Source organism: Tamandua tetradactyla, chromosome 1, assembly GCF_023851605.1.
Source record: "Tamandua tetradactyla isolate mTamTet1 chromosome 1, mTamTet1.pri, whole genome shotgun sequence".
In the NCBI taxonomy this organism is placed as follows: domain Eukaryota; kingdom Metazoa; phylum Chordata; class Mammalia; order Pilosa; family Myrmecophagidae; genus Tamandua; species Tamandua tetradactyla.
In genome coordinates this window covers 53,808,401-54,096,758 of record NC_135327.1, presented here as the reverse complement: position 1 = coordinate 54,096,758, position 288,358 = coordinate 53,808,401, and the positions used below count along the sequence as shown (strand labels likewise).

Sequence of the window (288,358 nt, the reverse complement as noted above, 5' to 3'; positions counted from 1 at the left end):
AGGGAATGTCAAACAAATTGTGGCATATTGTACACCAACAGACCCTTATCATGTGTGACAAAAGAAACAAAAAACTACTTCTGTGAGGGATTGGGCTCAAAGCCTAGGTGTGTTCAGAACAGAGCAAACATTTATTTTGTTGGGATCTCTGAATAACAAAATCTCCAAATATGCTTCACCTTCATTAGAACTAACAGCTTCAATATCTTGCACTTCATTAACTGTAATTCACTTTTGAGATAAAGCAGAAGAGCCTCACTGGAGTTCTAGCTCCTCTTCCACATACTTCCAAGCAAAAAGACAGGTAGATTTCAGGAACACGAGAAGAAACAGGAGAGAAAAGCAAAGGAGCTGCAGAACTGGAAAGGGCCTGAGGAGCAGGTCGTGAGTGACTATTGTTCTCGAACATTTCTCCTCCCAGCTCCCCTCCTTCAGGCCCTTTTCTTGTCTGCCTTTCTCACTAAGGGGAATTTTTAAGGAAGACAATGCTCCCCTAGTTTTGAAGATCCAAGAGGAAGCTAGCTGATACTTCCCCACTCTGCTATCTCAGTGCAGCTCAATTAGATTAAACCCTTGATGTTCCTCATTCTCCTTATGTTAAAAGGCTATCTCTCCAGCTAGAGAACAATGGGGAGTTTTTATGATATGCAAACTCATTTTATAGGGCCTATCTTACTTGCAAATAGCCAAACCTCTTGGTTGGTTGACCAATTGAATATCTGTTTCTACTCTAGAAACAGCTTTTGACCTTTTGAACTTTGGCCCCACCCAGAGGAAAAGAAAGCTGAGTCCAATGACTACACTCATAGTTCTCCCTCTTCTAGAAAAATACAGTGTACAGTTAGTGTTTCTCCTTGTACCTTGAAGACATTTAAAGAAATAACAGCAACAACTTGAAGGAAACTTTTTACATAAACTTAATTTTTTGAGAAAGAAAAGGTAACAGCATAAGTGTGGTAGTTAGGTTCAGGTGTCAACTTGGCCAAGTGAAAGTACCTAGTTCTATTGCTGTGGCTATGAGCCAATGGCATGCGAAGCTCATCTGTCGCTGATTACATCTGCAGTCGGGCATACCTGCTGCAATGAATGATGTTTGATTTAAATGGCTGGTGCTTAAATGAGAGAGTACAATGTAGCACAGCCCAAGCAGCTCAGCAGACCTCATCTCAGCACTCGCAGTTCAGCCCAGGCCTTTGGAGATGCAGAAAGAAATCACCCTGGGGAAAGTTGTTGGAGTCCAGAGGCCTGGAGAGAAGGCCAGCAGAGATCTCCCTGTGCCTTCCCACATAAGAAAGAACCTTACTTGAAAGTTAGCTGCCTTTCCTCTGAAGAACTAAATAATTACCCTTTTATTGAAAGCCAATCCGTCTCTATTGTGTTGCATTCTGGCAGCTAGCAAGCGAGAACAGTACTGAACAGTAAACTAACATGTATGTTAAAAATTTGAGCACAAATAAAAACCAATCTTGGGGTAGCTTAATATGTCCAAAGAAATATTTAAGCTCAAGATTTACTAATTGGAAACGTGAGTTCCAATTGAAACTACATTTTGAAGTAAGCCTAATGATACACTTATTCATTACAAATAGCCATTCATTAATTCATTAAACTATTATTCTTGAGACCATCGTAAGACAAGATCTATTGATAATAAACAAGGGAACATACTGATAAATAACTATTAAATATTGATGTGGTGTGAATTAATCAAGGGAATATGCTGGAAACTAACAGAGGAACCAGTGTAGAAAGGGCTGGTCAGGGAAAGTCCCTCTGAGGAAGTCATTTAAGCTGATACTTCGTGGAAGGTAAAAAGACATCTGTGTGCTGGCTAGGGATGTGTAGAGGACAGGCACAGAGGAGCATTTCAGGCTGTAGAAACATTGTGCTCAAAATGCTATGGAGTGAACAAGTTTGCTGTTGGCAAGAATGAGGGAGAAATCCCCTAAAGGAGAAACATCTTGATCAAGAAGCGTGGGATGAAATAAGGTTAGAAAGTAAACAGGGACCAGACCTGTTTACTCTGTTAGTCTAAGTTTGATAGAAAGTTATTTAAGAATTGAAACAAGGGAAGAAATAATATTTAAATAACCATGATAGTGACATGGAGAATAGATTAGAAAGGGAAAGAGAAAGATGGAGAATAATTAGGAGGCTGTGCCTGTGATAGAAGGAAGTCTAAAATGGCCCCCAAGACTCCTGCCCCTTCCTGTAAGCACCATGAATAATCCCTTCCCTTTGAGTGTGGGCAGATCTGTATATGTGATGGAGACCTACAATAGGTTGACCTTGAGTTCATCAAAAGATTATACTGGGTGGGCCTGACCTAATCAGGCGATACTTTAAAAGCAAGTGAAGAGTCAATGAGAACTCTCTGGCTGGACTGGAAGAACACAAGCATATGCTCCAAACTGCCTGTGGGGGTCCATGTGGCATGAAACTGGTTGGACTCTAAGGAGCTGAAAGTAGTCCTTGCTGTCAACTAACAAGAAAACAGGGACCTCAATCTTCTAGCCATAAAAAAGTGAACTTTGCCAACAGTCAAAAAGTTTGGAAGAGGACACTGAGCCTCAGATGAAAATCACAGTCCTAATTATAATTAACATCCTGATTTCAGCCTGGTGAGCTACTGAACAGAGGACCCAGTTGTCTGGACTCCTGACTCACAGAATCCATGAGATAAGAAATGTGTGTTATTTTAAGCCACTTCATTTATGGTAATTTGTTATGTAGCAATAGTAAACTAAAGCAGAAGGAATTTTTGGTGTTCCAGTCAAGAAAAGATGGTGACTTGTATTAGGTCCGTGGTGAGGGAAATGGAGACAAGTGGATGGATTTGAGATCGTTTTAGAATTCTATTTGGCATTACTGGCTGATGGGTTGGGCATGTCAGGGAAGGAAAAGGAAGGACTGTTGAGGCTTGGGAAGAATGGAGGAGTAATCAGTTTCGAGGTAAACGTGAAGAGTTCAGTTTGGATATACTGAATTTGAGATATTTGTGAAATATTCAAGTGACATTATTGTCAAATAGGAAGTTGGGGCTGTGAGATTTGAACTTAGAGGAAAAGTCTGGGCTGGAGATACACATTTCGGAAATACATATAGAAAGTACTTAAAGCCTTGGGAATGGAATAGATAGAAGGAATAGGTGCTTGGGACCAAGCTGCAAGGAATTTTTGTATTTGGAGATGGAGTAGAGGAGGCAGAACCCAAAAGGAGGCTGAAAGACGACAGAAAAGAAGTGACCCAAAAGAAAGGAGGAAAGCCTGGAGATCGTGGTATGAAAACCAAGAGAGGATGCTGTTTGTAAGGGAAGGCAGAGCCACAGTGTCAAATGTTGTTGGCATTTCCAGTAAGAAGATGAGAGAGAAGTGTCCATTGGATTGTGATCTTGGTTCAAGTAAACCATATCAGCTTCATAGGCATACAGGAGCCAGCCTGGCACAGGTGAAGAGTGAAAAAGCAGAGACAGTGACTGTGGATGATTCTTTGAAGAAGTTCATCTGTAAATGGGAGAAGAGCAGTGAGGCAGCATCTTGAAGGATTTGTGAGATCAGGAGAAGTTTTTGGTGTTTGCTTCATGGGAGCTGTTAACTCATAACTACATGCTAAAGAAGGAAGAGGGTGATGATGCAGGGAGAAAAGGGATTTCAAACAGAACCAATTCCCTGAGAAGTTTAGAGGAGGCAGATTCAGAAAATTGGGGTAAGGCTGGCTTTGGGATGAGAAATGGCACATCCTTGGTTGAAACTAGAAGGGAGAAGAAGAATATAGAAGTAGATAGGTTTCCATTTTAACTATTTATTTAATAGACATTCATTTGAATTGTCGGTTGGGCTATTTTTATCCTAAAGGTAATGCATTATTTCTCTTTGGCTACGTTCAAGATTTTTTTTTCTTTGTCTTTAGTCTTTGACTGTGATGTATCCTGGAATAGATTCCTTTGGCCCTATACTCTTCGGGCTTCACTTGAATCATCTTCTTGAATCTTTAGATTTACACTTTTTGCCAAATTTAGGAAATTTTTAGCCATTATTACTCTGAATACTTTTTCAACCCATCCTCTTTCTCCGTTCCTTCTGGGTCTCTGATGGCAAGATCTTTTGTTATAGATCCTCATGTCCCCGAGACTATTCATTCTTTTTTCAGCCTATTTTCTCGGTGCTGTTCAGGGGAGGGGTCATTTTTATCAATCTATCTTCACGTTCACTTATTCTTTCTTCTGCCTTCTCCATTTTGCTGTTACATCCATCCACTGAGATTTTTTTTTTATACCAGTTAATTTGTTTTTTAGCTCTAAATTTCCATTTGGTTCTTCTTTATGGTTTCTATCCCTTCACTGAGGCTTTCTATCTCTTTGCTGGGGCTTTCTATTGATTCATTTGTTTCAAGTGTGTTTTTAATTTTCCATTGCAGCAATTTTGTGATGGCTGCTTTAAAACCCTCCTCACTTGATTCTAACATTGGTCTCACCTGTTGTCTTTTCTCACTCAATTTGAGTTCTTCTTGGTGTTTGGTGTAACCGGTGATTTGTGATTGAATCCTGGGCAGGTGGGTATTATGCTCTATGACCCTGGAGCTTATTTAAACTTGTATTTCAGCAGGCTTCCTCTAACAGCGCTCAGGTGGGTGAAGTGGGGGAGTCCCTCTTACTGACGCGTGGGGGTGGAAGCCCAGGTCCTCCAGTTGTTCTCCATTAACTCCCAGGGGGTGAGGGGCTCCTTGTCATCACTCAGTGGGGGTGGAATTTCAAGCCCCCACACGACCTCCACTGACACTGTAGGTGGGTTGGCTTTGTTATTGCTGAAAGCTGGTGAAGGTCGCAACTCTCTAATAAGTGTCCTCTGACATAGCATGATGGGGAGGGGGAGGGGGAGGGGGAGGGGGAGGGGGAGGGGGAGGGGGAGGGGGAGGGGGAGGGGGAGGGGGAGGGGGGAGGGGGAGGGGGAGGGGGGCAGCATCTTTACAACCTGCTAAGGTGGGGAGTCGAGGCTCTCTACTTGACCTTTGCTGGCAGAGATGGGAGTTGAGGTTGCAGCTTGTTCTGCAGAGTTTGGCTGGAGCAGAGTGGTTATTATCTAAAAGTTTTCTTTCTTGCTAGGCTACCCCTTTTCTGGTTCTTTGGCCAGAGAGAGCAGGCATTTGGGGGAGCTTTTTTTTTTTTTTTTCGCCTGTGACCACTGGTATTTCTAGGGTTTCAAGTCCTGCAGTAACCAGTCTGGGATATTATGAGACAAAAATAAGTCCCAGGGAACTTACTGCCTGCCATTTTTTGGGTTCTGAGGTTCCTAGCTGGTGTTCCTTCTCTCCACCTTGCAGAATTTCCTTGTTTGTTTTATACCTAATGCCCAGGGTCTTTAGTTGAACTTACTGGGAAAAATAGAGAAAAATACATCCACTCCATCTTTCCCGAAATGGAAATCCCCGCAGGTAGGTTTTTATTCAATCCCTAAATGCCCTTACAAATTTGCAGATCAAAAGGTGATAAATTATTTCAGTTTTCCAGAGGGAAAAATGGAGACACTTAGAGGTAATTTACCTGATCAAAGTTGCCTAGAAATGCGACCTTGGCTTGAAGTGCAACCTTGGAATTTTAAACAGTTATTATTTTGTGTTTCCATATTTCTTCTAGGTTAGAAAGAAAAATAGCTACCAAATTGAAGACTTAAGGGACTACTTTTTGGTTTGGTGGTAGTAACTGTTTGAAATTACTAACCTGGGATTTTTTTTAGGGGATTTCACTGAACTTTGAAATATTAATTTCCACATGTTGATTATATGACTTTCATAGCTACTTGTTTATGTCTCATTTTGTAATTAAATGACTTCAATTACTTATGCTGTGTCCTGAAACTTGAGTGGTAGGGAGTACATTTTAGTAATCATTGTCACTCCCTTGATTAAAGACATGGAAATGGGAAGGATGGGGAAAACCGCCATCAATTTCCAGATTGTTCAACCATCATCTGAAACCTTTGGCCCTACAAATGCTCTAGGTTGCTTTGTATTTCAAAATAGAATTTAAGCAGCTGTCTTAAAATCCATTATCTGGAGTTCTTGAAAGGTCTTCAGTATCACAAAGGCGTGAGGAGCCCAGGGGATTTAAGTAAATTTCCTAATTCTAAAATATTTTCTAGTTAACAGCCCCTCTTTCTCTATTTTAGTTTTGCTCTTTAACAGCACCCTACAAAACTTCCTGAGTCTAAAATCAGGAGGGGTGGGTGGTGGGACAGACTTTTCAGGGACAGGTGAATTGACCCAGCCGCTGGCTTCTTTCTGCAGCCATTCTGGTCCATCCATATGAGCTCAGACCAGGCACGCGGTTGCTTGAAGAGGGGGAGAAAATGGGCAAAGCAGCACAAGTTTTCATGAAGAATATGGGGGCACGCTAGTGGGTGGCTGGCAGTGTAGAACAAGGTAAGGGTGTACTAGTTCCTAGGGACAATTTTCTTTGCTTCTAGAAACAGTCAAGAGTTGTAACAGTCCGGGATTTACCCAGGGATTTGGGATTCCACTTCAGCTACCAGCTGTTCAGAAAGCTTCTGGGCGGCCTCTTTCTTTGATGCTGCCCCCTCTTCTCTTTAAAAGCAGCAGTCTCTAGGCCCTTGTAGCCTGGATTTTTTTTTTTTTTCCAAGTTGCTAATATTGTGGTCCAGCCCCCTCGCTATAGAACTGGCTTAGATGATGGGTTCAAAGTTGGCTCAGCTGGTTCAAGAAGTTCTTTTGTTCCCTTCCTTGCCAGGGACAGTAATGAGCCTCGCACCCCCCACCTTTTCCTCTGTCTGGGGCATAAGCCATTTTTTGCTTGGGGAAGAAAAAAAATGAATGGCATTATGTATCTCCTCCTTTTTCTTTTTTTCTACCCTCACAACAAAAGTCAGCTGCGCATAAGCAACCTGGCATGAGAAAGACTTTCTGTCCTATGAATTTAGCAGCAGGCAGATTTAGGGAAGAGAGGGGCAACTGAGAAACCTCAGCTACTGGTTTGCAGTCATTTCCAAGACACTACTTGTCACCTCAGGAAATCAGGCCAGGAGGGGTGAATGTATTTCCCCCTGATAAGGAAAGGGGCATGAGGAAATGGGGATTCAGGATTAGCCCTTTGGCAGGAAGTACCTGGGCCTCTGACAAAGCATCTGAAGTCCTGCCACCCAGCAGATGAGTGAGATAGCTGGTCCACCCAGTTTACATTAGCATTGACTGCTGTGAGGCTGACTATTCTCTTTAATTCTAGAAAAGTGGCTTTACTAGGGTATCAGTGTTGGCAAGTGTCAATGGTCTCAAGTCTGAATGGGTTTTTGTTGTTGTTTTAACATCTTCCCCTGGAAGTTTTGCATTTGGAGATAATGATTTTTGTGGAGATCCACCACTCTAAGTGAAAGTACAGAATTCAGGAAGGCATATCTCCAGATTATCTTCTCTCTCTTCACTAAGTTACCACTGACTGCTGAAAGTGGTAAATGTATTTCAGGAAAATATTTTTGAAATAATTGAAAGTTCTTTCAAATCTAAATCCTATGCTTTTATGTTTTCTAATGAATCAGAGGACATTGTGTCAACCAATGGGTTTCTTATTTTAGCATCCATTTTGTATCTTTGGATATTCTTTACCTCATCTTAATTTTTCCATGTGCTGTTTAACCTTCTTCCTTTCGAGAAGCGATGTTATAAAGTTTGTAAAGAAAATTGCAGTTTAATTCTAGGTTCAAACTTTCAGCGATCTTTATATATAACACTTCTAATTGCAAAATCCTGTGTACCTGAAATATTGATCTCTTATCAGTGTTTTCAAGGACAGGAGACTTCTGTAACTCTCACATTTCAAAGTGCAAGAGCTATATACCTTATGCACTTTTAACTTTCAGAATATAATGTTTTAAATAATATTGGAAAGGCTGAAAGTTTGTCAAACGTGCCTGAAGAAGAATAAATGGATCAGAAAGCTGTTACCCCAATTTGCATCCATTTCCCAACTTTTGGAAGAAAGTCTTCAAAATTCACCAAATATTTATTGTCTCTCTATTATGTGCTGAGTTCTATTGTAGGCCCTAGGAATTCAGCAGTGGATAAAAACAAAATGACATTTTTTAGGCAGCTCATCTCCCTTCCATTTCTAGTCCCAATATGCACTGACCCTCAAACTCAAAGGATAGAGCAGCAGCATGACCTGGGATAGAAATGCAGAATCTCAGGCCCTGACCCAAATCTCCTGAAAAAGAATCTGAATTTTATTAGATTTCCACAGTGTCCTGAAATTCTGAGATGACCAGGAGTCAGTCATTTCCAGGTTGCAATCAACCAGTCTATGGCATTCCTCAGGCCATGGGCGTTAACTCAGAAATGAGTAATGGCCCTCTTTAAGTTTTAGAGATAGGAGGGAGTGTTATCAAAGGGATTCTGGTAAAGGAAGTACTTTTCCCTTAAAAATAGAAGCTATATTCCCCTTTCCATGGTTTTCTGCCCTGTCCTGGTATGATTCCCAAAACTGTTGCAATGTTGGGAGAAGGTGAGGATAGGCAGAGGCAAGACATAGGAAACATGGAGCAGAAGCCTGATCAAACCGTGCTTGATCCCTACCCTACCCCTGGACTTTGTCAGTTTCATGGGCTAATATATCCCTAATGTCCTAATGGATTCACTTGGCTAGGCTGTTTCCTAGAACCTTGGTTGAAAGGCCCATATGTAAAAAAAACACCATATACCAGAGTGGGTAAAGTTGGTCAGTTTGGGGCAATGTGCTAGCCTGCGGAGCACCCTTTGTGCTGCCTGCCACAGGGGATAAATGGGGTACAATTATGAAAAATTTCTGGGCTTGGGACCAATTTGGGAGGCAAGGTGGAAGAGTGAAAATGCCTATCTTGTTGACAGAGAAGAGAGAGTGGTGAGTCACAGGTATATGCAGATGCTTTAAGTGGTTATGAAAGACAGAGGGGAGAAGCCTTCGGACTCCTGAAAGGGCCTCAGGCAGAGTTAGTCTTTAGTGCTTCCTGCCTGCCCCTTGCTGTGCTTGCTGGCCATCACCTTGCTTCTTCTCCCACCCAGATAAATCAGTGGCCCTCTCTGTCCTTCTGCTCAGTGTCTCCTCCTTTCTCACCTGTCCTACTTTTTCTCACACCTCTTCCCCTCGCACTTCCCCAACTCCACATCTCGGGATTTTGAGACTATACTAGGCATTAATACTTGTTTTAAGAAGGGCTTTCTTTGTGAATGCAATTAAAAGCACTGGAATCTATATCTGAATACCATTAAAAGGGGACATTTCAGATTGTATATATGGGAATAGAATAAAAAATTTTTAAAAATCTGTGGGACCATACTACACAAACAGTAAGCCCTAAGTTAAACCATGGACTTTATCTACTAGTACAATTATTAAAATGGACTCTCATCCATTGTAACAAATGTTCCACACCAATGCAAGGTGTTAGTGGTAGAGTAGTATACAGGAATCCTCTGTTTTATACATGCTTGTTCTCTAAACCCATAACTTCGCTAATAAAGAAAAAAGGACATTCTTATATGACTTATCCTAGCATCATACGAGTAAGTGGGAAAGAGATGTAGGGTGGATTGCCATCCCATGCACATAGCTATCTCCACTGTCATCACTGAGGACCACCCCTGGAGATGTAAAATAGTTGTAACTACCATTCACAGAGCATTTATAATGTTTCAACCCTCCTAACTGCCAAAGGAATAAATTATTTTATATTCATTTTTCAAATACAGAACTTGAGGCTTGGAGTGATTAAGAATTCTTGCTCACAGTTACTAGTTGGGGTGGGGGGGACAGAGATTTGACACTTTGTCTTGAGATGGACAAGCACCATGTTATACTACTTACTCATCTGTGAGCTTAGGCCTCTTCGTCTAGTTATTTTCTATGTGTTCAAGCAGACCGTTGTTTGCAGGCTTTGACCACATGAACAAGGTACATGGACTTTGAGGTCTAGAAGCATCTTTCCGTTCTCTGAAATGGAAAGTCTGTATTCACCGGTGAATTTACCAAAATGGTGGCTCTAAGTGTTTTCATACAACAGACATTCTTATACCTTCAGTGTTACTGTGTCCTTTAAGCATCTCTCAGCTATCCTTGACTGTTTGAATCTGAAGTGCAAACATGAGACATAGAAAGACCCCTAGAGGTAATTTCATTCCAGCAGCTTGTTTGACAGCTGAGGAATCCAAGTGTCGTCTAGATGAAACAATGTGCTAGGATTCACAGCTTGTGGGCTACCAGATCAGAAGGAGAACCCAGTTGTCACAATTCCCAGGTGGTAGCATATTTTTTTTTTTACCATTTCTTGTTTGCACTATTCAATACAGTTCTTCCAATGGCAGCTAGTTGTTGATTTTTATTGTATTTCATAATGAAGTGGTATTTTCTAGATTGCTTCCCTTCTAAGGTCCCTTTGCTGGAGTTCCAAAGACAATTTTATCAGGGTAGTCGGGCTTCCAGAAAGTTAAAGTGAGGTGTATGGCAAATCCTCTTCATGAAAAGCAGTGCTAGAACTAGACAAAGTTGTGCAAAACAATCATTTCTGAACTCTTGAAATAAAGGTCTACAACAGATCTAGAAGCATTTATCTCTTCAAAAAATCTACTGAACCTGGGGAAAGAGCAGTGGGAGTCCATGGCATTTTAGCCCAGGATGCTCCATTCACATTTTAGTCAGCGCAGAAGTTCTACCAGGATGTGGCAAGTGGATGAAATCAGCAGCTTCATAGCTGCAGAAAAGCATCACGTCCCTGAGTGTTATTAAAAACATTAGCGATCACAGTGGCAACCAAGCAAGGACGACCAGCATTGCAATTAGCCTGAAGTTGTAATCCTGGTTACAGAAAGAAATTTAACAGAGAGCCAGGGAACAACCCAGCCATAGTGAGCCTTGAAAAGTAACTAGATAACTGTGGTGATCCTGAAGGCCTTGTGCCCGTGCAAGGCTACTTTATGCTCAGGAGAGACTGGAGAGGGCCCTAGACATTTGCTTGCCTGGCTGATTTCAAGGCTTTGCACATACAAAAAGTAAAAGCTAGGGCAGGCTTGTGAAGTTTAACTCTTGAAAATCAATTAATGCAATACACCCTGTAAGTAGAGCAAAGGACAAAAACCATGTGGTTATCTCAATAGACAAGGGAAAAGTCATTGAAAAAAATCCAACACTTACTTCTGATGCAAACTTTGAACAAGTTAGGAATTGAATAATGAAGGGCATCTCCCAAAGCCCCACAGCTTAGATATATGGATGGATGGATGGATGGATGGATGGATGGATGAATGGGTGGATGGATGGATAGACAGAAGGATATGGCAAACGGGGCAAAATGTTAAAAGTTAGTGGATCTGAGTATCTGAGTGGGTGGGTGGGGTATGTTTTAATTCTCTGTAGGGTTTTGTCTTATTTTTGCAACTGTCCTGTAAGTTTGAAATTATACAAAATAAAAATTTTTTAAAAAGCATCCCACGTTTAACAACATAATTAATGGTGATAGGTTAATGTTTTCCTCCTAAGATTGGGAAAAGCATAGCAGCCCACTCCCATCATCTGTGTATAATATTTTAATGGAAGTTCTAAAAGTGAAATAAGGCAAAATGAATGAATAAATGAACAAAATAAATGAAAGGCACCTAAATTGGAAAGGAAGAAGTAGAACCATATGACAGATGATGTGATCTTTTGTGTAGAAAATCCTAAGTAACACACACACAAACAAACAAACAAAACTACTAGGAGTAACTAATAAGAGATTTCAGCAAGGATGCGGAACACATGGTCAGTATACAAAAATAAATTGTATCTCTATATATCAGCAGCAAACAACAAACCCATGGCATTAAGAAATCAATCCTATTCAAAGCAGTTACAAAAATAATACGATTCTTAGGAAAAATTTAATAAAAGAAGTTAAAGACTTACCCACTGAAAATTTCAAAATATTGATGAGAGAATTTTAAGAGATCTAAGTAGAGAGACATTCCATGTTAATGGATTGAAAGGTTCAGTGTGGTTAAGATGACAATTCTCCCCAAATTGATCTTTTGATTCAATACAATCCCTACAAAAATCCCAGCAGGCTTTCTTTTAAAAACTGGTAAGTTTTAAAGAAACATGGAGATGCAAGGCACCTACATAGCCAGAACCAGTAAGGAAAAAAATAAAGTTGGAGGAGGTGGATTTTTCAAATTTCAAACCTACAGTAATGCTACAGGAATAAGGAGAGTATGGAACTGACTTAAGAGTAGACATAATGATCAAAGTCAAGAAATAAACCCTTGTATTTAAGGTAAATTCATTTTTGACAAAGCTGCTAAGGCAATTCAATGGGGTAAAGGATTGTCTTTTCAACAAATTTTGATGGGAGAATTGGTATTCATTTGCAAAAAGAATCATTTAGACCTTTACCTCACACCATACATAAATTTCCTCAAAATTTATCAAAGACCTAAATGTAAAAGTTACAACTATAAAACTTCTAGGAGAACACATAGGAGAAAATCTTTGTGATCTTGAAGAGAGTTCTTAGTTAAGATACCTGAATATGATTCTTAATTTCATAAATTTGGCTTAATTTAAATAAAAATTGTTTTGCACTTCAAAAGACACCATTAAGAAAATTAAAAAGTCATAAACTTGGAGAAAAGATTTGCAAATAATATATCCGATAAAGGGCTTATACATACCATGAAGATCAACAACTTAAGTAAAAATAGGAAAACTGTTTGAATAGATATTTATCAAGAAGATATACAAATGGCTAATAAGCCCAGGAAAAGATGCTCACCATTATTAATTGCTAAGGGAATTAAAATGAAAAGCACAACAAGCTACCATTGGAATGGTCATAGCAATTCTATCAAGTGTTGGTGAGAATGTAGAAAAACTGGAATCCTAATACTTTGTGGTGGAAATATAAACTGGTGCAGCTACTTTGTAAAACAACGTGGCAGTTTCCTAAAAAGTTAAGCATAATTTTACCATATGACCCAGTAATTTTACTCCTGACCATCTATCCAAGAGGGATGAAAAAACATATGCTGTCACAAAGAAACCACCCAACTGCCATCAACTATTGAATGCATAAACAAAATGTGGTGTTTCCAGACAATGGAATACTGTTCATCAATACCTATAAACTACTGATACATACTATAGCTATGGCACAGACACATTTTAAAAATATTTTGCTAAGTGAAAGAAGGCAGAAGCAAAAGATCGTATTTTATATGATTGTCTTTATATGAAATGCTCCGGAAAGGGAAATCTATTGAACATTGGTTGCCTCCAGTAGGGACTGACTGTAATTGGACATGAGGGATCTTTTGGGGTTACAGCAATGTCCTAAAACTGGAAGTGGTGATAGTTGTAGAACTCCATGAGTGTACTGAAGCTCATAGAATTGGACGCTGAAGATGGGCAAATTATATGTTGTGTAAGTTTTAGCTCAATAAAACTGTTATCATGATTAAAAACCATATTCTGGGTAAAACCAACCAACCAACAAGCAAACCAGTCAAGTACACAAGTAAAAAAATCATGCCATACAAATGAAACAAAGCAAAACATGTCAGCCTTGCCTTGAACCCTTGGTCAATGTTGAAATAGTGTCCCAGAAACAAGACTAGTTTTATGGGGAGAAAATCAACACCAGTTTCCTGTCCTTTGAAAATGTCCGGTACATATAGTGTGCATTCCTAAATAGGTAGTAAGCTCCTTTAGGTTCTTGTTTCTTTTATTTATTTGCTATTACCTTCCTCTGCTTCCACCCCCATTGGAATCCACAAGCAGCTCAGTTAACGTTGACTGAAACCCCTGAAAGGGCCATTTGTCCCCTCCCCATGGGCCGGGTGGGAGGTGGGGAATAAAATTTTGGTGGGATGCGGGCACAGAGCCATGTAGCTGTTCAGGACTGAGCTTCCCCCAGGGAGCAACAGAGATGATTCTGGTCTGTAACTCCAATTGTCACACGTTCTTACTCCAGAAGGGGCTTCCAGAGGTCACCTGGCTGAGCTCACCGCTTCCCAGCTGGTAACCACCTGTCTTAAGGCCTTTAGCTGTCTTTGGATTCAAAATCATAAAAATATGTGCTCTAGTTTCTATGGCTCAAGGCATGTCTTAGAGATGCAATGGCCTCGGGCCCCATCGTCTTTGGGTAAGGATTACTCAGTGTAAATATAAAGGATTCTTATCATTACCAAAACATTCTAAAAACAACGCTATTCCTGGCATTTGACCCAATTTCATATCTTTACACAAAATAACTGTGCACTGAAGTCTCACTATCTTATGTTTTCAAGGTTCCTGAAAGCAAGACCTTGGTAAATAAAGGGGGATATTACAAACGGCATTTCTCTCTAGCCTCACAATTAGGTTTCTGAAAGCAGCATGAACAAAACACCAAGGGAAAGAAGCCTATACCGTTGGCTTTGTCCCCACTTATCCTTTCCCTAGTTCCTTATAATCCTCAGGCTTAAAAACTCCAGGGAACAGCAGATCCATGTTTCTGTGAAAACCAACTCAAAGAGAATTGTGTGAAGTACGCCAGTTTGTGTTTAAATTCCTTGTCAACAGTTTTTTAACTCAACCCTGCCTATTTTTCATGACAGGAGAAGCAGGGGCATCAGGATGTCCCCAGGCAGGGAAGGGCTTGCTGGGTTCCATGGCTGGAAGTCCACTGGGCAGCAGTGTTCTCTCGGCTTCTTCAACAACAGCCCCCAAGACTCTGCCTGACTTTCAAAACCTTTTATTCGGGCCTCATCCTAGTTAACCAGAGACACGTTTTGTTTTCTTTTCCCAAATTCAGATTGGGTGTGTTTATTGAATTTCGAATATTTGTTAAAAAATAGCTATTTTTTTTAATTGGGTAACACATGCATGTACATATGTATATATAAATCACACACATGGGCATTTATGGTTGCAAAGTTCTAACGATAATAAAAAGTCTAGAAAAGGAGAAAGGAAAAAAGAAAACCATTCAAGTCCTTCTTCCCAAATTAAAATGGGTTCAACTCTTAGATGTGAGAGTGGTTCTCCCAGCATGGTCTGGGGGCACCTCATTAATATCTGCCAAGATGGAGAATTGGGACTCGATTTTGGAAAATCTCTGGGACTTGAAATCCATTTAGGAACACCTCTGCACTTTACTTTTGTAATTTAATAAAAATGTCGATTAGAAGACTTTCTTTTTCAGCTCACGGGCCCAGCTTGTAGCAGCTCAGTAGTCTCAAACTGGAGAGCATCTACTCCCGGAGTCTCTGATCCAGGGGCCCTGGGGTGGGGTCTGAGAATCTGCAGCTCTAACCAGCTCTCAGGTGGCGCTGATCCTGGCAAAGGGTGATTTGGGGGTGGGTGATAGAGCAGCCCTGGCAGACACAGGTATCTACCTCTCCAATGTAGTTGCACATCCTGTGAACATTTTACACTGTTCTGAACCGACCCCCCAGCACTGGACATTTTGAAGTTCTTTCCACGATTCCACTGTAAACCACACAACAACCTTATGAGGCAATCATAAGGACAGCAAGCATTTTTGAGTATTCGCTGGGGGCCAAGCACTTTGAATTATTGTCTAGTTTATCCTCACCACAAACCCTGTGCCTAAAGCGTTGCTGTCATTCCCATTTTACAGATGAGAAACCTGAGTCAAATAGAAGTTAAGGGATGTGTTTTTGGTCATAGAACTAATAAATGGTGGCAGCTGGGAATCTAAGGCAGCTTGATCTGATTTCAGAACTTCATTCTTTCCAGAATCCCTGCCCACAAGGAATTTCCAGTCCAGTGGGAGAATTGAGGATGAGACACAGAGGACTAGGTACAGTGGAAAATGGTGTCTTACAGAGGAGAGAAGCTGGTTTAATTAAAGGAAGGTCAGGGCCAGTTTCATGATGCAAAACTCATGTAGTCATGCCCCATACTTGGTTTAATGCTTTGCTGTCACCATCTTGAAATTCTTAATAACTTTTTAACAAAGGGCCCACACTTTCATTTTATATTGGAGCTTCCAAATTATATAGCCTGACCTGGTAGAATGAATTTACTCTTCAAACTTCAGACAGCCCAAAGCACCAGCAATGCCTTCATAGCTACTAACCCAGTATGTCTCCACCGTGGACTTTACCTGCACAGAAGCACTAATTCTTTAAGACTCAGCAGAGCTAGGAAGTTAAAGCTGAGGGGAAAATATGCCATCCCCAACTTTCCAAAAATGGCCAGAAGTTCTTTTTTCACAGAAGAGGGGTTGGGTAAGGACACATGATGTCATTTCCAACTCCCTACTTCCTGCCCCACATTGCTTTAGGTTAGAATGTAGTTACCTTAACTATACTTTAAAGCCTCTGAAATATATACTTCTTCTGTAAAGCAAAGTTGAGGTTCTGAAATTTGGCTGCATGAACCAATGTTCATGTTTTTTTTCCAGGAAGAATTATTTCCGCTTTTATACACTGAAGGTAGGCAAATTCCACTGTGAGTACAGAAAGCCCATCAACCTTACCCCAGGGGAGTGTTGCCTTGTGGATTACATATTTCACGCCATAACAATGTTATCCGATTTTATAATTAACATTAAACTTTTACAGGAAGAAATGCCTTGTTATACTAGTTGTTAACCTTTCAATGTATTTAAAGCTCATTTCACAAGGAGCCATGTGCTTCTTCACCACCATCCTAAGTGGCCTCTGTTGCTAAGTGTTATGTGATCCCGTAATGAAAGATACATACACAACGCATTTGCACAGCACGGGGGACAGAATTAAGGGAGCTCTGGGAGCCTTAACTCTTGAATTTCCTGGCTTCTGTGGGTTTCATTTGCAATTTCAGCATTCCAGTAATATTTCCCTTTCTCACACCCATTCTTTTTTACCCTTTCTTCCTCAACACTCCCACCTCCTTTCCTGTCCAGATAATAACTGTTTAAATATCCATACACACTTCCCTACTACACTCTGATTAGAGGTTTAGTTTATAATGCATTTGTGCTACCACTGATGGTGCTTGATTATCACCTCAGTGTTTACCAGCTATGCTTCAGTGATGCAAATCAATCTAGGACATGATGATAGGAAAACACTAGTGAACTTGAAATATTCGTACATTTTTGCTTATCCGGGGATAGGTTCTGGAGTTTATATTTAAAGCAAAAATAGAGACTGGCTCATTGAAAATACCTTATATTATTCCTCCAGAATTGGTGTGTGCTTGATAGAGCAACAATCTTTCCAAAAGCGAAAATGCAAGAACAACTAAGCTAGACCAAAAGAAGAAATCAAAGGGAAGTCTTTATTTAGACAACCAGGCAGCCAAACCATCTGTGTTGTAACACATTCTTAGTGGTGTCTAATGCATTTCTTCTGGTCTGTAAGGCTCACTCCTTTCTGTTCTAATATCATAAACACTAATTCAAGTGAACTGATTGCTTGGTTATGAAGATTAAGAAAAATGGTGTCATACCATCTTAGAGAGAGTGGGGTTTTAAAATCAGTACCTAAGTAAAATTTACATGTGGTGTAAATTAGATTTCATGTGGTGTAAAAGAATTAGATTTCTAATTCTTACGGTGTTAACTTCAATTTTTGTGACATTCATATTCAGAGAGGCAAGACATTCCGATGGCATTATCATCCAGCCTCAGAAACAGTGTGATTCAGTTAGGTCATGATGTAGTCTAAAGCAGAGCTTCTCAACTTCAGTGAGCATATGGATCCCCCAGGGGCTCTTCTTAAAGTGCAGAATTAGTAGATCTGAAGTGGCTCCCAGGACATGTTCCTGCTGCTATTCTACAGACTGTACATTGGGTAGCAAAAGTCTAATAAGTCCTGGGAACTGAGGGAAAAGTGACCATGTCATTTAATATCACCTCTGCCTTCTTATGCAAATATAGCTGAAAATGCCTCTATTCTAGCTTCTTCATGTGTTTCACTTTCCCAGCTGCTAAAACAAATACCCTTCAATGGGTTGGCTTCATGACAGAAAGTTATTGGCTCACCGTTTCAGAGGCTAGGGGGCTGCCTTCCTGCCAGAGTGGGTGGCATCTGGCTGGCTGATAATCTCTGGGGTTCCTTGGTTTTTCCATCATGTGGCAATGCACACGCCAGTGTTCTCTCCTTTCTCTTCCAGTTTCTACTGACCTCCAACTTCTGGCTGCTCCTCTGGCTTCTTCCCTGTGTCCAATTTCCTTTGCTTATAAGGACTTTAGTCATATTGGAATCAGGTCTACCCTCGTTCAGTTTGGACACCTTCACCAATGACATCTTCAAAGGTCCTATTACAACTGGGTTCATATCCACAGGACCAGGAGGTGGGACCTTTGGTGGGGGACATGGCTCAATTCCCAACATCATGTGAAAACAAAGTATGTGTGTGGGTAATAAATGTTACTAAGTTTCTTCTACAAATAGATGTTTTATCCCAATTGGAAGAGATATGCAAAATATTTGTAATAAGAAATATCTATGTTACTCATTATAATGTATATGTGAATATTTTGGTTTAATATTAAATGTTAGAACAATGCTAAAACTGTTCATGGCTGCTATTAAGGTATGAGGTTTGAGTTATAGACTTAAAAGAATAAGCATCCATAGGTGAAAACATCTCTCATGATACACAAACTCCTGGTTGGCCACCTTCTATGACTAATGGCTTTCTCTTTTACTTGGAAAAAAAAAGCATGCCAAACTGAAATTTTATAGTGTTATTTAATATAGCCTGTTCAGTATTTAATTAGCTTTTAAGTTAAAAACCAATTCTTTTTGTCTAATTTAAAGTCTGCAACTTAAAAGCTTTTACCCCTGCATCAGAGTTCCTCTGAGTTAGAGAATATGAATTCCACTTAAATATACTAATATTTTACAATAACAGCGTCATTTTATTGGGCTCCCTAAAAGCACATCTGTTAATTCATCTACAATTCAACAGATTTAAGGTACTTACATTCATTTTCTATTTCTTCTAAGTGGAATTTTCCATCCACTGCAATAAGTTGGAAAGAATAGTACAACTTGTAAGAACATTTAGCATTTAAATTAGCCAATATGATGAAAATAAACAACTCTTTCCTGTAGAGGCAAAATAGATTCAGAAGCCCTGGATATTTCTCTAGATGGAGTGTTTTTTGGATATGTGATTTCTCCAGTCCTCTTTTACCAAAAGGATAGGGGACAAGATCCTTGGTGAGGGTGGGGTAAGAGCTAAGGGTGTTGGGACTGGAGAGAGTTTAGGGTGAAGCCGCTGACCAAGGTGCTGAGAGGGAAAATTGCTAAAAGTGCACCATTCTGGTGAGCAATAGAGAGACAGAGCTTTGCACTGACCCTGCAGCTCTTCCCACTGGGGCAGCCAGAGCGGAATCCAGGAGGAGGTGTAACAAGGGCTATTGCCTTTGTAGGTGAAACAACAGTATTTTTAGAGGAGAATTGCAATTTATTATGATCCAATACAAGAGTTTCCTGTAAAGAATACTTGCTAATGTACTCTATTGGTCCAATTAATTTTTGGAAAATGTGGTATTTAAAAATACATTCTTGGGTGGGCCATGGTGGCTCAGCAGGCAGAGTTCTCACCTGCCGTGCCAGAGACCCGGGTTCCATTCCTAGTGCCTGCCTGTGGGGAAAAAAAAATTCTTGCTCATGCTTCTTCACAATAAAGTATCATGTTTCATGAGACTGGATAGATGCTCGATGATAGATGCTAGATTAAATACTTTCTTTGGCCCAATTGCTTTGCTGCATATAACAAAAGTTTCCATTCCTAACCATGATACTTCCAGAATGTATCACTTGGAATTGCACACATGGCTCCCTCCAAATTGAAAGATCGCTGTTGCAGCTCCAGTCATAGCATCCACTCTCTAGGAACAAAATAGGATGAAGGTGGAAGGGATTCCTACATATTCAGCAAGCCATTGTTGGGTAGCTCTTCCAGAAGATCCACACAATGGTTTCTTCCATTTTATTGCCTACTCTTATCTTCTACAGAAGCTGGGAAATGTAGATTGCAGCTGCCACAACAATATAGGGGTTCTGTTAGTATGAGATGAATAATACATATATTGGGTAGGCAATTGGTCAACTCTTGTTGCAAAGGTTGGCATTTTAGTGAAATGTGATGCTGCGGAATAATACTTAGAGTGGGGCATTCAAGACAACAGTCCATGCTGCTAGATGAACTTTAGCTCAGGTGACCAGAATAGCTGAACACATTCTTTACATAACTTAAAAAAAAGAAAAAGAGATACTTCTACAGGTGTGGCAGAGTGAAAGGTGAATGCTTTGGTGTCGCACTTGCAGCATGGTAGATGGACTTGTTTGCTCCTTCAGTGCCCCCTTGTGCCCAATGTACTGTACAGGATAATACATTCAAAGATTGTAGAAGGAAACATGTCGAAAATTTCCTTCTGTTGTCTGTTACAGTGTAGCCATGTGTGGTTTCAGCTATTAGGAAAGCAAAATAAGAAAATATATGCATTTTCCTGATATTGGGACAGAGAGCCACAATATCAAAGTTTATCATTATTATACTCAGTGGTTTTATTTTTAAAAAATTTGATTTTTAACTTACATTTATATTTGGTGTTTAAAAAAATTTTTATCTAGTCTGATTTCTTTGCATTTGTTGATTCCTCTTTAATTTACTAAGCTCGAGACTTGGGTTGTAGCTTACAAATGGGTTTGACAATTTGGAATTTGAGTGTTATGGGGGGGAAATACCCATGGAATTTATGTTGATATCAAATTATTCCTTATTAAAGAGAATATGGATTGTAGTGCTTCTGATGGACTTAACATGAATTTGATAATATATTATTGCATAAGAACATACCATGAAAAACTATAGGCATCATTTTATTACTTTTTTTTTTTACCATTATATAGATACTTTTATTCTGGGGACAAAATGAACACAGCTTAGACAGTTACACCTAGAGGGTAGAACTTGATGTGACTGTAGAGAAAAACAACTGCAAACCTCAAACCAGTCATAAAAAATCAGCATAAAACTGAATAATCTCTTTGACCTTTCCCTATATGCAAACTCAATTTAAGCCAGATGTAGGGATTTTTTTCCTCCTATAACTGTCTGCAAGACATTGGCATGTGTGTTGCAAATTTTACCAACAACACTGTCACCCAACAATCGCAAAAAGTGACGGGCAAAAATAAAACTCCCTGCCACCCAGGTTATGGGTAGGCACCCTTGGGTATTGTATCAGCCCTGCAAATCTGGATTCCCCAACTGCCCCAGCAAGATCTCAAGAGACAACATTTAGAGCTGAAACCTTCAGTAGAGACCCAGTAGAGCAATTTCCTCTTTACACAGAAACAAATCCTTCCTTAGTCTGATGGGCTAGAGGAGGAACTAGAAGCAAGGTCTGATCCAGTTTTCATGTGAACCCCAAACTGCTGCCACCCACCATTTAAGTGACTTACAGGGGTAGCTGCTCACCCACCCAGTGTGACTCATCTGGGTCTAGATTAGAGCTCAGAGCTCCTGACTCCTTGTCCAGCGCCTTATCCCATCTGCTATTTTCTCCTCTAACATGAAGACTTGACTCATCCCAAACCTCCTTTGGAAGAAAATAGGTTAGCTATATATGAATGCATTGTCCAACCCAGTCAATAGGAAAACTCTAAATTTTCTTCTGCTTGAAACAAACTTTTGTCCATTCGGAGTCCTGTAGACGAGTAACCCGCCACAGGGGAAGAGGAATGAGGAGCTTTGGAATTTATTTTCAATAAAAGATTCTGCAAATAGAAGAAAAGCCCTGGAACTCTGGTTTTATGGATGCTCGTTAACATGAGTACTTGTAGCAAGGCTATGAAGCTCTTAAAATCTGCCCTTTCAAGGACTTTGAAGAGTTATTTGGGGGAATTATAGGTACATAAGCTGAAAATGAACGCCTTCCCTTGGTAAATGTATTTTAGTAGCATTAGAGAAACCATAAAGAGAAAGGTAAGGGGAACAGGAATTTTCCAGGTGAGAAGAGGGGGCTAAAGGGCCTGGACCATGCTTCCCCTGAAGTTAGAATTAACAAAGAGAGAAGGGAGAGAAAGGCAGCACCTTCTCAAACCTTATAAATAAAACTCTGCCTGAAATTCTTATTTTGGGTAAGGATACAGTTTTTTTTTTTAAACGAGTGATTGTACATATTTTTTTCACTGAAAATATAAATCTTAGTGAAATATATTTGCTTGTTCCATGTCAACACAATTAGGTGGAAAGCAGGAAAATCCAACTAAGCCTTGCCTCACTTTACATCTAATCTGCTATCATTTAAATGGCTTACAGAAGAACTTCTTGGCATTCCTTCATGGAATCTATTCAATCTCTCTATTATGGGCCCTTCTCCATTTCATTCTGGTCCCAAAACAACAGTTCTATCCTGGTCCCAGATGGAGTATAAGGGTGAGCAGAGAATAGAACCTTTAATATCTACTTCCATCACTGCCCCTCCAAGTGTGGTCCGTAGGCAAATCCCATCAGTGTTTGAAGAGCAAAACTGATTCTCAACTGACCTGCTATATCAGAACAGAATTTATGAACATTAAAGTTTGAGCAGCCATGTTCTTGTAGAATTTCTTCTCATGGAAATGCGGATTATGAAACTGGTAAACTCGACCACACGTCACACAACCTCAGTGCCAACTCTGGGAAATAGCTGAGGTATGAGCGAGATTAACTCTGCCTTTATGAATTTTTCTGTCTCTGGTTGACTTTTCTCTTGTTCTATTTTCTGTTGACAACTATTCTCTCAAACCAGCTTGGCCTTTTGCTTGGTTAATTGGTTTATTCATCCTATACATCTACATTGAACATGCTTTATGTGCCAGTCATCCGTAATCAAAGGACATGTCACTCTTCCTGAGAAATTCCAGTTCTGTCTAGGGGAGCATAATCAGTGTTTCAAGGAGCCCCAGTTCAGATGTTCTTAACTTTAAGTGAGTGGTGGATCCTTCGAGAACACAATGGAAGAAAACAAAACTCCTCAAGAAAATGCCCACAAGTTCTGGAAATCCATGATACCAATGGAGCCTGTCCTTAGACTTCATCAGTAGGTTTTTCTAATCTGGATACATCTGTGACAGCATCTAGAGTTCTTGACTCTCAGCACTGTCCCAAACCCCCTGAAATCCAATGCAAAATTCTATGTTTATGTGCATTTTTCTGGGAAAAGAGATCGTATTTTAAGCAGCTTTATAAAGAAGTACATTTCCCAAAGGCAGATGTAGTGGGCAATCATAATTTTGAAGGTTTATATAGGTTTTACATCCTAGAAAAGCCTTCACAGATGTTGTACTCAGCAACCCAAAAGAGTGGATAAACCAGAGATGCAGGGAGCAAGGCCTAAAGACAATATAATATTTTCTGTTTGCACTCAAATCACCTTTACCTGCCTATTGAACCAATATGCCCTTGTGAGGCCACTTGCCCCCTCACCCCATGTCTACCATATTCGTATGTATTTCCAGATGGGTACCCAAGCAGACTCCCACATCTTAGCCTTCTCTGGGCAGCGCCAATCAGTTCTAACATCCTTGGAGGCCAACTGGGTTCTTAGCAAGAAGCTCCCTCCTTCCTGTAGGTTTTCTGTAGCAGGCAGGGTAGGTCTGTTCTAAGGACCTTCAGAACCACAAAGGAGAGAAAGACAAGGAGAAAGAAGGAAGGAGGGGCGGGAGCACAGAGGAAGGCAGGGAAGAGAGAAAGTTAGTATAGAAGGAAGGAGGGAAGAAGACACAATGCCATGACTTTTATGGATCTTACTGAGGCAATATAATGGGAAAAAATATATATTTTTTCATAATGCAGTTGAGATGGGGAAAGCTTCCCTTTGGATAGGGTGAATTAAAAGAATGATTTGAAGTTTAATATAATGAAGTACTAAATAATGAGTTCATCTTGCCTAAGGTTACCCAGTTAGTGGGGTATCAGATCTTTATTTAATCACATTGAGTTCTCAAACTGTATCTCTTACTCTTCCTCTACTCTTGAATAATCAAGGTTGTCTTCACAAATATGAGTAAATTTAATACTCTTATTTTGAACACTGTACTTTGACATATCTGCTTCCTTTGGGTCTTTAAGGATAAGATACATAAAGTAGGCAATGTGCCAAAATGTATTCATTTTTATTTAATGGTAAATTTTATTTATTCATTTTTTATTTTATTTTTTTGCATGGGCAGGCACCAGGAATTGAACCTGGGTGTCCAGCATGGCAGGCGAGAATTCTGCCACTGAGCCACCCTCACACCACCCTTTGATGATAAATTTCAAACTGTAATCTCAGTAGCCTATGTGGAATGAGACTTAAAAGTAGCATTCTATGTAAAAACTCAGAAATGGACAGCACAATACTACCTACCTAATTATGTTAAAACACTGAATAAAGCTGAATGTGCGAATGACAGAGGGAGGAGGGCTGGGGACACAAATGAAATCAGAAAGAAAGATAGATGGTAAAGACTGAGATGGTATAATCTAGGAATGCCTAGAGTGTATAATGAAAGTGACTAAATGTACAAATTAAAAAAATGTTTTTGTGTGAGGAAGAACAAAGGAATGTCATTACTGCAGGGTACTGAAAATAGATGGTAATTAATGTTTTAAAATTTTACCTTATGTGTGAGACTAAAGCAAAAAATATTTATTTGGTACAAAATTTATATTTTGACCAGTGTGTTTCCTAACATGACTTATGTAGACAGCTTAATTGAACACCATAAGTACATGGAACCTTGAGTAGGACATGAGATTTTGTTGGTTAGTCCAGAGTGATGCCCCAATAAATCCCAGACTGATTTGAACAGTGAATAAAAAAGTATTTGCAAAGTCCCCTTCAGAGAATGGTGAGAAAGGGGGAAAATTCAACTTCCCCAAGTTGAAGTCTTAATATTCTCACAAGGAGTGCAGACAACCAAAGCTATAGGCTGAGCCCCCAATCTTGGGGTTTGTTCATAAGAAACTTAACCCCACAAAGGATAGGCTAAGCCTACTTAAAATTAGGCCTAAGAGTCACCCCCAAGAGAGGCTCTTTTGTTGCTCAGATGTGGCCTCCCTCTCCAGCCAACACAACAAGCAAACTCACCACCCTCCCCCTGTTATGTGGGACATGACTCCCAGGGGTGTGGACTTTCCTGGCAAAGTAGGACAGAAATCTTGGAATGAGCTGAGACTCAGCATCGGGGGATTGAGCAAACCTTGACCAAAAAGGAAAAGAGTGAAATGAGACAAAATAAAGTGTCAATGGCTGAGAGATGCCAAACAGAGTCAAGAGGTTATCCTGGAGGTTATTCTTACGCATTAAATAGATATCACCTTGTTAGTCAAGATGTAGTGGAGAGGCTGGAGGGAACTGCCCGAAAATGTAGAGTTGTGTTCCAGTAGCCATGTTTCTTGAAGATGATTGTATAATGATATAGCTTTCACAATGTGACTGTCTGATTGTGAAAACCTTGTGTCTGATGCTCCTTTTATCTACCTTATCAACAGATGAGTAAAACACATGGAATAAAGATGAATAATAGGGGGAACAAATGTTAAAATAAATTTAGATTGAAGTGCTGGTGATCAGTGAGGGGAGGGGTGGGGGTATGGTAAGTATGAATTTTTTTGTTTTCTTTTTATTTCTTTTTCTGAATAGATGGAAATGTTCTAAGAAATGATCATGATGATGAATATGCAACTGTGTGATGATTTTGTGAATTACTGATTATATATGTAGAACAGAATGATCAGAAGTTAAGATGTTTGTGTTTGTTTGGTGTTTCTGGTATTTAAAAATTTTTTTTTAATTAATTAAAAAAAAAAGAAAGAAAACACCACTGCGGGAGCCGGTAGAGACATTGACATCTGCCTTGTCAGCTGACAGAGGTGTCCAGAAGCCAAAGACCCCAGCAGACACCAGCCACTTGCCTTCCCAGCTGACAGAGGTGTTCCGAATGGCATCAGCTTTACTTGAGGGAAGGTAATCTCTTGTTAGTGCCTTAATTTGGACATTTTCACAGCTTAGAACTGTAAACTTGCAACTTCATAAATTCCCGTTTTTAAAAGCCAGAAAAAGAGCAGCATCCTAGGTTAGTAAAAGTTGACATGTACTTTCATGACGTTTGATTTTCTTCTTAGAATATTTAAACTGTCTTTTGAGTAAAACTTTGTGTGGTTGGATCTATTGCAATTTCTCAGTATTTTTTAATGCTGGATTTCACTTATGAATTAAGGTGCCTAGATCAGTCTCATGATTTAATTTACATTTACCTAAAAGCAACAATTTACTCTAATTGAATCTTTTAATCCAGAAATACCAGGGCTCTTTACAGGCATTAATTAATGCTCCCAACTCCCCAGTGCGGTAGGTAAGTGTTAGCCTCGGTTTATAAATGGAGAGCTTAAAGAAGAGAGTGAAGTGACTTGTTCAGGGCCACCCAGGAAGCCAGGGGGTGGAAGGCTGAGAGAAATTCCCCATTCATGGCTGTGTGCTGTTGTTCATCCCTTTGGATCTCAGACTGGAGGTAGCCCTGTGTCCTGATACATGCGGTACATGACAGCAAGGAGAAAAGCCAGAGATCTCCAATTTCCACATCTTTGCTTCATAGATATGTAAACTGAGTCACAGAGCAATGACATGACTTGCCTAAGATAACCAAGTTAGTAGAGAAAGGGTTAACCAAACCCCCGACTCCCATCTCACTACCCAGGTTAAATTTGTCCATTCATTTATTCATTCATTCATTGAACAAATATTCATTGAGCATCTGTTGCATGGCAGGTTTGTGTAGCTGCTGGGAACACACTGAACGAAACAAGTCCCTGTTCTTGGGGAGTTTATATGACAGTGGGAGGAGGACAGTCAATAAGCAAGTAGACACATTTTATGCTGTCTCAGGTTGTAATAAGAGTCTTGGGAAAAAATGTCGGAAAAAGGGGCGAGAAAGTGCTCTGTGTGTGTGTGTACATGTGCATGTGCATGTGTTTGGGGGTATTGCTATTTTATGTATTTTATGTATTGTGGGCAATAAGGGTCCCATTGACAATATAGCATTTGAGTAGGGCTGTGATGTCACAGAACAGGCCGTGCAGGTATGAAGAACAGCTGTCCAGGCAGAGGGAACAGCATATGCCAAAGCTCCACGGTAGGAGGGTGCTTGGCTTGTTTGCGAATAATGAAAAGGTAGATTGACCCAAGAGAAGCAAGCAAGGGGAAGAGTCTTAGGGAATGAGATAAGAGCATGAAAAGAGACATTTCATAGGACTGTGCCAGTCATTGTAAGGAATTTGGCTTTTACCCTGACTGACAGATGAAATCAAAACAAGATTTGGGCAGAGGGGTGAAATGATCTGACTTAGGGTTTTAAAAGATCGCCCCAGTTGTTATGTGGAGAAGTCTGGGCTGTATGGGCAGGCATGCATATTGGGGCACCAGTTAAGTGGGCAAGGAACTATGCTGGAATTGAATAACGACCAAGGCAAATGGCAGGGAATAGGAAAAGCTATCTTAAACTGAACAGCTATGACATTAAATTCCAACTTCATGGCACAAATGCTTGTTTTTGCCATGCCAAGGGCTTAATACACTTCAGAATGTTTAAGAATATTCCTTCTGGATGAATCGTAGCACCTGAATCTAAATTTTCTCCATCGTGTGCTCTTAATGATGCAGCATAGGCTTGGGTGCCCAGGTCACTCAGGTGAGAAGCTTTCTAAGAGCCTAACTCTATAGATCAAATAAAGAAAGAGAAGGAGAGAGTTCGTGATGGGCTGAGTAACTCTGCTGGAGGCAGAGGGCAGTGTTGGAATTAAGCTTGCGAACACAGGGTCAGAGTACCTGGGGTAAAATCCAAGCTCTGTCTTAGAAGCTAGATACCCCTGGACAAATTCACCTCTCAGTTTCTTCATCCATGAGGTGGGGCAATGATACTGGCTCCTTCATTAATGTTGGGAGGAGTTCAGATGATTGAGGTAAAACATGTAATACTATTTCCCAGACAAACAGTTGGGCTCATTAAAGATTAATTTTTATTATTGTTAAGTTTGTGAAAGTAGGCTTTTCCATGGAAATGCTTATAAAGCAAGTCACTTTTATACATCAGTCTTCACTTGTTACTGCTTATGATCTTCAAGACAGTTTAGCAAGAAAATTATAGGCCTCAATAATTTGTTGGTTCTTTGTCATCAGGTATTTTTAAATGCATGCTACATTATAGACTCTAAGACTTTTAAAGAGTGACCTATCATCACTTAGCAGGGAGGTATTTTTGTGAATGAATATAATAATTAGGAATGGTTTCAGTTGCATGTAACAGAAAAGTATGACCAGCAGGGTCTTAAGTGATAAAGATAGAGAATTATTTTACATTTCAAGAAGTATGGAGGTTGGTAGACAAGGACTGATGTAGTGGTTCAAATGATGTGACAGATGTGACAGAACAGGCCGTGCAGGTATGAAGAACAGTTGTCCAGGCAGAGGGAACAGCATATGCCAAAGCTCCACGGTACGAAGGTGCTTGGCTTGTTTGCAAATAAAGTCCCAAGCATTTCATTTTATAGTTTTAGTATGTTGAGTTTTTGTCATCACTCCTTATCTCATAGTCACAAGATGGATACTGTGGTTCCAGGCATTACATCCTCATAGTACAGGCACATTCAGAAAGGTAGTGGCAGGGGCAGAAACCAGTGTCCTTATCAGGCCCACTCTTTATACCTTGGAATGGAAGTCCCCAGAAGACATACCTTTCACCTCTCATTTGTCGGTACAGGACCACAGGATGCTTTTAGACCCTTCAGCTTCATTGTTGAAGGGAAAAGGATGACCATGCCTGGTACGGAGCAATCGTGGTTCATTCCTTGTAAATGGTAGAAGCCTGCATTCCCTAAGATCAGGGTTTCTTTGCCAGCTCTCAAACACAAAATCCATATTCTTTTAGCAGGTAAAAGGCATGTTTAAGGGAGTGGGGTGGAAGATGAACAGCTGCGTAGGGGAATGTATGAATGAGACCACATTGGGTGGTCTGAGCTGCATTTTCTAGAAGTTGCTCTTAAGTTGTGATTTGAATCTCCAAAAGGAAAATGAACCCAACTTGGTTGGTTTGTTGGAAGAAGAGGAACTCATCCACTATGGCTGTGTGTGATGAGAGTCGAGGTTGACATGTTGGCATGACATGTAAAAATTTGGATTTTACTCTAGCACAGTGGGAAGCCATCAGGGCATTTTAGGTACAAGAATGACAAGATCTGATGAATGTCTTCAAAAAGACGCTTCTGGTTACTGATGCTTAGTGAATGGAGATGACGAGTGGAGAAGCCAGCAGATGAATAAGGAGGCTATTTCAGGCATCGAGGTAGTAGACGAATTCTTGTGCTAGGATGATGTGGAAGCCATCCTTCAGGTGCCCCCAGTGATCTCCACCTCCTGGTGTCTATACCCTTGTGTAGTCCCCTCTCACATTTGACCAGGGGTAGTCAGAGTGACCATTATAATATAGCCCAAGTAATGGTCTATCTTTTCCGAGGTTAGGTTATAAAAGACTGTCCTTCCGTCTTGGTATCTCCTCTTCGGTCCTTCATTCTGGAAGAAGCAAGCGACTGTGTCACGAGCAACCCAAAGAAGAGGCCCATGTGGCAAGGAACTGAAGTCTCCCACTACCAGCCAGCAAGAACTTCAGCCTGCCAACACCCACCTGAGTGACCTCGGAAGTGAGTCTTTCTCCACCTGAGACCTGAGGTGAAGACAGCTTCAGCCCTGGCTGCGAGCTTTCACTGCACCACTGTGGGAGAGCCTGACCTAGCACTGCCCAGCAAAGCCCCTCCCGGGTTCCTGACCCTAAGAAACTGTGAGATAATAAGCACCGATTGTTTTTAAGTGCTATGTTTGATGATTTATCACACAGCAATAGATGATTTACACAGCTGGGTAGCAATGGAAGTGGAAAGAAGTAGAAGAATTTTGGAGAATTGGATGCCTGTGGATTCAAGAAAAACTCCTTACAGAGTCCTCATACATGAGGAGGGAGGTAAAAAGAGTCTGATCAAGGTCGGCTCCCTGATTTCTCACTTAGGCAAATGGGTGGTTTTTAGTGTCAGTGACTGAGAAGAAGAAATCTAGATAGAAGAATAGGTTTGTAGGGAGTGTAGGAAAATGTAATCAAGACCTTCACTTTAGGTCACGTTACATTTGAGATGCTGATTATCTGTGAGGTGGGCAGTTTGCTGTGTGTCTAAATCGGAGCGGAGAAATAGATTTAAGAGCCTGTAGAATATATCCGGCATTTAAAGGCAGTGGGACTGGACGGGGTGAATTAGAGAGGGCATATGGAGAAGAGAAGGGGCCCCAAGCGTGGCCTTGGACCCACGCGGCAGTGCAGTCCTATCATCAGCGTTGATCAGGCGGTGAAACCTGACTGTCTGTGTTAAAATGCAGCTCACTTTTCAAATTAAAACTCACAATGGGAATACATATAAGTGTTCCGTTGCCCAAGCTGGGCCTATTCAGCCTTGGACATTACTGCTAAAGGAACCTTTTAAACCTATTTATGATGTGGTATTTGTGCACTGTGGGTGTGTGTTAAGATTGCTAAGGGGACCTTAACTCTTGCAATTCCTGACACTTGGTATATTTTAATTTGAAACCTTCCTGTTGTATGATTGTAAGTTTATGAGTTAAACATGTATAGCTATGCATGGTGGTTTCTTATAAGGTTGAATTTCCAAAGAAACAGGTACCATGGTATTGGCTACTTATGAATGGGGAGAAATCTAAGGAAATCTTTTTCCATTTCAGATTCCATAGCATATTACAGCTCGGCATGGGCCCTTCCAAATAATTTACTTTAAACCACTCACTTGAGTTTTCTGTGAGTATTGACGTGTATATTCTTGATGCTCTTTTATAAATGATGTGGGTGCCAGAAAACTTTTCATTCCCAGGCCCCTCGGAAACAGGCAGAAGAGGTTATCTTTTGCCTTGAGAGTTTGCTTAAGGAAAACTAAAAGCAATCTATTTGAGCTCAAGTTCCATTACATTGGACACTCAGAATCTGCAAGATATGAAGTTAACATAGCACATCTCTTGTGGTTGAGAGGATGCTTGTCCAATAAATTTCATAAACATAAAGATAATGAATCTCTTTCTGTAATTTTGTTGAGTGATGCCTTGATAATTCCCATTAGGATTTGAACAGTGAATAAAAAAGCATTTGCAAAGTTCCCTTGGGGGAATGATGAGAAAGGGGGAGAATTCAACTTCCTCAAGTGGAGAGTTCTTATTATTCTCACAAGCAGTGTGGACAACCAAAGCAATAGGCTGAGCCCCCAATCTTGAGGTTTGTTCATATGAAACTTAACCCCACAAAGGATAGGCTAAGCCTACTTAAAATTAGGCCTAAGAGTCACCCCCAAGAGAACCTCTTTTGTTGCTCAGATGTGGTCTCTCTCTCTCAGCTAATGTGACAAGCAAACTCCCCCTTTCTACATGGGATATGACTCCCAGGGGTGTGGACCTTCCTGGCAGCGTGGGACAGAAATCCTAGAATGAGCTGGGACTCAGCACCAAGGGATTGAGAAAACCTTCACGACCAAAAGGGAGAAGAGAGAAATGAGACAAAATAAAGTGTCAATGGCTGAGAGATTTCAAACAGAGTTGAGAGGTTATCCTGGAGGTTATTCTTAGGCATTAAAGAGATATCACCTTTTTAGTTAAGGCATAACAGAGAGGCTGGAGAGAACTGCCTGAAAATGCAGAGCTGTGTTCCAGTAGCCACGTTTCTTGAAGATGATTGTATAATGATATAGCTTTCACAGTGTGACTATGTGATTGTGAAAACCTTGTGTCTGATGCTTCTTTTATCTACCTTATGGACAGATGCGTAAAACATATGGACTTAAAGCCAATAAATACTAGGAGGAACAAATGTCAAAATAATTGAGTAGATCGAAATGCTAGTGATCAGTGAAAGGGAGGGGTAATGGTATAGTAGTATGAATTTTTTCTGTTTTCTTTTTATTTCTTTTTCTGAATTGATGCAAATGTTCTAAGAAATGATCATGATGCTGAATATACAATTATGTGATGAAAAAAAGAATGTTCATATTGTATGCTGATTGGTTTTATTAATAAATTTTTTTTTAATTAAAAAGAAAAGATAATGAATCTCTTATGTTGGGGAATAATAGGACTGAAACATCCCAGAACTTCTTGAAAGTTGAGTAAGAATAGGATCCTCTTTCTCTGCTTTCTGGGCTATTCTTTTCCTATCTCAGGGAAGACTGGATCACCAGGGAATGAAGACTTTTGATGCAACCTCAAACTTGCAATTTGGCCCTGCCTTGTGAATACAGTACCCCACCACCATGTCCTGCGTGTCAATCATGACATGTTACCAGCAGGTGGCAACAGCGAGTCCAATAGAAAGGAAAGCCCCAGCTTAGATTCTTGGCCAAGAACTGGGAAGGGTGGCACGTCAGTGTATGGAGGAGGGGAGAGACTGCTGTTTATTTTTTTTAAATAAATGTCCTTTAGCACTCTGTCCCAACTCTCCAAAAGCCCATTTTCTTCCTTCTACCAAGATTGAATTGAACTGGAGGCCAATACTCTATTAACCAGAGGGAGGTCCTTTTAACAGCCTGTAGGTCTTTTCCTCTCCATACAGGGGAAGGTGCTTTGCTCATTTGTTAAATGGTTCTCATTTTCTGACTTGCTTCTCCCTGTGGGCCTCTTAAAACAGCTCTGAAAGCAAGTGGCACCGAATAATTTATTGCTTAGAAGACTTTGCAAGAGGCAACTAATTTGACTCTAAGTGGGATGTCAGAAAGCTTGGGGGGCGGGGGCCGGGTTATCAGCCAATAGGCAAGAATGGCAGACCCGCTGGTTTCCAGGGTTCACTAACATTGCCTGCTAGCTGGTTGGTGAGGCGTCATCAAAGAGAGGACATTGTCCTCCTGCAATTGCCTTGGTGCCATTTCAGCTCTTCTTTCATGACGGATACAATATGGTAGGGGGGCTTAGGCTGGTCACAGGTGTGCTGAGGGTCCTGCGTTCTTCTTCAGCTCCAGGTGAACTGAGGAAAGCCTACCTGGGAGGCAGTATTCTTGAGGGGACATCATCGCTAACCAGGAATGTAAGCCCCTCAAAGGGCACCCTTTGCATGCCATGAATGGGACCAAGCCATAAATGAGGATGAGCCATCCCTATGCTTGGGTCTCCTCAGAGCTTGGAATTCCCTCACAGACTCAATAGTCAGTCAGGCTTCAGCCATCACTACATGTCAAAGAAGAGAAATACCAAAATGTAGGGATGTGTTCATAGGCACAGCTTTAGCTGTGGCAGCTCTAAAAATGTTCTCTTCATGGTCTTCTGAAAGCAGGTGGGTGAGCACAAATTCCTCCCTCCCCACTCAGAATCTGAACTGTTTGCTGCATCCTGAAATGCCACCAGGCCTGTTCCCATCTCACTTGCTCTCTGAGACCAACAGCTTGTCATGGTATAAAGAAGGTGGGAGACTATTTACCTTACCCCCTTCAGAAATGCCTCTCCCGTCCTCGTATCAGGAAGCCATTTTATGGCTTTGGTTTCTACTGTACCTGACCATTTATTTTTCAACAAATCACATCGTTTCTGGGTTTCCACTTACTCATCTGTCAAGCAAGGTAATGATCCTGCCTTGGTAGCAGTCTAGAATATATGATAGCAATAATAACCACTAATTGTGACTCACAAATTCATATGCTAATTGCCAGGCACATGGCTTGGCATATCACCCATCTCACAGAAAAGCAAAATCCTACAGCCCTCTACAAGGCGCAATGTGATCTTATCTCTCTGACCTTGTCTCCTCTCCCCTCACTCATTCACATCACCCTCCTGACCCTCTTGCTAAGTCTTGAGGTTACCAGGTCTTCACGTTCTGGGCATTCTCTCTGCCTGGAAGCTTTCTGCCTAGGTATGCACATGGCAAGCTTTCTCACAACTGTCTAACCTTTGTTCAAATGCAGCCGTCTCCATGAAGTCCACCTGACTACACTATTCAACATTGCACCCCTACCTACTTGATACTTTTACTGTACTCCAAAGCACTTTAATTACCTATTAATTGTGACTATTGTTATTATCTGTCTTCCCAGATGAAATTTAAATTCTATAAGGATAGGAATTCTGACTTTCTTCAATGGCATATCCCAAGTGCCTTTAACAGTCCCTAATATACAAGGACATTCAGTAAATATGTGGTGAATGAATGACAACACAACAGACCCACAGTCAGTTTCTCTCTCTCTCCTCTCTCTCTTTCTCTCATATCTCTCAAGCTTACCTTGGAGATATTGTAAGTTTGGTTCCAGAACACTGCAATAAAACAAGTATTGCAATAAAGCCAGTTTTACAAATTTTTGGTTTCCTAGGTCATATAAATATTATGTTTATACTATACAATAGCATTATGTCTAGAAAGACAGCATATGTACCTTAATTAAAACTTGGCGCAGAGATGCCAAGTGAACACATTCTGCTGGGAAAATGATGCCAACAGACTTGCTTAATGCAGCGTTGCCACAAATCTTCAATTTGTAAAAAATACAGTATCTGTAAAACATAATAAAGCAACTAGCAATAAAACAGGGTATGCCTGTACACTCATATTCACGCACACAAATATACTTAAAAAGGCACACACACAAGTGCTCAAATACTCTCAGACACATACTACCCATACTTGCCCATGTACACACACTGATAAATACTAACATAAAACATTTTGATTTGTTTTAGAGTTGATGAGGTTGGTTAATAACATATTTACCATTAGTACTTCGAAGGCAGCACAAGTAGTGCTGCTTGAATATGCATTCAAGTGAGTCTGCTAAATTTTTTTCCTGAATCTATTTTTATGAAAGAAATAGCTTCATATTACAGAAGTGGTGTACCTCATTATGCAAATATTTGTTAAAGAGTAAAATCTTTCTTAGTGAAATAACTGAGATGGTCAGTATGAATATGAAAAAAACAGAATCTAAAAATATTTTAAGGGAAATGCAGTTTTAATTGTTTAAATAATAATGGTAACGATAAGCAGAATACTAAGATGTTCCAAATAAACCCTTTGTTACACCCAGTTGAGTGAATAGATAAGAAGTATTTGTAATTAACACACTGCATGCAGTTGGGTAGTTGTGAATGTGTTTGAAAACAGTTTGTTCTCTTAAGTAAATGTAAACAACTGCAACCTCCACTCTTGTTTACATTATTAATTTGTTTAATCAATCTATTTTTTTTTAATAATGGGGAAGTCAACTGTGGAAATGTTGACAAATTTGTGTTTGAATTGTCACATAGATAAATCATTGAGAGTCTTATTTGATAAGATTCCTCTCTCCTACTAAAGTGTGACTTCCTAATATAAATACTAGGTAATTTATTTCAGTGGTTGCTTTTGACCTATTCATATTCTTGCTTCTTTACTTAGAACCCTTCCATATATGACATTTTACTTTCTTCTTTTATCCCATGGGCAGGCACCAGGAATCGAACCTGCATCTCCGGTATGGCAGATGAGAACTCTGCCTGCTGAGCCACTGTGGCCCACCCCTGATATGACATTTTGAGCCATAAAATGTGGGTTTTGTTTTTGTTTTGTTTGTAAAGGAATATTAGTGGTGGAGATGAGGGGTGACTTTTCAGCTCTATTTAATTTTCTCAGTTCATTTGTGCTATCATTGCCCCAAGGAAGCGGAGCTCCTTTCCCTGGGGACCTTGCATCTTCACTGGTTTTGGAGTGAGACCGTGTAGACTCTAGTTTGTTCTGCAGCAGGCTGTGAGGGGGCATCCTCAGGGGCCTTACTATGTTCCCCAATAAGGCCTTACATGGTTGAGTAGTTCTGGGTGCTAGAACTCTCTCCCTCTCTTTTCCACACTTTCAAAATCCTTTCTCAAGAAAGCTGAGTGACTTTGTCCCTTAGTTTTTTCTTCTGTAGACCAAATACACCCATTTCATTAATCTGTTTCCAAGAAAGTAAACACACACACATAGATATACCTGTAAAAGTTTATATGCATATATAAGTTCATATAATTTTTTTGGAGGTTTATTTCATTCTAAAAGGTGATCTTGTACATTTTGCCTTCAGGAAAAAAAAAATCTTCTCTAGTAGATAATGGGAAAATGAAAAAGAATTTGCCCTATAGAGACTTTAGACCAGGTAACTTATCAGGGTCACATAATACCTATAAAGTGAGGCATGCAACTATTTCATGACAAGTCTACCTGGGCACCCTGTAATTACTGCTTAACTCTCTCAGGTAGAAATGTAGATGTTCTTAATGACACCGTTGGTCCTCAAAATTCCCTGAGACTGATTATTATCATCACTTCTACTCTTCTGGGAAGAGACAACTGAAGTACACATTGACCAAGGACGTGTCCAAATGTTAGGCAAGTCTAGCCTAGGATCAAGTCCAAATCTCGGGACACATGTGAAACAACCAAAAAGGAAGCAAGGGCAGTGCACCAGAGGGCTGCATTATTTTATGTTTTGATGACTCCATATCCTGTCACACATAAAACTTTTTAAATTATCAAAAGCAAGAGGATGTGGAGAGAGTTTTCTAATGTTGGGAATGTCTCAGGATCACAGTCTGGTCTCCAAAGGCTGGGTTGCTTTGAAAAACAGCTGAACGCATAGCAATGATCATTTAGAGAATCATAGTTAGCAAAATTATATATATATTTTCCAGGCCCAGATAACAGAATCACCTGGAGGAAATTGGATATCGGAATGAATAGAGCAGGGTAAAAAGAATCATAAAGAAAAATCACCTTCTACTCAAAACTAAACATGGTGCTCTCTAACATGGAAAGGGATTGTTGCAATGAATCAAATAGTTCAGCCATCTTCGCTACAATCATCATTTTCCAGACCATATTTTCTGCTCCACCCCATGGTCATTTTTTGTCGACTAGCAAATGAGGTGACCCTAGCTGGGATTTTGGAAACATACAAGCCATTTTATAGAACCACTCTGCTATGTGTGTGTGGTGGTGGTGGGATTGTAAGCAAATGGTTATCATAGCTGCCAGTTGAATTCCTAGCACAGGTTTGTTTTTGGTGTTTTTTTTTTGCTGTTGTTGTTGGCAGTCACCGGGAATCAAACCCGGGTCTCCGGCATGGCAGGCGACAGGTATTTGAACATTTTGATTATCTGATGACTGCAGACCTGTGCTTCTTGCTCCCTACCAACATATCTTCCAAAATTTGGAGGAATCCTCGAATTTAGTCTCAAAGTGTTAAAACAAATGCTTTGTGAATATAAAAGGGAAAATCAAAGTGACAAGATATGGTTTCACAGTTATTCTATTAGGAATTATTTAGATTGGAATAAACAAGTACGGAGCTCTTGAATATAAAAGTTTTCAATAGCAAGGTCTGAATTGAACACCGAGTAGAAGTTGCCCCTGCATTGCGGTATTTAGTGTAGCATAGTGAACACTGAGCAGCCTATGGAATTATGCAAAAGAGAACTTTGCTTATTTACCAAGTTGAAGTGTAAGGACCATTATATGGACAGCCATGGTGAGGCTGAGTGACATCAGAGATGTCTGAAAGAGAAGTTTACTAGCACTCAGTCACCTGGGGAGACATGTGGGGAGCCGAGCTTTCAGGGACCTGGGACCCGCCATCACGCTGCTATCTGGGTGGAGCTACTGCAATTGGTCAAACAAGAGTGAGGAGACGGGAGTTTGTATATGACTTTTGCGACGTGTGAACCCAGCTGGGATGTGGGGAAGAGAGGGATAAGCTGTTTATCTTATATAAATGGGGTTCAGGGGTGGTCTCTGAGACCTCACAACAGGGTGGGAGATGCTGAGGCATCATGAGCGCCAAGGAAAAAAACAACAACCCTATTTTAGTTTAATTCACAATTCAAGTTTTACCATATTTACCCAATTGAAGCTTAACAGAATTGGTGCACATTTACGTTATAAAGGGCACCACATGAAAGCCTGTAACTTTTTTTTTTTTTTTTAACATTTTCAATTTCTTAATGGCCTTTGATGATTTGACCAAAGGTGCCTGGTAAAGGGAAGATGAAATGCACCTGGTGCCTTTGCGGGGCAGTCTCCTGGTACCAAAGCCTGTGCCCCGGAGGGTGGTTTGTTCCCGCCATTCTGAACTGCCGCAGGGATTCAGATGATGCATCATATGGAGTTCTCTGGATGTTCAAGGCCTTGGAAAATCAAGGGATTTTGGAAAATCATGGTAACCCTTTACCGCTTCTGAATATGACTCCCTTCAAGAATTTTTACCGCTGACCAATTTGCTAAAATTCTGGTCTTCTAATGTGAATTATCTCAAGGGGGGAAGACTAACTGCTGTTTTAGCAATTTATCGACAGCTAGAGATGCTCTGTTTTCTTGAAAAAGCTGGGTACGAGGAACTCTTGTCCTTCACCCCATTTACTTCCCAACCATCCAACCAGGGAGGTAAATTTTATCACTATCCAGTTATTTAACACTTGCTACACCGAGTGCGCATTATAACCGTGGCTTTGGAGATAGCCATGGTCGATAGAAGACATAATAGTTCCTGCTTTCAAGGAGTTTACAGTGTAGTTGAGCAAGAAACCCGGGTTTGTCCCTGGAGACGGCACAGCCTTACGCTGCTGAGTGGTCCCTGGATCAGCACTTCACAGTCACCCCGAGGTGACCTGGGGCGATGCACGGGCACTGGAGGCCAAGAACCTACCGAACCATAGCCAGAACCTGAAAGGTTTGAACTCAATTCACACTGAGAGAAACACCTGTAACAGAAACATTCAGGAACCCAGAAACACAGAGAGAGAGAGAGAGTTGGCGAAACCTCAAGGCAGCCAAAACTATAGATCTGAAGGGAGACGCAGAAACGTTGAAATTTTGAGGGACAAAGTTGACAGTCACGGCCTTGCAACTACCACCAACAACAACTAGCACAGCCCCAGCTCTGAGCACAGGAGGGTTTCCCACACATTCGGCACTCTGCTCGTGATGGACATTTTCTCATCCGGTCCTCACCACCACCCAGGAGGGAAGACCTATTATTATTTCCATTCGCTAAATCAGAAGATCAAGACTTAGAAAAGTGGAGTGTCTTGCTCAGTGATTTACAAGTAAGCGGGGGAATTGGGCTTTGAAGCCTGGTGTGTCTGGAAGTGGAAGCGTGTTTAGCCTCTCCTTGACTGGTTCTTGTGCCACTGCATTGTCCTGGCAGGTCCCAGTAGTCCATGATGGCTGAATGCTGACACTGGGTCTTGGTCCCTTATTGTCCCACCAAATTAAATATTTCTCCCTCCCGTGGGATGACCTGAGCGGGAAATCTGCAGTTTACAGCCTAAAAGAGCTCCACTCACATGTTGAGAAGATACGTTGGGTCATTTTGTATGGGCTCTTGTATGCCAGGCTAGGAAATTTGATTTATATTTAGGGCACAAATGAAGATTCTTAAGCAGAGAAATGGCATAGCACCGATGATTTTTTTTTTTTTTTAAGGAAAATCCATCTATCAAGAGGGTGCAAAACGAATTCCAGAGAAAAGAAAGCTGCCTTGTTCTTATATGTCCAAAATATATAATAACATCAGATTCATCTTTACTCTTTGCTTTTTTCTTTATATTTATTTTCTGGTGGTTGTTTATTCTTTTTTTTTAAAATACCAAAAAAGCACCAAATGCAAGCATTCATGATTTTTGATCATTTCATTCCACATATATAATCAATAATTCACATCATCACGTAGTTGCATATTCATCATCATGATCATTTCTTAGAACATTTGCATCTATTCAGAAAAAGAAATAAAAAGAAAACAGAAAAAAATCATATATACCATACCCCCACCCCTCCCCCTCACCGATCACCAGCATTTCAATCTAAATTTACTTTAACATTTGTTCCGCTTATTATTCATTTTTATTCCATATGTTTTAGTCGTCTGTTGATAAGGTAGATAAAAGGAGCATCAGACACAAGGTTTTCACAATCGGACAGTCACATTGTGAAAGCTATATCATTATACAATCATCATCAAGAAACATGGCTACCGGAACACAGCTCTACATTTCAGGCAGTTCCCTCCAGCCTCTCTGTTACATCTTGACTAATAAGGTGATATCTACGTAATGCGTAAGAATAACCTCCAGGATAACCTCTCGACTCTGTTTGGAATCTCTCAGCCATTGACACTTTATTTTGTCTCATTTCACTCTTCCCCCTTATGGTCGAGAGGTTTTTCCCAGTCCCTTGGTGCTGAGTCTCAGCTCATTCCAGGATTTCTGTCCCACATTGCTGGTTGTTTATTCTTATTTATTGCATGCACAGAGCTATAGCCTATACTCACAATTTAAAAATATGTGTGATTTCTTTTCGCTTTCAAATTCTACATGTCCTATAATACAAAGTATGTAATTTGTAAAAAATATAAAAACCATAAACAGCCTGGCTCCATTGTTCAAAAAACTAGCACTGTTAATGTTTTAATATGCCCTTTCTTGTCTTTTTTCTATTACCACTACATACATATTGCATAGTCTTTATCAATTTGTGTCTTAATTTTTTACTTTATATTATATTCTTTGCATGTTATAAATTCCTGAAAATTGTTGGTAATATTCTGTCAGAATAGCTGATCAACAGCACAAATTACCAAACCTGTCCCTGTTTCAATAATATTATTGAGGACAAACATACCACAGATGAGGAAAAGCAAACGAAACTTAAAAACTTACTATTGATCACTACTGTGGACTTATTGAGTGCTCATTAAACACTTCCTGACTGCTTGCTTCTCCAGTGCTTGTCAAGGTGATTTAAAACTATCATCCAGAGATTGGGGTACCTCTGTGAAAGGTACATTTAGGCCTGGGAAGCTTACTAAAAATAAAATCACTAACAAAAAGCACTTCAGCACTCTGGAGAAAGGCCACATGTCTTAGGTTTTTCTAAATTAATATTAGGCCTGAAGGAAGGCTGACAGTGATGAATTTAAGGACTATTTTTTACACTATGATATTAAATGAAATAGAAAATATCCCCAATATCCCTAATACACCCATATACCACAGTTTATGGCCTTACTGTGTATTTAGAGAGGGAAGATGCTATTTTCTAAAGAGCTTTCTGTCTTTTTTATTTCTCTGTGGTCACAGTATAAATTAGAAGATGAAAGTCATTTTCTTTTTCCTTTCAATTTAATTTTTGTTCAGGAGGGGATTCAGTTAGTACAATTTTCTAGCCTGTCAAAATTTTTGAAGTAGACTGAAAACCTTTGATTAAATCAATATCCTCACCTTACCAGGTATCATATAACTCTTTCTTATTTAATAAAAAAAAGAAAAGAGGGGGAAAAAAAAAAACTCCCTCTAACCAAATATCAACACCACATTCTCAGAGCAAATTGTCCTCTTAGCTATTTCTGAACAAGTCAAACTAAGCCATGGGTTAGTGGGATATTTCAGCTGCTGAGGTGGCATTCTTTTTGCACCTCAGGTTTTGAGGCTTTGGGATTTTTAAACTTTACTCTGAGCATTCTATTTCCCACATTGATATCCTAGAACTTCAAACTTATTTTCGAATTAGTGAGACAAAAATGTCATGGCTACAATTAAGAGGTGCATCGATTCCTTTTTAGATTTATTAAAAAGGCACCCATCAAGAGTTTCTGCTTTAAAATTTTAGGGTTCTTGTTTAAAAAATACACAGACCTCGATGACACGGGAACATTTCTCTCTTGTCCAAATCAATCTTTATTTTCCTAGACTGTCAACCTGTGGCTCAGTTTGTCTAGGACAGTTCCGATGCATACCTGTTGACTCCCTGTGATATCATTAACAACACTTTCCTTGTACTCTTGAGAGTTTCTGGTTGAAACAAGAGATTATATAATCACTCACTAAGGAGGGAACAGAGCTCCAAGCCTTGAGGGGGCCGCATACATTTTGCAATGAGATCAATCTAGATTATGGTCAAATAGGAATGAACGCAATTGACTTCCAATTAAAGTTACATTTATTGCAGTGAGTCCACTCATGATTTCAGATGAATGGAATAAATGCAAAAAGCCTCGATTTTTTTTTTAAGCCATACATGTGCCAATGGTTCTCAGATGTAGCTTGCACTGGGTTCACCTGAAAGGCTTGTTAAAACCCAGGGCGCTGGGTTTTGTAAAACTCTACACCCTGGATGTTTCAAGAATGTTATAAATTTTCTATTTACAGTTTTCTATTTTGCAGGTCGAGGGCAGGGCTGATCGTTTGTATTTCTAACAAGCTCCCCCGTGCTGCTGCTGCTGCCGCTGCTGGTACAGGAGACTCATTTTGAGAACCACTGATGACATCCTGGGAAAGCCACCCTTTCCTCCTGTGAAGGTAGAGGTGTCTGTGCCCATTCCCCAGCTGTAAACGTTTAGTTCTTCTTCTCAATGTGCAATTTATTTTATAGGCCCCAGAATGTCCTCACAGCGAAAACTAGAGGGGTGGAGTGGAAAATTAAATTTGAAATACAGATCTCCCAGAAGAAGGTAGGGTGAGGAGGGGTTGAGAGTGCAGACCAGAAGACATCCCTGGGAATGGTTCTCATGGGGGGCTCGGAGCCAATGTTTGAGGGCAACACTGGAAAGTGCCCAGTTGGACGGGAGAAACTGCTCCTGTATTTATGCTTGAGAACCTTGCAAGTCAAAGTGTGGTCCATGAGCCATGGGGATCATCTGAAAATTGCTGGAAGTGCAGAGTTAGGGGATGCCAGGGCTCGCGTCCGAGCTGCTTAAGCAGAATCTGGCTAATTTGCCGCAGTGAGTGATCGCAGGAAGAACTGAGCCACTGAAGTGATCGTGGGACTTAAGGGTCACTTCCATATGGAGCTGGCTCAGCTTCACAATTTTTTTTTTCTCACTGATGTATTAACTTAAAAGTCTCTGCTTTCAAACCACGATAGAAGTAAGATTGAAGTTTACAATAATATGGTCTGAATTGGTTCAGTGTTCTAAATGCTTAATAAAATTCTAAACCTGGATGGGGAAGACAAGATTCTTTCTCTCATTGCCTCTCTCTTTCATTTGGAGAAACGAATAAATAAATGGAATTAGATGGGAAACCAGCATGAAGGCAAGAAAACAGAGGGAGGCTGATTAGGTTAGAGTCACAAGGTAAGCATTTCAGGGAAGTATTTGTCACAATTTGTTGCTAAGCTGCTGTTAGGGGAATTCTGCCTTCGACTGTACTTGGTAATGATGAAGTTATGTCTTGATAAGCCGTGTTTAAACCCAATTCCCCTGACAATCTGAAGGCAGAATCAATGACCAATTTTCAGTCGTGTTATTTCAACTACTTTGAATTTTCCAAGAACAATTAGATCTAAATGATAAGGCAATGGCACTGGATTCTTATTCCCTGCTTCGCTTTAACAGCAACAACCAAAAAAATAATGGGAAGACTGTCCCATACTATATTAAAAACAGGATTTTGTGTGAGTCAAATAGAATCACCTTTGCAACCGAAGCAATGGTGAGTCACCGCGTGAAATTGCTTGTCAACTTTCAAAACGCCGTGGTTGCTAGGAATGACATCGCCTTTCCTGGAGTTAGCCTCGATGATAACCAGCTCTGCAGAGCACCATTTTCCCTCCTGCCTTTTAAGAGGCCAAGCTTTCCAAATGCACTTTTTCTTTGTGCACCTGCAGTTTTGAGTCAACAAAAATTGCCAAGCCAGGGTGATAAGCTTCGTATAAATAATTAATGACATGGAACTAATTATTCCGGCATTATGGCCACCTGCACCCTCAAAGCTCAAGAGCCACAGGTGCGAAAATTGCAGGGACAACTAATTGTGAGCTGCATTTCCTCACGTAAACCCTGCAGAGGAGGGTCCCAGCTGTTTCCTGCCCACGTTTTTCAAGGTTCAGCAGGCTAAGCGTGGGTGGGACGGCTGCGTTTGTAACTATCTCAGAAGACATGGTGACTCTCGGAAAACTGAGCCCTTAGAGGCCACCAGGATGTAATTGGGTTTAGGTTTAATTAAAGGAAAATACACTTTGAAGGAAGGATATAGCTGGAAATTGTGCCTTGGGTTATGTGAGCACCTGTAACAACCCGGGGTGAGAAATGCTATGCTTAGGAGCAATGGGACTTTCATTCATTATGCACATAGCTTCAGAGGACTTTAAGATTTCAGTCCCCAAATGTGAATTACATGATATATATAGTTCACATTTATATGTGTGTGAAATATTATACATGTGCTTTTTTGGTGGGGCTCTTTGTTGTAGTGCATTGGAGAAGTGAATGTGTGTAAATGGAGGTAGATGGGAAACCAGCATCCTGGTAAGAATACTTTGTTTGAAAGAAATCTATCCCAAAGAGCTTTATAACTTATACTGACTTAAACAGCAGTAGACGTTCACAGGCTGTGTTATAGAACACTCTTTATTAGTTTGTGTTGGCTTTGGGATGAAGAAGAAAAGACAAATCACAATGGAAGTTATTACCTCTAACAACTTTGAAATCTTTTGTTTGATTTTCCTTTATCCAAAACAGGATCAAAAGATCCAGTTCCTCTTTTAATTGCGTCTTACCAAATATTATATCTGTGTGATGGTTTGAAGTTGAGTTGAAGAAACCAACATTTGGCTTCTCAAAGGAACATTTATAAAGTGATAGAATTAAGGATCCTGAAGGTCCTTGGAAAAAATTCCAGCTAAATGTTCCCAACTATATATTTTCTTTTCTATACACAAGCTCAGACACACATAAAATATTATGCATTAGATAATTGAATAGATCATTAGATCAATGAATTAGATCATTGAATACTTATTGTTTTCATCTCTTAAAGAAAAAAACTTTTTTTCTTAACTCTCTCATCTATGTCACTTCTGCCCCATAGCCCTGCAATTGAGGTTAATAATTGCAATTTTCTTTATGTGCATTAGAATTTTTAAATTTATATTCAAATAAATGTAAATATATAGTGTTCTTTACTCATTTTTCTCACAAAAATGGGATTTTTTTCCTGCGTCTTGCTTTCTTTTAATAACTTCAAGTCAAATGGATGATTTGACCACATTCTTTTTAATAGCTGTGTACAGTTTCTTTGTATGACTATGCCACAGTTGATTCAACCCTTCGTCTTATGGATTAGAATTCACATCATGTGCTACAACAAACACCCTTGTGCCTGTAATATTTGTACATTCACAGGATTAACACCCAAAAGCAGGGTTGCAGGATCAAAGTTTACGTGCTCTGTTCATTTTAATCGGCAGTGTCACATTGATTTTCATGATAGCTGCACCAAGTGACATTTTCAACAGTGATATGAGAGTGCATTTTCCCCCAACCCTCATTAGGAACAGGTGTGATATTTCTAAATTTTTAATACTTGGTCATTTTTATTGGGAAGGACACACTGCCCACTAGTTACCTATATTGGCTCTGAGTTCAGATGGTTGAGTTAGAGTGTCTAATTGAGTGGCCTTGAGTAATCCTCTTCACTTCCCCATGCCTCAGTCTCTTCTTCTGTAATGAGTAGATAGTAACGATTCTACTACTTCACAGGGTTAGTTGGGGATTAGACAGGAAATGATACACGTATAAGAGTCTCAGCCCTGTTCCTGGCCCAGCCTAAGAATTCAGCTAGCAATAGCTCTTATTATTAGAATGTTATAGATGGACCATCAGGAACTTTGAGCAAGATTCAGAAATATTTCTCGTTGCAAATCCATATGATACAATTGTGGTGAACAATATTCCTAGATAAATTGTGGAGTTCTACCAAATGCGGTGGCAAAGAGATGAAATGCAGAGCAGGTGCAAGCCTTTCCATCGTGCTGAACCACAGAATTCAGCGTCCAGAACCAGGAGGTCTCATCCTTGTCTCTCTGTTGGCATGGCAAAAAAAGAGTAAAATAAAATTCAGGTTATTGAGGAAATTCGCTCTGCATAAACATAAACCTTTTTTGGGAGTTGGCAAATAAAATGCATTCAGTTGTTATTTCCTCCCTCCCCATATTTAATAATAAAATCCAAGAACTTACCAGTGAATTATCATGTGGCCTTTTCCTACTCAGATCTTATTTTCAGTCCTTTTTGGAGGCAATTTGTGTGCCCTGTGATTCTTTGGGCCTATGGCAGTTTCTCCCACCCTCACCCTATTCCATATTATTTATGTTCCTCATCTACAATCTTTGAGGCAGGGCCAAAAATTATGCTCTAGGAGCATCTTTTGGAGTGTGTGTTTTGGGTAGGGATGGGTGTCCATGCTTTCTTACCTGTGAAATTGAAGCATTTCCCTTGAGAAGACTCTCTGGGCAATGGTAGCCATGGAGCAGAGGCAAGTTTTGCTTCTAGCCACGGGTGAAATGCCCCCTCCTTCATATGGGAACTCTTGTGATAAACTAGGAAATTATGAAAGCACGGATCATATGGCTTCTTGCTTCATCCTGGGCAGTGTCTAGTTATGGGAGAAAAAGCTGGTTTGATTGGATAAGGCCTCAACGAAACCTGAGGATGTTTGCTTGTTTGGGGGCTTTTGTTCTATATGGAAGCAGGAAATGTGGCCATTAAACTCTGAAGGCCTGATATGACTCCTTTCTAAACTTACCATACATGGTGAGAAATACGATTGCCAACTGTTTCAATATTATTGAAATTTGCTCAGAACTCTGAGCAAGTAGGCCTGCCCCAGGTGAGTGTGAGATGAAGGAGGAATCTCTTCTTCTTGGAGGGCCAGTACCAATGTCTCGTGGAGGGTGAAATGGGTCTAGGACTTGAATGATGGGTGAGGATTCCAAAATTTTCAGTGAGAGGAAGCCTTTGGAAGATACAGTGACATGTAAGTTGACAATGTGAGGCATGTTCCAGAGAGAGTGAGTAGATTGGTTTGGATCCCTGATATATGGGATAATTTCAAATATTCCCTTTCGTTGTCTTTTCATGTAAATAATTTCATGAATCAATAAAAAGAAAAAGCCCTTGATACCCTTATGTCTATACACTGGACTCACAGACTAGTTTGCCCAAATCCAAGAAAAATAGTGGGCAAGAAACTTTGGAATTATGGTGAAAGCATAATGCTGGGGGTTCTGAAGAGCAGTTTAAAAAGGTGGGGAGGGAATTGACTTCTATTCTGGAGTCCACTGAGGGTTATTAAAAGTTTTGAGCAGGCATGGTGGGGGGATTGCCAAAGATGTGATGGTTGCCAAGAGAATTGGAGGGAGAACAAGCCTTACCCACTGTTTAGATGGAAGGGACAGAAAAAATGGGAGGAGTCAGAGAAGAATTTAAGATCTTAAACTGTTGGGAGTTGATTGGAAAGTAACATGATGAGCAAATGCTGGAACTGCAGAGTGAATGGATATGGTTTAAAATTCCATTATCCTCACTTACTAGCAGTGTAACTTCGGGAAAGTTTCCTCATCCTTAAAATAGGGACCCTAATAGCACCCACAGTATAGATTTTATGTACCTATAGATTATATGATCCATAAATTTGAGGTATTAATATTATCAGGGACTCTTTCAGGCAATAATGTGTAGACATTTTCATTGAATTGTCTGTGTCTGTGACATTTGTTGGAGTCAAAATATCAGTGGCGAAAATCAACATTAGCTCACAGTAGTGGATGAGATTTTGCCTTGTTTTCCCATTTGTAAATTCCCGTTAGAATTCTGTGGATGATTTATGGATGTTCCAGGAGTGAAAAATAGAGAAAACCAGAGTGGGGATGGTAGGTTTGGACACTGAACCAAAGCACAGAATTATTGCAAGGAAAATGATGTGTGATGGGAGAATGAGAAGGTGGTAGGAGGAAGCCTGGCCTATATATGTATTCATCACACTGCTTATTTTGGATAAGATGTGGAAAATTGCATGCGGAGTTCAAAAATGACAGTCCCACCTATGATTCACTAAGGAAGTCACTCTCAGCCTCGTCAACCTTGGCATTTTTCAGAGGTCATGTTTACACATAATTTATAAAGTTATAACATGCGGTTGAAAGTTTCTCTGGCACATTTAGAAATGTCAGGGAGGGCTGCTGTCAACATTTGGTTCTGTCTGCTTTGAATCTCTGCCCATGTTCTAACTCAATAAATATTTATTGTGCCTAGGCCAAAGAAGGGCTGGAATGTTATGTGTGGTGAACTTCAGTATTGGGACCTTCTGGAGAGCTTGGTTCCCAGTGGGACTCTCACCTGAATCTCACCTGGTCTGTTTTAAATTTTTAAATGATGAAGAAATGTCTCATATACTCTGTGGGAGTATCATTCATCTTGCCCCCCATATTTGTTCTCTGACATTTTCTGCCACATGAATTGGGGGGGGGGTGGAGAGATTTTCCAATTGCTTTGGAGGAAAATCAGCAGGTCATGATGTGTGATGGAATCCCACCTGGCTATCCATCCCTTGTGATGTGTTATCATGAAGGGGAGGTGAGTTTTCCAGAGGAGATTCTCATGTCTAGTAAGTCCCAGTTGCTAATATGCTTCTTCCATAAAAATCTGTCAAATATTTGCCTGTCACTGCTGGAGCTAACTTAATTAGAATAAATCTATTCCCTCCCTTGTGTAGAGAAATGAATTTGGAGGCTATCATGTTTCCATTTCTCTCCTTGCTTTTCTTCTTTTAATTGCTAAACCTACAGCAGTCCCTTCAACAATTTCTCATGTGACATGGTCAACCTTGTCTTATATTTCCTCTTCTTTATATTTGAAAATTGTTACATTGGTAACTGATGGAACAGTATTATATCCACAAAATAACTTACCTTGATAGGTATACTAGGCTTGCACATTGGTGAACAGGAACTTATTTTTAAATCTATTTCCCCCTGAAAGTTAATATGTTGACATGATGAACTGATCATTTCAATTATGTGACCAGCTTCCTAAGGAAAATTCCTTTGGCCTAATTTAAAGGGCCTATTCCTTGCTTTACCAGGAAGTTTCTGGTAAACAATGAGGGTTTCGATGGGCTTGACATTTTTTAAAAGAGTTTCTAGTCTTTGGGGAAAGTTGTTTGAATCAATAATTCCATTACAGCAATATCAAAGAGGACCCGTTCAGTCATTTCTTCATTCAAGGTTTACCGAGTGGCCAACACACGTTAGGTTAAAAGTTGCAGAAGATGAACGATGTTTCTGTAGGTAACCAAAAACCTTCCCAATCTCGGTCTGCTTTGCCCTTCCATTGATAAAGTGCATTATCCTGTTCAAAGTGCTTTCGTGTGTATTATTTCATTTGCATCACCTGGTCCTGGAATTTGGAGGGGCAGAGAAGCCAATGGTCTCACCCTCAGTTGAGAGCTGAGTGAACGGAAACCAAAGTGGTAGAATACTTTGACCTTCATCCCACCCCATTCTGTAGGTCCCTGCAAACAAACCGTAAAGACCAAAGCCAAACTGCAATTGAGCAACATATTCCATAGCTTTGAACAGAAGTAATGAGAAGGTTTAAAAATTACAAAGAAGGTAGTTTCCATAATTTTGAGTGGAATATGTTACACTCCATAGATCGCAGAGACTATTTTTGGTGTTTACGGGTTAGGGAAACTCTCAGGAAAATGTTTAGAGGTCATTATTAAACTTCCTGATTCCTCTAAGATAATAGCAGGTATTTATCGTGATTTAGCAACACATTTATCTGTAGGACATTTTCTAGCCACCTCAACTTTGGGAACAAAGACAAAAAGCCAGAGGGAATCATAAAAGATCTTTGAGGAGCCAACTAGACATTACAAGTTCTATAATTGAGTTTAACAAGAAGAATCTGCAAATCCAAGAAACAGCTACTTAAGGTGGCTTACATAAGTGAATATCCTTGTTCTTTGGAAAGAGATACGGAAGTATTAAGTGTTCAAAGAGTACCATATATATAACTACTCTCAAATGTTTAGAAAATAGATAAGAAAAGATGGCAAATGTGGCAAAATGTTAAAAGTTGGTGGATCTGGTATCTGGTTGAGGAGGTAATGTGGAATTCTATATACGGGGTTTGTATTTTTTTTTCTTTTGCAACTTTCCTATAAGTTTGAAATTTTTTTAGGAGAAGAAATAGCTAAAAGCAGTTACATATTGTTCTAAAATGGCAGGGAGAATTTAATTTTAGAGAAATGCCTAGAAGAATACTTTTTAATGATATTAGAAGATGGAACTCTTCAGTTATGTGATAAAAAAAATCATGAATGCGGGATGGTATCTGATACATGAGGCATAAAATTCATCTGCTTCATGGAGCACAAAAGAAGTTGGATTTAAAAGTGAAGATAATTTTGGAAAGAGGCAGATTGCAATGGATACCGGTGGTTCAGGAGGGTTTGTTTCTTTTTTTTTTAAAGTGATATATTTTAGTAAAAAGGTAATTGAAGTGTAAGCTTCGAGGCTGTTCTCTAATCCTGTGAAGCTGTGATTTAGGCTTGTGGTCATGCAATGCATGAGTCTTTTATCTCTACTTTGTTACTATATTTGGACTCCATCATTAAATACATTATTTAACAAAATAGGTCAGATTACTTTCAAACAAATGCCACTAAAATGCAAACAACAACAACAAAAAAGATTCCCAAACACCACTCATTTTGAGTGGTATTGCATTCGAGAAAGTTCCAGAACTATAGAATAACTTGGTTAAACTGGAGACTTGATTGTAGAAGAGAATTTGTACTGTGCCCAAGTAATCTGAAGCCTAATACTGCTATCCACCTGGGCTGAGTCTGACTTCCCAAGAGCTTCAGCACTGAGATAGGGGGTCTTGAGCTAATTAGTCACTTCTTGCCCAAGGCTAGAGATTAAATCATGTTTTCCAGGAAATGGTTTAATTCTATAGATCTATTTTCAAAGTCTTATACCTCTCAACAGTGGCACCAGTCTACAAACTTGCCTGATAATTTTCCACCAGTATTTTTCTGCCTGGGTGTAAAACAAGAGAGAGCATATGGTTGGATTCATCTAGAATTTATGGGTACAGGAAAAAGAACAAGGCAATAAGGCGTTTATAGGTAAGCTGGAATTTGAAATGGCAAACCACGATGGCCAGGATACCTAGGAAAGAGAAGTGACGCAGGTGGGGGCTCTTGAAATGGGAGAAAAGGAAAGCTGCCAGGATTGCAGGGCTTCCTGAGTGAGGGAGAATGTGCTCAGAGAGAAGGATGTCTGGAATTCACATTATATTAGTGAAACAGTCCTGAATTTCAGGATTCACAGAAGTAGATTAGCAAAAAGCAGTAGAAATGTTCATCGTTGGGTTCAGGCAGCCAGAGCAGAATTGGCGTCTGATAATGTCTGTGTCGTCCACTTGGTTGTTACCAGATGGTAAAAGCTATGGTGATTTAAGAAGAATGTGACTCAGATGCCAAAGTCTTCAGTGGACGGAGGAGGTATTCTATGAGAGAGGAGTATCAACCACCTAGAGGATCAGGGAGTGGTGGAGCTAAATTGCAAGGCTTTGAAGAGAGGGAATTTTGAAAGGGTGGAAGGTGGCAAGGAACAAGGAGACTGCTAGTGTTGAACTGACCCTGAACAGGGGTGAATGAGCATTCTTCCCTTGGGTCAGATGCAAAGGGGTGAGGAGTGAACCTGTGAAAAGGCAGCTTTTGCTTAGCTAGGGGACACAAATTTGACCTCTGTTTTCCTTTATCCCTGAGAGTCTCAGGATTGGTTTTCCAAGTTTAGACTCCTCATCTACTGCAGAGTGGCCAATGCTGCAACCTGCAAATAAAGAGATCTTGCCTGGTTTTAACACCTTGTTTGAAATTCAGCAGCCTGACTCTGCAAGCCTCATCCTCCACCCCCCGCAATGTCCCACAGCTGTGAATTCCCTGTTAATTATATGTTGGGTAATGAGGACTTGCTTTTATCTGTTCTAAATTTCAGTTTTAAGCTTTATTAATGGGCTTACATTTTGGTGCTTATGGGAAAAGAGCAGTGAAGAGGCCTATTAAATTTTTTCTTTATATATCATACCTCCAAAAGCAACAAGAAAAATTTTATTTTATTTTTTTTCCTCCATTAATATTCTTTTCATCTATTTTAACCTAGCTGTTCCCTCCACCATTTTCAAATCCCAGGTCTGCCACTTAATAGTTCTTGTGCTTCTCTGTGCCTCAGTTCCCTCATTTGTAACATGGTAATAATGTTAACTATTTCAGAGAGTTGTTATGATGAGGCGTAAGTGAGGTAAGATTTGTAAAGCACTTAGAACAGTTCCTGGCATATAGGAAGCCACACAAAAGTGTTAGTAAAACATGTTTTATTTTTTTTAAATACTTGGTAATAAAGTTTGCTGGGGAACTTGGCCACAGAAAGCAGCAGCATAAAGCTATTGACAAGTGTCCTCTTTTAAAAATGAATTTTGTTTTCCTGGAGCTCCCCAGCGTGGTTCCGCAGGCTTGTGTGGCTCCCATTGGATCTTTTGATTAGACACATCTCCAGTATCTTCTTCACAACTTCCTCTGCCACTGTCAACACGGTCTGCTTATCTCTGTGCTGTCTCACACTTGTCCTGGCTAAAGATTAGGAATTAAATCAAAGACTTGGTAGTGGATTAGGAAACCTTTTTCTGCTTTGCTGTCAGTATGCTAAAGCTTCTCCAGGCGGGTAGTTGGGCCATTAAAGGACCCAGCTGAACCTGATTTGTCAACCCACTTCCTAAGCAAACCTCTAACTCAATTAGCTCTTCTTTGACTGTCTAAATCTTTGGCTTGTAGCACCCTGTCAGTTTGGGTAGAAGCTTTTGGTATGAAAGATATCCTTTTCCTGGGAGCTCATCCCGGACAAACCAATGCATTCCACAGCTCTTGCCAAATACCTCCTACAGATGGGAGCAAGTCTCCATCCCAGCTCAGCTTTTAGGACTGCTGCCAGCACACAGAAAAGTCCCATCAGCCCATCTCTTGAGTTCCCTGGTCTTCCCATACTAAGCAATGCCTTTTGAGGAACACCTTTGTTTTCAATAACCATTTCATTGAGAGGCTTCCCTCATTCTTTGGCAATCCCTTTGGGGGGAGCGATATTTTTGAAAATGATATTTTTGTCCTTCTTAATGCCATTTTATAACTTAAGTGTTAAATATTGTTGAGCAAACGAGTCCAGCCTTCGGTTTTGTGCTAACGTTTTATGACTGGTGAATACAGTAACCTTCCACTTCGGCTTTGATCTTAATTATTTTAAATATCATAGAGTCTGATTCACAAGGCAGTAACGGCAGGTCATTATTCCTGGCATGATTAGTCTAGGTTTAGAAATTAGCTTTTCAGCCTCGGGCACTATGCTCTAATACTTTCTGAAACAGAACACCTGTGCAATGGCTGCACAAATCGTTTGGTTAAATCAGTCTCTAATTTAATGAGCTCTGACTTCACATTTTTGTTGCAATCTTTAAGAGTTAAATGTGTATGCATAGTTTCAAATTTGCCATGTTGTTTAATTATATGCATACTCAATGAATGTGAGTAACCTTTTGCTACTAATTTGTGTAAGAAACATCAGTATAGATAAGCATCTGTAAATTGAAAATTAATCTTGAAAAAGAACAAACAGAAACCTATTGTAAATCTATCTACTATTAACCTACCTGCGAAAAGGTAAAGAGCAGTGCCAGAATGGCCTATGGATTTATCCTCAGAAACTTTGGATCAAGCAGCAAGTGAATATTAGACTTTGAATATCTACTCTCAAAGGGCCAAAATTCTACAGAGGGTACCAGCCACTTGCTATTCAGTACGTTTCTCTTTCACTGTGTGGTCTCTGCAACATCAGCATCAACGGGCAACTGAGAAATGCAGAATCCCAGGCGTCAGCCCAGACTACTTAATCAGAATCTGAATTTTAACGAGGTCACCAGGTAGTTCGCAGGTACATTGAAGTTTGAATTCTGCCTTCATTTGAGGTATTTGGGGCAAAATTCCTGCAGAACAAATCACACAACGCTAGCTACCGTAATTTGGATTTCTAGCAATATCAGGAAATCCTGAGTCCAACCACGTCTCACCAAGACCACCCATCTTTTTCCAAGCACCCATCACTGCCTGCCTGGATTACTGTCCCAGCTTCCTATGTAGCTTTCCTGCATCCGCCTTATTCCTTGCCATCCTCTCCAACTCTACCACTTGACTCTGCTTATTCTCTATACAGCAGAATAATCCTTTTAAAATTTAAGTTAGAGCTGTCTCTGCTGTGCTTAAAATTTTTCTATGGTTCTCCGTGTCTCATCATAAAAGCCAGAAAGTGATCTGTTACACATAGATATTGTCTGCCCAAACATTTAGAGCCAATGAACACCCAGAGTTAGGTGGATATTGGGAGTCTGCTTCCATAGTCATATATATTTTTTTGGCTTTGATAAAGAGGATTTATTCAGTTAAAATTTACAGTTCTAAGGCCTTAAAAATGTCCAAACTAAGGTATTGAAAGATACTTTGACTCCAAAGAAAGACCAAATGGTGTCCAAGATTTCTCTGTCAGCTGGGAAGGCACATAGCTGGTATCTGGGGTCCGTGCTCCCAGTTTGTTGCTTTGTGCTTCTGATTCCAGTGGCTTCCTCTCTAAGCATCTGTGACTCTCACTTAGCTTCTCTGGGGCAAAACTTTGGGTTCTGGCTTCCTTAGCATCTCATGGAAAGGCACATGGCAACATCTGCTGGGCTCGTCTCCTGGCTTCTGGTTTCAAACGGTTCTCGCAGATCCTGTGGGTCTTTCTAGTGTTTTCCTCTGCATTTCCAAATGCCTGTATCTTAGCTCTCTCCAAACTGCTTCCCCTTTAAAGGACTCCAGTAAATTGATCAAGACCCACCTTGAATGGGCAGGGTCACATCTCCATCTAATAAAAAAGCCACACCCACAAATTGGGTGTGTTATATCTCCATAGAAACAACCTAATCAAGAGGTTCTACCCTACAATGTTAGATCAGGATTAAAAGACCATGGCTGCCCCACAAGATTGGATTAGGGTTAAAAGAACATGGCTTTTCTGGGGTACACAACAGTTTCAAACCAGCACAAATCAGTATGGGGTTTCTTTTAGAGGTGATGAAATGTTCTGAAATTAGTGGTAATGGTTGCACAACTTTGTGAATATGTTAAAAACCACTGAATTGTATACTTTAAATGGTGACCATTACAGTGTGCAGATTATATCTCAACTGAAAACAAAATTTAAGGGAAGTCCAGATTTCCCTTCAAGTTCAATTTGTAGACCATTTTTGGAATCAGAGACTTGGTACATCATTTATTTACAGACTGACTGACCAACTCAGCCTTTGACCATCCTGCTCTACCCTCTACAGGGTACTGATTTTTCTTTCTGATTTGATAAGAAAAAGTCTGGAAAATGGACAAAAGAAAGTAAAGAAGGAGCCTGAAGAAAGACCAAAGTGGGACTAGGAAATGCTTGAAATGGGGCATTGTGATCCCAGCTTACTGTCCTACAGGAGGCCTTCAAGGTCAAGGTGGTCACCTCCTCCAGGAAGTCTCTCTGGTTTTTCCTTCCCCTAAAGCACTTCATCTAACTCCATAATCATATTTTAAGAGTCACTTTTCATTTCCCTGAATCTTTGAAACCACAAGGTTGATGTCATAGAGCTTCCTTCACAGAACAAGGGAAGAGATTGCTACTGTTTACCCACTTCTCCTTGCTCAGAGTCCTAGGAAATCAGTGGCTGGGCAGGGGAAGGTGGCATGCTGGAAAGAGTGTGTTGGAGGTGCTGTGCCTGGAATTCGGCTACTGCTAGAAAAAATATCTAGGGAAACCCTATGTTTGGCTGATAAATTGCACTCTTTGCCCTTCCCTCTTGTTGCTTATGTCTTTCCTGCTTTTGTAATTTTTCTTTCTTCTCATTTTTTATCTACTTTCTTGTCCTTCATGTCTCCCTCTTCTCTTGAGAATGGAACCATACTACGATTTGCTGACTATTCAAACGTCTTTATATTTCTTTTTTCTTATGTTAAAGCTAATTTGAGTTGTTATTGGTTCATATATCTACATCCCCTAGCACTCAAAAATATATTATTCTTTTCTTTCTTTTAATAATTTAGTGATCAAAAAGGAAAATCCACACCTTTGACCTGAATGCTCAGCCGCATTTGAGCAGTGCCACTCAATGAATTCACCGATGGGCCAAAGGTTTGGTCTGGTTTTGAGCAATCAGCTCTCATTAAAATCATTTTGGTGGCCTGCCTGGTATATTTTCCATATATGGCAGTAACAATATCTCCCATCCCACATGTTCTTCTAGAGTCTTGACTCTGTTGTCCAGAGGTGAAGCCCGTGTTCTCACTCTTTGAAACTGGGTGGGCCGTTGGAACTGTCTTGACTAACAGAGTAAAACAAAAGTAAACACTGTGTGACTTCTGAGGCTAGGTCATAAAAACACCATACACTTCAACCTCGTTCTTCTGGGGAAGCCCAAGCAGCCCCTGGGGAGGCCATGTGAAGAAGAAACCTGGCTTCTAACCATCACCCCAGCTAAGCTCCCAGCCAATGGCCTTGAGTCAGCCATCTTGAAAATGGCTCTTGCAGACCCCAATTGGACTGAATGGAGCCAAAATAAGCAGTCCCCACCAAACCCTTCAAAATTTCATATTCATGAATAAAATACATAATTGTTGTTTTTAGCTATTAAATTTTAAGGTGATATGTCATGTTGGAATAGATAGATACAAGTTTAAATAGGTTAAAAATTCATTTTTGAATTTAATCATAGAGGCTGATAAATATTAATGATCATATAACGCAATCGCCTTATTTTGAAATCGTAAATATCCTCAAGGAATAGCCACTGTCTCACCTTTTATGAAGCATTCACTTTGTCCCAGAGGCCATGATTTGAATGCAATATATCTGGCATTCAGCTTAAGGCTCGTTTAATTTTCTAACCACTTATCACATTAGTAAATGATGCACTACTCTTTTAGGCATCTCCTAAAAGCAATGTTGAATGATCCCTGAGAGTCTTTATATCAGGAATGAAGATAGCAACCATAAATTCCATGCTCTATTATAGGTATAATCCAGGCAGCTTTAGATTTCTAAATAAAACAAAATTGAAAATTTTCAAAGACACTTTAAATAAAAGTGTAAAATTGGGGGGAGGGGTATCATCAGGGAGAGGAAGATTGAGGTTAACAAGACTGAACTGTTCTCCGAGACTGATTCCCCAAGAACTTGGCTAGAAAACTAAGTTGAGAGAGGGGTGATATGTTAAGAGGCACCTTGACTGACATTAGAAGCCCAACCTGCTGGGTGAGGGGGCCTGGTGTCAGGAGCTTCTGGGCAGAGGCAGTGTGCAATGCCAGGCAACTGGAAGCAAAGTCCATCCACATAGAGGTCAGTGTCTGAGCTCCATTTCCTCCTGAGCAAGGCCAGCACGGGTCAGGCAGCTTGTCTCAGTTGTAGTTCAGAACAGAGCTCTAGCCCAGAGGGGACTTGGGTCACCAGCCAGTGAGGAAGCCAGCTAGAACTTCCCCCATGGGGGCAAATTTCCAAGGCTCTAAAAAGCAAAATGGAAAAACATTTGTGTCTGTGACACTCTCAGTTCTTTCCCGAGATGTTTGCCCTGGCTATATTTTTTTAAATGTATGTATGTGTATATATATATATATATATATATATATATGTATACATATATACATATATATACATATATATGTATATATATATACACACGCACATATATATTTTTTCTACTGATTTCAACATAAACTCTCAATTGCTGACTTATTTGTCCCTTGCAGATTGAGCAGACCCGTCTTAATTTTAGATCCTCAGAAACTTTAGAGGGATCATCCCTTGGGGAAATGGGTCCTACAAGCAGTTTGTAGAGATGGTGGAGGGGAGTGGCAGGACAAAGGCAGGTGAGCTTCCCAGAGAATTACCTGGTGAGTCTTTGGCAGGAAGAGGCACAGGGCTGGGTCTGAGAATAGCATTAAGCAAATTTGGGGGGCAGTTTGGTACTTGTGTAGAAGAAAATTAAAAATGAAAAAATGTATGTTCATATATGTGCCTATTTTGTTCACGGTTGTAGCGGCAATATTAGAGCAATGGCTGACACAGCGAGCACTTGAAAGTTTTTATGGAAGAAACGAGCACATGCACACCCTACAGCTCTCCCAGAATATCTCTGAGATGAATGCAGGCCATTTTAGCCCTGAGTTTTCCGTCCCTGAAATCCTTGTCCAAAGTTTCTCTTGCCTTACTTTCAAGTTCTTAGTGATTATAGAAGCGCAGGGAACCCCTCCTTTAGAAGTCCTTGTTAGAGAAGAAGAAATTCTTTTGTCCATCCTCTAACTAGTTAATTGGTACTTCAAAATGCAGCAGGATGAAGATTATGAAATCTAAGGTATGAATTTAAACAAAAATTTCCCAAACGCATGCACCTCCCATAAAGCTCCTTCATTACCTGCTTATAATAATATAGGTTACAATCATATACTACTAGTTTTGGGTTCCTTAGCCCTTAGTTGGGGAGACTTGTGCCTCTTATTTTAAGTGTCTATGGGGGAGCCCTCCCCCATGCTCCCTTAAATAAAGAAAAACAGAAGTTAATTCACTGGAGAGATCTATGGACATGGCCAGATTACAGCTTCCAAGGGGGAAAGGAAACCTGACTCTCCCTTTAATAAGCAGATGGTTGACCTTGGTGACATCCACTTGCCACTTTTCCTCTCTCTTCTGAAGCCCTGGAAGAAGGGTTTCCCCCTAACAGAACTATTACAAAATTCCAAAATATACATTTCTCAGGACAAAGAACAAGATATAAAAATGAAACAGGGTTTGCCGTGCTTCGGGTTCATTCACTTGCTGCAGTATTTATAAGTCATCTATGTGAATGAAATGGTCCCAGCTTTATGGTTCCATGTTCATATGAATGGAAGTGTTCATTTACCAAGCCCATATTTCTTCCCAGGTCCAGGAAGGAAAGCATAGGAGTTGGGTTTTATGCCTCATTCTACCTCCCCTCTACCATCCTTGGATTTCAGCTGCAATGCATTCTATACTGTTCCCACAGGATCCCCCCAAAGATGAAACCCCAGTTGTCCACAGCATAAACGGATTATTCTAGTTTGCTAGCTGCCGGAATGCAACACACCAGAGACGAATTGGCTTTTAATAAAAGGGGATTTATTTTGTTAGTTCTTCAGAGGAAGGGCAGCTAACTTTCCACTGAGGTTCTTTCTTACATGGAAGGTACAGGATGGTCTCTGCTGGCCTTCTCTCCAGGTCTCTGGGTTTCAGCAACTTTCCCCGGGATGACTTGTTTCTACATCTCCAAAGGCCTGGGCTGAGCTGCGAGTTCTGAGATGAGGAATGCCGAGCTGCTTAGGCTGTGCTACTTTGTGCTCTCTCATTTAAGCACCAGCCAATTAAGTCAAATGTCATTCATTGCAGTAGCCACACCTCCTAGCCGACTGCAGATGTAATGAGCAACAGATGAGGTTCACGTACCATTGGCTCATGTCCACAGCAACAGAACTAGGTGCCTTCACCTGGCCAAGTTGACAACTGAATCTAACTACCACATGGATCAACTTATTTCTTGTGATGAGTTGAATGGTATATCTCAATTAAGGCACGTTCTTAGCTTTGGTCTGCATGGGGGTGTAGGTCCACTGTGAGTAAGATCTCTTCAAGACATTACTTCAGTTAAGTTGCGGCCCCATTGAATCAGATTGGGCTTTAATCCAGATGACTGGAGTCCTTTACTGGCAGAATGAAAGTTAGATGGAAAGAGAAGGGAGGAGAGGCTGCCATATGACAGAAAAATCAAGGACCAAGGGTCACTGGGAGCTAGTCCAAGAATTTTACAGTCATCAGAAAGAAAGCACTGCTTTCCTGACAACTCAGTTTTGGATTTCTAGCCTCAAAAAATGTGGGTCAATAAATTCCCATTGTTTAAGTAAAGCTATTATATGGTATTTCTTTTAGCAGCTGGAGACCTAAAACATCTTTTAGCTGGCTTTCCCTCTTCCCATATTTCATTCTTTGCTCCTGAGGTCAATCCTATTTACTGGGATCACCTCCCAAATAAATTACCTGCACCCATATTCTTATCTTAGATTTTGGTTATGGGAGAATCCAACTGACAGACTGTCATGCAATAACCAGTTGAGCCCCTGAGTTTTTCGAGGGCACAACCAATATTGCATCTTTTAAATGAGTCACAGAGACAATGGTATGGGGGTATACCAGCTCTCCCAAAGAAAAATCTGATTTATAGTATTTGCTGATTGCCATGATATAAATACTTTCACCATGGCTGATTTTAAACTACCAACATGATGTCGCTGAACTCAGATACGCCATCAGCTCTCTATATGCAACCTGCTCAACCACATCCCTGTCAGAGCCCAAATCAATACGATTCACATAACCAACCTTCAATATATTTCAATCAAAAGTGTGAGTACTACAGTACTCTGTTTTCTCTCGTAGTGAGATGCCCTAACACATTGTACTGCATATTGCTTTATCTATTTTGAACATTAAAATTCATGTTTTCCCCAGATACCTATATTCAGAATGTAAGTCACTTAAGTTTGGAACTGTTTTTGTGTTATCATGTTGCACGAAAAGCAATTACCACCTCCCCAGAGGGAAACAGGTGTCAGGCTCAGATTAGGATAATTTGAGGAGAGTTTAACGGTAGTGCTATTCAAAAAGGGGTTAGCAGAGTGCAGGAACAGCAGGATTTGTGCAGTGCCCCTGGGCTTCTGTTATTAATTCTAGGCCTGAAGAGATGAGTAGAGGGTCTGGTTAGCAGAACTGGACAGAGGACCAACTGAAACGGGATACCTGGAAGGAGGTGAAAATTTGCAAAAGAGGTGGTCAGCCATTAGTAAACTACCAAAGGTTGCAGGGAGTAATTATTCCGATAACACTCTCTTCCTTCCCTCACATCTGCTTGGGCAACCCGTTGGCAAAACCCTCTGCCCTCAGGAAGCTTTACGGTCTGGAGGTAGGAGGATCTATGCACTCATTCAAACCTCAAAACATTCCCTCTGCTGTCACAAGAATGTTTTTACAAAATGGACTAAGTGAGGTTAAAAAGAATTAGGTTGCAATAAAGTTAGGTTGTAATATGAGATAACAGCGTGTTTGAGTTTTTAGGAATAATCCGGGGACTTGGAATCCAATGTAATGCTGATATGTTTGCTGGGAAAACTTGCTTTTGATTTTTCTCTTGGCTTTGTTCTTTAACTAATGAAAGTACCACAATTGAAGTTGGAAGAGCTGGTTCATCTTGTGAAAAGTGGAAAGTTACAAGGCAAGTACGCCAGGGCACATTCTGGAAGGAAATCCAAGGGAAAGGTGTCTAGACAATATTAAGGAGTGGCTGAGTAACACCGTCAGCTGGTGACACAAATAACTATCTGTCGAGTTCGTGGCTTAGAATGGTTGCCATAGATACTCCTGAAACGGAACAATAGGGTTTCTAGCAATGTTTTCTTTCCAACAGATTGAAATGTTTGAAGGAAACCTCCTGGATTATATTTTTAATCTGTGCACACTGACCTGTCCATGTGGAAACCCCAGGTTTTAGGATAGGGGCCTGAGATTAGCATTCTCCCTGAACCTAGACATTGTCCCTCATTTTCTTTGTCACTCTTTGGTGGTACGCTTCAGGGAAACTAAAAAAATGCCATACTTGGATTTTGATCTTTGGCATTGAGAATTTGAGAATGGGGTGGGGTGGTGGAAGATTGGCTCTAAGCGAGAAACTTTGAAAGATACTCGAAGAAAAGAGCTACTATTGCTGGCAATACTTAAGTGGGAGTCGTTTGACTCTGGCAGCTGAAATTTCTGTTTCAACAAGTGTTGTGTACACGACTTACAGCATCCCACAGCTGGGATGCTCACATTGGGCTCTCACACGGAACTGCCCCTCCCTTCTTCCATAGACCGGGGAGCACAATTTTAGCATGACCCTTTTCTCTTGGATTTTGGTTCAAGCTCATCTTTACATCAAAGGAAGAAGGAGAAGTGTGTTGAACAAATGAGCAAGAGAATTTATCAGTGAGGGTGCTTTGGGTTACAATTTTTCTGAAGACCCGATCCAAACTGGTTTAAGCAATATTGATTTGCACCGGTTTTCACATCTGAAAATTCAGGAGCTTCAACTGGCTTGTTCAGCGCTTGGGATCCTCTTCTATAGAATCTGTTGGTTCAGACATCTTCTGCGTTGCTGTTTTAGTGTTCACAGTTCAAAAGAGCTACCGTAACACCTCATTCACACCTTGCATCACCCTGAGAATGAGTCCTTGTTCCAGAATCCAAGGGAATTCCCGGAAGTCACTCTGGGCAGACTGTAAAAATCGCACACCTATTCCTGGATCAATCCTGTGGTCACAGCAATAGCGTTGGTGTCTTTTCCCCACCCCCAGAGTCTGTATCGCTGAAACCACACTCACCGGGTGGATGGTGGGTACCCACCGCAAAGAGTTAAACTAATTTTATTCTCTGGTGGTTCAGGCAATACCTGAAATTTTTGAACCAGTGGCAATATCGCTGAAATAAGTCAGTGTTTTTACCAAATAAGAAGAAAAACAGTCTCATAACTTATAAACTATGCGCTTGTGGGTATGCTGGTTTATTTTTCTGTCTCACATTTTTCATCTGTAAAGTATGGATAATAATTGCAATTGCATAGGGTCATATTAGTAAATTAAAGAAGATCATGTCTCTAAAATCCCTACTGTAGAATCTGGCATAAAATGGGCACAAAATAAATGGTAAAATTAATAGTCAAGAAATAACGATAATTTATTGCTAATATTATTAATACATTATATGCGCTCCCAAGATGGTAGTTTCTATACTCTAGAGTTTTGACAATTATTAAAAAGTCCCTTTTGTAGGATTTGGATTGAGTGGGGGGAGAGTTATTATTCTATTATTATTTTGTATTTTATAAAATCTCAAGGTACAAATTGAAGGAAAGCACTCCCTTTAAATATGTGAATTCAGTAATGATCATTTATAAGCTCTGTCTTAGAACTATATGTCTCCATATCACAGTCCTTAAAAAATCCAAGGAATAAACTATGCTTTAGTGACAGTTACAATTATAAACTTACTAATAGTTATTAATAAAGGTTAACTCTTAATATATATTCATTCACTTACCGTGCTATATCATTTCCTCCTTTTGATATTCAATACCTCATGTGTACAATGATCTATCTTTTGAGAGAGCGACATACTGGTGTCTGTGACTGGACTCAGGGGATGAGGTCAACTGCTGGCGATGCTTTACTTGGTTGCACTTGCAATCATATTCTTAGTGGCTTCTGTTTAACAAACTTATTCTCAGATGTATCTCTGATAAACACAGGCATTCTAGGCATTGAGCCATATGGACGCTGTCATTCATGGAACATTTAGTGTACTCATGTTTTGTATTGTCTTGCCTCGCACCACTCAAACCTGTAGCATATTTCCCATGTTACACTCTTCAATATTCATGACTACTTGCTGATTATCCATCTCTGGTACTTTATTGTTTAATTTCTATGGCATCTTTTTTTCAGTTTCAACCATTTTCCTATTTCTTTCAAGGTCTTTGTCATGCTGAATCTCAGTCTTATGATCCATGTGTTTTTTCCTCTGATCTTCCCTGGATATTTCTTCCTTGACTTCTCTGGGTTCTTGACAAAATTTCAGCAATTTTAATGCATCGTAAAACATTTAAACCATTGATTAACTGTCAGAAACACAACAATTATTTGACCAAATAAATTATTATAACTCATAGAATTCTTTAAAATATTTATATGCTATATTAAATTTCAAATAGGAGATGTGAGTCTGCTATTAGATGATATTAGAAATTCTGTACTTTTAAAGATTAAGTAGAGGTTCATAAATGCCATTACTTTTCACCTTTAAGCATTGACGTTTATCAATTAGCCGGCTTGATTTTTCAGGCAGATTCTGTATGCCTGGACAGTCATTCACTGTGTCTTCATGTGAAAGTCACTCCTATTGACTCTTAAGGATGCACAAATATACACAGAAACGTTCCTTTACAGGTAACGGATGAGAAGAAAAACGATCAGCATCTGGAGATGCGTGACCAATTGCATTTGCTTTCCTTGGAATATGATCACCAATTAAATTAAATTTGGGAGCTTTTTGACACTCAGCAGCAACAAAGTAAGGAAAGTTCTTTGCAAAAATGCATTTTAGAGGTAGGTATGCCTGATAAAACATCAAAGTTTAATTAAAAGAAGGAAAAATCAACTTAGTACTGATAAAATGGTGGCTCCGGAAAGCATAAGGGATTTTTTTTTTTAAGGCAGATGCATGACCAACCACAAATCATTTACAACTAGAAAAAAGCTACCAAGAGAGGCATTCCTGGACCAGGGCCTCCAAACTCATGCAGCAGGAGCAGGTTATTCCTTAAAAAAACCTCCTGTGAAATTTCCCAGAAGAATCCCCAAGAGACTCCCTTTTGAATATGACATATCTGATAAAGGGGACTCTTTTACCCCCTAATTGTTTCAGTAAAAATAGAATAAGTAATACAGTAAGAAAAGAATGCACTAAATTAAAATAGTTAAATAGTTAAAATCAAACTAAAATTATCTTTATATGGCATATCCCAATCATAAAAAACATGATGTGTAATTTTATATACTTGAATCCATAATTGCCTCATTTACTCAATTTAAATGCATTTTAGAATGCCTTATACTTAGAGCACATAAGTACCATAATTTGGTTACAGTATTTGGCATTTGACATCAAGCCCATTACTACACTATTTTATTGTTTTATGGACAAATTAATAAATTGACCATGATTTACAGGTTTTCTGTACAGAATATTTTTATATGTATAATAGTCATACATAATTTTGAGATAGGTTAAATTTTGATTCACTTTTTGATAGGTGAAGAAACTGAAGATCCACAGTAAATGCAAATAGATTGAACTCTCCCATAAAATCATTAGCTTGAATATATAAACCAACATGTAACAATAATAAAAAATAACAAAGCTAGTAAAATATCTTATGGGAGACAAACTTAAAGCAAAATAATGAAAAAGGTTATAAAAGCAAGAGTGGAAAAAAACACACCCGAAAAATATTAAAATAAAAAAAAATGGAAATATCACTAGAAAAAAATAATTATGGCAAAAGAGCATTACTAGCTAAAAGAGGAATACTAGATAATGTAATTACTCCCAAAATATAATAATGAACTTAAATACACTTAACAATATAGCCTTAAATATATATAAAGCACAAATAAATGTAACTACCAGAAAATGGAAAAACCACCATTATATAAGGGATATTTCTGGAACAGATTTCTCTCAGAAATTGACAAATCAAGCAAAGAAAATATTATGGATAAAAATTTTGAGCTATTAATAAGTTTGATCTTCACCTTATCCCCAACATGATATGCCCTTCCTCTGTTATTATTTTTCTTTAAATCAACTTTATTGAAATATACTTTCCTCAGAGTAAAATGCACAGATCCTAACTGTGCAGTTTGATGAGCTTTGACAAACATATGCACACATGTGACAATAACTTCAATTAAGATTAGAACATTTCCTTTACTAGAAAGTTCTCTCATGAACCCTTCCATGGCATCCCAAACTCCACTCTCCAGAGCACCCTAAATAACTAAAGATTAGTTTCTCCTGTTCTCAAAACTCATGTGAAAGGATTTCTCAAATAAATCTCTATTTGTGTCTGACTACTTTCATTAATCATAGTATTTTTAAGATTCATTGATTTTTTTTTTACATTTATCAGTAGATTGTTCCTTTTTATGGTAAAGTAGACTTGTATGGATTTACCATAATTTTTTAATTACTCCTCCTGTTGATTGACATCTGCACTGTTTCCAGATTTTGACTATTATGAGCAAAACTTCTATGGACATGCAAATACAAATCTTTTTTGTGGACACATACCTTCATTTCTTCTGGATTAATATCTCGGAGAAGAGGTGCTGGCTAAATATAAGTTTAACATTTTAAGAAACTGCCAAACTGTTTTTCAAAGGTTGTATTGTTTTACTTTCTGACCAGCAATAAATGAGATTCCCAGTTGTTCTACATTCTCACTAACACTTGTTTTAATCATTAGAGTGAGTGTGAAGTTTTAATTTGCACTTCCTTGAAGGTGAATTATCTTGATGATCTTTTCATATGCCTACTCAAGTCTTATGTCAAAACATTGAAGTCTTTTGCCCATCTTCAAAAATTGAGTCGTCTTATTACTGAGATTTTTATATATTCTGAATATTTCTGACATTGCCCCTCAACAATGCCCATGCCCTAATCCCTAGATGCTGCGAATATATTACATTATATCACAAAAGGGATTTTGCAGGTGTTTAATTAATTGGTTAGGGACCTTAATATGGGAAAATTATCTTGGACTATTTGGGTGAGCCCAATATAATCATGAGCCCTTAAAAGCACAAACTTTCTCTGGTGGGAAACAGAAGAGATGAGGCAGAAAGAAAAGTCAGAGAGATTCAAAGCATGAGAAGGACTCAGCTCACCATTGCTGGTCTGAAGGTCAGATGGCAACGTGATGAAGGATGCAAGTGGTCTTAAGGACCTGAAAGGTGTTCCTGGCTGACAACCAGCCAGGAAATGGGGACCTCAGTCTTACAGCCTCAAGGAACCAAACTCTTCCAATAATCTGAATCAGCTTGGACGCAGATTCTCCCCTGGAGTTTTCAGATAAGAATATAGGATGGCAGACTCCTTGATTTTAGCCTTGTGAGACCCAGAGCAGCCAGTTCAGCCCATCTGGACTTCCAACCTGTAGATGTGTTAGATTATACATTTGCTTTGCTTTAATTCACTATGGTTATCATAGATAAACTGCAATATAAGCTGCAATAGAAAACTAATACGAAGTCCTTTGTCAGATAAATGCATTGTGAATATGTTCTTCCGATCTTTGGTTTGGCTTTCCATTTTCTTAATGATGTCTTTTCATGAGCAGCAGTTTTAAATTCTGATGAAGTCCAATTAATCTTTATCTTTCTTTTATGGTTAGTGTTCTCTGTTTTGTTTTTGTGGACTTATTTCTTATCATAGGTCTCCACTTCTAGGAGATTTGGGGTGTTTACAAAGTTGTTAAATTTTGGCTTCATGCAACTTGCCATATTACCTAAGAACAACAAAAGTGTGTAAGATCATTGGTAAATCAGGAGTCCTAAATACCACCCTACATTTGTGGGTCAGGGCCTTCCTATATGCAGAATCATTAACACTTATTTCATTAAATTTATTTGTAATCATTTTTCCCAAACTGTTTTCTTCCCATGCCTTTTTATAATAGCCTGAATCAATTCTAACAGAAAATAAACTATCTGAAATAGGTATCTACTACAGGTCCTATGTTTGAGCTCTACAATATGCAACTACCCTACTGGAAACATTAATGCAATTAAATAAACAAGGACCATATTCTTCAAAGATATCAATGTCCCCAAATACAAAGACTGATGAACTGTTAGTGACTGAAGGAGACGAAAGACACACACAGTCAGTTTGTATGTGCTCACGGAGAGCTATTTTATGCATCACTTTTCAACTGTACATTCGCTGAGTTCGTGTTGGCATGATGAGGTCTGCCATGGTGAGAGTGTTTACATCATAGAAACGACAAAAATTGGGGCATTTATCCACCAAGGAACAGATGATTAAAACGTTTATGGAACACCATTGGAAACATAACAACCAACAATAATATGTGATCCTGGACAGGACCCTGAGCTGGAGGTGAAAATATGCTAGTAAGGACATTACTGGGTCAATTGACAAAACTGGAATATACAGCTAGCCAAGGAGAAAGTATTATATCAATGTTACATTTACTGAAGTTGAAAATAATTGGCTATAGTTATATAGGGGAATATTTTTTATTCATAAGAAATGAATGCTGAAGTATTTAGGGGTAAAGTTCCACTATGTATGCAATTTACTCTCATGTGTTTTAGAAAAATATAATACTTAAGTATGTAAAGGAACAAATGATAAAGCAAATGAGGCAAACAAGTTGTTTATATATATAACACTATGTGAAGATTAAATGGATGTCTATTTATCATTCTTGAGATATTTCTATAACAAAATATTTATTTTTAAATAAAAGTTAAAATAACCTAAAAATATTTTTAGAAATTTCTACCACGAGTAATAAGTTTAAAAATCAGAAGGCCTGAATATGCATTTTATTTCATGACATCTCTTTTCTAACTCCGAAGACACTGCTCTCCAGGGCCACATACAGAAAGAAAGGGGATGTTACGACCTATGTAACTTTTTACTGATACCTCCCGTGGCAAACCCCATAATTTGCAGGTTTAGGAACTCCTGACATTCATAGCCTGCCTGTTACAGGTTTTGTATCTCTGTAGTGCCTGGATCAAAGCTGGCTCAGAATCTCCCTTGTGCTGAGGAAACACTGTGCTACCCGAAACTCAATCCACTGCACTTCATTCTCTTGAAATCTTTATAAAAGAACTTGTAAGAGAAATGCATGGATAATTACTGTTTATGCTCAAGGACCAAATTTACCCCTTGCATTAGGTTTGAAGGAGATGGTGAAGTAATGAGTTTCTTTTGTGGCCCTGCCATTCACCAAGAGACAGCTCTTTCAAGTTGAAAACTGACTGACTTCCTTCTCGCTCAACAGCATTTTAGTAAGGTTGCCAGGAGAATTTAATTTTTATTTTATTTTATTTCAGTAAAATGATTATGTAGAAAAGTTTTTAAAATTTTGAATTTTTAAAAATATTTTCATACAGAAAGGTGGAAGATGAAAAATAGCAGTTATATCCACCCTCACACACATTACCCAGTTACATGCTTTTTAAATCATTTATAAATAATTCTTCACTCTATAGAATAACTAACTTTTTCCTCTCTAATAATATATGTGGGGCATCTTTCTCCTTGGTGAATGAAATTACTCCTTTGGTAGTTTGACTTAGATTCAGGATATAGATAGAGATCAGTGGCCTATTACCCAGATGTACAGAAATGTCAGTCCCATACTGATGGCCATTCAGTGCGTTTGCAGTTTTTTGCTAAAATAAAAACTCTTACAAATATATCCCAGGATGCTTTTATCTGTGACTTGATCTGCATGGTAAATTTCTAGTAGAATTTCTAGGTTGAAGAGAATCTTAATTTTGAATCTGATTTTTATCAACCTGCCTCGCCCCAAAGTTGCACCATTAACAGAAACCCCCATGGTGTGAGACAAGGCCCAACACTTTTGCAACTCAGAACTTAGTAAACATTTTAATTTTTGCCAATCTGATAGATAATATTTCGGTTTGCTAAAGCTGCTGGAATGCAATATACCAGAAATTGGCTTTTACAATGGGGATTTATTTGCTTACAAATTTGCAGTTCTCTGCTGTGAAAATGTCCCAATTAAGGCATGTATTAGTTAGGGTTCTCTAGAGAAACAGAATCAACAGGGAACACTTGCAAATATAAAATTTATGAAAGTGTCTCACATGACCGTAGGAATGCAGAGTCCAAAATCCACAGGGCAGGCTGCGAAGCTGATGACTCCAATGGATGGCCTGGATGAACTCCACAGGAGAGGCTCACCAGCCAAAGCAGGAATGCAACCTGTCTCCTCTGAGTCCTCCTTAAAAGGCTTCCCATGATTGGATTTAGCATCACTAATTGCAGAAGACACTCCCCTTTGGCTGATTACAGATGGAATCAGCTGTGGATGTAGCTGACGTGATCATGACCTAATCCTATGAAATGTCCTCATTGCAACAGACAGGCCAGCGCTTGCCCAATCAGATGAACAGGTACCACAACTTGGCCAAGTTGACACCTGTCCCTAACCATGACAAGGCATCAAGAGGATGATACCTGGACCCTGAAGACAGGCTGCTGGCATCCAGGACTCCTCTGTTATGTGGGAAGGCACGTGGCTGGCATCTGCTGGTCCTTTGCTGCTGGGTTTCATTGCTTTCAGTTTCTGGTTCTAGTGGCTTCCTCTGTGGGTCCCCTCTTAGCTTCTCCAGGGCTTTTCTCTCTATTTTCTCTTGGCTTCATCTCTCCTTTATCTTCTTAGAAAGGACTCCAGTAAGAGGATTAAAACTCACCTTGAACCGGTGGGTTACATCTCAAATTGAAATAACCTAACCAAAGGTCCTATCCCTAAATGGTATGAATCCCCATACCCACAGGAATGAATTAAAAGAACATGGCCTTCAAACCCCAACCAAAACCATTCCTACCAATCCTAAAGAACACCTAGGGTATTATATGAGATTCTACAAAGGTTCCATGCACTAGGGCAACTTTCCAGAAACCTACAAACTCCAGATGGGTCCCTGGACCAGGTAAGCCCTGAAATGCAGAGGGACCAGCCTCTCCAGAACATTATCTAATTCCATCTCCCAACCCCATATTATCAACAGTTCCCTTCAATATGAAAAAGTTAGAATGGGCATAGCCCAAATACCCCTAAATGGGACAAAGATCGAAAGTGATGGTGGAGTTATACAGAGAAGATAGGGTTTATCATAGGAGTATGATTGTTGAAACATTATATTGATATTTCTTTTAGTCTCCAGCATCTTACAGCAGCTAGAAGTAAAAACTTAAAATTGTGGAACTGCAGCCCATACCAAACTCTGAAATCTGTTCTACAACTAGTTGTTGCAATGTGCTTTGAAATTTATTGCTTTTTTTGTATATGTTTTCTGTTTTCTAATACTTTGTATTCTCTTCGACCCTTTATCTTAAATTAGTCTAAAGTGAAGATTGTACTCATTACCTAAGCAATACGTGCCCACCAAACACTCTAATAGTTTACGTATATAACCTAATGGAATCTTCACACATACCTGCAATTTAGGGATATTGTTTCTTTTATACAACTGGTAAAAAAGGAGCTCAAAGACTTTAAGTAACTTACTCATGGTCACATATGTAGGATATGTAAGGCTGAAATTTAAGCCCAGGTTTGATGATTCAAAAACCTATGCTTTTTAATTGAGCTGTGATGATGAAATCAGAACAGTAGGTTCCTGCAGTAGGTGAGAGAAGCTCCTCAAAGTACAAAACATGAAAATATTTTGTGTTTTGATTGTGGTTACATGGGTATATTCACTTCCCAAAAGTTATTAAATCATCCAAGATTTGTGCATTTCTTTGCAAACAGTACTCTTAAAATCTATACATTTCATTGTATATAAAATATGTCCCCCCCAACTTTACATTCCTTATGATACTTTGTTTCCTTACTCCAAGAAGCCTTTTTTTTTTTTAACTTTTGATCATTCCGTTCTACATATATAATCAGTAATTCACAATATCATCACATAGTTGCATATTCATCATGATCATTTCTTGGAACATTTGCATCTATTCAGAAAAAGAAATAAAACAAAAAGAGAAAAAAATTCATACATACCATACCCCCCACCCTCCCCCTCACGGATCACCAACATTTCAATCTAAATTTATTTTAACATTTTCCCCCATTATTCATCTTTATTCCATATGTTTTACTCGTCTGTTGATAAGGTAGATAAAAGGAGCATCAGACACAAGGTTTTCACAATCAGACAGTCACATGGTGAAAGCTATATCATTATACAATCATCTTCAAGAAACATGGTTACTGGAACACAGCTCTACATTTTCAGGCACTTCCCTCCAGCCTCTCCATTACATCTTGACTAACAAGGTGATATCTACTTAATGCGAAAGAATAACCTCCAGGATAACCTCTCGACTCTGCTTGGAATCTCTCAGCCATTGACACTTTATTTTGTCTCATTTCACTCTTCCCCCTTTTGGTTGAGAAGTTTTTCTCAATCCCCTGATGCTGAGTCTCAGCTCATTCTAGGGGTTTTCTCAATCCCTTGATGCTGAGTCTCAGCTAATTGCAGGATTTCTGTCCCATGTTGCCTGGAAGGTCCACACCCCTGGGTATCATGTCCCACGTAGACAGGGGGAGGGTGGTGAGTGTGCTTGCTGTGTTGGCTGGAGAGAGAGGCCACATTTGAGCAACAGAAGAGGTTCTTTCACAAGAAAAAGAGGGTTTTTTTTATAAAAAATTTTAAAAGTTGATTATGATGATTTAAAAAAATGAATGGCAAAGAAAAGAGATAACATGACTTTTCTGGGATATATAATAGCTTCAAACTAGCACAGATAAATTTTGCTTCATTGTTTTGATTGATACCTTAAAATAAGTAGCTTTGAGCACCTTCTTGTTGGCTTATTTGCTTTTTGTATTCCTTTTTCTAAAAAATTGTCTTTTTCATATTTTTAAAGATTATATTTTAACTCATTCACAATGATTTGTAGGAGCACTGTTTAAGTACAAGAAATGAGCTCTTTGTATATGTTTTATAAGCATGGAATAAGAATGAGAAGTATTAGAAAAGTGTAAACATAACAAAAGTAATTGTGAGATCATGCCACAGCCTTTGTATTGGATTTTCTTTTTTTCTATCCTTTTTTTTTGCAGTTTGATTTCATTTGTGCAGAGTTTTTTGTTTTTTTGTTTTTTTCCTGTTATTAGATTTAACAAACTTCTTTATAGCTACTGGAATCATTGTACTACTTAGAGTGGCCTTTGCTACTTCAAAATTTCTAAGACTGTATCCATATTTTCTTCTAGCATTTCTGGGGTTTCAATGGCTACTTTCTAAGAAGCGCTTATGTTCCAGATTTTCCAAGAGAGTTCTGATTCTAAACATTCTGCCTTATTATCAACTATGCCACCAGAATTTGACTTAGAAAATAGTGTCAATATCTCTAATAACTCTAGTTATTACAATGTAGTTTATCATTGTCTATATTAGTTCAACATCTCTTGACTCTATGTATACTTGTTCTCTAGCTCCTTCTGTTTCTTGCACACGAAACACCTTTCCAATCACTAACAGGGCTTTCTGAAAGATGACGCTTTGAAGTAGGACTGTAATTAGAATACCACCTGTAAGTGATCGATTTGTAATTGGTGCAAAGCAAAGTTTTCTAAATGCCAGGTTTCCCCTCTACATTCCAAACTCGCAGAGATGAGACCTAGCTACAACAGTGACATGGAATTACAGGCTACGAAATGGGTTAGCGCCCTTTCCTAATTTAGATTCCCATCTGAAGGATAGTTCAGATACTTGTCCCACATAAGCCAAAGGGAAAAAGAAAGCCTGCAGGTAACAAGATCTTCCCTGGGGCAAGCAAAAATTAAGGCAACAAGGTAGGGTTTTCAGTTGTTTTTTCTGAGTTCTCCGTTTGTTTGCTAGGTTGTTTTTTCCCAGTTCATTGGCCTCAGGCAGCCTAGCTTGCATTTAAGGAAAGGTTCGTGGGCGTCGGTGGCCTTCTCTCCACAAGCCTCTGCACTGCCTCTATGACTTGCAAAAACAACCATGTGGGATGCTAATTCAGTCTTTGGTTTCTTTTTCTTTGTATCAAATCCTGCCAACTTGGCCTTAAATGTGTGCCAGATGCGTACTGGTTTTATGATGTGATACCGTTAGGAAGTCTGGGTTGAGCATGGCTGGATGTGAGCTGGCTTCTAGAAGCTTTTGGAGCAGTTCCTGTCACCGGTGGCTCCAGCACAAGCCCTGCAGCCAGGAGCTTCTCTGGGCGCCTTATCAGGAAGTGCCTAGCAGCGGAGAGTCCATGGGTCCCTGGTGAGAATTGCTGATTCTCCGGTTTGTTCTCTTCTCTCTGCTGGCCGGATCTCTGAGTCCTATGAGCACGTGCAGTGAGCTGGCCTGGGAGAGGAGGTGAAACCTCAGCAGAGTGCAGCACACACTGTGCAAGGCTTGCCACCAACATCTGGGGTAACCACAACCTGTGGACATGCGCCCCTAGATCACTGTCGCCTTCCCTGAGTATTTTAAAGGACATCATCGTCACTGAACCTCAACATATTTAATTTTTGACCTGGAATTTAAAAAGAGAGAGAGAAAAAAGCAGTAAGCAGGAAATTTGAGGAGAAAAAAAGAGATGGTTGGGCTAAACATTGCAATAAGAGCTGAACTAAAATGGGACTCTTTTAGATAGTATTTTTGGTGCCTCTTTGCACAGGTTTTCTAGTTTTATATACACATTTTACAGAAGAAATATTCCAAGCACTAGAAGTGCACATTATTATTATTTGTAATGCTTTTTCCCCCTTTTCCTTTCAGTGCCTGCAGTCAGGTGAAGCAATGGTTATAATTTGGTGCTTTGTTTCTGAATTTGACCAAATCCAACCTCTCTAATGCCTAGTTGTGATCAAAGACAGACTCTTAAGTGGCATTAAAACATCATGTACCTAAAAAATGATTCGATGCAGAGAGTATTGCAAAAGATAAAATACTTTTAAAAATAATAACTAAATAAATAACGAAATAGCACAATGTTATGAAACAATGAAATTCTGAATATTACTAAGTCTCAAAAGTCTAAGGGTAACTTCCTAGCAGGTTCTATTGATCACCAAGCAGATGTGAATATTTTATTTCTGAAACCTGTTCATTTAGTATTCAGAGTAAATCAGATTATACCAGAATGTGATGCTGATAATAGTAATTACAGATGGAAGAAAATCATAGAGGGAGGCAGCGATATATATTGGACATTACTTCCATAATAAAGGATTTACAAAAGGCAGAGCAATGAAAGGGGTTTTACACTGAATCAAAATGATGTATCATAGCCAATTTGTTTTCAGGATGTGGCAGGCAGCAAGTCGCTTTTCCAGTAATAGGGTCATAACCTCTTGCTAACAGCCTACCTTCTCCTACACCTTTGTGGATCTAAAAACATTTATGACTTTTTCTGTCCGGAATTGTATTTAATAAGGGAAATAAGAGAATGGACTTGCAAATTTGGAGTAGAGATATAGAAGACAATCCTTAACCCTTAATTTCCCTCTCTATAGGTAGTAACATATCTCCTAGGGCAGAGCCGTCCAAAAGAACTTTCTATGATGATGGGGATGTTATATAGCTGTGCTCTCTAGCGTGGTAGCCACATGTGGCTATTGAGTACTTGAAATGTGGCTACTGTGAGCAAGTCACAGCATTTCTAAGGTTCTTAAAATTTTCTTTAAATTTAAATAGCTACATGGCCAATGGCTGCTATATTGGACAGAGAAACCCTACACTAGAGCTTAAATAACTTTCTCGGTGAGGATTAACTTGGGGGAAACATCACAAACCAGCACTTCCTGAATAGCAGCTGGATGAAAAATTTGAGTAGATGTATAATTTTCCAGAATTTAACTTGAACAAGATTTCATAGGATCCTAAGTTCCCCCTAATGGCTTTGGGGAAAGTCATTGACTTTTTTTTTTTAAAGTAGAGGCTTAATACCATTTTCTAAGATGTTTGTAACCCCAAATACTCAATTCGATAAATAATCTATCATTTATATCTTTGGGATTGTCTGCCTGTCTGAAATAAATTATGTTCATCTGGCGTGATGTTAAGTAAGACTGGATGTAAATCTGAATGCCTGTTGCATGTATCTTAAGTTATATCATTAGAAATCTTATGTGGCTCAGGATTTATAGGGGAAGGCTCTTTCTATGTTGTGGTGCTTTGAAGTTGTCTTCTTTTAAATTATGAAGTGGGAAGAAAGAGGGGGTAGTGCATTGGAAATTACAGTCAGAAAAATATTCTCAAATTGGCTTTGCTTCACAGATACGGGAAGAACAAAGCTTTGTTCTGTGTGATCCAAGATGACTGGTCTCATCCCAAACAAAGTACCACCCAAAGAAAGCTTTCTGTTCCCAAATGAGTGATTGTGAGTAAGTGTATCAGCAGTGATGGTGCAGGATGGTCTGTACCATGATTTTCCTAAAGGGACATAATATGATAGAGGATGAAGCTGCAATAGAGAAGGCAGATCGTCAACATTTGAGGGCATGTGTACATGCAATAAACATAGTGTGATTTCCTGGGCACTGTCTCTGTTCATTAACCCACTCTGCTACATGGATACGCTCTTACATCTCTCTTGGGATCTCATCATCCAGATGCCATTTCCACTACATATATAAAGCACTGGACTTGGTATATGACCCCTAAACTATAGTAACTATTGTGGGACAATTCTCAGGGCCTGTATTTTATTATCTGAAAATGGCACTACCTTCTCTGCACTATCTTCCACGTTGAATCTTTGTGGAGGAGAAGAATGAGAGTATATGTGTTTATATATTTTTTAAAACCTTTAAAATTTAATTTGCTAAATGTAATGCTTCTTTAAATGTTCTATTAGGAATCATAACAGAGAAAGAATACTTGGAAATGTCTTTAATCACAGAATTTTAAATGTTAGATGCTGGGTTGAGATTCAAGTGCAGTTGGTTTCTTTGGGAGGTGCAGGAATTAGTGGTTGCAGAGTGAGGAAGCGAGACAGGGAGGGGAGGAAGTCAATAGAGGGCAAAGCTTATGAGCAGGTTGTAAGTGGGCAACTGGGGCTCATTCCTGCTGGGGATGTCTGGGAAACTGTAGAACATGTCTCAGAGTTGTCACATATGAAGGGTGAAGAACCGGAGTATGTTTTCCACCAACTCTTCTCTATTACTGCTTCAGTATTTCCTGAATAGCAGACTCTTTCCAAGTCTGTTAATTGCTGAGTGATACAATTAATAGGCTGTGTGATCTTCCTCAGCTTTGGAAAAGGCCTGCAAGCAAAGAGATGCAAACTTTGGCAGTTAGATATAAGAGGTGGCACAGGGAATTGATCAGACTAAGTGATATAGGTGGGGCTATAGCATCATTCATTACATAGAGGAACGGTGTCCATAAATCCCAAGAAGAGTCTTATTGGGTCTCCTCTAAACATCCCTGGGTGTACCATAACGAGTCCAACTATGCAGTTCACTCCTGGGTGTCCTTGAGCAAACCACTTGATATCCTGGGCCTTGGGCTTCTCCTCTGTAAGATTCAGGAATTGGCTGAAAAGCATTTCAGATGTTCTTTCCAACTCTACCATTGAGTGAACCGGAATGTAAACTATGGATTATAGTTAATAGTGTAATTATGATAATTTTGTTTTTTCTTTTGGAATAAAGATACCACACTAATGTAAAATGTTTTAAAACATTTACTTCAACTGCTGGAATTAGTAAAAGTATGGATGACTATTTCTGATCAGCACCAGTTATTGCATAGGCATTTATTTCATTAACTGTGACTGTGTTCTTTCTTTCAGCAAAATTTTATTAAACAACAATTCCACATAAAGTGTACTTCTAAGATCTGACGCCACAAGGTACATAGACAATAGTTTCTAAGGGAAACAGTTGGAAAAGATCAGCAACTGTAGGATAAGGTGAGAACTGATAAAGAGATAGGCCCATCATGTTTTGGGAAACTATTGGGATATCAGAAGGTATTAATAAAAGTTTAGGAACGTAAACCTTTCTAGATAAGTATGAGCTAATAGGAAAAGATTCTATCAATCTCTAGACAGTGATGATGCTTTAAAGGAAGAGACTACAAATCTTGTCAAACTATGACTTATCCATCCCCGACCTGTTCTTGTAAGTAAAGTTTTATTGCAACACAACCACACTCATTTGTTAACAGTTTTATTGCAGCACAACCACACTCATTTGTTAACAGATTGCTTGCCACTGCTTTTGGGCTACAATGCAGAAATGAGTTGTTAGTGACTGAGATGGACCACAAAGGATGAAAAGCTTAAAATCTTTTGCCCTTCATAGAAAAAGTTTGCCACCCCCTACTCTATAGATGCAACCCTACCAGCAGATCATAGTAAGAGACCTTGTTAGAGACCTACTTCCTGGGCATCAAGAACAGCGCAGGAAGGAGGAAGCCTCTGACCAGTTGGGTTTTTTGAAGAAGCTGGCCCCGTCTTGATTGCCTGAGCCTTTCTTGGCCTGACTGAGGACCTGCTCACTGCTGTAGTGTACACAGGATCCTAGAACCTCGCCGAAAGGGTTCTCTTTATGGGTTGAATACACCTGGGAGTTGTGCCTGTACTCACTGTTAAATTAAGGTAACTGCTTAGAGGACTCCAGTCCTGTTCCACTGGGAAGCTTAGTGGTGTTAAACCTTCGTCTTCCATTGGTACGTCTGTGCAGCTTTAGAAAGATTTGTCTCATTTGTCTGTGGGATGGGGGGGACTCACTGGTTTCAGTGTGACATAGTGGAGGGATAAAATAGGTTGTGAAAATGCCCTCTGTTTTAGATAACGGCATCTTCCAGACACCATTTTTATATTTTACAATGCAAAAGTTGGATATGGCCTTTCAGCACGTTTACTGATGCTTCCTCCAACCTTTTTTTTCTATTGACAAAAATAACAGAGATGCATTTGCTTGGCTTCAGAGAACACTAGTAGGCTCTCCAAATATATAGTTGTCCCCATTCCACATTTCATTTCTTACTGTTTGACTTTTCAGTTGGAATAACATTCTGCCACCATTTGTACTGCCTCTTTCTCTTTGCATCAGCACAATATGGAGGTTATACCTACTGATTTTCCAAAGAAATTAAGCATTGGCCAATCAGCTTCTAGAAACTGTCTTATAACTTTGATTTTTGATAATACTCAATAAAGCTGTAGCCTGGCTCAGCCTGTCAATCCTTATAGCTAACTTTCTTGTTTGGAAGGTACCCACTTCATAGAGGGAAAAATCCTATAAAGCTCTTAACTCCATGCAGACTGTTGGATTCAGGCTTCTCTGAGGTCAAATGCAGACTTGACTACCAGGAATGCCTAGAAATTTAAGACCTGGACATCTCTGTGAACCACAGATAGCATGGAATGATGGCGTAAAGGCTGTAGCTGAGGGCTGTGAGTCCCTAAGCAATCGCATCAGCTATTTTATTTTGTCCATTCTTAGCTTTTCTTTACTCTGTAATGATAGCAAACTAACTGTGTTTCCTCACATGCATTATGCTATTTCAGATCTCAATAGCCTTGATCAGAAACCCACTTGATCAGATGGATTTCAATCCAGCCAGCCAGCAACCCACTCTAAAAAGAGCCAACAAGGGCTGGCACTGTTCCAAGCTCCCTTGTATTGGCTCCTATCATGTGGAGAACTCTGAGAGACACATAGTATAAGTATCTGTAATTTTTAGATAAGGAAATTAGGCTTAAGGAAGTTAAGCAAATGCCCCAGAGTCATACAGCTAGTGGGTGAAGGACCTCAAGTTCAAATCAGGCGGTCTGATTTCAGGTCACACTAGATATAATTGGTCATTAATTCTAGGTCCAAAGAATATTTTTAAAAAGCATTATATATTGTCTCTGTTCTCATACAAGGCCCTTACAATGGGTAAGATAGATAAGTATGATAAAAAAATGTTAAGAGCAACAATAAAAATATATAGACTATGAGAGGAGAATCCAGAGGTGCGTGCTCCTCGGGGAGGTGAGAAGAGAGCCAAGTCACCCAGGCAAAGCCATCCTAGGCCAGCCTGCCCCAAGCGGACCCAACAGGCTGCCTGAAGATCAGTAAGGGAACCCAGCTGCAGCAGTGTGGGCAGCAGACGGCTCCTGCAGGTCACAAACTAATGAAAAATAACCAATAATTACTTTTTTAAGATAGTAAGTATTGGGGGTGATTTGTTACACGGCAATACACGATACAATTAGAAACCATGCCTTTTACATGTCTCTAATGTGGGAACATTGACACAGAGCTTCACATCTAGTGACTGTGCTATAAATATCCACTGCGCTGAAAAGCATAGATGGGGCAGAACAAACATTCAATTCTATCGCAAAGGATTTTTTTTTCTTCCCTCTCTTTCTACCAAAAATCATTACTATACCTCAACTTTCTCACTGCCTTTTACCTCTGAGATCTCAGGAGCACAGACTGCAGGGGTGGGCGGCTGTGGGAATCCTGGCATGCGTGGTGTGATTTGAAATCCACAGACAGGGGAGCACGGCTTCCTTCCTTGGCCTGCTGCCCCACACGCGGTAGGCAAATCAGCCAAGCCAAAGTGGCAGCCACGGTGTGGGAGCCCAAGCTCTGCTGCCATAAATCATGCAGGGCAGGAAGGAGCAGTTAGAGTCAGCGGTTTCAGCTACCTAGTAGTTCATTTTTGTTCTTGTTTTTCAGTTAGCAATCTGTAAAATTTATTACAAAATTAAGCTCCCTGCTCCAGAGTCAATAATATTCCTGGTGCCAGGTGGTGTAATAATTCACAAAAAGGGCAGAAGTTGGAGGGAATGAGACTGATTTAGGAAGTAGACTTCCCAGCCCTATGTGCTGCTGCCTGCTCCCTGCTGCTAAAGGTCAGGTAAGTAGAGGGCTAAGGTTACAGCCTCATAATATCCTTGGAGGGCTAGAATTTCTATTGGGTTTGAAATTGAAAACAAAAACTGTTTCTTTTGCTTGATGGATTCCTTTCATCCTTCCCATTTTGGTTCCTATTTTAACATAAAAATAGAAACATTCAATTTAATATTTTGTTTCTGGCATTACAAAAAAGTATGGTAGAAGACTTGGCCACACGCTTACTTCCTATAGTGCCTTCTAATACCCCTCTCTGAGCTTGAGGGACCCTTGGAGATTGTTCTAGTACAACTTCTTCATTTACAGATGCAAACTCCAAGCTTCAATGTAACTAATGGTTTTCCAGATGCTGCCCAGAAAACTGACTAGCTGAAACCAAAATCTAGAGCTAATTCTCAGGTCCCATACCAATTGCTTCACTCGACATTCTGCTACTGAAAGGACTTCAATTAATCACATCGGTCCTTCTTGATTGTATATAGTATTTACCAAAATTGTCTTTTCATCTCTTATTATACATTACTACTTAAAGAGACTTAAGTATGTGTCTGGTTATCCAAACAAACCATAAAGCCACATTTCCATTCCAGCTTCAGGGGACAAGGTGTTACCATCAGTTTGCTTTCATATAATTATCTTTACAAATTTACTCCCTGAAAGATGATGGTTGAGGTGCTTTATCTGGTTGCTCCTCAAGGTCGCTTTCTTGAAATGCCTACAAAATCATCTTTGCAACCTAGGGTGCTAGTTTGGTGTTGTTCAGGCCATTAGGTGGTGAGGAATTTCAATCTACAGGTTAAGTGGGGATGGATTTCTGGTTCAAAATCATCATTTGCTCTTTTAGAAATTTGGAAGGAAGGTCTTCCTTTCAAATCCTTGATTCTTTATTGGTTTTGGATCTTATCTATTGGCTCAAGGCTGGCTATAAGGCTCAAATGAGAGGGAATTGCTTTGATGTTTTTCAAAGTCAAGAAAGAATTTTGCATCTCTTTGAGTAGCTCTGGATTGCAGGTAAAGAATGTTCCTCTCTGGAGAGGTACCAATTAGAGCTAATTGTATAGGACCCTCCCTATTCACCCATCAGAGCTCTTAGGGCTTCAACTTGAATTTGTTATTGTCTTCATAAAAATGAGGATTTGCTTTTGTGGATTGGAGGAGCTGGTTGCATTTTGTATCTGATCACTAGGATGACCTAAAGGGAGATGTGCAAATCCATCCTTGTCACAAAATCCCTCCTCTTTTACCCTTATAAATCAAAGACTGTTCAGAGGGGCTGGTTCTCTGGCATCCAGGAGAGAAGGCCAGAGTCACCTCTTAGGAGGTTGTGCTTTTCTCAAGAGACTCAGGAGGGAGGTAAGAATGGAAGGGGTTTGTGTTTGTTTGTTGTTTTATATATATATATTTTTAAATTTAAAAATTAATAATAATAAAAAAAGAATGGAAGGGGTGTACAAACTAGAGTGTGGTGAAACTATTAACCTGACAAAAGGAGCTTGGCTTCAGGCTTCACCAAGACCTTGAAACTCAGCCCAAGCTGATTAAAACTTGAGAGTCAGTGAATCTTTTCAAGTACAGGAATTGTGTTAAGTTGCAGATGAAAATCAAGGAAAACTGGCATTTTGAAAGTCTCCAGCTTGGGGTGAATTTTACTTCTAAGCTGGTTAAAACATCTGTTCCACTCTGAGATTTGGGTCAAAACTCAAGTCAATGACTAGTCGGAAAAGCCAATTAAACAGGCATGATTAAGTCATCTAACATGAACATACACCCCTGTTATGTGTATTCCGATCTAAATAAAATTAACGCCCACTCTGGGCATCATCTTTATCATTCTAGCCACCTGTATGTTGTAAATACAACAGAGTTATATTTTTAAAATGGGCACGATGCTGACTACACATTTCAAGTATTCCAAAAGAGGGATTGTTTGTACTCAAAGCTTCCTTAAATTCACTTTCTCCTTGCATCTGTGTATAATGAGCACACTGCGATTGTCCTTTGGTGACAAAATTAATGTGACGCTATCAGTCTCCCTCCAACATGGTCCTTAAAATTTCACAGTGAATTGCCTTCCTTGCCTGTCACACACAAACACACTTCATCCATCCAGCTACAAAACATCTTGGACATTGTTTCACCGCATCAACCTTTCAGAACCCATGTTACACAATCAAGAGCAGAAAGAAAAAGATGAAGCATTTTCACAACTAGCTAATTTCCCCCCCAAACTGCACAATAGCAAGTTGTCTACAAATGATTGTACATGGAGCAGATGTAATGGTAGTATATAGTGCTGTGGTCAAATGCATGCACTTTAAAACTGAGCTGCCTGAGCTCAACTCCCCTCTCTGTCACTTATTAGTTATATGACCTCCATACAAGTTAGTTAAACTTTGTGAGCCTCAATGAGCTCATTTGTAACATAGGGAAAATATCCGACTATCTCAAGGGATGTGGATGAAACAAATCAATCTATACGAAGGACCTAAGTAGTGCCTGGGTGCTATTGCAATTCCATATGTGACATACCCAGATTTCTCTTATAATATCCCAAGGACAGATCACCTTCTGGCTGTGCAAGATTTATTGCCCTGGGGATTGGGAATAAATTTATTCCCAAATTTATTCCTAATTAGGGAATTTGAGTTTGGTATCTTCATGCCATCCTCTAGAAATCAAGGATATTTTGCTTATATGTTAGAACTCGTATTTGTGAGGCACACTCACAAAGTCACCCAATACCACTTGGGGGATTTTAAAATGGTTTTCTTGTTTTGCCCAGGTTTACATAAAAGTTTTATTCTTATGGTCATTATGAAAGGCTGTCCTACCTTGATAGAAGAGCTTTAGGTAGGGAATGAATGGAAATCAATTGGCTTTAGCTGCTGACTCGCCTCTCCTGCATCTGCTCACCTTTGGCATGCCCGCCTCCACTCCATAAAATAGCAAAATGCCATTTTTTTTTTTTTAGTGTCTTTCTTATCAGGAAAAGGTGTTAAAGACCTACTTGAAACCTCATGGCCATCAGTGTGACAAGGTTTTCTTGGTTCAGGGATTTGTTGCAGGTTGTGCCATAAATTGCCGAGTAATTTCCTTTCCCTGGTCGTCTTTGTGATCCTAAGGGGGAATGAGTATTTCCTGAGCTTGAAACTTAAATAAAAGAAAACAAACTTAAAGAAACTAGAAAAGAGAAAGGAAGAAGTGGAAAGGAAAACTAAGTCCCCAGATTTTAAGAAAATAGCCTCTATAGACACTGTTTTCCAGGCTTTCTCTAACATGACCTGTGAGATTAAGGTACCTTGTCAGCAGGCTCTAGACCCAGTAAATTCCTGATTTCTTTGTATGTAACTTTTAGCCTTTTATATGGTGCAAGGTGTATGGGTGCTTTCCTAGTCCTTTTTTATTTTGACCTAAAACATTGCTTTTCTTCTTATATGGAGCTTTACTCCATTTGTTGGCTCCATTTTGAAGTTTGTTTCCCCATAAACCCATGTATAAGTATTTTTATCCCTTTAAAAGGAGAAAATAACCCATCAACCAGATTATCTGATTTCAGAAAGGAAACCATGTAAATGACTTAGAAATCATTATTCGTTCATTTTCTATGCCTTATGTTATTCTTTTTACTCTCATGATTTTCATTTCTATATCTTTCCTTGATAATATCTCAAGGTTGTCTTCTATTTCAGATAATTGCTTTTGTGTAATATCCAACCTGCTCTTCATTCTTTCCAATGTTCTTTGACCTGATAGTTTTATTTTTCGTCCTTAATGAGTTGACAATTTCATTTCTTATTCTTAAGAATCCCCTACTGTTTTCAGACAGATATGCTTTTATAACTACTGGTTCTTGTTTTTGGATGTATTATTCTGAGAGATATAATTAGATTACAAAGTCAAGACTTTGAAGATTTCTCCCTTTCTGTATATTTTATAAAATGATCATTTTCTACTGTCTTGGGTTGATCTGTTTCCTTCCAGATATGCTTTATTTATTTTTAGACTTTTCTATGAATGTACCACAATTTATTCCTCCATTCTACTATTGGTGGAACTTTGAGTTGTTTCAAGTTTTAGACTATCACAAGTAATGCCACTATGAATATTCTTTTAACATTTATTCTGGTTCACATAAGTTAGCCTATCTTAATTATACCCAAGGGAGTAGAATTGCCTGGTCATAGTGTATGTGCCCCTTCAACTTTACTAGATAAAACCTTATGGTTTTCCAAAGTGGTTATGCCATTTTACAGTCACGCCAGCGGTACATGAGTAGCTATTGCTCTGTATCCTCAGTGGTCTGCGATTGCCAGACTCTAGCAGATGTGGTTGGTACCCATGTCCCCTGGCACACACCGTGCATGACCAACTCAAAGGCTTTCAACTGCAAACACCTCTTATTCTTTGCCTGAGGACTTTCTTTGGCTGCCAGAGTCTGCTCAGCTCACAAGTAGAACATGCCGCACCTTGTATCACATCCACTAGAAGCTGTCCTCAACAAATCACTGACCACAGTGTATCAAGACTCCAGCTCCCTCTTCCCACTGATGGGATAACTCAGGAGGCATATTATGCACCATCTCCCTGTATTCTCCAGGGCATAAAACTCTGTTTGCTCCCAATGAGGTGTCCAATCACAGCCCCCTATTGGTTTTCTTTCCTTCCTTCTCTCGTTTTTCCCACTTCCATATTAATGGTTCCTGAGAGCCTCTCCCAAAGACATTATTTGCATTTGAATCCTTGCCTCAGAGTTCTGTTTCCAGGGGGGCTCAAACTGAAGCAGACTTTTTTTTTTTTTTTTTTAATATGGAACACTTCACGAATTTGAACGTCATCCTTGCACAGGAGCCATGCTAATCTTCTCTGTGTCCCTCCAATTTTAGTATTTGTGCTGCCGAAGCGAGCACTGAGGCAGACTTTTTGACAAGCTAAGAGTCTTCAAAATGTCATCCTTGCCCTCCTCACCAGTCACTCTTCATGTCCTTGCCTCTTTACATTACATGCTTTATCCATAAGCGTCTACTTGCTACTTTTCATGTCTGGGCCTTGCCACACATTTTTTTCTGTGTTTGAAGTTGTCTCCTTCCCATTTAATTAATGAATTAAGTGTTGTTGCTGCTGCTGTTGATTATATTGTTTTTGGCTAAGCTCTGCTTGTTTTTCTTATCTGCTGAGGGCAATGGCTTGGTGTGTTTTGTTCACAGCTCGCTCCCTAATGTCTAACACAGTTCCTGGTATGTATTACTGGATAAATTCAATTCATACATTACTGGATGAATGACTGTCTCCATGACTGTCAGGTGGCTTAAAGGGCCAAGACAAAAAATAAAACAGAGAAAAGTGACAGGGAATCGTAAGGAGGTGGTAGTACAGGAATATCTTGAAGAATGTCTCTGAGGAGGGACTGTTGGTCTCATTGAAGAGAAGAAGTAAGCCATGCAGATATATGGGGGAGAACATTCCAGAAGAAGGAAAGAGCATATGCAAAGGCCCTGAGATGAGAACGTGCTTGAAACATTCAAGGGAAGCTAATAGGCCAACGTAGTTAGAGCAAAACAAGGAGAGGGTGGGAGGAGGTGAGGCAGGAGGAAGTTCTGGAAATAAAGTAATAAATGAATGAATAAAGAAATACATAGGTTAAGTGTCTGGATGGAGATGTGTGTGAGAAGCAGCAAGGTACAGTGAAAATGTCATAGCTTTGAGTTAGATACCACTTTGATTTTCTTGGGATTTAATTTCCTAATTTTTAAAATGGTGATATTAATGCTTAACCTGCAGAGGGTTGAAGATGAGAAGATATATGAACCTTTGAGCAAATGGCCAAGTTAGGATAGAATTCCAATGAAAATTTATTAGTAGTAGCAGTAGAAGTAGTAGTAATCATTCTAGTGGCAGAGGAGATATTAAAATACTCTCATAATTGTTATTGGGTAGGAATAGTTAATTTTGTCAAGGAGAGAGAGGTTCTAAGACAGGTACTGAGAACATCTGATATTTGAACTCAGTTATAAAGGATACAGAGAAATTATGAAAATATATTAGGCAATAAATAAGAAGATCATTCTAGAGATTGAACTGTGCCCATTCTTAAAAATTCGCAATTGTTTTCTATTTTCCTTATCAGATATTAGCTACAACACTAATTCTATGAGGAAGCCTGGAATGTGTCAAATGTATTTCCTTAAATTACTTCAATTTGGAAAATATTACTTTTGACAAAATACTATAATTGATGCATAGGGTTTATACACCAGAAATTCAAGAATAGAACTCCATAAATGAGGTACATCACTGTAGGCAATATGAAAAAAAAAATCAAGAAATGTGAAAAATGTTTGATCATGTTGGGCCTAAATATTTCAGATAAGTCTCTCAGAAAATTAAAAAGTCTCTTCCCTACTCATCTTTGGCTATTCTTTTCTCCTGTTGGCCTCCCATTATATCCACTCCAGATTGTTACACATATCTCATTCAAACCATTACCTTCACATTGTAAACATGTTGCTAAAGCTATTAATGTGAGATGGGAGTTACCTGCTGATTCTGGACCCTCACCTGCATTTTTTTTCTTATTATTTTGCCAGCTGGCAGGCATGTTGGCAGAGAATACCTCACCAAAATATAAGAAGTTTAAAAGTCTAAGAACCATTTGAAGCTAGCGAATTTTGTATAGGTAATGTTTCAGGAGTCCATAAATTAAAAAAAAAAACAACAACAAAACTCCCCAGAAGCCCTATGTCATTTGGAAGACATTGTTACTTGAGTATGATCAAAAATCCTGCATCCATCATTACCTAATTGCTTACAGGATACAAATGAACATATCAGGGAAAATTAGTACTTTGGTGATGAAGGAGCTGAGCTCAACGTTGGATATTGAGGCAACCCAGCTTCTAGCCACAGCAGGAAGTCACTACCACCCCAACGGACTAGAAGAACAAAGAGAGGTGGTGGAGCTAGCAGGGGCCAGGGATGAGGCTCAGTAGCAGCTGGGAACATGGTAGGCTTGTCTGGTAGGAGCTGGAGTCATAGAGGAGATAGAGCCACTGCTGGAGATGCCACCCCAGGCAGGAAAAGTGGGGCAGGCAGAGGGAGAAATACCTTCATTTCTACTTTGAGCTCACATGTCGTTCTTCCACCAGTGCCTCCCATTGGCTGGACTCAAAAGAAAGAGTGCTAATGTGGAGACCTGGGCAAAGATACCACAAAGATCAGCCCCACCACAATTCAAAGCTGAGCAAGGAAAAAGCAAGGGATGGATCTGAAGCAAGCAAGCCCTGAACCAGCATACCAGGGAATAATCTGAACCACCAGAGTTGAGTTCCAGAATCTTAGAGGGAGGTACCTACTTTCTAGAACTCTGTGTCAGTCACAAGTTCTAAGTCACTGTACCTTGTCCATATGATTTTCAAGAAAGAGATTCTAATTTGGTTCAAGTCTTCACCCTGATGGAATCAACCTTGGTCAAAGAGAAGGTCTGCTCATATAAACACAGTGATCTGGCAATTATACCTCTGGATTATGCCACACTTCCAAAAAATGAGTAGCTCAAGTAGTAGGCATACACTCCACATTCTCCCTATTAGATTTCACTTGGCTGGTACTTTGATTGTTTTTGAATGTGTATTCTTAAATGAGATTGGCCTATTCTGGGCTATGTTTGTCAGATTTGGATATCAACATAATGTTAGCAATGTGACATAATTGGCCAACTGTATATTTTTGGAATAAATGAGGTAGTGTAGAAATTAGGTATTCCTAGAAGTGTTTAAAGGGACTTAGTAAAATATTCCATCAGAACAAGGTTCTAGAATCAAGTCTTTGATAACTCCTCAATTTTATTTATAATTGGCCCTTTGCCAATTTGTGTTTTGCTTTACCTCCAAATCATTTCATCTCACAAACGTTTTCAAATTTTACAGATAGAAATGTGCATTCCCTTTTAAAGTTGAAAATATTCTGTTATATCTGTATTTTCATTTCTAACTTTGTTTTCTTTTTTATCCTTCATGCAATTTTTAGAGGTTTAACATTTATTAAGATTTCTTGGACCTAAAAATATTAATTCTACAATTTTTCTACTTTATAGATCACTACACTTTATGCACTGATTTTTTTTCTCCTGCCGAGGCATTTGTTTAACATTTCTGTTTCTTTTTTAATTCAAAAATTTTCCAAGACATATCTGTGTATCAGCTTATGTATATATAATATACACACATATATATATACATTCAGAATATATGCCGGGTCTCCGACATGGCAGGTGAGAACTCTGCCACTGTGCCACCATTGCCCATACTTAGCATGTATATTTTAATTAAACCAATGAACTTTTAAAATTCCCTTGCTTGTTTTTTCCTCCAAACCTGCAATTTGGGGGATTATTTATATTAAAATTTACTGACTGTCTTACAGAGAGTACACATAAGGCATTAGTTGAGTTTCATTTCTTCGTTTTTTCATTTCCTTTTCCTTTTCTTCTACATTGGGGTAAGCTGACAAATTCATCTTCCATATAGGGTGATGATTGTCCTCATTTTCCCCAGATTGAAGGATTTTCTGGGACATGGGTATTTCAGTGATAAAACCAGGGAAGTTCTGGACAAACTGGAATGATCTGGTTACTGTACCTCCTTATTACTGATTCAAATTTTACAGCGTTGTGTCTGTGCTTTACTCCTTCCAACATGGATCCTAATTATCTTATTTTTAGAAATACTCCCCCCCCCAATTTTTCCTTACCTCAATGTTCTCCATTTGTATCAGATGCTATAGTCATTGACTTCAGTTTACCAAGTTCTTTTCGCCATCTGTTCCGGTTTTAACTAACAGTTTTTCTCCCATCTAATAGACATGCCACCAGTCATGTTCAAATGGTATTTTAGTTTCCATAGTCAATTATTTTCAGAGGTATTATCTTTTGAGATTCCAGACTGATGATCCTTTTCTATCTGAAAATACAGAAAAGTTTTTCATAGAAAATATAGAAAAGTCTAAAGTTTGAACTATACAGAATTATCATTTTGAGATACAAATGTTCAAATACTCAAATTTCTGTAAGATTCAACACAAATGTTACCATGTAGTCATTTTCTAAGATCTAATTTTTCCCTCTCATTCATCCTTAATAGGTGCAATTGATGTTTGCTTTTACCAAAGACAAGGTATGTGAATTAACCTTGACTTCACCCCTTGACCATTTGGATAATCTCCATTCTCAGACCCAAAGGTGAAGAACATGTTTATATGCCCATGACCTAGATAACAGGCTGAGCTATTTCTGACCCCCTCTTCCTACAGTCTAGGCTCTGCTACACTCCTCTTTCACTTCCACAATTTAAAAAAAAAAAAAAAAGGTTGTAAGCCCAGCATGTAGTTCTTCCAATGACTTTTGTAAACGATACTTGCCACCGTCCCTTCTTAGTGCTCCCCTTCCACCTGCACCCCCTTATCCCAACTTCTGCCCTATTGTTCTCTCTAGTTTAATGTCCCTCTTAGTTTCCAAGTAGATGCAGAAATATAAAGGTTATATTAAATGTAGTCTATCCCCATCTATCACCACCACCAACTGAACAAAAATAACAATACAATGACATTCATTGAGCACTTGCCATGAAGCATCGTGACTGTTCTAGTTTGCTAGCTGCTGGAATGCAACACACCAGAGACAGACTGGCTGTTAAAAAAAGGGAATTAATTTCATTAGTTCTTCAGAGGAAATGCAGCTAACTTTCAACTGAGGTTCTTTCTTACATGGGAAGGTATAGGGTGATCTCTGCTGGCCTTCTCTCCAGGCCTCTGGGTTCCAACAACTTTCCCCAGGGTGATTTCTTTCTGCATCTCCAAAGGCCTGGGCTGAGCTGCGAGTGCTGAGATGAGGAATGCTGAGCTGCTTGGGCTGTGCTACGTTGCACTCTCTCATTTAAGCACCAGCCAATTAAGTCAAATGTCATTCATTGCAGCAGGCCCGCCTCCTAGCTGACTGCAGATGTAATGAGCAACAGATGAGGTTCACATACCATTGGCTCATGTCCACAGCAACAGAATTAGGTACCTTCACCTAGCCAAGTTGACACCTGAATCTAACTACCACCTGAATCTAACTACCACAGTGATATAACCTTTATATTTCTGCATCTACTTGGAAACTAAGAGGGATATTAAACTAGAGAGAACAATAGGGCAGAAGTTGGGATAAGGGGGTGCAGGTGGAAGGGGAGCACTAAGAAGGGACGGTGGCAAGTATCGTTTACAAAAGTCATTGGAAGAACTACATGCTGGGCTTACAACTTTTTTACAACTACCTTATATAGGCTATTGCACTCAGCAAGTAGCACAACTTTTTCTTAGTAAAGATCAATGTGTCTGTAAACTAACAGAAGATACATTCCTACCTTTCTTTTCAGGTAAGCAGTCAATTTCTGTTTTGTAGGCACTGTGTGTTCATTTCATCTAGCCAATTCCATCAGCACTTTAGATAGTGGTAATTCTTTCTTCATTCTAGCACCAGGTTGATGATCAGTATCACTATTAATGTTTTTGACATTTTAACCAAAATGTTTTCTAGTGTCTGTTTAAACATTCTAGTGAGACACTATTCTCTGTTTCAGTATTTATAATTGTATAACATTGCTTTGCTGCTAAATGGGAATTCTAGGGGCTTTTTAGCACAAAGAAAAATTTTATCTTCAATCGCAAGTAGTAGAAGATATAATTCTTAGGCAATAAAAGGTGTCTGTTGGATTCTAGGGGTCAAAGTTAGGTTGGAAGTCAGGTGAGGTTTAACCGTGGCTCCTTTCTTTGTGATTCTCTTGGCTTTTCATTCACCTGCGTTTGTGCTGCCGCATTTTCAGGGTTGCTTCCCTAATGCTGCCAATTGTGCACATTACACTCTGCAAACCATGAAAAAGGAGAGGGCTGTTTTATCTCAACCCTTGGAAAAAATGTCATTAGCCATCATCTACTACTCCAATACCTGGGTTACTCTTTGTTTTCAGGGTATGGGATCACCCAGGTTGACACCTGGGAGGATAACCACAGTCAGTCCTTCCCAAAGCTCAGGGCTTCCCAAGGCAGGGGAGGGAAATGAGCACCATGTTCACAAACACACCCATACCTGCATTCTCTCAAAATTGTGGCAACACACCTACTATGGCCAGTGCCATGCCTCCTCTTTCTGAAACAAATACCCTGCAGTGTTTGCACTTGAATTGCTGCTAGGGTGAGAATATATCATACTTTGATCTGGAAAATCCCTTCTCCTTGACTTTGACCATTCACTTCTTCCTTGTCTGCGAAGTCCCATTTCTTCCTCTCTGGGCTCAATAAAATAGATTATATTGCCCTTATTTTATGTATTTCTTATCTTGTTGCTTATTATGATATTGGTTATTTATTTCTTTGCACTCTTATGAGATTAACAGACCTATACTCTCTCACATTATTTTCAGCTTGAAAGCTTTAAATGACTGTTCTGTGTGAGTTAGTCTTATTTTACCTACTAAATTAATAGTGCCTGAATTATAGGAAGTGACTCTGATAGATCCTGGCTCCCAACCTCAAAAACTTTAGTTTGAGCACACATCATATGCTAAATAAACAATTAAATAAAAGAAAGAAAGATATTCCACTGGAAAGGAAAAATATTCTCCAACACAATCACCTATGAAAGGAGTCTCATATCTACTCTCTCATCTCCATCTAAGTTGTATGCTCAGCCTTATCTCTCTCCTCTAATAACACCCCCTCCTCACCTGTAAAGGATGGGATTACCTCACTGACCTTTGCTGAACTGGTTTTAAGTCTCTCTTTTATTGGCAAGTCAAATGCATGAAGTGTTTTTCACTGTAAGGTCAATATCTTTTGAGGTATAATGTACCTAGTATGATATTAAGCCCCATTTGGTTCATAAGAATTGTTTTATGATTATATGGCTTTTTATTATTTATATGGTGTGATTATATAGTATGGCTCTGAACAAAGTCACGTAAAGTGGAAGGACATAATATCAAAGAATGCACCTTTAAAAAAAAGCTGCTTTAATGCAAACCTTATGCAGCAGGACAGAAACACAGGGGGAACTAAAATAGAGGAATTAAAATGAACTTCAATATTTTAAAGAAAAAAAATTATTTCTCTTTTTGCATACCCTATGTATTTAGACAACCATACCCAGCATTGAACAAAAACAAATGAATAGCCGCATTTATATTCAGATGTGAACATTTTTTCATGTTCAGAAAAAATTAGGTGACTTTTAAACTTCATTCCTGAATCTAGTCTTCCCTTTCAAGCTGGAAAGATCTATGTGCTTTTATTAGAGTTTTAAATACTTGGGAATAATAAATAGCATTTTTTAGATTGATTTAATCTTTTCCTTTCACTCCCATAGCAACAAGACTGTTGATTTGCAATAGTCATCACTTTTCTCCTCTTGCCCAGCAGACCTCTCCTAAATTATTCTGGGTGGATTCTAGAAAGGCAGGCTGTAATATGGAGTGTGTTGACTGGCTCCTCTTCCAGTTCCCCTAGGGGCAAAATGCCATGAAACAAAGTGAAATGAAATTACATAAAGATTTAAATTGCAATTACATAAAACCTCATATGTTTGTCAGAATATTGAAATGGAGGAGATACTCCAATGGTTTAAGCAGTGCAAAGGAGATGCTAGCATTATGAATTTAAGAGAATTGTATTCTCTTAAAATCTGCAGTGCTAATGTGTTAACTAAAACCAGAGGAAATTATTGAAGTTGAAGTTGGAAAATTCTCAACTCTGGTACTACCTCTGAATGATGGATAGGGAATCATTGATGAATTTTTGCTATGGATTCTATCAATGTGTTTTTTTTTACAAATCAGCCAGTTTCTATGAAAACTGTATTAAGAGCTAAGTGAGATTGTGATTACCTTGTGGAAGAGATAATTCGCATACAAATGATAGCGACAAGCTCTCCAGTTGCAAGACAGCTGTCAATAGTGAACATGGAAAATTAATGCCTAGTATCTAGGAAGTAAGCGATAGAGAAAATGCTATTTCGTGCAGATCTTCTTTTCTGTGACTTAACAAAAAAAAGATTGAACTCAATTCCTTATTCCACCTGCAATGATATTACTTAGAAAAGTCTATGACATAGCCCATAAATGATGTGGAAGTTAATTTCATTTTATTCCTGGAAAACAAAATAAACGCCTCAACTTGGGCAGCTACCTTGCAAATGTTTCTTTGAAATTAAGTAGAGTGCATTGATCCATCACTGTTTTTTGTTTTTGTTTTTTTGAAACTTAAAGTCTATGATGTGGATCATTAGGGTTCGTATAGATTCAACTGCTCGAGTTGATTGATTATCTATCAGATGGCTGATTCTCAGGGGTGGTAGTGGGGACGTGATTGTGGGAAACACAGAATAAGTGCCTCTGTCTAAAGAATGACCCTTATCAATTGAAGAGGTGGTTTCCTCAATTTGATGAGTAGTGTTAGAAGAAAAATAAGCCTTTTTGAGGGAGGAAGGGAAGTACATTACCAGTCATACAGGATTAGCAATGAATAACCTTAATCCAGCATCTACTTTTACAAAACCTTGTACATGTACCATGTGCTTTGTATGAAGCCGTCCTCACAGCAGTGTGGCCGAGGAGTATTAGAAGCCCCATTTCGTGGAGGAGGATATTGGATCCATAGATGGTCCAAGGCTACAGAGTTGGTTGATGGCAGAGATGGAATTCAGACCCAACCTAACTCCAGGGTTATTTCCTTACATACTGGTGAGCCACAGAGTGTTCCAGTAAAAGCTGTTGTATTTCCAAAGAATGGAAGCCGTGATCATTTACACAAGGCAGAAATTCCAGCTGAGGTCCTTAGGAAATTCAGCTGGGGAGCTGGAGAGCCATTAGGAGCCATAATCTTTGTGCATGTCTGATACCTCTCTCCAGCTCTTCTTTCTTGCTCCCCTCAGGTTGTTATCTTGCTTTCAAATTTCTATGTGGCCCAACAGTAGCTAACAGCCTGTATGCTTCTTAATTAAAATTCTCAAAAGACATAACCCCAGCTGATTCTGCTCATAACTTATAAGATGCTAGATGGACAATGATTTGTGTGGCCTGGGTTAAGGTCTCCATTCGAGGGCAAAGGGCACATAAGGCTGACCCTTCCAAGGGCGTGACTAGAGCAGCTATGGACCAGGCTAAGAATGAAGGTACTGGAGGCATAGTGACATCCCCTTCACTTTGGCCATGGCCATTGGCCTATAGAAAGCATCCAAAGATTTCTGTCAACTCCTGAATATCTTGGTTCTCAGTAGTGAAGGGGCTGCTCTCATTAATTGGGTAAGGAACAGAGGCAATGAGGGAGCTACCTAAGCTACCAGCTCATGTCTCTGTACATGATGGGGACTAATTAAATGTTACATGTCCTATAACTATAGTAACTTTTATTTAGTTAGCCTTGGCAAGTGAGAGGTAATGCTCCCTTATTAGTTGTTTATATTTGGGTAGGGGAGCTGGACATTGAAGGTGAGTAGCAAGTGGGAAGAATAGCTCTTAAACCTCTCAATTGGAGAAGAAATTTCTTGCTGAGTTCATATCTGGGGATTCCAAATGATCCAAATATTGCCATGAGATTTCACCCTGACCTGCTCTATCCCCTGCCCCTTGTTAGGCCTCTGTTGACATTAACTCAAAGGGACTACCCACTAGGAGCTGAGCAGGTACCTCAAGGGGATTCACAGTTCCATTTTGGTCTTCGTCCTTCTTCAGGAAGCCCTTTGCCACTAAGCAGGAATCTTCTGCAATATGAGAGCCACCTTTGCATAAGAGGGGTGAGCCTAAATGCTAATGTTTCCTTTTGCTGGCATCATGATGAAATCGTTCCTATGTAGTTAAGCATCTCCCAAGTACAATATTGGGTTATTGTGTTCTGAAAATTAGCCTTTATGTCTTCTTTCAGCTATATGACTTTGGTGGCAGAAAAACACAGGTCACATAATAGATCTTCAAAGTTCTTTATATGTAGTTGGGGAAATGGTGGAGTAACTCCTTTTGTCACCTTTTGTTAGGTTTCTTAAGTTGGCTTCAGAATTTGTTGGCTTGGTCTCTGATGAATGAAGAGTTGGAAAAGTTTGACCTTTCCTGCATTTGACTTTCTCAGTGCTGTGGAGTTTAAAGCCAGACCCTGGTTCCTTGCTGCAGTCCCCATAGCCAGCCCACAGAATAGGGGAAACGCACGTTTTTTGTGAGGAAAAGCCAACTCTTCACATAATAAGGTCAGATCTAGGATCCTAGGAAGCAAATTTGGCTACACATGGTCCCTCTAATTTCAAAGCAAAGCAATGTAAGGAGACAGCTTGCTAGTTGTTTTATTTTCTCTAAAGTGGACGTATGTTATCAATGGCAGAAAGCCATGAACCACAAAGATAAAATAAATGCTAACCAGAGTGCTAAGTAAAGAAAACAAAGATGGCTCCACAATTAGTAGCATTATATATGTTAGCACTAAGTAACAACAGATGTGTTTGCAGGGAGCAAAGCATTCCTTGCAATCCATCAGAAACCAAAGTCCTCTGACTCTGCAAGCCATTATGGTTACCTTGGGCTTGGAGGATAATGGCAGATTCCACTGGATGGGCAAAAGGGGAGGCTGTTTTGGGTGTTCCAATCTACCTGTCATCCTTACCGCGCTGCGCACTTCTGCTGAGTTAACAGGGCGATGTGTGCTGTAAAATCCTGTTCTGTAAAGACAAGCACTAGCCATGAGTCATTAGCAAGCATGCGGAGCTAATTGGCAAAATACTCATAAAAGATTTTGAAGGTGGGTTAATTACAATTCATTACACCGTAAACTGTCCCCAGGCTATTGTTAAAAAATGCAGGAGTTTCAGGGCCCATTATTTTATGATTCATTTTGCCATGTTGTGAAAAACAGACTCTAAATCAAACTACATTCATTATAGGTCAGACCACAAAATCTTTATTGGTTTTTCCAACATTCCACCCTTGTTATATGAATTCATATGGACTGCACATTTCTGTCAATTGGCAAGAAAGCATGAAATAAAATTTATGATATTTTCTTACCTTATCCTCAGTGCAGCCTTAAAAATCACAAGATCTAATTGCTTCCCCTACCTCCCCAAGTTCATGAGAAAATCTAAGTATTTTGAAATCAACCCCAATGTTCTGATGATTAAAAGCAACTAAAGCATAATGAAGTCTGCCCTCTAAAGGAAGCATTTTAAAGAATAGCCTAAGAAGCATCATCCATTTGAAATGCATTAAGGTTTGTTCTGTTTTGGTCTTCTTTTACCTACCAACAAAAATGACTAGAAAGACCTTCAGATTTGGGGAATAATTTGAAGTCTATTGGCTTCCTAAGAATTAGTCTTTCTCCCTACCCCCATCTTGAAAATACTCTTTCTCTTTTTTCTAACAAGGGTTTTTTTTTTTAAAGCATTTATTTCTTTATAAACTATGATACAATTGTATGCCCCTGTTATAGCACAGACAGACCTGGTCAGAATCATATAAGAACTCATAGGTATTCATTCTGTAGCATTATGTGAAATTATTTGTTGATTAATGCTTTCAATTATGTCAATTTTTGCTATTTGACCCAAACAACCTTGGCACAGACAGCCTGGTATACTCATTACTGAGGATGAACAAGGAACAAAATGGTAGGTTCACCTTTAGCCTTCAAGAGTTCAATGGCTCACTTGAACCTTATCTGAACTATCGAAAGTTTTGACTCTGCAGAAACTGTGTTGGGGGAAGGGGAGGGAATATGTGGAGCAAGGAAGCCTGGGAGGTGGGGTAGAGGGGAGGTGTTGTTGGAAACTGTGCAAGAACAAGTTTCCTCGTGAGCAATCCAGCACTTCCTGATTCTGACTGGGCCAGAAATACCACAAGTCTTTCTTAAAACTTCCAGTTCTTTGGAAGGCCTTCTCTAAGCAGTTCGCCACTTCTGCATGCTTGGGTCTTGGCCAAAGCTGGAGACAGAAATATGTGCAAGAAGAAGTATTTTAATAGAAAGTTACCTGAATGTTTGGAAATTGTCAAAAGAAGTTTACTTCCAGTGGAATAAAAACCCGAATGGTGTTGGCCAACATCGAGGGTGTTAGCCACTTCCCACCTTCATAGGAAGATGTAGCTGGAAGGTGACTTTAAGAATCACTGATGTAACCTCCTTATTTTATAGTTGAAGTTGGGCTACTCAGAGAATGATCTAACCCAATAGGTATGGAGTGGACCAGTACTAAAGAGCAAGTGAAGGAGTAACAGGGAAAGAAGAAAGGAGCCGAGCAAATCCAAAAGCTTGAGTTCTGGTCCTTGCTCCGTCACTAATTAGTGGTAGGACCTTGGATGAATCACTTTAGTTCTTCTGACCCTCTGGGGATCTCTTCAACCACAAAATACTAAATTAAATTAATCATTTCTGGGGGATGAAATTGCCATGTAAGGGAAGATTTAGAAGGAAGACCCTGCTGGTGAGAAGGATGTTAAAAGAGGGAAAAGAAAGAGTGGCAAAGGGGAGGCTGGTGGATGGAGAGACAACTTTTTATTTATCTATTTATTTTATGAAACATATCCACATACAAACACAAACATTCTTATTATATGATCACTCCATTCCTGTTATATAATCAATAACTCACAATATCATCACATAGTTGTATATTCATCATCATGATCATTTCTTAGAACATTTGCATTGATTCAGAAAAAAAAATAAAAAGAAAACAGAAGAAAATTCATATATACCATACCCCTTACCCCTCTCTTTCATTGACCACTAGCATTTCAATCTACTGAACTTATTTTAACATTTGTTCCCCCTATTATTTATTTATTTTTAAACCGTATGTTTTACTTGTCTGTCGATAATGTAGATAAAAGGAGCATCAGACACAGGTTTCCACAATCACACAGTCACATTGCAAAAGCTATATCCTTATACAATCATCTTCAAGAAACATGACTACTGGAACACAGCTCTACATTTTCAGACACTTCCCTCCAGCCTGATGAGAAAAGTTTTAATAAAAACATAGGGAACCTGATGGGCAGTGTTTATTCTGTATTGAGTAATTGGCAGATAATTAATTTAAAAGCTTGGAGAGGAAATAAAGCTGTTTGATACAGTCTTTAATAAGGGCATGATAGCCTTAAGTTTTGTGAAATAAATAAAACAATCTGAAGACAGAAATGTGAAAAGAAGAAGTGCCCCCAAAAGGAAGAAACTAGAACAAATTAGTTTCCTAAGGACAAAGTGTAGAGAATCCCATTTGTTCTTCAACCATAGTGATCTCCAGTTTACCTTTCCTGAGCAAGCTATTGTTAAAATAAAGTTTTCTAAGGCCCAAAAGAAGCTTGCTAATTGATGAACTTGTAAGAAATCAAGAAAACAGACGCTTCTCTGTTTAGTTCATTTAATGTAACTCCTTTAAAAGATACAATTCTGGAATCTTGAGTGGGTGAAGTTCTGAAGGGGCCATCCTCTGTAAGATACAAGTTAATATCACAACATGGCCATTCAGATTGGCTGGTGAATTTAGGACTGGACGGCTCTGAGCTGGACATTCTGGATGAAGAAGGACCTGCAGGAACTGACACTGTGGTTGGGTTGCCAGCTCTTGACCATGGGCAGTCAGGGTTGGAGGGGAAAATAAAACTCAGATCCATGCTGCCCTCCCACCACCAACCATCCCTTAGTGACACTGACCTCAAGAGAAATCTGATTATAGTGGGGAAGTTGGGGAAAAGCTACAGTAATCACTAGCTCAAGAGTGGAAGCATTAGGGAAGCAGGAAGCATGTCCAGGAAAACAAACACAACTATTGAGCAGATGACATCATAGGGGGTCATGGATCCTGAGCAATAAAAACTTGGCGGTGAGGTAGTAGGTGATGTGGACACCGGAGTCTGGTGGACAAAACTTCCCAAGTTGCTTCTGTGACTGCATGATGGGAACAGGAGAGAGGGGATATCTGCCCACAGCCCTCTAATGTAAGCGGCTTCTCTTTGCCGGGCATGAAGTTTACCTGGTTTAGCATTAGGGGACAAGATCACCTTCTTTTCTCTCTCTCCCATTTTTTTTTTTAAATTTACCCTGTCCCAAGGGCCTGCCTAGTTCCAAATACATAACAAGCTCTTACTTGGAGGCATGAAGGCTTTAGCCAGTTCCTCGACTTGCTTCCTTACCCCACCTCCCCTCCCAGGGATGCCTCAGCCATGCAGAGCAGAGAGACCTGCTGATTTCAGAAGCAAATGCAGAAAGCAAATGCCCCAAAGGGAAAAAGATAATATCTTTATCTTCTTCTTAAATGAGGCTATTCAACACTGCATGCCTTTTCTTTTGATTTGGGAAAAAGGGAAAGTACGTGGTAGTGGTGGTGTGTGAGGTGTGTATGAGGGGAAAGATTTGAATGCATGTATTTATGTGTCATCTGGGACTTGAGAAACTTAAAGTCCCCATCTGAAGGGACCAGCATTCTTCTGTCCATTGTCCTAAGTTGAAGTGTTGGCAAATACTATACAGAGCCTTTCATTTGGAAGTACATAGGGTCCGGACTGATCACCCAAGGGAAGGCATTGAAAACCTGGCCCAAAGCGATCAGTGTGAACTCAGATTGGTGTCTCCTAAGACTGGATGGAGATGCTTACTGGCAACTCTGGCTTGTCCTGCCTCCAGAAACCCTGCCAGCTGGATCGACCCCTTGGCATTGCACGCTGACTCTGGCTTTGGAAATGAACCAATACCCAGATAGACTCTGTTGCTAACTCACCTGCACTTCCAGTAAGATTTTACTCTCACTGGGTTTCACTGTTCTTATTTGTAAAACAACAGGGTTAAGCATCACCTCTAACATGCTTTGATTTTCATTACTTGGCCACACTTGCTTTGTGGAGTCCTCTACCCTGGTCTGGAGCCTGTGAACAAGGAAACCTGCTTCAAGTTAGTTTATTCCCACAAGAAGCAAAAAGAAGACAGTGTTGCAAAGAGATGGGAGAATTGGTCTCAGAAGGGTCTTGATCCCAGCAGAGGGCCTTGGAATGACTGTGGCCGACACACCCAGTGAATTCTTTCACCATAACCACGATGAGCTGGCCTTTATTTGTTGCTGTTGTAATTGTGTTCAATTGTACACTTTTCTAACCATCTGCACTTTAGAAATGACTGCCCCCCCCCACCCCCTAAGATCAGATCACAGCTGAGCCAGTTATCAAAGAAAATTAAACAAAGAATGCTGAGCCTGGTCTCTATGATTAGGACACCTTGCTAAGCAAAGACTTTCCCAAATGGGTCAGCAATGGCCCAGAATATCCAAAAGAGGGTGGTGCATGACTTATGCTGGCTTGATGCCTCCTTTAATACTGGATTTACAGCTGGATTTAGGGATAAGCGTTGCATGTAAATCTAAAGCAGCAGAAAGGGGCTGGGGAGGGAATTGGTAATCAAGGGAATTCTCATCAAAGCTTTTCAGATGTACAGATCCATTCTGCCTTGGTGATGACTGTGGTTTGTGAGGATCAAGATCAAAGGGCTCACAGTGGGCAGAGCCAGGACAAATGTCAGGTTCGGCCTGGCGAAACCTAGCATTAGCCCCTCTCCTAGACTGCTGTCTAGACTGGAAGTGGGTACGCATGCCAGGGCCGGCTGAGTGCGTGTGGTCAGAGTGTCTCATGATGGGGTAAAGGAGGTGAACCAGCCAGTTCACAGCAAGGCCCAGCTTTCCCATCAGAAGGTAGCTTTTGTTGGAAAACGGGGGATGTGGCACCAGCATGGTGTCTCATGGCCCTGCCTGTCCATCAGATGACTGCCAGAGACACAGCTGTTTGTTAATCAGAACCAACTTCTCCAGTTCTGCATCTTCCCCTCCTTTCCCTGCTGGCGTAGAATGCTGCTCCAACACTCTTATAAAGAGTTGTTCATTTGCAGATCTAAGCTCCTTATGGACTTTTGAATTGACATTCACCAAGAAGAACAGCTAAACAGGACTTCTTTTTTCCCCCAATGGTCCATGTGGTTTCTCTGAGTATCAGCTAATGTTCCATGACAAGACAAGTTGCTGATGAAGGGATATTCTAGATCTCTAATGAATAATGCCTCCTTCTGCATTGTCTGCCACATGGTACATAAACACTAAGCACTGTTTAAATCTTCTTCTGCCTTTTGAGACTATGAGCAGAGAAAAACCACCAAAAATGTAAGTTTGATATCCATGGTACTTTTCAGGTCTTAGTGCATGTATTATCTCATGTGACATTTTCATTAACCTGGTAGGGTGAGCAGGCAAGAAGTCCTCAGGCACATTTAAGGGTAAAGCTAAGAGAACTAGAAGAGCAGTCAGTTATTGAGGTTTCAATCCTACTTCTGGCAAAAGCTTGAGTGTGATTCCAGGCAAATCTCAGTCTGCTTTTCTATTAGTACATTTAACTTTCACTGTGAGTGCTGTGGGGCGAGAGAGTAATGGCTTGCTTACTCCCAAAGTAATTAAGTCCATCATGGTATGGTCACCAGACAGAATACTTTTCAGCCTTGAAGAATAACGGTTATGAATACAATACAAAAATGTTAGAGATAATGCTACATAAATTGTCAAGATGTCAGATGCAAAATTGTTAAGATACTGAGTTTACAGCTTTGCAAAACTACATACAGGGGGGAAAGGTTAAAAAGGAAACAACGCAAATAATAGCCGAAGTTATAGTAGGATGATTTTCATATTTCTTTAATATGATTAGCTATATAATTTTCTTACAGATCTAAATGTAAATGACCCTGTGAATTGAAAATAAGAGATCTCCTCAATCCCTTGCCCCACAAATGGGTTTCAGACTTACTAGGTTCTTGAATAAATCGTCAACTCTTAACTTTAGTTTCCTTAACTACAAGAAGATTATAAAGATCTTAAGTCTTTATTTTGTGCCAAACAATCATCCCTGAGCACTTTTCACCTGTGCTAACACATTTAATCTTCATTATAACCCAAGTAGTAGGTCCTATTATTGCCCACACTTTACAGACCTGGAAACTGAGGCTCAAGGGGTTAAGTCAGGTCACCCAGCTGTGGGTGGAGGAACAGAAGGAAATCAGGCTAGACGGATTCCAACTGAGTTGGAATACTTTAAAGGATGGTTATAAGATTCAATGTCATTTCTTGGGAAAGCCCCTACCACAAAGAGGATACATCACAGGCACTAAATAGATCTAGTTCTTTCTATGATTCTTTAGTTTCCAAGCGTCCAATGTATATCTGCAAAGTTAAAAAACCAAACACTTGTATGCTGATAAAGTAATTGTTAAATTCATCATTTGGTTGCCAACTTCAGTGAGGTTAGTCAATGGGGAAGTGTTCACAATGAGAGACTTCCGTGAATCACATGGCTAAATTTGAAATGCATGCTTCTGTCTAAAGTGACTTCATTCTAAACATGTTTTGATATCATTTATTGTTTCTATTTTTTTTTCCACAAACATGTAGTGCCCAAAGAAATCTCAAAGCCACTATGCACAGAAAGTCTTTTTCAACCCTCCTTCCCGTGCCCCTCCCCCATAAGTCTCTCCTCTCAAGCCTGGGAGTGGGAGGGGAGAGGGAGGTAGCACCATACCCAGAAAATTGAATCCATATATTTCTGATTCCTTGCCTTGCAAAATATTACCTTGTTTGAGACACTTGATGCCCACAGATTCTTAACAGTCCTTTTACACAATTTTAGTGACCCTCTCCCCGCTTTAGACACTGGAAATTTCATATTGCCAATCTAACTCTGAATGCCAAAGGTAAAAGTTGAAATGAAATCTCCAGACCTAAAGGGTGAGGAACAAGATTTGGATACTTGTGTTTCCTTACATGGAAAGACCATGTAACAGGTGAGCGGTCATCACCCGTCACTGAACTGGGTGTCTTTACATTTAAATTTTGTACAAGGACCATTTCCAATTGACCCTATGAATTTGGGCAAGTTGTTGAATCTCCGTAGAGCTGCTATTCTTCTAGAAATGGAGTAGACCCTACTGACTGAATGCGAAGCTTCCTCCCATGGAAAATTCTAAGATTGGGTTATATTAGTCTCACTCAAGTGGAATGATTACTACTATTATCAGTTTAAAAATGATCGCTATATGGTGCATCTCTCATCTAAAAGGGGGCTGGAAACTCAACAACAAAGTAAAGGACGGGCTGGTTGTTCACTAGGACGTCTTCATGACGTAGTCACGATTCCACAACTCATGCACCTGATGCTTCTCTCCATTCTCTTTGATGAGTTTTAAACCAGAGAACAAGAGTTTAGATGCTCAACCTCATAGTCGGTGTGTGTTGAAACAACCTATGAATGGAGTTCAGGAGGGACAAAACCCTCATGCAGAGTCAGTAGTGGAAAAAGTTTGGGAAACTCTGTTTGGTACATGTTGTATAAAATACTTATTGCCCTTTTAGGTCGCCTTCTCTGTTTTAGGAGTCCTCGTCCTCCTCACTCAGGTGTCCCTCCCTGTCATTGGAGGCCCCCCCCCTGCAATGTTACCATATCCATTTTCTATTTAAATGATTAAAGCAAGGGTTGGCACCCTCTCTGGACCAGTTTCTAAGTGTTTGGTTATTTGTGGTAATTTCAGGGCTCCTCTGCCTTCTTCCCCTCTTGGGCCACTCAGGATGCAGAACCCTGCAGCCATCCGAGCCCCGGGGATGGAGGGGAAGAGAAAGACACACAGAGGATAATTGCTCCCAGATTTGTTTCCGTTGTTCTGTGGAGGATTTTCCCAAGTGTCAGACTTGAAAAAGGTGTTTAAACTTCACACCACTCTTTAAGGAAGGTAATCTTGGAAAGAGAAAGGGAATTTGTGGTTTTGGAGATGAAAAACAAAGGGTTAAAAAAAAAAAAGAATGAAAATCACCATCAGCTTGAGGCACAGTCTCAGAGGAACAGATGTCAGGGAAGATAAGGGGCCATTCCTCTCTCCTCTGCTCTCCTTCTTGCGTTTATTCTCTATGTTCATTAGATAAAAGAATATGATGATAAACAATGAGTGGGTGCAAAGATTTCTGAGTGAGGAAATGAATTAATCGTAGGTGAGTGTTTCCTAAATCTAGCTGATCTTCTTAATCATTTGAAAGCCTTTTATAATACAGATCCCTGGGCTATACCCTCCTGGAAATTCTAACTCATGAAGTTACAAATGGAACCCGGGGACTGTATTTTCCAACTGCTTCCCAGGTGATTCCAAACCATCCAGGCTTGGAAACCCCAGGCCTAGAGAGCAGCCAGAAACTAAGTTCTCTCCTTCCTCATTCCTCCTGGGAATGGCCCCATCCTGAATTTAGTTGCAGATTGGTATTTATCAGTTATCATTCCCTCCTTGATCAGACTTGCTTTGTGTTTATCATTCTTGTAAACCACAAGTAAAATTGAGTGATATTTTGCAAGTATTTATGTCTTAGAGGCTTGTGAGTTAAAATAATGAGAAGATTCCCCACCTGTTCTATGTTAACTCTTATGGACTAGCCTTTTCACAAACAAACTCAAAGTCCCCTCTGTTTTGTTTGCTTTTGGTTAGAAATGAAGATGCTTCTGAAACCTTCAGGATTTTAAAATGACTGAGCTAATGTCCCTCTCCCTACTTAATTTTGTATTCAACAAATATTTATTGAGCATCTCTAGTTTGGTGGAGACCCTGGGAATGCAGAGAGAAAATACACCTTCCCTTTCCCTAGGTAATTCACAGACCAGTAGAGAAGTTGGATAAGAATAGATTATTCTACAGTTCGGGTATGATAGAGGTATGGGTAAGTTCAGGATATTGGGACACATGTTGGTTCAGGGGAATGATAAGTCTTGATAAAGAAAGTGAAATCCAAGATGTAGAAGATGAAGGAGGACTAAGGCATTAGGTCTAGAGCATAGGAGAGATGCTCTTAGAGCCTTGGAGAAATACAAGCAAAGCTTTGTGTGCTTTAGAGAGGGTTGGTGGTGGGAGCTGAGACTGGAAATGTAGACAGAGACCATATTTTGAAGGACCTTGTATGTCTTCCTATAATTTTGGATTAAAGACTGAAGCAATTCCAATCCCATGAGAGATTTAGGCACAGGATCGTCAAAAACAAATATGTGTGTTTGAAGAAATGCGCTGTCATCATTGTAGGGTCCTGTTACAATGAAACTTGCCAGGCTGGAGGCTGCAAGGCTATAGAGAAAGTAATATGCATGTGAATGAAGACAGGCTCAGGGGATCTGAAGACAGGACAGAGGAAAAAATATGAAGTAGTAGAAATAATTGGAAAGTCTTAGTGATACACGGGGAATGTACCAGCTAGGGTATGTATCAGGGATAGCAGAGGCAAAGCAGTGGAACCTAAGGATGATTTTCCGTGCTTTAAACCTTGATGGCTAGAGAATGGTGGTGGGATTCACAGAAGCAAATGTTTGGTTTCCATTCATTTTTCTGTGGTATACAAAAAAAAAAAAGCAGTCAGCATCCTCATGTGAGGACCCAAAGCCAAGCACTTGAACAAGTGGTATGTTTTTTTTCTTTTTTTCTTTTTAATTCTTATCAGGACTGAAAAATCTTCTAAGCACACATGAAAGAAACAGCAGGCCAGGACTACTTTGAACTCATAGCTCACAATTCCTTTCATATAAGATGTGCTTGACAAACATTAATTAAGTCTCCCAGCACCTCTTTGAAGTAATGTAGGAAATATGTACTGATGGGTAAACTGAGGCCCCGGGAACTGGAAGGAGAGCCTGAGGACATATGGGGGCAGGTGTGGCATTTGAAAAGACCCTCACAGGAGGCCCTTGTTTCTCTGATGAGGCCAGATGTAGGCACTTCTTTCTAAGCAGAGGTCTTCCAGCAAATTCTATAAATCAGGCAGGGTGAGGCAGACTGGTTCTTTTCCCCAGTGGCCACACTCTCTGTCCTCTGCTCCACAGCCCTGAACTACTCAAATCCATACCCACCATATTGTTCCTGACATGTACAGCTGCGTTATATCCCTTCTAATGTCTGCTGTGTCCTTATTACTAGCTGCCTGTCATAAGAGTCAGAAGGCAAGGGTTCTTGATTTATTGGCCAAAAGAGGTCATATGAATTGGTCCTGTGTCCATTTTGTTTGTTTCAGATTGGTTTCTCTGGTTTGGTGTGTAGTTGTTTGTTAGAGAGAGCCCTCAGAACCAGCTCCTGTGGAAGGGAAGAAGGAGGGACACAGAGAGGAGACAGGCCATGGTGGGGGCCCATTGATAGCTTTGGCCAACATACATAGGTTCTAGAACTAAATGGCCCTTCAGAGTTGTCCCATATTAGGCCAAGTATGTCTAGATCTCTATACTTCCACATCAATTGTTCATTGGGAAGGGAAGGGCTGGGACCTTGCAGGAGAGACAATTCCTCGAGGGGATTGTACAGTCCACGTTAAGAGCTGCACTTTCAGTTTGCCAAACTGCGGGCGTCCGGAAAGGTGGGCCTTTATCAGTCTTATCTACTGCCCAACTCTTCATTCATTCTACTCATTCATTTAGTCATTCAGCACTATTTAGTTAGAGCTTACACTGCTAGAAACGATATTAGATGCTAGGGCTATAATGATAAAAGATAGACAAAGTTTCTGCTCTCAGGAAGTTCACAGTCTAGAGGGGGAGACACAAAATAAATAGATGAGCATATAAACAAGGTCAGTTCAGAAGGGCTAAATGCTTCAGGAAATAAAGTCAGATGGAGAGGAAATACAAAATAAATAAATAAAACCAAATGAACATATGCACATGTGCCGTTGAAGAGAAAAAGATTGAGAAGGGCTTTTGTGTGCATCCAGTCAGACAAAAGGCCTTTATGATAATCCAAGAAGGTGTGGAGATCAGCAGTAATTAATGAAGTTAGAAAATTAAGAAATAGGCTTGATGCGTACAGTAAATAATTGAAAACTGATTTTTATAGAGCAGTCAGCCTTCTTTTCAGCAAAGGAAGTGAAATAATTAGAAATAATTACTCAGAAAATAACATATATGTTCAAAATGTGGGAAAAAGAGGCAGATTTGGAGTTATTTGGATTGTAAACAATAAACATTGCCAAAAAAAAACCCCACCAGTGAACATCAAGGAAGTATGTTTGTCCTTTCTCACCAACTCTCTTTTTATTTCTGATTTATTCGCCTGAATCCATTGTCCTTTTTTCTTATTAGGAAGTTTTATTGCTTTTTTCAGAAGCATTTCTGAAAGAAATCTTTGATTACAAATCTATTCAGTTGCCTTACTGAATGTAATGGCCCCTTGAAAGCCCTGTCCCAGCTAAACTTTCTAAGGAATCCATTGAGATGAATGGCATTTAGACATTTTGTTCATTAGTTTGACTCACCATTGGTTTTCTACTTTATTTGCTACATTTTCCTTTTTCTCTATGATTTAGCTCTCCAAAACATTTGGGCAGTTTGCATGAAAGAGGTTATATCATAAATGCTTTTAAGGTCTACGTGATTTATAATACAGCAGTCATGATTCATGGCTCAAATGGCCATGTTGGTGGATTTTTTTTAATTAAATTCTTGATTTATGTGAAATAGATAAATACACGGATCATTCCGAACAAGGGTGTCTGTGTCTGGGGGTGGGGAGGGGAGGGACAGGAGGGATTTGGATGCATGAATAACTCCCTATTGGTCCTAATGGGATTTGCACAAGGAAAACTCCTGTATTCCAGGATACAATCTTCCTTCATTCTAACATGTGGTTGGGTATATGTTATTGATATCATAACTTTAATTTCCGAGCAATGTTAAATCAATACATGTTTTAGATGTCCCTCTTAAAGAATGATTTTTAAAGAATATGCCTTTTTGCCTTCTCTTTTTCCCCATGTTGCATTTGGCAAATTACCTCTACGTTCTATGATGTCTTATCTACTTCTTATTTTAAATTGCTTGGGGGTTGCCCACTGGTTGTTCTCTGAATTTAAACAATCCCCCGTATTTAATCGGTATTCACATATTTACCATCATACTAACAGAAGGTGGAACCAAGGACATTTCTTATCAATGGGAGTATTTCATACAAGACGGGACTTAAACGGAGTTTCCCGTAGTCGTAATAAAACATGTTCAAGCTCACTATCAGCTGAAGAAAGGAACTTTCACCCTGCCCAGAGAAGAAGTTGTATGAGAAAATGTACATGTGCATGTTTCAAATAACCAAACCAATAAGTCCTATTTCTCTCCTTATTATAATCAAGGGAACCACCATTCTAATAAAATTGTGTTCAACAGTTCCTCTATAAACTCCCTCCCTCATCCTAGCTCCACCTGGTATAATATAAAATGTAATATACTTTAGAGGCATTTTTAATAAAACTTTTTCAGATGACTGTATGTGGCAATACAATCCATTTATAGCTTCCTAATAGTTCACCTTTATAGAGGTTTTAGTTCTTTCCTATCTCGTAGGGTAAAGAAGTTACTGTTTTGTTGGTTTTTTTCCTACAACTACCATGCATTTCTGTTCATTTAATCTCTCCCTTTCTCAGTGTTCCAAATATAAGAAAGGTCTTAGAGCAGGGGGTAGAAATCAGCTTGTTCATAGCCATATGAAATCAAGGTTTTTTTTTTTTTTTTTTTATCATTCCAATCTACATGTACAATCAGTAATTCTTAATAACATCACATAGTTGCATATTCATCATTTCTTAGTACATTTGCATCGTGAAATCAAGGTTTTAAAAGGCTCTTGTCTTGCCCTGATTTTTTAAAATTTAGGACCTGTAGTAATCCTGTTGCTTATGAAGCCAGAGAAAGTGGAGAGAGAAGGGAGGAGCTACTTCATTACGTGATTTTATTATAACAACTGCAAGGTTATTGTGTGTTATCTGCAGGGTCCAAACAAAGTTACTCATTCAAAGTGGATTCTTATGCGGGTAAGATAATTCAGAGATGGTGAACATTTGGAGTGACTCTATGGCAAAAAGACTCGAGTGAGTCATGTGTGAGCCTGGGAAAAGCAGACACTCCAATTCAGAAGGGTCACTTCCAGTAAGTGGCTGAAACCCAATTGCAGACACCGAGGCCCACCCACTTCTATCCTTTAAGGGCATGACATAGTCCAAGACAAGGTCAATGCAATCCTCAAGGAGACTCCCTGCCTCTTAGACTTCCTACCAATTCTTCTGCTTTTGGGCTCATCTTCAGCCCAAAGTTAGTGGGGCTGGATTTGCATGGAGGTTCCACTGGATCTGGCTGACTTATGACCACTCTCCAATCTTGGTCTGAGCATTCTGCTTCTCGGCCATGCAGACCATGGTGGGGGATGGCCCGCAGAGTGGAACACTGAGAAGCAACTCACTGCATTTTGAAGAACTCCCCCAATGCCAAGGAATTGGAGATGGCTGCATAATCTGCGAGGCCCAGTGCAAAATGCAAGTGCAGGACCTCTTGTTAAAAGAAATTGTTAAGAATTTAAAGATGGTGTCAGCAGAGCATTAAACCAAGCACTAGGCCTTCCTGAGGAGAAAGGCTTAGACTGCACGGGTCATACACACATGAAGCTGCATGGGTCATACACACATGAAGCTGCACGGGTCATACACACATGGAGCTGCATGGGTCATACATACGTGAAGCTGCATAGGTCATACATACGTGAAGCTGCATGGGTCATACACGCATGAAGCTGCATAGGTCATACATACGTGAAGCTGCACGGGTCATACACACATGAAGCTGCACGGGTCATACACACATGAAGCTGCACGGGTCATACACACATGAAGCTGCATGGGTCATACATACGTGAAGCTGCATAGGTCATACATACGTGAAGCTGCATGGGTCATACACGCATGAAGCTGCATAGGTCATACATACGTGAAGCTGCACGGGTCATACACACATGAAGCTGCATAGGTCATACATACGTGAAGCTGCATGGGTCATACGCACATGAAGCTATCCCTACCTCTAGATACCTCTGGATGTGAGGCTGAAGGTGAAGCTAAAAAGAGGAGTTCTGACTAAAACCCTGTTTCAAGAAAATTAGACACAGGGTTCCCATTTCTACTCTACACAATTGGGTTGATGTCCTTTCCCTCACCAGCAGAAGGCCAAACTTTTATTTTGGGTGGGGAATAAAATGAGGGTGATGAGGGAAGTGCCTCTGAACTGGGGAGAGCAGGCCCAATAAGGGTATCATATTGAAAGTAAATTAATTAAATGAATATTTTCATACTGAATTTGGAGACCCTACAGTCACCACCTCCAGCTCTGAGCCACTTTCCCCTCCAGGTTCTTAGAATGCCAGCTGCTGGATTTTACCTTCTCCAGGGCATGATGCTGGAGTCACCTTCTCCAGAGCACTTGACCTTCCCAAGGGAAGGGTGAGAGGGACTAAAATTACTAAAACAGGCAAGACTAAAGCAATAGAAAAATGGGTAAAAATTGAAAAAGCATTTCATAGAAGAAGCATTTCCATCAACAACCACAGGAAAAGATAATCAACTTATAACAATTAAGAAAACAAAAATTTAAATCAAAATGAGGTAACATTTCAACACCCATCTGATTGGCAGAAAATAAAAGAATCTCACAATTCCAAGTGTCCTTGATAAGGATATGGACTTGGAAGTCTCACACAGTGACAGAAGGAGTGTGACTTTGTAAAACCACTGAAATCTGTTTGGCATGACAAAATATATACATGCACAAGGCATACACGATTTTTCATCTATTGAAACTATACTTTTGATTTTCTGCACTATTTCTTTTCTAATTTTTAGAGAAGGTTTGACAGGCTTCATAAAATGAAAAAATGGGGGAAATTCATTTTGTCTTCTTTTTAATAGTAGTTTGTAAAAGACTGGACTTTTTTCTTTTTTTCACTTACCTAAGTAGTGATCTAGGCCTTGATATTTTGTTCATTTGTTTGGAGGAAACAATAGATAATTTAAGCTATGATTACAGCAAAATACTTCTCAGAATTAAAAATCAATAGTCTGCTGATAGATGTAACAACATGGATGAATCTGAAAAACATTACACTGAGTGAAAAGTGTGACTCTTATATGCTGCCATTTATGTGAAGAGTTAGAATAAGCATCACCAATTTATGATGGAAAAAAATGAGACCAGTGGTTGTGTCTGGGACTAGGAGTTTTGATTAGGAAGAAGCATAACAGAACTTTATAACTGGAAAGAGTTTGGGGTTATAAAGATACCCTGCATTTAAAATGTGTGCACTTTGCTGTAGATAATTTTCACATTAATGAACAAACAGACATTAAAATCTAGTTAAAGATAGCTATGCTGAAATTTAGGTGTGGCATGTACTGATGCCTGAAACTTATTTTACAATGGATTAAAGAAAGAAGGTAGCTTGATGGTTGGATGGATATGTGATAAAATCAAATATAGCATGATGTTAATTATAGACTCTTGGTGATGAGTATATGGGTATTTGTGTAATTTTTTCAACTTTACTGTGTTTGAAAAATGTCATTATGAGATGTTGATTAAAAAAAGATACTTGTAACATCTCCCCTTTAAATTAGATGAGTGGCATGTGGACTTTTGTTTTATTGCTGCTTAAGACACATATACGTTTTACTCACTCTTTCATTTGTATGATATGTGTTGTAATAACGATCTTAAGGATTGACTTTTGTAATGAGAACTGAACTAGACATTAGGAGACAAGAACCTCAGTTATTCCACTAAGTAGCTGCTGTGCAGTTATGGCAAGTCATTTGTGTCCTTTCGGAGTGGTCTCTCCTCTGTGATGTATCCGGATTTCCCCAATGATCTCTATCTCTAAGGAGAATCGGATTTAATTTTCAAATGAGGCAGGGATATTCTCGCACTCTTTGTCTTATGGGGTTTCCATGTTTATAGAAATAGATAAGTAGCAAGGGTCCTCACAACTGGATTGGCCCTTAGCAAGTAAGTCTCATCACACTGTTTATTAAACCCCAATGACGTACTAATACTGGCAAAGGGAAGGAGAAATGAAACAAAACAGCCAGACAGCATTGTCCTTCTTCTAATCATCAAATGGAGTTGAGGAGACAACATCTACTTAATGAAGCAGTGGAGGGCCAGTGGAAGATTGTAACCAGATGCTGTGTATGTGACACCCATTGGGTGTGAGCCGTCACGGTATGGCCTCGGATATTCCACTGATTGTCTGAGTGTCTGGGTCGGTAAAAGTTTTTCCTCTAGGTCCCAGGTTCCTGGTTTCTAAAATAATATGTTAGTGTAGATTTCCAAGGTACCTGGACACTGAGTTTAGTATTCCTAAAACTTTTTCAAAAGCAGGACAGAACGTTCAGAAGCAGTCATTGTGGGCTTTAAGAGGACCCTTGGGAAAATGGCGGGCAAAATAGTTACAGAAGATGTTCTCAAAACAACTGATCATTAACATTTTTCTCTAATGATGGTTATGATTTTTCTCAAAAGGAGGTGATGTATTGAAGCAGAGCCTGGCAATTTGGAGCACTCTGAAATGAGGCAGATCTGAAGGGAACGCAGGCTCTCTCACTTATTTGCCATGAGACCCAGGGCAAGTAACTTGTTCCAAAACTCCCTGTAAAATATGGCCAGCACTCACATGGGAGGGCTGATAATGGGTTAAACAAGAATTCATGAATGACACTTCTCAGGATGACTGGCATGTAGTCGCACACAATAAACGTAATTGGACACAGACAATTAAGATGATGATGGTGGAGAGTGTGTGAAAGCTGTAGTGGGTAAAAAGGTGAGAGCTGAATGGAGACCAATCTGTGCTGGAAACCTCACCACCACTGCCCATGAGACATTGGGCACATAATTTCTGTGGCAGATTGACTCCTATACCTCACTCAACAAAGCCCGTGCTCTTAACCTTAATCCGTGATCCTGTGGGCGTGAACCCATTTGCAAATAGGACCTTTTGAAATGTTATCATTAGGTAAGGTGTAGCCAAATTGGATCAAGGTGGGTCTTAATCCCTCTTACTGAAAGCCTTATCAAGAGAAGGAATTTGGGTGATTTAGTCATTATAAACCAGAAACCGAAAGAAGCCAGAACTCAGAGAAAACCACAGGAGCAGAGAATGGAGCAGATCGCCGTATGATGGGGGCAGAGATACAAGCCAAGGAGCCCCAAGGATCCCAGCAAGGCAACACCAAAGGGCTCCCAGCCCTAACATAAGGCATGGCTTTGCCAGTGCCTTGACTTGGGACTTCTGGCCTTTAAAACTGCGGTGCAATAAGTTCTGATTGTTTAAGCCAACCCATTGCATGGTGTTTGTCACAGGAGTCCTGGAAAACCAGGACAGCCCCTCAGTGCCTGTGTGAGCCAGGTATAAGTGAATAACAAACCACCCAAAAACTCAGTGGCTTAAAAAAGCAGTCCTTTATTATTGCTCAGTTACACAGGAGTGAGTCAACCAACCCAGGCTGGCAGCTGTGGTTTTAAGCTGCAGCTTCAGCTAGCCTGGGTTGCCTGCTGGCAGTTGAGTTCAGATTTGCTTTCCAGGTCTCTTATCCCCACATGGATGAGCAGACTGGCTGGAGCAAAATGGTTTCATGGCACTGGTAGAAGCATCAGAGAAGAGCTTTCTGTGCAAACCCATTTCAAGTCTGCTCACATCATCGCTGTGGCTGTGAACACCTCATTGACCAAAGCAGGTGGCAACTGAGTCCAAAGTCAAGGGGCGGGAGGGCACACTCTGCCTCTAGTGGAAAGAATTCATTAAGTCCAGGGTGTAGATGCAGGGAGGGGAAAGAACTGGGGCCCATAATTCAGTTTCCTTATATTTAATATGTGGTTAATAAAATGACCTCTTTCATAGACCCGCTTTAAGGATTAAATGAAATAATCCATGTAAAGCATTTAGCATAGTACAGGCACATAATTAGCACTTAATAAATGTCAGCTAGGTTCACAATGATGACTCTGATTACTCTATTCAATGACCCAAATATAATGAAACATTTCAGAAGAGAAAAGCAGGTGTGGGCAGGGTAGTTGTAAAAGATTCAGCAGAGAAGCTTTGAACCCGGCCTTACAAGATGGGCAAAATTCGCAAGAAGGAAAGGAGGGAGGTGTTCCTAGATGGGTTGGGAAAAGAACAAAGCAAAGGGCATAAAAACAAACTGATGTGGACTTAACAGTGTTCATTGTATGTGGAGTTATAGGTGAATAAACTATCCTTCATTTCCATTGCTATTCTGTTAAAATCCTTGAGGCAGATTGTCATTCCCAGTCCTGCTGTTTGTTTGGAAACAGAACAGAACATGTGGATATAATAAATTAGTTGTAAACCCGTGTTCTCTGCTTGCAACTTCCTCGAGCATATCCCCTCCCAAGGCAGGTGCTGTTTCCCACGGCCTCCTTCCATCCTGAATAACTTGTCCGCAGGAATCCGGGATACCAGATATTGCAAAATACTCCTTGAGGGCTCAATTCCACATTTGCACATTTTAGAATGGCCAATGTTTATGCAGGAGGCTCCAGGGGAGGCCCCTGTCTCTGTGAGTTCTGTTCTCCCTGAGCATTGGGGATCTGAGGCAAAGGGCCCAGTAATTAATATGGTGGGCCCTTCTATCCACCTTCCCGTATATCCCGGCCCCACCATGACAGCTGACTGCTGCCTTGTACCATGGGGCACTGGGTAACTGTCAGGCTACAGCTTGCTGCTGGCACAGCCTGCGTTGTCCAGGCTTGTTAGCGTCCCTCAATAGCCACAGTCTGAAAGGCATAGAGAGGCTCTCCTCCCCTCCCAGATACCACATGCACAGTCTGAAGGTGTTCTTTTGAGCCTTTAGGAAAATCATCCATGAGCAGTAAACAAATGAAAGAGAATCAAGTCAAGCTTGGAATCTTCCAGCTGTGACATTGTCCTCATATCTCCCTTTTCATCTCAGCCCATCCTACCCTAAGAAGAAGCATTGGTTTGAAAACCTCTCCTTAACCAACTTTGGTGTTCATTAACAATCTTGCAAATTAATTTTGAGAAACTGCTAAGCAAAACCCTTCCATCTTCCTAGCCCGGTTTGCACTGGGGCTCCCCTATTCCCTGTCCCCATGAGATGTGAGCTCAGGGAGATGGAAGTGGAGGGCAGCAGCTACTGGGCAAGCACTCAGTGTAGTGGATGCTGTGGTCTGCCACCCAGACTTGGTCTTCAGGACCAAGGCACTCACTGCCCAGCAGCTGAGACTGCTGCTAACCTCTCTCAGCTTTGCATATCTCTGGCCATTGCCCGCAGCTGAAGGAGGGCCCACCTAAGCTTATGTTTTTGTCCTGGAGGAAGCCCATACATATCTATGCCTGGTAGATATTGGAGTATAAAAGGACAGCCCCCGCCCCCCACCTGCCTCAAAGTAGGGCATCTCGGAAGGACCTGAGACCTCTGTTAAAATTGCATCCTATAGTGTGAGAAATGGATTGTTGACTTTGGACATTATCCATGATGCCCAATGGATGGATGTGGACGAAGGGTACAATGACTGAGAAGCAGAAAGGTGAACTGTGATATATACATGTTATGGAATATGATGCGGCTACAGAAAGGAAGGAAGTCGTGAGGTAGACAAGGAGAATGAAACTTGAAGACATTATGTTATGCAAAATAAGTCAGAAACAAAAGGACAAATATAACATAGTCTCTTATAGGGATAGTTATTTAAAACTTGGGGCCTAGATTGTAAGCTCTTATAGTAATCACAGTTATTTCTGAGCTTTAAGTGTTATTTCTAAATTCTGAAATGCTGTACTATAGGTGTAGAACTTGGCATTTCCCTTGAACTTTAGTATGTATATGACACTTAAGACTCAGATTGGAGTTCTGCAGCTCTGAGAGTCAGCATTGCTACATACAACAACTGTTAAAGAACCCAAAAGAAGAGATCAAGTTTCTGTTAGAGATCACATCAATTAAGCTGGTCTGGTTGGGCTAGGGTAAATCAGAATACAGAGCAAAGGATGAAGTGACTGTATTTTAGAACTTTGTCTACTCTATGAGACCAAAGGAAGAGAGTTCTTTTTTGTCCAAAACCTAAATTTTCTGTAGCACACAATCTAACTCAGCCTGCCTGGATGGCTCATTTAAACAACCCAAACACATGGAGCCCTGAATATGAGTGAAGACTTGTAATTCAGTATAGCATAATGTAATATCCAAATTCATCCCAGAGAATGTTGGGCAGGAAATTTAAAAGTATTGGCAAAGTCCCTTGAGGGACTGGAGAAAAAATATGGAACTACTAAACTTTCCCACCCAGAAACCCCTGATACTCTTAAAAAATTAGGGACTCCCAAGTTAATAGACCAAGCTTCTGATCTTGAGGCTTCCACTTATGAAACTTATTTCTGTAGCAGGAAAGCTAAGCCTACCCTATAATTATGCCTAAGAGTTACTTTTAGAAAACCTCTTTTGTTGTTCAGATGTGGCCTCTCTCTCCTAAGCCCAACTCTACAAGTAAAATCATGGGACATGGCATCCAGTGGTGAAAGTCTGCCTGTCAACATGAGACATGACTCCCAGAGATGAGCCTGGCTCTGGCACTGTGGGACTGACAATGCCTTCCTGACCAAAAAGGGGGAAAGAAATGTAACAAATAAAGTATCAGTGGCTGAGAGAGTTCAATTAGAGTTGACGGTAAAGAACATGTAGGGCCCCATCTAAGATACTACAAAAGTTGCATGCATTTTTACTTTTCAGAAACCTACAAATTTCTGATGGTTCTCAGACCATATAAGACCTGAAACCCAGAGGGGGCCAGTCTGTCCAAGAACATCAACCAGTTCTATCTCCTTTTCCCATATTGTCAACACCCCTTTTTAACATGAAAAAAATAGGATGGGTATAACCCAAATATCTCTAAAAATTGGGAAAAGGAACAGATGAGAAGGAGGAGTTATAACAGAGAAGTTAGGATTTAACAAATGAATATGACTACTGAATCATTATACTGATATTTCTTTTTTAGTCTCCAGTGTTTTGTAGCAGCTAGAAGGAAAAACTTGAAATTGTGCAACTATAACCCACACCGAGTTTTGAAATCTGTTCTACAAGTACTTATTAAAATGTACTTTGAAATTTATTGCTTTTTCGTATATGTGTTGTATTTCACAATAAAAAAAAATAAAACTGCATCATAGTTTAACTCATCTCTCTGCCTAGATGTGCTTTTTTTACTCCCCAACATGTGTTAATCCTGAAAGTGGTTTTACGTGGATCTATCTTGGATTTCCTGGTAAATCTGACTGAAGACACTGCTAGGTGCTGACTGTGGCTCTAGGCACTTTTTGCCCCTTCGCTCATTTATTTCTCCTAACTACCATCTTTGGCAGTTGAGGAAACTGAGGCTGGGCAGGTAAAAATGTGTGCCTCTCACCAAATTTCATGATCTTTCTGCTGCCTTATAATTGAACAAGCATAACAAATGTGGGCCATTTGTTGAATGAATGAATGATGAGTTAGATGTCAAAGCAGATGGGAAGGAGGGTGGTCAAGAAGACTCACTGAAACTGTGTTCCTGTATAAGTATCAGGGTGAGTCTCAGGGACTCCGTGCCGGGGTTCAGCAGTGTCCAGAAGTGTCTGTGTACTGATTGATCTGCAGCTGTGGGATAAATTAGAACCTTCCAGAAATTTGGTTGATGCTTGCATCAACAAAGGTGAGGATAGGAGGAAGGGGGGATGGCATCCTCCAGAATGGAGTTATTTGAGGAGTTTGGGGAAGTCATTTTTAACAATGTAGACAGGTTTAAAAGAAACCGAGGTTGTATTCATCAGGGTTCACTAGACAAACAGAATGAACAGGAGAGATCTGTAAGTATGAGATTTATAAAGGCGTCTCACACAACCATGGGAATGGAAGAGTCCAAAATCCACAGGTCAGGCTGTGAAACTGGCAGCTCTGAAGAAGGGGCTGGACAAACTCTGCAGGAGAGGCTGGCTAGCTGAAGAAGCAGTGAAAGAGTCTTCTTCTTTAAAAGTTTCAACTGATTGGATTATATCTTTGGTGGGAGAAGCACCTTAGTTGATTGTAGATGTAATCAGTTACAGATACAATCAAGTGACTGATGACTTAATATACAAGCCTTCTGGTTTATCAACCAGCCACAAAATATCCTTGCAGCAATGGTCAGGCCAGTGCTTGCCTGACCTGACAACTGGGCATAATCACTTTGCCAGGTTGACACCAGAACCTAATCATCACAGAAGGTAAAGCTCCCTGGGTCTAGAAACAGCAAGGAGCCATTGTCCCCCACCTAAGACTGAAGAGGCAAGGGTCGGGAGTAGTTGCTGGACCTCAAGAAGAGTTGCTGAAGTGGTTGGAGGGGTCCTTGCAACAGGAGCTATACCCTTTCATGGAAAACTATGTTCAAGCCACAGCCTGACAGAAAGGGAAGTAGAGGAAAAAATGTTCCAGCTTCCCTCCCATCTTGCCTTCCAATTTCTCATTGGCTAAACATATCCAGTAGCCAGAGGATAAGAGAGATCCGTGATACTATCCCCTCAGTCCAGCCTCTTGGGGCACAGAACAGAGTGGGCTATGGAGAAGGGGTCTAGGAGAGCACATGGAAAATTGCAGCACAGCACTGACTCAAGGGGGCTGGTTTCTAGAGAACTGAGCAGGCACCGAGAAGCATTTGCTTGAGGGTCGGTCTCCAAATCACGATCCAAAGTATCTTGAAAGAGAATGAGAGTGTCCTGCCGCAGGCCCCTGAAGGCCAGCAAGTTAGGGGGACAAGGAGGCATCATCATGGGCAACACCCAGGGGAGGCAGGAGGGAAGAAAAAAGTCTCTGAAATCATATGAAAGAAATCTGGGAACTCCCAGAAAGGACTGAGGAAAGCTCATAATGTGCTGCTGGGACTTGGGTACCAACTGGTTAAATGAGATATTATAACTAATATGATGCCTTGTGCCCACAAGCTGGTGAAATCTGCAGAGGAACTTCAACATAAAATCATGGAATATTAGAGAAAGAGGAATCTGAAATCCAAGCCAGAAGCTCATTCATTCAGCAAAGAGAAAGGGAGGCAGTTCATTTGGAAAATGTGTTTGAGCATGTTCTGGAGGCTGGGCCCCAGCTGCTTGTGCTTCTTAATCTGGGGTCACCAAACCTCAAGATGTCTATGGATGTAATCCAAAGCCATGGACTTGGAAGGGAACATTGCATTTATTTTCACTAACCTCTATCTGAAATTTAGAATTTCCTTCCATTATAAATGTAAGCGATAAAACACATTAGTATCAGGACCACCTGTGGCATTGTCACCAGTAAAATCACGGATGTCTTCAGATTACGATGCAATTATTTTTAGTGTTATTATTTATGGTCATTGCTATGCAGTAATGGTAGTTTGGTTAGTACATTAATAAAGAAGAACGTATACTCCTACATCTCACTCTCTGGAAAATAGTCAGAGATAATTAATATATCTCAATATAACTTGCTTTCTTCATATTCACGTGAATTTTATTTCATGCATTTGAAAACGTTATTTGATGAAGGAGTACAAGGCTTGACCAGATTGCCAAAGGGGTTCATGGCATCAACAAGTTAAGAATCCCTGTGTAAGGCATTGGGGAAATTTTATCTAATTCAAGAGGCTTTCTTCAAAGTGAGGAGACAGAATAATGCACGTGGCAAATTGGAGGAACAAATCATGGCAGAATGAACCTGCCTGAGGGGTGGGGCAAGACTTTTTAAGGAGGTGATGCTCAAAATGACTTTTAGAAGACAAGTTGGTGTCCTCCAGGTCCAGGTGGGAAAGGCTGGAGAGGGAGGAGCAGAGTGGGCATGGGGGTGTTCTCTGCAGAGAGATTAATGTCCAGGAGGATTAGAGAGCAGGGCATGGGATAGAGAGAGGACAGGTGATGCAGGAGAGCTCAGCAGAATCCAGGCAAAAGCATTCAAAGTATTTCTATGAGTTCTTGGAGTGACATAAAAGAACTCTGGGTCAGATAGGACTTGATTGCATACTGCGTTTCAGATTCAGTGTTATCACCTTGGCTGCTGTGGAGGATGAAGTAGAAGTGTTAGGGGTAGGGGTAGGGGACAAGAAGGCACATTAAGGCCCTTTTGCCAGAGTCTGAGCTTGACATAACGAAAGCATGAAGTAAGGTGGTACAGCAGACCAGTGTGCTTAACCTGCCTGGAGGTTTCTGCAGAAAGTTCCAGAACATACCAAGCCTTCCTATAACTCTGGTAAAGGAGGATGCTCGGGCTGTGTGCAGACTTTGAAGGAGATAATGTCACAGGAGCCCAATCCCCAGCTAATGAGGGACAGGAGCGGATAGATAAACACCCCAGCTGCCTCTATACAGACAGGCTATTCCAAAGTGTGTTTAGCAGAGTCCGCAGGGCACTGAGACCCCGCTGCCCTCAGTGATCACCTCCTGTCTTCCCTTCTCCGTATCCCTTTCCCGTGTTCTCACTGTTCATCCTGGAATCACTGCCCAAATAAGACACTTGTACCCAAACTTGGTCTTAGCATCTGCTCTGAGGGGACCCCAGACTAAGACAGGGAGTCTCACTGAGTCTGGAGAGATGAGAATGTGGGGAAAAATAGTTGTGAAAGGGGTGAGATTACAGAGCCCAGTTACTCATTGGATGTGGAAGTGAGAGAACAGGAGGCATCAAGAATGATGTTATTCTTTTCTGCCCTTTGTGGTTGAATGCAAAGACTTGCAATACCCTGAGCTGGGGAGGAAGGAAGAAGAGCACATTGTGGCAGGTGGGCACAGTGGGTTCAGTAAGGGTTATGCTGACTTTGAAATCCTCATGGAACACTCGGTGGACAATTCTACAGGCAGATGGAGATATAGGATTAGAGTTTATGGTGTACGAGTTGGGCTGGTGGGTCTGATTTGGAGCCAGCAAGGGTTTGAATGGGATTTTCCAGCAGAGCTTAGGGAATCTGAACTCAGATCTTTTGAACACGACACCTGTAGAGACTGCCACCTGCCAGATTGGCTTACCCCTCTCCTAATTCTGGTTCTGCCACCTGCCCCCTAAGCACCTCTCACCCTGACTTAGTGGAAAGCAGTTTCAGCCTGAAATTGCTTGCAGTAATGTAAAGCCAAGTCTTCTTGCTGCTGTTTTTCTTTTCTTCCTCCCCAGCACAGGCACATTGACAAAAGTGAGTGTCTTCTGTTCCACGTTTCAATTTCTACAAAGTATTACCGTACCGTTGATCCTAGGCAAACCAAGGCGTAAAGTCGTGCTAATTACCTAATTAAAAATATTGACCACCTCAAATCTTTCTAGAAGTATGTAGATGTACAAGTGAAAGAGAAGAGAGAAGCAGCAGCAAAACAAGAGGGAGAGTTTAGGGAAGGGGATGAGGATAAACTAAGCATCTGTTCTGGGAGACCTTTACGCTAAAGAATCTGGAACATTCTTTTTCCCTTCATCTGCCTGTTTTGTTCATGCGGGTTTTATTTTATCTTATTCTTCTTTATTTCTCCAGTGCCCAGTACATACTAGACAAAGAATGATTTTTAAGTATACAAATGAACAGATTTATCTTTTAAAAATATTCTTGAAGCATTCCATTTCCACCTAACTCTGGCTCGCATTGAACTCTTCTACCCCTGAGGTCCTGTGTCATCGCTGGTTTGAGCTGCACAATTAAATATTTGATGAGATACCTTCCTGCTTTGTTGATCAATTTAGGCATGAAAACCTGATATCTTCTACTGTATAATACTGAGTCTATTAAACACTCCTGCCTTTGCTATTTTCTTCTGTAAAATGGGGATACATATAGTGTCTACTTCGTAAGATTATTGTGAGGATTAAATAAGTTAATGCATTCAAAGAGCCTGGCCCATGGTAAAGACTCATGTCAGTTAGTTACTGTGGTAGTGGTTGTTATTTCTCCCAGACAGCGATGAATGGGGCCATTGCACTTATTACTATTTGAACAAAAAGTAGGGGTTCCATTATTGAATGACTTAAAAAACATGTATACCCATGTTTGGGAAATGGTTTCATGGCATTGATACTTCATATTTGGTAGTCATGGAAGGTGAGCAGTGACATCAGATTTAACAACTTTACCCCAAGGCCCTCTATTTTCCACATTTGAAGTTATATTTCTCAAAGTATTTCATTTTTTCTACTTCATATGAGAGCACGCTGGTTATAGCTAGGTGGGTGGGAAAAAATGCCTGGAATTTAAATCAAAGAACTTCATCCAAACCAATCTTCTATGGTGTTTTTGAGTGAGGTAACGTCCTGCCACCTCTGTTATTAGTATTATTTCCCCAATTTCTTAGCAGAAGGGTTAAAATTAAAGTGTGTTCTTTGACAAGTAGTATTAGCAGAACTTCCAACCTATCCAGTACCATGAAGCTTAGTGCTTAAGTCAGTACAATGCACACAGTAGATGCCCAATAAATAAATGCTGATACCTTGTACTAAATAGGCAAGTAAAGGTACATCTTGTGTCTTATAGCTGGATCAGGAAATTGGTGGGAAAATAAGATTGGCAATTTGCATGGGATGTCAATCCTCAAAACAATGAGTTTCTCTGTGAACAAAACGATGAATTATTGTAGTCTCAGGGTTTTCAGAAAAAACTTTTGATTTAAATCTTTGCACTTCTCCTATTGCTGCTGCACAGTGTACAGATTTTCCAGCTGTACTGTAATATTTAAATGTGTTTCAAATTATTTATTTACTACTTTGAGTAGTTCTTCCCAAATACTTTGGTTTGGTATTTTATTTATTATTTATTATTGTAATTATTATTATTTTGTAGAACAATGCTCTTCCAACCTTTCTTAGCTGAAGCTCTCACCAATGCCACTATGTGACCATCATTACTGATTTCTAAAGAGTCATCAATGTTTTAGAATCATCTTCGGAGTCATTGTCATCTTGACTTATCTGGCATGGCACCAATTTCCTGATTATAATTCAAAAGTGGCACGTTTTCTATTTCTTTTGTCTCTGGTCTCAAATGTGGAATTGAAAATTTCCATGCAAGATGGAAAGGTGAATGCCTCTACAGCTGTAAGAGACTTTTTGTCTTTGGCAATTACTTGCTCAACTGACCTTGCAACTTGCTTCCTCTCTTTGATGGATACTTTCTTATAACATGCTTACAGCTGTTTAAAAATGTTCCAGTAACCCCCCACCCCCCCATCCCAAGGGTGAAGTAGATGCTTTATGGTAGATACTGTCATCATTTGCTTGGCCACAATGGCTAATGTGATAACTTTTTCTACAAGTAGGACATTTAGGCTGAGGATGAGAAGAATCACTGGGCACACAAATAAAAATTTGAGATAGTCCTCATTAGATTGTCCGGCTAGTGAGTTAAACTCTTTTTCAGCAGAAAGGGATTGCCATTTATATCCTGCAAAACTCCTGACTTTACAGGTTTACAGTAAGTATTTGTACAAATTAAAGGCATTTAAATGTAAAGTTCTTAAAGGGACTATAAACTTTTAAAGGATAAGAAAACTCATTTTAGGACTTTAAATATCTGTATTCTTTAGAATATTTTAAAATAAGTTAAATGAAAATTTGAAGAGTTAAGCTTGTAATAAGCACCAAAGGAAGTATTGAAGTATATTGATTTAATTGAATTCAATAATTAAAATTGTAAAACTTTCATGAAAAATATTTACATTTTGATAAATCATTTTTTTTAGATAATGGAAAGCTATGATTCTCTTTAAGTAGTTACTTTAACTAAACATTTAACTTTTGTTTCTAGAAGTACACCTTGAATTTTCATTTCCTAAGGCAAATTTTAATTTATTCTAATTCTATCAAGGATCATATTTAGACTATCATTAAGCAACAATTGAGAAATTTAATAAACTGATGCTTTAAAATTTAGGAACAACTATTTCCAGGTGATGATAATGACAATAATAAAGACAATAATCATACAGACCTTCTGTTAGCAGGAAAAAAAGGTAAAAATAAGATGAAACTATCTGTAAGAAAAAGGCCTAAGTTTTACCTGTGAATTCTTCTTCCTAGATGATAACACAAATGTGGTCTAAAGCCAAAGTCAAAGTAATAGAATGTTCCAGTGAAGATGCTGGAGAAGAGGGGTATTCGATGGTGTAGCCACTTCAAAGCCTTCTCTAGATGTGAGTTTTAGGCATTAAAGTTCTGCATCCCCAAAGAATAATCACTGCATTCACTAAATTGATGAAGAGGGCCATTCAAAGTCTGTTCAAATCTAACTATAACTATTGGACAGTTTTCAATGGCTGTAAAAACACAGGTTCTAATTTTTTGCTCAATTGAAATGTACCTTGATCAATGCCTCTCGGCATGCCTGGTCTCCATTCAGGCACACCTGTGTTCCACTGCACACCTGCCAGGAAGGCTTGGGGAGTGAGAACTCGGCTCAACGCCTCGGGGACAAAACTAGCCTAGTCCCTTAGGTATGTCACCTAAAACTGTGAGGTTTGGCTTCCTCCTCTGCAAACCAAGAAGATAAACACACCTACACTTCAGATTCCTGTGTGGATTAAATGAGCTAATGCATGAAAGTGCACCGTGGGTGCTCAATAAATACTCCACTTTGCCAGTCCTATTTTTCCCTCCATGGCCTTGGAGTGAGCCCCCTTGGTCAGACCCTGAAGCCCTTACGCAACATTTTATTAGAAAGGGGCTTTCACAGCCATAAGCTTGCATTTGCTATTGTGAGGTGGCTGGTGTTGTCCTGTATGCAGTGCTCCTGGATTTCCCAGGGGGGAAAAGCCACTAGGAGCAGATTTTGCTTCTGCCACTTTAACTTCAGCAGCACTGCCTAACAAATAGCTTTGAAAACAGGCCAGTAAAAGTTCTATTCAGCTTGGGGCTATTTCGCTTGATCTTCAAGGAACATTTTCTTCCAGGAGAGGCCATCTGTATCTTACCACTAGAGAGCCTCTCTCTGCTGAGTCCTGAAGCTTCCACCCAGCTGCTGAGGGTGAACACAAATTCCTAGCATTTGGCATCACAAAGCATCTCAAAGTCCCAGGCAAGGACTTTGCTATCATTTTGTCAACCCCTTGCCTGTCCACTGCACCCCCACCCCCTGGCTTTCCAAAAGTTCCCATTATATACTGGAGTTAGAAGCAGGAACCAAGTGCAATCTAAATAGGCAGTGCTCTTTTATTTTTTAAAAGAAACATTGTGCTTTGAAATAATTGTAGATTTACCTGCAGCTGTGAGAAATAATGCAGAGAAATTAGGGAGCCTTTATCCAGTTTCCCCTATGGACCTTGCAAAATTAAAGGACAATATCAACATATCAACATTGATGCAGCTGAAATACAGGAGGGCTACATCACAAGGATTCTGTTTTTTGGCCTTTAATAGCTACATTTATCTCCCCACTGCCTTCTCCCATTCTGATACTAGCAATCACTAATCCATTTTCCATTTCTCTGATGTTATTTCAAGGTTGTACTATAAATTAAATCATAGCATATGTAAACTTTGGGGATTGTCTTTTTTCTTTCAGTGTAATTCCTTGGAGATTCATCCAAGATGTTGCATGTATCAATCATTCATTCCTTTTTACTGCTGAGTAATATTTCATGGTATGGATATACCACTGTTTCTTTAACTATTCACTTATTGAAAGACATCTGGCTTGTTTCCATTTTGGGGTTATTATGAATAAAGCTGCAATGAATATTCGTGTACAGATTTTTGAGTGAACCTAAGTTCTCTTTCTCAGCAATAAATGCCCAAAAGTGCAATTGCTAGGCTGTATAGTAGTTTGCATTGCATATTTAATTTTATAAGAAATTGCCAAACTGTTTTCTAGAATGGCTGCACCATTTTACACACCCCACCAGCAATGTACAATCCGAACCCGTTAATCTGAATCCTCTCGAGCATTTGGTGCTGTCAGTATTTTTTATTTTAGCTCTTCTGATAGGTCTCATCATGGTTTTAATTTACTTTTCCCTAATGGCTACTGTGGTTGAACATCTTTTGAAAGAATTTTTTTTGGAGATGGTGCAAGTTAAGAGCTGGCAAGGACTGAAGGTGAGCCCATTCCGAAGATTGAGCCCAAAATGTATTTGATGAGAGTCAGATCCCAATTAATGAGGGAGGGAGAGCTGCACACTTAACTCAGGCCTCCTGAATCCCAGAGGAGTGATGTTTCTAACAGGCCCTCCCTCCACCACACATCAGGGATGGTTTGCTTGCTCTGAACTGGGGGGTAAGGTGGAGGAGTTTGGTAGCTGATTCGTAATCCAGGGATTGCATCTTTGCAGCACAAATCTGGCACCCATATTTTTGTACATGAAGTAACATATACATAAGGAGGCACATTCTCCCCAGAACTAACATTTTTCCTTTCTTTAAAGTAGGTATATTAGTTTTGTCTCACCCTTTCACAGCAGGGAATATATCAAGAAAATAGCCTTAAAAAAAATTTTTTTTGTTAATTTTTAAATTAAAAGAAATTACAAGAAAGAAACACAAAGATTCTTAACATATGATCATTCCAGTCTACATATATAATCAGTAATTCACAATATCATCACATAGTTGCATATTCATCATCATGATCATTTCTTAGAACATTTGCCTCAATTCAGAAAGAGAAATAAAAAGACAACAGAAAAAGAAATAAAACGAAAACAGAAAAAAAAGTCACACAATCACATAGTCACATTGTGAAAGCTATATCATTATACAATCATCTTCAAGAAACATGACTACTGGAACACAGCTCTACAAGGAAAATAGCCTTTTATCATATCAAATTAACTCCTAATTCAGGGGAACACCTCTTTAATCAAGTACAAAAAGAAGAAACTAACATCCTATGCTGGTTAGAATATGCTGGGAAGGACACAACATCCTCTTTATGTAGGTAAGCTTTCCCGTCACAAAATGAACAGAGTCCAATGATAAATAAGCCAGTTATACATAAATTAAAAGATCTTTTATAAAATAAGTCCGTACTCTTCAAAAAGTACCAAGGTGATGAAAGTCAAATACAGATGGAAAAAAAATCCAGATGAAAGAAAACTAACAAGACTTTCATCAGGATGAAGAATACTGAAGAACTGACAACCCAAGGTCTTGCGTGACTGAGGCCTCTAATTTGTGCTACATTATTGAAACAATTGATGAAATTTGAATATGGACTATAAATCAGATCCAGTGTTTAATCTTCCGGTTTTGATCATTACGTTATGTAAGAGAAGGTCCTTGGTCCTCGAAAATAAACAGTGAATTTGCAACTTAATTTCACATGGTTCAGAGAAAAAGTCTGTAGAAAGATTGATAAAGCAATTGAGGCAAAACAAAAAGAATTGGTGGATCTGGAGAAAGGAGATGTGGAATTTCTTTGTACAATTCTTGTAATATGTCTTGTTAGAAATTATATCAAAATAAAAACTTGAAAAAAATGTCTGTTCAATCCATGCTACAGTCACCATATATATATATATATATATCAACAGTAAAAAAGGGGGTACATCTAATTCAGAAGGTGTTTCCAGGTTGGAAAGTGACTTGGTCAGTGGAAGACACAGTTGCATGATAGAATAGATATTAACCAAAATGTAAGCTCAAGCAAGACAGGATATTTATACTTCAAGGACTCATGGGCCAACTAAATAAGCCTTTTAAGTAGAATGACTACCCTGGTGGTTCCTGCAGGTGGTACCCAGTGCTTGGGGCTGGGTGGCAAGCGTGTCCAGGTGTGTGGCTGGCAGCTGGGCTGCTGTGCGTAGCATGACTGCTGACACAATTTACTTACCATCTTGCTGTTTCTGTAGCTCTTGCATATGCTTTCTCATTTACCTTTCACAGGAGCTACCCAGATAGAATATACTGGGAGAAGCAGGGGCTCCAGAAAACTCAAGCTCTGGATTTAAGTCAGTGTCCTTTCCAGCTCAAGAGAATTCCAACCTTCCTGATCTGAGCTCTGCACACACCCACTGCTTTTGCACAGAGAGCAAAGATGAGTCTGTTGGGCCTTGAAGACAAAAGGCCAGCATGCCATCCCCACTGGAATAGCGCCCTCTTATAGACAAGGGTGCCATGGGCCATTGGAAACCAAGGAATTTCAAATCTAAATATTGGGACAAGTAAATAATGACCCGCTTTCGATCTTGTAAAAAATGATTTTTGAGGATTTCCTCTGTGTCAGGCACAGCCCAAGGCACAGCACTAAGCAATGGGGATGCAGTTTTAACCCACACAGATGTGGATCTTGTACTTCTGATGCTTCTAGCCTGAGGGGAAACTAGAGACTAAGGATCCCGGGAATACGCATTCTAACGGAGAAGCCCAGGCTTCCAGGAGGTGGACTTACAGGGACCCCGCCCTGATTTGGGGTCCCAGGGAGTCTTTCTGGAAAAAGCCAGATGTTAGCCCTGGATGGGGATGTGAGAAGAGAGAATACTTATCAGATACAGAGAAGAGAAAAGGAGATGTGTAGCTATGCAATGGGTATGACATTGATTTTGGGGGACCTTGAAAATTTCCCTGTCCCCCCAGCTACATACACACTTACTTATTGTTCATTCAAATTTCCCAGAAATCTCACTAGCAGGGATCTTCCATAATTCTTTCCAGAGTAAGTACTGAAGTCATGGATTCTGAGGTGTTTTTTTAATTAATTTCTTTATTAATTAAAAAATTTAACAACAAATGAACTAAAACATTAACATGTGATCATTCCGTTCTACATATATAATCGGTAATTCACAATATCACCACATAGTTTCATATTCATCATTTCTTAGAATATTTGCATCAATTCAGAAAAAGAAATAAAAAGACAACAGAAAAAGAAATAAAACAAAAACAGAAAAAAAAGATTACATATACCATACTCCTTACCCCTCGCTTTCATTGATCACTAGCATTTCAAAACTAAATTTATTTTAACATTTGTTCCCCCTATTGTTTATTTTTATTCCATATGTTCTACTCATCTGTTGACAAGGTAGATAAAAGGAGCATCAGACACAAGGTTTTCACAATCACACAGTCACACTGTGAAAGCTATATCGTTATACAATCATCTTCAAGAAACATGGCTACTGGAACATAGTGCTACATTTTCAGGCACTTCCTCCAGCCTCTCCATTACATCTTGACTAACAAGGTGATATCTACTTAATGCGTAAGAATAACCTCCAGGATAACCTCTCGACTCTGTTTGGAATCTCTCAGCCATGGACACTTTGTCTCATTTCACTCTTCCCCCTTTTGGTCGAGAAGATTTTCTCAATCCCTTGATACTGAGGCCCAGCTCATTCTAGGATTTCTGTCCCACATTGCCAAGAAGGTCCACACCCCTGGGAGTCATGTCCCATGCAGACAGAGGGAGGGCAGTGAGTTTGCTTGTTGTGTTGGCTGGAGAGAGAGGTCTTCTGCTGTGTTCTTAGCAGACCAATTAAATCAGAATCTCAGGGGATGGGACCAGGTGGTATTATCTTCCAAAGCTCCCCAGGGGATTGCAAAGTGCAGCGGAGTTGGAGAATGGATGACCCAGAGGCCCCTTCCATTCCTTCTTGTCCATCCACACTCATGACCACAGGGAAAGGGGAAAGCTCTGGCATGCTGAGGTGGAGGTGGGTGGGGAATCTGAGGCCTCCCACCTTGGAAATTGGTTAAATATATTGTGGCAGCAACAACCACCCAAATGAGGTAAGGGAAATGTCCCTCTTTGGGGTCTTTGAAAGATTTCCTTTTGAGTGTCTGCATCTGATTATTAAAATACTCACCAGCTCAGCGATCGAGAGGCAAATACGGCATTTCTCAGTAATATAGGAAGAGGAAGAAGGAATCGATGCCTGAGCCAGAGTGAATCACTTTCCATCATCTTCTTGGAGAAAGCAGCATGGCAAAGCTGTTTGTTATTCCACAAAAATTCATTGTGTTTGTTACTTCGTGGCCTGCAGCAAAATGAGCAGATGTAATAGCTGTTGAAAAAAAATTAAATGATACGATGACTGATTTATAGCTCCTTCATAGCATAAATTATAACAGGAGATGGAAGGAACGGCTTTTTTGGAAGACTGCATTTATGTAGAGGTGCAAAGCCCTCGCTGCTTTTCCAGCTGTTGCTAAACTTGCTAAAAACCAAGGTCTGTGAAATATGTAAACATCTTATTCCCCTCCCTAAACACCGAAATGAAAACTGTGGAATATTCAGATCCTAGAGGCCAGTAGTAGAGAACGTGGGCCTAAGGCCTTAAGTTCATGTCCCTGACAGGCTCCAAGCTTGTCAAAGCTGTTCTTTAGTCACCTTGCTAATAGCGGGGTGTGCTTCAGTAACTGAACGGGTCACGTAATTAAAAGCATACTCCTCTGGCTGGGAAGAAATCTGCCCGTACCCTCTAAATTAAAGAAAACCTACTAGTTATGCCAGGTTATATAATTTAATGAAGCAACTGGAGAAAGAGCACTTTAAAAAGTGTGATGGTGCATTTGCTTTTGGTGTAATATTAAGCACTCAGGCAGAACATTTCTCTTTCAACTCCTGGCCGAGACTCATCACTCCCGAGTAAATGAATTAAAAGCTGACCCATAAAATCTCCATGCAACATGGGACCTGAATCTCAGGGATGAGCTGGGACATGGCATCATGGAAATGAGAAGACTTTCTTGATCAAAAAGGGGAAGAGAAAAATGAGACAAAATAAAGTCTCGGTGGCTGAGAGATTTCAAACAGAGTCAAGAGGTTATCCTGTAGGTTATTCTTGTGCATTATATGGAAATCCCTTTTTATTTCATGGTGTATTGGAGTGTCTGGAGGGAAGTACCTGAAACTGTTGAGCTGTGTTCCAGTAGCTTTGATTCCTGAAGACAATTTTATAGTTATATAGCTTTTACAATATGACTGTATGATTGTGAAAATCTTGTGTCTGATGCTCTTTTCATTCAGGGTGTAGACAGATAAGTAAACAAAATGAATAAATAATAGGGGGAGATAAGGTAAAAATTGAAATATTGTGGGTCAATGAGAGGGAGGGCTAAGGGGTATGGAATGTATGAGTTTTTTTTTTTTTATACCTTTTTCTGGAGTGATGCAAATGCTCTAAAAATGATCATGGTGAAGAATACACAATTCCGTGATGATATTGTGAGCCACTGATTGTATATTAAGGTTGGACTGCGTGTGGGTGGATATTTCCCAATAAAAATATTAAAAAAAAAAAAAAGCTGATCCACAGCCTCATTTGGTTGACAGGACAGAGTTGAATGGGTCCCAACTGCATGGAGTCTGTTTGTACTTGCCTTGTAGTCTCAGGCAAACAGCCCTGATGTCCAACATGAGAGGCTAACATTTCTGCCTTCCTCATTGTTGTAAGCCACAATATTTTTTTTTCCTTTCCTCTTCCCTATTTGTTCTTTAAACACAAAATCTGGTGGTAGATTTATTTGACCTCACCAAGTCCAAAGTGGCATCTCCCTCTCCTTGTTCTTCCTCTTTGGCTGCTCCTTTATTTTCCTGCTTCTCTTTTTCTCTTTCATCTGGCTTCTCCACCCAAAAAGCCAAGGGAAGTGAGGTAACAATAACTTCGTTGCATTTCACCTGGCCCACCCAGAGAAAGTCTATTTCTAGGCAAATGCGGAAAACCCAAACCTTGTGGAACGAACCCAGCCCTTTAATCTAACATCCTCTGTGCGCTGCAAAGCCTAATGTTTAATTTGAAAAGAATCTGGAAATAGCATGAAAGGAAACATGGAATTTGCATAGCTCTATATGTGTTTAAGATAGACATAGTTGTTTTGGAAATACTGTGTTTGAGGACTTATCCTTTACTTGAAGTCACTGAATTTCATTGACTTCCGAGATAAGGAGTGTAATTTCCAGCTGAGGGGTGGTTGCTTCACCACATGTTATCCAGGTATCAAGAAATAGACACCAAACCCTATTATTCTGGAAAACTGAATGCTGATAGAGCTGTTTTACTTACCAAAGCTAAAGTAAAAATGAAGTTGTCATGGTTTGTTTCTAATAACAGCTGGATGGTCACACTCTTCAGAATCTTGCTAAGAATCTCTTTTCTGTTCTCCAGCTTTCATCTTTCTGCTTTCTCTCTCTCTCTCTTCATTGCCATTTCACCACGGCTTTTATCAATATTCACAATTGATGGAAAAGCGACACTTCAATCAAAGCTAAGGAAATAAAAAGAATTTTTTCCCATCAAAGTTCATTGTCTCCCCACCCTGAATCCCATCCCTGGATCTTTGGGTGGGCCCCAAGATAAGAATCTCCTTCCTAGAGACATCCTTACAGGTTATAGCATTTCCTTAAATTTCTTCACTTCCTGAAATCTGCACCCTTTCTGCCTTGCCCCTCTCCTGTAGAGGGTCCTGGAAGCAGTGGGGAAGCCTATTCTGCACACCTGGGTTTCCTGCACCTGTCCATGAGACTGTCTTAAAGGGCACCTTGAACAAGGCGAACCTTTAAGACACCCGAAATGTTAAAGATTTTCATTAGTCTTCTCTAGCTATTAAATTTAGAGTTCCAGAATGCAACTCTGCCTCCAAAGGGCTTCGCGGTAAAAATAAGTCCTTCTGCAGGCAGTTAGGTTAGTTTGCCCAAACCAACTCCTTGATTACAAAAACGTAAAGTTTCAGTACCATTTAAACTTTGAAAAGGAGAAGACACTGAAAAAAATTGTTTTCAAAAAGAGGAAAAAATACACGTCACATTACGGTTGTTGCAGATAGCTCAAAATCTCCTTTGTGCTCATTACTAGTTTGAAATTATGGTAAATATTAGGCTCACCACTAGATCTTGCTATTTAGAGCACCTAATAAAGGAGCACATATATTACTATGTCACAATCTAAAATATTATTGTAACCATTTCCATATGATTGGTTTCCTTAATGAACCTATACATTTTATTTGATGCATTTAGCATTTTTAACTTTTTTTTTTTTTTTAGGTGCATGGTCCTGGAATCAAACCCAGGTCTCCCGCATGGAAGGTGAGCATTCTACCACTGAACCACCTGTGCACCCGTGATTTGTTTAAAACCATTATTCTGAAAAACAGTCGTGGACGTCATGAGATTATCTAAGGAGCTCATGGCACAAAACATGGTTAAGAATCTTGGCTTTGAGGCTAGATAATTCTTCCACCTAGATACTTGGTGGTCCCTGGTTTGGGGCAAGGGAGATGGTGGAAGAAGAGGAGAGAGAAGATCATGGAATTTGCCTTGGTCCTTTCTTCAGAGCTAAAAATCTGAGTAGCCTCACCAGATGTAGAGGGGGAGAAACTCACACTAGACAAGTGCATCTGGGACCTCAAAAACAAATAAACAAGCAAAAGCCACTATATGTCCTACAGCAAAAGAGAAAATGGTTTCTTACAATTTCTTCCTTCTTTCCATACATATTTTTCCTGGTGCCTTTTTTTTTTTTTTTTTTTCATGGGTAGGCATTGAACTCAGTTCTCAGGCATGGCAGGCAAGAACTCTACCAGTGAACCACTGTAACCCGCCCTTTTTAGCAGTTTTAATAATGAAGTTTTTGGTACATTTTAGGAGATGCCAGTTGGGAGCTTATTCTTTTTGGTATCACTTTGCATAAGGGTTTGTAGGCAAAGCCATTGTACATCTGATTGAGCCCTTTTACAAACTTGCATACACTCAAGTCCTACTGCTTAATGCTACTAATGGTTGCAGCAGTAAGGAAAGGCCAGCTTGCCCCAGGAGCTGGTATTATATATGGGGGAAGTTAGTTTATTTGTAAGACCAAAGTAGGCATGGGCTGAGATGCAAATTGATACCATTGTATAGGTGAAATTCCCAGCTGTGAACCTCGCAGGCTTGGGGAGTAAATAAGTGAAGTAAAGTGAGTCCAATGAGAGAGAATGTTTCCCCAGAGTTTCTGTTAAAATATTCTCATCAGGGTTATATTACAAGGAGGAAGCTTTGACGAAAGCTGTTGTTGGCTTCTACAATGTCTTCTGATTCTGCAAGATGGTGGAAAGAGAAACGAAGGAGGGAGGAAAGTGGGCAGCAAATGTAGGCAGTGCCATTTATGGGGACAGGGGGACAGACACAGATTTGCAGTCAAACAGAGCTGGGTTCAATCTACAGCTGTGCAGCTTGCCTTGCTGTGTGGTCTTGGGCATGTTGCTTAACTTCTCTGAGCCTCCAGGCCTTTATCTGTACAATGGGCACACTAATAGTACTGGGTTATATAGTTGTTTTGGGAATTTGATGGCATATGATGTGTAAGATGTTAGGCATAGGGCATGGCATCTGGTAAAAAGAACCTAATAGACGGTAACTCCTGGGTGAGAGTGCTGAGATCAGGTGAGTTTGTGAGTAGGGAGGAGAGGCAAGTATTTGAGCAGCTGCTATCTTGATGCATCTGCTGGGTTTAATCTCTAGAATAAACCAGTCAATCCTGTGCTGCTGGAAGGAGGGTGTCCCCTATAGTAGACTGCCAGCAGCCTGACTTCTGTCCTTTACTTTAATAATCTTGGTTGCTTTATTGAATACCTGGCTGGTCTCTGTTTTTCTAATTAAGTAATAGTGGTTGAAATCTACCTTTCTCATAAGCAGGATTAACTGGTGTGTGTTTGCCGTCATGGTCTTTCTCAAAGCTAAGATAGTGACTTTACTCCTCCCTGCACTGAGGGTGTGTGCACATAAATGGTATTGAGGTAAACAGAGCCGTAGATGCATATCTGTACCTGGGTTTTTATTCCTATGCAGTGCCACCTAGTTAGTATTTTAAATGGGATCGTCATCTCACTGATAAATGAGATAATCCATGTGAAAGTCTGTGTAAGCAGCAAAGTAGTATTGAAAACCAAGGTTTCATTATTATTATTGTTGTTCTTCAAAAAAAATTACTCAGTTCTTGGCAGACTGTCCTCTTGAATCCTTTAGCCCACCATCAAAGAAGAGGTTAAATCCCCCAGGGAGTATGGAATCCCTAAACTTCAGCCCTGGCTGATTCCTAAGCAATTGGGGAGATTCCTAGTCCCATTTAGAATCTCATTTTCATCTTTCTACAGGAAGAATAATCCTAGGATTAACCCATCATCCAACCTTCTTGATAATCGTTCTTGGGGAGAGATGTTAAAAAGTGGATGGCAGAGAGAATGGCAGATGGACTCTGTGGGTAGTTCTGCCAAACACCCTTTGCTTCTTCTAACAATTGATGATGGACATCTCATTCATAAAATAATAACACCTCTCTTAAATTTATTCATTTATTAGTGAGGATGTTTTTTTCTTTAAATTCAGAAAGCATGATCTCCTAACTCCTACAGTGGTAACTTTTGGACAAGACTAAATTGAAAATGTTGCCTGCTTTCTCCCTAATTACCTGTGTGTTTATGTAAACAAATAAATGAATTTTACACATATTATTTTGCAGCCTAAATTAAGCTGTGTCTTATGTGTTAAAATAATTCAGTGATAAAGAAAAGATGGGTCATGTGCTTTGGACTGAGACATTAATATGATTTGATTGTGGAGATAAAATATTTATTGGGAGATTTGCCATGTATTTGCGTACAAAACTAATGGGGTTAAGTTAAGTTCTAGGAGTGACACAAAGGGGAGAAAGATACAGTTCTGCCACGGGCTGTAAAATGGTTAACCATTGTTTAAAAAGCTGTTGGTACCTCTTCAAACTGCCAAGAAGAAACCAGCTGGCTGTGAATATTTGACATTCGGTTGCGCCATGTCTGTGCCGATGCCCGCTGTGGCTGCAATGCATATATACTGTATTTGCAGGATGAGGCACTGGCCTTCAATACTAGCTTCATGATGATTATTGTTAAAGATCATGGGCTGGGTGCCTGGGTGGTTCAGTGGTAAAATGCTAGCCTGCCATTCCGGAGACCCAGGTTTGATTCCCAGCCCGTGCACCACAAAAAAAAGTAGTGGGCTGGTTTGCATTGATGATTCCTGATGTTGTGCCTGCTTTAGTAACTGTACAGAGTGATAACTTATTGGCAGGGTGTCACCCTTGAAGAATTACAAAGGCACAGCTATTCACCAACATCGGTGGCCAATATCCAGGCTTGCTTTGAAAACCATGCTTTGAGGGAGCTTGGCCAGAAACAGCTCAGGGCAGCTGAATTATAATTTGCTGCTTTTAAATCCAAGATTTGACTATGCATTTAGAATAGCTTTTGCAAAACTGGCAGAGGTTGGTTTCTAGCTTTTTTTAGTGTCTAGATTTGATCATTTCCCCCTGGTTAGTGTGGAGAGAACTAAAGCCTTCTGTTCTGACCAAACAACCACAACCCAAATAAGCCAAGAGAATATGAAAATACCAGGGCAAGTGAAATGAGGAGTGCCATTTAGAGCAGCCGAGCTGAGGCATAGAGCTTAACGCCATTGCTAGGGCATGCCGGGGAAATTTCTTAAGAAACCTGATGGCACTTCTTGTATGAAGTGGGAAAGTAGAGGCTGTTTAAATCATCAGAAAAAGGTGTCAATTCTGTAAAGGCCTGTCTGTTAAGCTCTTCTGTTATGTGCGCCTCTGTGTACCATTTTGGTAAAAGCATCTTCATTTTCCTTTGGGGACCCATTCCTTCCCCACTTTTGGTACCTGAGGTTTGGAGGGGACTCTCACTCCCCACCTCCACCGTGTCCAGTGATGGTCACATGACCCAGCCCTGACCAATTAGAGCGCACTAATCCCGGAACAGAGTAATTCGTTTAGAGTGTTCTGACCTACCATCCATTCTGGGCGAGTCAGCGCAGGGCTTTTGTCAGAGATGTTAGGAAAGAGGTGCTTTCTTCCCTCTAGGTTAGAAGTAGTTTAGAATACAAACCTAGCACTCCTGGAGACCATCTTTGTTACCACATAGAGAGAGCTTGTCTGAGGATGAAGCCAACTCAGAGGACTGCAGAGTTGAGAGTTGCTGAGGGATAAACTCCTGATAACACAAATTATTTTGAGTCATATTAAATGAGGATCTATGTCCAGCTTTGCCTAAAGCCAGAGATCCAATTAATTAACTTGTTTTTTTTTTGCATAGGACAGTTTGAATTAGGTTTCTGCCACTTGTAATGGAAAGGGTTCTGAATAGTTCACCATCTTTATAAGCCCGTGTATCAGGCATCTATTGCCACAATAATGCTGCCTAACAAAAATACTCAAAAACCCAGGGGCATCTAACTATAGTCAAATCTTTCTTATGCTTCTGTGAGTCAGCTGGGACTGGTTTATTCTAAGATGGGCTCTGCTGGGTTTCGCCCCATGCTTCAGGTTGGGTCAAATCTACTCCCTATGTCTCTTATCTTCTTTGGACCAGTGACTATCTGGGGTCTGTAGTTCTCCTCACACTGGCTGTGTGTCTGGGATGCCAGACAGCAAGTCCAATCCACAAGCACACTTCTTTGCTTGTGTCATGTTGACTTACAACCCATAGGTCAAAACAAGTCACTCGGTCAAGACCAATCTTAAGAGGCTGGAGAAAGCACATCTCCCATGGAGATGGGAAGAAGGAAATGGACGTTTGAATCTACCATAGCCTAAACTTAAAACCAGAGGAAATAAGGAGCACTTATTATAAAATCAAGTAATTCTAAATGTACAGGGCTATAAATATAGTGATAAATGCAAACTGCAAATTATTTTAGAAAAGTTAACAAAACAAAAATATCACTTGTTTTAGTACAGATATCTGTATTCCTGAAAGATACAAACTTCTGATTTGCTTCTATTAGAAGTGGTTTCAAAATTAGTTTCGCAAGAAGCTAGAGCATTGTCACGGTGCCCCCTTCGGAATGAGAAGTTATTTCAGTGATATATGACATACGCATCCATCACCTGATAGAGGCATTCAATAATAGCTTGTTTAATTGGATTTGGGGATTCATACGTCACACAGTATGCAAATCTTGTGGACTCCATATGACATAAAATTAGAGGAGAGTATCTGAATGCAGCTGCAGTAACAGTTCCTGTTCTTCTGAGTGTCAGCTGTGTTTCAGGTTCCTCACCAAAAGATGCTCAGGGGTGTCATGTGGCCAAAGTCCCCAATTCTGGTAAGGACCAGAGAAAGCGTTTTTGGTGTGGTCTGATACGTATGTCAAAATCTGAGCTGTTATTTACCATGTTGCAGGACTGTTGTGTTTAGTCCATGAGGAAGAGCTGGTGGCTTACCAATGGCTGTTGTGGAATCTCAGTTCTAGAAGAAAATCATTGGTCCTGTTCTGCTTTAAGGTAGGAGGTTGGAGTGGGGGAAGAGAGACCTTGGCTAGAGTAGACAACCAAGGGAGGAGGCTTGGCAGGATGGCAAAGAGCTTAGGCTCTGAGGGTAGTTTTCTGTCCTGTATGGCAGGGAAAACAATAGATTCCTTGTGAGGTGGTAACGCAGAGATCTTTATTTCACGTGTCGCTGAGCGAGCACAGTTGTCCCTGTAAATGCTCAATTAAAAACAAAAACAGTCCAGTTCTCTACCCTGGCAGTTCTGTACCTGATCTTTCTAATCTGGTAATCCCTTGAAATCATTTTTTGACCCTTAACTTTGGGGATTGTTTAAATTGGGAGACTTTTCTAACCACTTGAGAAAATAAGTGTTAAAGGCTGACTCTGTCCCTGCTTTTGTGTGAGCTCCAATAATTAGTGTCCTGACTGCCTGAGCGATCACAATTCAGCATGAAAAACTCCTGAGAAAGTGGAAACATTTTGAATATCAAATTCCACTTGAATTAATATATCTGGATGCAATGTTTCATAGATAAAATCTTTGGATGGAAAGCGGTACTTTTTTCCTTTTTTTTTTTTTTTTTTTGGATTCAGGGATGAGTGTAAAGTAGCTGGGGGCGCTAAAATGATCCACCCCCACTCCGGAAGTGAAAACAGTGAAGATTATTTTAGAATCTGTCATGTCTGGTTTCCAATGTAACAGTTCAGGAAAAGAGAATGTGGACCTTGTTCACTATCCCATCTAAAATACAGGTACCAGAAGAACATGATTCTGTTTATAAGGCACTTTTCAAACCAAGTAAGCACACCTTGAAAATAATTACCTGGGAGGGGTGATTCAGACACGGGGAGGGGGCACGATTCTTGATTCTCATTTGAGCACAGGGACAATTAGGTGTGCCGCCGGCGCCCGCTCCCCCGAGCTGTAAAGGGGAAGGAGAGCCAGTGTGTTTCTGTAAATCTCCCTGCCCTCTTCTGTTTTTAGGATGGGAAACTCGCTTCACGCCTGGGTGACGCCACTGAGCGATCGCACCAGGTTGAAAATGACAAAAGCCCTGACCACTGAGTCAGGTGAGCCCCCCAGGTCCCCGGCCCGGGCACAATCCTGAGCGAAGCGAGGGGTACCTTGAGTGGCCACAAGGGAGGGATCCGTCAGAACATGAAACGGGAGGGATGCCGAAGCGTAGGCCTTGCCAGGAGAATGTCCTGCCACTCCCCCACTTCCAGAGGTTTCATTCCGAGGCCCCACAATAAAATTGGTTTTTCTGAGAGAGAGATGATTTCGAACCTCAACTGTTTGCAGTTTCAGAGGCAGAGGGACAGGATCCAGTCAATGCAATTGCTTTTTTTTTTTTTAACTCATTAAAAAAAAAAAACATGAGTTGAAGATTTAAAAAAAAATTGAAAATGAGTCAAGCAACTCATTTAAGCCCTCTTTCCCTGAGCTTTTGTTTTTGTTTTTTACATCCAAAGAAATACAAGTGATAAACCGACTTGGTATTTTAAAACTTGTGAGACTGGGGCTCATGTATTCCTTGGAAACCTTGGTTCTCAGCCCCTCCCATCCCACGTGCCCCCCACGGCCCACAGCAGGGTTGGCCTACAAGTGGGGCCCGTGGGCGTCACCCTGCTCCTGCCACACCCACTCTATTAGAATTCGTTCTCTTTGTGGGTTTTGGGATATGGCTGCCCTTGGACAGTGACTTCTGCACTTTAGTGTTTGGAAAGCTTGGATGCTCTATGACCCAGAAGCATCCCTCCAGCTCTCCCAGCCTTGGTGCACCAGAACCAGGGTCACAGTTTATGCCTTCTCAGAAGAAACAAAGTCAGCAGCATTATAATATCCCATTAGGTCCTAAGGATAAAAAGAACAAAAAGATACCATCCCTGCCCTCAAGGATTTTATGGTCAAATGAAGAGAAAGGCAGGCAACCCTATCATTATGCTACAAGGCGATTGATTAAGCAGAGGGCTGTGCCAAGGAGAGGGAACCCAGTGGGTGGATTGCTCAAGCCTAGCTGGGGGAACGAGAGGAAGCTTCAAAGAGAAAGAGGCCTCTGAGCTCAGACGGGACAGACACAGAGGAGTTGTACAGACAGGTGTGCAGGATTTTAAAATAGAATTCAGACTGTGAGTTCTCTGCTTGAAAGACTCTGAGTGCTCCCCATTGTCCCCAGAATGAAATCCAAACTCCTTAGCGTGACTGTAAGGTCGCCATTATGTGGTCTTTGCCTTCCTTGGGTATCTGATCCTTTCACTCTCCTGCCATGCTTCTCTTCTCCACTACTCAGCACTGTATGGTTACTCTCACCTGGAGGCTTTCGTCTACCTGTTCCATCGGACCAAGCTGCTCTTCCCTCCGTCTTCAGTAATGACTCTTCCTCATCACTCTGGTGTTAGAAGAAACACCAAACCCATTTGCCCCCATTTCCAGTTTACCTCTTACTGCACGCAAGAGAGAGGTTACAACTTGCTGGCCACTTGACAACAGTGAACACCAGGTGGCTTACTTTGGCTAATGAAATGGAAGTGGAAGTTACATGTGCCACTTCTGGGCAAAGGTGTTTGATTGTCAGCGTGAGACTCTACAATGCTTTCTTCTTTGGCTATGGGGATGCTGGAGGCACCATACGAGGGATCACATAGAGGCCAGGGACTCTGCAGTCTCCCTGACCCATAGCAGACTACCTAAGTTTGAAACAAGTGTTCATTGATTTCAGCCATTGAAATTGTAGGGGTTGTTTGTTACCATAGTATACCATAGTAGTATAAAAGGACTGATACAGACCTTTTCTATTCAACTGTGTTAAAGTAGCAACCTGACCCATTCCCTCTTTGCTTCAATTTGCTTTCTATTTCCATTTATTTTTTCATTGTCCTTATCTGAATCTGTGCTCTTTGTATATTTAATCTGTGACCTAACTCCTTCCATTTATATAAACTCTCTGAGAGCAGGTACCTTATCTGTCTTGTACTATGTCCTTGTCATTAGACAAGCCTCTGGCACAAAATAGGCAATCAAGAAATGTTGGGCAAAAGGAAAACGAAAAGCATATCTTATGTGTGCCACGTGAGATGGTATGGCTAGTCTCTAGATGAAGGAATCATATTTAGGAATGCATGTATGAGAACGCATGGACCAATGGGCCTTCCAACTTAGGAAAACAAGAAGAAGGAACATAAGTGATTTATATAGGTTTTATGCATCCCAATTTTCTAAGTGTTGGAATCCAAAATGTAACAGGTATAAAAGAATACAGTGTTTATCCTAATATTTTATCATTTATTGGTAAATAAACTAGTTAGATGTAAATTTTATGCTGAATTTATGATGTAGATTCTAATATTATAATGAACATCAATGAGGTTTTGTCTGTTTTGAAAGTAAGCTTTATTAAAATGTACGGCTTTAGGCATTGGGAGCAGAAAAATTGCAGTAGTGCTTGAGTTTTATATGATTTTCCTTTTAAGATCAGAGTATTGAAACTCAAATTTTTGTTTGAGTCATTCATGTTGGCATTGATTACCTCCAAAACATTTCTTGAAAAATGAATCTCATATAAAATACTTAAATAGAAGAGCAGAGAAGTTCAGTCAGGTAAAGTACTGATTGACTATAAATAATTTCAAAAATAATTGAGTGATCTGTAGTTATAGCAGAATATTTATTTTGAAGAGGAGAGTTAAATTGCTTATATATTCCTTACTCTGCAAAGAAGTGAAAAGTTTTTGAAATGAATATTTTGTTCAAATTGTATTGTTGCAAATCTTTCTGAAACTACGTGGCCACTTTGAAACCTATGAAGTCATTAAAACTATTAGAGCTTCTAGTGCAGCCCAAATTGGTTTCCAAAAGTAAGCTCTAGCTTTCTTCTCAACAGTAAATTTTGGATGAAGGTTTTAAAGACGGTTTTACTTCCTTAGGAAGGTTTGCTAAAGTGGTTGGGTTTGGAGTTTACCTAACTTTTCAAGCTGAGTTCCTTTTAGAGTTAGATGATGACCCTCCCCCCCCACCCCGCCCATTTTGGGACTTCCAATCCTTTTCCATTGTATTAAGAAATGTTGAAATGATAAAACCCTTTGAAATGAATGGAATTAAATCATTTGCATTATTGCTCAGGTAAAGCTCAATATTATCACAATGACTCTCTTAACAGAAAAACTTAGCATGAAAACCTAGGGTCAAGAAGAATGTCTTTATGTTTTCAGTCCTTGCAAGGGCACCTAAATGAATTCCTTTGTCCCTACAACAAAAACTTTGGATATCTTTGGCATGTCTTTCACTTATGCTCATAATTCTTATTTGCCAATAAGTAGCTGCACAATATGAAAGTATTGTTAATTCTCCACTGATAGCTGAGCCTGCTTGTGTTTTGTACCCATAACAAAGGTGAACTGTGGAAACTCTCCACTTTAATTAGCCAGTCTCCTATACTAGAGGGAATTACAATCTTCCTTTCCATCAAACTCATAGAACACTACTGAACAAGGGAAATTGTCTCAGGCACTATGAGTTATACAGGAAATGGGGAAGCTCCAATGTGCGTATTGGGCAAGAAAAGACTCAGTGGTCAGACTTTTCCTTTCTTTTGGAGAATTCTTTACGTACAGGTGCTGTTTCCCTTTAAGATGATCTTTGCAGCAAATGGTAGGAAAGAGACATCCTGCCCAAGGGAAGTTAGACTATGAGAGCTTCATAGGAGAGTAGTACCCATGCAAATGGGTAATTATACAGGCTGTGCAGAGCGTAGGCAGATTATTTCATGAGAACCTTGCATTGTTTTGAAGGTAGGAATGGATGATTCCTTGTGGTAACATTACAACCAAGAGATAAAGTGAGAAAACACAGGCTGGTTATGGTAGCAGAGTGTGCTGCATCCTTAGACACACTTGAAGGGTTTCCCAGGCTTTATCACCTTCTTTGAAGGTGTCCCCTGAGACACTGCTAAAGAGATAGGCCTAGATGGGCATGTCCAAATCAGATGATCTTGCTCCAATGGCTAAAGTTTATTGAATTAAAAAGGAAACATGATACACACTGAGACAATCATATCCTCATTTTCAAACCTGAAGTAGGGTACATAATGAATGTGAGATGCTCTGTCATGTTCTACTCGCTCTAGGGCACTGTGGCCAGGCTTCCAAAAGCTTGAGAGCTTTCTCCAGAAGCCTGAGCTAGCTTTGCCCATGATCAGGGCAGCTTAAAGCATCAAAGAATCAGTGGCCCCAGGAGAGCTCGCTCAATCATTTACAGGAGTTTGTATATAAACACCCTTGCTTCAATGCACTTTGGCCAGCCTAATTCTGAAATGCGTATTTTACACTGAGTCCCAGAGTTTCCCAACAACATTAAGTTCCGGTTACCCACAGTGCTAACTGACTTGATGATACATATTTTATTTGCTATCTTCTCTTCCCTGCCTCACTTCTCCACATTTTCATCAGTATTTTCTTGAATCATCTCTCAAATAGAATGCATGCACACTGATCTCTGTCTTAGGACTTCTGAGGAAACCTAAACTAAGAAACAATAAGATCAGGCAAATGTGAGGTCAATACTAGGTCATAACAACCCAAAACCATAAATGTTCAAGTTGAAGTTCTAAAATAAATTACATCAGGGAGCCTCTAAGCTAGTTTGCAGGTGGAGAATGAAGATATGAGCAGCAGGTAGCAGAGATGAGAGATCATGCCAGATAGACAGAGAGAGAGAGAGAGGCACCCACCCAGCCAGCAAGACACTGCCTGATAACCTTCTAGCCTTCGTTTCTTTATGTTTCTTCTTTTTCTTGAAATAACTTGAGGTATATCTATTTGTTGCTATCAAATAACCCTGATTGAGACAGAGGTCAAGAATCAACTTGGGTCGGGCCATGGTGACTCAGCAGGCAGAATTCTCACCTGTCATGCCAGAGACCTGGGTTCAATTCCCAGTGCCTGCCCATGCAAAAAAACAAAAAAACAACAACAACAAAAAAAGAATTGACTTTGGGGAAAGAGTTGAGTCAAGAATAGGGGTTTGTAAGGAAGCCCTAAAATGTACCTAACTGAATGGGAGGCATGTTTTAGAAGAATGCAGAGAGGGAAGGCCCAATAGGAAAGGCCCAGGGGATAGAATGAATTGATGTAGGAGGGGAGAGAATTAAGCTGTGATAGGACAAAAGGATGATGTGTCTATAAATTGGGAAAATACTAATGGAAAGAAAAGCTAACATTGCCTTGGAAAGAGGCAGTCATTGGTGTTCTCAGAGTCTAAGTGAAACTTGGACTTAAAAATGTGAATGAAAACCCTCATGAGATGCACAATCATGTTGGGTATCTTCCAATCTGCATTTCAGTTTCTACATGGGCTGGGAGTGTGCAGGGTTCTGAGTTGTTTGTTTTGTTTCATTTCTTGAACAGCTGCTCACACTGTCAGCCTAATGAACATTAGGAAAACAGAGTGGAGCTAAAGGACAGGATGGGGGAGAAATGCAAGACATTGCTCACTGAGTGGGGGTTGGAGCAATTCTCAGTACTCAGTCCAAGTACTTTGACTTTTTCTCACTCAGTATAATTCCCTTGAGGTTCACCCAAGTTGTTGCATGTATCGGTAAGTCTTTCTTATTGCTGCATGGCGTTCCATGGTATGGATAAGCACAGTGTGTTTAACCATTAACCTTTGCAGAACATCTGGGTTGTTTCCTTGGGACTATTATGAATAAATCTGCTATGAACTTTCAAGTACAAATTTCTGTGTGAACATAGCTTTTCATTTCTCTGGGATAAATATCCAAAAGTGCAATTGCTGGGCAATATGGCAAGACCACTTTCAGTTGCATGAGAATCTGCCCAACTCTTTTTCAGAGTATCTTTGCTGTTTTAAATTTCTGTCAACAATGTATTCCCTGCCTTTTGTGTCATCACTGTTTTTTTTTGTTTGTTTCTTTTTTAAGTCATACTGATAGATGTGTAGTGTCACCTCATTGAGGTTTTATTCTGAATTTCCCTAATGGCTAATGATGTTAAACACCTTTTTCATGTGAAGATTTGACATTTGGCTATCCTCTTTGGTAAAATGTCTGTTCATGTCTTCAGCTCATTTTCTAACTGGATTGTTTGATGTTTAATAACTTAATTTTTAAAGTTCTTTTACAATATCACCATTCCTTATGTCCATTATTCCTCATTCTTCTAAGTTCAACCTCCCTGTGGAATGAGCAAGTACTTCTGTCCCGATTTTACAGATAAATATATTGAACTCCAAAAAACCTTCTTAGTGTACCTAAAAATCCTGCTGTAATGAGGGGCTTACAAGGGGTCTTTGGTTGCCTGATGATTTCATTCAAATTAAAGTATCTCGCTAAGGAGGGAATGTCTAGAATTAATTTGATACAGCGGACAGAAAAGTAAGTGATTAAGAATAATGGCAACGTTGAAGAAAACTATCAATACCTTGGAATCTCTTGTAAAAAGATTATATATGTGTCCAACAATAGATTTCAAAATATTTGCATTTAATGGGGAGGTACAATCCATTTTAATTTGTAGTGATTGCTTATATATTTGAACTTAGTTCTACCAACGTATTTTAGTTTTTCTCTTTGCCTTGAAGATTCATTGTTTTTCTTGATTTATATCAAGATAACTGAGTTTTCTTTATTTTCTTTTTCCCTTCCTCTTATTTTGGATGTTATATATATATATATATATTTTTCCTTTTGTGGTGGTTACACTTATATTTTAAACATGCTTTATTTTTGTGACAGAATCTAGCATGGACCGATATCTCAATTCCCCTTCAAAACAATGCAAGGAACTAAAAATACCTTAACTCTGATCGATTCACTCCCATCTTCCAGGTTATAGTTTTTTAGTTTCACCTTAATTAGTAAATATAAAATTATTGTTGTATGCTTATTAATTTGTATATTGTATCCTACTCCTTTTTTTCTGAGTTCATTTTCTTTGTGTAATTTTTTTTCTGAAAATCTGTAAGTAATAAACTCTCCTAATCTATATCTGAAAATGTCTTTATTTTATCCTTTTTCTCAGATTATAGCTTAGCTGGGTACATATTCTAGGTTGACAGCAATTTTGCCTGGCACTTTGAAAATGTTTTTTGTTACATTGCCTTCTAGCCTTGGTTTTTGCTGTCAGTTTTTTCCATTCCTTCGTAAGTAAGGGATCTCTATCTTTTTATCTCTTTCTCTCTTTTCTACAGTCATTGAAATATGTCTATAATTGGATTTGTTTAAATTTATTGCTCTTAATACTTAATGTATTTCTTCATGCCAATGATTCATGTCTTGTTCAGCTACGTTTAATGAGCTATCAGGATGGTTTAGTGTCCTTGTGTAGGTTTAAGTGGCTAGAATCTCTTTTAAGATGTCTTTAGGTAAGAAGGCACTTTGGTTTAAATATTCCAAAATTTTTGAGTGTGCTTGTTATATCATCCCTTCCTTACAACTTGCTGTTTCTACTAAATGTGCCCAAACAATCTTAAACACTCAAGTTATAACATCCTATTCTTCACTGCAATTTTTCAAACAAAAATAAAAGCCAAAAATCGAATTGCTTTTATAAACCATAGTTTGTTAAATATGTTGATTTTTGTAAAAAGAAATCTAATCTGAAAAGGTAGTAGAATCATAAAATGGTGATTTTCTAAGTGTCCTAAAAGTACTTTATGATTTGCAAAGGACATTATTAATGCTTACCATGTCACGGAATTCACTAAAATGTACATGGCTTTAAGAAACACTGTGGGTTTCTTATGCTTAAGGAAAAGTTTACATGAAATCTATGTAGCTTAAATCAAGAGAAGCATAAAATGATCATCCTTAGCACACTTGATTTCTAAAACCATAGGCACTCTTTTCAAATGTAATATAACTAATCCTAAAGAGAGATAAATACGAGTCATGGTTCAACTCTTACAAATTAAAGCATTTTTGGGGGGATTTCTGACCTCAGGGATTTAAAAATGCACAATGTAAAAATGTAAATTAATGTACTCAATAGAAATGTACAGATCCCTCACAGGTGAATGAGCAGCTGTTTTAAATGTCTTTTTTTTTTTCTATACCAAGTATATATATCTCATTAATGGAGCTACTGAAAATCCTACTATAATTTCAAAGCATGGCCTGTGAAGTAATAACTTATGATGTGAAAAATGCACAGTTCGGTACTCCAAGAGTATGCTAAGCCTCTCAAGTACAATGTTCAAACTCTCGGCAGGAGACACGGCATTAGAACAACTAGATACTAAAAGTATGGTAATTTGTGTGTGTGTGTGTGGGGTTGTATTCTGGGAATGCTATTCAATAGATTTCTTATTACCTTAAGTGAGGAATGTCTGTCAAATGTTATTATAGTAAACAAATAGAAGGAAGCTGATCACAACTTATCTAAACCCTGGGGACAAAAAATTCACAGAATAGTTTTGCAGCTCCAGGATCAGGAATATACAGGCATATATTTGCTTTTGCAGATGACCAAAAGCAAAAGCAATTCTATTTCTAAGCAGTTGTGTATAGTTAAGAAATACTATAGTCACCTCATACACTTTCAATCCTCAGAAGGATTAATTAAAAAGAAAATCATGTCTTTGAAAAGTTTAAAATATAGTGTTTAGCAATGGACTAGTTTAGCAATGGACTAGTATGTGTGCAACTTTAAAAACCAATATGAACCCAAAAGAAATTAACATGTCATAATACTGTCTTCAAAATATTCTAAATAATGTATAGTCCAAAATTTCTGATATGAAATTCTAATATAGTTTGACATGCAGTTGGTTAAAGATGGTTTCCATCATTATTTACAGTATGTATGTTAATATACATCAGTTAACCTCTGAAAACTCAGCTTGGCATTAATTTGGGGGCTTTATAATACTATGCTGAGGTCTTCAGGAGCCACTCAATGCAAATACAGTTCTGGAAATTCCATCTCATGGACTGGGACTGACAGGCATTGGGCATACTCAGAAGTAATAGTCAGTTTTCCTGGCAGTCTTGGAGGAGGGCTTATGTTGAGTTCTAATATCTGAGCAAGACTATCATGAAGCAGATTTACTTTGCATTCGCACTGTGTTGCTATTTCTCCAAAAGGCGTTTTCTGGAATTTCTTCATCACGAGGCACCTCTCTTCTTTTTCCTTTTCTTCTATTCCTCTGGTATCAATTGCTTTCCTCAATGCTTCAAAGGTTACTTCTTCAGGATTACTAACCACATCGTCAGAAGGAGTTTGCTGAGTAAAGCATCCACCTTAATGGATACAAGTCCACATTGCTTTGACTTCTAGAAAGTCGATTTCCATCTGTTACTTATGGCATATAGAGTACTGATAATACCTCAACATTATATCTTCTTCCACCAAAATACTGTTGCTCAGAAAGTATGTTCACTTATCTTGGGAAGATTTTGGAATCATTCATTTATCTCTGAAAATAGGCTCTGGTTAAAAATAAGGGCTTCTGTATGTCAAATTTCCATAACCTGCTCATGACACTGGGTGTAGCGTATGTCAACTTTGTAAGTCAGATGATAGCTGTCCCTGCATTTGGCCATTATGATTGCAAGCTTAGTGGCAAATCCTTATAGATGATTGTGCTGTCCTGTAAAGCAATGGTTAATCAAATGAAATCAATAATCACATCTTTACTGACCACTTCAGTAGGGAGCAAGAGAACATTCCCTTCCCAATAGATGTGCCAGGATAGTTGTCCACACTTTTCATGAAACCTGTGTCTCGTCTACAATTTTTTTTTCTCTTTCAGTCTTTAGGTCAGATACATCTGGTATTATTCTGATCCCTTGGAGCTTTGCCCTTATGCATCACTGCCATTACTAACTGTCTCAGTACACAATCTTCCACGAGAGGGGATGAAAACAAAGGACCCAGGAAAGGCCCAGATAGCACAGTAACAATCGTCTTTGTATCCAGAGGTTACCGTAAGTAAAGATCTCAGCTACAGTATCTGAATTTTTCTGGCTCCCAAAGCCTCTTGTGGACTGATACACTAACCATGAGCTGTTGTTCCAAAAACCTCTGATAATCTGGTAGGTGCCTTCCAAAGCACCCTATTGTTTGGATGCTAGCCTTCTGTACCTGCTTGTCATTGTCTTCGGAACTTGTGTTTAAGTTGGCACTGCCCTCAGATTCCCCCTGTAAATCATTTGCTTTCAATTCGACACTTTCAGACATGGATGCTTCAATAGAGTGTTTGAGACTTCTAGCCCTGGGGCCTATGGAACCTTTAGCAGCAATGCGGACAGGCTCTAACCATCTGAATTATACCTGCCTAAACCTGCAAAAACATCTTTTTATTTTTTACCAGCCTCAAGGTGTCTTAGAATCTCCTGGATCATATAGTGAGAATACTGAATGGAATACATTACATTTTTAAAGCATTAAACTGCAAATTAAATGGGATCTCATAGTTTACGATGCTCTAAAGTACGCAAAACTGGTCTAACCGCGCTACTCATAGCCCCAGAATCGCTGGACCCGGCAGTGCTCTGAAAAGGCTTTCAGCTGGCACGGCGGGTTCTCTTCCATGTCCGTCACGGAAGGAGAAGGACGGCCTAACAACCGTGGACCTCTTCTACCGTTCACATGGGAAACAGCAGAGATGGAACAATCTTATCCAGAGGCTGGGGGGCCCAGATGGCTGCCCAAAGTTTGTCATCAGCTGCTTTGCAAACCAGGCCTTGAATACCCGAGTCCAGCAGTTTTGCTTTCTGCTCGTATTTGTGGATCCCTATGACCAGAATGACACATGGCATTGAATTGAGATACGAAAACGTCATAACATCAGTAGGAGGGGATACTCTTCAATATTTGCCAATTTGCTAAAAAGATTTGTACCAAGAACTCGAAGGGCCTGCAGAAGTCTGGACAAAGCGAAGGGTGATGGGCAGAGGGAGAGGCCGCCCCCCTGCTGGCTCACGCAAGGAAGCCAGGGACAGCTGCTACCGCCGGCCCCCACCTCCAAGACACACCAAGCACTGCTGTTCCCGCACCCATCAGGGTCTTCAGAATTTTACACACACTTATTTTATAGCTTTTTAGATTACTTTATAATTCTTCATTCTTAGGGTGCTAGAATGAAGGGTACTTCCCTCGTTTCTCCCTCATGATGGTTAATATGCACTTGTGATTTGTACGTTTTGTTAGTGAACTCATCTTTGATAGGGACCTTGGGTTGTGAATGTGTCCTTACTTCAGCTAGAGTCCCTTCAATTCCATGGCTTGGAATCACATGGTTCGGGATTCTCTCAACTTGTCTGGGATATGAATTTAAATCTCATACTTAAACATGGCCTGAGCTTGTGATTTCAATAGCATTTGAGACTTAATTTGCATTAAGAGCCTAAGACAGACCAAAAACTTTATTACAGCTTTTGGGGGCCAGTAAAGAATTCTCTTAGTACTCTCTTTCTTTGAAAAGGGATTAATAAATGCCATGCATCATAGTGTACTTCAGAAGGCAGATATGGAAATAGCTGAAAAACCATTTAATAGCTTGTAGTTACATAACACTTATTTAGTAGGCAATAAGCAACTCAGGGTCAGAGAAAAAAAATTATTTTCTTATGTAGAAATAATCACCAACTGAGAACTTATTATAGTTCAGGTATTTCTTCTGGGCACATTAAATATATTGCTTCTCACTTTTATGTCATAGTTCCAAGGCAGCTATTATTCTCCCCCTTTAATAGGAAAAAATTAAAGTATCTTCACATACATAGTTCACATCACTGAAAAGGAACTGACAAATTAATTAATGGAAATAACAAATTATAGCTTATTAAGCAACAGTTTGCTACACATTATCTGACTTTCATATTATCCAATTACATTTCTGTAGAACAGAAATTCTGTAAGCGCCTATAACAAAAAAGGATTCCTTGTTTAAAAAAGTGTGGTAAAGACGGCAACTCCTATTATTTGTTTCAGCTTCTGAGTTCTGATCCTCCTTTTGTAGATTTCCAGTCCACTCCAGGAATTTTTTTTTTTTTAAGTAGCCCCTATAACATCCCTTGAAACTAGCTCCTTGAAGAATTTGCTTTTGGAAATGCTATTTTCTCCATTCTTTCCATTCTCAAAAATATTCAGGGCAGACTGAATTTCAATAGGCAAAATGCAAATGAGGTCGAGAGAGGCAACTTCAGACACTTGTAGACACTGAATGAAAAAAACAGCACTCCAGACTGCTACTTCTACCCCCTAAGACTCATCAACAGTATTTATTAGGTATATGATGTAAAAAATGTAAGCTTATTAAGCAATGCTCAACTGTACTTTCATCACACTTGTAAAGATTCCGGCTACTAATGAGAAATGTAAAATGAAAGTTTAAAAGGATTTTGGCCAATTGTATTTTCCAAATATGGCCACCATTATATCTCCCATCCCACATGGTAGTCTTATAATGTGACTTTGATAATCTTCTCATGTAGCTATGGCAGAAGTGATGATTTGAGACTAGAAAGGCTCAGCCACAAAAGATGGTGTGGCTTTCTCTTGGTTCCATCGGATCACAGCTGCTGTCCTGGGGGGAAGATGAGGCCACGTGGAGAGCCCCTGCTTAGGTTCATGGCTGACAGCTCAGGCTGCATCCCCAGCTGACAGCCAGCGTCCACTGCATGACCTGTGAGGGGTCACTCTGGATGACCATATTTCCAGCCACCATCTGATAGCAAACGCATGAGAAATCCTGAGCAAGAGCAGCCCCCTGTCAATGAAAGGGAGGGGTAAGGGGTATGGTATGTACAATTTTTTTTTTCTGTTTTCGTTTTATTTCTTTTTCTATTGTCATTTTATTTCTTTTTCTGAATTGATGCAAATGTTCTAAGAAATGATCATGATGATGAATATGCAACTATGGGATGATATTGTGAATTACTGATTATATATGTAGAACAGAATGATCAAAATAGGAATGTTTGCATTTATTTGGTATTTTTTTGTATTTAAAAAAAAAGAACAGCCCCCCTGGCTGGTTAACCCCCCAAACTGAGAGAGAATACTGATATGATTGTTAATGTGTCTTGCTCCTGGGTTTGGAATAGTTTGTTAAAACAGAAATAGGTAACTGATAGAGGTCGAATTTTTCGATGCACAGGGTTGCCTAGCACATTTGAAAAGCTACTCTAAGACCCTTATATCATTTAGGATCTTAAGAAGTACGTAGCGTATAAATAGACAATAGAATTAAATAAGAGGCACTCTGAAACTTTGCCCTGGATTCTAAAAGTAATAGATGTTCAGCATAGAAGATGCAAAAATTCGGTAATACATACAAAGAATTTTTTAATTTAAATTTGAACAATGCTGTAGATATCAATTTGTAATGTGATTTTTTTCACTTGTTTCCATAGATCTTCAGTGCTCTCTTATAGTATCATATTTGATGTGTCTTAGGTTTATGTAGGTCACATGATGGCAATATCATGTTTAATATCTTGTTTTTTTTTTTTTGCATGGGCAGGCACTGGGAAAATATCTTGCTTTATAGATTTATTCTTTTAAGAAACTTTTTCTGAGTTCTTTCTATGGGGAAGGTCATAGGATGGTCATGAGACACACAATAGCTGGCTATTGCCCTGGCCATCTTGACATTTCAGCTATTAGAAGGAAGTGGGCAATAAACACTCAGAGAAAACCACCATCAGGTCATTGAAGTGGGTATAGATACTGTGAAGTGAGTTCACAGCATACTGGGGTGAATGATAAAGGCAGCCTAAGCAGGTCTAAAGCTGAGACTCAGAGGAGAAGGAACAGCTAGCTCTGTGAAGTGATAGGGTAGAGCATTCAAAGAAGAGGCCATTGGAATTGCAAAGGCTGGTAAAATGAACGGAAGCTGGTATGCAAAGGACTGTATAGGATGAGGGAGCAATGGTCAGCAGAGGTTTATATCATAATTCAGTTTATAAAATCCCCTCTAGCTGGACGTCGAAGCTGTGTTTAGTTAGTTTCTGTTATGAACAGTGCTGCAGTGAATAGTTTCATAAACATACTCCACATCTGTTTTCCGCACATCTCTTCTTATTTCTATTGAATAAATTTCTGGAAATGAAACCGATGAGCCAGAGTTTGCACTTTTTAAGGCTTTGATACACAGCAGCCTTCAGAAATTTCATCTAGATTTAAAAATTTCATCTAAATTGAACTTTTCTTTGGCTTTCTTCGCTTTCCTCCCTCTTTTCTTCTTTCCACTTCCTTCTTTCCTTCCGACCTCTCTCTTTCTCCCTCTTTCTCCTCCTTGTCTTTGTTTATTTCATTAGAAGAAATTTAAGTTTGAAGATTAAATTTAATAATAAGTTCAATAGGATGAATCTTAAAGGAAATTTTATAGGAAGAAATGAACTTTAGTTTTCCAACATGTCAACACTGGCATCTTTTAACTTTATTTCTTTAAAATACTAGCACCATATTTAACTTTTAGGAAACCAATCTACTAATTCTTGGCCCTTTACCCTACTTTAAAAAAATTCTCCATTTGTGTTTCTCCTTGTTTATTCCCGGTTGAGAATGAAGTCGGGCGATTTTGCAGGCCCATAGCTTAGGGACATTGGCGGCTATAACCTCTCATTGCCCGATTGGGTTGGATTTCGCAGTCTCACCTGTCCCCTGAAGACTACTGGTCTCTTAGGCCACAAACACATTTTTGAGACTCCCAGGGCAATCCTGCCTCCCCAAAGGCTATGCTAATGTATTTTAGAGACCCTGCAAGAATACGTGCTAAAATCCCAGACAGAAACATTTCAATGAGACTGGAGTGAGGAACAGGAGGTTTTTGAATCACATTAACTTGTGGGCATGTTTGTGAAATTGTCTGCTATCTAGGCAAGCTTCCCCTCAAACAAATAATTGCTTCCCCACAATGAGGGGGACAAACATTTTCACATCGGCAATGTTTGCAGGTGAAACAAACAATCCTTGGAAGGGAATAGACAAACCTAGGGACTGTTAGCTGAAATGTTTGGGAAGCATTTGCCATTGTAGGCAAATTCCACGTCTGGTCTGTATTAACGATTCTCAAGAGTAAATAGTGGAGGAACTGAGGGTTTCACACTAAGTCAAAGAAACAAAAAAAGGAGATATGTTGTCCATTGAGCATTGCACACATAACTTTGTTTCCTTCAAAATTCATGATTTAATTTCATTCAGGAGTGAGTTTTTTTTTTTTTAAATGCAGGAGCTGTGTTTCAGTGTGAAAACCTGTGTGGTATCATATAATTATAGATTGCTACTTAGTAACAAATAGCGCTGCCATTTGCCAATTAAAAAAACAAAACAGACAATTCTTAAGATAGAGTAAAAAATCCTTCAAGGACATTATGTTCTATTATTTGCTTAAAATTCAACCCAATGAGAATTCTTAGGGGTCATTACTGCCCCAGGGCAAATGCATGAATTAGAAATGGGGGCCCTTTCCTCAAGACACTTTGCTGCCATCTGCCGGAAAATCATCATAAGTAAAAATGCAAATCAATGCTGACAGTCACCGACAGCGCCCTCTGTGGTTGTGCAAGGCATAGACAGCCTGCAGGACTGTAACTGACCTTCTAGAGGATATTACCAGGCTTAATTAAATCATCTGGTAGAGGCTGACATTTAAGAAGTAACCAGTTAAAAGTGTCTTTTATCAATATGAATATGAAATGGAGAAGGTTGGATTTCCCCACTGATCCAGGCTGTAGGTAATATAACTACATTACATGAGGTGCTAATGGCTTGAGATGAATTGCTGACAATTTGGTCATAATCAAACATTGACTTCTATGAACGGTACTGTGGGAAAGAGAAAAGGATTATCGGGGGTCAAGGAGGGTAGACTTTGTCAACACCCCTGCAGAAGACTTGAGTTGTGCTGGCCAACATCTGTGCTAATAATATATAAACTGCAGTTGTTGGCAACGGAATGGAGGGAAGTCTCCAGCAAACAGTCTTTGCTAAACTTTTTTTTTTCTTTCTTCACTAAATGCGGAGCTGTAGATAAATGTGCAGATCTGAAAATGGAGCCTGGTTTAATTGGACAGAAATTTCAGGAAGCCAAGTAACAAATGACAACTTAATTAAATCTAATTAAAACATGTTAGACCTTCTTGAGTCCTCTTTCAACAGGATCTGGGGACGGCCACAGGGAGCAGGGAGGCAAGGTGCTTTCGTTTTCTTTTTTCAGATTTTCTGGTCTCAGCTATTTTTTTTTTTTCTCTTGACTATTAGAAATGCAGCTGGATCTTATTTATAATCCATTTTCACATTTGTTTGAATTAAAATCCCAGCTTGTTGTGCTTTCAAGGTTGAATGTGCACGGCAGCCAACATTTATCCAGCCATTTCAGGAGTTACTGGGTAACTGGGCTCCAGGAAGGAAAACTATGCCACGCGTTTGAGCTGCAGGAAGGGGAGAGAGAAAACAGAACCAAACCCAAAGCCTCTGACGTCACTCTTGTTTGGAGAGAGATTGTTCTGCTTTGAACATGGGCTGCCTACTTAAGATTCTAATTATTGTAAATTACTTAAATTGGTTCTAATACTGATGTTTTATTATTCAGTATTAAAGAACAAACCATTTATATAAAAAAGAAGAAATTCATAATGCAATCAAAATATTGGCAGCAAATGCTCTCCATAGAAAGCTTGGGCCTGGAAACACCTATGCTCTCTACTCTACCACCTGAATTCTAATCTGAGAGCTGTCATGTGCTCTCCTCTAAGTCTTTTCCAGTATCCTGTTTATGTCTAAATCCAATAGGCCAGACTTGCCAGCTTGTTACTGCATGGAAAACTCCATTGCTCAGGGAAACTTATGAATCCCTATATTCTTTATGCTTTAAGATCCACTGTGACATCTCAAAGTAATTGCCAGGTAAACCTACCAGATGGTTTTTAGGGAAGAGGAATAAACTAATAATTTCCATTAGCATAATATTGTTATTATAAAGATTTAATGACTTCACTGATGTGGTGTCCTGTCCTGGTGGAAAGTTTATGAGCCAGAAATAAAATAATACTTATGGGTACCCATGAGACCGTTTGAGAGAAGTACTGGAGAGGTTAATGAGATCTCAGGTCTCTTCAGCTCCTAACATAAATGTTCTTATTTGAACTAAGCCACTTGGTCTGGGAGGTGATGTGGCAGATACAAAACAGACTGGACAGAGGGTGAGGAAAGCTCAGTTCTAGTCCCATCTCTACTGCTACTCTTCATGTTGGAATCTAGGCTCTGACCTGGTTTCAGACTCTCCAGGTTCCAGTTCTGACTTCATTCTCTACTGGCTGGATGACTTTGGGCATGAAGTTCTTTGTGCTGGAGTTTTTTCATCTGCAAAATGGATATAATAAGAGTATGTACCAAAGGAATAGGTGGGTCCTTCTACTTTACAGAAACCTGCTTCGGGTGCTGTTTGGTCTCTCTTCTTGGGACACGGTGCGGGGAATGGAGAGAAGAGGTGGTACATTTTTATAGAGACTCAAAAACGGACTATTCAGCCTGGCCAGATTTAGTCATCAGGTGCAAGGCTACAACCTTCTTTCTGACATGGAAGTAGCACTCTCCATTCTGCTCTTTTGTTTACAGAAAAGGAAAAGACCCTTTGGAAATCCAGAGAAATGAGTCAGGTGATTTCTATGCTTTGGCTGGACAACTCTGTCTTTAGCTGGTGTCTTGCACATAAGCCATTTATGCCCCTTGTTTTAACAAGGATTATTTGGTTTCAACTTGTCTGACCATAATCAGTCAACTAAGTTCATTAGGCTTTAGGGATACAGTTGAGTAATCAATTGGGCTATTGTCTTCTCGGTCTTCTTCCAACAGAGCAATTGTTCTTTCCTCCTCTAAGGAAGAAAGGGCCCACGTCCCCTCCCATGTGGCTTTAATACACAAACTTTCTGGATCGTTATTTGTGGTTGTCCTGTGAAGAATGCAAATGGCCTTGTTCTGCCATCTCGAGAAGAACTTTGACTTTCAAACCTTTGCACTGTTGGAATGGATGGAACTAAGCTTCTTTTGTAGAACAGTCTCTTGTCTTGGGGCAAGTTACAGTTGGTATCCCTCTTCTCTGCCCCAAACCCGCTTCTCCTCTTGCTCTGTGGCCTGAGACTACAGATGCCTGATGTGTGTCCACAGTCAACAAAGAAAGAACTTCTCTCTAAAAGCCAAATATCCAGGAAAGCAACAAGTTAATGAGTGAAGGTAAAAGTCATTGAAGTTTCTTTTAAGCACATTTTTTTTAACTTTTTTATTGTCTAGAATAACATATATACAAAGCAAAGACATTAAAAAAAAAAAAAGCAATAGTTTTAAAAGCACTTTTCAACAGGTAGTTACAGGACAGATCCCAGAGTTCGTCATGGGCTACCATATGATCCTCTCAGATTTTTCCTTCTAGCTGCTCCAGAATATAGGAGGCTAGAAGGCTTAAATATTTTTTTATCACCACAATCAATTTTTTCTTTCTTTTTTGTGAAAAATGACATATATACAAAACAGCAGTAAATTTCAAAGCACAGCACCACAATTAGTTGTAGAACATATTTCAGACTTTGACAGGGTTACAATTTCACAATTTTAGGTTTTTATTTCTAGCTGCTCTAAGATACTGGAGACTAAAAGAGCTATCAATTTAAGGATTCAGCATTGATATTCATTTGTTAAATCCTATCTTCTCTATATAACTCTACCATCACCTTTGATCTTTCTATCCCTCTCTTTAGGGGTGTTTGGACTATGGCCATTCTAACTTTTTCATGTTGGAAGAGTCTGCCAATAATATGGGGTAGGGAGATGGAACCATCTATTGTTCTGGAGAGGCTGGGCCCTCTAGGCTTCAGGATTTATCTGGTCCAGGGACCTATCTGGAGGTTGTAGGTTTCTGGAAAGTTACACTAGTACATAGAACCCTTGTGGAATCTTATATATTGCCCTAAGTGTTCTTTAGGATTGGCTGGAATGGTCCTGGTTGGGGTTTGGCAGGTTATGATGGGTAGCAATATCTACCTGGTAAGCACATTTATTGATTTCTTTAAGGGGCAATGTTGATTTTTCTTTTTATTTTATTCATAAGCCATTAGTAATCCTTGTGGATAATTTATATATCTTTAAGCCATATGACTTGGTATAAATAGCATTTTTGTCTTTAGCTGTAAGTTCAGGACTCAAGACTCCCTTCTTTGAGTCCCCACTGCATTTCAGTATTTGCAGTTAGTCCATGTGATTCCATTCAGGTTAAACATTCAGCCCCTATGGAATTCAAGCAATTCATTTCCTAGTCAAACAAGCTAAATGCAAGAGACAAAATGAAGATAAATTCCTCAATGGGCCAAGATAAGCTGGTTGAGTAAGAGGAAAGATAATTAGTAAACCTTAAGCCAGCTCTGATTCTTCCAGGTTTATCTTTGTAGCTTTTAGCAATGGAGTCTGTCTCTGATGTTGACCCATTTCTATTTTGTTTTTACACTGGGAGCAGTTCATTTACAAGGTTCACCATAGCTGTAAATATGCCCTCATATTGCATGTCCTTGGTATATTGGGGACCAGGGGAAGACTGTAGTGGAGATGGCCTCAGAGGTAAATAGGATGGGGGTTCTTTTCATATGAACACCCTAACAACGGGGAAGTTTCCTTTCTGAAATGGAAACCAGACTTTGGTAGCCAGACTTAAAACTGATGCCTCACAGCATGCTCCACACGAGGCAGCTGGTATGGAGGATTTGGAGGATGGAAAGGAATCTACGCTTCTTTTAAATGTTCCTCTAAATCTAAAATCAGTGTGAAGTTTTCATATTCACTTTTCTCCCTGAGTGCCCTAGTCCGTCTATTTCCTGCTATTTTATTCCTTTCTTCCTTCTCATCTCAACTCACCCAATAATAATGACCAGCAACACACAACTCTCTGGCCTACAGACATCCCTGAACGGTCAGCAGGCCTCTTGCTAAACAAAGTGTGGATTCTGAACCAACAGCATCTACATTACCTGTAAGCTTATTAGAGCTGCAGATACACAGACCCCATTACAGACCTTCTGAATTAGAATCTGTATTTTAAAAGTTCCCAGTTTATATATATATATATATGTATATATACACATACTAAAGTTTCATATCCCCTTGATCCATTTTTCTAATAGTTTTAGTACGTGATTTTTTTTTGTCCTCAAACTCTCTTGGTGTCAAATTCTGGCATTTGAAGAAACAGTAGAATATATCCAGTAGATGAATATAACAAAAAGTATTAGACGTAGACTCAGGAAAGCTGGTTTTAGTTCCTTGATCTGTCTCCAATCAGCTGGGCAGTCTTGGGGTAGTCAGTTCACCTCTCCAAGTTTCAAGGTATTGGAACTGATGACTTAAAATTGTTGTGACTATAAAATTTGATGGTTGTGTGAATACAGGACTCTATTTTTATGGAAGAGTTCACATAAACATTTGTCATATATCACCAATAGTAAGCATACAGGGGTGGACTCTTCCTGTCAGCAAATTTCAATTTCATGACTTCCTTCTCCTCCACGATGCACAATCAAATCTTCAAAGTGTAGAGGGGCCAACTGGTTGCTTTGTAAATTATTGGGAAAACTGAAACTATGAAGAGCTATAATTTCCTCAAAGAGAGACTCAAGACCAAAAGGATGAAAATGGTTTTGTTTCCAAAAGGACTGTTGAAAATGTGCAGACAGACATGCTAACAACATGGCTGAAACTTGAAATACTCGGTGCTGGATTATCTAATGCTTCCAGCTGAATCTTTCATATTTTGTATAATGTAAATCATGATAAGGTTTAAAGTAAAATGCCTTTCAGATATTGAAAGGTAAGCGAGTTTTGTGTGTGTGTGTGTATATATGATACACATTTATATGTATGTCTGTGTCGCATTACATTGTTTCCAAATTCCAAACCACTTTTGAATTTTATTCAAATGATCCTTGTTGCTTGTTAAAATACGTACTATTTTACAACCCAACTAAATGATATTTAATCTATAAATACTTCCCCAAACTTATTAAGAAGTGGTCTCTAGTTTGCCTGTAGCATAGGATTCATCTTAATTTGACTAGCTTCAAAATTAATCATTTCACAACTACTTTGCTCACTTGCTGTAAATACTTCAAGTGCAGGGGAATGTTTTTTTAATCTTGGCATACCTAGTATCTGGTAGAGCGCTTGACACGTTGGAGGGTATATACTAAATATTTATTTAATTAAATGTATCTAGTGTTATATAATCTGCGACTTGTTTCAGCTATGTTTTAGAAATTCCCATACTTTTGTTGTTGACACAAAGACAAGACATTTTAGAATATCTAAAATGGAATAAATGGACTCGAAGATTCAGAAGTAGTAGGAAATTTATAACCTCTGTAGAATTTAGGAAGAGCTGCTGCATAGCCTGATAATGAAAATGCAGAAAATTTCAGGAAACTTATTACCTTGTAGAATTTAAGAAGAGCTGGTGTATAGCCTGATAGAAAAGGCAACTGTTAAGAAGGAATAGGAGGTAGGATAAGATAAGATTGCAAGTAAAATCAAACAAGCAAAAATCCTTCAAAATCAGAAGCAAATATGTATGCACCCATGCAGATAGAAATAAACAACTGAATGAACAAATAAAAGGGAGAAAAGACCCAGCTCTTTCTTACTGTTGAATTTCAATCAACAAATATTAAAGGAATAAGGGAAATAGAAAAATCACCGGCAGGCAACCACAGTAATAAATATTGCAGGCTAGAACCACTGATAGATGCTAAAATTACTGGACAAAAGGATGGTGAGAAACAGAGTATTTGCATAGTCTCAAAGTATCTTCCCACAGATATTTATTAATTACAAAAAGAAAGGTATAGGAATTTGATAGCCAAGAAACCCAGAAGATATTACATTAACCAAAGGACCAAATTCAACATCACTGAGAAGAGCACAGCATCACTTCTGGGTTTGCTTGTTTGTTTTTTTTACCAAAAATATATAGCATCAACATCATTGTATGAAAACATCACACAAACTCAGATTGAGAGCCGTTCTGTGTGATAACTGACTAGTATCCTTTAAAATGTCAAAGTCATGGATGATAAGGGAAACGAGGCACTGTCATAGTCCAAAGGTAACCCAGGAGACATGAGAACTAAATGCAATGTGTTTATCATGATTTACATTATACAAAATATGAATTTTATGAAAATATGAACTAAATTCTGGCCAAAGAAACAGGCTTCCTGTGAAAATAGGTGAAATTTGAATAAGTTCTGCAGGTTAGTTTGTATTATCAACAGGTTTAACTTTCTATTTTTGATGATTATATTCCATTACGTAAGTTGATAAGATTTGGGTAAGCTGTGTGAAGAATAAGTTGAAAACTCTATTTTTGCAATGTTTTTAGAACCTAAAATTATTTCACGATAAAAAGTTAAAAACACCCCTAAATTAATCAGCCTCTTGGAGACTTCATAGAGTGAGTCTTAAAAAATCCAGGAAAGGAATTATAGTGGGGGAAATGATCATACTATCAAGTCAGATAGAATATATAATCAGTACTTTCAAAAGTAGGTAAATTGAAATTATCTTCCAAATGTCAAGTGAAAATAACTGATATACTCAAATGAAAACAGTTGGAAGGAGGGAGAGGAGGAGAAAAGACTAGAACACAAAACTCTCAAGTTGAAAGGGATAAAATATGGATTTAATTGTGGCTGATTTGAAAGATTTACCTTGCAAAATCAAATTCAGGGGGGGCTGAAGAAATTGGTTTCCATATTTCCCAAACTGCAGTCCTGTCATCTCTTTTTATTGATGCGGACATCAAGCTAAATAAAAAGAAAGACCAGTGTTTGTTTGATTAAATTCCAAAACAGCTGCTGGAGCCCAGAAACCACGCGGTAATTTAAAGATGTCAGAGGCTGGCCTTCATGCGTGGCAAGTCGGCTGTGAACGTTCACCTTTAACTTGGGGGCTGTAATTAGATCGCAAAGTTAGTTTTTATTGTTCAAAATGTTTTTTCACTCCTCTGCCCTATTGTGTGGGTTAAGCAGGTCTGATCACACTCTGCAAGTTCATCACATTTAATTCTGTGCCTACCATGCTAGATTAAATTTAAGGGTCACTGAAGTCAGGAGCCGCCAACCTTTGCCCTTTTAATGGTTCTCACCATTAATACTTGACCCTAAAGAGCTATGTATACAATAAACCATATTTATAGGTGAAGAGGGAAGGGAAAAGTGAAGCAAAGTGGGTTGCATGATTATTTATTTTGCCATGCTATTCAGAGATTAGGAATGTTCACACAGTCTGCATTTTAGATGGTGAATTTTATGGTGTCTGGACAGGACATTTGGATGCACTCCTATTTGAGGACACTCAGAATGACACTCAGCTCATCTCAGTCATGTCAGGGAATGATGATACTTCCTCTATTATGCCCTAACCTGAAATCTTTCTCTCCGGTTTTCTTTGGATGTGAAAGAAGGGAAATCAAGGAAATGTATTACATTTAAAACTATCCCTCACAGAAGGGTCAAAATAGTGGAATAAGTTTGTTTTCAAAGATTAAAGTTATGAGACATCTGAGAAAATTACTTTGGAACTTTCTGAACTGTGTTCCAGTATCCTGTTCAATAGAAGAGATCACAAAGAAAAGTCTCTATGAATTGAAATCTCGAGCATTCTAATTCCCACCAGTTTTGGATTTTCCCCCTATTTAGTAGTTTCTGAGTTGGTTTTCTCTTCCTTAAAATTTGGGCAAACTTTCCTTTCCTTTTTAATACTTCTAGTTTCCAGTGCGTATCATTATTTACAGGGTAAATTAAAAACTCTTCACTTTTTAAGTCCATGAGCGTGGCATCTGGAGTGGACATAGGGATTTATTTCTTGGGACTCTACCTTCCAGAGCATCCAGGCTACCCACTGATACTTAGGTTTACAGAGTGTCCATGTGTATGTGTTGGGGAGTGGGGAGAGCCGTGAATGTGTGTGTATATGTGCACACATGTGAAATAGCACATTATTGCTTAAAACACATATGCAAATATTGCAAAAGAGGGCAAAGTTCATTATTAATTTACTCACAGGAACATTCTACTGCTCACTCATTATAACTTTTGGGGGAGTGACTAGACAAATTTTTTTCTTAAGCCTAGAATAATTATTTTGGCAATATTTGAGCTCTCTGAAAGGAATGCATGGTGATTAAGGCAAAGAATTTCTCTTGGTCACGGATTGACGGAGAGCGGAGAGTCCTGGGCTTATAAAATACTCTATTTCCTCCATTAATTGTGTCCTTGTTGAGCTGTAACCAAGTAGCTGAAACAAATAAAACTTAATAATATTGTTTCCTTTTAAAATATTTCACTTAATTTGTGGAAGAGGTTGAACTCCTTAAACATGCACAGTTCTCCTCAGAAGAGTTCTTCTGCCTCTATCCCCAAAACCATCTTTCTTCTAAAACATTCCAGCAATGCCCGTGAGATTATCCTCTCTTCTCCCTCAGTGAAAGAGGCTGCTTTAACCATCCTCTAATTTGAGAACATATATGGAAAGGAAAGCTGATAGATACAAAGTTAGCCTGGGTCCCTGCAAAAGCTTCCCTGTCTTACCTGGAACTGAAGCTCATAGCTGATACTTTCTTACTATCTTCTCCACAATACCTCTCATTTTATTTGCCTTTGAAAGCTTTGGTGAGAATTCCTAATGCTGTGAGGAGGCATCTTCTTATGAAAGGATGGGATGGTGTTTATGAAGGAGGACATATTTTCCCTACACTTGAAGCAGACAGTCCGTGGAAAGCTGTGCAGCAAGCAGAAAGAGAAGAAACTAGAAAGAAAGGGTGAGCATAGGTGTGTGAATGGAGGATTTGGGTATCACTATCACTTTGGGCTGGTATGTTGTGTTTATCCATTCCATAGAGTAGAAAGCATTCTAGAATTAACACAGAGATGCCTCTTCTGAAGCTAATCCTCTCATATCACGCACATGGAGAGCAGAACTTTCTATCTCCTTTGTCCTTGTTCTTTCCCATATTGTGAGAGAAGCTACAGGGATGGATAATCACTCTTCCCCTTCTGTGGATACAGAAAGGTACTGGGAGATGAAAAGCTACTTGGATCATTTTTCATAAAATGATTCTGTGCCATCTTTGTCTACATTGTGCAGCCAAACACAGTCAAAGAGGCACAGCTATGCAGGGCCTTTATCAGTACTATGTAGACAAAGAAATCTCTTTAGGAGTGGAATTGTCTTTGGCTCTTATAAATTCTAGATGGAGATTATTTAAGAACATATTTCATAAATATGAATATGCAAATTTTAAGCTCCTCAAAATGTCAATTTAGTGATGGATTCATTCTTCTTTTCCTGTTGCTGCTGTGGTGGGCAGGTCAAGGTCATGCCCTGGTGATTCTTCTCTGCTAGGGATCAAGCCAGGGTTTTTTTTTTTTTTTCTTTCCCCCAAACACCTTCTGCATTAGGAGCAAAGGAATAACCTTAGTGAAGGGAGCTGCATGCTTCTTAGCCAGAACCCAGTTAACGGTGGTGAATTTTCTGATTAGGAGAGGAAGTGCATGTCCCTTAGGGATGATTCCCTACACTGGAAGATGGGTAGGCATGGATGACTTTACCAATGTGTTGCTAGGTGATCACCAGAGCACTCAGGAGTCAAGAAATGGGCAAGCATTTCTATGGTTTGAGACTTCTGGTTCAGTTTTTAAAATGATGAAATGCCAATTCAGCCTCACAAAATTGATGAGCTACTTTAAATGTTTGTGTTTCACAAAGCCATACTTTCACACATGTACACAGACACACACCAACATAATGACTGCACATCCCTTCTCTGGGTGAGCGCGTCCAGCATCTGAAGTTGAGCATTCATGATGGGAGGTCCAGCCCCATTGGTCTTCCTGAAGGCTCCCCCCCCCCACCACCACCTCCTGACAATTTCTGATACTCATACTGGAGAGAGATCATGAGAGTTTGAGACTCGCAGGAACGCAAAGACTAGTTAGTTCCATGGATTTTCTTTTTTTTTTTGTATGCTGTGTGGTGGGGGGGTCACATATCCTTCCTTTTTCATGTGAATATTCCATTACTGCAGCACCATTTATTGAAAAAAATTTTTAGTGGAGGGAGTGCATGGGCCGGGAATCAAAGCTGGGTCCTCCCACATGGCAGGCAAGAATTCTACCACTGAACTACCCTTGCACCACCAGTTCCATGAATTTTACACTGTGATGTTAAGTTAGAAAAGAGATGCAAATGGCCCAGCACCCCCATTTCTCTAGGAGGCTCTGGAGACCCACGGCTCCCCCAGGACAAGTTTGGAAACCAATGCCTTAGTCTGACTTTCTTTCACAGCTGTCTTCCTCCATCTCAGAGTCTTAATTTAAGAAATAAGCTGTTGGGAAGGGGAGGTGCAGAAAGGAGGAGGTAGGAATTAATGAAAGTCTCCAAAATGTGGCCTGAGAGAATAGATGAAAGTTCACGTCAAAACCTGAAATCCAGGGAGTAGCCTGGATTTTATTTAGGAATGTTAATCACAAGGCATGTAAAAATTAGCACCGTATCACACAAACACAAATAGGTCTATATTACACAGTTATTTTAAATAGTTTTACATTATTTGCTGCTTTCCATTTCTTTTCTCCTTCCTCTTCTCCTCTCCCTATTTCTTCTTTTTTTTTCTCTGCCCCTCCTTTTTAAAATATTCTTTTGATAAACTGCACAGGTCAGGTCAGATTTTATTGCCTTTAGTCAAAAGTGATTATAAGACTAAAGACAAAGGGTCAGCACACTTATCTTCAGGCTGCACGACAGTATATGGAAATACACAGTCCAGGGTAAGAAATTCTATACCTGAAGTTATCATAGCAGTGAAAAATGGTTCAGATTATGCTCTCCTCATGGCATTTACTCATTTCTGTGTGATGAATGGATGTGAGAAGTCATTATTAGAGAACATAATGGTCTCTGATGATGTATTTATGACATGGAAGGATATCACGTGATGAAGTGTTTACAACATGTAATGAGTTTATGTAACAATCTCTTAACAGCCTGCAATTACATTGACTAATTCCTTATAAAAATACTCAACAACATGCTCTCATGTGCATGTACTTGATGTCACAGCACTTTAGTAACAACTCCTCCAAACTGCAAAACCAAGCAACTAAGATGGCTCAATACTCCTTTCCTATGCAGGGTTTATAAACCATCCCAGGTTTGGTTACTCCGCTCCAAGAATTGTCTCTTATTGGAAGTGACCGTGGTAACTAATATAATGCATATGTGCCAAACAGCTTGAGCAGCAGCTTTAAGCCTTAATATAACCATTTGTGACCTCTATTCCTTTGTTACAGTGAGGGGAATATACCCACCTGCTGTCTGGCAGCGGGATAATGTCCGTACTAGCTCCTTTACATCTTATCTAGAATTCCCTCTTGCCTTATTTCACTAATTAGTGAGGAACATGACTCATGACAGGTCCCCACACGTTTAAATATGGAACAGAAATCACATTCCATATGATTAATGCCTGAGCTGTTAAGAGACCAAGGGGTTGACTTGCAGGACGTGAAACGAGGCCCTGAACTTCCTTCTTTCAAGAAAGTGAGTTTCCCAATGCAGGCGAGAGCTGCTGAGCCCATCCTGCAAGATGTGGGAACACACGAGGGATGTGAAGAAGTCGGCCTGTGAGCCAACAGAGAAAAGAGGAACATGTGATGGAAATACCACCGACTAAACTCTCATCGGAGTATGAATGACCAGTTGAAAGGGATTCCCTGAAAGAAATAAACGTGTTCTTAGACAATAGGAATACTAATTTAAATACATGGAAGAAAAAGAAAAACAAGGGAGGATTAAAATCTTTAGTTTGTAAATTAAGAAGAAAGAGGTTGTACAAACTAATTTAAGAGTGGGAGAACTCTATATAATTATCTAAATTGTCATCATGTCAAGAAAAGAAAAACTTTTTGTTTTCCTTCAAAATGTGGCAGATATCACAGGATTCTAACAGGACATGAGAATATGGCTAATTCCTTATAAAAAGACTAAATAATATAACACTGATAGCACATAAATATGACCAGGGGAAATAATCACAGCCTTCATCTGCATAATTTTTATAATTTAAAAAACACTTTCTATAACAGTTAAACTTCAGAACAATCTGCAAACAAGCTCAAGAAAATGTGTTTGTTTTTCGTTTTCTAAGAATTTGAGGAGCTAAATGACTATGTCAATGTTTTGTAACTAAGGCAGACTCTTTTTCCCCCTCCTGAGAAAATCACAATTTCCTCAGGCTGGGTGGAGGCATCAAAGGGCCCAGAACCTACCTGAAGATACCAACTGGAGGAAGTTAACACAAAAGGACCTCCACACACCAAGAGTCCACTCCAGAGTGTGATGGCCTTCAGTGCTTTCAGCAAAACCAGTTCATATGGAAGCAAACCAATCGAACTGAGGGAGAGGCCTGTCATCGAACGGCATTGAGCCTGAGTGCCAATATCTAGAGCTGGCCAGCTATGTTTGGCCTTTAGCGTGGCTTCAAAGAACAAAAACATATTAAAACATCACTTGACACATGGTTCTTAAGTCTTAGCCTCAGAAATTTCATTTTGACAATGTTATAGACTTGATTGATTATTTATGGAGTGACTCACCTGCTCCTCTATGTCCTGATTATTTCTTCTTGTCCAGATGTCCCAGGAACTTCAATGCGAACCCTCCATAAGAAGGAGCAACTGCATTTGAACAGATAAATTGAATTTGAAGACTAACAAGAGTCTGGCCAGTAATCCATTAGGGCAATTTAGTTGAAATACTCTGGCTATTATTTCATCTGTGGTTAGCCAGGCAATTGAGAGAAAAGATATACTGACAGGTACATTGATGAAGCTACATCCTAGAAAATAACTTCTTTCCAGCAAAGACTCACATAGGTTCATTTTCATTTTAAATGTCATCTTAAATGTGTAGTTTTTTTTTTTTTTTTCCGTTTGAATCTCAAAGAAAATTAATGGACCCTCTCTTTTTTTTTTCTTTTAAACTGGATTACAAAGAACTTCAAAAAAAGTTATTTGACATTGACTTTTCACTATCCCCCTTGCTTTCAGCTTCAGAGACATATTCAATTTCCTCTTCAAAGCCAACATCCAATTCTGACAACTGCAGGATATGTTTCACTTGTCCTGCACCACATCCAGTGATCGTTCTGGAATTCTGAGTTGCGAAGGCAGCAGTATTTTCATAGTTATACTTGCAACACTCAGAAAAAGAATATGTGGGGCAAAACTTTTAGACTACAGGGATCACGAAAGTCACAAAAGTGGTTCTTTCTTAATATCGTCAAGATAGGAAGGTGGGAAGAAAAATATATCACTTGAATTGGTAAAAATTACTGTTAAAAACACAGAACATTTAGGATCAGATTTTATTTGTTCAAAATATTTATTAAGAATCTGTCCAGTACCAGATGCCAAATAAAAATGATCCAAATGCAGTCAATACTGCCAATTAATTGAGTAATGTGTTTACTTCCTTTGTTTTTCCTTCAATTAAAAGGATATAGACCAAAATCTATTCCTTATCACTTAGCCACACCCCCTCTCCCATCAAAGGAATTGAGAGGAATTGAGGATTGAGTGACTTCTATCATTTCCTTAAAGAATCCAAAATGTGAGTCTGAATTTTTCTGATAAACACAGGAGGAAACTGTTTTGTATTGACTTTGGAAAGAGAAGCGTGCCTCCATGGGTTCAGCTGCCGTTGGGCCATTTTAGATTGCCCTCTATTGGCAAGGCAGCTCTGCTAGGCTCACGATACTTCACAACTCCAACAGATCAACTCCTTCTACTGCTTCGCTACATGGAATGTGCTTTTTGCATTATCTTCTTTGATATTCACATGTATTATGATCTCCTTCTTACGGATGAGCAAACTGAGGTTCTACAAAACAAGATCACTTCTGTGCAGGTTTAGTTAATTCGTGGTAGATGTAGGCATGGAGTCTCTCTGTGCTGTGGGGCTTTCTTTTAGGCCTTCCTGCATGCTTGTCATGAGAACCCGCTCCACCTCCTGTATTCCGCCATCGCTGACTCTCACTGATGCCTTATTATTCTCCATATTTTAAAACGCTCTTTTTAAAAAGGTGGGGGGTGGGGTGGGGTGGGGTGTGCGAGGGGAGTTCAGTGGTAGAATTCTCACCTGCCATGCAGAGACCTGGATTCAATTCTCGGCCCATTCACTTCCCAAAGAAACCAACAAAAACAACAAACAAAATTCAAGAAATGTTGTTGCAATAACAGGATACTTACATGGAAAAAGAATGAAATGTGACCCCGCCATACAGCGTACAAAAAAAAAAAAGATCTAAAGATACCTTAAAGGAATCTTGAATCAGAGAACTGTACCATGCAGGCATTTTCCTTGGAAGAGGTTTCAAAATTTAAAACCACATCTAGATATCAAGAGTAGTTTGGAGGGCATTCCTTCTTTTTTTCCCTCTTTCCTACTTTTTCTTTTTCCATCACAAAGTCAATAAACTTCAATAGAAGCTTAATACTATTATTATTTTCTAATATTAAGCTATGCAGCTTTATTATTATTATTTGTAAATCAGAGTAAAAAAAGAAAATGACTTTGTTTCAAAGATGAAGTACAAATGTTTACCTCAGAGTGGGTTAAACGTTCAAAGCGGGTGAAGGAAAGGGGCCTCCTTACCACTGGTGGATGTTGTTTATCACCTTATTTCCCAACCTCAGGGCATGGCCTCTTGACATGACCTGCTGGAGAGGGCGGAGGTTGAGAGGGAAATAGGCCAGAGGGCAGAGAAATCACACATCAGCCAGGTCCCAGGGCACAAAGCCAAACGAGGCCTTCGAAGTCTGACAAGGTCTGTCTTTTTACAGGTCACTGAGCCCAGGGCTACTGCTACAAAGAAAATAAGATTTGCATCAGCCACAACTTAAATATCCTTAATAAGGAAAGTGATCAATAAAAGAAAAAAGAGGCCGGAACCCATAGGTCTAGGTAGCAGCAAGAGCGTAACTTGATTTTTTTGTTCCAAATTTTCACCCACAACATTTTCCTTTTAATGTTTATTTGAATGCTTGCATGATATTTAGTATTCATTGGTCCATGGAAATAGTTTAAAAGCCATCATGATTTTTGCAAGACAATTGAGGCAAACTTAGTTTGGAATGGCGCTCTGATTTACTTGTTACTTTTGAAAAGGAAGATTCTAACAAGGTAGATAATACTCTAAAAGAAAGAAATACGTAAGCACCGGAGCATGAAAAGACTACTTCTCCCCCCTATCCAGCTTTATTGCAATAATTAGATTTACCATAATCAATAAAATGTGTAAGCCAAGTTTATTGAGGTATCAATTTCCCATTGCATAATTTCCCTCTGGGAACCTTAATTTTTAATTCAAAAAGAAAAGTGGAAGATTTGTCACACAGATGCCAATGAATGTGTGAGGTTAAGAAAAGCACACGACTCCTTATAGAACTCAAATTGGGGCTTAGAACAATTCTCTCTCCACTACTTCCCATGTCATTTGGCTCACAATTAATTTTCCAGGGAAATGAGATCTGGAAATGGTCAAGATTTAGATCTCTTTGCTTAAATTACAGAAAGATATGCTGGTGATTTGATGATTTTTGGTGATTTTGGTGACTTTTCCTTCATTGTCTCCAATAGTCAAAAGCACACAGTAGCTGTAAATGGTTGGTTTACAAAAGTTGTACCATAAAAAGAAGTGGGTATGGGCTAATTTACAACTCACACATACACCAGTATTTGGACTGGGGCATGAGACTTTATGGGCTTAAAAACTGAGGCTGAAAGTCCAGCTAATGAAGATGAAGGTACTTATTGGCAACATGCAGATTTTTTTTTTTTGGTAGTGGTTATATGATGTGTTTAACTGGTTTAAAAAAATGACCCAAATCCGTCCTCCCTCCCATATCTAAGATCTTTGCAATATGAGATCGTAGCTCCATCTATCAAGAGAAGAGTACATTTCCTTGCCCCTTGAGTCTTAGACGTACTTATGACTGGTTTTGGCCAGAAGGATGCAGTGGAAGTGGTGGCATGCCAATCCCAAGCCTGGGCCTCAAGGGCCCATATCCCAGCCACGCCATGCACCGAAGTCCAAACTAGGATGTTTGAAGACAAGAGACCACATTAAGCAGAGATGAATCTTCCCAGCTGAGGCCATCCTAGACCAGCCAGCTTCCAACCAACTGTGCAGCTGATGCAAGCAAATGAATGAAAGCAGTCAAGACAGGAACTACTCAGGGGCCTTATATACTTGCAAAGAATAATAAATGCTTATTGTTCTATGCCACTGAGTCTGGGGATGGTTTGTTACGTAGAAATAGCTAACTGACACAATATTTAAGTCCTATATTCAGGAACTGACATCAGAGCTCATTTCTAGAGTCTGTGTACTAAAAATTACTAATATAATAGCCACCATTTATTTATTGAGCATTAATTAGATGTAAGGTAATCAGTAAAATGTTTCTGATTGTGTACTGAAAGCCACCCTTATGTGAGCATATTTGGTAGACTAGGAGTGATGGAGGGATTGACCTCTTGAATTTAAGTTATGAAGCAATGTTTAATGTTTAGTGACTATGTAATCACATTATTGAAATAATTGATCCCAATTTACATGATAAATTAACAGTTTACCATTGAATGGCTGGTTTCTTGTATGTGACACTAGCAAGTCAATTAACACAGACCCACATAACTAGTTTTAAACAATTACTAGTATTTGTCTACACTGTATATTTTAAAAATCATCTGATTTCATTTGAGCTACCATCAGATTTCTGTTTGGTTTTTAATAAGATACAGACTCAAGATCCTAAAATAACGAGCTGCTAGGCCAGAGATCATTTGGCAAAGGCAGACCATCATGGCTGCGGTAGACACAGCAAAATGATCCCACAAAGTGAAGCGCTTCAGATTTTGGAGTAAGGATGAGTCAGTGTTCATGGATCTAAGAAGGGATATAAATGCATCTGCTAGTTAAGCACAAGGTTTTTTTCCTAAAGATTAGTAGTATTAGATAAAAGAACAAAATTCTCTTTTAACTAAAAGAGCATGCTGCTAGGATGTTTGTAGTCTTAGAGCTAGCACCTTCTTGATGTCAACACATATTCTAGTCCATCCAGACCAAGCAGTCACATTAACCTCAAACACACAAAGCATGTTCTTACCTCAAGCCTTTGCACTTTGTATCCGCTCAGACTGAAATGCCCTCAAATACTGGCCGGGTTGGATCCTTCACTGGAATTCTGGCCTCTACTCAAATGTCATCTCATCAGACAGACGTTTCATCCCCATCCCATCACTTTCTACAACTCACCATTTATTTTACACGTGCTTTCACGTGTGCATACATGAAATGAGATGCAAACTTCACAAGCAGGGATGTTGTTTTGTTCACTGCCATATCTATCTCTAATGTCTAAAATAATGCCTAGCACTTTTATATTGGATTTTACCCAGAATGGTACATATGTGTGTTGTGCGTTCAGCAAGAATGGTATAAAAACCTGACTTACACCAAGTACATTCAGAGAACAGTCTTAATTTCCACATATGCATTCAAATATGTTGCCTATTCCTTACTTTTTAAACAGCAGAGACAGGGCTGATATATGCTTCACTTATAGAAATATTTTTTTCATTTTGTACCTAAAAGATAGCTTCATGAAGGTCCAGATGGACGTAATTTAAGACATAATTGAATTTTGTGTCTAGAAATTATATCTTCCTCTGTTCTTTTCAATGAGCTTTTTTAAAAAAAATCCAGTTATTGTTAAAATTAAAATTCATGAACTTTTGATCCCCACCATCAATTATGACTCAGTTTGAAAGACTACATTTTAAATTTAATTCTAAGTACAGATAATATTTTAATCACAGCAGAGATGTGTAAATAAAGCAGTTACCATTGTAAGCAACCAATGAATTCTCTGGTTTTTATGTCCTGAGCTAAAGGCATGCATAATTTTTGCTTAGCTGTAATTATATTGTGATTTAAAACTTAACTGAGGGGCAGGCCACGGTGGCTCAGAAGGAAGAGTTCTTGCCTGCCATGCTGGAGACACGGGTTTGATTCCCCCTGCCTGCACATGCAAAAAGAAAAAAAAAAAAAACTTAACAGAGGGGAGGGGTGTTTTCCCCACTCTAGTATCTGGGAAATGGGAAATCCGAGGTAGTTTTGCTGAGTGCTCACTTGAGTTTAGGGTGAGGCTTTTCCTTCCATATCCCCCCTCTTACTGTAGGCATTCAGGGCTCTAAGTTTGGATAAGGCCAGGAGGCATGTTGGATGCTGCCAAAGGGAGTTTGTCACTTGACGTCTGTGGAAAGTTCAGCAGGACTACTTCTTGGGTGTAAGAAAAGCCTCCACTCACAAATTTGCTGGAACGACAAGCTGTGGGTCTCTGGAAGCTGATTCAGCTTTCCAGCAGATCCTGGTTTCTTAAACAATGCTCTCTCATTGCTGTCTTATGTAAAAATACATGAAATACTTCTTAATAATATACACAAAGCGAGAGGCAGAATCATAATGTAAATTAGTGTTAATGGAAAATCAACAGTATGTATATAAGCATAAATCCAGGAACACCTAAATAAATACCTAATTAAATTAAATATAACTTTTTTTTTTGGTCCAGATTAAAAGCGATCGATCAAGGAAAAGATAGTTCTTCCTCACAGACATCCATAAAGAAATGTACCAAGAGCCCTCAAAAAGAAGTGAAAACATCCAAACTAAAGAATGACATCATCTCCTACAGACCCTTACTGCCCAAAAGGTGTCCTCACACCAGCAGTTCTGGGGCTCACCTTGGGGCTGGCTTGAAATGCAGGATCTACGACTCCACCCCAGAACTACTGAACTAGAAGTGGCATCTCAACAAGACCCCCAGGGAATCTCAGGCACATTTCAGTTTGGGAGGTCCCAGGACACGGCATCCTTAGATTAGCCACCCTATCTCACTGACACCCATTTCCCCCAAGGAACTAGTAGCTCCTTGCCAAACGCCAATTTAGGGAATTTTTTGCTCTTTGGTCTGCCCCATTCTCCAGACAATCTCCACAAATACAGCTTCTCACAGGCTTGATTTTATGTATTAACTAGTAATGATTTTCCAATTGCATTTCCTGCCAAGGGCCTGATTTTATTTACAATTTTGGAGGAGGGAACTGAGTAGACTGGGGAACCTGGCAAGAATATGTGTGTGCACAGAAGGCCTTTCCCCTCTAGTGCAGAGATCTGCAGGCCCAAGACTCTTCTTAGAAAAGTGTTTTTCAAACCTAGGATAAGAAATTATGGCTTGCTCATGAAATTAATATAGCAGATCATAAGCAGCATTGAAACTTAGAGCAGAAGAGCAGTGAAAAGAAAGAAATGGCATGTAATAGAACATCGAAGAATAGCACCTAGAGTAAGGGAAGTATTGCTTTGTGAAAATTATGTTCCCATTGTATATATACATGTATATGTGTACTAGTTTCCAAGCTACATGCAGGGTTTGTTTTGTTTGTTCATGTTTTGCGTTGGCCACCAGTTAAAAGTTTGAAAGTCATTGCCTTAGAATATAGCTTTGAATACACTCTAATGCAGAGGTGTAAAGAGGAGGTTTACTTTGTGAGATATCAAGGGGAGAAATGTTATAATTTCCAGTTGTCAGAGGGCATAGTTAATAGTAAAGGTTTAAGATAAAAATCTGTAAAATTATGTAATTAAGATTTCTACACCAGAACCAACATTCAGAGTTTATAAAGGATATGTGAAAGGAAATCCATCATTAATACAATATTTCTTCAGGGACATGGGTGCCTGGTTTAATTTTCAGAAATATGGATTTGAAATAGAATTTTGGAAATGTCAGTGTTTCTGATTCCTGAATTGCAGTAATCTTCCACTATTTGAAGGTTGTTGTGACAAAGGTATCATGTCCAGTTTCTAAGAAGAAAGTACGATTTAAGGCTCTCCCCCAAAAAACTTACTGGGCATGAAATGTCTCCTCCAAATCAGCATTTATTAATTGTATGTAAGATGTTTAGCAATATAGTTATTTGATCTGCCATCAAATATATATGAGGTTGCCATATTTAATTAATCACAAGAGGTGTTTTAGATTTTTCAACCCAAGATTGGTAGAAAACTAACCTCTAGGGCAGATAATTGACATCTTTCACAGTGAGAAACTTCCTCATAAAAATAAGTTGGGATTATTTTTGCCTACAACTTTGAATTAATGTACCAATATCTTATGACATGCAATTTTATTCAGATTTTCACTCCATTTTCTTTAGGAGAACAATTTTACAGAAAATTTATTGACTGAGAGCCAATGTGGTATCATGTGTCATAGCTAGGAGCTTGTGCATAAGAAGTTGCTTTTAAAAATAATGATGGTATATCGGAGTCAGTAACTGGGTTCTGACTTAAATGAATTGAGATTCATTGGCTGTTCCATAAGCTATAGTATTTGGCATAGTCGTTTTGTTTCCTTTTCTAAAGGGTCAATACTTTTTTTTTTTAGTGAACATTATATATTAATATGTAAGAATTCATTTGTAAATTTATCTTTATACATAACTGACTTCACTCATAAAATAATTTGGACTTAATGTCAAAAGGACAGTATCAGTGGAGATGGTTCTTATATTTCATCTTTAATAGCTAAGAACTTTGAAATGGTTTCCAGAAGATAGATAGATAACAGAGCGAAACATTTTTTTTGCATTAATATGTATATAGATGACATCAGAGAGATTTCTGTGGAAGATGCACACAAATGATATTGAAGCTTTTTCATTCATATCAGCTGATATATTTATTTCATTCATAAAATAAAATGCTACCAGAGGGACTTCACCCCATGGCACAGGGGACTGAGTGCTTTGAGTCAACTATTAAAGCTGTAGAAACACAATTAGTTATGAAGAGTAACATTAAAACAATCTGATTTGGGATTTATAGTGCTAGTGAAACTTTAAGAAAGCAAAGGTATAATCACACTCCAAAATAGAGGAGATCTTTTGATTATCTGGTTGCTGTTCAAAATAATTTAAACCACTTAGTAAAGCACATGATTCATAAATTTAAAATCTAGGCAAAGAGCAAACACCTCTGCTCCTTGGCAAGGCAAAAAAGAAAGCTCTGGTACTACACAACCATGGAAGTCAGAGACCTAAAAGAGCCAGCTATAATCCTTTCTGGTAGATTTGCAAATAAATTATATTTACCATATTAGAAGAAGGATTGCTTTTCTGATTAGAAGTGAAAGGAGCGTTATGCAATAGTATGAAGGGTTGACTGTTGACAATAAACACCAGTTTTTTTTTTAGTGTGCAGTGTGTGTGCGAGTGGGTGTGTGTGTGTATTTAAGGGACATATGATTTTCTGGGTTGCCCCTAAAGAGAAGCTTAATTTTCTTAAGTGTCTAAGTTAAATTGGGCTGCCTGTACTTCATGGACTTATAGAGACATAATTGCGCCTAGGCTACGATGGGTAATTTTCAGGTTTAAGTCTCCGTTGAGTACTTGGATATATTGGTGATTATAATTGCTGCTCACAGCTGAAAGGTTGAAAAGTTCCAATGAACAATTCATTCATTGTCTTATTCACATCTGGGTTAATGTTTCCTTCTTGGATAACTCTGTACCACTCTGTTCTTTGCTTCTTGCCACAAGATAGCAATGCCAATTTCCCTCTGTTTACTTGAAAGCTCTCAGGGCTGATGTATCAGTCCTAGCCACAAATTAATGGAATTCTTTCCAGCTGCAATGCCTTCAGATAGTCGAACAATAAGCCAAAACACTGAATTGCTTTGGCTGTTTTCCTCTTAACTATATGCCATTCTTAGAGATGATGTAAACACAATTACTGGTTGCAGTGACCATAACATTTAAGATCTTTCAAAGAAATATATGAAGCTGTTTTGGAAAGCCCCTGGGTCAAAAAAAGAAAACAACAACAACAACTCAAATCTATTTATTGCCTGAAGCTAGAGGGCATATCATCTCAGAAGAAAGAGAATTACAAAAGGAAAGATACAAGTGTTTGCACTAAATAAAATGGTGTAGGGGTCAATAGCTGAACTCTGGAACCCAATCTGCCTCCTGGGTTTACATCTGGCCTGGGTTATTGGAATTATCAGCATTGTTTCAACTCTCTATGGGATGAAACTTTGGAAAAGGACCGTGGAACAAGGAGATGCCGTGGGGGGCTCCCAATGTCCTGGAAATGAGGTATAGTTGACTCCAGATCACCAGTTAATCTGAGAGCAGAACATCTGGTGAAGTGAGCCATTTTGTCCCAGGTAAAAAGGAGTTGGAAGATACATGGACAACTGTGGCAGCCTAGGTTTTGTGGCCTTATGCTGAAAGACCAAGGGTGGGCCATGGTGGCTCAGCAGGCAGGATTGCTTGCCTACGATGCCAGAGGACCTGGGTTCAATTCCTGGTGCCTGCCCATGTAAAAAAAAAAAAAAATACCAAGCTGACTAGTATGGTTGAACTGATAGAGTGTTTGGACAGACAACTTTTGACTCTTGAATCTTAAAATATCTGGTGACTCACCCTCTATGTTGTACCTACTTGATGTTCTCAACAAATTTGTTGGATTGAGTTGATCCTAAAATTAATCTGACTTTAAAAAATTTTAATTAATTAAGTTTCTTTCATTCCATCAAAACTTTTTCCACTCTTGGAGAAGTCCAGTTTGGAGCTATGACTTCAGTCCCAGAGTAGTTGTTCTCAACTCTGCCTGCCAATTAAGTTGTTAGAGAGATGTTTAAAATATTCATACTGGGGCCCCTCTCACGTAGAGTCAGATTCAGGTGGTTTGGGGTGGAATCAAAGAATAGATATTTAAAAAGAGTTTCTCAGATGAGTCTAATGTATGGCAAAGATTAGAAACTCTTGTTTTAAAGGTAATCAGAAATGACTGAAATAAGGATGAAATGGGAAGGTCATTTAAAGAAAGAACTTTGACTACTTTGTGCTTATCTATTTGTGTATATTTTTTTTTCTGATTTTTGCATCATTTTACTTATTTTCCCCAAAGTGACCTAATCTTTATTAAAAGTAGGAAATGCAAGATATATGCATATATATATTTCAGAACAGCAGAATGGAGTATATGTGAGTTTCTCTAAACTCACCAATTTCACCAATTCACATAGCTTAGTGCCATGTATGTTTGTCTGTGGGGATAGGGAATGGGACAAAAATAAAAAAGGAATATGAGCCCAGTTCTGGCACTAAAGGAAATGATTAATCTTTTGCAAGGAGGAGATCAGATATATATGTATCAAATAATTAGAAGAAATCAAATATAAACAGTCTAGAATAGAAATAAACTTCTGCCAAAATTTATAGCCCAAATGAACTCAAATTTGCCCTTGAACTTGTATTTTTTCCATTAATATTATTGATTGAGGAAGGAAACAGAATATGCTTGACTCTCTGAAAGATTAGAAATCTAAAGAGTTCAAGTTTATATATTAACTGAAGAAAATAATCACCATACAAAAGCTCTAAGAAAAGAAAAAAGTGGGCACATGCAAATTATGTATGGATAGGATGGTTGCTGGAAAATGTAACGATTCTGAAATTTGATGATGTTGGGCAATCTGGTCCTTTCTAAAATATCTTCCTGGCAGAAATTTCCCTCTTAAGCTCAAATTTGATGAAATCATATGGTTATAAATCAAGTCCAGAAATGGAGATCAGTAAATATACCACATCCTCCCAATGGTTTTTGAAAAAATCCTATCCTGCTTCTCCCAAGGAGAAATGTCTTGATTATGTGGAATTTGTCATTTTCAACTCTAAAACGTTATTCAAATCAACAGTCTTTTCAGTATCTTACTTAAGCATTTTGCTACTGAGTCAAAGAATTAATTCAGGAGGATGAGAAAGTGGACACTGAATTTACAAGCACATCCTTAAAAGCATGAGTCTAAGTAAGATCCTCCACTTCCACTTAAGAAAAAGCTGTGATCATTTCATTGGCAACTCTTCAATTAAGAAAATGTATTAACATAATGACTTAGGTAGTGAAAATTTCATGAATGTATTAAAGTCTTCCCTGGCACATCAATCCCACTAAAGTCTTTTTAATAATGATGGAAATGCTGGTGATTTTCTCTTCTACAAAAGTCCTTAACTGTTAAGTATCTCTCCAAAATACTCCCTCTTTGGGGAATACCACCTGTTCTCTCTGCCCTTTCTTCTCCTGGCAAGCTTTCATGCATCCTTCAGGATTTAGGATTAGCTAGAATCTCTTGTTTAAAGTTTCCCTTGGCCCTCTCTCCACCCCAGCCAGAGTTAGGTTCTTTGTAGTTCCTGTGTAACAAACCGTTGTGAAGCAATTTTAATTGATTAATTGTTTAATTAATTCTGCCCTGTATTTCAATTATTTATGTATCAGCTGGTCAACCTGTGTCCATTTTATTTTTATTCAAACAATATGATTTCAAGTTCTATTTGACTTGTCATATTTTAATGTAATTTGTTTTGATGTGAGTAGCTCATGTTTGTTGTAAACAAAATAGAAACTAGACAAAAACCAAAAGAAAAATATCACCCATAATCCTACCAACCAGAGACAGCCACTTGTAATACTTGCTGTATTTACTTCCAGATATACATCCGATACTATTATAAGTAGGCTGTGTCCAGATATTTACTCCTTTTGATAATACTTGATTGATAACCTCATTTATAAACCTGGGCACATTTATACAATTATTTTCTTAAGCTAAATACTAAGATGAAAATTGTTTCAACCGATGTGTCCTTTCTGTTTTTTTAAGATCTGATTTATAATCGAAACTGATATCCAGAAAACGTTCCAGTTTACTCTTCTAAGAGAATATGAAAGCTCCCCTATGCTATGACAGTAGTGTTTATGTTTCTTACCTAAAGGGCAGAGAATGTTTTATTCCTGTTGCATTTCTAGTGCTGATAGCACTGTCTAGCCCAGCAGGCCTTTGGATCGGAAAAAGGATGAATGAATGGAAGGTGGATAGAAAGAAGAAAGGTGAATTTATGTTCACTGTCAAAGCAATCTCCCTGTTCTCAGCTTTTCAAATCAGAAGTTATTTAAAAAGCAACCTTTTAGAATGCAGGTTGAGGTGCTGGTTCCATTTCTTCACCTCTCTTTCATCCTCATGTTGTGATAGCCTCATCGAAGGCATAGTATATTCTCCTTTGATTTGGAACTCAGCCCTGGCTTTGTTCAATGTCATGGAGGTGGCAGTGACAACAGGCTGTTTCCAGGGAGGCCTGTGGGTTTTCGCTGGCCTTCTTATGTCTGTGTCCCCAGAGAAGCACATCCTTAGGTCACAGCTGCCCCTTCAGCCTGAGCCACAGGTGAAACATGGGGGAAAGATCTGCACACCCTTAATTACCCATACCTGCATTGAACCAGCTGACCTGCCCCATGAAGCAGATTCTTCCTCAGATATCACAGGCTTAAAGCCTTCTATTCCAGCAGAGCCGAGCCAACATCAACCGAGTCCCAGCTGACCTGCAGTGGTGTGAACTATAAGTGGTGTTGCTTTAAGACTCTGAACCTTGGGGTAATTTCTTACATGGTAGTTTTCCTGATGTAATTCTCCCCACAAGGCTATAGCTTTCTGGTTTTCCTTCCATAGGCTACCAAGTCATGAAAAAAACAAAGCAAACCTCAGACATGACATTTTGTGCTCTATCATATGTGGAGGACACATGGACTGCTCAGTGGAAACATCAGGGAGCTTCTTGAAAGATACTAGTTCAAATCCTGCCACCACCCATTGTTCTGTGACATTTTTCATTTCACTTAATGTGTCTGAGGTTTAGTTTCCTCTTCTCCAAAATGAAGATAAGAAAGAGTTCCCTGTCATGGGGCTCTATGAAAATCAAAATAAATAATGCACAAATATTTATCCTTGAAATCTATTTAGTCATTTCCTCTCTATATGCTTTCCTTGAAATTTGATGTTTAGCAATGTGTACTTATGATGGTTGAGTTGATGTGTCAACTTGGCCAGATGATGATGCACAGTTGTCTTATCAAGCAAGCATTGGCCTAATCATTATTGCAAGGCTATTTTGTGGGTTATTAATAAACCAGAGGGCTGATTTCATCCATAGCTGATTATATATGCAGTCAGCCAAGGGGAGTGTCTTCAGCAATTAGTGATGCTTAATCTTATCAGCCAAAGGCTTTAAGGGAAATTCAGAAGAGAGGATCTCCCTTTCTGCTTCAGCCAGCAAGCCTCTCCTAGGGGATTTATTGAAGACCTGCATCTAAATTGTCAGCTTGCAGCTTGCCCTCTGGAATTTGGACTCATGCATCCCTACAGCTGTGGGAGACACTTTTATAAAATCCCATATTTATGTGTATCTCCTGTTGGTTCTGTTTCCTAGAGAACCCTAATACAGTTTGGTACCAGTAGTGGGGTGCTGCAGTTTGCAAATGCCAAACATGTTGGAATGGCTTTTTACATGGATAAGGGACAGATTCTGGAAGACTTTTGAGAAGATGAATAGGAAAGGCCTGCATTGCTTTGAAGAGACTGCTCATAGAAATATGGATGCTAGATTTCTTCCAATAAGGACTTAGACAGAAATGATGAATGTGTTGCTGCAAACTGCAAGAAAGGCAATCCTTGATTTAAAGTAGCAGAGAATTTGACAACATTGAGTCCTGGTATCAGATGAAAGGTGGAATTTGAAAGTGATGAACTCAGATGTATAGCTGAGGAAATTTCCAAACTAAATGTGGAAAATGCAACTTGGCTTCTTCTTGCAGCTATAGTAAAATGTGACGGTAAAGGGAGAAGCTAAGAACTAAATTCGTGGGTACAAGGAAACCAGGAACTGATAGTTTGGAAAATTCTGAGCTTTTGGAAAATGAAACCCCAGAGAATAATGCCCCACATGAGGATTTAACCAAATATGGAACCAGACAGAAAAAAATCCAGTCAGAAAAGCCAGGATTAGAGAAGGAGTTATCCAGAAAGGATTTGTGAAAAGTCCTATTCTCTGTTGGTTTTGACCCCTGTCTATCCATGCAAAGTCAACGATTATTTTGTGGGAGATTTGTATGAATGGAACAACTGCCAGTCTGGACTAAGGGGGACAGATTGAAGTAAAAATGACTTCAAAGGCAGAACCATGGAAACTAAGGTCCAGAGCCAGGAACTCTAAGGCCAGGAGAGTGGGTTCACCTATGCATGCAGAGAGGGTGATTTTGCCTTGGAAGCAGAGGGTGGGCCTTCCACTTCATTGCTCTGGAAAAGTGTTGCCCCTTCAGGCCTCAGAAAGGGTGGTACACATTTCCCTGCAATGGGAGAAAGCCTGGCTGCTACCCCACTGTTTGGAAGAGGTTGGGCATGTGCCCCAGAGATGGCAGAGTCTGGTTGCCACTCAGATGCTTGAAGAGGGTGGAACAAGAACAAGGTGGTCTCCCCTGCTTGGATGTGTTAAAACCCTCACCCCCATGTTTAGAGAGAGAAGGGCCACTGTGTAAACTTTAGAAAAGGGTGGGACTGCCACTTTCTCAAGCCCCAAGGATAAATGATCCTCAGACCTCAAAATCTAATGAAACCTGCAGGTTTCCACAATTGTTTGGGATCTTTAAGCCCTGTTTTCTTTCCAATCTCTCCCTACGGCAATGGGATCATCCATCCTATGACTGTCCCTTCTGTGTATATTGGCAGCAAATAACTTGTTCTGAGTTTCAAAGGTTTATGGCCAGAGAATAATTTTGCCTTAGGGATAGACCATGCCTGTAACTGATTTTGATGAGACTTTGTACTGTTCCTGACTTTATATTATATTTGTCTTGTTACTGAAATGGTTTAAGGCTTTTAAAATGTTTTGATTAAATGAATGAATTTTGTTTATGGAAAGAACATGTCTTTTGGGGTCCAGAGGGTAGAATGTGCTGATTTGAAACTGTTACATACCTGAGAAAAGTCATGCTATTTTAACCCAATCTTGTGAGTGTAGGCTTATTGGGCATGGGATCTTTTGATTAGGTTGTTTTCATGAAGATGTGACCTCACCCATTCAAGGTGTCTCTTAATTAGTTTATTGGCATCCTTAGAAGAATCAACACAGAGAGCAGCTGCCTAGACATAGATATTTGCAAATGCTTGGAGAGCCAACATAGAAAGCCACTGGAATCAGAAGCTGAAAGCAATACAAGCCAAGAAAAATGACCAGGAGATGCCAGCTATGTGCCTTTCCAGCTGACAGAGACACCTCAGACATGATTGGCCTTTCTTTTTTTTTTGCATTGTAAAAGTTATATCTTTATACAATCGTCTTTGAGAATTAGAGCTACTGGAACATAGCTCGACAGGTTCAGGTACTTCTCTTCAGCTACTCCAATACACCACAAACTAAAAAAAGATAGCTATATAATGCATAAGAATTGCCTCCAGGATAACTTCTCAACTCCTTGAAATCTCAGCCACTGAAACTTTATTCTGTCTCATTTCTCTCTTCGCCCTTTTGGTCAAAAAGCCTTCCTCAATTCCTTGATGCTGTATCCAAGCTCATCCCTGGATTTCTAACCCACATTTCCAGGGAGATTTATACCCCTGGGAATCATGTCCCACATAGTGGGGAGGGCAATGAGTTCACCTGCTGAATTGGCTTAGAGAGAGAGGTCACATCTGAGCAACAAAAGAGGTTCTGTAGGGGTGACTTATAGGCCTAATTTTAAGTAGACTTAGCCTATCCTTTGCAGGAACAAGTTTCATAGGGGCAAATCCCAAGATTGAGGGCTTGGCCTATTGATTTGGTTGCCCCTCTGCTTGCAAGAATATCAGAAATTCTCCAGATGGGGGAGTTGTATATTTCTTCCTTTCTCTCTAGTCCCCTAAGTCTCCAAAGGGACTTTGCAAATACTTCTTTATTCACTGTCCAAATTACTCTGAGATATATCAGCGCATCACACTAACCTGTACAAACCAACAAAATCTCACACCCTATTTGAAATTCCATGTACTTATGGTGTTCAACTAAACTGACCGTACAAGTTAAATCAGGTAATGCACTACCAAAATGTAAATTTTATACCAAATAAACATCTCTCCCTTTGTTCTCACACAAAAGTTGAAGTTTTAAAATATGGACAATATCATCCTTTATTTACCCTGTATTATGCTGTACCTTAGTCTTGTCCAGACCAGCTTCCTTTATATCTCTACTTGAAGTCTGGGATCAGCCTTTCTTGAGTGAAGTTATCCTTTTTCTTATTGACACCTTAATTTGGACATCTTAAGACCTTATAACTGTACACTTTTAATTTAATAAATCTCCTTTATAAAAGCTAATCCACTTCTGGTATATTGCATTCTGGTTGCTAAAGCAAACCAAATAGTATTTATCATATTTACATATTTGCATAATAGGTATGTTGGATTGAAAGTGCTGTGTACCCCAGGAAAGCCATGTCCTTTAATCCTGATTCAATATTATAGGGTGGAAACCTTTGGTTAGATTGTTTCCATGAACATTGACCCACTCAATTGTGGGTGTGACCTTTTGACTAGGTTACTTCCATGGAGATATGGGACACCCAATTGTGGGTGTGGTCTTTTGATTAGATGAAGGTGTGACTCCACCCATTCAAGGTGGATCTTAATTAAATTACTGGAGTCCTTTAAAAGAGGAGACATTTTGGAGAAAACACTGTTGCTTAGAGCCAACAGATGCAGGCGTTTGGAGATGTTCAGAGTGCCAGCAGAGAGAGCAGATGCCTAGACATGGATGTTTTAGATACAGGACTGAGCAGATAGAGCCATGTGTCTTCCCATGAGATGCCAAGCAAGCCAGAACCCAGAGTTGTGTTCCAGAAGAACTAAGTGATGACCCACAGACACTTAGGGAGGGAACCATTGGCATTAGAAGCTGGAAACAATGGAACCAGGATCAAGGACCTGTAGGTGCCAGCCACATACTTTCCCATATGACAGACATCGGCCTTTCTTGACTGTAGGTATCTTTCCCTGGATGCTTACTGATGTTTGGACATTTTTGTGGCCTTAGAACTGTAAACTTGTGACTTAATAAATTCCCTTTATAAAAGCCATTCCATTTCTGGTATATTGCATTCCAGCATCATTAGCAAACAAAAACAGTAAGTTAAATCAGTTGTATGTGTATCTCTCTCTTCTCTTCTCATCTCAACTCATCCCTTCTTGTCTTATTTCTTCTTTTCTCATCTCTTCTCTTCCTCTCTTTCTCTCATTCTTTCTTTAGGACTATTGCTTTGACTCTTTTAGATCTAAAGGCCTTTCTCTGATTGCATCCTGTAACGTGTATTTACTAAATATTGGTCAAATATTGGCTATCCATAGTTGATCTGAATTTAGTGACCAAGCATAAATAGTATAAAAGACAATAATCTGTAGTGATTCTTGCCTTCTGTACTGCTGAGAAGTGTGCATTTCTAGTTTAAAAGGCCCATTAAGTTTTGAATGTCCTAAGGAGCTCAGAAGTAAATACAAAACCAGTAAGAGACCTCTGTCAGAAAATTAAAACAATTCTATCCTTTATAAAATGATGCAATTAAAAAATGGTTAGAGATGCTAAATTAATTCACATGGGTTCTAAGATCAAAAGGGAAGAAAACCCTTAAAATACCAAAAAGACAGCTAAAAATCAACAGGATGCATAAAAAGTGCCTTTAAATGTCTAAAAGTTGTTCACCTATAGATGAATTAGTACTGGGAAATGTGGTTCTTAGAAAAACAACCTAGGACTGAGGAAACAGGAATCGAGCATAGTGTTTGGATAGTAGAAGGATAAGAGGTACAGTTAGAGAGAGCTGGTTTAGGAGGTGCAATTTATCCTGAGGAGGCTGGGGGAACCCCTGCAGAATTTTAGGCAGAGATGTTGCCAAGACATTCTGTCCATGATATGGAGAGTGGACTGGACAAGCAAGTCCAAGGCAAGAGTTATATGCAAGTTTTTGTAATCAATCACATGAGGGATGATGGAAATGGTCATCTATCCAGGCTAAAATAGGACTTCAGTTGACTGCCTCAGAAATCCCTCAAGGGTGAAAGAGGATCTCAGTTACTATAGGGAGCAGGGTCCTATGCCCAAAGAAATGGGACTGAAAGTAGCTAGATGAAATAATCATTAATACCCTTGATAGGTTAGAGGAAAACCCAGAACTGGGGCAGAAAACCTTATGCAATGTCAATCCAAGGAAGAGGCGGTGACTCAGATGGGTTGCACAGAGTGCCCAGGGGCTCACCTTACTACAACAGAGATGATTTTCAGGTTGTGCCAACTGGTGGGAGAAGGGACTATGAGTTGTATCATCAGGACCATGGGTTCTTCTTGACTTGACAGGAGAGAAGGGCTGAGCCAAGCAGATTGCCATCCTCAAGGGCTCAGGCTGGGACCGGCGGCCTAAAAGCAACGTAAATTGCCCAACCCTTGCATAAGCTTCTTTCCATGAGACCAGGTTGTTTCATGTACTTTGTGACACGCTGGGATTGGCATTAATGTGTGGCTGTTACATTTGGGGAGAGATGTCTTATGCTGCAATCAAGAATTATCCACACTTAAGGAATAATCATTTCCATTGTAACACAATCCCTTTAGGACATGAAAATATTATTCTTCCTCTCTTCGTCACATTGAATGTCTACTACTTTTGTATTTCTTTCACTAAATTGCAAGTCAGAGCTTTAATAGGAGACCACATTTTCCAAAAATCTGATCCAAATTCTGGTTTGTGCAGGCAACTGAATGATTTTGAATCCATTGTTTTTTTTTTTTTTAACATTTTTTTATTAATTAAAAAAATGAACAAACAGAACATTTAGTTATCATTCCATTCTACATATACAATCAGTAATTCTTAATATCATCACATAGTTGCATATTCATCATTTCTTAGTACATTTGCATCGATTTAGAAAAAAATAAAAAGACAACAGAAAAAGAAATAAAATGATAATAGAGAAAGAAAAGACTATACATACCATACCTCTTACCCCTCGCTTTCATTAACCACTATTTCAAACTGAATTTATTTTAACATTTTTTCCCCCTATTATTTATTTTTATTCCATATGTTCTACTCTTCTGTTGATATAGTAGCTAAAAGGAGCATCAGACATAAGGTTTTCACATTCACAGAGTCTCATTGTGAAAGCTATATCATTGTTCAATCATCATCAAGAAACATGGCTACTAGAACTCAGCACTACATTTTCAGGCAATTCCCTCCAGCCTCTCCACTACATCTTGAACAACAAGGTGATATCTACTTAATGCGTAAGAATAACCTCCAGGATAGCCTCTCGACTCCGTTTGGAATCTCTCAGCCATTGACACTTTGTCTCATTTTACTCTTCCTCCTTTTGGTCGAGAAGTTTCTCTCAATCCCTTGATGTTAATTCTCAGCTCATTCTAGGTTTTTTCTCAGTCCCTTGATGCTGAGTCTCAGCTCATTCCAGGATCTCTGTCCCACGTTGCCAGGAAGGTCCACACCCCTGGGAGTCATGTCCCACGCAGAGAGGGGGAGGGTGGTGAGACTGCTCGCCATGTTGGCTGGAGAGAGAGGCCACATCTGAGCAACAAAAGAGGCTCTCTTGGGGGTGACTCTTAGGCCTAAATTTTAAGTAGACTTGACCTATCTTTTGTGGGGTTAAGTTTCATGTGAACAAACCCCAAGCCTGGGGGCTCAGCCTATAGCTTTGGTTGTCCACACTGCTTGTGAATCCGCTGGTTTTTATCCAACTATATTCTTACATTCAACAAATTAGTCTTTGGATTTGGATCAGAATTCTGTGTTCTCTAAGACAGGCACACTCAAGTAAAAGACATGATCACACCTCTGTTTTAATGTGTAACCAATTTAATTATATTTGCCCTAGGAATGTAATAATTTCAGTGGGTTCAAGCACAAAAAATTAAAATGTTAGACATCTTTACAATTAAAATAACTTTAATAAGAAAGTACTTTTTGTTGTAGAATGTGAGGTTATAGACACAAGAAACTCAAGCAATTGTTACATTTAAGTGTCTGGTTCAGTGTTAAGAGTGTCTTGGAAGTTTAAGCTGAACAATGTGAAGCATATTAAATGGACGATCACGTGGCTGATGAATGAGAAGTTAACCCAAGCCCAGACAACAGTCCCTTCATTCTTCCTGTTTTTTCTGCAAACACATTAAAAAAAAAAATACATACTTTGCATCCCATGCCTTACTTTGCCTATCTGAAAAAACGAAGTGACTTCCCAGTCTTATTTTCTGAGCGTTAATTATAAATCAACAAAATAATGAAAGCAGCTGTCAGAACTATTTTATAACATGAAATATATTTTAATTGCTTTAATTTTATTATTGATCCTGTGGAATAATTTTTCTTACTTTTAATTTGTCTATTAAGATTTGTAAAACAGCAGATTAAAAACATTGTTGTGATAAAAGGAAATAAAGGGTGTTTTTACTGGTAAACTTATCCCAGAGACTCATACTTGGGACAATTGAGGCTTGATGTGCTGGACCATTCTGATTTTCCATGAGGCATTGCTGCAATTTTAAAATACTCAGGCAATAATCTGCGTAAATCAGTTCAATGTTTACATAAGGAATGAATAGGCCTGATATCCTATAACCTCTCTTTCCCTTCCTTCTCCCTTTGAGGAATTTGTTGTTAGTGGTGTTTTGTTAATCATTCCATGTTGAAACCCACATCGAAAGCCTTTTATCAATCATTAAAAAAAAATAGAGGAGAATCAGAAGGCAATTTGGAGTAGAGAGGGAAGCAACTTAAACCTCTGACGAAGTAAGGAACTGAATATTAAATCAATACAAGGAAGTTCAGGTCAAAGATTGGATTTTGAGAAAAAACTGGTACTCTAAAAGTTGGGGATGTCAATGGACAATTCCTATCATTTGAGAAGAAAGAAAAGAAAGCATGTAGCATGAAAAATCAGAGATAAGGTGTGGGCCTTAATAGGAGATAAGATATTGTGTTTCAAAATAATGGAATAAATAGAGCTTCTTTTCTAGCATCTTCTTACCTTGAGGACCTCTTAAAGTAAAAAAAGTAGAAAACAAACAAACAAAAAAACAAACCCACAGAGAATAAGAAAGTCTGTGGTTCAATAAACTAGGAGATTTCTGGACCCTAAAGATGTAGTAGGCATAAAAAATGGTCAATATTTGTATGTAGTAGTAGTCTAGGTATTAGGTCAAAATGATAGATGACTCAGAAAAGAAAGCTAAACCAAAATATGACTTTGCAGACCAGGGCTGGGAGACAATGGTGTAGAAACTGATGAACCCCAACCCACTTTTCTTTGCAAAGCAGAGAATGGCATAGGAATTGGCAGACAGGAAGAGGGTAATGGCAACTCTTGGAACAAGGAAGAACAGCCTTGTTCAAAAGTCAGTTAAAGGAGAAATTGAACCAGAAAAATATCAGAGGTTAAGAATGACAAGCCCAGAGGAAGATGAGCTCGATGTGCTCTTCCAACAAGAGGATTAATAACAGTTTGCAAACCACAGGCTGAGAAACCCCCTCCAGCCTCTGGACCTGTCATTAGGGTCTACCCCTTCCCAGATGGGCCATCAGAGGTTCTTTCTGTGAAGAACCAGGATGTCACCCCCAAGAGACCAAGAATGTCTTCTATTTGGCATGCCTGGTGGTTCAGCCATCCAGTCACCGGGACCCCAGAGTGATCCTCATCAGTATAAAAATCCCATAGATAACACAGAAACCTCCTAGTCAATGATTTGCTATGTTACAGTGAAGTGTAAGTGGATAACAAAGCAACATCAGCCTTTTGAGGGAAGCTTTTTACAGGAAAGGTAAAGATCAAAACAAATAGGAAAAAAGCAAATCAGAGGAATGAGCAGCAATATAGGGATATAGGGAAGAGAAGAACACTTTAAAGAAAGTATTAAATTAATTTAATATTTAATTTAAAAATTTAAATATTTAAGAATAATTTAATTCTTAAATTATTAAGAATTTTAATAATCTTAAAAAAGACATATGGAGATCTTGTAAATGTTGCATGTAAAGATGTTGCTAAAATGGAGCAATCAAAGAATGAGAAAGTGTTCTTGGAAATTAAAAATAGGATAACTAAATTTTTAAAATTAAAAAATAGAAGTGTTGATAAAATTGAAGAAAATGCTAAGAATATAAAAATAAAAAGACGAGGAGATAAGCTATGGGACAGAAATTAGAAGATTATTAGCAGATTATTCTGAGTCACTTAATATACAATTAATATGTGTTTTAGAAAATGAGAATAGAAAAAAACAAATAAGAACTAAGGACAATTAAACGTCCCAACAATATTCAGTATACTAAATAAAAAGATTCACACTGATAATTCAGTCAACCCGGGGTAAAGAAAAAAATTGTAAAAGCTTCCAGAGAGGGGAAAATCTGGTCACATGAAAGAATTAGGCATAGGAATGGTGTCAGACAATAATAACGGAAACTAGAATGATAGGAAAATGTCTTCAAAATCGTGGTGAAAATGGTTTTCCAATCATAATTCTGTACCTAGCAAAAACTAGGGCATAATAAAGCCATTTGTAGACATGCAACATCTCAAAATCACCCCTTGCCCCCTTCTCTATCAGCATGCCTGAGCACCCCGTCTCAGGAAACTTTGGGAAAACATGCTTCAGCAGAATAAAGCCCCCTCCCCAAAAAAAATGATTACTAGGAAGCCCTTGGATCTGGAAATTTCAATATGTAGGAGAGGCAAATAGAATTTACAGGATGAGAGCAAAGGGAAGTGATCTAGACAGAAAAGCACCCAGCATGGAATGTGAAGGGGTCCAGGAAAAATGACGTAAGGACAAAAGTCATACGTGATGAGTGATCAGGCAAGTTTGTTCGAAAGCTGTTTTCAGGACTGTGTTATGAGAACCACTGGGAACAGTGAAAAGAAATAGGCAAAAGCAAATACAGAAATTATCTCCAGAAAACAAAGAGACGTACTGACTTTGGCTTAGAGACTCTTGGCTGGCCTCACCCCAACTTACACAGTGGCCTTGGGTCCCTTCCACCCAACCTCCTTCCTCTCATCCTCCTTCAGGGTCAGACTTGCACCGTGGGCTGAGGGCTCGACAACAGTCAGGGAGCTAGCTCCCCATTGTCTTTCACACAGACAGTTTCTATGAGATTCTTGCACATTTAACCCCACCATGATAGCTCCTTCTTGGAGCACCCAAGCTAACTTCTCTAGCATCTTTGGTAAGTACAATATAGGAGATAGAAATGGGCCATACAGATATTCAATTTTTGCTTAATGATAATACACATGGTATTATTGCTTTTCACAATGTAGATACTGTTCTAAAAACTTTATATGCAATTCATTTCAATCACCCTATGAGGCAGGTACTGTTATTATTTGCAGCATTTTATAGTGGGAAAACAGGCACAAACAGGCTAGATAATTACCCAAAGGTTGCGCGCCATCTGCCTGCCGAGTCTGCTTTTTTAAACATTGCACTAGCTGCCTCTTAAATAATATGTTAAGGTCTCTCTATAAATTTGTTTATCAGTCCTGAATGATTAGTGTCAGATTTGACTAATAAGCTTTTCAAATGTTGTGAGCTTTTTTCCTCCTTAAGAGAGCATGGACTTTCCAGCAACCTACAACCTCCAGATAGGTCCCTGGTCCAGATAAGTCCTGAAACCTAGCCCAGTCTCTCCAGAGCATCAGATAGTTCCATCTCCTTACCCCGTATTAGTGACAGACCCTTCCAACATGACAAAGTTAGACTTGCCATAGCACAAACACCCCTAAAGAGAGGGATGGAAAAATCGAAGGTGATGAGTGGAGTTATACATAGAAGATCGGTCTTAACAAATTAATATGAATGCTGAACCACTAAATTGATATCTCTTTTAGTCTCCTGTATTTTAGAGCAACTAGAAGTAAAAACCTAAAATTGTGGACTTGTAACCCATGTTAAACTCTGAAATATGTTCTATAACTAATTGTGGTGCTGTGCTTTGAAATGTATAGCTTATATATATATATATATGTTATTTGTAACAAAAAAGAAAGGAAAAAGTTGATTGTGATGATAAAAAAATATTTAAGCCCTCTAGCCTCCTATATTCTAGAGCAGCTTGAAGGAAAAATATGAGAGGATCATATGGTAGCCCATGACAAATTCTGGGATCTGTCCTGTAACCACTTGCTGAAGAGTTCTTTGAAAACTATTGCTTTTTTATTTCTTTGCTTTGCATGTATGCTATATTATACAATAAAAAAAGGTAAAATAAAAAAAATGGTAATATTAAGAAAATTTTAAAAAAGCATAGAAGTGAGGGTGTTGATACAGTTACATTGGTATTGTATTGTATGTAGAGGAGTCTGTCCTCATTTATTAGAGGCTCATGGTGGAGAAACACCCAAAAAGATGGTATAGCCCAGTGTTTGATGTGCTATACTCATGGTATACTAATGAACTGAGTGGTGATCCTCCAAAATTGAATCAATGGCCTAATCCCCAGAAGGAACCTGTGATATATCCTTATAGGCAAATATGTGATTAAGTTAAGCAATTTGAGAGGAATTTATCCCAGATTTTCTGGAAGGGCCCTAAATGTAGTCACCTGCAACCTTATAAGAGAAAGGCAGGGGGAATTTTGAGCCAGACACACAGAGGAGAAGGTGAAAGAGGAAGACAGAGCAGGGACAGATGTGGCCACAAGTCAAGGAATGCTGGCAGCTGCCAAAGCTGCAGGAATCAAGGAAGGATTCTCCCCTAGAGCTTCCAGAGGGAGTGTGGCCCTGTTGGCACCTTGATATGGGACATCTGATCTCAAGAACTGTGAGAGAATAGTGTCTATTTTGGCCACAAAGTTTGTAGTAACTTGTTATGGCAGCTTTAGGAAACTAATGTCCGTGATATGCACAATATTTTCTATTGAGCACCAAACAATTGACTAATTTTCCAAGACCCAGGTATGGAAGACAAAGGCAGTGCTTTTCAAATTGAGCTTTGAAGGATTTCACCAGTCAGGAAAAGATATGAAAGACATTCAGGAAGAAACAATACAAGGAAAGGCAGAGGAGAGTGAAATACAGTGGATTCAGGGAACAGGAGGCAATTCAGTGTCTCTGGATTGTAGCCATAGAAAGCGACTATGAAAGATGGGCGTGGAGAGTTGGGGACATGGGAAGAGGCCTCAAAAGCCATGCTGAAGCCCTCAGTGTGATCTGATGGATGATGAGGAACAGCCAATGCTCTCTGGACTAGGGGTGGACAGTACCATGTAATCACATAGGACCCTATGGGGATAGAGACTGGGAGCTTTTAGGTAGATTAAGAGGATTTTGCTATAGGTAGGCCAAAAGAGAAGAGGGGATGAGTGTGGCTATAGAATGGGGAGTGTGAGATTCAGGGTGAGAGCCTTTGGTTAGATATGGACAGTGAAAGGGAAGAAAGGATTAACAATGGCATGGAAGATTCTGATCCTGGGGCCTGGTTGGAGAGAAAGTGACACCAGAAAGCGAGATTGCAGATGTAGGTGAGGGAACCATTTTTTGAAGGGATATAAAGAGGTCCCTATCATATATTGGAGTGCTTAAGGAACTGGAATGTGGAGCAGTGGGTATCTTTGCAATTTGACAGTACAGTGACCTTGGGCATGTCACCTCTCTGAGCCTCAGCACCCTTATCTGCAAAGCGAGAGGGTTGTATTAACTATCTCACAGAGATGTTGTGAAGACTTAAAGAGATAATAACTGTGAAAACCGTTAAAATATGAATGTGAGCTGATTTTATAAATGAACTTCATCTGGAAATGATCAATTAGGTAGCTAATGCTGCACAGATCTGGAACAGGGGGGACCTCAGGGCTGTGAGACCAGATTTAGGAGTCATCAACAACCAGCAGAGGCAAAGCAATGGTCTGAAATTCTGCAAGAAAGGGAAGAGAGAAGACCAAAGCAGTCTCGAGGGGCACTAGCTCCTGAGATGTGCTCAGAGAACGAAAGGAAAATTTAAAAAGCTGTACTATAGGGGAAGAAAATCAGATTCTGAAGGAAAGATCTTCAAGAAAGGATTGGGAAGATCACTGAGTTTGTACCTAGATCGTTGATACAGGAAGATGGAATAGATCTAAACAGAAGTACGCAATTTGATTACATGTCATTATCTAAGAAATCACTGGAAGCCCTGATTTCTTCCAAAAGATAGGGTCTAGGGTTCATGTTTCAGGGCATTTCAGTGCTACTTGTGAGCTTGTGCGTTAGAGAGAAACGTGAGTGGAGCTTGTAAGCTGTATGTTCAGTAAGCCCCCACGGAAGATCCAATTTTGAACGGTCCACTTTTAGTGAGCTCAGGCTCTAGGCAGTTTACTTGAGAAAGTGAGTCCTGTCGAGATAAAGGCTGAGTATCCATAGTGCCATTAAGAACTGCTTTTTATTTTGTACATCAGTCCAAACTGCACAGAAAGCAGAATAAGAGAACGAAAGTGGTTTCTACAAATTAGCTGAACTAATGTGAAAGGTGAGTTCTGGATTGGCTATTTAATAACATTCAGTAAGAGAAGCATGAGAGCTAAACCTCCCTGTTTTTATTTTGTAACTGTTTTTTAATTGGAGAAATTTTGCCCTCAAATGAATACTATTTGTAAATAATCCTCTCTAATTGAAGGCTTAAAAATGTCTGGGCAAAAGCAGAAAAGCATTCTAACCCAAGGTTTAGTAACAGCTCAGGTATTCAAATAGGAGCAGCCTGAAGAATCAGCTTCTGGTTTAATCTTTGCAAAAACCTTACTCATCTCCTCAACAAGGCAAAAGGGCAACCAAAGCACGTTAATCACTCACTGATGACTCAAGATACACAAAAACCTTATGATCTTCGTTTCAAATAGTGGGTGTTGTAGATGCAAAAAAAAATTCTCTCTTTGGTGGTGAATAACAATTTGCCCATCAGATCTTCTCCAAGTCCAAATTCCCTCCCTACGTCAAATGTTTGAAAACTGCACATAAACCAAGTTCAACTTAGAGGAATACTATGGAATTCCAATTTTACAGGTGCATTAGAACAAACTGCAGTTCCAAATATCAGAATGCCATTAAAGAAAACGAACTCTGCATACAGCGGCAGTTAATTTAATATTAAGTCAATAAAACATTTAGCAGTCCTGGTTAAGGTTTTGCTTGTTGACAGCAGGCTAGGTGTCCCACAGCTTCACCGTCTCTCTGTTTGCAGGCCAATTTTGCACAGCTGTTTCTTCTGGAAATCATGCCTCATTGAAGCTTTCACAAGAATGACAAACAGCCTCTCTAAGCCTTAGCGACAGTGGAGAAGGTTGAAAATATTTAGGAACATTTATTAGCTGTATTGAAACAAGGTTGAATTCAACTACAGCTACCTCTGTACCTAAGAAATGCTAGTTGCTCTTGCATGTATATCTTTTGCAGGGCGTGGTATAAAATTATCACCCTGAGGGCGATGCTAAGTTCAAACCACATAGAAATTCTAGTGTTGATGCATAACATTAGAAGAAATTCTTAATTTTTGTACCCAGTAGTCTGGTGGCACTTCTAATCTATTAACTGCCGTTCTAGGTACATGGGGCATAAGATACTGGTTCTTAAACAGGGAGTTTCAAATGTATACCAGAATTCAGTATTTATAGGAAAAGATAAATGGCAATACCAGAAAAGAGAAACCGAGTGTTCACTGAGGCTTCAGGTATATAGAACATACTCTGGCCAAGGCGGTCAGAGGAAATCCACCCAGAAGTTGAGAAAGATGGATAATGGAGGCAGGCTGGAGCATAGGTAACTGGCAATGGATACATGTGGGGTGGGGTGGCTCAGTGCACATGGCATGCTTTGAGAACAAGTGACTAACATGGCTAAAGTAGAGAGTTCATGAAGAGTCCATGTAGGTGGTAGAAGGAGGTATGTTTGGATAAATTGCATGAGTTCAGATTAGAAAGGCTCTCGAGTGCCAAGAAAGGTCTTAGATATTTTGCTATAGGAAATGGGAGCATGAGGTTGACATAAGAAGGAAGGGTTTGGGGGAAATTCCATTACAGTATCCTCTTGGATTAATTAGCAAGGAAAGAATTGAAAAATGTAGAGTATGCTTAGACGATTAAGTAACGGCAAGATTATGATTAAGTAATGAGAGTCTGTCACCGGGTTGGAATTGGCGATAATAAGAAGGGATGGAATGTACAGAGAAACCTCTCAAAGGAAGTATTTACAGGACCCAAGAAATCAGTGGATGTAGATAGTGACGTGTGGGTAGGTCCAAGCGGATTCAGGACTTTGAGCCGAGGCAAACTGAAGAACAAAATAAGAAAACCCAAAGAGGAAGCTGATTTAGGCAAGCAAAATAAGACATCAGTAGACTGATATGAGATCAAGATTAGATTAAGAAAATTATTGTGGAGGTTCCTAGTAGCCCTCTGGAAAAGCAAGTCTAAAACCTAAAAGAAAAGTAGATTTGAGTGTCATCACAGCCAGGGGAGGTGTTTGTTGAAGCTGTGAAAATGGGTGCGATTTCTGAGAAAACCTAGAGATAAATGGTGTAACAAACTAAAGGCAGACTCCTTTTGGTTCATGGACATCTAGTGATGGAAGGAGAATTGGAGCAAAGGATAAAAATAGGGTACAGTCTACAAGCTAGTAATTCACATTTTGTTTTGTTTCAAGGCATTTAATGCATAGCAATTGCTGCATTGAGAATTGAGAAAAAGTCATAGGACCTCCTGAGTAAACACTCATGAGACAATTGCCAGAGTGGTGAGGAAAGAAACCAGTCTTTGGAGATTAAGGAATTGAGTGACTGTTGGAAAGTAGAAGTCAGGAATATAGATCCCACTTTTGAGGAGATGAAAGTCAAAGAGAAAAAAGACAGACATTTTGATGTAATAGCAGGTCGAGGGTATGTATTTGGGGGATAAGAAAAACAAACTTACCGTACATAAAGGATAGAATTAAGAAAAGAGAAGAAATATTAAAGACACTAGCCAGAGTGTGTATCATCTTAGAAGGTAAAGAATCCAGTGTTAATAAAACAAAACAGTACTTCCATCAAGACGAGAAGTAATTATAGCTGATGCCTGAAAACTAGAAGGAGAAACAGATGTTCCAAAATTAACAGGAGTATTTGGTAGCAGTTTGAACTGCATAATAGCAGATATTTAGAAAGCATGATCAGCTATTGACACTGAAGGATGGCAAAAATTTTAATCTCTGGTGAGGTTTTGTATGACCATCTTGGGGGATTTATTGAACATTTTGGAGGATTTATTTGTTGAGTGAGATCCTAGCTGATACATATGCACATCAAAGTGTGAAAAGGCATTGCTAGATCAAGCATGGAAATGGCCGACCATGGAGTTCAGATTGGGGGTTGGACCAGGGATCCTATTAAGAGTTTAATTAAATCAATGGAGGCAGAGGATAATGGCTGTTTGGTATTATGGACAAAGCAAATAGTTTTTTTTCTGAATGAATTTTTGGCACATGGTCTGCAAAACCTTGACTTGAGGGAATGCATAGTATAACAGAAACTGGATTATGAGAAGATAAGAGTCCCATAAAACACATTTACATATAGACAATGAAACTGCAGAGAAAGCAAGGCAGGTCCTAGTTTGGCACGTTTAAAACGCCAATCACAAATAAGAATGCTCCCATTATCAAACTAAGGCCAGCCCCTTAGTCGACCAGTAGGCTTTCTTCATTATCACACGGATCTGAAAGTAACACGATTACATTGTTTTAAGGTTTCTTTAACAATTCTAACTTCTTTTTCATCTCCTACTGGAGAGCACCTTCCACAATAAATAATCAAAGGTGTCTTACAGGGGATGGACCAGTTTGGTAACTTTGGATATTGCCAAGAGCGAGGAGAACTGACCAATGTTCTCCGAGCGGCCATTCCTTCCATGATAGTAGCCACTGGCCATGTACGGCTGTTTCAATCTAAATTAATAAAAATTAAATAATGCTAAGAATCCCTCAGACACAGCGGTCTGCCTTGTTGCCATTCCATCATGGCAGAAAGTTCTATGGGACAGGACTTGAGCTTTTGACTCAAGATTTCGGGCCTCAGGCTGTGTGAGAATCGGGCTTGCCCAGGAGAGGCTTTCAGCTGGGCTGACAAGTGACCACATCTGCCAAGACAGTTGCACGGGGCACCCCAACTCGAGCGGCCTCCACCTGCTCTGAGCACACGAATGTTTTCTTGCTTTGGCCTCAACTTAATTGTGGAGAACTTCCAGTGGGACAGGGAGATGACAGTGTTGTATTCATTTTCTTCTTTTTCCGTAGCAGGTGGCGGGGGTGGGGGAGGTGACTTTGGCTAACATTCCAGCACTCTCTGTGTAATTTTACTTGTGCAGTTTTATTTTGCTTTGTTTTTGCCAAGGCCTGTCATCAAGTGAGGTGAGTGAGTTTAGCTTTTTTGCACGTATTGATTTTTTTTCTACATTAATTAATTTGCTTATGTACTTACCTTTTCTTTTTTTTTTTGCTTGAGACCAAGCAAGATGAACAAACTATAAACAGTGGCCCTGGTGAGCAGCCAGCAGAGCTTGGTGTCTGGCTGAGGTTAACTTTCCAGGTTTGGTTTGAGGCCCTTTGCAAACTTTCTGTTATTTTTAACTTGTCTTTTGTGAAAGCAGGCTACAAAGAGAACGGGTTTCATCCAGCCCTGATATAAATCTTATTTGGGGGGTCTGTAAGGTATCTTTTTCTTCAATTGGATAAAACATTACCCCCAGAAGAAAGTGGACAATTTATTGATTTGACGCTTGAAACAGCGTCACCACTTTAAGCCAAGGATGTCGCGTTGCATGTGAAAGTACTTGAGTCAAAAGCAAACTTCGGGAAATTTCACAGTAAGATGGAGGTGCAAACCTCCAGTACAGCTTTTTTTATTTTTATTTTTTAGCTTGGGCAGGCATCAGAAATCGAACCCAGGTCTCCAGCATGGCAGGTGAGAACTCAGCTGTTGAGCCACCATGGCCCTCCCTCCAATGTACTTTTATAATGAAAGTTCCCTTGATATCTAAAGAATGTTTTGCAGCTAGAATAACACTACATTTATCATATGCAGGTATAAATCCTAGGTTAATATGTCAGCTAGAACTTAAGTAAATTTGTGAGTGTGTGTATATGTGTACACAAATATACACAAGAGCATATATAACAAATATATATATACACACACACGTACAAGTATGTCTGTATAGCCAGAAGTCTAAGTTTAGAAAAAAGATGTTGCCTTGAGAGAGCTGTTCATACTGTCACCCAAGTTTGAGTTCACAGCAGCATTTTCCTGTGATTCTTTGGTGCTGTTCCCCTTGGGCAAACATGGTTACCTCCGTGCCCCCGTCTCTTCTATTTCACATAATTTTTCTCACCTTCACCCTGGGAGGATTAATGCTCTAAGCCTTAGCAAGGCTCTAAGCCTTAGCAAGGCTCTAAGCCTCTCTGATGAGGCTTCCAACCATCTTCCCTATGATCTTTGCAAAAAATTAAGAGGTCTCTTCCAGGCAATTAGCCATATATAATTTTCCAAATTATATGTTTAGCTCTGACTTGTGTGTCCCTCCAAAGTTGGTATGCTATTGTTGTATTTGGTTCTGAAACCAGGGTTGGAAGGAGATGCCTCTGCTGCAGGTGACCCTGAGTGAGCCACATGGGAAACAGATGCAGCCCAGAGAGCAGCCGCGTGGCCGGCAGGCCCTGCCAAGGCACTTTCCAAAACCTTTATGGAAAGTGGGAAGCTAGCTTTCTTCCCTTCTTCATTCTTGTCATTATTCCCTTAAAAAAACAAAAACAAAGATGTTTGATGGCACTCTTTCCAATTTAGTATCTATATTAGCATACTAGTATCAATTGACTTCAAGTCAGACCAGTGAAAGTCTACATCTGGACACGATCATGTTGAAGACGAATGTGTGCTCAGAACCCCTTTAGCCTCTAGGTGAAGCATGCTTAGATAAAACTTAACCCCACTACCCAGCTAATCAGGGAAACCTTTCAAGCTTCTTTCTCTTTCCCCAAATTAAATGTTTACTTAGCTTTATTTTTCCAGTGTCCTGATTCTCCCAGTGACAATGGATTCATTAAAGATTAATTAGATAAACTTATCCATGCTAATGTGGTAGCCAGCTAATCTATCACTCCTCCCCCATAAACTTTAACTGAGTTCACAGGTGCATGTTTCTAAGTGACCCTTAAGGAGTCACTGAGAAGAGTACATGCTCATGTGGCAGGCTTTGGGGGGGGGGGGTTGGGAGCGGGTGGGGGGTGCAGAGGGGGTGGGTCTCAGGAAAGGCTGTCACACTCTCCCAAGGGAAATCTCAGTGGTGATTACATTCCTGACCTCTGATGGTAAAGGACATCAGGTAGAGTTCACACCTTCATAAGTAAGTGACGATGGGAAAGAGTTCATATAAGGAACTTGATTTACTTAGTGAATTCAAGATAATCCAGAAAGTTTATGTAAAGACTGCACTTGCCCTAAACCTTCTCTTTTCCTCCATTAGAAACATCCCATCTTGTCATTCAAACTCAAAATCTCTCACTCATTTTTAGCTCTGTCTCTACCCAAAATTGTAGGTTACGTTCTCTCAGAGAATATATCTCATGATTCCCTGCTATATACCTTTAAAGCCCACATTCTCTGGCACAGCAGATAAGCACACTTAAAACCACATCTCAAAAACACCTTTCACTCTTATCTTCTATTTGAGTTTATTGTGTGTCCCTAACACATATAATTTTTCCACTCATCCTTCTGTTAATTTCATAACCCTTGTGTAATTTTGCCCTGCATTTCATCTTAATCCAACTGCCAGCCTGCTTACTTGGCTATCTATTAAGAAAAAAACTGGAATACATTTATTTTTGTTTCTTTATCATGTGTCTATTGCACATGGCAAAGTTTAATGACTATTTTTTGGTTACCTATCATCCAACCAATTTTTGTCGAACACCTGTAGTGCATGACTTTCTGCATGACATGTCATGAATAACGTACATTTTCATCACAAAGGCACCATGATGAAAGAAAAGGAATAAATTTAGAAACCAAAGTTTTCTAGAGCCCTAAAAGACAATGGAGGGAAATTAGGCTTTCTTTGTAACTGCCTATCCGACAACTCAGTAATCATTTCTTCATATATTAATTCTCTTTGAAATTAGCTTGCTTATTTTTTGTCTCCCCTCTAATCAAATGGGAAAAATGGGTCGTTTTTTGTAACAAGGTATTCTCAGGGCATAGTACACAGAATATCACATTGAAGGAATGCAAATATTTTTAAAACTATTATTCAATTAAGTAACTAAGCAAATCTGCTGAAACCATTACCAGTTTTGCTCCCAAAATATGTCTACAGGCAATAAGATTATTTACAAACTTGACATTGTATGATTTCACTCTCAATTCTTGAAATAATTATTAAAAGTTAAAGGTTTCACCTAGAGGGTGAACCTCTACAGAACATCAGCTAGTTCCATCTCCCTACCGGATATTACTGACAGCCCCTTCCAACATGAAAAAGTTAGAATGACCATAACCTAAATACTCCTAAAGAGTGGGATAGAAAGATCAAAGGTGATGATGGAGTTATACAGAGAAGATAGGATTTAACAAATGAATATGATTACTGAATCATTAAATTGATATCTGTTAGTCTCCAGTATCTTAGAGCAACTAGAAGTAAAAATCTAAAATTGTGGAATTGTAACCCAGGACAAACTGAAATCTGTTCTACAACTAATTGTGGTGCTGTGCTTTGAAATGTATTGCCGTTTTGTATATACACTATTTTTCATAAAAAAGAAAACAATGTCGATTGTGATGATAAAAAAATATCTATGCCTTCTAGCCTCCTATATTCTGGAGCAGCTAGAAGGAAAAATATGAGAGGATCATATGGTAGCCCATGACAAACTCTGGGATCTGTCCTGTAACGACTTGTTGAACAGTGCTTTGAAAACTGTTGCTCTTTCCTCTCTTTTGTATGTGTATATGTTATATTATGCAATAAAAAAAGTTATAGAAAAAAGTTAAGGGTTTCAGAAAATCAGCCCCTGGCAAATACAATATTAAATTTCCCCATTTATTCACTCATACATCCACTCATTCATTCATTCATTCAAATATTTATTGAACTGGATAAATAATGGTTAAATGTTTAATAAATGATTACATGAATAAAAGAATAAGAATGTCTTCAGTTCAGTTTAAGGGGAACAAGGATAAGCTAAAAATACTTTAAAGGTAGCATGCGTTTTCTAAAAACAATGTGAATTACATTTTCCCCATTGGTGTTTATGGTCTTAAAAACTCCAATATCATGTCATAATTTTGGAAGATAATCCAGAATTTAGGATCATTATTTCTTCATGATAGATTGATCCTTTTATCATTACATAATGCCCCTCTTTGTCACTAGTAATTTTCTTTGCTCTAAGGTCTGTTTTTTTTCCTGATATTGATATAATCCCAAAACATTTTTTATTAATATTTGCAAAGCCTATCTTTTTCTAATATTTTACATTCAACCTACCTATGGCATTGTTTTGAAGTGATTTTCTTGTAGACAGCATGTTGTTGGATTTTTTTTATCCACTTTGCCAATCTCTACCTTTTAAATGGTATTTTTAGACCATTTATGGTTAAATAAAAGATAGATTAAAGCTTAAATCTGTCATTTTATTATTTGTTTTGTTTGCTCCCTCCGTCTTTTTATTCCTCTGCCTCTTATGGGTTATTGACCATTTTTCAGGATTCCATTTTGATTTCTTATAGTGTTTATGAATTTGAGTACATCTTTTGATAATTTCCTTAGTGGTTGCTGTGATACTACAATATACATATGTTGCATATCACAACATTTTACCACTTAAGTGAGGTGTGGAAATCTTACTTGCATTTAATTAACTTGAGCTTCCATATTTTAAATATTATTGTCTTGAGTATCAGATGCTAATGTAATCTTCAATTCAATCATCAAATATGATTTGTAATACTCATGAGCAGAATTACAGTATATGGTATGTGCCTAACTTCTCTTTCTATTTGTTCTTTCTCCTTCCTGAGATCCAAGATTCCTTTTTTTAATGATTGTCTTTTCTGCTTGAAGAGCTTCCACTAGCCAATCTTTAAAGAATGGGTCTGCTAGTGACAAATCCTTTTAGTTTCTTTCATCTGAGAGTGTTTTTATTTCCTCTTCATTTCTGAAGAATCGTTTCACTGGATATAGAATTTATGGTAGATAAATTCTGTCTATTTGTCACTTGAAAAACCTTGTATCACGTCCTTCTCATAATACTCATATGAGAAATAGATTTTTATTCAAATTGATGTTCCTCTATAGATAACATATAGATATATCTTTCATCAAAGTTGGAAAATCTTCAGCCGTCATTTCTTCAAATACCCTTTAAGTCCCCTTCCTCTTTCTGGAGCTCTGAATGCTGGCCTTTATCTTTTTTACTATCCCATTGTTCCTTGAGGCTCTGCATATATATATTTAGTTATTTTTTTTTATTTTTGGCATGGGCAAGCTCTGGGAATCAAACACGGGTGTCTGGCACAGCAAGCAAGAATTCTGCCACTGAGCCACCATTGCACCACCATTTGTTCATATTTTTATTGTCTTTTTTCTCTGTTGTTTTCAGTTGGGTAAATTCTATTCATTTGTTCTCAATTTCACTGATTCTCTCCTCTTCCATCTTTACTTTCCTAGTGAGTCAATCCAGTAAGTTTTTCATTTCAGATATATTTTTCTAGCTTTTATTTCTTTGATTATATTTTCTATTTTTTCATTTGTTTCAAGAATGTTTGCTTGTTGAAACATTTTTTTGATGGCTTCTTTAAAATACTTGTCATATAATTTTAATATGTGATTCCTCTCAGTGTTGGCATCCATTGATTGTTTTTACTCACTTAAGTTGTTATGTCCCTTGTTCTTGATATTACCAGTGACTTTTTATTGTGTTTGTGATTCTATTTACATTTTAAAAATTTTAATAGTCAGTCACCATGTTATGTAGGTTTAGTACATGGATCCTGGCCTACTTTTAAGGGCTCTGATTCTGTTGACAATTTAATTTTCAGAGCTTTTGCAGTGCTATTTTGTGCTTCTAGAACTCACACTGGACCCTGCCAGTGCTTTCTTACGCGATTGACCAGTTTTTTTCACCATACTGGGCCCCCAGTGCCTTTAGGTGAAGGAGGGGTGTCAAGTCTTCAGGGGAAATAATTTCCTGGCCAGGAACTTGTTGTGGAATTCCTCCTTGCAGGTATGTCCAGCTGCTCCACTATCTTTCATTGGGGGAGGGGAGTTTCAGGTATATAGAACAAAAAGGCTTCCTGGCTAGACAGCTTGCTGTATCAAAATTCCCCTTGCTGGTGCACTGTAACCTCCCAATGAAAAGGGGAATTTCAGGCCCACAAGGAAAAAGTTTTCCCAGACCATATGATTGTTGTGGTGAGATTCTCTCATGGGTGCCATCTGGCTGCCCAGCGTCTCTCCATAGGACGAGGGTATCTCCGGCCCAGTGGAGGAGAGTGCATCTTTGGCCAGGCCAGTTGCTGATGGGACTCCCTTCCCATTGGTGCTAGGCCTGCCTTGCAATCTGGTGAAGAGCTGAACCTCCCTAGACCACCTTCCATTGTTATGAACCTTGGGGACCTCTTAGTGTTGGACAAGGGGATATAAGAGGCCCTGTTCTTGAACTGTCCCTTCAATGATTGGATCTCTAATCCACCTGTCTCCCTTTTTTCACCTTTCATATTTCTCCTTTCATTGCTGCTTGTATTATTTCTAGCGTTTGTAGTTGTCTTCATCAGGGAGAAGCAGGGATAAATGAACCTAAACCATCTTGTCCACACAAGAACAATCTTAATATTTGCTATAATATCTTAAGGGGAATAAAAAGTACATTCCTGCCCAAATAATCTTATGGTTTCTTATTGCCTCATATTAAAAGTTTTTTATCTACATAGTGTAAATACTTTTTCTTTAGATAAGGCTACTTCTAAATGATGAAACATAGCAGACAACTTTAAAGGTCTTTTAGAATATTCTGACATCAAACTTACACACTAAATGCCTATATAGACTGTTACATTTCTCTCTCCATTTACACAGCATATATGATATCGCTTGCAGAAAAGGGAAATAGAAGAGAAACAGAATTCCCAGCAATGGTCTCCTTCCCTTCTCTTCGGCAGGATGCGAATGAATAGACAGTGTGTTTCACAGGCTAATGCTGACAAAGCCCACAACCAGTGATGAGCAGTGGTTCCACTTTGATCCTTCTTTCTCATACTCTCTCATCTTCAATTTCTGATCCTCCTCGTCTCAGAACGGCAGTTTCGTATCAGGAAGAGCTCCCTTTGGAAAGTCAGCTAGCTTCACGGAGAGGGTGCAGACACCGTCTTGAGTATTAGGTCAAAACTCATTGAAACTGGCTCTGTAGATGTCAGACTGATCCAAGATGCAAAGCTTCCAGCAGGTGGGGAAACCAAGGCATCATGGGTTTCCAAAGGACTCCACAAGCTTTGGAGTCTAGCACTAAGCTGAAGTTTTCCTTCTTTCTGTGACATGTCTTTAAGGGACTGATCAAATTTGCAAGTGTCAGAGCTTAAATGAAAGGTCACACATCATGGTTACCGTGGCTTTGTATTGCAGTCAGAATGACCCTTTTCCTTCTTGGCCACTTTTACATAGGTTATGTTTATTGAGCGCTTACCATATGTGAGGCAGTATTCTTAGCACTATGTTAATATGCAGTGTAGGCCTATTAATAACAACACTGGTGGTGGTAGTAATAATAATAATGGTATTGTATTAATCGTAGCTGCATATATTGAGCTCTTATGCTACTCTAATTGCTTTTTCATTTCATCTGTCCAGCAGCCTTATGCACTGATGCTGTGCCCAGTTTACAAATTAGGAAACCAAAGCAAAGGTCTTGTTTAACTGCACCAAGGCGATGCAGCTGGTAGGCAGAAGGGCTGGGATTCAAAGTTATGCCGTGTAGCACCTGAACAGGTGCTCTTAGCCAGTAGGTCAAGACCACTTAACTTCTCTAGGACTGCTTTGTTCTCTGAAAAATGGAGTTGGACCACATAACCATAACCATCACAACAATGCAAAAAAAAAAATATATATATATATATACATATATACCAGAAATAATGGATACAATACACTGACTTCTTATCAGGTTCAAAATCTGTGCCATGTACCTACCACACATCTTTTCATATATCCCTTGCTGCAGCCTATATAGGAAATATTATTCTTATCCCTATTTTATAGCACTTCAGAGATGTCAGGGACTTGCTGAATATCATACTGCTAATAAATGATGGAACCATGATTGAAATCCATGCACTCCATGATTCTAAGAGTTGATTCACTACCACCCTACCCCACCAAATCCCTCTATATCCCCCTATAAAATATTTACTTTTTGTGGAATTTTTGCCACCTCTAATATGTGCATATTAAAACCTCCATTTTAGAATGTACCTCTAAAGATTATGCAGCATGAACTTCTGGACCATTTATCCACAATTCAAACCATGGAAACAGAAGGCAGATACCATGTTAGAGAATCATAAATAAAGGTTGGCAAACTGCAGGGAAATTGTTTCTCTCCACTGGCGGACTGATACGTTAGACCTGCAATATCACAGAAGCTAACCTCCATCAGCCTTCAGAAAACACTAGATGGCAAAATTTTAATTTGGGGAATAGATTTTTCCTTATAAGTAATTCAAACTAGATTGTGCTTTAACTTGGAGGTTTGAAAATAAAAGGAAAAATGATATAAACTACAGCATTAACCAAACAAATAATTATTTTCAAATCCTTCTAATTTCCCAAGAAGAACAGAAGTCTCAAGCTGGTTAACAAAAAAGTGGTTCTAGCATTCAAAGGCAGCACCATTAATAATCCACAGAAGGAATTCGTGTTTTATTTGATTCCAAGAAAGAACATATTTGAAGTTGACCTTTCTGTAATTAAGTCATGAAAACTGGCCTATATGCTTATATTTTATAAGAATGGTTTTTGTGTGGCTGAATGAATATGTGGTTCAAACTTAATTACTTCAGCAGTTTCTCAGTTAGATATGACCCATTTAACAGGGAGTTTTTAGGGATTCTAAATTAATTATATGCACGAATTCAAACATGAAATCTCTTTTTCCTCTTTGAAATTCAGTTTAAAGTTGCAAGGAAATGAGCTGACTCTCAATTTTGGTATATTTTAATCACTCTGAATTTTGATTATGCTTCATACTTTGAAAATTTCCTTTTAAATAACATTTCCCAGATTCATCCTTTTAAATTTAATATTTATTTTATTATGAAAGTTCTAGCATGCCTGTCTATTCTCAGTTTGTTTTTTGTTTTATATTTCAAAATAATAATAATAATAATACCCTTGAATGACTGAGGCAATTCATCATGATTCTTTAAAACTTCACAAAACTTTTGGATAACTAGTATGGACTGGAGGAATTTATCAAAGGTCTTCAACTCTATGCTTTCCATGGAGCTGCTTGCTCTTTGCCCAACATATAGATACTGAGTTCCTACTATGTGTAAAGCATTGTGTGTGTGTATGCAGGTGTGGGGGGTTGGTTCAAGGTGAATGAATCAGAAGGGATCTAATCTTATAATCTGGTAAGAAAGAAGAGGTGATAAAGCATATTCACATACCAAAAAAACACAATGGCATGTGATAAGTCCCAAAAGAAAGATGCAGATAAAATACAGGAGGGGTCTTGAGAAGGAAGAGTATGCTGGGTGACCAGCACTGAATACTGTGGTGTGGGGAGTTCTATAATTGGGTCTTCAAAGATGACCTGGATTTCATCAACCAGAGATGATGACAGATCCATTTCAGACAGAGGTAGTTGTAATCTAAGCCATGATCCAGGAGGAAACATACAAGTTGTGTTTGAGAAGGAAAGTGTCAATAGTCTAGACAAGAGAGTTCAATTTGAAAAGGGTGGAGGGAAATAGAGACAATAGGGAATTGGGTAGGAAATACTAAAGTCTTTGAGATTTTTGTTGGTAGGCAATGGGGAACCACTAAAGTACTGGATCATGAAAATGTTATATCTCAACAATGGTTTCGAAAGAATGATTTACTAAGAATGTATCAGAAGGAATGGGAGGATGGGGTAGAGATCTTAGAGACAAAGAAACCATTCCCATGTAGCTGTTTACAATAGAGTGATGACTTTGGGAATAGGATATAAAGAGCAAACACAGGAGATACAACAAAGAAAGCATACATAGAACTTGTTGGAGTATTGGGGTATGTGTGTTTGTTTTGAGTTAGTTGGGCAGGGATATCAAGGTAAAACACTGTGTACAGAAAGGAGAGTCCTTAGGAAGAGGTAAGTGTACAGGAACGGAAGACAGTGATTTAGCTTATAGTTGTTTTGAATTTGAACTGATAGGAAATAGAGTTGTTGACAAAGAAGACATTTAGAAAGAGAGTTGAGGACACCAGGTATGATTAGAAATGAAGCTTTTGTTTTCTCAGCTCTCAGGTGGACCCAGGGGCATATCTACTTACTAGCACCTAGCGTAGGAGATTTAGTCAGTCTAAATATGCCTTTCAATTACCGGTCAGAGTATATTTCAGAGCCTGATATGAAATGGACACTAGTGTTCTAATTAGAAGTTAGAGAGGAATAACTACTATTTGTGCCATACCAATAACAAGAATGAAGCCCCAAATCCACAGATAAGATAAGATATTGGATCACTGAAGAGGCAGGCCATCAAGTACCTTGGACCCTCATTCCTAGCATCCATGATTGGATGGATTTTTATTCTCCTTTGAACAACTAGCATGTTTTTATATTTCAAAATAATAACAATAATAATACCCTTAATAATACATTGAAACACAGGCTGCTAGCTCTTACAGAAATCTACCTGCATGTTTCTATTCATCTTCTTGGTGTTTGTTAACTTAGAGAACTAAGAACAACATACTTGAACTCTAGTCTAGGTCATTTCTTCTTTTTTTTTTTTTGCATGGGCAGGCACCGGGAATCGAACCTGGGTCTCTGGCATGGCAGGTGAGAACTCTGCCACTGCTCCACCATCGCCTGCCCTAGGTTGTTTCTGATAATAGGGATATTTACTCACCCTTATTTTAAACTATCAATAATTTTGATGCCAGATTAAGTAAAATATAATAAATATAAACATATACAATATTTTTAATTTTTTTTTTAAATTTTTTTATTAATCAAAAAAAAGAAAAGAAATTAACACAACATTTAGAAATCATTCCATTCTACAAATGCACTCAGTAATTCTTAGTATCATCACATAGATGTATGATCATCATTTCTTAGTACATTTGCATCGATTTAGGAAAAGAACTAGCAAAACAGCAGAAAAAGATATAGAATGTTAATACAGAGAAGAGAATTAAAATAATAATACTAATAATATATATTTATATAAAAAGGAAAAAGAAAAAAACAAAAACAAAAGATACAAACACACACACAAACAAACAAAAAACCATATTTCAGGTGCAGCTTCATTCAGTGTTCCAACATAGTTACATTACACTTAGGTATTATTGTGCTGTCCATTTTTGAGTTTTTGTATCTAGTCCTGTTGCACAGTCTGTATCCCTTCAGCTCCAATTACCCATTATCTTACCCTGTTTCTAACTCCTGCTGGTCTCTGTTACCAATGATATATTCCAAGCTGATTCTCGAATGTCGGTTCACATCAGTGGGACCATACAGTATTTGTCCTTTAGTTTTGGGCTAGACTCACTCAGCATAATGTTCTCTAGGTCCATCCATGTTATTACATGCTTCATAAATTTATCCTGTCTTAAAGCTGCATAATATTCCATCGTAGGTATACGCCACAGTTTGTTTAGCCACTCGTCTGTTGATGAACATTTTGGCTGTTTCCATCTCTTTGCAATTGTAGATAATGCTGCTATAAACACTGGTGTGCAAATGTCCGTCTGTGTCTTTGCCCTTAAGTCCCTTGAGTAGATACCTAGCAGTGGTATTGCTGGGTCGTAATCCATTCTGCCATTCTATGTCTTTTGATTGGGAAATTCAGTCCATTAACTTTTAGTATTATTACTGTTTGGATAATATTTTCCTCTACCATTTTGGCTTTTGTATTATATATATCATATCTGATTTTCCTTCTTTCTACACTTTACTCCATACCTCTCTCTTCTGTCTTTTAGTATCTGACTCTAGTGCTCCCTTTAGTATTTCTTGCAGAGCTGGTCTCTTGGTCACAAATTCTCTCAGTGACTTTTTGTCTATAAATGTTTTAATTTCTCCTTCATTTTTGAAGGACAATTTTGCTGGATATAGGAGTCTTGGGTGGCAGTTTTTCTCTTTTAGTAATTTAAATATATCATCCCACTGTCTTCTAGCTTCCATGGTTTCTGCTGAGAAATCTACACATAGTCTTATTGGGTTTCCCTTGTATGTGACAGATTGTTTTTCTCTTGCTGCTTTCAAGATCCTCTCTTTCTCTTTGACCTCTGACATTCTAACTAGTAAGTGTCTTGGAGAACGCCTATTTGGGTCTATTCTCTTTGGGGTGCGCTGCACTTCTTGGATCTGCAAATTTAGGTCTTTCATAAGAGTTGGGAAATTTTCAGTGATAATTTCTTCCATTAGTTTTTCTCCTCCTTTTCCCTTCTCTTCTCCTTCTGGGACACCCACAACACGTATATTTGTGCGCTTCATATTGTCATTCAGTTCCCTGATCCCCTGCTCAAGTTTTTCCATTCTTTTCCCTATAGTTTCTGTTTCTTTTTGGAATTCAGATGTTCCATCCTCCAGTTCACTAATTGTAGCTTCTGTCTCTTTAGATCTACCATTGTAGGCATCCATTGTTTTTTCCATTTTTTCTTCTTTGTCCTTCACTCCCATAAGTTCTGTGATTTGTTTTTTCAGATTTTCTATTTCTTCTTTTTGTTCAGCCCATGTCTTCTTCATGTCCTCCCTCAATTTATTGATTTGGTTTTTGAAGAGTTTTTCCATTTCTGTTCGTATATTCAGCATTAGTTGTCTCAGCTCCTGTATCTCATTTGAACTATTGGTTTGTTCCTTTGACTGGGCCATATCTTCAATTTTCCGAGCATCATCCATTATTTTCTGCTGGTGTCTGGGCATTTGATCAGATTTCCCTGGGTGTGGGACCCAGCTGGTTGAAAGGTTTTTCTGTGGAATCTCTGGGCTCTGTTTTTCTTTTCCTGCCCAGTAGGTGGCGCTCGTGGCGCTCGTCTGTCTGCACAGCAGTCGGCCTGGGAAACCGTGCGTGGAGGCGGGGGTCGCTGGCCGCCGCGGCTTGGGAGAGTGCCGGTCCTAATTGCCCAGCTGGCCCAAAACGCCAAGCGTGATGGGAGGGCCCTGCTATCCAATGTTCCCAGTCAGACCGGGGAGCCACGTGCGTGGAGGGGACCCCAGTCGCCAGCCGCCCCGGCGGGAAAACGCGCGCCCCTCGGGTATCTCACCGCAGCAGATTCTCCCTGCCCGTTCAGCTGTTCCAGAATGGGGTACGCTGTCTTTTTGGTCTCTGTCGTGACTCCGGGAGCTGTTTCGTATTGTTTCTGTTTCTTTAGTTGCTTTTCTGGAGGAGGAACTAAGACCCGCGCGTCTTACTAAGCCACCATCTTCTCCGGAAGTCTATTTTTAATTTTTTAAAGGTAAACTGTTTTTAAAAATTTACCTTCAGGGGATGAATGTTCAATACTTCTGATTATTTCCACAGATAAAATCAAAATTGATTGTAACTTTGAAAATTAAGTGTCTTACAAAGAAATAGATTTTTGGTTGCAACAGGCAAACGATGATATAGAAACTTTTAATGGTAAATATCTTGTCAATTCAGTCTCAAATGATTAAGTTCTTTTTTTCTTTCTTTCAACCTAGATGGCAACCCCTCCCTTTAAGTTTACTCATGTCATTTCCTCTTGGTTCTTCCCATTATATCAGGTTTCCATTTTGTGATCTGTGTACCTATGGTTGTTTAAAAGACAGACCAGCCTCCTAACCCATCAACCTCACTTCCTCTGTTTCCTGAATTTATTTTAATTGCTGATATTTGAGCCCAGGGAATTGTTTAAACTAACACTATGGAGTCAAGAGAACTTATTCTCCCCACTCCAAGCTACCCAAAGGTCAACAGCATGAGGCAAGGCCCCTCACGTTTCACTATCTCAAGACCAAATCTCCTTTCTCATCCTTCACTCTCCAAGCTTTGTACTTTGGGTACTCCCTCACCCACTTGTTATGAGTCAAGTGAAACATATGATTGCAGCCCAGTCAAAGGTATATTTGCTTTTCTCCCCAGCTCATTGTTTTTATTTGCATACATATTTTCTGTCATTGTATAAATTGTGAATTGGCATTGATTTATTTTTTTAACCAAGTCATCTAAAAACTGGGTGCTGTCCCAATGAAAAGAGATTCTCCAATCATCCATGTCTTTAATAGAGAAAAAATGTTCTGAGAAGAAGTTGGATGGGATCATTTTTCTAGTTTCAAGAAAAAGAGGTATTTATTTTCAGTCTAAGTAGATTAAAAACCAAATAGCCTCTGCATTAAACTATCTCACTGATGACACTCTGCACATGACAGATTTTATTAGGTTATAAAAAAGCATTAAACTCCAATTATTTAACTTGTGTAACCAATTATCATGAAAATATATTCCCTAGGCTATTTATTTTTACCTGGCTTTTTCCCCTTACTGGCCAACAAAATGTCTGTCATAAATCATCTGGGCTTGAAATGTTTCTCTTCAATTTCATCTGTTCCAAGTTAAGGAGTTCCTGAATTACAGAATTCTGGTGGTAGAAACTAATAATGGCGTCATGGAGTAGAAATTATATTCTAATTCATCAGTGATTTGCTTTGTGCTTGGGACAGAAGCACAGGCATGGTATGTATAGATTTTCCTAACAGTTGCAAACAATTCAGTCTTATCCAAGGCCATTTCCATCCACAGGCCTGCCATTTCCTGCCTATGGTTTCTGCCCAGGAGGATCTATCAGTTGGCCTTGCTGGCATGACCTTGGATTCTTGGGAATTTTCTTGATTTTTCATTCCCCACCAGGGATGTGCTGGTCTTTTATTCTCTGGTTCAGTGTCTCATGTAGGAACAGGACTGATTGCTTTTCAGAGATTAAGATTGAGGAGAGCTCAAGTCTCAGAATTCACCCATGAAGGGTTCACTTAGGGTAGGCCAAGTGGAAAGTCAACTCCCAGTGAGTTACTTAGAAGGGTTGTGCCCTCCTGGTCTTGCCCTTGTTCTCTTGTCTGATTTATGAGTCAAAATAAATAGTAAAAAATTATTTCGATCTCTCTCACCACCACCGCCCACACCCTTTCCCAACTGAGCAGATGATAAACCAGACATGAAGGCATGAGTTCACTGAGAATCCATCACCTTACATATGCCATGGGCAGTTCCTGTAGGAAAATGTGACATCACTAGTTCAGATAACTACCTCTGTGGATGCCTCTGTAAAGGTACTTATCCCACTACAGGCAAGCTTATATGTCTGAACAGCCCTGTTAACCTGCATACACACACACACATACACACACATTCATACACATGCAAGACCTAGACTCATATTCCTTTTTTAAACACCAACATCTAACCAGTACCAAGATCATGATTGGTGCTTTACAAATATTTGTTGAATAAATAAGGTCATGGATGCATGACATTGCAGGGATGTCCCAGATTCTTATAAGCTGGTTGGTTTTCAAAACTGTGTTGAGGTACAGAGATGGAAGATACTTAGAGACCACTGTCAAACAGCCAAACCTTCACCTATGCTTGTACATAACTCCCCATGCCTTGGACTTTTTTGTTCTCTTTTGAAGGTATAACCAACCTTATAAATTCAAACGATTCTAATTTTAAAGTTGTAACAATTGGGCTTTGGGGGAGTTTAAATTATCTTAAACTAACTAGGAATACAAATGAGAAGGTTAGAATGGCCACCTTTTAATCCTCTGCTTCTAATATCTGTTAAGAGGTTAGCTCTCCATTAACATTTTTTTTTAATTGAAAGAATGAATGAAACAGGATTTGAGGGCTAATAAACCAATGCATTTTGGCCACACCACTTTACATGTTAGAATAATTAGTCACTACTCTTACCTAAATTAGAATAATTACTACTCAATTGTTTTGGTTATTTAAACAGTTATTACCAGTATTTAAAATAGGACCAAACAGCATTTACAAAAGTTTTGACCATTTAGCCCTTTCATTAGTTCAGAACACTTTTATGTGTCAGATAGCATGAATTAATGATCTGGGGACAGAACAGATACAGAGCTCTACACTCAAGGATACAGATTCCACTATCCTTAGGCTTATATGTGACATCTGTTAAGGAGACTTTCCTTCTTGAGCTTCGGCCTCAGGTTTGTTATAAACAAAATTGCTGCAGTGATTTTTCTAGGATCAGGAAACTTCCAAAGGTCCCCCCAACCCTTATTTTGAACATTTGCACTCAGAGCCAGCATACCTACTTTCAACCTCTCATGCCTAACCCCTTTGGACAGACCCCCCACCCAGAGAACAGAGCACGCAGCCCTTGCAAATTTATTTGGAGAATGTGAGAATAAAGCCCTTATTTAAGCACACTAGGGTTCATTCCTTTTTATCTCACTTGGAATAGTTGGTTTGTGATCTTTCAAACACTAGAGAATCATTTGTGTGACTGTAGAGAACTGGTCTTATTGAGCAGAAGACTCACTTGCTATGAAGGCTGTCCTATCAATCTGATGAGAACTGAACTAACATGAGTGAAAATGTGGGAACCAAATCAACATTATATTCCTAGGAGAATGATATGGAAGGGTCACCACAAAAATTCAAGGGTGAAAATTCATAGTTTGAGGTGTTCTTTTTAGAGTCAGAAGGGACATTGGATGATCCACCTGGTTCTCAGTGTCTACATTTCAACCTAGTAGGAACATACCTGCTTTCTGCCTCTGTGTGGGCAGCATTTAATTCACTATGGAATCTAGGAAAATGGTACTTTATTGTGCAGTGAATGATGCAATATCCTGGGTTTTGTAACCCATAAATCATGGTTAGCATTGAAACAGTTTTCATCTTTAATCACTGTTGTCATTTACCATAAGTGAATAAACCATATGTGTAAGGCTATAACATAATAATGTGGGGGCTTATATCAAAAATATTAACAAATACATATTATTTAACAATTCTAAGCACCAAAACAAACTCATAAGTACATTATAGAAAAATGTAAGATATATAGATATAGATATGGCTAGATATAGATATTTAGATTTAGACATAAATATATGGATGGAGAGAAAAAAATTGGAAGGCACAAACTATAAGCATAATAACTTCATATAGCTGAAAAACTGTCTAGTCTTAAATATGGGCCAATGTTTGCTTTAGGCTTTGAACTTAGTCTCAAGACCAGATTCTCCTTTGAATTCTTGTAGTGCATTCAGGCTTCCCTGAAATTCTCCTCCTACGAATCTGAGTGGAGGTTTTCATCCATAGTTTATATTTTCTTCTTATATTTAAAGAAGCTTTTAAAGAGAAGGAAATGTTGCATTATTCAAAATATTAATTTTCCCTAGAGGAATTTATAGAAGTGCTTAGATGATAATTATTCTTCAAATAAAAACACTGCACAAATAATTTGGCTTCTTAAAAAGAGTTTGACTCCTTTGAAAGTACCTATTAATATAATCATGCAATTATTACAATTATTCATGCAAATAACAGTTATACGTGTGTATGTATAAAAGCATGTGTGTATGTATATATGCATGTGTGTGTATATTAAACTTTTTGTTAAGGAACACTATTTTCCACCATTTTATCTGGAAGGGTCTCCACTGCCTGGTGGCATTCTATTTCAATTCTTTTTGCTCTTTCTGGGAATTATTGTCTCCCCCTAAATTAATGTGTATCAAAGCTCCAAATACCTTCATAGCTTAATTACAGCCTTTCTAATTAAGCATTAAATTGTGGAGAAGATTCCTGACTATTTGGTGCAGCTTATTCACTCACCTGGACTTGCTACAGCATATCCTTCAGTGAATAAAGAGATCCACCTGCCAAGGTATTCCATGTAATTGTTTCCCCAAAACCTTTAACCTAATGATATATTTTAAAGAACTACCTTTCACTTATTTGAACTATATGCTGAGGTCTAATAATCGTCATGAAAATAAACTTTAGAATGTATCCACATTAAATTTCGTTTTCATTACTGAATGTTAGAAACTAGCCATGTAGAACCCAATTGATATTTGAACTATATGCTGAGGTCTAATAATCGTCATGAAAATAAACTTTAGAATGTATTCACATTAAATTTCGTTTTCATTACTGAATGTTAGAAACTAGCCATGTAGAACCCAATTGATAGGTATTTTTTGTCTGTATTCCTTGTTTTTAATTTAATTTAGAGGGGCCCCAGATGGTATTCAAACAACTCTCCAAGAGTGAACTGCTTTTCTTCTACTTATGCACAAAACAGAAAGAAAACAAAAAAAGAACAAGCTCTACAGACTTTCCTATCCTAGAAAAATTACATCTGAGCGTGCTAATCACATCTCTGGGCTATATCTCTGAACTGGATCATTCAACAGCTATTAGGAATCTATGTAAAATTGCAGCACAAAGGAAAGGTGGCAAATGGTTGCTTAGAGTCTATACTGTAAAATTTCAAAATGACTACTGAACTTGACATTGACTTTAATTACTGTGCAGCTGGGTATTAGGGAATCAGAGGCCACAAGGAACAACAGAGGTTTATGATAATAATAATAATGCCTGCCATTGAATGTGTCCACAAGGAAAACCAGCACTGCGGCTCGTGCCTGCCACCCACTGAGCCCTACAATTAGGCTATGCACGACCATCCTCATTTTACAAAGTAATGAGTGAGATACACCCATTTAAATTAATTTTTACACAGGCAGAAAGTGACCTTGCTAAGATTCAGACCCCTGCCCCCTCCTATTAGCTCTAACTATGCATACATCTCTCATTGATACTTAAAAGTTTTTAATAACATGAAACACACGTAAACAGATAAGGTCATAATAGTATTTGCGATCATTACACGTACTTTTCATTAAATAATATATTAACTAAGATTGCATACTTATGGTAAAATTTTCAAAAAATGTACAAGTGCAGAGAATAGAAAGTGGGTCTAATAAAGAAAGAGTTCAAAGACAGCTGAGTGGGGTTGCTATTAGACTTGTAACTAGTAAGAAGAAATAACTTGATGATTGCTTTTGATTAGGCCAGTCTTCAATATCAATTTTTCTCAGCGTGATAAGATCATTGATGGTCTATTCTCAAAAGCAATTGCAAAGAATTAGTTTATCAAATGATACCACAGGGCATCACAAAAAACCAGTGACTCACACCACGAAGACTGATGAGCAGTTGTGCAATCCCAAATTTTCAGGATGGGGTCTTCTCTTTCCATGAGCTCCACTGGAAATACATTGTAAGGGGGAAGGGACTTTCAAATGGCTCTTATGGGATTCCTTTGCAAAGTCATAGTCCAGACTGGTAAATATGTTGCCAGGGCACTGAGATGTGTGAAGCAATGTAGACACACTTATTTTATGGATAAACAAATCAAAACCAAAACAGATACAAAACCTGTAACTGACTTCTAATTTGTCCTTCACTATCAATAATATGCCCCTTGATTTTGATTTAATTTTGAGGGAAATAGGTAAATGAGGAAATAAATAAAGGAATGGGGACCACACACATCCCGAACCTTTAACTTCAGGGTCAAAAAAGCATGGCTGTTATAATTGAGTCTAAATATCAGGCTTTCTTAAGAATATTGAACAGTGATGAAAATAGCTAGGTCCTGAGAATTTGACTTTTCCCAACACTTTGTCTTCTCTGCTCTTTCGATACAAGTAGAGATGGGATATTATTGGCCATACTTTAAAAATCCAGCAAATGTACCACAGAACTTTAAAAACACTTTTTGGAGAGAAATGAAACAGAATTGAAGATTAGGATTTGATTTACTGCTTTCCCCTAAGAGGAAGTTTACAATCTTCCAGCTTTTCCATGTGATATGTTCCTCGGCTTAACATACAGGAATGCTCGGAATGTTAAGAAACTTAACATTCCACATGGGCCTCGGAAAACCTGGAAGGACAGCACAATGGATGGACATGGGCAATCGCTGAAAGAGTTTGTGTTGTTGTGTGCTGTCTTCTCCTTCCTTCCTTATCTGTGTGTATGTGTGCTTGCAGTGTAGGGGGAAGCACTGATGGGTGGGATGTGTGATCAGATATTATCAATCAAATTTGGAAACTCTCTTGTAGCTTGGCATTTTTTTTTTTATGCTGTATGGTGGGGGTCACATTGCATCTTTTCCCTTGTGAATATCACGTTATTGCAACACCACTTGTTGAATTTTTTTGTTTGGTTAGTGTTTTGTTTGTTTGGGAAGTGCATGGGCCAGGAATCAGACCTGGGTCCCCTGCATGGCAGGCGAGAATTCTACCGCTGAACTAACCTTGCACCCCCATGGCTTGGCATTTTTAAGGATTGGCTTGGTCTTCCTGTGTGGTAAACATCCAATCCCCAATGAAGCGTGTTCTTTGTCTCGATAGCAGGTACTGATAAGCAGACATTCACGTGATATTCTTGTCTTTCTTATTCTTGGATGAGGTTAATTGATTGACTGTGTCTAACTATGTCCTCTCCCAAAAAAGTGGGCTGGAAGGTAATGATGGCTGCAGCTATTGATTTATTTGTTAGGTTTCGTTTCGCACTGCAGGTTTTGAAAGAGTGGATCAGAGTATGAAAATTTACACCATTGCTAAATTGCTACATTGCAGTCAAAAACGCTTCCTGATTTGGGCATGCCATGGTGGCTCATCAGGCAAGGATGCTTGCCTGCCATGCCAGAGGACCCGGGTTCGATTCCTGGTGCCTGCCCATGTGGAAAAAAAAAAAAAAAGGATGCTTCTTGATTTGCACAAAAAAAAAAAAAATAGGGTAGGAGAAATGGTTCACAGTGAGTTTAGAATCTTGTGGTTGAGTTCCTCCCCGAACTTAAAGCTAAATATCAGATTTTGGGGAGGTCTTAGAAAAGGCATTTAATAGCCATCATTTTAGTGCCTTATACTGTGCTAACCTTTTGGAATGGTGTGCTGGTTTGAAAGGATGTATGTCCCCTAGAAAAGCCATGCTTTAATCAAAATCACATTTCATAAAGGCAGAATAATCCCTATTCAATACTGTATGTTTGAATCTGTAATTAGATTATCTCCCTGGAGATGTAACCCAATCAAGAGTGGTTGTTAAACTGGATTGGGGGAAATGTGTCTCCACCCATTTGAGTGGGTCTTGATTAGTTTACTGGAATCCTCTAAAAGAGGGAACATTTTTGAGAACGCGAGAGATTTCTGAGAGAGCAGAGAATGCTGCAGCACCATGAAGCAGAGAGTCCACGAGCCAGCGACCTTTGGAGATGAAGAAGGAAAACGCCTCCTGGGAGCTTCATGAAACAGGAAGCCAGGAGAGAAAGCTAGCAGATGACACGGTGTTTGCCATGTGCCTTTCCAGCTGAGAGAGAAGCCCTGACTGTGTTCTCCATGTGCCTTCACACTTGAGAGAGAAACCCTGAACTTCATCGGCCTTCTTGAACCAAGTTACCTTTCTCTGGATGCCTTCGATTGGACATTTCTATAGACTTGCTTTAATCGGGACATTTTCTCGGCCTTAGAACTGTAAACTAGTAACATTTAAATTCCCCTTTTAAAAAGCCATTCCATTCCTGGTGTATTGCATTCCAGCAGCTAGCAAACTAGAACATATGGTGTTTAAGATTCAATGTTGATACTTCTTCCGTGAGGTCTGTGAGGTACGCTCTCTTATCCACACCACTTTGTGGGTGAGGAAACTGAGAAAGCACCACAGCTAGGAATTAGAAGAACAGCTAGGAATTAGAAGACATAGAATTTAAACCCAGATCTCTTTGACCAGATAAACTGCCTCTCATTTTGACAACACACTGGGCCATCTTCCCCAATTTTCATCTGCCTTCTGTCAGTAGTGATAGCCAATTCCTTTCTTTCCTCAGCTTTCCTACCAATGAATTTTATTCTATCCATTTCTTTACATGAAGAAAGTATTGTAGATACAGATGAGAAATCTCAGAGTTTCAGGGAAATGAAGGCTACGAAGGAACTCTGCAATTGTTGCATGTACTCACAGAGGCCGTGGAATTGCTCTGTTTATCTTCTGTTAGGGATTTTTAAAAGGTAAAAGGAACAGAGGCTTGGCCATCACCGAACATCCATTTCTAACATTTAATCCAAGTCAGTTTTAGCCAAGCAAAATTGGCACAAGCCAGCAGTTGCCTATGGACAGAGTTTATGGTGTGGAGAGTTTGCCAATATCCTATTAGAGCTTTTTTTTTTCCTTGCAGATTCTTTACCTTCTCACCTTCCAGAAAAATGTTTAAGTGGCCTTAAAGCATAAATCACCTGAACTTCCCTCCCTCCACCGTGTGTGTGTGTATGTCTGTGTGTGTGTGTGTGTTTATGAGCTATGCACTACAACCATCAGGGGCCAGGTTTTAATAGGGCCAGGTGCAGAACTTTCAGAATGTGATAACTCCTGAGAAAATGATGAGAATAAGGTTTTATTCTCCCCTCCCCTCCCTTTATTTTCAAGCACCAGAGGTTATGACTCTGGACGTTTCCTTTTATTGGTTTTTCCTTCATCATGATCAAAAATTGATTTATGCCAAAGTCAGATGAGTCAGACAATGAGAAACCAAAGTTTATTTGGACTAGTGAGCATGGATGTATTAAATTGAGTCCCAGAAAACTCTCTCTCTGGGGATTTAACCACATGCAAACAGGATGGGATGGTGGCTTCTTGGTGGGTGGGGCTCGTCCACCTCTCCTCCCACAAACTACCCTGCCTCTCTTTTTCTGCATGTGTTTCAAATTGGAGCAATGGTGGGTGGGAGAAGCAAGAGCTGCCCTGTGAACTATAAATAGCAAAGCCAAGAAGTGTGTGTGTTCAGGGAGAGGAGGTAGAGGGTGATAGCAGGGTGAGGGAATAGGAAGCTACCCACACTTAATCATTTGCATTGCTTCCAACCAAACCAAACTCTGTAGCATTTATTAAGGGTATCCAGTAAATATGTGGCCAGCCCCAAACCAAACCTGAAAAACTGAAAAGAAGAGGCTGTAATAGAGAGGGTTCCTGAGAGATAGTCACCTCCCTTAATTTTTTGGAAAAATACAGTTATAGTCAAGACTAATGTGGACCAAAACCCATGGAAAGATTGATGGAAATTCATTTTAAAAAGCCACACACATGAAAATAATTTACACTGGAGGTTTTCTGCACCACAGCTGTGCTGCTTATTTATTTTGGACCAATTTGCAAAAAGTGGTACCAAAAATGGCCTCAATTCTTGCTTGATAACCTTACAAACGTCAAATTAGTTCCCTGAACTCAACACCCCTTTTCCTGAATGGGCTGCTGTGTCAAAGGCAGATCATCTTCAGGGGCTCCAGCTAGGCATTTCTTCAGCATTTACTTTAAGATCCCACCCCTGGTTCTCATCATTTCCAAGTGAAATAACTCTTACTCCTTTTCCTCCTACAATTTAAATAGACCGAGAAGATGAAGAGTGGTAGACAAGAGCCTAAACAAGAAGACTGTTCAGTGGCTGAACCCACATCTGCCTTGGGGTGGGAAAGATGCTTTTAAAGAGAACTCCCAGACCCATAAAATTTATACAAAAGAATTCTCTAGAGCATGATTGCTCCACCCCAGACCATAGACATCAGAGGACAGAATTGCACCTGCTTTGATGCTGGCTGATTTTCTTCTAAACCCCTGAGCCAGGATGAGGCAAATGGTTTATGGGAGTTCCAGCGTACCTTGCAGAGCAGGATTTCTATCCCACCTCAAGATTTAGTAGAGCTTGATGCCTCGAAGCTAGCTAACATATGTACAGGGGTGTGGCGCTCATTTAAGGGATTTGGAGACCATGGCCTCCTAAGCATGCAATCAGAGGCTTCTGGTGCTAGTATCTATTGAATTATCCTCTGGCAAAGAAGTTGCTGAGGACTGATACATCAAAACTCTGCCTTTGTGAGAGGACAATGTTTGTTCAGTTCTGATCTGGTCCGTAATCATATTCATTATTTGGATTTATACAGTCTTTCTTCCATGTTGCCAAAATGCTTCTTGGCCAATTCTAGAATTACAGTGAATTAACTCTTTTAGGTCACTTCAAAGCTCACCTCTTAGGCCACCTCCCAATGGGATGGACTTGTTTCAAAGCAGAACTTATTCCCTGGAGACACGCGCTTGCCATTGATTATGAGAACCTCAGTTGTGTATCTGAAGAGAGGGAGTGGCCATTGAATTTTCTCCCAGTGCCTAGCACAGAGCCATAGCTGGTTTAAGACTGATGTACTTCTTTTATAGATTGATGCATTAAAGCATAGGTTTAATCAAGTTTACGCCTCAAGCCTTCTAATCTGTCTGAAATAAACTTTAAAACGATGCTAAATCCATTCAGTAACACACCCTGCCCACCCCACCCCTTTTGTCCCTGAAAATGCTACACCCTGCCCACCCCACCCCCTTTGTCCCTGAAAATGCTACCTGTTGTTAAAAATCAATTTTGGCAGGCATTGTAACTCTCTCTGACCTAGACCCATATATTTTACTCAGCCACATTGTTTTCTCTGAGTTTTCCTTCTCTTTCTCTGGCCAAGTTTATATTAAAGTAACTAGAAGCCATAAAAATTTAAATGTTGCAATATAAGTATTCATTTTTCCCTCATCAACCTATCAACGTAGAGATGTCAATTTCCATTTTATGAGCAGAATCCATGAAAGCATCAGAGCTGAAAAGCCAGTTTGCTGTGAGCTCTGAAAGAATTCTTCACCAGATCTAACATTTAGTAGGCTCAGATGTATCACAACTGGAACTGCGGACTTTGCTTGTTTTTGTTTTAGTGTTTATTTTTTTTTCCCTTCAATTTGCTAGAACATTTTTTTTTTTAAGAAAAAAAAAGTTGATTTAATGAGACCTGTGAAGTTTTTGAACTCTTGAGGTAAAATATAAAATACAGTGAGCAGGAATCCTGTCTGCTCTCATGGGTGCATTTTTAAATTTTAATTTTGGAATTAAAAAATAAGAAAATAGACATTTGATCAAAACCTGACTTTAACCATATTCTTGCTTCAAGAGACACATATATGTCAAACATGTCCCCTTTATAATGGTGACATGGACATTCGCCAAAATAAGCAATGTCTCACTTCACTCTGACCAGCCCTTTATTTGGGGGGAAAAAACACATGACATCCTCTTGCTGACTCCTTAACAGAGTTGATATTCAATAGCCTTAAAAATAAGTCCCAGACCCTAAGCATGAGCCCTAACTAAAAGCAGAAAGAAGTAGGTTATGTGGCCACCAGGGGGCAACAGATACCTCAACTGAAACATCTCCAAAGAAAGGGCTTGGGTGTGTCGCCATTTCTTTGTCTTCTCTTTCTTGCTGATGTCTGGGGACATTGTGTATTCAGAGGAAAGCATTGCCCTTTCTAGTAGAATGTCAATGGAAACAGAAATAAACCACAACAGAAAAGGACTTGGGACTGAAAAGAAGGGGGAAGGGAAGGCTGATGGTACCAGTGAGAGGGTAAGAGAATTTAACTAGACATTTTTGTAGGTTATGTGACCTTTGAAAGCCATATGTGAGGAGTAAATGCATATTATGAAAATGCCTTTAGTCCTTTTGTATTCATGATTCTTCTGGTTACTAATATACTTCCTGGCTCTTAATTTTCCTATCTGTAATTTAGGAGGCAGGATACATAACACATACCTTCTACAAGTTTTTTGCTCGCGGGCCGTAAGCAGGTATTCTTTGTGTTCTGTTTGTTTTTGCTGTTTTGTACCAAGAACTCTAAGCATATTTTCCTCCTTTAGTTATATGACAGTCATTGACTGACATCAATTTTGAGTGGAATTAAATCAGAAGAGTAAATATTAGGGGGGAAAGCAAGCAAAAAAGTTTACTCTTTTAAATTTACTTTATTTATTTCTGTTCAGAAGAGAGGCTAACAACTGGGGACAATGCTAACTCTCCCCTCTCCTCCACATGTTTGTCAATATCTGGAGACATTTTTTATTGTCACAGCTTGATTTTGTTTTAGTGGGGTTTTTTCCTCCTAGGTGGGAATTTTTTGTGACTGGTATCTAGTAGGTAGAAACCAGGGAAGCTACTAAACATGACAATGCACTGGAGAGCCCCTCACAACAAAGAATTATTTGATGCAAAATTTCAGTAGTGCTGAGGTTGAGAGACCCTGGTTCAAAGTAAGACAAATATGGGAAACAATCTTTATTTTTCTTTGGGTTGAGCAATACTAATTTGAAATGACACTTAGCTAAAATCCTCTTCTCTGACACTGAGAAAGAATTGTCATTCAGGATAGGAATAAAGACAGGGTTGGCTCCAAGTGAGGATGAGGTGTTAAGGAACTAGGAAGGCAAGATGGTAGAAATGTTATCAGCAATCTTTGCCAAATCATGGGGAATGGGAAAAAACTTAGAGTTGTCCAGAGAGACAGATGTGCCAGTCTTCAAAATGGACAAGGCAAATCCTGGGACTGATTGAAATCTGAGCATGATGCCAGTATTAAACAAGGAGCTTACAAGATGCATTTCACTAGCTTCGTGATGAATTTGTCTTCCTTGCCTTCGTACAGTGGAGCAGATGTAATTTAAGTAGAGGTGAATGGCCCTTGGTTTCTTCTCACTCTCACGTGGGGAGGTAGTCCATTTGGGTAGGTGAGTAACATTTGAGTTATCAATGAATTGATTGCCACTTGAGCAGCAGTGTCTGTTCCCACTTGCAGAGCTTTGTACTTAGTCTTTTCCTATCTAATAGTTTATCCAAGCCTCAGGTGAAGACTGCTGAGTGAATAGAAGATGATTTGAAACTGGAAGGGATGGCTAATGCTTTGTATGGCAGCATCAAGATCAAAAGGATTATGACAAACAGAGGATATACTAATGGTAATGAGATTAACTTTAAGTCCTGAAAATCAGCAATACAGGGAGAGGGTGGAGCAGATGGGGTGAACAGAAGCTTATATAAAAATTATTGCAGTAATTTGGTGGACTACAACTTCATTTTGAGCCCAAATGCCTTTTGTCTGTATTTAATAGCTACATAATGTTCAGAATTTGGAATGTCATATTCTTAGCTCAGATCAAACTAGGGAAAATGCATGTCAACAATCTCATGCAAGAGAGACAGACAAAGTGAAGTATCCAAGGGAGAATAACTAGGCTGGTGAGGACCAAGAAACTGTGCTGGTATGAGGAACAGCAGCAACTACTGGGGAGAGAGAGATCAGGGAGAAATGGGATAACCCTTTCAAATGACAGAAAGGGCTCTTAGGTAGGAAAGACTCAGGCTTCCAGTGGCTGCCCCCAAAGAAGAACCTAGCTAAGTCAAGAAGTCAGATTTGGGCTCAATATAATCAACTGTTTGACACTGGAATGGGTTCCTCAAGTCCCCTATCAACAGGCTGGACAATTAAATGTATTTTTTATTTGCCTGCTTTTAGAGGCTGTTCAAATACCAGATAGCTCTAGTGAACTTTAAACTGTCTTCCAACTTGGGATTTTGTGATTTTAGATCATCTATAATAGAGATTAGTCCAAAATGCTGTTATAGGCTAGCTGAATTCTGTTAATAAATGTCAGTGTGGTCATAGTGTGAATCGATTTCAAATTCCCTAAAACAGGATTCTCCCAAGTATGTGTCACAGATGGGCAGATCCTTTTTGAACCTCACACCAAAAAAATTCCATGGACAAAAAAATTCAAGATGATGACATACTCCCTTCCTTCTTGGAGCATCACAATGCACTTTAGCATATTAGGGGCTCTGAAAACTATAACAGTTAAAAAGGAAAAGCTCTCAAATTCCTTAACGGAGCATTCCAAGTCTTCCGCTATATTTGCCCTACTCTTTCAACCTCAATATCAATAACTCCTATATAAACCCTTCACTGTGGCCACCTAGTAAATTCTCCTTGACTTTTGCCACCCTAGGGGTTCTTGCCATTTCATCTAGAAGATTTTAGTTCCCATGTCTGCCTCTAGGGCCATCCCTCCTGGAAGCAGAAGCTAAAGGAATCCCTCTCACTTTGCACTCATACTGCATTCTCAAAGTGATGTCTTTCAGGCAGTTTACTTGTTAGCTCCTGGAGTTATACTAGAGCATGATATATTCTGATATACCACCCAACTCCTGCTATGGTTTCTCAGCAAGTAATGTGCAATAGTTCTTCTGGGAATTACTAAAGGAACCAAATAGGAGAGAGAAACTTATTGATTCATGATCAGGAAATGCAAATATGCTTAATATTAAGAGCATAGTTTTCATAATCTTGAAGAGCAAATAGAAAATAATGCTGTCAAATTTTGACAGTCTTTAGAGACAAAGCATCAATGTAGTCCAAATTATTTTTTAACTTGGTCCAAACTAGGTGGTTGCCTCCCAGACCCAAGAGTGGTTATGTAGAAATAATCATATTTCGATGAATCAACCATATCTCAGCAATATTTTCTTCTTTCATTGGAGATGCTAGGCTGTAACTTTGCCATGTCTGACACCTGAATCCTTGTCAGAAAGTGGACTAAATTGGTACTTTTGCTCTGAAAATGAGTCCAATGATATATTCTAAGATACTTTGCTCTCCAGAGAGGGAATTACTTCTGACTCGAGTTGTTGGAGGTCTTGCTCAGGGAACCCTACAGAAAGCTCAATAAGCACCTCAAGTGATGGAGCCTGCCTTAGTCAGGGTTCTCTAGAGAAACAGAGCTAACAGGAGAGTTCTATAAATATGAGATTTATAAAGGTGTCTCACGCAACTGTGGGCATGGAAGAGACCAAAATCCATAGGGCAGGCTGTGAAGTTGGTGGACCCGATGAAGGGTCTGGATGAACTCCACAGGAGAGACTCGCTGGCTGAAGAAGCAGTGAAAGAGTCTCTCTTCTTCCTTAAAAATCTTCAGTTGATTGTATTATCACATTGTAGGGGACATGCCACAATTGAGCACAGATGTAATCAGTCACAGATGCAATCAACTGGCTGATGATTTAATCAACCAGCCACAAAATATCCTTAGAGCAATGGTTAGGCCATGCTTGCCTGACCAGAGAACTGGGCACCATCACCTGCCCAAGTTGACACCAAACCTAACCATCACAGAGCCTAAGACTAATAATGATCATCCCTTTATGAATCCTCAAACAAAGGGATTTGTAAAAAACAAAACAAAATTAAAAAAAAAAAAGCATACCTAGTTTCCCATACCCACCATCACTACCACCACCTCCAGTTAGCTCTTTTCTCTTCAGGACAGAGTAATGAAAACTTCCTAAACCAGGTAGTTCCAACACCTGATCCAAAATTGCTAATGGAATCCTCTTGACCAAATTTAAGTAGGAAACCCATGCACCTGGAAATCGAAAGCAATATTATTATCAAATGGGGAGAATTGCAATGCTTTGTCAAATGAAATCAGTCGGTAATAACTTTCTTCTCTCCAGAATTTTCCATCTACAACCTTTCTCAAAAATTCATCCCCCATGTTTCACAGCTTAGAGCTCAATGTCAGTAATTAAGGAGATTAATTTCATAAAACAGCAACAATGGTTACTATTAACTGAAATTATTCTAAAGTTTAAATTAAGATAATAATGAGGGTATTTATTTAGAGAACATATGCTCATTTTGTTCCCAGGAAGCTTTTTTCTGATTGGTATAAAGTTAGAAAATACTTGCAGAACTTGTCAGGTGGTTTGTACATACAGAAGACACATATTGTGTCCTTCCTTCAAAAGAGTTCATTGAACAATTAGTTAGATTCTATTTTTCCTTCTAACCTCTTGAACTATAGCTTTAAACCCAGGATTAAGGAGCATAATTATAATTACCCTACCATTTCTTAGCTCTGTAGTGATTAACATCAAATCCCTGAAAAGCTGTGATTCAGGATCTGGAGACGCCTAGGCGAAAGGCAAATGCATCAAGGGTAACAGATACAGAAAGAAAATTATCTTCTTTTCATTGACTTATTAAATAAATCTTCTATGAAGATTTGTAGATGAAGAAACTCAAATGCTCCATTCTAACCCTTTGAAGGACTTTGCCATTGCTTACCTCCCTGACAACATTTACCTTTTAACCAGGCCCCCCACTTAAAAGTTCAATTACTTTCCAAGGGGGAGCGAGTTGCATTGTGCACTGTTAAATTGTTCTTATAATGCATTCAAGTTCTAGTCAAGGGTTGTAGATAAATAATGCCCAAGCATCTGGAAAAGATGTGGACTCTTTAACAAGACCTTTGAATCTTTCAATGGACAACATCTAAGGCAATTGCTGTCCTAGGCTGTCACAGCCTTTCCTCTTTGCATCAACTAGATGGTTTTTCACCCTAATTTTTCTGCCCTCACTTTCAACAGGCTGCAGGACTGGACACCCCCAAAGCTTTCCTTCTCTTGAGTAATACTTTAAGTGACTTCTTTGCTAAAATCATTTATCCACCTCCGTTTAAGATACTTATCAAACATGCTTCACATGAATTCCAAGCTTTCCTGAGAAGTTACTTTGATCTAAACTTAGATTCTGTGCTCATATCTAACCCACTCAACCTAGGCTGCAGACACACCTGCTCTACTCAACCTAAGCTCCACAGCCTCCTCAGTACCAGTAAGACTGTACTCCCTTTTATAGATTCCCCCTCTCTCCACCAGGTCTTGCTCCTGATGCCAGCTTCTACTGACCCACTCCAAAGACATGTCCCATCCCCCTTTCTCTTCTCCCTCATAATCAAGGGCGTTCTGATTTCATCCTATCGGGAAGGTGAGATAGCCTGAGCTTTCCTCTACTATCTTTTCTGTCTGTTACTATTATGGCATAAGTTCTCCATTCTGCTTTCTTCAGAACTTTTCTTTTGATTCTGACTTCTTTCATTTTCTTCCTATCTAAATAAGTGAAGTATCTTTTAAATCAAAATTTTGGGTTTCGAGTGTATTGTTTCTGATGAGGGCTTCAAGAAACACTGTTGCAGCTATAACAATTCTAAATTTTTGATAATATGGTTGCTGATGAATGACTAGGAGAAGATTCATATGTAAGGAAGAGGGGAGTAGGAAAGCCTGGAAAGAAAAATGAATGTTATACTTTACTGAAAAAATAAAAACCATTATTTGGAAACCTCCTCTACTCACCTTCCACCAAACCTACAACATGCCACATTTGTCCACATTATCTTCTTCCCTATCAATATATTTAAGAAAAACTTCCAGCTCCTATCAAAAGCATATATATTACATGTGGGAGACCCAGGTTCGATTCCTGGAGCATCATCCCCCCCCCCCCCCGCAAAAAAAGCATATATAAATTTTCTCATTTGCTTCTTCAAGGATTACAGCCTAAATCAAAGAGCACTTTTCTCTCTTTGCTTTAATTAATGACATCAGCAATTGATAAAGTTGTTCATTCCCAATTTTATCCTCTTTAATATTTCCTGACATCATAGTCTTACCCCATGGACAGCAAATGCAATCAGCTGTGGATGCAGCCAACGTGGTCATGATTTAAGTCCATGAAATTTTCTCATGACAACAGACAGGCCAGCGCTTGCTCAAGCAGACAGCTGGGCACCCCCACCTGGCCAAGTTGACACATGAACCTGACCATGACACCATCTTATTGGACAACATAGATGTAGAGTATTTCCATCATGTCAGCATATTCTCTTAGATGGAGATGATGTAGATACTGACTCCTAAAATTTGTCAGTCCACCTCAGAATTTTCCTTTGAGGTACTGGCTTCTTTACCCAAATATATAGTCAAACATCCTCACTTGGATAACTCAAGGAATTCTTATTTTGTCCCTCACACCACCCTATAAAACAATCTGATCCTCTTTGTCTTCCCCATATGCCTCCCAATATGGTTATTGGCATATTAAAGTGCTTCGGTACATCATCCTTGATTCTTCCTTTTTCCTCATAAAATGCCTTTGCATATCCTATCAGCATCTATCTAAGATTCTGCCACTTTTTCCTTATTTCTACTTCCTCTATCCTTGTTCAACGCATTGCCACCTTTACCTGGACTGTTCCAACAATTTCCAACCAATCTCTCTGTTTTCACTTTTGTCCCCTCCAGCACATTTTTCACACAGGACTCAGCATGATATTTTAAAAAAGGCAAATCAGATTATAACCTTCCCTTGATAAAATGTCTCCCAGCCACATTTACTGAAAACTCCAAGCCATTAGCTTAGTCCAATTTACATCTCCCACCTCATTCCATGCCATCCCCTCCTTGGTGATTCCCTCCAGTCCCACTTCCTGCACTATTTGTGTTCTCCTGTCTAGAACATTCTTCTCCCTGTTCTTCTCTTAGCCGGCTCTTCCTCATCCTTCTGGTTTGATGTAAGTGTTCCTTCATCAAGATACCTTCTCTGACCTGGTCCCTGTTGGATTCCTCCTTCTATCAAAGAATTCTACTTGTTATTAATCTGCACTATTTTATTGATGTATTTATATACTTGTTCAATTTCTGTCCACATACAGCATAGTGCCCTCTTTGAGCTCAAGGACCTTGTCTTTCTTACTATTTTACTCTCCCTACCTAATGTGTCCATTTATAATAAATCATTGAATACATGTACATTTTTACCTCTGAACAGGTAGGTGAGTTGTAAATGAAAGAATATATCAATGTCGCATTATGTTAATCAGTGGATCTCAGGAATAATTGTTGTCACTGTGAGACACAGCCAATCAAAGAACCACAAAACATCAATGGCATAGCAGACTTGGGTATTAGATATTTGGATGCATCTGGGAGCTTCTCTCCATTGAGCCAAACCATTGTCTGATATTTTGCCCAAAATAATACATTTTTTAAATTATTATTTTGTTATTAAAACTCATAAAAATGTAAGTTTGAGTGAATGAAAATAATTTGAGTTACAATTCAAGAATATAAGAAATTCTACCAGTAATCAAACAGCAGTGAATAAAAGCCAAACAACTTAATTAGTTTAAAGCATTCTGCTACTTGCAGCAGCATCACTAGCATTTCTTCTCACAAACCCTTCCTCCTGCCATTTCACAGTTCATTTCTCTTTGTAAGTGAGCAACGCACTTCGGGGGGCAGTTCTCCCAACATAGAACAAGACCCCATACAGATAAGAATAAATTTGATTACATTAATAGGCTGTGCAGTCAAACTACTATGGATTTGTGCCCGACTTTTTCCACATATGGACAAAGGAATAATTATGTAACTTCTAAAAATGTCAGTTGTCTTCTTTATAAAAATGGAGGTGAAGAAGGGTTTTGTTTTGGTAGTTTTGTATATAAATGAGAAACTATGTAAAGCTCAGGGCCGGAAATATAGTAAATGCCCGGTAAATAGTTTTTAAAATAACAACATAAAATGAAATGTAATAAAATGGAACCACTGTATTTTGTCCAGAGCAATAGAGAATCATTTAAAATTGATGAGAAATGGTGTATTTTTAATAGAAAATAATTGTTAGGCCTGTGAATAAATCTCAGTGTAGACACCCTAGGTAACCTATACTGATTATGGGTTGTTAGTGTTTAGAAGACATAATTCCTGACATCTAGGACAATTTTGGGTGTGTAGGGCATCAAATTCCTTTTTTTGTTTCTTCTTATATCCCTTAAATAAGTACATTAGGGTTCTTCTTTAAAATATTCCGTTTTCAGGCAACAGGAGGAAAAAAATAAACCCTCTGAATAAAAGTCTTTTAGTTCATATGCCAAGATTGTTTAATACTAACTTTGAGTAATTCATTTAGATAATCATATCAATACGTATGTATATTATCTATTATTACCAACACCCTTTGAAAAATGTGAATTTTGTGTTCACGATATCTTTTCGTCAATTCAGTTCTCTTCTGAGTACATTTTAGTGTGTGATTAGAAAATTGGTGGTTTGAATTAAGTGTAGTTTTGGAGATTTGTGCTTCCTTTAAAAAATTTGTTTGAATTTGCTCATGAAAAGTCTTACATGCTATTTCGGTCTTCCCACCCTCTTGAGGTCCAGAAGCAATTTAGCCATAAAAACCAATATAGCTCCGATTATGGATGTGGATTTCTGAATAATCCCAAAGCAGGATTTTCCCCAGCCTCTACCTGTTAGATGCCAGCAACACTCCCCTAGTTTTGGAAACTGAAAATGCCTCCAGACATTATCAACATCCCTGGGGCGGAGTGCAAAATTGTCCCGTATTGAGAACCCAAGTCTAAAGGATATTCTGAGAAAAACTGGCTTGAGATAAGAAGTAAAAGTTGCAGCACAAACCTCCCACAAGAAGTTTCTGAATTCTAAACTCATTATTCCTTTGTTTCCTATCTCAGTAGCATTATTTTACCGTTGTTTACAATTCTGTAAATACTTCTCAGGATTTGTTTTTGTTGCTCTTACCTTTGTTTTTAAAACAACAGTATATATATATATATATATACATCTATATCTTTATATTATTCTCCCTAATGGCCTGTTAACTTTTTTGGAGGTCAGGAACTATTAAAAATTCATTTTATTTAATTCAATAAAGAAGGTAAGCGCTGAAAGAGGTCTTTATTTAACACACAAACATGTAAAAATATCCACAATATCTCTTTGCTCACGAACTTGTAAGTCAGCAGGCAAAATATTATCCACCAGATTTCTTCACTTTTTTTCCCCCTTTAACTGTGGCAATTAGTTAATTTTATTAGACCAGTATGGTTGCTTTTCACTCAAATCAAGTATGCTTTGGAAAGGCTTAATATTAGTATAATCCACCTATGTTATTTCAATAGAGAAAAATAAATGTGTTGGCGTTATTTTTATTTCAGGTACGATAGATTGTGTCTGAGAATGAGCAGAGGTTTTTGGTTTTTAACCCGGTCTTAATTTGGGAAGTTAAATTATACAGCTCTGAAAATAGGAGCAGGTCATGGAAAGACAAGCACACTTAAAATACGAAAGGCCTTGGATGCGATTCTGCCCTCTTCGGCCCTGGGAAGTCCCTCTGAAGTCACAGGGAGGTCCCCGAACCCAGCTGGGACACGAGCAGTCGATACTTCCATGAGGACATCTACTTGTATGGCTAGTGAACTCATTCCTAATAACTGGTCAACTACTTTTAGTTCATTTTCCAGGGCTAGATTAGCTCATATTGGAAAACCTCCCCAAATAGCCTTATGAAAAGAGATGAACTCATTCCCAATTTTCATCAGTTTTTGAAGCAAAACCATAAAAACCACTATCCCACCTCAGGCTACTGGAAACAAATTTGCATTTCATTCTCAGGAACAGAAATATCTCTGGGCAAACATTTCAGTGAGAGGAGCTCCTGTGCTCCTCGCCTTTACCCAGCACTTGTTGCGGAGACCCATGCGGTCCATTGCCACTCAGGGAATTGAATGGTCTCAGTTGTGAAAGGGGCCACAGCTCTTCAAGCTCTTCCAAAAAGACACTGAGGCAATTTGGTTATGTTATGCGGTCATGTCTTCAGTTAGCCCATAAGCTGATACTATCTTCTTGAAGGATTCCTTCAAGAACCCTCTTGAAAACGTAGCAGCTCCTTGTTCACTAGAAAAGTGTGTGAGCTGATGAGGACTCTCGTTTGCTAACTGCTCCGAGGATGAGTGAGCCTAAGGGACAAAGGACAGTAGCGGACAGCCATAGGTTTTTTATCTGTACTAACAGTTCTCATTGAAATTTACTTCACATTCAGTAAAATGCACCAATCTTAGGCACATAGAGTCAGATGAATTCTGAGGCACCCGTACACCCCAGATCACAAGGTGATTTTGTCACCCTTTTGAGAGTTCTTTGTGCCCCTTTCCATTTAATGGCTCCACTTTCCCTTCAAAATCAACCAGTGTTCTGACTTTTTTTAACCACCACAAATTAGTTTTGTGTTTCCTTAAACTCAATAGAAATAGAATCATCTCCTATGTGTTCTTTTCTGTCTGGCTTCTTTGGCTCAGCATAATTTTGTGAGATGAATCGACGCCACTGCAGGTCTGAGTTGTTTGTGATTATTTATTGCTGAGCAGCATCTCATTGCATGACGATACCACAATTAGTTGATCCCTTTTCCTATTGATGGATGTTTGAGCTGTTCCCAGCTTGGGACTTTTATGAGTAGGGATGCTTCCTGCACATTCACCTTCAAGTCTGTTTGGGGAGCATGTGCACTCATTTCTCCAGGGGTAGAAGTTCAGGGAACAATGCTGAACAATAAAGTAATTGTATGTTTAACTGTATTAGAATCTGCCAATCCATTTCCAAAGCAATTGTATTATTTTATACTCTTGAACTAGCATGGAATAAGAATTCCGATTTACTCTCCATCCTCTCCGACACCTAGTATGTGTTTGATAGACAGCCGTGGTGATTAAGCGGCTTTTCAGTGCCCATTCTATTTCAGGCAGTACTTACTGTCCATGGACACAGTGAAGGAGGCTGTGAGGGGAATTTTTTTAAAACCTCTTTAAGTGGGGAGAAGTTCTCATTTGTCTGATCATCTCCTACCCTTTGATTTAATTGGTATTTTCCTGCTTTCCTTATTTGTTTTCCGTTGATCGACAAAACATTGCTCTTTTCACTGCCAAAGCCTATTAGCTCATTTCTCCTATCAAATGGATCCATATTTGTTTAGCTTCCTTTAAAATCATCTCCAGGCACCCATTAAATTCAATATTAGAAACGATAAAGGATTAGTTGTCGCCTTAAAATCTTCCTTTGGCAACTGCTATTGATAAAAACAATTCTGGTTGCTAATTAAAATCTCTAATTCAGAATATCTCATATCAATGTTGCTCATTTCAAAATTGTGACTCTGCAGAGTGACCATTAACCACCTTCTTTACTGATTTACTTTTTTTTTTTCCTTTTATCTTGAAACACTTTCAGGCTTATACAAAATCTGAAAAATCAGAACAAAAAATTCCTGTATCCCTGCTTGGATTGAGTTGCATCCCCAAAAAAATAAGTTCAAGTCCTAAACTCTGGGTCTGTGATTGCGATCCTGTTTGGAAATAGGATCTTTGAAGATGTTATTAAATAAAATGAGGCCAACTGGATTAGGGTGGGATTTAGAAGAAGAGGAAATTTGGACACATGGACAGACAGAGGGAGACAATGCCCCTCTGATGAAGGCAGAGTTGAATTTTGCCACAAACCAAAGACCACTAGGGATTGCCAGCAAGTCACTGGCAAATCCCACAGACTTCAAAGGAAGCCTGGCCATCAGCTGGATTTCAGATTTCTAGCCTCCAGAACTTTGAGACAATATATTTTTATTGTGTTAAACCACCCAGTCAGTGGCTTAAAATTTGGGGAATTTCAGTCAGATTCTCCCAACTTTAATGTTTCCCCACACTGGCTCTACCACTCTATTTATCCATGATATGAATACTTTTTCAGAATCGTTTGAGAATAAGACATACTGTTCCTTTACCCCTAACTATTTCTGTGTGTAATTCCTAAAATACTAGGGTATTCTTTTACATAACCACAGTATAATTATCAAAATCAAGAAATTATCAACACAACACTAATCTCTAATTTACAAACATTATTTAAATTTTGTCATTTGTTTCAGTTATGTCCTTTATCACAAAGCAAATGAGTTTTCCTCTATTGCTTTTTTTTATTTCTTTGCTTTGTATATATGTTATACTATACAATAAAAAAATTTTTTTTTTTAAAAGAATGAGTTTTCCTGGGACAGGATCTAATCCAACACAATTTGTTGCAGTTCTTTTCCTGTTTAAACTAGAACAGTTAGTTCTTCAGCCCTTCTTGTCTCTCACAGCCTTCATATTTTTTTTTTTACAGCGTATGGGCCATTTGTTTTCTAGGCGATCTCTCAGTTTGAGTTTGTCTGATGTTTCCTCATTATTAGATGATTTGTGGAAGGAATGCCACAGAATTAGCATTGTGCCCTTTTCAGTGGGACATGTCAGGAGGCTCGAGATGTTTATTTGCTCCAATATTGGTGATGATAAATTTGATCATTTATTTAAGGCTGTGGTTGTTAGTTATTTTTTTATGCTAAAGCTTCAATTTCCCACTTATAGTTAATAAATGTCTTCAGGGGAGATATGTTGAAACCATGTAAATATCCTGTTGCCCATAGATTTAGCATCCTTTGATTTTATTTTCCTGATGCAATTATTACCAGTTGGTTCCCAAGTATTGAATCTCTAATTCTCTCATCTCATCTGTACTTGTTAATGAGTGTTCTACTCTAAGAAAAGCTTGTCCCCATTTATTTGCTTATTCATTTCATATGCACTCACAGATTTTTATCTTCTTCTATGCATTTTGACTTCTTCTTTTGATGATCAAATTATGCTAGATACTTTGATGATTTTATTCTTGAAACCCTTGTGAAATCATATGCTTTGTATTATATGATCATCTTGGATGCTGGCTAGTTAGGCCAATTCAATTCAAAGATGAATAGATCAATACAGTAACTACATATACATAATTAGAGAATTTAAATAAATTTTGACAAAAGGTACTCTATTCTTCTATGTAAATATAGGCAGACTGTGTCCCTTCCCCCAGAAATACCCACACCCTAATCTCCAGAACCTGGGGATATGTTAACATCACATTGCAAAACAGACTTCCCATGTGGGAGTAAGGTTGCCAACCAACTGGATAGGCCCAATGGGACCTTAAAAGTGGAAGGTGAAGGCAGGAAAGACAGTACCAGATGCAGCAGAAGAGTCAGCAGGAGACATTAGGCATCGGAAGGAACTGGCCTGGCATTGCTGACTTTGAAGGTGAAAGGGGTCACAAGCCAAACATTGCGGTGGTCTCCAGAAGCTGGGAACAGCCCTCAACTGACGGGCAGCAATGCTGGAAGCAGGGACCTCAGGTCTACCAGCACAAGGAATGGAATTCTGCCAGCAACCTGGACGAAAAGGAGATGGATTCTTCCCCAGAGTCTCCAGAAAGGAATGCAGCCCTGCCAACACCTTGGTTTTTGTCTGGGAAGACCTGTGTCAGGCTTCTAGCCTACGGAACTATAAGACAATACATTTGTTTTGCTTTAAGCCATTAAGTTTGTGGTGATTTGCTATTACAGCAATAGAAACTAATGCATAGACTGCATAAATGTATATGGGCTATGGTGTGTCTATATTTAATTTGTTGCGCATTTTCTCATTTTTCATTGCCTCTCTTTCTCTGCATCTCTTTACCTGTTGTTACATCTCAGTTCTTTTCTACCTATGTCTTGGTTTTCTCTATTTATATACACATACTATATTCTACTTATGGAGCCTGATGAGTAACTTTAACACTTCCTTAAAACCAAGAAGAGAGTAACGTATGAGTAAAAATTATCCAATAAATGTGAATTGGCAGTAGTCGATCTTAGAACCTTTGAAAACTGAACTCCTAACCTCTCTGGTTTTTTTGAAATGTGTTTTTGCTGCTTCCTTAGGGGAATCACCTAAAATGGTTTTGACTTGAGTATTACACAAAATATCTCCAAAGAGTTCCTTTGCCAAGTCACACAAAGTATGCTAGTATTTTTCTCAAAAGACTTGAATATGCAATCATTCTTCTTAAAAAAATGGCATATTTCCCCCTATAACTGACTTTTCCATTGATCTAGAGTTAACCATAATTAAATACACTGGATCAGGTTTAAAAGCTTAATGACATGTCAGACACAAGCCAGCATTTCCTTTTGTAGGTGAGATTGATTGGTTGGGTTGGTATTGCGAACTTTGTGTAATTATCATATTCTGGAGAAATTGTGGTTGAATTATATTTTCATAAATAAAACCACATTTTAGAGTGATGAGCAGAGTTTGCTGTATGAAGAAATCCTATGTGAATTGTTTATTAAACAATCATCAGTCCATAATTTACATATGTCTGTGTATTATTTTCTCAGCATATAATTCTGAACTTTCATTACTGGGCTTATTTAAAGTAGAACACAATTATATTTTAGGAATTTTTGCAACATTATTCTCAATGACTTGTTGAAATATTAAGCAGATGTTAATAATGGGGAGAGTTTAAATTTACCTTTCCTTTTAACAGAGGAGAACACATTTTGGACATTCAATTTTAACTCTCCAGCATTGTTTGAAAGCTTTCTATAAATCTCTAACCACAAAGAAAATAAAATCTAAATAAAAGAATTCATTATTCCTTTTTTAAGGAGTCATTGTCCATTTAGCCTTTTTGTGTGCAACTGAAGTCATCTGGATTTGTCATATTGTTTTCGATGTATTATTATACCATAGCAATATACACAAAACAACCTTGTAGTACATTCATAAAAAGTTGATATACTTCCAGATGTTTCTTTTCTGTAATTTTTTTTATTTTTCAAATATTTACCATGGAACTGGGCTTCAAAAACTTTTCTTTTAAATAAGAATGTTACAGTCTTTTATACACAAGAGGTTCAGAATTCAAAACTGCTGAGGCAATGAGTTATACCTGTTAATAGAAATTTACAAGAGTAAAAGGTTCTATAATAAGGACATGTAAAATGACAATGACAACATAGAGAAAGGGAGGAGGAAAGCGTTGTTAGAAAATATCGTTTAAGCTGGCTCTCCAAGTGTGTACAGGAGCTCAGGAGGTGGTAATGGGGAGAGGCGGAGGGAATGGCAGGGGATACAGCAGGTGCTAAAGCAGAGACCTGTGAAAAGCAATGTCCCGTTTGGGAACTTTAGTACTCTGAGGCCACTGTATATTTTCTTTCTTTTTTAATTAGAGAAGTTGTGGGTTTACAGAGCAATCATACAGAATTCCCATATACCACCCTACTATTAACAGCTTGCATTGTTGTTGTACATGTGTTACGTCTGATGAAAGCACATTTTTATAAGTATATAGTTAACTATAGTCCTTGGTGTAAACACAGGGTTAGTGTGTTGCAAAATTTCATGGATTTTTTTCAAAGATTGTTGTTGTGAAATATAACAGATATAAAAAGAAAAGAAAACAATAATTTTCAAAGTACACTTCAACAAGTAGTTAAAGAATGGATTTCAGAGTTTGTTATGGGTTACCATTCCACTGTTTCAGATTTTTCCTTCTAGCTGGTCCAAAACACTGGATGGAGGCTAGACGAAAAACCATATAGTGATTCAGCAGTCAGATTCGTTTGTTAAATCCTATTTTCTCTGTTTTAACTCCTCTTTCTCCTTTGATCCTTCTCCCAATCTATGGGGATCTTTAGGTAATGTCTGTTCTGACTTTTTCATTTTGAGAAGAGGTGTTGATACTAAAGGATAGGGGGATGGAATTAGTTGATAATCTTGGAGAGGCTGGTCCCTCTGGGTTTCAGGATTTATCTGGCCTAGGAACCCTCTGGAGATTATAGTTTACAGGAAAGCAAACTTAGTGCATGAAACTTTTATACCATCTCAATTTGAGCCCTAGGTGTTCTTATGAGTTAACAGGAGTGATGTTAGTTGGGGTTTAGCAAACCATGGCATTTAGCACTATCTAACTGAAGTTTTCATTAGAGTGGCCTCCAGAATAGCCTCTTGACTCTATTTGATCTTTCTTGACTCTATTTGATCTCTTATTTTATTATATTTCTTTTCCCACCTTTGGTCAGGAAGGCATTGTTGATCCTGTATACCAGCATCATCCTTAACAGTGAGATATTGAAAGCGTTCCCCTTAAGATCGGGTACAAAACAAGGAGGCCCATTGTCTAATGCTGTTAATCAACATTGTACTCAAATTCCTAGCTGAAGCTTTTAGACAGGAGAAATTTAAAAAAAGGCATCCAAGTAGGAAAGGAAGAATTAAAACTTTCATTATTTGCAGATGACATGATCCTATACTTAGAAAACCCCGAAAAACCTATGACAAAGGAACTTGGGCTAATAAACAAATTCAACAAAGCGGCAGAATACAAGGTTAATGTACAAAAATCACTAATGTTTCTATATACAAGTAAATGACATCTCTGAGGAGACAATTGAGGAAAAAAATCCATTCAAAATAGTGACCAGAAGAATCAGGTATCTAGGAATAAGACTAACAGGGATGTCAAGGACTTGTACCCAGAAAAATACAAAACATTGCTAAAAGAAATAAAAACTGACCTAAATAGATGGAAAGACATTCCATGCTCATGGGTAGGAAGGTTGAATGCCATTAAGATGTCAATTCCACCCAAATTGATCTACAGATTCAATGAGATACCAATCAACATCCCAACAACCTATTTTGAAGACTTGGAAAGAGACCTGAACTGTGACCCATTTATATGATGGAATATGGTGTAGCTGCAAAAAGAAAGGGCATTGAGAGATGTACAATGAACTGAACAAACCTTGGGGTTTACAAAATAAGCCAGAAGCAAAAGTACAAATATGCTAAAGTCTCTTTCAGAAAATACTTATAAGAAAATTGGAACCTAGGTTGTAAGCCCTTATAGCAGCCACACTTAGCCTGAAGTTGTAAGTATATTTCTACATTCTGAGACCCTGACCTGTATGTGTGTCAGCTAGTATTTCCCTGGAACTTTGAGTAATACGATACATAAGACCTAGAAATTGCATATTGCAGCCCTGAAAGTTAGCATAGCTATATACAATAACAGTTAAAGTAACTGAAAAAGAGATCAGGCCTAAAGATAAAAATGAAGCCGATCTAGCTGGGACTAAGGTTAATCAGAACACAGGGTAAAAGATGATAGTGTACATACTCTCGACCCTTACTTTATGAGACCAAGGCAGAGAGGTTTATTATGTCTAGGACCTAAATTTTCAGTAACACACAATCTAACTCATGTAAACAATTCAAATCCCTGGAGTCCAGACAGGAACAAGGCCTTATAATTCTGTATGGCTCCATGTAATTTCAGGATACATCTCAGACTATGTTAATTATGTTGGGTCGATAATTAAAAAATATTGGTAGAGTCCCTTGAGGTCTAAAGGCAAAAAATATATATGGAACTATTAAACTTTCCAACCTGGAAAACCCTAGGAGCCCTCTCAACCATTGGGTACTCCCAAGAAAATAGGCCAAGCCCTTGATTTTGAGGCTTGCCCTTATAGAACTTATTTCTGTAGTGGAGAAACTAAGACTAACTAAAATGAGCTTCAGAGTTGCTTCCAGGAAACCTCTTTGTTGCTCAGATGTGGCCTGTCTCTCTCTAAGCTCAACTCTGCAAGGAAAATCATTACCTTTCCCCTATGTGGGATATGATGCTCAGGAGTGAAAATTTCCTTTGATTCCTACCTTCTGAAGTATTTTATCAGGAAGGGATGTGGTATTTTGTTGAATGCTTTTTCAGCATCAATTGATATGATCATGTGATCTTTTCCCCTTTCAATTTGTTAATGGGCTGTATTGTGTTGATTGATTTTCTTGTGCATTCCTGGAATAACCCCACTCAGCCATGTATAATTCTTTTAATGTGTCATTAGATTTGATTTGCTAGTATTTTGTTGAGAATTTTTGCATCAATATTCATTAGGGGAGATTGTTCTGAAGTCTTACTTTCTTGTAGCATCTTTATCTGGTTTTGGTACTAGAGTGGTATTAGCTTCATAAAATGAGTTAGCTAGCATTCCTTTTCCCTCAATTTTTTTGAACTGTTTGACAGGTGTTAGTTCTTTTTGGAATGCTTGATAAAATATCCCTCTGAAGCAGTCTGTTCCTAGGCTTTTCTTTGTGTGAAGATTTTTGATGACCGATTGAATCTCTTTACTTGTAATTGGTTTGTTGAGATCTTCTATTTCTTCTCAAGTCAGCATAGGTAGTTTGTCTAGGAATTTGTCCATTTCGTCTAAGTCGTTTATGGTGTTGGCATATAGTTGTTCATAGTGTTCTCTTATGATTTAAAAAATTTCTTTAGGATCCATGGTAATGCCCCCTCTCATTTCTGATATTGTTTATTTGTGTCCTCTCTCTTTTTTTCTTTGTTAGTCTAGCTGGGGGTCCATCAGTTTTGTTTTGTTTTTTTTTGACATGGGTAGTCTCTGGGAATTGAACCCAGGTCTCTGGCATGGCTGGTGAGAATTTTGCCACTGAGCCACCATTGCACTGCCCAAGAGTCCATCAATTTTATTGATTTTCTCAAAGAACCAAATTTTGGTTTTGTTAATTCTTTCTATTGTTTTTTTCCTCCAGTTCATTCATTTCTGCTTTCATTTTTGTTATTTCTCTTATTCGCTTTGGGGATTAGTTTGCTGTTCTTCTCTAATTTCTCTAGGTGAATAGTTAAGTCCTCAATTTTTGTTCATTCTTGTTTTTACATATAGGCATTTAGGGCTATAAATTTCCCTCTCAGCACAGCCTTTGCTGCATCCCACAAGTTCTTATATGTTTTATTCTTATTATCATTCTTTTCCAGATATTTACCAATTTATCAATTTCTTCTTTGACCTACTGATTATTTAAGAGTGCATTATTCAATCTCCATATATTTGTGAAAGCTCTGGTTTATTAATTTCCAGCTACATTCTGTTGTGGTCAGAGAAAGTGCTTTGGATAATTTCAATCTTATTAAATTTATAAAGACTTGTTTTGTGTCCCAGCTATGAACTATCCTGAAAAATGTTCCATGTCCACCAGAGAAGAAAATATAGCCTGGTGTTTTGGAATATAATGATCTATATATGTCTATTAGATTTCATTCATTTATCACATTATTTAGATTCTCTATTTCCTTGTTGATCCTCTGTCTGGTTGTTCCATTCATGGTGGAAAGTGGTGTATTGAACTCTCCCATTATATTGCTGAAATGTCTACAGCTCCCTTCAGTTTTGCCAGTGTTTGCCTCATGTATTTTGGAACTCCTTGAGTTCCAAGGAGTATAAACATTTATCATTGTTATTCCCTCTTAGTGAATTGTTCCTTTTATTAATATGTAGTGTCTTCCTTTGTCTCTTATGATGTCTTTACATTTAAATTCTATTTTATCTGATATTAATGTAACTACTCCTGGTTTCTTTTGGTGCAGCTTGCATAGAAGATCTTTTTGTGTTCTTTCACTTTCAATCTATTTATGTCCTTGGGTCTAAAATCCATATTTTATAAACAGCATATAGATGCATTATATTTTTTAATCCATTCTGTCAATCTTTATCTTTTATTTGGTGAGTTTAGTTTGTTAACAATAAAAGTTATTAGTGTAAAAACAGTTCTTGAATCTACCATCTTAACCTTTAGTTTTTATTTGTCATATATATATAGATTGTTTTCCCCCTCTCTCTTTCTATCCTTTAAATGACTGTTATTCATACTCTTCAATTCTGTGCCCTCCTCCAGACCTCCCCTCCTGTCTTTTTTTTTTTTTTCCAGCTGATGGGACTACTTTTAGTATTTCTTGTAGGGCATGTCTCTTGTTGACCAGTTCTCTCTGTCTTTGTTTGTCCTTGAAGATTTTAATCTCTCCCTCAATTTTGAAGAACAACTTGGCTGGATAAATTCATGTGTGGAAGCTGTTCTCTTTCAGGATCTTAAATTTATTATCCACTGCTTTTGTGCCTCAGTGGTGCCTACTGAGTAGTCTGAACTCAGTCTTATGTGTTTTCCCTTGTATGTAGTAGATTGCTTTTCTTGTGCTGCTTTCAGAAGTTTCTGCTTCTCTTCAACATTTGACACTTTGATTAATATGTGTTTTGAAGAAGGCATATTTGGGTTTATTCTATTTGGGGTTCATTGGGCCTCTTTGATTTGCATATTTATGTCTTTTATAAGGGGTTAGAACTTTTCCAAATTATATCTTCAACTAACCTTCTCAGCCCTTTACTCTTCTCTTTTCCTTCTGGGGCACCAGTGATTCTTATATTTGTGAGCCTTAAGTTGTCCATCATTTCTCTAAGACCCCATTCCATTTTTTCCATCTTTCTTGCCATTTGTTCTTTTGTGTGCTCTAGTTCAGTTGCTCTGTCTTTTAACTCACTTATTCTTCCATTTGCTTCTTTGAATCTGCTATAGTGTGTCTTTAGTATATTTCTAATTTGGTCTATTGTACCCAATAGACCATCTTTATGGGAGCTGCCATTTTTCTATTTAATCTTCCAAATTCTTTATGCTCTTCTAGTGTCTTCCTGATATTCTTGATTATATTATAAATATCTTTGAGTAGTTGTTCTCCAGTGTTTTGATTTTGTCACTTGGCTCTGCCATTTCTGCTTGAATCTTCACATGCTTTGTTATTTTCTGTTGTGTTGATTATCTTAATAAGGTTATTTTGCAAGTTTATTTCCTTCATTCATATAAAATTTTGGTTTTGTGTTGAAGGTTCCCTTTTGCATCTGGTTTGTCACTAATTCCCTGCCAAACAAAGGCCCAGATCACATGCAGGGGATACAATTGTACTTGAGGGTCTATGAAAAGCTGAGCAAGGATCCATGGGAAGTTCAGTGACAGAACACCCTCCCACCATGTGGGAGACCTGGGTTCAATTTGTGGCTCATGCAGCCAAAAAAGAATAAGTAATAATAATAAAATAAAATTTAGAAAATGTTTTAAAACCCTACCTCAACACTAGTAGGGCCCAAAGTCAGAAGGAGATACCCCAAGATAATTGGAAATGACCTCAGATTAGTGCCTACAGAAGGGAAAAAATATTTTTAAAATAAATAAATAAAATATAAGAAATAAAAAGCAAAGATCAATAAAATATAAATATATACATAAAATAATAATAGTAAAACTATTGGAGAAATATATTTAAAAAACAAACCTAGGGAGATAGCACTTACTGCTGAAGGAGACAGATCACTCAGATGAGTACTACTGTTTTCAGAAATTATGGTGGTTTGGAACATGCTGGAGATGGAGACAAGTGGAAGGATAGATGACAAATTTTGGAGATTGAACTGACAGGACTTAAAGACAGAAAATTCCAGGTTTACTCATTTGTTTTTTCATTCAGTTGATGTATGCTAATTGAATGCTTAATTTATGCTAAACATTTTTTTAAGATATGGCAATGGATCTTACAGTCATTAAACAAATAAATACACAGACAATTATTTTATTAACTTGTCATATATGCTGTGAAGGGAAAAATTCACAGTCCAGTGAAAATTTATAACAAAGAGTCTTACCTAGCATGCACATTTAGAGATGTTCTCAATGAAGTACTGAGCTCTAAGATGAGATCTGAAGGATGTATATGTGTTAAAGAAGCAATAAAGGGTGTCTAAATTTGGGCTCTCTTAGAAGCACACCCTGAGAAAAGGATTCAAGTTCTAGCAGTGTTTTTGGAAAGTAATGCCAGAAAATACCAGGAGGGTAATGGGTAACAAAACAGGGAAGAAAGGCAGCCAAAGCAGGGTGTGTTATGAAATAGCTACCACAGTATGCAACTGGGACTCAATCTTATGGGAAAAATATGAAAATGGCTCATAGGTCCCAGAATAATCCCACCAGAGAGATGAGAATTGGGTTTTTATACACCAACTTCCAACAGACATTGGTTGAAGGCTGCACCTGGAATGTTAACTCCACATATCAGAGAAGCAGTATGGAATTCCCTAGCTTTGAAGAAAGTCAAGTACAGATGCACATTCTGGCAGTTGGAAGTCATATATATGTGCACTGAATAAAATCAGGTGAATATGAATAAGTCATCCACAGCAACTGTTTACAAGGTTGAAAGAAAATCATGAAAATAGCAGGTACAAGGGCATTGGATTGAGAGAAAGCTTAGTATATCTTAGAACAACAAGAAGACTGTATCTTTAGAAAGCAAAGGACAGATCCTCAAGGGGAAAAGGATGGAGGGCAGTTAATTCTTGGGAGCTCTGGAGCAGAGAAGGCATTTTGGAACTATTATTAGCATCATCATTGTCCAATAATCTGTGAGCTACAGGTTGGAACCAATTGATACTTGAGAGACACCGTGAAGCTGAAGCACTTATAAGGGAAGGTAGGGCCTCTGCATAGACAAATAAGCAAGCAAAATAGCACTACTGGCAGAGTGAGAGCATGCAGGGAGAAGTGAATTGCCACAAGGAGCTGAAAAGGCTGGAAAAGACTTGGATAGGTAGGTGGTTCTTTATCGGGACCTTCATTTTGGTTTGCTAAAGCTGCCAGAATGCAATATATCAGAAATGGGTTGGCTTTTACAATGGGGATTTATTAGTTTACAGATTTACAGTTTGAATTAAAAGGGTGTCAACAGAATGTTTTCTCTTTTATTCTGGGGCTTTCTGAAGAAATAAGTTCATGAGGTCATCAGGGATGAGTTTAGAATAGGAAGGTGAGACAAATCTATTTTCCTCAGTCTTTATAACTCATATATCCCTAACCCCAATCCAAGACAACCGTATGTAAGAGAAGCTCTTCAATCATTTATCCTGCCTAGATGATACTCAAAAGAGACCTCCTGCCATTCCATCCCACCACTTTTTAACAATATTATCTCATACTGTTGGGCCACTGAGATAATGATAGAGAATAACCCTAATCAGCCTTGTTTAGAAAGCCTAATTTGTGGAAATTTATGAAAAGATATTATACTGGCTAAGAGTATATATTCAAATGCATTCCACTCAAATCACATTTACCTACTGTACATGTAATGATAGGTATTCTCTGTTTAGCTGAAGTTGATTTTCAAACAGATGAACTTTAATTTTATGGATTCTCTTAACTAGCTGCATTACTCTATTTCCTTGATTCTTTGTAGCATAATGAGTAATTTGATATTTGCCTCATATTTTATGGGCACATAATTCATTTCAATCCCAGATGCAAGAGAATTATTCCTGCTTGACTTCCCAATGTCCCCACCAGTCTCAATTAGATGATCATTTAACAGCCAGTTGAATTCCCAGACCAAGCCATCAAGACTTAGATCTTTAATTGCTTAAGCAGTTTGTTCTAACATGGGTTTCAAACATCTTGCTGGGTCAACTTTAATTGAGAAAAGATGGCTTTCCTATCTGACGAAGAATTTAGAGGATGGAATATAAGCAGTTGGTCAAAGAGATAACAGCATATCTATAATATATTCTTACCTAAAATACATATTGATTTCATCTTATTTAAAAACAAACAAACTCCAGTGAGCTGGATTCTCTCCACTGTTCTAAAATCTTGGGAGTTTGGTTTCCCTCAAATCTACTTTTTATCATAACTTAAGGTGGTAAGGGGGCAAAATAAGTCTATGGCACATTAAAAGATGATTTAACACATCAGAAGCTGACTCAGGAGAATGCTCATTCAGTACAGTCCCAAGCGCTTAAAGTATGTTCTGACTCTTTATAGTTCTTCCTTTCAGTGTTATGAAACGTAAAATCCCAAATAAAATTCAACTCCCGAATGACTTTTCAAACGACATTTTAACATATATATCTATAAAGAAAATTACTATTATTAATAGTAGCTTTCATTTCTTGTACAATATAATTTGGTCTGCTTTAATGTCCTTTCCCCCAAAAACATTCATATCTCTTACTTTATTTATTCTTGATGAAACTCTTAGAAGAATTTTTTAAAACTGATTTAAAAAAAGGAAAACAAGACAAAGTAATGCATCTAATGTTTTGAAAAGGAAACAACTTGAAGGTATTTTCACATTTAGATTGTATAAGCCAGATCACAAAAGGTCTTTTTTCTAATTCCTGATAAAATGAACCAAAACCAATACAAACTAGGAAAATATCACCAAGAACAATAAAAAAGGAAAGGGGATAAAACTTAATGTTGTCTATTTTGAAAAGAGAAGCCATAGAAATGGGGGAAGTAGAAAGAAAGGCAGAAATACTGAAAGAGGGAAAAACAAAGAGAAAGAAAGAGAGGTGGGAAGAGAAGGGAAGGGAAGGGAAGGGAAGGGAATGGATGGGAAGTAAACAGATGGCAAGATCTTTACATTGAGAGTAGGAGGTACACAACACAATGCTCCAGAGCCCAAGATCTGGAGTTACTTTCTCTGACTTTTCTCTGGGTTGTCTGGTTGCCAGATTATGTGCTCTGGCCATAGTCAAACAACTTTAGGCTCAAATACATGTCTTCCATTTACTGGCAGTGATCTTGGGCAAGTCATTTAATTTTAATTTAGCCTCTGTTTCCTTAGAATGTTATTCCTAGAATGAGAATGACAGTCCTTATCTAACTAAGTTGGGTGAAGGGTTAGAGTACAAACAATATGCAATGCCTGGTATATCAACAACAAATATTAACAGCTACTTCTTTTACTGTTGTTGGTGCTGTCATTTCCTACCACTAAAGAATTCCAGGATCCTAGCAAATGTAGTAAATGCCATCAAGTAGTGCTCCTTTTCAGCATTCCATGGAACTAGAATATCCGGGTGACTATGGCAGTGATGTTCGAGTAGAACCATTGATAAAAATTCTGGAGAAGTGATATACCAAGGCAGCCACAGCATGTTACTCCCCACAACTTCTGCTCCTTCAGGCTCAGTCATGTAGCACAGAACAACAGCAAGCTTTCCCACTTAACTTCTTTGGGAAAACTAGCACATATCAGATAAGGTAGGGATAGTATGTAGAAGGAACAACCAACAATATCCCAGGACAAAGGAAAATTCAGGATGAAATAAGCATGCACAAAATGAAAAAAAAAAACAAAAAAAAAACCCAGGAAGGACTATTGATGACAAAGAGCTGATGGCAAAGCATGATTTATTTTATTCTTAATTTGAGGACTCTATCTATCTATCTGTCTATCTATCTATCTATCTATTTATCTGCCTATCTAATTAATTGCTGTGCAAACATACTACAGGAAGCAAAAACAACAAAAACAAGAACGATATAAGAAGAAAATACTACAGCATAGAAAGTTCAGACAAATCATCCAGTCTAGAAGACAGTTCCTGCAAGGCTTCATGCTATAGAAAAATATTAAGAATATGAATAAAATAAAATAAAAACTCAAAGGTTAAACACCAAATAGGGTAAATACAGGGAAACCCTAGGGTTGAAGAAACAAGCTTTGGACTGAAGTAAATCATTAAAAAATGAATAAATGAATTGGAAAGAGGAACACAGCATATACAGCTGAAATGAATTGTGTTCCAGTCAAGTAACTTGATAGATAATGAACAATGAATGCAAAGAAAACAATAAAGAGAAGAAAAGGCAATAAATGATCCAAGATAAATTATGTCCTTGATGAAGGTAACTGAAAAACTGGAAGAGAAAGCAGTCAGAGATCTAGCAGAAGAATTCTAGAATCTGTAGATCAAAATGTCCCATCATATTCCAGGACAAATTCATACAGTTGATTCTACTATCATACATGGCTTTTTTAAGTTTTTTTTCACAGAGACATTCATTGCCAGGAGATAACAGAAGTTTGGCCATGTAGCTCCTAAGGAATAGATGTGTGTTTCAAGAGTTTCACACCTAGTCAAATTGAGTATAAAACATGCACAGGATCAGAGAATATCTAAACAATGAAGATATGTCAGTGAAACCCAACCAATGAAGAGAAAAAATCAAAATAAAGAACTCGGAAGTAGAGAAAGTAAAAGGGAAGATAACTGTGCTCTGAATGTATTTAAACATAGAATCAATATAAACAATGAGTTATGAGACAAAATATAAATGCTAGAAACTCTGGACAATGTATGAAGTATTAGCATGTCTGACCAAATCAGAAGGTGGGAAAGTGGAGGGAGGGGGAACATATCACATGCAATTTCTTCCTTTTGTGTTGCTAAGAGCATGTAAGTCAGAATGTGGAGTTTAAAGGTGACTTCAGCCTCTTATCTCTTTGTTTAACCTTGAAGGGACCACTGAAAACTATTACTTTTGTGGTAAAAAAATATTTATGCCTGATGTTCAGCAATTCCTTTGGTTTTATGTGAAATACCTTTCGATTCGTGAAAAGTTTTATTTAATGTGTTTTATTAAAATGATACTGATAGTGCAATTTCATTTGTGCCATATTTTAATCTATCTGTCCATCACATTTTCATAAAGAGGAATGTTTGAAATAATGCGATTCCAATATTCATAATGGTAGGTTGCTGAGTGGTAGCATTTTCTGGGTGCGTGTGTTTTAATCTGTCTTTAATTTTTCTTTTTTGTTTGGATTGAGCCTGTGTCATTTTCATAAAATACAAAAATCACCATATTAAAATTAAACTAAAATCATTTCAATCTGAAAGCACTCCTTATGTAGCTATTGTTCTATTTTTGCATGTGCCATACTATTTTTCCCTTTGAAAATATGATGAGGTTACAAATCTGAACGTACTTCTCAGATGTACAAAACAATATTTCATTTTAATATTTTTACTCTGATAAATGTTCTAATTTTTCTTACAATCTGCATTCTTCTCACTGGCAGAGTTTTCTTTATTGTGGCAGCTTTTTGTTTCTTTGTGGCACAAATGGAATGTCGTCAGAGAAAGCAACTTGCAAATAAGGAAGCATGCATAGGTACTTTGAAAATATTATGTGCATTGCACCTATTTTTCAATTATTCTTTTATTTGTCAACAACATAAAGTGATGTCAATTATTTCATCACATAACTAATCTTTTTTCAAGATTAAGCGTATTGTTCTATTATTGTCCATATACAAAACTGCAAAATGCAAAGACTACCTTTTATAATAAGATGAATCATGAGGTTACTTATAAAAGTGGAAGCAGGTTTTATTTTAATAAAAGGATTATTATTTTTATATTTGGAGGAGTAAATATTTTACATAGCTGAGTAAATTTCAGTTTGGTAATTTGGTTCTTTGGAAAGTGGTGATGTCTACTCCGGGATAGGGTGGCATTGTCACCTAGTTAGAAAGCTAGAACAGACATTCTTAAGAAAGTGCTTCTATTTGGGAAAAGATAAAATCAAGAGGACTTGAGTAATGCCAGTTAATTATTCTCTTTTGTGGGTGAAAAGCCAAATAAGCAAAAACTGAACCATTTCAAAGTCATATGAACTTAAGTATCAAAAAACAGAGGAAGGGGACTTTAATCGTAGCGCTGATCAGACTTAGTTGTAAATGTGAACAAATGTTGCTGCCTTTAGGTTCACTTCCCAGTTTCTAAAACGAGAATATTTGGGCTTCGTTTCCTCAAGGGTCCTTGAAGTGATTAATTGCTTAAAGGTCTAAAGACCTTTAAGAAATATATTATGCTGTTTCATTGCATTCCTGTTTATTTCTCTGCAATTCCTTTACTCCTCTCTCTCACAGACACCTACTTATTTATTTGTTTGTTTACTCGTTCATTTATTTAAAAGCTACTGATTATTTTTCTTGAGATGTGTTTTGCTATGAAAAGGACTGAAATACTAACCTCCACTTTGGACAGGGCAAGAGTTTCAGATTTATTTTTTATAGCATTATTTTCCTTTTCTTTCTTCTTTTTAAAATTTCTTTTCCTTTCCTTTCTTTTCTTTTTTTCTTGTTCTTCCTTCCCTAAATGAATATTTCAAACACACTGAAAAATACAGAGAACAACATAAAACTTAGTTGGATTTGCTCCAAATATATTTTTTAATGGAAAAAAAATGTTGCAGATATGAGCGAGCTCCCGACACCACTTGTTTCTCTTCTTTCCATGTGATAATCTTGTCTACAGGGTGTGTGCATGCCTACAAATCAGGTTTTAAAATCTACATAGTGTTGAGGGGAGCGAATTAAACGTACATAAATGTTATGGTATCATATATTACCATTCTCAACTTGATTTTTTCATAACTCTACTATACGTTCCAAATTTAGCCAACTTGATATAGATGAATCTAGCTCATTTACAATGAAGTGTTCCATTATATGTACTGCAATTTATCTATTTTTATGTTTTTAGCAACATTTTACTATTAAAAACAATTTGTAATGAACATTTATGTACTTGCTTCCTTGTGAACACCTGAAAATTTCTCCTGAGTGTAATCCTGCAAAGGAGTTTCTGAGCCAGAGGTAATAATCATATTTTCAATTGCCCTCAATATTTTCAAATTGTTTTCCAGAGCGGGTGTAATGCCAGAAGCAGCTTATGAAAGTAGATATTTCCCCACATCTTCCCTACTTCTTAAACTTGTCAGTCTCCTTATCATTGTTCATCTGATAGACTTTAAATTGTATCCCATTATTGTTTTCTTATGCATATTTTGATTGAGGTATAATTCACATAATAAAATTCCCTTGGTGTCGTGTCAAGTTGTGTCAGTTTTGTACATTCAGTTTTGTTAACTACCGCCCAGTCAAAATACACAACATTTCCATCAGCCCCATCTCAGTTGGCCAGGGCTCCTGTTAACAAAGTACCAGAGACTACTAGGCTTAATCCACAGAAATTTATGGGTTCGAGTTCTGGAGGCTGAAAGTGTGAATCCAGGCATCGATAGGGCATGCTTCCTCTGAAACTGTAGAATTCTGACAGTGGCTTTGCCAGCAATCCATGCCATAACTCAATTTCTATCTCCATCACATGCCTTCTTTTCTCTGTCTCCTACTGACTGTGTCCACATTTCCTCTGCGTCTAAGGACAGAAATGTTGGATTATGTCCCACCCTATCCAGTTTGGCCTCCTGTTAACAATAACATCTTCAAAGATCCTATTTACAAATAAGTTCCCACTCACAGGACCAGGGGTTAGAACATGTCTTTTTAGGGGAAACAATTAAATCTATAATAGACTAGAAAATTCCATTGCACTTCTTACAGACAAACCCTCTATGCAACCTCAACCCTAACAAACCCCTGGTCAATCTTATTCTTGTATGTGTCTGTGTGTGTATAGAAAATATTTAAAACCAGTAAAATTTTCCATCTGCATTTGTGAATTTTCTATTATGTCATGTATCAGTTCAGAATCTATTTGAATATGTACAATTGAAATGCTTTTAAATCATCACTTAAATAAAAAGATATTTAATTTTGTGAGTTAACCAGCCCTTAGCTGGTAATGGCAGATCAAAGATGTTATCAAGTATCCATGTTCTTTCTTTTTTTCTCCATCATCCTTGAATGATAGAGTTTTCATTCTCACAAATATTATTTCATGGATGCAAGGCAGCTGATGAAAATCCAGGCAGAATGTCTACATTCAAGGCAGAAAGAATGTTAATGGGAATGCCATCTGCATCTGTATCTTTTTTCTAGATAGCACAACTTTCCCAAGAGCCAATCAGCAGTGTGTGTGTTTGGGAGGGGGGGGTGTCACTTTTTTAGGAGTTTGCTTAGAAATGCATTGAATTTATAGACCAATGTGGAGAAATGAATATGGTATAGCACTAAATGTATTGGGGCTTTTTATGTTTTCCCCATAAATATCTTGCATATGTTAATTAGATTTATTCCTATATATTTAACATTTTTTACTATTAACAATAAGTTTTTTGTTTTTGTGTGGTTTTTTTTTTTTTTTTTGGCATGGGCAGGCACCTGGAATTGAACCCAGGCAAGAACTCTGCCACTGAGCCACTGTTGCCTGCCCAACAATAAGTTCTTTTTATGATTATATTTTATAACAGTTTGTATAGAGACATATAAATTGCTATCTATATTTACTGAACTCTCTAATTGTACTAACTTTCTGCAGAATTTCCTCAATATTTATTTAGTTAAATTTAACTCTATCAATAATGACAATTTGAACTTTCTCTATGAATTTCTTAAAGATTTCCTTCCTTGCTTCTTTCCTTTTTCTTTTTCATTACGGTGGTTAGTAGAATGTTGACTACAACTAATGATTGTGGCCAGATTTGTCTGGTTCTTGATTTGAAAGGAAATGCTTTAAAATTTTTGCAATTCAGGTCTGATATCTCCCGTGGTTTTTTTTTAATGTTTTAATTTAGTGGTACAGTGCTCATTTCTTTTTCTTTTGCTTCCCTCCCTTATCTACCCATATTAGTATCCTACAGATTCATGTCCCAGACTTAGGCTATATCCCAGATTTGTCCTTGAATTATATTTTCCCCCATTTTTCTCCAAATTTGTTTTTTTGCACTGGCATATATGTACATGTAAATCTGCCCCTGTAGAGGGTTATTTAGTAATTGCCTTTTTCTTTTTTTTTTAACTTTTTAAATTGTATAGTATAACATATATACGAAGCAAAGAAATAAAAAAGCAATAGTTTTCAAAACACTCTTCAAAAAACAGTTGCAGGATATAGATCCCAGAATTTGTCATGGGCTGCTATATGATCCTCCCATATTTTTCCTTCTAGCTGCTCCAGAATAAAGGAGGCTAGAGGCTTAAATACTTTTTTATCATCACAATAGACTTTTTTACCTTCTTTTTTTGTGAACAATAGCATATATACAAAAAAGCTATACATTTACAAGCACAGCACCACAATTAGATGTAGAACATGTTTCAGACTTTGACATGGGTTACAATTTCACCATTTTAGGCTTTTACTTCTAGCTGCTCTAAAATACTGGAGACTAAAAGAGATATCAGTTTAATGATTCAGCATTCATATTCATTTGTTAAGTCCTATCTTCAATGTATAATTCCAGCGTCACCTTTGATCTTTCCATCCCTCTCTTTAGGGGTGTTTGGACTATGGCCATTCTAACATTTTTATATTGGAAGGGTCTGTCACTAATATGGGGTAGGGAGATGGAACTATCTGATGTTCTGGAGAGACTGGTCTAGGTTTTAAGACTTATCTGTACCAGGGACCCATCTGGAGGTTGTAGGTTTCTGGAAAGTTACTCTAGTGCCTGGAACCCTTGTGGAATCTTACAAATTGCCCTAGATGTTCTTTAGGATTGTCTGAAATGGTCCTGGTTGGGGGTTGGCAGGTTATGATAAGTAGCAAGGTCTACCTGAAGCTTGCAGAAGAGGAACCTCCAGAGCAGCCTCTTGACTCTATTTAAACTCTCTCCGCCACAGATACTTTATTAATTACACTTATTTTCCCCCATTTGGTCAGGATGTAATTGTTGATCCCACAGTGCCAGGTCTGGATTCATCCCTGGGAGTCCTCTTCCACGCCACCAGGGAGACTTTTTCCCCTGAATGTAATGACCTACATAGGGGGTAGGGCAATGATTTCACTTGCAGAGTTGGGCTGAGAGAGACTGAGGCCACATCTGAGCAACAACAGAGGTCCTCCAGAAGTAACTCTTAGGCATGCCTATAGGTAGGCTAAGCTTCTCTGCTACTACATAAGCTTCACAAGAGTAAGCCTCATGATTGAGGGCATGGCCTATTGATTTGGGTGTCCCTGAAGTTTGACAGGTATCAGGGGAGTCCCTGATGGTAAGGTTTAATACTTCCATAGACTTTCTCCCCTTCCTCAAGGAACTTTGCCAATACTTTTTGATTATCTGCTTAATATATTCTAGGAGGTTTCCAGGCATAACAATAATCTATACAGGATTAAAGAACCTCTTTCTCATTCTGTGCTCTCTTTTTTCAGTTGTTCACATGAGCTACACAGATAGGTTGAATTAGGTCATGCACTACAGAAAATTTCAGTTCCAGATCAATCTTCCAGATCTTCCACTGGTCTCAAAGAGTATGTGTGGTTCTAAAATACAGACATTGTCTTCCTTATTCCTTGTTCTGAATTACTTTTTTTTTTTTTTCATGGTTTTTTTTTTATTAATTAAAAAAAGAATTAACAAAACAATTAGAAATCATTCCAATCTACATGTACAATCAGTAATTCTTAATAACATCACATAGTTGCATATTCATCATTTCTTAGTACATTTGCATCAATTTAGAAAAAGAAATAAAAAGACAACAGAATAAGAATTAAAACAATAATAGAAAAAGAAAAAAAAACAAAAAAAACAAAAACAAAAAACCTATACCTCACATGCAGCTTCATTCAGTGTTTTAACATAATTGCATTACAATTGGGTAGTATTGTGCTGTCCATTTCTGAGTTTTTATATCCAGTCCCGTTGTACAGTCTGTATCCCTTCAGCTCCAATTATCCCTTCTCTTTTTTTTTTTTTAATTAACGGAAAAAAAGAAATTAACCCAACATTTAGAGATCATACCATTCTACACATGCAATCATTAATTCTTAACATCATCACATAGATGCATGATCATCATTTCTTAGTACATTTGCATTGGTTTAGAAGAACTAGCAACATAACCGAAAAAGATATAGAATGTTAATATAGAGAAAAAAATAAAAGTAATAATAGTAAAATGAAAACAAAACAAAACAAAACAAAACAAAAACCTATAGCTCAGATGCAGCTTCATTCAGTGTTTTAACATGATTACTTTACAATTAGGTATTATTGTGCTGTCCATTTTTGAAGTTTTTGTATCTAGTCCTGTTGCACAGTCTGTATCCCTTCAGCTTCAATTACCCATTGTCTTACCCTGTTTCTAACTCCTGCTGAACTCTGTTACCAATGACATATTTCAAGTTTATTCTCGAATGTCCGTTCACATCAGTGGGACCATACAGTATTTGTCCTTTAGTTTTTGGCTGGATTCACTCAGCATAATATTCTCTAGGTCCATCCATGTTATTACATGGTTCATAAGTTTATCTTGTCTTAAAGCTGCATAATATTCCATCGTATGTATATACCACAGTTTGTTTAGCCACTCTTCTGTTGATGGAGATTTTGGCTGTTTCCATCTCTTTGCAATTGTAAATAATGCTGCTATAAACATTGGTGTGCAAATGTCCGTTTGTGTCTTTGCCCTTAAGTCCTTTGAGTAGATACCTAGCAATGGTATTGCTGGGTCGTATGGCAATTCTATATTCAGCTTTTTGAGGAACCGCCAAACTGCCTTCCACAGTGGTTGCACCCTTTGACATTCCCACCAACAGTGGATAAGTGTGCCTCTTTCTCCGCATCCTCTCCAGCACTTGTCATTTTCTGTTTTGTTGATAATGGCCATTCTGGTGGGTGTGAGATGATATCTCATTGTGGTTTTGATTTGCATTTCTCTAATGGCCAGGGACATTGAGCATCTCTTCATGTGCCTCTTGGCCATCCGTATTTCCTCTTCTGAGAGGTGTCTGTTCAAGTCTTTTTCCCATTTTGTAATTGGGTTGGCTGTCTTTTTGTTGTTGAGATGAACAATCTCTTTATAAATTCTGAATACTAGACCTTTATCTGATATATCATTTCCAAATATTGTCTCCCATTGTGAAGGCTGTCTTTCTACTTTCTTGATGAAGTTCTTTGATGCACAAAAGTGTTTAATTTTGAGGAGTTCCCATTTATTTATTTCCTTCTTCAGTGCTCTTGCTTTAGGTTTAAGGTCCATAAAACCGCCTCCAGTTGTAAGATCCATAAGATATCTCCCAACATTTTCCTCTAACTGTTTTATGGTCTTAGACCTAATGTTTAGATCTTTGATCCATTTTGAGTTAACTTTTGTATAGGGTGTGAGAGATGGGTCTTCTTTCATTCTTTTGCATATGGATATCCAGTTCTCTAGGCACCATTTATTGAAGAGACTGCTCTGTCCCAGGTGAGTTGGCTTGACTGCCTTATCAAAGATCAAATGTCCATAGATGAGAGGGTCTATATCTGAGCACTCTATTCGATTCCATTGGTCAATATATCTATCTTTATGCCAATACCATGCTGTTTTGACCACTCTGGCTTCATAATATGCCTTAAAGTCAGGCAGCGCGAGACCTCCAGCTTCGTTTTTTTTCCTCAAGATGTTTTTAGCAATTCGGGGCACCCTGCCCTTCCAGATAAATTTGCTTATTGGTTTTTCTATTTCTGAAAAATAAGTTGTTGGGATTTTGATTGGTATTGCATTGAATCTGTAAATCAATTTAGGTAGGATTGACATCTTAACTATATTTAGTCTTCCAATCCATGAACACGGTATGCCCTTCCATCTATTTAGGTCTTCTGTGATTTCTTTTAGCAGTTTTTTGTAGTTTTCTTTATATAGGTTTTTTGTCTCTTTAGTTAAATTTATTCCTAGGTATTTTATTCTTTTAGTTGCAATTGTAAATGGGATTCGTTTCTTGATTTCCCCCTCAGGTTTTTCATTACTAGTGTATAGAAATGCTACAGATTTTTGAATGTTGATCTTGTAACCTGCTACTTTGCTGTACTCATTTATTAGCTCTAGTAGTTTTGTTGTGGATTTTTCCGGGTTTTCGACGTATAGTATCATATCGTCTGCAAACAGTGATAGTTTTACTTCTTCCTTTCCAATTTTGATGCCTTGTATTTCTTTTTCTTGTCTAATTGCTCTGGCTAGAACCTCCAACACAATGTTGAATAATAGTGGTGATAGTGGACATCCTTGTCTTGTTCCTGATCTTAGGGGGAAAGTTTTCAATTTTTCCCCATTGAGGATGATATTAGCTGTGGGTTTTTCATATATTCCCTCTATCATTTTAAGGAAGTTCCCTTGTATTCCTATCTTTTGAAGTGTTTTCAACAGGAAAGGATGTTGAATCTTGTCGAATGCCTTCTCTGCATCAATTGAGATGATCATGTGATTTTTCTGCTTTGATTTGTTGATATGGTGTATTACATTAATTGATTTTCTTATGTTGAACCATCCTTGCATACCTGGGATGAATCCTACTTGGTCATGATGTATAATTCTTTTAATGTGTTGTTGGATACGATTTGCTAGAATTTTATTGAGGATTTTTGCATCTGTATTCATTAGAGAGATTGGTCTGTAGTTTTCTTTTTTTGTAATATCTTTGCCTGGTTTTGGTATGAGGGTGATGTTGGCTTCATAGAATGAATTAGGTAGTTTTCCCTCCACTTCGATTTTTTTGAAGAGTTTGAAGAGAATTGGTACTAATTCTTTCTGGAACGTTTGGTAGAATTCACATGTGAAGCCATCTGGTCCTGGACTTTTCTTTTTAGAAAGCTTTTGAATGACTAATTCAATTTCTTTACTTGTGATTGGTTTGTTGAGGTCATCTATGTCTTCTTGAGTCAAAGTTGGTTGTTCATGTCTTTCCAGGAACCCGTCCATTGCCTCTAAATTGTTGTATTTATTAGCGTAAAGTTGTTCATAGTATCCTGTTATTACCTCCTTTATTTCTGTGAGGTCAGTAGTTATGTCTCCTCTTCCATTTCTGATCTTATTTATTTGCATCCTCTCTCTTCTTCTTTTTGTCAATCTTGCTAAGGGCCCATCAATCTTGTTGATTTTCTCATAGAACCAACTTCTGGCCTTATTGATTTTCTCTATTGTTTTCATGTTTTCAATTTCATTTATTTGTGCTCTAATCTTTGTTATTTCTTTCCTTTTGCTTGCTTTGGGGTTAGCTTGCTGTTCTTTCTCCAGTTCTTCCAAATGGATAGTTAATTCCTGAATTTTTGCCTCTTCTTCTTTTCTGATATAGGCATTTAGAGCAATAAATTTCCCTCTTAGCACTGCCTTTGCTGCGTCCCATAAGTTTTGATATGTTGTGTTTTCATTTTCATTCACCTCGAGGTATTTGCTAATTTCTCTTGCAATTTCTTCTTTGACCCAGTCGTTGTTTAGGAGTGTGTTGTTGAGCCTCCACGTATTTGTGAATTTTCTGGCACTCTGCCTATTATTGATTTCCAACATCATTCCTTTATGGTCCGAGAAAGTGTTGTGTAAGATTTCAATCTTTTTAAATTTGTTAAGACTTGCTTTGTGACCCAGCATATGGTCTATCTTTGAGAATGATCCATGAGCACTTGAGAAAAAGGTGTATCCTGCTGTTGTGGGATGTAATGTCCTATAAATGTCTATTAAGTCTAGTTCATTTATAGTAATATTCAGATTCTCTATTTCTTTGTTGATCCTCTGTCTAGATGTTCTGTCCCTTGATGAGAGTGGTGAGTTGGAGACTTCAACTATTATGGTATATGAGTCTATTTCCCTTTTCAGTGTTTGCAGTATATTCCTCACGTATTTTGGGGCATTCTGATTCAGTGCATAAATATTTATGATTGTTATGTCTTCTTGTTTAATTGTTCCTTTTATTAGTATATAGTGTCCTTCTTTGTCTCTTTTAACTGTTTTACATTTGAAGTCTAATTTGTTGGATATTAGTATAGCCACTCCTGCTCTTTTCTGGTTGTTATTTGCATGAAATATCTTTTCCAAACCTTTCACTTTCAACCTATGTTTATCTTTGGGTCTAAGATGTGTTTCCTGTAGACAGCATATAGAAGGATCCTGTTTTTTAATCCATTCTGCCAATCTATGTCTTTTGATTGGGGAATTCAGTCCATTGACATTTAGTGTTATTACTGTTTGGATAATATTTTCCTCTAACATTTTGCCTTTTGTATTATATATATCATATCTGATTTTCCTTCTTTCTACACTCTTCTCCATACCTCTCTCTTCTGTCTTTTTGTATCTGACTCTAGTGCTCCCTTTAGTATTTCTTGCAGAGCTGGTCTCTTGGTCACAAATTCTTTCAGTGACTTTTTGTCTGAGAATGTTTTAATTTCTCCCTCATTTTTGAAGGATAATTTTGCTGGATATAGGAGTCTTGGTTGGCAGTTTTTCTCTTTTAGTATTTTAAATATATCATCCCACTGTCTTCTAGCTTCCATGGTTTCTGCTGAGAAATCTACACAAAGTCTTATTGGGTTTCCCTTGTATGTAATGGATTGTTTTTCTCTTGCTGCTTTCAAGATCTTCTCTTTCTCTTTGACCTCTGACATTCTAACTAGTAAGTGTCTTGGAGAACGCCTATTTGGGTCTAATCTCTTTGGGGTGCGCTGCACTTCTTGGATCTGTAATTTTAGGTCTTTCATAAGAGTTGGGAAATTTTCAGTGATAATTTCTTCCATTAGTTTTTCTCCTCCTTTTCCCTTCTCTTCTCCTTCTGGGACACCCACAACACGTATATTTGTGCGGTTCATATTGTCCTTGAGTTCCCTGATACCCTGTTCAAATTTTTCCATTCTTTTCCTGATAGTTTCAGTTTCTTTTTGGAATTCAGATGTTCCATCCTCCAAATCACTAATTCTATCTTCTGTCTCTTTAAATCTATCATTGTAGGCATCCATTGTTTTTTCCATCTTTTCTACTTTATCCTTCACTTCCATAAGTTCTGTGATTTGTTTTTTCAGTTTTTCTATTTCTTCTTTATGTTCAGCCCATGTCCTCTTTTTTTTTTTTTTTTTTTTTTTTTTTTTTTTTTTTTTTTTTTTTTTTTTCTTTTAAGCATTTTATTGTTTTAGTTTCTTTGTATTTTTTTTTTTTCTTTTTTTTTTTTTTTAATTAATTAAAAAAAGAATTAACAAAACAATTAGAAATCATTCCAATCTACATGTACAATCAGTAATTCTTAATGACATCACATAGTTGCATATTCATCATTTCTTAGTACATTTGCATCAATTTAGAAAAAGAAATAAAAAGACAACAGAATAAGAATTAAAACAATAATAGAAAGAAAAAAAAACAAAAAAAACAAAAACAAAAAACCTATACCTCACATGCAGCTTCATTCAGTGTTTTAACATAATTGCATTACAATTGGGTAGTATTGTGCTGTCCATTTCTGAGTTTTTATATCCAGTCCCGTTGTACAGTCTGTATCCCTTCATCTCCAATTATCCCTTCTCTTTTTTTTTTTTTTTTTAATTAACGGAAAAAAAGAAATTAACCCAACATTTAGAGATCATACCATTCTACACATGCAATCATTAATTCTTAACATCATCACATAGATGCATGATCATCATTTCTTAGTACATTTGCATTGGTTTAGAAGAACTAGCAACATAACCGAAAAAGATATAGAATGTTAATATAGAGAAAAAAATAAAAGTAATAATAGTAAAATCAAAACAAAACAAAACAAAACAAAAACCTATAGCTCAGATGCAGCTTCATTCAGTGTTTTAACATGATTACTTTACAATTAGGTATTATTGTGCTGTCCATTTTTGAGTTTTTGTATCTAGTCCTGTTGCACAGTCTGTATCCATTCAGCTTCAATTACCCGTTGTCTTACCCTGTTTCTAACTCCTGCTGAACTCTGTTACCAATGACATATTTCAAGTTTATTCTCGAATGTCCGTTCACATCAGTGGGACCATACAGTATTTGTCCTTTAGTTTTTGGCTGGATTCACTCAGCATAATATTCTCTAGGTCCATCCATGTTATTACATGGTTCATAAGTTTATCTTGTCTTAAAGCTGCATAATATTCCATCGTATGTATATACCACAGTTTGTTTAGCCACTCTTCTGTTGATGGAGATTTTGGCTGTTTCCATCTCTTTGCAATTGTAAATAATGCTGCTATAAACATTGGTGTGCAAATGTCCGTTTGTGTCTTTGCCCTTAAGTCCTTTGAGTAGATACCTAGCAATGGTATTGCTGGGTCGTATGGCAATTCTATATTCAGCTTTTTGAGGAACCGCCAAACTGCCTTCCACAGTGGTTGCACCCTTTGACATTCCCACCAACAGTGGATAAGTGTGCCTCTTTCTCCGCATCCTCTCCAGCACTTGTCATTTTCTGTTTTGTTGATAATGGCCATTCTGGTGGGTGTGAGATGATATCTCATTGTGGTTTTGATTTGCATTTCTCTAATGGCCAGGGACATTGAGCATCTCTTCATGTGCCTCTTGGCCATCCATATTTCCTCTTCTGAGAGGTGTCTGTTCAAGTCTTTTTCCCATTTTGTAATTGGGTTGGCTGTCTTTTTGTTGTTGAGATGAACAATCTCTTTATAAATTCTGGATACTAGACCTTTATCTGATATGTCGTTTCCAAATATTGTCTCCCATTGTGAAGGCTGTCTTTCTACTTTCTTGATGAAGTTCTTTGATGCACAAAAGTGTTTAATTTTGAGGAGTTCCCATTTATTTATTTCCTTCTTCAGTGCTCTTGCTTTAGGTTTAAGGTCCATAAAACCGCCTCCAGTTGTAAGATCCATAAGATATCTCCCAACATTTTCCTCTAACTGTTTTATGGTCTTAGACCTAATGTTTAGATCTTTGATCCATTTTGAGTTAACTTTTGTATAGGGTGTGAGAGATGGGTCTTCTTTCATTCTTTTGCATATGGATATCCAGTTCTCTAGGCACCATTTATTGAAGAGACTGCTCTGTCCCAGGTGAGTTGGCTTGACTGCCTTATCAAAGATCAAATGTCCATAGATGAGAGGGTCTATATCTGAGCACTCTATTCGATTCCATTGGTCGATATATCTATCTTTATGCCAATACCATGCTGTTTTGACCACTGTGGCTTCATAATATGCCTTAAAGTCAGGCAGCGCGAGACCTCCAGCTTCGTTTTTTTTCCTCAAGATGTTTTTAGCAATTCGGGGCACCCTGCCCTTCCAGATAAATTTGCTTATTGGTTTTTCTATTTCTGAAAAATACGTTGTTGGAATTTTGATTGGTATTGCATTGAATCTGTAAATCAATTTAGGTAGGATTGACATCTTAACTATATTTAGTCTTCCAATCCATGAACACGGTATGCCCTTCCATCTGTTTAGGTCTTCTGTGATTTCTTTTAGCAGTTTTTTGTAGTTTTCTTTATATAGGTTTTTTGTCTCTTTAGTTAAATTTATTCCTAGGTATTTTATTATTTTAGTTGCAATTGTAAATGGGATTCGTTTCTTGATTTCCCCCTCAGCTTGTTCATTACTAGTGTATAGAAATGCTACAGATTTTTGAATGTTGATCTTGTAACCTGCTACTTTGCTGTACTCATTTATTAGCTCTAGTAGTTTTGTTGTGGATTTTTCCGGGTTTTCGACGTATAGTATCATATCGTCTGCAAACAGTGATAGTTTTACTTCTTCCTTTCCAATTTTGATGCCTTGTATTTCTTTTTCTTGTCTAATTGCTCTGGCTAGAACCTCCAACACAATGTTGAATAATAGTGGTGATAGTGGACATCCTTGTCTTGTTCCTGATCTTAGGGGGAAAGTTTTCAATTTTTCCCCATTGAGGATGATATTAGCTGTGGGTTTTTCATATATTCCCTCTATCATTTTAAGGAAGTTCCCTTGTATTCCTATCTTTTGAAGTGTTTTCAACAGGAAAGGATGTTGAATCTTGTCGAATGCCTTCTCTGCATCAATTGAGATGATCATGTGATTTTTCTGCTTTGATTTGTTGATATGGTGTATTACATTAATTGATTTTCTTATGTTGAACCATCCTTGCATACCTGGGATGAATCCTACTTGGTCATGATGTATAATTCTTTTAATGTGTTGTTGGATACGATTTGCTAGAATTTTATTGAGGATTTTTGCATCTGTATTCATTAGAGAGATTGGTCTGTAGTTTTCTTTTTTTGTGATATCTTTGCCTGGTTTTGGTATGAGGGTGATGTTGGCTTCATAGAATGAATTAGGTAGTTTTCCCTCCACTTCGATTTTTTTGAAGAGTTTGAAGAGAATTGGTACTAATTCTTTCTGGAACGTTTGGTAGAATTCACATGTGAAGCCATCTGGTCCTGGACTTTTCTTTTTAGAAAGCTTTTGAATGACTAATTCAATTTCTTTACTTGTGATTGGTTTGTTGAGGTCATCTATGTCTTCTTGAGTCAAAGTTGGTTGTTCATGTCTTTCCAGGAACCCGTCCATTGCCTCTAAATTGTTGTATTTATTAGCGTAAAGTTGTTCATAGTATCCTGTTATTACCTCCTTTATTTCTGTGAGGTCAGTAGTTATGTCTCCTCTTCCATTTCTGATCTTATTTATTTGCATCCTCTCTCTTCTTCTTTTTGTCAATCTTGCTAAGGGCCCATCAATCTTGTTGATTTTCTCATAGAACCAACTTCTGGCCTTATTGATTTTCTCTATTGTTTTCATGTTTTCAATTTCATTTATTTGTGCTCTAATCTTTGTTATTTCTTTCCTTTTGCTTGCTTTGGGGTTAGCTTGCTGTTCTTTCTCCAGTTCTTCCAAATGGATAGTTAATTCCTGAATTTTTGCCTCTTCTTCTTTTCTGATATAGGCATTTAGAGCAATAAATTTCCCTCTTAGCACTGCCTTTGCTGCGTCCCATAAGTTTTGATATGTTGTGTTTTCATTTTCATTCACCTCGAGGTATTTGCTAATTTCTCTTGCAATTTCTTCTTTGACCCAGTCGTTGTTTAGGAGTGTGTTGTTGAGCCTCCACGCATTTGTGAATTTTCTGGCACTCTGCCTATTATTGATTTCCAACATCATTCCTTTATGGTCCGAGAAAGTGTTGTGTAAGATTTCAATCTTTTTAAATTTGTTAAGACTTGCTTTGTGACCCAGCATATGGTCTATCTTTGAGAATGATCCATGAGCACTTGAGAAAAAGGTGCATCCTGCTGTTGTGGGATGTAATGTCCTATAAATGTCTATTAAGTCTAGTTCATTTATAGTAATATTCAGATTCTCTATTTCTTTGTTGATCCTCTGTCTAGATGTTCTGTCCCTTGATGAGAGTGGTGAGTTGAAGTCTTCAACTATTATGGTATATGAGTCTATTTCCCTTTTCAGTGTTTGCAGTATATTCCTCACGTATTTTGGGGCATTCTGATTCAGTGCATAAATATTTATGATTGTTATGTCTTCTTGTTTAATTGTTCCTTTTATTAGTATATAGTGTCCTTCTTTGTCTCTTTTAACTGTTTTACATTTGAAGTCTAATTTGTTGGATATTAGTATAGCCACTCCTGCTCTTTTCTGGTTGTTATTTGCATGAAATATCTTTTCCAAACCTTTCACTTTCAACCTATGTTTATCTTTGGGTCTAAGATGTGTTTCCTGTAGACAGCATATAGAAGGATCCTGTTTTTTAATCCATTCTGCCAATCTATGTCTTTTGATTGGGGAATTCAGTCCATTGACATTTAGTGTTATTACTGTTTGGATAATATTTTCCTCTAACATTTTGCCTTTTGTATTATATATATCATATCTGATTTTCCTTCTTTCTACACTCTTCTCCATACCTCTCTCTTCTGTCTTTTTGTATCTGACTCTAGTGCTCCCTTTAGTATTTCTTGCAGAGCTGGTCTCTTGGTCACAAATTCTTTCAGTGACTTTTTGTCTGAGAATGTTTTAATTTCTCCCTCATTTTTGAAGGATAATTTTGCTGGATATAGGAGTCTTGGTTGGCAGTTTTTCTCTTTTAGTATTTTAAATATATCATCCCACTGTCTTCTAGCTTCCATGGTTTCTGCTGAGAAATCTACACAAAGTCTTATTGGGTTTCCCTTGTATGTAATGGATTGTTTTTCTCTTGCTGCTTTCAAGATCTTCTCTTTCTCTTTGACCTCTGACATTCTAACTAGTAAGTGTCTTGGAGAACGCCTATTTGGGTCTAATCTCTTTGGGGTGCGCTGCACTTCTTGGATCTGTAATTTTAGGTCTTTCATAAGAGTTGGGAAATTTTCAGTGATAATTTCTTCCATTAGTTTTTCTCCTCCTTTTCCCTTCTCTTCTCCTTCTGGGACACCCACAACACGTATATTTGTGCGGTTCATATTGTCCTTGAGTTCCCTGATACCCTGTTCAAATTTTTCCATTCTTTTCCTGATAGTTTCAGTTTCTTTTTGGAATTCAGATGTTCCATCCTCCAAATCACTAATTCTATCTTCTGTCTCTTTAAATCTATCATTGTAGGCATCCATTGTTTTTTCCATCTTTTCTACTTTATCCTTCACTTCCATAAGTTCTGTGATTTGTTTTTTCAGTTTTTCTATTTCTTCTTTATGTTCAGCCCATGTCCTCTTTTTTTTTTTTTTTTTTTTTTTTCTTTTAAGCATTTTATTGTTTTATTTTCTTTTTATTTTTTTTTTATTTTTTTTTTTTTTTAATTAATTAAAAAAAGAATTAACAAAACAATTAGAAATCATTCCAATCTACATGTACAATCAGTAATTCTTAATGACATCACATAGTTGCATATTCATCATTTCTTAGTACATTTGCATCAATTTAGAAAAAGAAATAAAAAGACAACAGAATAAGAATTAAAACAATAATAGAAAGAAAAAAAAACAAAAAAAACAAAAACAAAAAACCTATACCTCACATGCAGCTTCATTCAGTGTTTTAACATAATTGCATTACAATTGGGTAGTATTGTGCTGTCCATTTCTGAGTTTTTATATCCAGTCCCGTTGTACAGTCTGTATCCCTTCATCTCCAATTATCCCTTCTCTTTTTTTTTTTTTTTTTAATTAACGGAAAAAAAGAAATTAACCCAACATTTAGAGATCATACCATTCTACACATGCAATCATTAATTCTTAACATCATCACATAGATGCATGATCATCATTTCTTAGTACATTTGCATTGGTTTAGAAGAACTAGCAACATAACCGAAAAAGATATAGAATGTTAATATAGAGAAAAAAATAAAAGTAATAATAGTAAAATCAAAACAAAACAAAACAAAACAAAAACCTATAGCTCAGATGCAGCTTCATTCAGTGTTTTAACATGATTACTTTACAATTAGGTATTATTGTGCTGTCCATTTTTGAGTTTTTGTATCTAGTCCTGTTGCACAGTCTGTATCCATTCAGCTTCAATTACCCGTTGTCTTACCCTGTTTCTAACTCCTGCTGAACTCTGTTACCAATGACATATTTCAAGTTTATTCTCGAATGTCCGTTCACATCAGTGGGACCATACAGTATTTGTCCTTTAGTTTTTGGCTGGATTCACTCAGCATAATATTCTCTAGGTCCATCCATGTTATTACATGGTTCATAAGTTTATCTTGTCTTAAAGCTGCATAATATTCCATCGTATGTATATACCACAGTTTGTTTAGCCACTCTTCTGTTGATGGAGATTTTGGCTGTTTCCATCTCTTTGCAATTGTAAATAATGCTGCTATAAACATTGGTGTGCAAATGTCCGTTTGTGTCTTTGCCCTTAAGTCCTTTGAGTAGATACCTAGCAATGGTATTGCTGGGTCGTATGGCAATTCTATATTCAGCTTTTTGAGGAACCGCCAAACTGCCTTCCACAGTGGTTGCACCCTTTGACATTCCCACCAACAGTGGATAAGTGTGCCTCTTTCTCCGCATCCTCTCCAGCACTTGTCATTTTCTGTTTTGTTGATAATGGCCATTCTGGTGGGTGTGAGATGATATCTCATTGTGGTTTTGATTTGCATTTCTCTAATGGCCAGGGACATTGAGCATCTCTTCATGTGCCTCTTGGCCATCCATATTTCCTCTTCTGAGAGGTGTCTGTTCAAGTCTTTTTCCCATTTTGTAATTGGGTTGGCTGTCTTTTTGTTGTTGAGATGAACAATCTCTTTATAAATTCTGGATACTAGACCTTTATCTGATATGTCGTTTCCAAATATTGTCTCCCATTGTGAAGGCTGTCTTTCTACTTTCTTGATGAAGTTCTTTGATGCACAAAAGTGTTTAATTTTGAGGAGTTCCCATTTATTTATTTCCTTCTTCAGTGCTCTTGCTTTAGGTTTAAGGTCCATAAAACCGCCTCCAGTTGTAAGATCCATAAGATATCTCCCAACATTTTCCTCTAACTGTTTTATGGTCTTAGACCTAATGTTTAGATCTTTGATCCATTTTGAGTTAACTTTTGTATAGGGTGTGAGAGATGGGTCTTCTTTCATTCTTTTGCATATGGATATCCAGTTCTCTAGGCACCATTTATTGAAGAGACTGCTCTGTCCCAGGTGAGTTGGCTTGACTGCCTTATCAAAGATCAAATGTCCATAGATGAGAGGGTCTATATCTGAGCACTCTATTCGATTCCATTGGTCGATATATCTATCTTTATGCCAATACCATGCTGTTTTGACCACTGTGGCTTCATAATATGCCTTAAAGTCAGGCAGCGCGAGACCTCCAGCTTCGTTTTTTTTCCTCAAGATGTTTTTAGCAATTCGGGGCACCCTGCCCTTCCAGATAAATTTGCTTATTGGTTTTTCTATTTCTGAAAAATACGTTGTTGGAATTTTGATTGGTATTGCATTGAATCTGTAAATCAATTTAGGTAGGATTGACATCTTAACTATATTTAGTCTTCCAATCCATGAACACGGTATGCCCTTCCATCTGTTTAGGTCTTCTGTGATTTCTTTTAGCAGTTTTTTGTAGTTTTCTTTATATAGGTTTTTTGTCTCTTTAGTTAAATTTATTCCTAGGTATTTTATTATTTTAGTTGCAATTGTAAATGGGATTCGTTTCTTGATTTCCCCCTCAGCTTGTTCATTACTAGTGTATAGAAATGCTACAGATTTTTGAATGTTGATCTTGTAACCTGCTACTTTGCTGTACTCATTTATTAGCTCTAGTAGTTTTGTTGTGGATTTTTCCGGGTTTTCGACGTATAGTATCATATCGTCTGCAAACAGTGATAGTTTTACTTCTTCCTTTCCAATTTTGATGCCTTGTATTTCTTTTTCTTGTCTAATTGCTCTGGCTAGAACCTCCAACACAATGTTGAATAATAGTGGTGATAGTGGACATCCTTGTCTTGTTCCTGATCTTAGGGGGAAAGTTTTCAATTTTTCCCCATTGAGGATGATATTAGCTGTGGGTTTTTCATATATTCCCTCTATCATTTTAAGGAAGTTCCCTTGTATTCCTATCTTTTGAAGTGTTTTCAACAGGAAAGGATGTTGAATCTTGTCGAATGCCTTCTCTGCATCAATTGAGATGATCATGTGATTTTTCTGCTTTGATTTGTTGATATGGTGTATTACATTAATTGATTTTCTTATGTTGAACCATCCTTGCATACCTGGGATGAATCCTACTTGGTCATGATGTATAATTCTTTTAATGTGTTGTTGGATACGATTTGCTAGAATTTTATTGAGGATTTTTGCATCTGTATTCATTAGAGAGATTGGTCTGTAGTTTTCTTTTTTTGTAATATCTTTGCCTGGTTTTGGTATGAGGGTGATGTTGGCTTCATAGAATGAATTAGGTAGTTTTCCCTCCACTTCGATTTTTTTGAAGAGTTTGAAGAGAATTGGTACTAATTCTTTCTGGAACGTTTGGTAGAATTCACATGTGAAGCCATCTGGTCCTGGACTTTTCTTTTTAGAAAGCTTTTGAATGACTAATTCAATTTCTTTACTTGTGATTGGTTTGTTGAGGTCATCTATGTCTTCTTGAGTCAAAGTTGGTTGTTCATGTCTTTCCAGGAACCCGTCCATTGCCTCTAAATTGTTGTATTTATTAGCGTAAAGTTGTTCATAGTATCCTGTTATTACCTCCTTTATTTCTGTGAGGTCAGTAGTTATGTCTCCTCTTCCATTTCTGATCTTATTTATTTGCATCCTCTCTCTTCTTCTTTTTGTCAATCTTGCTAAGGGCCCATCAATCTTGTTGATTTTCTCATAGAACCAACTTCTGGCCTTATTGATTTTCTCTATTGTTTTCATGTTTTCAATTTCATTTATTTGTGCTCTAATCTTTGTTATTTCTTTCCTTTTGCTTGCTTTGGGGTTAGCTTGCTGTTCTTTCTCCAGTTCTTCCAAATGGATAGTTAATTCCTGAATTTTTGCCTCTTCTTCTTTTCTGATATAGGCATTTAGAGCAATAAATTTCCCTCTTAGCACTGCCTTTGCTGCGTCCCATAAGTTTTGATATGTTGTGTTTTCATTTTCATTCACCTCGAGGTATTTGCTAATTTCTCTTGCAATTTCTTCTTTGACCCAGTCGTTGTTTAGGAGTGTGTTGTTGAGCCTCCACGCATTTGTGAATTTTCTGGCACTCTGCCTATTATTGATTTCCAACATCATTCCTTTATGGTCCGAGAAAGTGTTGTGTAAGATTTCAATCTTTTTAAATTTGTTAAGACTTGCTTTGTGACCCAGCATATGGTCTATCTTTGAGAATGATCCATGAGCACTTGAGAAAAAGGTGTATCCTGCTGTTGTGGGATGTAATGTCCTATAAATGTCTATTAAGTCTAGTTCATTTATAGTAATATTCAGATTCTCTATTTCTTTGTTGATCCTCTGTCTAGATGTTCTGTCCCTTGATGAGAGTGGTGAGTTGGAGACTTCAACTATTATGGTATATGAGTCTATTTCCCTTTTCAGTGTTTGCAGTATATTCCTCACGTATTTTGGGGCATTCTGATTCGGTGCGTAAATATTTATGATTGTTATGTCTTCTTGTTTAATTGTTCCTTTTATTAGTATATAGTGTCCTTCTTTGTCTCTTTTAACTGTTTTACATTTGAAGTCTAATTTGTTGGATATTAGTATAGCCACTCCTGCTCTTTTCTGGTTGTTATTTGCATGAAATATCTTTTCCAAACCTTTCACTTTCAACCTATGTTTATCTTTGGGTCTAAGATGTGTTTCCTGTAGACAGCATATAGAAGGATCCTGTTTTTTAATCCATTCTGCCAATCTATGTCTTTTGATTGGGGAATTCAGTCCATTGACATTTAGTGTTATTACTGTTTGGATAATATTTTCCTCTAACATTTTGCCTTTTGTATTATATATATCATATCTGATTTTCCTTCTTTCTACACTCTTCTCCATACCTCTCTCTTCTGTCTTTTTGTATCTGACTCTAGTGCTCCCTTTAGTATTTCTTGCAGAGCTGGTCTCTTGGTCACAAATTCTTTCAGTGACTTTTTGTCTGAGAATGTTTTAATTTCTCCCTCATTTTTGAAGGATAATTTTGCTGGATATAGGAGTCTTGGTTGGCAGTTTTTCTCTTTTAGTATTTTAAATATATCATCCCACTGTCTTCTAGCTTCCATGGTTTCTGCTGAGAAATCTACACAAAGTCTTATTGGGTTTCCCTTGTATGTAATGGATTGTTTTTCTCTTGCTGCTTTCAAGATCTTCTCTTTCTCTTTGACCTCTGACATTCTAACTAGTAAGTGTCTTGGAGAACGCCTATTTGGGTCTAATCTCTTTGGGGTGCGCTGCACTTCTTGGATCTGTAATTTTAGGTCTTTCATAAGAGTTGGGAAATTTTCAGTGATAATTTCTTCCATTAGTTTTTCTCCTCCTTTTCCCTTCTCTTCTCCTTCTGGGACACCCACAACACGTATATTTGTGCGGTTCATATTGTCCTTGAGTTCCCTGATACCCTGTTCAAATTTTTCCATTCTTTTCCTGATAGTTTCAGTTTCTTTTTGGAATTCAGATGTTCCATCCTCCAAATCACTAATTCTATCTTCTGTCTCTTTAAATCTATCATTGTAGGCATCCATTGTTTTTTCCATCTTTTCTACTTTATCCTTCACTTCCATAAGTTCTGTGATTTGTTTTTTCAGTTTTTCTATTTCTTCTTTATGTTCAGCCCATGTCCTCTTCATGTCCTCCCTCAATTTATCGATTTCATTTTTGAAGAGGTTTTCCATTTCTGTTCGTATATTCAGCATTAGTTGTCTCAGCTCTTGTGTCTCATTTGAGCTATTGGTTTGTTCCTTTGACTGAGCCATATTCTCAATCTTTTGAGCGTGGACAGTTATCTTCTGCTGCTGGCGTCTGGGCATTTATTCAGATTTCTCTTGGTGTTGGACCCAGCAAGGTTGTAATATTTTTCTGTGAAATCTCTGGGTTCTGTTTTTCTTATTCTGCCCAGTAGGTGGCGCTCGTGGCACACGTTTGTCTGCGGGTCCCACCAGTAAAAGGTGCTGTGGGACCTTAAACTTTGGAAAACTCTCGCCGTCCTGGGAGTTCGCTAGCCGAAGCGGCTTGAGCCGGCCCGGGGTCCGAACGCAGGGAGGGTTGCTGGTCGCCGCAGCCAGGGAAAGAGCCCGTCCGAATTTCCTAGTCGGCCCTGGGCAACACGCGTGGCGGGAGGGCGCCAGCGGCAGCGGCCCGCCCGAGAGAGTGCACGTTCCCCGGGAGTCACGGGGTCACTGTTCTCCGCGGCCTGGGGGTTTCCGATCCAATTCTCTCAGTTGGTCCGGGGGCTGCGCGTGGTGTGGGCGCCAGTCGCCTTGGTTTCAGGGGACCACCTCTCCAATTCTCCCAGCCGGCCCGGGAAGGGGGAAGGGAGTAACTCCGGCCGCTTGCCACCCCGCCCGGTAAGGCCCGCGCGCCTCGGCGATCTCACCCGAGCTGCTTCTCTCAGCCAGCCAGCCGTTCCAGGATGGGGTACGCTGTCTTTTTTATCTCTGTTGTGGCTTTGGGCGCTTTCTGTATCGTTTCTACTCCCCTAGTAGGTGTCCTGGAGAAGAAACTAAGATCCGCGCGTCTTACTAAGCCGCCATCTTCTCTGTTCTGAATTACTTTAACCCCAACCTGTTCAGCTTTGTTCTTATCTCTAAATATCAGGTTATATATATAAAACAGCCTCTCAAAATCCAGAAATAATAATCACCATTCCAGATTTAATGTGTCTGCTCTAAAAGCTTACAATCTAGGTCCCTGTTTTCTTATAAGCATGTTCTAAAGGTGACCACACCATTGTTGTTTTTTGTTTCTGGCTTATTTTGTCTCACCAAATGTCCCACATGTTCATTCACCTCGCTGCATGCTTCACGACATTGTTCCTTTTCGTAGCAGCGCAGCCTTCGTTCATAAGGATACACCATCGTTTGCCCTTCTACTTCTCCATCAGTGCATACTTCAGCCACCTGCATTCATCGGGCATAACGTAGAGGGCACAAAGTCCACAGTGCTTCAACATTCTCAATTTTAGATAATTTTATTGTTCCCAAGAGCCTGAAAACCAATAAACACACACTCGCCAAATAGGAAACCTAAACCTCCTCTTAACTCTTGTCCCTCACCCCATTATTTACCTCTGCTGTGGCTGTGGTAGTGCTGATGGTTTCCCATTGAACACAGATCATAGCATGCAATAGCAGTTTTCCCCCTGGACTTAAACACTCTTTATACAAGAATCATATCTAATCTTAAGAGAACTCATTCAAATTTCTAGTGTGAGACAGTGGGGCACGTAGGTCTATACAACCCCTTTCAATCTTGTTTATCTTCAATATAGTAATATTACTTCTAGACCCACTAGAGAATCATTTTTGCTCTTATCTATTCCCTTACCATTAGTAATGGTTCATCCATCTCTAGCTTCTATGTATCTCTAAGTCCCCTGTAATCTGTATTATGCCTCTAATTATACCTTTATGTTGGCAATAAAAGTGGACTCATACAGTATCTGTCCTTTTGTGTCTGGCTAATTTTGCTTCAGCATCATATCCTCAAGGATGATCCATCTTGTCATGTGCTTCAGGACGTCATTTTGTCTTAATGCTGCATAATATTCCATCATATGTATATACCACATTTTGTTGATCCACTCATCTGTTGATGGGCATTTGGTTTGTTTCCATCTTTCACTGATTGTGAATAATGCTGCTATGAACATCGGTGTGCAAATGTCTGTGTCGTTGCTTTCAGCTCTTCTGGCTATATACCAAGTAGTGCTATTTGTGGGTCTTAGGGAAACTCGATATTTAGTTTCCTAAGGAACCGCCAAACAGTCTTCCATAGTAGCTGCACCATTTTACATTCCCACCAGCAGTGCACAGGTGTCCCAGTTTCTCCACATCCTCTCCAACATTTATAGTTTCCTGATTGTTTAATAGCAGTCATTCTTATAGGTGTGAAGTGGTATCTCATTGTAGCCTTGATCTGCATTTCTCTTATAGCCAGTAAAAATGAGCATCTATTCATGTGCTTTTGAGCTATCTGTCTTTGCTCTTCAGAAAAATGCTTATTCATATCTTTAGCCCATTTTATAATTGGATTGTTTGTTCTTTTGTTGTTGAGTTGTATGATTTCTTTGTATATACAGGAAACCAAACCTTCGTCTGATATGTGATTTCCAAATGTTTTCTCCTATTGAGTTGGCTGCCTCTTCACCTTTTTGACAGAGTATTTTGAGGTGCAGAAGCATTTGATTTTCAGGAGTTCCCATTTATTTATTTTTTTCTTTTGTTGCTTGTGTTTTGATTGTAAAGTTTAGGAAGTTACCTCTATTACCAGGTCATGAAGATGTTTCCCTACATTTTCTCCTAGAAGCTTTATGGTGCTAGTTCTTATATTTAGGTGTTTGATCTACTTTGAGTTAATTTTTGTGTAGGGTATAAGTTAGGGGTCCTCTTTCATTCTCTTGGCTATTGATATCCAGTTCTTCTATGCCCAATTATTGAAAAGATTATTTTGTCCCAGTTCAGAGGCTTTGGGGACTTTGTCAAATATCATTTGACCATAGATTTGTTGTTCTATTTCTGCACTCTCAATTCAGTTCCATTAGTCAATGTTTCTGTCTTTGTGCCAGTACCATGCGGTTTTGACCACTGTGGCTTTATAATAGGTTTTAAGGTTAGGTAGTGTTAATCCTCCCACTTTGAACTTCTTCTTTAGGATGCTTTTAGCTATTTGGGGTCTCTTTCCCTTCCAGATGAGTTTAGTAGTTAGCTTTTCCACATCTTCAAAGTAGGTCGTTGGAATTTTGATTGGTACTGTGTTGAATCTGTAGATCAACTTGGGGAGAATTGACATCTTAACTATATTTAGCCTTCCTATCCATGAGCAGGGAGTGTCTTTGCACCTATTTAAATCTCCTTTGATTTCTTTTAGCAACATTATGTAGTTTTCTATGTATAAGTTCTTTACATCCCTAGTTAAGTTCCTTCCTAAGTATTTGATTCTTTTAGTTGCTATTTTTAGTGGAATCTTTTCCTAAACTGACTCCTCAGCTAGGTCATTGCTTGTGTATAGAAAGTGTTACTGATTTTTGCACATTAGGTTTATATCCCGCCACCTTGCTGAATTTGTTTATTAGGTCGAGTAACTTTGCTGTCAATTTCTCAGGATCTTCCAAGTATAGAATCTTATCATCTGCAAATAATGAGAGTTTACTTCTTCCTTTCCAATTTGGATGCCTTTTATTTCTTTCTCTTGCCTCATTGCTCTAGCTAGCCCAATGTTGAATAATAGTGGTGACAATGGGCATCCTTGTCTTGTACCTGATCTTAGGGGGACAGCTTTCAGTCTCTCTTGATTGAGTACGATACTGGCTATCAGTTTTTCATATATTCCCTTCGTCATACTGAGGTAGTTACCTTTGATTCCTATCTTTCGGGGTGTTTTTATTAGAAAAGGATGCTGAATTTTGTTGAATACTTTTTCAGCATCAATCAAGATGATCATGTGATTTTTCCCTTTTGATTTGTTAATGTGCTGTATTACATTAATTGATTTTCTTCTGTTGAGCCATCCTTGCATTCCTGGTATAAACCCCACTTGGTCATAGTGTATAATTCTTTTAATGTGCTGTTGGATTCGATTTGTTAATATTTTATTAACAAATCAAATTTTTGCACCTATGTTCATTAGGGAGATTGGCCTGTAGTTTTCCTTTCTTATAGCATATTTACCCAATTTTGGTATTAAAATGATATTAGCTTCATAAAATGAGTTAGGTAGAGATCCTTTTTCCTTAATTTTTTGGAAAAGTTTGAGCAGGATTGCTGTTACTTCTTTATGGAATGTTTAATAAAATTCACCTGTGAAGCCCTCTGGCCCTGGACATTTTTTGTAGGAAGAATTTTGATGACTGATTGAATCTCTTTACTTGTGATTGGTCTGCTGAGATATTCTATTTCTTCCTGAGTGTAGCTTGTTTGTGTGTCTCCAGGAATTTGTCCATTTTATCTAAGTTGTCTAATTTGTTGGTGTATAATTGTTCATAGTATCGTCTTATGATTTCTTTTATTTTTCAGGGTCTGTGGTAATGCACCCTTCTCATTTCTGATTTGGTTTATTTGCATCCTCTCTCTTTTTTTCTTTGTCAATCTTGCTAGTGGGCCATCAATTTTACTGATTTTTGCAAAGAACCAACTTTTGGTTTTATTGATTCTTACTATTGTTCTTTTGTTCTCCCATTCATTTATCTCTGCTTTAATCTTTATTTCTCTTCTCCTATTTGCTTTGGGGTTAGTTTGCTGTTCTTTCTCAAGTTCTTCAGGGTTTGCTGTTAAGTCCTCAATTTTTGCTCTTTCTTGTTTTTTAATATAGGCATTTAAGGCAATAAATTTCCCTCTCAGCACAGCCTTTGCTGCATCCCATAAGTTCTAATAAGTTGTATTCTCATTTTCATTCATCTCCAGATAGCTGCTGATTTCTCTAGCAACTCTTCTTTGACCCACTGGTTGTTTAAGAGTGTATTATTTAATCTCCATATATTTGCGAATGTTCTCATTCTTTGGTGGTTTTTGAGATCCAGCTCCATTCCATTGTGATCAGAGAGAGTGCTTTGAATAATTTCAGTAGTTTTTTAATTTATAAAGAACTGTTTTGTGCTCCAGCATATGATCTATCCTGGAGAATGTTCCATGAGCACTAGAAGAGAATGTATAACCTTGTGCTTTGGGGTGCAATGACCTATATGTGTTTGTTAGGTAGAATTCATTTATCAAGTTATTTAACCTCTCTATTTCTTTGTTATTCTTCTATCTGATCATTCTATCTATAGAGGAGAGTGGTATATTGAAGTCTCCTACTATCACTGTTGAAACATCTATCGCACTGTTCGGTTTTGCAAATGTCTGTCTCACGTACTTTGGAGCTCCTTGATTGGGAGCATAAACATTTATGATTGTTTTATCTCCTTGGTGAATTGACCCTTTGTTACATAGTGTTCTTCTTTGTCTCTTATGATGTCTTTACATTTAAAGTCTATTTTGTCTGATATTAGTATAGCTACTCCTACTTTCTTTTGGTTACATCTTGTGTGAAAGATCTTTTTCCATCCTTTCACTTTCAATCTATTTGTATCCTTGTGCCTAAGATGAGTCTCTTGTTAGCGGCATATAACTGGATTATGTTTCTTAATCCATTCTGCCAATCTTTATCTTTTAATTGGCAAGTTTAGTCTATTAACACTCAAAGTATTACTGAAGAGGCGTTTCTTGATTCCACCATCTTAACTTTTTAATTTTATTTATCAGCTCTATATACTCTTTTCCCTCTTTCTTTTTGTATTCCTTAAATTACTCTTAGTGGTACTCTTCAATTTTGTGTCCTCCTCCAGACCTCCCTCCCCTGTCTTTTTATTCAGCTGGCAGAACTCCTTTTTATATTTCTTGTAGGGCCAGTCTCTTGTTGACAAATTCTTTCAGGACTTCCTTGTCTGTGAAAGCTTTAATCTCTCCTTCAATTTTAAAGGGCAATTTGGCTGGGCACAGAGTTCTTGGTTGGAAGTCTTTCTCTTTTCACGATCTTGAATATATCATACCACTGCCTTCTTGCCTCCAGGGTGGTAGTTGAGTAATCTGAATTCAGTCTTGTTTGATTTCTCTTGTATGTAGTAGATTTTTTTCTCTTGTCAATTTCAGGATTTTCTGCTTCTCTTCAACATTTGACAGACTGATTAGTATGTACCTTGGGGAAGGTCTATTTGGATTTATTCTGGTTGGAGTTCTTTGGGCTTCTTTGACTTGAATATTTATGTCCTTTATGAGGGTTGGGAAGTTTTCCTCCATTATATCCTCAACTACTGTCCCTAGCCCTTTACTCCTTTCTTCTCCTTCTGGGATACCAGTGATTCTTATATTATTGCACTTTGTTTTGTCTATCATTTCCCTGAGTTCCCATTCAATTTTTTCCATCTTTTTTGCCATTTACTGTTTTGAGTCTTCAAATTCAATTATCCTGTTCTCTATATCACTTATTCTTTCTTCTGTGTCTTCAAATCTGGTATTGTGTGCCTCTAGTATGTTTTTTATTTGGTCAACAGAGTCATTAATCTCTGTGATTTCTGCTATTTTTATACTTATTCTTTCAAATTCCTCTTTGTGCTCTTCTACTGTCTTCTTGATCTCCTTTATGTCATTTGCTATCCTCTTATTTTATTAAGTAGAATTGTATGAACATCTTTAATTAGTTGTTCCAATGTCTGTGTTTTTTCCCTGGTGTTTTAATTTGATCACTAGGCAGGGCTATATCTGGGTACATTGTGATATGCTTAATGATCTGCTCTTGTCTTCCTCACATGTAGATCTCTTGATTGATTTACGTCAGGAGTTGATTTCTTTCAGTAGTCTAAGGCCTTGTGTTTATGGGATGGTTGTCAGCAGGGGACAGGGCACAAGGTGGAGCACTCAGTATGGTGATTTGTTTCAGGGCAGGTGTGGCTACAGGTTGGGGATGTTACCTGGTACTTGTGAACGTGGGCACCCAGCAGCCAGGGAGGATGTAGTGTGCAGGTGCACCAATCTAGGGGAATGTAACCCTGGTGTGCACTTGTCTAAGCCATGGGGCTCTTTGTGTGCATGTGTAGAGCTGTGGCAGCAGGTTGGCACTATGTCTTCATGGATTGGTGCAGACGTGACCTGGCTGTGCAGGTCGGCACTTTCTCAGAGCTGGGAAGTGAAGCTGAGGGTGATGTGTATGTGCAGTTCTAGGACTGCTGTAACGGTGCCATTCCCAGAGTTGAATGATGTGATTGGGGGCCCGTGCATATGTGTGGTCCTGGGAGTACCTTAAACAGATGAGTGGTGCTCAGCGATGTTGGGATGAGGCTGTATGACACTAAAGGTGGGGGTGGGGTGGAATAGGGGGCTGGGTGTAGCCTAGGTATGGAGGTTAGTACCCGTAACCTTTATGCACTGGCAACAACCTGCAGGGAATAGGGAGGTTGAGGTAGTGCTCGGAAGGGGTGTAGGAGAGGTGGGTTGGGCTGCACTTGGGGTGGGTTTGTGGAGAAAGCACATGCACTGGGCATTGGTGGTGTGGAGGACCTGGAGCATGGGCAATGGGAGTGGGTGAGGGGGTTCAGGTGCGTGGGGTGTGGGGTGTGCCACTGGTCACGAGGCTGTGATTTGCAGGGTAGCACACCCAAGCAACGCAGCCTGGCTTACTTCCTATTTCCGGCCTCCCCATGCACTCCCGCGGGCTCCGCTGCTCCACACCTCCACACAAGTCTCCAGCTTTCTGCCTCTCAGTTCCTTGTCCTCTGAAACCAGGGCTGCCCATGTGGTGCAGAAGGCTCTTCCAGGTCAGCCGCACTCCTGAGGTGCTGCCTCAGTCACCCTCCTGTCCCTTCTCTAACTTTTCTGTGGAGCAGGGCTAATCTCAATCTGCTCTACTCTTTGCCTATTAAAATGGAATCATATTTTTAAAACTTTCTTGGCATCTTGCTTTTTTAATTGAGTGATACTTCTTGGAAATCTTTTCCAGTCTACTTGTATGGATCTTTTCTTTTTTCATTGAAAGTTTGTATTTTTTATTGTTAGTGAATTTTGTTTCCTCCCGAATTGTTATCCTTTTATGTTGCATTTTTCTGTAGCTTGTGTGATTATATCCTATGCCCATATATCTTTTTTGGGTTTTTGATAGGTACCATTTGTCTGGCTAAAGAAGTAGCTTCTGACTTCCGGAGAAGATGGCGGCTTAGTAAGGCACGCAGGTCTTAGTTCCTCCTCCAGAACAACTAATAAAGAACTAGAAACAGTACAGAACAGCTCCCGGAGCCACAACAGAGACCAGACACACAGTGTACCCCATTCTGGACCGGCTGGACCAGCTAAGAGACTCCGCTGCAGTGAGGTCCCCGAGAGGTGCACGCTTTCCCGGGCCACGGCGGCTGGCAGCCGGAGCCCCTCCCTCCCTCCTTCCTGGGCTAGTTGGGAGCTTCGGATCTGCGGTTCCCCAAGCCGTGGCGGCCGGCGCCCCTCCCCCACGCGCGGCTTCCCAGGCCAGCTGGGAGCCTAGGATCGGCGGTTCCCCAAGCCTCAGTGGCCGGTGACCGCAGCCCCTTCTACACACGCGGCTTGCTGGGCTGGCTGGGAGCCTCGGATCGGCGGTTCCCCAAGCCGCGGCGGCCTGCGACCAGAGCCCCTCCCCCCACGCGCAGCTTCCCGGGCCAGCTGGGAGCCTCGGAACAGCGGTCCCCCAAGCCGTGGTGGCCGGCGCCCCTCCCCCACAGACGACTTCCCGGAGGGAAAGGAAAGAGTCTCCAACAGTAGTAGAGACTGAGCCCAACCTAACACCAATAGTGGCATTAATGAACAACTTCTGACTACTAAAAATAGGCCCTCAGCTCAGGCGAAACTGATCAAGGCAGAAGCCGCCAATTGGCCTAACTGAAAAAGAGGAAAGGGGGCAAAACAGAGCCTTCTGCGGCTGTTTCTACTGAGGCTTCATTGCCTCTGGGCTCAGCACTGGGATTACACAGGTTGCAACTGCCCTGAACGCAGAAACAGGCAGCTTTCAGGGCTCTCTACCACCTGAACCTTCTCCGCGGGAGGGGTGAAATGTAACTCAGGTGGAATCCCACTCTCAAGGAATTCAGTTCCCAGGACTTTACAATTTGAAGCCATTAAAACCAACCTACAACCTTTCCTCTGTCTCCACCACACACCCAGCAGCGAGAGTCTTCCAAAGTTAAAGGAACACATCCCACAACATCTTTTGTTGGTGGGACCCGCAGATAGACAAGCACCACATACTGGGCAGGATAAGAAAAACAGAGCCCAGAGACTTCACAGGAAAGTCTTTCAACCTGCTGGGTCCCACACTCAGGGAAATCTGATTAAATGCCCAGACACCAGCAAAAAATAACAAATCATACCAGGAAAATTGAAGCTATGGCTCAGTCAAAGGAACAAACGAATAGCTCAAATGAGATACAGGAGCTGAGACAACTAATTCTGAATATACAAACAGAAATGGAAAACCTCTTCAAAAACCAAATCAATAAATTGAGGAAGGACATGAAGAAGGCATGGGATCAACAAAAAGAAGAAATGGAAAGTCTGAAAAAACAAATCACAGAACTTATGGGAATGAAAGACACAGTAGAAAAGATGGAAAAAACAATGGAAACCTACAATGGTAGATTTAAAGAGACAGAGGCTAGAATTAGTGAACTGGAAGATGGAACATCTGAAATCCAAAAAGAAACAGAAACTGTAGGGAAAAGAATGGAAAAATTTGAGCAGGGGCTCAGGGAATTGAATGATAATATGAAGCACACAAATATACGTGTTGTGGGTGTCCCAGAAGGAGAAGAGAAGGGAAAAGGAGGAGAAAAACTAATGGAAGAAATTATCACTGAAAATTTCCCAACTCTTATGAAAGACCTAAAATTACAGATCCAAGAAGTGCAGCGCACCCCAAAGAGAATAGATCCAAATAGGCGTTCTCCAAGACACTTACCAGTTAGAATGTCAGATGTCAAAGAAAAAGAGAGGATCTTGAAAGCAGCAAGAGAAAAGTAATCCATCACATACAAGGGAAACCCAATAAGACTATGTGTAGATTTCTCAGCAGAAACCATGGAGGCTAGAAGACAGTGGGATGATATATTTAAATTACTAAAAGAGAAAAACTGCCAACCAAGACTTCTATATCCAGCAAAATTGTCCTTCAAAAATGAGGGAGAAATTAAAACATTCTCAGACAAAAAGTCACTGAGAGAATTTGTGACCAAGAGACCAGCTCTGCAAGAAATACTAAAAGGAGCACTAGCGTCAGATACGAAAAGACAGAAGAGAGAGGTATGGAGAAGAGTGCAGAAAGAAGGAAAATCAGATATGATATATATAATACAAAAGGCAAAATGGTAGAGGAAAGTATTACCCAAACAGTAATAACACTAAATGTTAATGGACTGAATTCCCCAATCAAAAGACATAGACTGGCAGAATGGATTAAAAAACAGGATCCTTCTATATGCTGTCTACAGGAAACACATCTTAGACCCAAAGATAAACATAGGTTGAAAGTGAAAGGTTGGGAAAAGATATTTCATGCAAATAACAACCAGAAAAGAACAGGAGTAGTATTATACTAATATCCAACAAATTAGACTTCAAATGTAAAACAGTTAAAAGAGACAAAGAAGGATACTATCTACTAATAAAAGGAAAAATTAAACAAGAAGACATAACAATCATAAATATTTACGCACCGAATCAGAATGCCCCAAAATACGTGAGGAATACACTGCAATCATTGAAAAAGGAAATAGACACATCTACCATAATAGTTGGAGACTTCAATTTGCCACTCTCATCAATGGACAGACATCTAGACAGAGGATCAATAAAGAAACAGAGAATTTGAATATTACAACAAATGAGCTAGACTTAACAGACATTTATAGGACATTACACCCCACAACAGCAGGATACACCTTTTTCTCAAGTGCTCATGGATCATTCTCAAAGATAGACCATATGCTGGGTCACAGAGCAAGTCTCAACAAATTTAAAAAGATTGAAATCATACACAACACTTTCTCGGATCATAAAGAAATGAAGTTGGAAATCAATAATAGGCAGAGTGCCAGAAAATTCACAAATACATAGAGGCTAAACAACACACTCTTAGACAATGAGTGGGCCAAGGAAGAAATTACAAGAGAAATTAGTAAATATCTCGAAGCGAATGAAAATGAAAACACAACATATCAAAACCTATGGGACACAGCAAAGGCAGTGCTAAGAGGGAAATTTATTGCCCTAAATGCCTATATCAGAAAAGAAAAAAAGGCAAAAATGCAGGAATTAACTCTCCACTTGGAAGAACTGGAGAAAGAACAGCAAACTAACCCCAAAGCAAGCAAAAGGAAAGAAATAACAAAGATCAGAGCAGAAATAAATGAAATTGAAAACATGAAAACAATAGAGAAAATCAATAAGATCAGAAGTTGGTTCTATGAGAAAATCGATAAGATAGATGGGCCCTTAGCAAGACTGACAAAAAGAAGAAGAGAGAGGATGCAAATGAATAAGATCAGAAATGGAAGAGGAGACATAACCACTGACCTCACAGAAATAAAGGAGGTAATAACAGGATACTCTGGACAACTTTATGCTAATAAATACAACAATGTAGATGAAATGGACAAGTTCCTAGAAAGGCATGAACAACCAACTTTGACTCAAGAAGAAATAGATGACCTCAACAAACCAATCACAAGTAAAGAAATTGAATCAGTCATTCAAAAGCTTCCCAAAAAGAAAAGTCCAGGACCAGACAGCTTCACATGTGAATTCTACCAAACATTCCAGAAAGAATTAGTACCAATTCTCCTCAAACTCTTCAAAAAAACTGAAGTGGAGGGAAAGCTACCTAATTCATTCTATGAAGCCAACATCACCCTCATACCAAAACCAGGCAAAGATATTACAAAAAAAGAAAACTACAGACCAATTTCTCTAATGAATATAGATGCAAAAATCCTCAACAAAATTCTAGCAAATCAAATCCAGCAACACATTAAAAGAATTATACATCATGACCAAGTAAGATTCATCCCAGGTATGCAAGGATGGTTCAACATAAGAAAATCAATTAATGTAATACACCATATCAACAAATCAAAGCAGAAAAATCACATGATCATCCCAATTGATGCAGAGAAGGCATTCGACAAGATTCAACATCCTTTCCTGTTGAAAACACTTCAAAAGATAGGAATACAAGGGAACTTCCTTAAAATGATAGAGGGAATATATGAAAAACCCACAGCTAATATCATCCTCCATGGGGAAAAATTGAAAACTTTCCCCCTAAGATCAGGAACAAGACAAGGATGTCCATTATCACCACTGTTATTCAACATCGTGTTGGAGGTTCTAGCCAGAGCAATTAGACAAGAAAAAGAAATACAAGGCATCAAAATTGGAAAGGAAGAAGTAAAACTATCACTGCTTGCAGACAATATGATACTATATGTCGAAAACCCGGAAAAATCCACAACAAAACTACTAGAGCTAATAAATGAGTACAGCAAAGTAGCAGTTTACAAGATCAACATTCAAAAATCTGTAGTGTTTCTATACACTAGCAATGAACAAGCTGAGGGGAAAATCAAGAAATGAATTCCATTTACAATTGCAACTAAAAGAATAAAATACTTAGGAATAAATTTAACTAAAGAGACAAAAGTCCTATACAAAGAAAACTACAAAAAACTGTTAAAAGAAATCACAGAAGACCTAAATAGATGGAAGGGCATACCATGTTCATGGATTGGAAGACTAAATATAGTTAAGATGTCAATCCTACCTAAATTGATTTATAGATTCAATGCAATACCAATCAAAATCCCAACAACTTATTTTTCAGAAATAGAAAAACCAATAAGCAAATTTATCTGGAAGGGCAGGGTGCCCCGAATTGCTAAAAGTATCTTGAGGAAAAAAAATGAAGCAGGAGATCTCACGCTGCCAGACTTTAAGGCATATTATGAAGCCACAGTGGTCAAAACAGCATGGTATAGGCATAAAGATAGATATATCGACCAATGAAATTGAATAGAGTGCTCAGATATAGACCCTCTCATCTATGGACATTTGATCTTTGATAAGGCAATCAAGCCAAGTCACCTGGGACAGAGCAGTCTCTTCAATAAATGGTGCCTAGAGAACTGGATATCCATATGCAAAAGAATGAAAGAGGACCCGTATCTCACACCCTATACAAAAGTTAACTCAAAATGATCAAAGATCTAAACATTAGGTCTAAGACCATAAAACAGTTAGAGGAAAATGTAGGGAGATATCTTATGAAGCTTACAACTGGAGGCAGTTTTATGGACCTTAAACCTAAAGCAAGAGCACTGAAGAAAGAAATAAATAAATGGGAGCTCCTCAAAATTAAACACTTTTGTGCATCAAAGAACTTCATCAAGAAAGTAGAAAGACAGCCTACACAATGGGAGACAATATTTGGAAATGATATATCAGATAAAGGTCTAGTGTCCAGAATTTATAAAGAAACTGTTCAACTCAACAACAAAAAGACAGCCAACCCAATTACAAAATGGTAAAAAGACTTGAACAGACACCTCTCAGAAGAGGAAATACAAATGGCCAAAAGGCATATGAAGAGATGCTCAATGTCCCTGGCCATTAGAGAAATGCAAATCAAAACCACAATGAGATATCATCTCACACCCACCAGAATGGCCTTATCAACAAAACAGAAAATGACAAGTGCTGGAGAGGATGCGGAGAAAGAGGCACACTTATCCACTGTTGGTGGGAATGTCAAATGGTGCAACCACTGTGGAAGGCAGTTTGGTGGTTCCTCAAAAAACTGAATATAGAATTGCCATACGACCCAGCAATACCATTGCTAGGTATCTACTCAGAGGACTTAAGGGCAAAGACATAAATGCACATTTGCACACCAATGTTTATAGCAGCATTATTTACAATTGCAAAGAGATGGAAACAGCCAAAATGTCCATCAACAGACGAGTGGCTAAACAAACTGTGGTATATACATACAATGGAATATTATGCAGCTTTAAGACAGAATAAACTTATGAAGCATGTAATAACACGGATGGACCTAGGGAACATTATGCTGAGTGAGACTAGCCAAAAAATTAAAGGACAAATACTGTATGGTCCCACTGATGTGAACCGACATTAGAGAATAAACTTGGAATATGTCATTGGTAACAGAGACCATCAAGAGTTAGAAATAGGGTAAGATAATGGGTAATTGGAGCTGAAGGAATACAGAGTGTGCAACAGGACTAGATACAAAAACTCAAAAATGGACAGCACAATACTACCTAATTGCATGTAATTATGCTAAAACACTGAATGAAGCTGCATCTGAGCTATAGTTTTTTTTTTGTTTGTTTGTTCTGTTGTTTTATATATATTTTTTGTATTTTTTATTTTTTTCTCTATATTATCATTTTATTTATTTTTCTGTTGTCTTGCTATTTCTTTTTCTAAATCGATGCAAATGTACTAAGAAATGATGATCATACATCTATGTGATGATATTAAGAATTACTGATTGCATATGTAGAATGGAATGATTTCTAAATGTTGTGTTAATTTTTTTTAATTAATAAAAAAAAAGAAGTAGCTTCTGTTTCTGTTCACTAAGAATTTCTGCCATAAATGGTTGTTACACTCTATCAAACCTTTTGACATATATGTTGAATCAAACATATGAGCTTCCATCTTCAATCAGTCAAGAAGAAATTACCTTAATAGGTTTTTTCTAATACTAAATGACACTTTCCTTCATACTTTATACTCCACTGGATCTTTATTGGTTATAAACTTTTATAAATTGCTCAAATTGAGTTTGCTAATAATTTAAGAATTTTAAATCTGTACTCATAAGCAGTTTGACCTAAATTTTTCATTTTTCAGAAATTCCCTTGCCTACAATATATCAGCGCTTCTGATTTTACCCTTTATATCTCTCAAACTCCTTTGCATATTTCCCATTATTTCATCTTGCAATGCTGCATCTGGGGTGATTTTGTAAGATCTGCCTTCCAACTTACTAAATTTCTCACTGGTGGCTTAGTCTATTTAGCATGTATTTCCAATGCCTTGGGTTTTGTAGCAAAAAAAAAGTACTTCATTGAAAAACCATGCTTCTTTTAGATTCAAGAAGATACCCCCCACTTTAATAACTCTGATTCTATTGAAGTTAATGTATAACTCTGTAAGTTATAGAAAACTTACAGTAATGAAAAATAATTCTATCAATAGGAAAGCAAACTCTGACCTGTCCAGTGCAGAATTAGTTTACCTCCCTGCCCCACAGTGGAAAAACCTATTTTGCCCTCTTTTTTTTCACATTTATTTCAATTTTCCTCTTCTATAGGTTGCATCTGCGTTTCATATTCTCTTTTGAAGTAGTTATAACATCTGCCTGGTACCCTCATGAATTAAACAACTTAACATATTTTTATTTTCATATTTGTATGAGAGCCAAGATTTTACCTATTTTTTTGAAAATTATCATTTACTGATTTAAAAAAAACTGGCTTAGAACTTCCATTTGGTAATTTTCAAATGTGTTTTTTCTTCTATGCTGTTCTGTGTTTCTTTATTTTTCTATTTTTATTAAAATAAAGGAATATTTCAACTTGCCTTAGTTTCTCTACTTCTTGGCAGTGTGATTTCTGTTCCTTGGTTCATTCCCAAGCTTTCCACC

The 288,358-nt window shown here is 38.7% G+C and overlaps 1 non-coding gene and 1 pseudogene across 1 annotated transcript; both read right to left on the bottom strand.

Annotated features, from left to right (window-relative positions):
- Positions 1-85,045: 85,045 nt before the first annotated feature.
- Positions 85,046-85,152, bottom strand: LOC143653228 (U6 spliceosomal RNA). The gene has a single exon (XR_013161182.1). It is a non-coding gene; the product is annotated as a U6 spliceosomal RNA (small nuclear RNA).
- Positions 85,153-148,268: 63,116 nt separating this feature from the next.
- On the bottom strand, positions 148,269-280,402 carry LOC143680652 (protein EFR3 homolog A pseudogene; annotated as a pseudogene).
- Positions 280,403-288,358: the final 7,956 nt, after the last annotated feature.